This window comes from Leucopleurus acutus (assembly GCF_964270905.1).
Source record: "Leucopleurus acutus genome assembly, chromosome: 17".
In the NCBI taxonomy this organism is placed as follows: domain Eukaryota; kingdom Metazoa; phylum Chordata; class Mammalia; order Artiodactyla; family Delphinidae; genus Leucopleurus; species Leucopleurus acutus.
In genome coordinates this window covers 38,693,560-38,981,917 of record NC_139159.1, presented here as the reverse complement: position 1 = coordinate 38,981,917, position 288,358 = coordinate 38,693,560, and the positions used below count along the sequence as shown (strand labels likewise).

At 36.3% G+C, this 288,358-nt stretch overlaps 1 protein-coding gene and 1 pseudogene across 2 annotated transcripts; both read right to left on the bottom strand.

Annotated features, from left to right (window-relative positions):
• Positions 1-94,721: 94,721 nt before the first annotated feature.
• Positions 94,722-275,101, bottom strand: SLC26A7 (solute carrier family 26 member 7; the record flags this gene model as incomplete). Its single annotated transcript, XM_082858393.1, has 18 exons — positions 94,722-94,757; positions 95,832-95,935; positions 96,018-96,072; positions 101,440-101,540; positions 127,768-127,816; positions 133,026-133,163; positions 138,586-138,652; positions 139,641-139,747; positions 147,538-147,633; positions 148,820-148,897; positions 157,131-157,244; positions 159,265-159,412; positions 162,086-162,168; positions 165,379-165,531; positions 190,903-191,067; positions 229,042-229,214; positions 234,972-235,082; positions 274,909-275,101. The coding sequence occupies 18 exons, from the start codon at positions 275,099-275,101 to the stop codon at positions 94,722-94,724; spliced, it is 1,971 nt and encodes a 656-aa protein (XP_082714519.1).
• Positions 134,294-138,325, bottom strand: LOC309974381 (serine/threonine-protein phosphatase PP1-gamma catalytic subunit B-like; annotated as a pseudogene). The gene is made up of 4 exons: positions 138,308-138,325; positions 135,890-136,339; positions 135,360-135,848; positions 134,294-134,364 (listed from the first exon to the last, which is right to left on the bottom strand). The product of its transcript is annotated as a serine/threonine-protein phosphatase PP1-gamma catalytic subunit B-like (transcript).
• Positions 275,102-288,358: the final 13,257 nt, after the last annotated feature.

Below are 288,358 nucleotides of genomic sequence, written 5' to 3'. Positions count from 1 at the left end.
ACATCATACTCAACTTTGAAAATCAGGAACAAGACAAGCATGCCCACTCTCAACATTTCTATTTAATATTGTTTTGGAATTCCTAGTCATAGCAATCAGACAAGAAAAAAAAAAGTCCATCCAAATTGGAAGGGAAGAAGTAAAATTATCATTATTTGTAGATAACATGATATTATATGGTGAAACTCTGAAGTCTCCACCAACAAACTATTAGAACTAACAAATTAATTTGGTAAAGTTGCAGGATACAAGATTAATATACAGTTGTATATTAATTGTACAGTCTGTTGCTTTTATATACACTAATAATAAACTAACAGAAAGATAAAGTAAGAAAACAGTACCTTTCAAAATCACATTAAAAATAATAAAATACTTAGGAATAATCTTAACTAAGGAGGTGAAAGATCTGTACTTTGAAAACTATAAGACATTATGAAGAAAATTAAAGATGATGCTAATAAATGGAAAGATATACCATGTTTATGGATTGGAAGAATTAGTATTTTTAAAGTGTCCTTACTGACCAAAGAAATCTATAGATTTAATGCAATCCCCACCAAAATATCCATGACATTTTTCACATAACTAGAACAAACAATCCCAAAATTTGTGTGGAACCACAAAAGACCTGGAATAGCCAAAGCAATCTTGAGAAAGAAAAATGGAGCAAGAGGAATGAGGATCCCTGACTTCGGACTCTACTGCAAAGCTACAGTACTCAACAAAGCATGGTACTTGCACAAAAACAGACATGTAGATCCATTGAACAGAATAGAGAGACCAGAAATAAACCCATGCATATATGTCTTTTCACCTATGATAAAGGGGGAAAAATATACAATTGGGAAAAGATAGTCTCTTTAATAAGTGTTGGTGGGAAAACCAAGGAGCTACATATTAAAGAATGAAATTAGAGCATTTCCTCATATCACATACAAAAATAAACTCAAAATGGATTAAAGACCTAAATGTAAGACCTTAAAGCATAAAATTCTTACAAGAAAATAAAGACTGCACTCTGACATGTCTTAGCAATATTTTTGGATCTGTCACCTCAGGCAAGGGAAACAAAAGCAAACACAAAAAACGGAACCTAATTAAACTTAGTAGCTTTTTCACAGTGAAGGAAACCATCAACAAGATGAAAAGACAACCTACTAAATGAGAGAAGATATTTGCAAATGATATGTCTGAAAAAAGGTTAATACAAAAAAATTTAAAACTCATATAACAAATACAAATAACCAGATTATGAAATGGCTAAAGATCTGAATAGGCATTTTACCAAAGAAAACATACAGATGGGAAACATGAAAAGATGCTTAATATCACTAAACATTAGGAAAATGCAAATCAAAACCACAATGAAATATCACCTCATACTTGTCAGAACGGCTGTCATCAAGAGAACAAATAAAAAATGCTGGTGACAATGAGGAGAAAAGGAAACCCCAGTTCATTGTTGGTGGGAATGTAAACTGGTACAGCCACTATGGAAAACATTATTGAGGTTTCTCAGAACATTAAAAATAGAACAACCATATGATCCAGCAATCCCATTCCTGGATTATGCCCCAAAAAACAAAAACACTGATTAGAAAATATATATAATCACCCCAATGTTCATAAAAGCATTATTTATAATAGCCAAGATATGGAAGTAACTAAGTGTCCATCAACTGATCAATGGATAAAGAAATTGTGATAGATAGATAGATAGTTAGATGATAGATAGATAGATACATATAGATATAGACATAAAGAGACACAGAGAGAGAATATTATTCACCCATTAAGAAGAATATAATCTTGCCATTTGCATTAACATGGATGGACCTAGATAGTTTTAGGCTTAGTGAAGTAAGTCACACAGAGAAAGACAAATAGTATGGGTTTTCACTTCTTTGTGGAATCTAAATAATCAAACAATTATATATAACAAAAACAGGAACAGACTCATAGATAGAGAACAAACTTCAGGTTACTAGTTATAAAAGGGATGTTGGGAGGGGCAAGATAGGGAAGGGGATTAAGAAATACAAAATAATAGGTATAAAATAAATAAGATACAAGGAAGTAATGTACAACAGGGAATATAATGAATATTTTATAACTTTAAATGGAATATAACCTAGAAAAACATAGAATAACTATGCTGTACATCTGAAACTAATATATCATTGTAAATCAACTATACTCCAATTTTTTTAAAAAAGAGCTAGAATGGCTGAATGGATAAAAAGCAAGACCCATATACATGCTGCCTACATGAGACTCACTTCAGATCTCAAGACACTCACAGACTGAATGTGAGGGTATGGAAAAAGTCATTCCATGCAAAAGGAAACAAAAAGAAAGCTGGGTAGCAATACTTATACAGACAAAATAGACTTTAAAAAAAAGATTCTAATAAGAGACAAAGAAGGTCATTGCATGATGAAAACAGAATCGATCCAGCAGGAAGATAAAACAAATTTAAAACAATTTTAAATATATGTACACCAAACATAGAAGCACTTAAATACAAAAAAACCAAATATTAACAAACATACAGGGAGAAATTCACAGTAATACACTTATAGTAGGGGATTTGAACATCCCACTTTCCTCAATGGACAGCTCATGCAGACAGAAAATCAATAAGGAAACTTGGCCTTATACAACACATTACCAGATGGAATTAATAGATAAGTATAGAACATTCCAACCAATAGCAGCAGAATACACATTCTTTTCAAGTATACATAGAATATTCTCAAGGATACATCATATTCTAGGCCACAAGTCTCAATAAATTTAAGAATACTGAAATCATGTCAGGAATTTCTTCCAACCACAATGGTATGAAACTAGAAATCAATGACAAGAAAAAAACTGTTGGGGGACTTCCCTGGTGGCGCAGTGGTTGAGAGTCTGCCTGCCGATGCAGGGGACATGGGTTTGTGTCCCGGTTCAGGAAGATCCCACATGCCGTGGAGCGGCTAGACCCATGAGCCATGGCCACTGAGCCTGAGTGTCCAGAGCTTGTGCTCTGCAATGGGAGAGGCCACAACAGTGAGAGGTTCACGTACCGCAAAAAAAAAAAAAAAAAAAGAAAGAAAAAAGAAAGAAACAAACGTAAAAAACATAAACATATGGAGAGTAAGCTATAAGATACTAAACCACCTAGGGGTCACTGAAGAAACAAAAATCATATCAAAATGACCTGGAGAGAAGTGAAAATGGAAACAAAATGATCCAAAACCTATGGGATTCAGCAAAACAGTTGTAAGAGAGATGTTTATAGTGATACAAGCCTACCTCAGGAAACAAGAAAAATCTCAATAAACAATCTAACCTTATACCTAAAGGAACTAAAGAAAGAACCACAAGTAAAAACCAAAGTTAGTAGAATGAAAGAAAAATAAAGATCAGAGCAAAAATAAATAGAGACTAAAAAATAGAAAAAAATCAATAAAATAAGAGCTGGTTCTTTGAAAAGATATACAAAATTGATAAACTTTTACCCAGATTCATCAAAAAAAAAAAAAAAAACAGAGTGGTCCACATAAAGAAAATCAGAAATAAGAAAGGAGGAGTTACAAAAAACACCATAGAAATATAAAAGACCATAAGAGATTACTACAAATGATAAATCTCCAACCTAGAAGAAACAGACAAATTCCTAGAAATGTACAATCTCCCAAGACTTAATCAGGAAGAAATACATAATGTAAACAGATTGATTACCAATAATGAAATTAAATCAGTAATTTAAAAACTCAACAAAAGTCCAGGACCAGATGGCTTCACAGACAAATTTTATCAAACATTTAAAGAGGAGTTCACACTCATCCTTCTCAAAGTCTTCCAGAAATATTAAAGGAAAGAACACTTCCAAATTCATTCATTCAGGTTATCATCACTCTGATATCCAAACCAAAGACACACACAGAAAAGAAAATTACAGACCAATATTACTGATGAACAATGATGAAAAAATAGTCAACAAAATATTAGCAAACCTAATTCAACAATACATTAAAAGTATCATACATCATGATTAAGTGGACTTTATCTCAGGGATGTAAAGATAGCTGCAAATCAATCAATGTGATATGCCATGTTTAAAAATTGAAGAATAAAAATCATATGATCACCTCAATAGATGCAGAAAGATTTTTGATAAAATTCAACATCCATTTATGATAAAAGGTTTCAACAATAAGTATAGAGGGAATATATCTCAAAGTAATAAAGGCTGTGACAAACCTATGTCATACTCAATGGTTAAAAGCTGAAAGCATATCTTCTAAGATCAGTAACAAGAGAAGGATGCCCACCCTCACCACTTTTACTCAATGTAGTATTGGAATTCCAAGCCACAACAATCAGACAAGAAAAAGAAAGAAAAGGAAAGGAATAAGTAAAACTGTCACTATTTGCATTGACATGATAACATGCATAGATAGTCCTAAAGAACCTACCAAAAAACTATTAGAACTAATAAATTCAGTAAAGTTGTCAGATATAAAATTAATATAAAGAAAGCTGCTGTGTTTCTATGAACAACTCAATCTATCAGAAAGAGAAATTAAAAAAATAATCTTATTTACAATTGCATCAAAAAGAATTTTAAAATACCTAGGAATAAATCTAAATGACCTAAAAGACCTATACTCAGAAAACTATAAGACATTGGTGAAAGAAATTGAAGATAATACAAATGAAAGGAAAGATATACCATGCTCATGGATTAGAAGAAATAGTATTGTTAAAATGACTCTAGGGACTTCCTTCATGGTGCAGTGGTTAAGAATCTGCCTGCCAATTCAGGGGACATTGGTTCGATCCCTGGGCCAGGAAGATCCTACATGCCATGAAGCAAATAAACCTGTGTGCCACAATACTGAGCCTGCACTCTAGAGCCCATGAGCCGAGAGCCCGTGTACTGCAACAAAGAGAAGCCACCACAATGAGAAGCCTGTGCACTGCAATGAAGAGTAGCCCCCACTCACTACAACTAGAAAAAGTCCGTGCACAGCAACAAAGACCCAACACAGCCAAAAAATAAATAACTAATAAATACATTAAAAAAAAAGACTCTACTAGCCAAGGCAACCTACAGATTCAATGCAATCTTCATCAAAACACCAATGGTATTTTTCCTAGAACTAGAACAAATAATTGTAAAATTCATATGGAAACACAAATAGCCAAAACAATCTTGAGAAAGAAGAACAAAGCTGGCTGTCTCATGCTCCCTGATTTTGAACTGTACTACAAAGCTATAGTCATCAAAACATTTTGGTACTGACACAAACAAAAGACACATAGATCAATGGAACAGAATACACAGCCCAGAAATAATCCTGCACACATGGTCAATTAACCTATGACAAAGGAGGCAAGACTATACAATGGGGAAAAGACAGCCTCTTCAATAAATGATGTTGGGAAAACTGGATATCTACATGTAAAAGATTCAGAATAAGCCAGTTTCTTATACCATATACAAAAATAAACTCTAAATGGATTAAAGACTTAAATATGAGACCTGAAACCATAAAACTCCTAGTAGAAAACATAGGCGATATGCTCTTTGACATTGGTTCTAGCAATATTTTTTTGGATATGTCTCTTCAGGCAAGGGAAATAAAAACAAAAATAAGCAAATAGGATTCATCAAACTAAAAAGGTTTTACACAATGAAGGAAACTATCAACAAGAGAAAAAGGCCACATACTAAATGGGAGATGATATTTGCAAATGATATATCTGATAAGGGGTTAATATCTAAAATATATAAATAACACATATAACTCAAAGTCAAAAAGCCAAACAATCTGATTATAAAATGGGTATAGAATCTGAATAGAAATTTTTCCAAAGAATATATACAGATGGCCAGCAGACACATGAAAAGATACTCAGCATCACTAATCATCAGGGAAATGCAAAAGAAAACCACAATGAGATATCACCTCACATCTGTCAGAATAGCTATCATCAAAAAGACAACAAATAACAAGTGTTGGCTAGGATGAGGAGAGAAGGAAATCCTCATGCACTATTGGTGGGATTGTAAATCTGTTTGGTCACTATGGAAACAGTTATGGAGTTTCCTCAAAAAATTAAAAATAAAAATGTCATGTGATCCAGCAATTTCACTTGGGCATTTACTCAAAAAAATCCTACTAATTTGAAAAGATATATACATGCCAATGTTCATTTCCACATTATTTACAATAGCCAAGATATGGAAGCAACATAACTGTCCATCAATAGATAAATGGATAAAGAAGATCTGGAATACAGTGGAATATTATTCAACCATAAAAGAGAATGAAATCTTGTCTTTTGCAAAACATGGATGTATCTAGAAGGTATTATGCTAAGTGAAATAAATCAGATGGAGAAACACAAATACCAAATGCTTTCACTTAGATGTGGAATCCAAAAAAGGAAAGACAACAAAGAAACAAAACAAAATGAAAACAGACTCAGATACAGAGAACAATCAGATGGTTGCCAGAAGGAAGGGAGTGGTGGGTTGTGCTAAATAGGTGAAGGGAATTAAGAGGTACAAACCTCCAGTTATATAATAAATAAGTCACAGGGATGTATTTTACAGCATAAGAAGCATGGTTAATAATATTGCAATAACCTTGTATGGGAACAGATGGTTACTAGAATTATCATGGCGATCATTTCATAATGTATGCAAATGTCAAATCATCATGTAGTACACCTGAAACTAACTTAATATTGTACACCAACTATATTTCAATAAATAAAAGAAGGATTTGTATTGGTTAAAAGAAAGATTCTATTATGCATGAAAGAAGGGAATCAATGCTTTGTTTAACTTAATACAATCAATCCTTTTTTCTTTTTTCTCTGAGTGATGTCAGTTATTTTGGCATTTCTTGTTTCCTTAAGGTCATCAATAGCTGTTACAACAGATAAATCTCCAAATTTCAGTGGTTTAACATAATAAAATGTGTTTTTTCTCACATAACAATTCAATGAGAACATTTGGCACATAACTTTCCATGTAATGATTCAGGACAAAGAATCTTTCCATGTTCTGTCTACCACATCCCCTAAGGGTCTCATGGTGTTTTGTTTACAGCTTGGGAGAAAGGGGAAGTGAAAGTAGAGAAAGCACATCTACTTCTTTATCAATTTGGTTAAGAAGTGGTACACCTCTACTCATATTCCATTTATAAGAGGTAATTTTATGTCCCTCCCCCACCTACTAATATGCAGAGCAGAAAATGTAGTCATTTGGACAGCAGCTTCCTAGAAAATATTCTCCTTTATGGAATGGGAGCATGGATATTTACTAGACAGCTGAATGTGTCTGTCACAGTTTTCAATAGCTGGACATTTTGCCTCAGATAGACAAAATCATATGACAGCTATTGAATGAATGAATGAGTGTATTTATGTGCATGTTTACATATTTGAGGATATATGTGTTAATTGAACCTATAGAGACTACAGTGAACATCAGTTGTTTTAGTTTGTGGGATATTCCTTCCTACTGGTAACACATTTTTTATGGTTTGGCTAGAGCCACAAAACCCACTGCCAATTCAGGAACACATTGATCAGGCCTTGTGATTCAGAGTGGACTTGACCATTCCTCTGGTAGCTGTAATTGGCTCATGAACCAATCTGGGTTCTCCACAGGATTTAGTAGCTTAAAGGATGTAAATATAGGGCTGCCAGCAGCTATCATGCCCTTCATAAGAGTATTCATTAGAAAGCCTCAGAGACCATTGGAGAAGACCTAGCCCAAAGTTATTTTATTTTCTCATCTTCATTTATCACATGTCCTTCTTACTTGTACTCTCTCTGGTATGGCTCCTAAAGAATGAGCAGCAAGAAGAGAAAAGAGATAATTAATAATGAGGACAAGTATATAAACAATGGAGGGGAGCATGTGCAGAAGATGCTGGCCTGGTTGGCAGCAGAGAGAGCAGAGGCTTAAAGGAAGATGTTGTTGCTCAGTAAGGTGTGACCATATCAGAAAATATTTTTAAAATTGGAAAAATTAGTGTGAGATTTCTTCTGTCGACAGTAGGTGAACATTAAGATTTTTGAAAAAAAGTAGAAATATTGAATCATAAAACAAGTAAGAATTTGTGAAACTTCAGAGTTAGGAACATATAGAAATCATTTTATCAAAATTTTTTTTCTCTATATTTAAATTCTGATTCAGAACTGAAAATTGGGTAATTAGAAGATAAATCAACATCTTTGTGGGAAAATAAAAAATGGAATCATGCAGGGTGTTATCAGAGTGGGCTTGGGCTAGGAAACTGGCCCTGTATAAGAATTATAGTAATTAAAAGCATTCCATATAGAGTTCCAAAGTAAGGAAAAGTCATATGCACTTAGATTTCAGGTGAAAAAATGGAGATATGGTACCACTGACTAAAACGGAAAAGTTAAATAAGAATGCCAGTTTTGGAGAAATACCATCAGTTCTGTTTTAAAAGTATACACCCAGAGAATGTTGAGTTTCTGAGTATAGCAAATCACACAGGAAAATTTTCCAGTAGAACTAGTTATAGGGGACTTCCCTGGTGGTCCAGTGGTTAAGACTCTGCACTTCTACTGCAGGAGGTGTGGGGCAACTAAGATCCCACATGCTGTGTGGCATGGTCAGAAAATAAAAATGAACTAGTTATAGAGCATATAGTAAGGGCTAAGAACTATGGTAAGTGATTTATTTACAGATACTATCAAATTTGATTCTCACAACACTTGTTTGGGTGCTCAACGAGAAGGTTTAATGGCTTTGCCTAAAGTCCCAGAACTACCAAGGGTCAGGGCTGGTAGTGAAGTCAAGACTCAGCTGTCTTCGAGGCTCATCCTCTCAATAATGACATCTCCCATTGTCCTGTCTTCCTAAAGATACTTTGGAGGAGTAACCAACATGACTCAGTGACCAACATGACTCAGTGACATATAGGCCCTGAAGGAGGTGAAACAGTCATTACTTCCAAAGTAAGGGTGTACATATGTATTTTTAAATCATTGGTACAGAGATGATTGTGTATCCTTTGAGAAGGGCATGGGGCAGTTCTCACGCTGTGGTAATGAAGTGAGGAATATAGAACAAAGACAAGATCTTAAGTATCTATACCCACAATAAGGTCCTGCACAGAAAAAAAGAACTAATAACAGGGTAGAAAAAGGAAACTCAGAGAAATTGGAAGACTTAGAAATGGCATGTTTTAAAGTATATAGTATCTTAGAAAGCCAGGAAGAAGAGGTTTAAAGAAGATGGATTTAATTACTCAGGTCTAAGGCAACAAAAAATCAAGGTACAATTGTGAAAAAATAGATTTGGCCATTATGATACCATGGGCACCTTAGTGAGTGCAGTTACTTAGTAATGTGGAGCAAGCCTGTGGTGGTGAAATAGAAAGATAAAGGTACAGAAATAGAACCAGTGGGTCTAATTCTGCCTTCACATGGATTTTTTTCTTCATCTGCTTCTGTATCATATAATCATAACTGCATATAATTTATATTTCTACATTTGAAACTCTAATCAGAATATTCACTTCATTTAGACTTTGATCCTTTGCTCACTGGTTCTCTCAATTATTCTCAGGTCATCTGTCAGCTTATAAGCATCTCCATGCTCCAAAAAGAAGAGACGTTGCTGTCTATGTTCTAAATCCCAGTGACTTAGAACATGCAGAAATCCCTTAATGGGGAAACAGTGGGAAAGATCTGTGTAGTGATAAAGGAAAGAGGACAGACTTGGTAGAGCTTTTTAAAGGAATTTTGTCCTTTCCCTACTGTTACCTGTCTGATCACAAATCACTCACAGCCAGATGGAACTAGATTTGTATGATCTGATTTTCTGGCAAAGGCCAGACTTCTCTCACTTCTCAAAGAAAAGTATCCAGTCCTGCTGCAGAAGCAGCCATCCTTTTAGATTTCAACATGGAATTTTTATGCTGTTTTGCTTGCTCCTCTTTGGTATTATAAAACAGTCAAGCAAGATGAACATGGCTGGTAATTTATACTAGTAACTTGCATTGAATTGTACTTGGATGACTTATTAAATGAAGGATATGATCAATATTACATCTGTCATAAATGAAAAACTCCACTTTTGAATGGATTTAATCCATTCATTGTTTTATGAGCAGAGTGGCCTCCATAGAGAGTCACAAATCCAAATAATGTCACTGAGTGATGGATTTTATGTTCTCTTCTCAGACATGGCTAAAAAATGTGTGAGATCCTTATGCAGAATGAGGGTTCCCCTTTGGCAAATCATTGAAGCACTGAAAGAATCTTTCATAGAAAAGTTTCATGAGACTATCAGGAAATGTCTTTGTTCAGCTGCAAAGATTATAAAAAGCAAGGAAATAAATGGCAGATGGGTAAATATGGCCTCAGATAAAAAGAACCTCTTGTTTCCTTTCTAGTCCCTATGAAATCATTTAATGAAAGAGGCTAGATTTGGAATTCTAAGGTTCCTTCACTTGGTTGATGTTGTTTAGCTCAATCACTGTGTTTTGCAACAATGACAAGGAAATTAAAAACCACAAAAGTTTCCTCATTTCCTTAACAATATTTCCTATTATACATAATATTTTGCATTAATTTGCAATGCTTAATCTCTTTTTGATGAACTATAATATCTTCCATATAAGACACAATCCATTTTGTGTAAACTCAACTCTAAGATAAAAATGGATGACAACCATTGTAGAGTTCTCTAGAACAATAGTAGTCATCCATTTTAAATTAATTTTAAATAAAATTAAAATTATTTAATTCTATAAGACATCAATGAGATAGGTTATATTATTGTCCCATTTTTAGATAAGAAAACTGAGAGATAAATATTATATTTTTTGTTTTGTTTACATATTGTCTGTGGCTGCTTTTTTAAAACTGAAGTATAGTTGATTTACAATATTGTGTTAGTTTCAGGTGTACTACAAAATGATTTGGTTTTATATACATATATATATATATATATATATATATATATATATATATATATATATAATTCTTTTCCATCATAGTCTATTCACAAGAGAGTGAATGTAGTTCCCTGTGCTATACAGTAAATCCTTGTTGTTTATCTATTTTATATATGGTAGTATGCATCTGTTAATCCTATACTCCCAATTTATCCCTTACTCTCCTCCCCTTTGGTAACCATCAGTTTGTTTTCTATGTCTGTGAGTCTGTTTCCGTTCTGTAAATAAGTTCATTTGTACTATTTTTTAGATTCCACATATAAGTGATATAATATTTGTCTTTTTCTGTCAGACTTACTTAATTTAGTATGATAATGTCTAAGTCCATTCATGTTGTTACAAATGGCATTATTCCATTTTTTTATGGCTGAATAGAAAATATTTTTAAATTGCTTAATATCAAATAGCATGCATCAGAACTCCAGAACTCTCACTCTTAACCATTAAATATAATTCCTCATAAACCTCATAAATCACTTGTAGAAGAAAATTTCCCAGAGTGAATATACATTATTCTACTGATTAAAAGAGCTCATCAAGTGCCCAGTACAACAGATGAAAAAAATATCTCACCAAAGCTCATCTTTTTGAAATCTCACAATAGGAGTGAGGAATAGTAACTAGAGATTTTAGAAAGAATAAATATCACCTACAAAGGGATGGAGAATTATCTGACATAAGGTATTTTAACAGCAAGCTTCAATGCTAAAAAATTTATACCCAGCCAAACTCTTAACCAATAGACAGTAGAATGAAGACATTTACAGACAACTATGGCCTCTGAAACTTTATCTGATATGTCACCTTTCTTAGGGAGTTCATTGAGAGTGTACTACAGCAAAAACAAATGAGTAAGTAGAGAGGAAGAAACAGGTTTCAGGAAACCACAAATGAAACCCAAGAGAGCAGTAATAGGCCATCCCAGGAAGATGTCTGTGCCCCAGGCTCTGAGAACCTTGAGGCAGAACTGCATAAAATTCACTAAGGAAAAAGCTTACTCATTAAAATGTAAGAAATGATGGCATGTTTGTAAAGAAAAAAAAGAAGGAAAGAGGATTATTTTAAGTCATTTTCTTGGGGAATGGGAGAGAATGGATACTTCAGAAAGGGAAATTAATGGTTTGGTTAGAGTATATTGGGGAGGAGATTTGTTCAAGATGGTGGAGTAGAAGGACATACACTCACTCCCTCTTGCAAGAGCACCGTAATCACAACTAACTGCTGAACAATCAACAACAGGAAGACACTGGAACTCCCCAAAAAAGATACCCCACATCCAAAGACAAAGGACAAGCTACAATGAGATGGTAGGAGGGGCACAATCACAAAAAATCAAATCCTATAATTGCTGGGCAGGGGTGGTGACTCACAAACTGGAGAACACATACCACAAGAGTCCACCCACTGGAGTAAAGGTACTAAGCCCCACATAAGGCTTCCCAACATGGGGGTCTGGCAATGGGAGGAAGAATTCTTAGAGAATCAGACTTAGAAGTCTGGCAGGATTTGACTGCAGGACTTCAACAGGATTGGGGAAAACAGAGACTCCACTCTTAGAGGGCACACACATAGTAGTGTGCACATCAGGACCCAGGGAAAGGAGCAGTGAGCAGACCTACCTGCTAGTGTTGGGGGGTCTCCTGCAGGCAGGGGGTGGCTATGGCTCACCATAAGCACAAGGACACTGGCAGCAGAAGTTCTAGAAAGTGCTCCTTGGCATGAGCCCTCCCAGAGTCCATCATTAGCCCAACCAAAGAGCCAGGTAAGCTCCAGTGCTGGGTCACCTCAGGCCAAAAAAACAACAGGGAGGGAACTCAGCCCCACCCATCAGCAGAGAAGCAGATTAAAGTTTTACTGAGCTCTGCCCACCAGAGCAGCACCCAGCTCTACCCACCAGCAGTCCCTCTCATTAGGAAGCTTGCAAAAGCCTCTTAGACAGCCTCATCCACAAGAGGGCAGGCAGCAGAAGCAAGAAGACCTTTTATTCTGCAGCGTGTGGAATGAAAACCACATTCACAGAAATATAGACAAAATGAAAAGGCAGAAGGCTATGTACCAGATGAAAGAACAAAATAAAGCCCCAGAAAAACAGCTAAATGAAGTAGAGATAAGCAAACTTCCAGAAAAAGAATTCAGAATAATGATGGTGAAGATGATCCAGACCTCGGAAAAAGAATGGAGACAAAGATTGAGAAGGTGCAAGAAATGTTTAACAAAGACCTAGAAGAATTAAAGAACAAAAAAAAACAATTAAAGAAAAAAAAACAGAGATGAACAATACAATAACTGAAATAAAAAATACACTAGGAGGAATCAATAGCAGAATAACTGAGGCAGAAGAACGGATAAGTGACCTGGAAGACAGAATTATGTAAATCACTGCCATGGAACAGAATAAAAAAAAAAGAATGAAAAGAAAAGAAGACAGCCTAAGAGACCTCTGGGACAGCATTAAATGCAACAACATTTGCATTATAAGGTTCCCAGAAGAAGAAGAGAGAGAAAAGGGGCCCAAGAAAATATTTAAAGAGATTATAGTCAAAAAATTCCTTAACATGGGAAGGGAAATAGCCACTGAAGTCCAGGAAGCACAGAGAGTTCTAGGCAGGATAAACCCAAGGAGAAACATGCCAAGATACATAGTATTAAAATTGACAAGATTAAAGACAAAGAAAAATTATTAAAAGCAAGAAGGGAAAAATGACAAATAACATACAAGTAAACTCCCATAAGGTTAACAGCTGATTTCTCAACAAAAACTCTACAAGCTAGAAAGGAGGGGCATGATATATTTAAAGTGATGACAGGGAAGAGCCTACAACCAAGATTACTCTACCTGGCAAGGATGTCATTCAGATTTGATGGAGAAATCAAAACCTTTACAGAAAAGCACAAGCTAAGAGAATTCAGCACCACCAAACCAGCCTTACAACAAATGCTAAAGGAACTTCTCTAAGTGGGAAACACAAGAGAAGAAAAGGAACTACAAAAACAAACCCATAACAATTAAGAAAATGGTAATAGGAGCATACATATTGATAATTACCCTAAATGTGAATGGATTAAATGCTCCAACCAAAAGAAAAAGACTCACTGAATGGATACAAAAAAGAGACCCATAGGGCTTCCCTGGTGGTGCAGTGGTTGACAGTCTGCCTGCCAATACAGGGGACACGGGTTCATGCCCCAGTCTGAGAAGACACCACATGCCGTGGAGAGGCTGGGCCCGTGAGCCATGGCTGCTGAGCCTGCACGTCCAGAGTCTGTGCTCCGCAACAGGAGAGGCCACAACAGTGAGAGGCCCATGTACCGCAAAAAAAAAAAAAAAAAGAGACCCATATATATGCTGTCTACAAGAGACCCACTTCAGACTTAGGGACACATACAGACTGAAAGTGAGGGGATAGAAAAAGATATTCCATGCAAATGGAAATCAAAAGAAAGCTGGAGTAGCAATACTCATATGGGACAAAATGGACTTTAAAATAAAGAATGTTATAAGACACAAGGAAGGACTCTACACAATGATCAAGGGATTAATCCAAAAAAAAGATATAACAATTATAAATATATATGAACCCAACCTAGGAGCACCCCAATACATAAGGCAACTGCTAACCACTATAAAAGAGGAAATCGACAGTAACACAATAATCGTGGGGGACTTTAACACCTCACTTACACCAATTGACAGATCATCCAGACAGAAAATTAATATGGAAATGTAAGCTTTAAATGACACAATAGGCCAGATAGATTTAATTGATATTTATAAGACATTCCATCCAAAAACAGCTGATTACACTTTCTTCTCAAGTGCACATGGAACATTCTCCAGGATAGATCACATCTTGGGTCACAAATCAAGGCTCAGTAAATTTAAGAAAATTGAAATCATATCAAGCATCTTTTCCAACCACAACACTATGAGAGTAGAAATCAATTACAGGGGTAAAAATGTAAAAAACACAAACACATGGAAGCTAAACACTACGTTACTAAATAACCAAGAGACCACTGAAGAAATCAAAGAGGAAATCAAAAACTATCTAGAGAAAAATGACAAAACATGATGATCCTAAACCTATGGGATGCAGCAAAAGCAGTTCTAAGAGGGAAGTTTATAGCGATACAATCCTATGTCAAGAAGCAAGAAAAATATCAAACAATCTACATTTATACTTAAGGGAACTGAAGAAAGAAATAAAAACAAAACCCAAAGTTAGTAGAAGGAAAGAAATCATAAAGATCAGAGAAGAAATAAAAACAAAGGAAACAATAACAAAGATCAATAAAACTAAAAGCTGGTGTTTTGAGAAGATAAACAAAATTGATAAACCTTTAGCCAGACTCATCAAGAGAAAAAGGGAGAGGAATCAAATCAATAAAATTAGAAATGAAAAAGGAGAAGTTACAATTAACACCACAGAAATACAAAGCATCATAAGAGACTACTACAAGCAACTCTATGCCAGGAAAATGGAAGAAGTGGACAAATTCTTAGAAAGGTATAACTTTCCAAGACTGAACCAGGAAGAAATGGAAAATATGAACAGACCAATCACAAGTAATGAAATTAAAACTGTGATTAACAATCTTCCAACAAACAAAAATCCAAAACCAGATGGCTTCACAGGTGACTTTCATCAAACATTTAGAGAAGAGCTAACACCCATTTTTCTCAGACTCTTCTAAAAAACTGCAGAGGAAGGAACACTCCCAAACTCATTCTATGAGGCCACAATCACTTTGATAACAAAACCAGACAGAGATACTACAAAAAAAAAAGAAAATTACAGACAAATATCACTGATGAATATAGATGCAAAAAATCCTCAAAAAATACTAGAAAACAACACATTAAAAGGATCATAAACCATGATCAATTGGGAGTTATCCCAGGGATGCATGTTTCTTCACTATATGCAAATCGATCAACCTGAAAAACCATATTCACAAATTGAAGAATAAAAACCATATAAATATCTCATTAGATGCAGAAAATGCCTTTGACAAAATTCAACACCGATTTATGATAAAATCACTCCAGAAGGTGGGCATAGAGGGAAACTACCTCAGCATAGTAAAGGCCATATACAACAAACCCACATCAAACATTATTCTCAACGGCAAAAAACTGTAATCATTTCCTCTAAGATCAGGAAAAGGACAAAGATGTCCACTCTCACCACTATTATTCAACATATTTTTGGAAGTCCTAGCCATGGCAATCAGAGAAGAAAAAGAAATAAATGGAATACAAATTGGAAAAGAAGAAGTAAAAGTGTCACTGTCTGCAGGTGACATAATACTACATGTAGATAGTCCTAAAGATGCCACCAGAAAACTACTAGAGCTAATCAATGAAAGGCTAAATTTGCAGGATACAAAGATAATGCACAGAAATCTCTTGCAATCCTATACACTAACAACAAAAGATCAGAAAGAGAAATTAGGGAAACAATCCCATTCACCATTGCAACAAAAAGAATAAAATACCTAGGAATAAACCTACCTAAGGAGGTTAAATACCTATACTCAGAAAACTATAAGATTTTGATGAAAGAAATCAAAGATGACACAAACAGATCAAGAGATATACCATGTTCTAGGATTAGAAGAATCAATATTGTGCAAATGATTATACTACACAAAGCAATCTAGAGATCCAATGCAATACCTATCAAATTACCAGTGACATTTTCCACAGAACCTGAACAAAAAATCTTAAAATTTGTATGGAGACACAAAAGACCCTGAATTGCCAAAGCAGTCTTGAGGGAAAAAAACAGAGCTGGAGGAATCAGACTCCCTGACTTCAGAATATAGTACAAAGCTACAGTAATAAAGACAATATAATACTGGCACAAAAACAGAAATATAAATCAATGAAACAGGATAGAAAGCCCAGATATAAAACCACACACCTATGGTCAACTAATTTATGACAAAAGAGGTAAGGATATACAATGGAAGCAGACAGTCTCTTCAATAAGTGGTGCTGGGAAAACTAGACAACTACATGTAAAAGAATGAAATTAGAACACTCTCTAGCACCATACACAAAAATAAACTCAAAATGGACTAAAGACCTAAATGTAAGACTAGACACTATAAAACTGCTAGAGGAAAACTTAGGAATAACACTCTTTGACATAAATTACAGCAAGATCTTTTTTGATCCACCTCCTAGAGTGATGGAAATAAAAACACAAATAAACAAATGGGACCTAATGAAACTTAAAAGATTTTGCACAGCAAAGGAAACTATAAACAAAACGAAAAGACAAACCTCAGAATGGGAGAAAATATTTGCAAATGAATCAACAGACAAAGGATTAATCTCCAAAATATATAAACAGCTCATGCAGCTCAATATTAAGAAAAACAAACAACCCAATCAAAAAATGGGCAGAAGATCTAAACAAACATCTTTCCAAAGAAGACGTACAGATGGCCAAGAGGCACATGAAAAGCTAACATCACTAATAGAGAAATGCAAATCAAAACTACAATGAGGTATCACCTCGCACCAGTTAGAATGGTCATCATCAGAAAATCTATAAACGACAAATGCTGGAGAGGGTGTGGAGAAAAGGGAACCCTCTTGCACTGTTGGTGAGAATGTAAATTGATACAGCCACTATGGAGAACAGTATGGAGGTTCCTTAAAAAATTAAAAATAGAATTACCATGTGACCCAACAATCCCACTACTGGGCATATACCCAGAGAAAACCATAATTCAAAAAGACACATGCTCCCCAATGTTCATGCAACACTATTTACAATAGCCAGGTCATGGAAACAACCTAAATGTCCATCGACAGATGAATGGATAAAGAAGATGTGGTACATATGTACAATGGAATATTACTCAGCCATAAAAAGGAATGAAATTTGGTCATTTGTAGAGACGTGAATGGACAGACTGTCATACAGAGTGAAGTTAAGTCAGAAAGAGAAAAACGAATATTGTATATTAATGCATATATGTGGAATCTAGAAAAATGGTACAGATGAACCGATTTGCAAGGCAGAAATAGAGACACAGATGTACAGAACAAATGTATGGACACCAAGGGGGGATTTGGGGGGCATGAATTGGGAAATTGGGATTGACCTATATACACTAATATGTATAAAATAGGTAAGTAATAAGAACTAATAAGAACCTGCTGTATAAAAAATAAATAAAATAAAATTTAAAGTTAACAAAAAGAAAGAATCAAGAATGGGTAGAAGTAAGAAAAAGTTATTTTGAAGCAGAAGTTATTACCAGTTGAGAGAATTTTATCTTGTGCTTCTAAGATGACCATGGTAGAAATTTATTTTATATTTCCGATTAGGCCACTCCCAAGGTACTTTTTTTCTAATCACTTTTGCTGGTTGGAAAGGAACTTTCTTGTGGGTGATTCAGAATGAAGGAGGAGGGATGCTAAAGAGCTTTCCTTCTCTACCCCTGCCATCTTCACCCTGGCCCTATCGCCTAGAGGAGAAAGAGACTAGATTCTGAAACAGAATCGGCCAAAATGGCCTGGATCTAGAGTAACATTTTCTGCAAATTTCCAAGTCTATGCTCGCATTGTGGGAGGGAATTCATCAAGGAGGGATGAGGAGAGACACTTTTAATAAAGGAATCAACATTTCAGTTTGGAGTAGGAGTTAGTCAAGTCAAAGTGAGCAGTAGGGAAAATTTTCCAGGCTGAGGGAATAGCTTTGTCAAGAAGTGAGGAGACCATTTCACGTTCTGATAAAGTGTTCTGTGTGACTACATTGTGAAAGATCTCAATTCATGTGAGAAAAATACACCAAAAAGAAAGAGAGCAGTTCAGAAAATCCTTGCTGGAGGAATGGACTCCTCAAACCTGAGCTATTCAACATGAAACAGTTCTGAATCCATGTCCAAACATAGGGAATTTGGATGTTCCAATATTTTTTTAAAAAAATGAGAAAAGAGAACAAAAAAATGTGAATGGAGAAATAAAACTTTACATAAAAAATCCACAAAGCAAGAAAAATGTTGGAAAGCAAATGGGATCACACTGAATAAAGATAGTTCCTACAGTGTTCAAACATGTTGAAGAATTAGCTATAGATTTGCAAGACCGAAGTCACATTAAGAGCATTATGAACTATTTTCTCACTATGAAAGTCATGGATATTGGATGTTCACATTTAACAAGGTGGGATTAGTGACCCACAGGGTGCATGTGCTGTGCTTCAGGTGATACTTAATGGGAAGAATGTGTCCCAGGACCAATTCAGGAAGTAAATGGCCTTTTCACAATCACAGTACATATCAAGGTAGCCAGGCCAATAAAGAGAGACCTGAAGTGGGGCTCACTAAAATAGAGTAGATCGCTTAAATTCTGGTAAAAATAACACTCATTTGAAGATAATAACTACCTTTGAAATCTGAACAATGAGAGTTAAGAAACAAAACAGGATTGATTCAGGACATTTTCTGATCCATACCAGGACTGCATCAAAAGAACTGTGTTTCTTACTCTAGTGGTGTACAAGCTGTGTGTTTTCACATAGAGGTTTTATTGCTGCTTATGCTTTTTCTTATTAATCATATTCCATATATTTTGGCAGCCTGAGTACTGTGCTTTTGTTTTATATCCATGAGATGAGAGAAAATTATTCAGGAAGCAAGTCAGCCATCATTTTTGACAAAATATTCTCAAACATCTTATGGGAGCTCCTCCGCCCTCCAGAAGGAAACACAATTGACTTTAATATCAAAGTCACAGTTGTAGGGAGTACAGCTTTTACTAAGAGGAAAAGGTTGAGGCCTAAAGTAAAGAACGTCAGGAGGAAGCAAGTTAGGGTTTAAGGAGAACTGGAAGCCTTTGAGAAGCACATATGGGCAATGGATTTTACTGGGCTAGAAGTTTGGGGACAAACATTAGTATGAAAAAAAATGGGCATTTATCTATAATTTAATTTAATTTTATGCAGAGGCATATATTCCCTGAAAATCCAAGTGGTTGAGGATTCTGTGACTTGAGGCTTCAGTCATTCCTCTTTCCCTCAGGGACATAATTAACATTATTATTACTGAAATATAACTAACAAATATTTTTAAAGTGTTCACTAGTTATCTATATATAATGGCTCTAGGATAGAATGTTTCTCTTTGAAATAACAGAATTTTTAAAAAGCAGAATAAAGAGCAGTTATTTCTTTTTTTTTTTCTTTTTTTTGCGGTACGCGGGCCTCTCACTGTTGTGGCCTCTCCTATTGCGGAGCACAGGCTCCGGATGCTCAGGCTCAGCAGCCATGTCTCATAGGCCCAGCCGCTCCGCAGCATGTGGGATCTTCCCGGACCGGGGAACGAACCCGTGTCCCCTGCATCGGCAGGAGGACTCTCAACCACTGTGCCACCAGGGAAGCCCAAGAGCAGTTATTTCTTAAAAATAAAAAAGGGAAGATACACAAACTCTACTACATTTTTTTTATTACAAATAGATTATAAATTCCTCTTACAAAATTAAGGAAGTACAGGTTAGGAAAACTGTACACAGTTTAAAAAAAAACCTTTGAATCACATCATACCTAGCTTTTTAATCTGCTTTTTCATTTATACTTATATATCATCAAGAGTAAAGAGTCAGATACTTGGCTTCCTTTTACTCCCCCCTTTCATTTATTTCTTTCATAATCAACAGAGCTGGTTTGAGATATTTTCTCTCAATTTTTTAATTTATCAAAGCTTCAAAGGGTAGCAAGGGAATACATAGACAATGCAAAACTAAAATAAAGACTGTCCTCATCTTGGCAAAGAATTAAAACACTTAATACTGCTATGGGAAGAAAAATAGTCATTTCTTTTGATTGAAATACTAAACAATCTATGCAATTATCTAGTAAGAATAAAAATTCAGTAAGATGACCAATAATGCTCTCTCTACTTTATATTAATACCCATTAGGCATTACAGAGGAAAAGAAGACTCAACATCCTCTTTTTTTTCCACATTCAGGTTTATATTATTAAAATAAACAGATTACTTACAGTGGAGAATTTGTCTTGTGTTTCCAAATTCAATCTGATTGAGTAGTATTAAGCCTAGGAGCTTATTAGGAAACCTTTAAAAATAAGCTTATTCTCATTTCTGCTTGAATAAAACATTATTGTGAAATAAATCACTTAGATGTGCAATTATATTATGTACATGTCTTAAACTTTATTTTACCTATTTATTTATTTACTTACTTCAAGTATATCCTGAACGGGTGTTACCTTCGTGGTCTAAATGTTAGTGAACTGTCATAGGTAAAAGTCAGTGGGCAACCAGGACTTCTGGAATATGAACTCAATCCCTCTCACTTTAATATGTCAGCCTACAGTGCTAACATATGTGAGTATATCTGCCATTGCCCTAAGAGCATATCACACCCCCTATGACTATCCTTCTTCCTCATTAGATTGGAAGCTCCCTGAGGATTGGGATCTTATCTTTCATGCCTTCATGTCATCTTCACTTCCTATCAAAACAATGGAAGTGTAGCAAAGTTGAACAAATATTTGCTAAATGAACTAATATATGTCATTCATTCACACCAGGTCATCAAACTACTTTTTTTGTTGACTTAGTGAGTATATGTCTTCAAACATGTCTGTTAGAAAGAATACCAACCCCTGAAAAAATGTAACACTATTTGAAATGTTCTATTTTATCACCACTCTGTTTATCTGTTCTCAAGGACTCATGGCTAAGGCATTTTAGACAGGAAAATAGAACATACCATGAAAATGAAAATAGTTTGAGATAAAACTGACCCTCACACTTATCCCATGCAAAATCAAATTAAGCCCTCCACACATATATACACTAACAAACGTAAGGTAGATAGCTAGTGGGAAGCAGCCGCATGGCACAGGGATATCGGCTCAGTGCTTTGTGACCGCCTGGAGGGGTGGGATAGGGAGGGAGGGAGACTCAAGAGGGAAGAGCTATGGGAACATATGTATATGTATAACTGATTCACTTTGTTATAAAGCAGAAACTAACACACCATTGTAAAGCAATTATACCCCAATAAAGATGTTAAAAAAAACAAACAAACAAACAAATTAAGCCCTCCATATCTGATCCGGTTATTGAAATGGATGGCAGATAATCCCACAGAAAGATGATACTAATAAATAAATTTTGGGCCCCCAATGACAAGGTAGGGAGAATTTGTATATTTCTCTCAATCTTTTTTCTGGTATTTTTAGAACTTAATCTTCTACATTTGGGTCAACAAAGTTGGGAAGGGTCAACAACTCCCAAGAATAAAGGAGAAAGTAATAAGGTGGTTGTGGGGCTTTGTGGACTATAATTGAAATCCTTACTTTTTAACAGGAAAATTACTTTTACCCACATTTTTCTTTAGAGCTAAACAGACCCTTGAACTATACTTGAATCCCTCTCTCTAATATGTAGCAATACCATGCTTTTTTTGCTAAGAAAGCTGCACTGTGCTAGTATCAAAGTTGAGATGCAAGACTGGGTTGAATATCAAATTGTGTTTGTTTGTAGACATGTTGTGCCGGTTGAATCACCTATACACAAGGGAATTATTTACTTCATTTTAATTTATTTAAAATATCTTAGAAACCATTTGATGGCAAACCATTTTCACCGAAAAGGAAATAGTGACATCTGGTGGAATATTTTTATCTAAAAGCCTAGCCATTAACATTTCTACTCCCTCAAAATAAATGTTTAAAATATACATTCTTTCCCTGGAGAACAAATGTGCCTTTGTAATGGAACTGGCATTTGCTATATATCATGATGTTACATTATGGTTCCAATACCAGTAACTAATTCCCTTCTTAAAGTAAAAAACATGGAGATTCTTCAGTTAATGTCCACAGCAATAAATCTTAAAAAAAAAAACCAAAAACTGATTACAAGGATTTGAGTCTTCTATCATTCTAACCTTTGAGCAATACAATCTGAAAGTCACAAGCAATATGGTATGTACAGAGACATGTAAACATACTTGTATATGTATATGTGCATATATGTGTATGTATATATTAATTATATATTATATGCTTATGTATATATTAATTATATGTTATATTATTATATTATATTAATTATATAGTATATGTGTATCTAATATGTGCATACACATATATAATTATATATAATTATATGTATATACACATATATTAATTATATATTAACATTAATTATGTATTTACACTTTATACAATATAAAAACATAATTTGTGAAGTCAGGTAACCTGGAGAAAAGTGAAACATGCTTTTATAATGCTCAAGAGGGCTTAACCCAGACCATAATGAACTTGCAAATATTCAAATGCCTGTGTAGCATATAATTTTTAAATTAATTTATAATTGAGTATGAATAGTGAACCATGAAGTAGTCATAAATTACAGTACTGAATGATGGTCTAGCCTGGTGCCCACATAGCAGCCACAAAGAGTAAATGTTTCCATGATTACTAATTGTACTACATGTCCTGGAATGTGAGTCATTTGTAGCTACTGTGTATTGCAAATTCTAAGTCAAATAAAGCCAAAGATCTCGTCTAGGTTACATGGTTCTTAAGAGGTAGTTTAGATCTTAGACTTGGATTCCCACAGACCTGGATTAGAATCCTGGTTTCAAATTGGTTAAGTCATTTAATTTCTCTGTATCCCAATTAGTAAAATGGGGACAAAAGTGCAACTGAGTTGTTGTAAGTATGAATGGAAAAATATATGTAAAACACTTTAGCAGAGTGACTGGAAAATAATGCTTATTTGTAACAGTTATGATTACTCTTATTACTCCCTTTCTGTGTCACACGTTGTATAATACATTGTGTAACACAGTATGTTGTATCACATATTTATTTTTGTGTAAAAATTTCTGACCTTAAGTACAAAGGTCAGAGCTACACAGCACTTGAGAGCTTGGAGTCTAGAGCAAAATCAGAATGTGGTTCAAATCTTGGCTCTGTCATTTACTGTGTGGTCTTGGGAAAGTTACTTAATTTTTCAGTGACCCAGTTTCATCAGTTATAAAATAAGGATAAAACTTTATCTTACCTCATTCAGTTTTATTATGAGAACTTATTGTGAGGTTTTATTGTGAGGATTAAATGGTTTATGCATGTGAAGCTTTAGAGCACTGCCTGGCAGAAGGTAAGAGCTTTATAAATATTACCTCTTAGTATTGCATTATCTAAAATGTAATAACACAGAAAACAAAGAGAACACTTGGTCTACTATTCCAAATAATTTCAGTGGATGTGAGTGGAGAAGTTGATCTAAATTTGACTCCTAAAGTACAAATAGCCCAGAAGAGAATTCCGTGGCCACTGTCACTGGTCACTTCAGCTTGCTTATCCATTGATGAGTATATGTACTCAACTGAAATGTGTAATTGATTTTTCCTTCTTATGTATATATGATCTCACCTTGGGCCTAAATTGTGCTCACTGTTGGGATTGAGACATCACTGGATATCTCTGGATGACAGGAAGAAATTGCGTTGGGGTAGTATTGTGAGTTGGACGTAGATGGTAAATAGAAGCCAAATCAAAAAGGGCCTTGAGTATTAAGCTTATCTATCAAATGGGAAAGTTGTAATGCATAGACTCTTGTTCTGTGTCTTTCATGTAGTGTTTGGTGTAATGGACATAAAGCCCTTTCTCCTATATCACGTGGAAAAGTAGAAGCTCAGGATTGGGTGAAACGAGCTCCTAATTCCAATCTGAGGCAGGAACCCTGTCAACATTCCTCTTGAGTGATTGTCTGTTCTCTGCTTGAACACCTCCTGTGACTGAGAACCATCACCTCTTGAGATATCACATTACGCCTTTTGGAAAGTAATTACTGTAACTAAAGTCAAACATGAAATATTGAGCAACCCATTTATCTCCCCTCTTCATCTTCAAAATCCAAGTAAAACAAGTAAAGAATTGCTTTTTTTAAAATTCCACAAGAGCAAAGAGCCAGGGATGTTAATTAAACTTTGGAAGCTGATTTGGCAGAATAGAGAAATGAGAAACTCAAGTCTGCAAGGCAGAAGACAAATCATGGAAAGGCTCATGTACATCTGAAGTGTGATGTGGGGCTGAAAATGAGAACTTATTGAAACGCTGTTTAAAAAGAGTCAGACACCCAGATTCTCTCCCTCACCTCATAAAGCCAGAGAACTGTCCTCCCTCTCACCCAGGCATATCTAATTCCTTTCTGAAGATGTTGAACCATAAAGATTGTCAACACTTGGACACCAGGCAGAGGGGATAGTGGAGGTGAAGCACCTTCTGAAAACAAGGGGATTAAGTGTGGTTCTGTATATTGAACACTGAGCCTCTCAAAAGGCCTTCCAGCACAGTAGTCACCACCCAACTCCTTCCCCAATTTCATCTGTGGAAATTTACCAGCCCAAGAGAAATATCTCTGATACTGATACTTAAGGATCTCCCTAAGTGATCACTCTCCCAAAATAATCACCTTGTGGTAAGGTCTACCATTTGCCTAACCTCACGCACATCACAGAATTTAATTGCCTTGCTGTTGTGGATTCTGTAGTGTATTATCTAGATTCTCTCTTTAGGACTGAGGTGATGCTCCTAGTTGCTGGATGTATCAGTGGCTTATGGATCATAGCTGATTTCCTCTTAGGAAATCACCCCAAATGAAGAGAGTTGCCTTGCCCAGAGGACTAGCCCAAATCCATTGATTTGTAGATGATTACAGTCTTTCCCGGAGCACATCCCAAATCCAACAATTTGTAGATGTGAAGCAAAGAGATCTGGCCCTCTTGCCTCAATTTAGTCCATCTCTCATGTGTTATCCCAATACCAGAGCTTTCCTTGTGTTTGCCTGATAACTGATTGAAACCATATTCCCACCCAATTTCTCTCTCTCCCCTTCAGGTGTTGATCCCAAGAAAATCCTGAGTAAACCTGCTGCACAATCTATTTTCCAGGGAACCTAATCTAACAGACTCACTCTAGAATATGAAAGGATGTCCCAGCCTTTAGTTTTTAGGAAAGACTCTAACATGAAACACTGAGTACAAATCAATGCACAGTGAGGAGGAAAAAAAGGAACTTGAAGGAGAAAGGCAATACAGAGAATATTAATACTAAATTATTCTCAAAGATAATACTTCATTCATAAAATGAAAAACAGGTTGCTCTAAGAACAGAACTTTCAGAGAACAAAGACAAGCTCTTGAGAATTAAAAATACAGTAACAGAAATAAAAATTTTGATAGACTGAAAGATAGAATTGTGGAACTCTTCAGAATATAGAACAAAATACAGAGAGATGGAGAATAAGAAAGATAGCATGAGAAACTTCGATCTGGGAGGCACAACATTTTACTAGAAAAGTAATTTTAAAAATAGAAAAGTTCTTTAAAAAACTAATAGAGAACATGAGAAAATTTCTCAGAACTGAAGGCCAAGAGTTTCTAAAGTATCCACACAATCAATAAAAAATTCCACATTAATGCAAATCACTGAGAAATTTCAGACTAGAAAGTATAAAGAGAATTTACTGAAAACCTTCCAGAAGGAGAATAAACAAATAAATGCAACATATATGCAAAGGATAGTCTCAGCCTTCTTACCAACAATCCTGAAAGTTAGAAAACAATGATGAAACCCATGCCTTTAAAATTTGAGGGAGTGTAATTTCCAATCCAGAATTCTAAGCCCAGGAATACTCTGAATCAAATTTAGGAAAGAATAGGGACATTTTCAGCTGGTCAATTTCAAAAATTTTATTTATTATACGTGAGGAAGCTTACTGGAAAAACTGTTCCATTAAAATAGGGAAATAGAACAAGAAAGAGGAAACTGTAAAATTCAGGAAATAGGTAAAGGGTATTGAAAGGACCACAGGTGCATCAAGATAGGAGCCAGTGAGCTGAAGACCCCAAAGAGAATTTTGCTAAGAGAAAAGGGCACTGAAAGATTGACCAACATGTTTTACTGCATTGATTGAAGCCTTGCATCTCTGATGGAGAGTCTGAGGATGAATTAATAAAAGCACCCAGGGGAAATAGCAAAAATAGGATAATCATTAATTCTAAGGAAAACAAAACATTGTATAAGACAGAAAATATCATCTTAATACTTTATGTGACTCAATCATGAGCTATTTATATAAAGTACATTCTGAATATTGATTTAACCAGAAACAGTTATTTAACTATGCTGAGAGAAGGGGAGAAGAGGGACAAGGTGATAGAGAAATAAATTCCCATTTTCTATAGTAAAAGTCATTAGATTTAATGTTTTTAAAGCAGAATATGCATGATATTTAGAAAACAGAAGGAAATACTGGAAACATAAGTGAAAATAGTCCCTAAAGGTTGCTCTGGGGAGCAAGGATTATGGTGGGGAGAGAGAAGATAACTGTTGTTTTAAATTACATGCTTTGCAGTGTTATTTGTCTCTGTAAACTCTGTGTGTGTGAATTACTTTGATAAACATTTTTTAAAAAATAAACATTTACAATAAAATTTCTTTCTTGTTCTGACCTAATATCTGGCTCTCTACCTTCTGGTCCTAATTACACTCTCTGTGACTCAACATATAAAAGAATTAAGACTTTCTCTTCACCATGACTATCCTTCAAGTACTTTAAACCAGAGCTCTTATTCTTCCTCCAGTTTGCATTTATAAGGGCTAAAATCTCCTGTTTCATTCAACCGCACTTTATGTGAAACCATTTGCTTCCCTGACTTGATTGCTTTTCTCTGTACTCAATGGAGAGGTATCTGGAGCTGAGGAAGATACTCTGGAGATAAGTCTGGCTAATTTACAGCAACATTATCACTTCTTTCATTCTGTACATTATAATCCATTAAAGGCAACAAAGATCACATTAACTATCTTAGAATCCAAAACACATTAATGCTTCATAGTGAAATCTTAAAGTCTCTTCTGCACATATTATTTTTAAGTCACCTATTCTACGGGTAGAATTTGCTGTGTAGATCTTTTTTTTTTTTTGTCTTGGTAGAGAGCCTTATATTTACCTCTGTTAATGTGTGACTTATTAAAGTCACCTTATCGTCAAACTGAAAAGAAAATATATTTGGCTCTTGATCTATTCATAGACGGTATTAGCTATCTCTTCCAAATTTGTGTCACATAAAAGTGATAGCTGTACTTTCAATTCACGTCTTGAGTAAAAATGGCAAACACCACCAACCCTAGCAAGACAGAGCCCTTCAGCCACTGGAACACGTGTTTCAGGTTACCAACCATCTGTTAGTCAGCTTTAAGTTACAACTTGTTCAACTGTTACAATATCATCGAATCTGGCCCAGAGCCAGATACACCAAGTAGGTAACAGTCCTATATTTTAGCCATTTTATTAGTCCAGTCATTAAAAAGATAAATTAATATAATTAAATGTATTACTCTTTATTCTGATACAAATTATTATGAAACAAATACAAGCAGCTAGTATCATTCCTACTTCATTAGCTATTCAGACACAGAGCCGTCATTTGGCTTGTCTGTTATAGTGACAGACCTGGATACAAGTTTTTTTTTTTGCGGTACGCGGGCCTCTCACTGTTGTGGCCTCTCCCATTGTGGAGCACAGGCTCCAGACGCACAGTCTCAGCAGCCATGGCTCACGGGCCCAGCTGCTCCGCAGCATGTGGGATCTTCCCAGACTGGGGCACAAACCCATGTCCCCTGCATCGGCAGGCGGACTCTCAACCACTGCGCCACCAGGGAAGCCCTGGATACAAGTTTTGATTTTGGCTCCTGACTTCAAGCCCTATTCTTTAGAAGTGTCTTTGAATATATTATTATTGCTGTTGTTGCTGTTGTTATCTTAATGTGAGTTTGTAAACCAAAGATTTTTATCTTCATTTTCATACCCTGAAATCCCACGTGGATATAGCATAGCTCAGTCCTGGAGGTCACGCCATAGATATTTACATTTTAACGCGCAAACCCTGGCCTCCCCAGGCCCAGCTATTCCCATTGCTTTCTGACAACTGACTGAAGATACAGCTTTAAGCCTTTAGATGTTCCTAGGCAAAGAGTCTGTACTTTGACATTTGCATTTATCTCATTATGTTTGACTGGCATATTGAGATCCATAAGCTTGTGGTTAATATACTGTCAAGGATTCTTAATTAAGCTGGTTGTACAAAAAAGGCATCAGAGTCTCTTGAGAAATGTATAATCTTTGCCAGTCATTCACTATGAATTTTCCTTGTTGCCCTGGTGGTATAACAGTAGCACTACAGGGAAGATTGGAGGCTTGACATAACAACCAAAGGCTTGTAACCTGGTTCTGCCATTTGAGTTGGGAGGCAAGGAAAACTGTCATGATAGAGAGGGGAGACATGCAGAATACCTAAGTTCATATTCCCTATGGACAAATGAAACAGAAAAACAAAATATATCACAGGCAAAGCTGCCAGTTGTCATACTCCAGGGAATTAGTGAACATTAACATGTTTACTTTTTACTTACTTTTTCCTACTAGCCTTTTCATGAGATCAGGGAAGCTGAGGCAAAAAACAAATCTCTACTGAATCAAAGCCACATATATGTGGCTGTGTACTGTAAGGCAGTGGGTGTCAAAGTTTGCTGCAGGGACAAGCAGGACCAGTATCAGCTGGCAATTTAGAAATGCAAATTCTCGGGCTTCCCTGGTGGCGCAGTGGTTGAGTCCACCTGCCGATGCAGGGGACACGGGTTCGTGCCCCGCTCCGGGAGGATCCCACATACCGCGGGGCGGCTGGGCCCGTAAGCCATGGCCGCTGAGCCTGCGCGTCCGGAGCCTGTGCTCCGCAATGGGAGAGGCCATAACAGTGAGAGGCCCGTGTACCGCAAAAAAAAAAAAAAAAAAAAAAAAGCAAATTCTCAAGTCCCACTCCAGAGCTATCTAATCAAAAACTTTAAGGGGAGGGCCCAGAAATGGGCATTTTAACAAGTCACCCAGGTCACTCTGAAGCACTTCAGTTTGAGAACCACTGGTATAAAGGAACCACTCAAATTTTCCAAGGTGGGAACCTCTCAAAAGAGATGATAGAGTGATTCTGAGCAAGGCAAGGACAGCTCGTGGAAAACTTTAGGCTGAGTATACTCACTTTTTCCCCTGCCTGCTTGGCTGTCATTGAATTAGCATCCCCTGTGTGGCAAAAGCCACAGGGACCACAGTGTCCATCAGATGTCCTTAGGGGTTTCCTTTAGGAAGCAGCATTCCTATAGAAGAGGCATGATGCTTTTCTCCCCATGATCCATTACCTGCCAAAGTAACTTCCACCTTTGCCTTCTGTCTTCTTTGCCCTACCTCATGATCATGAGTCTTGTGAGAAAATTAATTTTGTTGACTTTGGGCATTTGCATTCATGTCATTCACACCTTCCCTCCCCTTCCTGTTCAGGATTCCTCCAGGCATCCCCTTTATGGCCTGACCAGCAGGACGCTGTGGTTTAAATATAGGTCATGCAACGCGTAGTGCGCCACTGGGATCTAGGCTGCTCTGCTTTCCTTATACCCTGTTTATTTCTAATGATCCCATTCTCAGTTTTGTTCCAAACCCCTAGATAATGCTTCCCTGGCACATGATGGTTGAGACGTCTCAGCTCTGCTATGCCCACTGAGAATCTGTTAAATACAGAGAATGAGTATTCGGCTTTAGTCCAAGAAGGGTTTGGTGACATTTCCCTTAATTGTCATATATACCAAATATCCCTATGGCATGCACCCTTGAACAATGACTGTTCTACTAGGAGGCATATGAGGATTCATGTTGAAACAAATGCGTTTAAATCTTTTCGATTGTGGATTCCTAAGTTGTTTTCCTTTTGCTATTCACTAACTGTGCCTAACCTTTGCCAAACAACTGCAGAACTATGATCTGGCCACAGGTTTTATTTGTTGCCTTTAGTCATTTTCAATTTCTTAGCAGAAGCAAATATGAGAGTAAAAGTCAATGGAAAGCAGGTTTAGGTAAGCTCCATTCTGTCCATACATATTGCCAAGAATCCCTGCATGTACTTGAGGCAAGGAGGTAGTTTCTGCTTGGATTTGGAACACCATAAATCAAATAACTATGGTTCAACCACCCCCAAGACCACTGACATGTCTCCTTCCCAATATTTATTGCCACATGTAAGAACTTACAAATGCCAGCATAAATATGCTGCCTGCACCTAGCAAATTATTTCTGGTTTGTCAGAAAATCCAGGGGCTGCTTTTGTTTGATGTTAGCATGGTTCAGTTATTGTTCCAGTGCTGTTTGAATGACAATCATTTCACAGCAACAGAAAAGGTGGGAATCACCAGGAGAACCTCCAGACCTCATATTGTATAATCCTTTTCTCCATAAATGTTCACTGACAAGCCTCTCTTCATATGTGCCAGCATTTAAAGATTTCAAAGACAGAGGTGACCAGTGAATTGTTTTCATAGCTATCAGGTATAGTTAGTTGAGTTGTCATTTTACATGGGTGAGAAAATGATGTGTTTGATGAGCATTTCGTGAGCATCTAGTATGTGTCAGCCACTGTGCTGGGGACAGTGGACACTGACCCTGCCCTCAGGAAGCTGACATCCTTTGGCACCATTTAGGAGTCCAAGTGGCTTTCTCCCTGCTTGTTTACCAACACACGTGTACCCCTTGATGTCTGAGTGGTTCTTAGCTGTTCTCTGTCGCACTGAGCTCTGTGGGATGGAGTTAGTTATATTGTCATTGTAGCATAGCTAGTGACAAGGTCATAGAGGATATGACCCAAGGCTGGCCATTCCAATATGGTCACATGGTTCTACTAGAGCCAGTAATAGTATTTCCTAAGGCTTTTTACTTGAACTAACAAGGAGTCTAGGAAGATGTACAGGAAGCCATTCTGACGGCCACAAGGAGAGCCCCTGCCTGCAGAATGAAATCAAGTAGAGAGACAAGCAAAACAGTAAAAGAGAACCCTAATGATAATCTCTGATTTCCAGGTTGTAGCTATATCTGAAGTTGGCTTTGTTCCTAGAATTCTAAGTTTCATGAGACAGTAATTACTATTTAGCTCAAACTAGCTGTAGATTTTTTTGATACTTTCAAACCAAAAACACTGAAAAAACAAAACCTATTCGAACATACAACTCCAAACTATCCCACAGAGCTATAGGAAATATAAAATCTAAGGCCAAGTCTGAGCCACGTTGACTAGAATGAGGTTCGGAGGACTGGTGGAAGAATTTATCAGTTTGATCAGAACTACATATCTAAAGAATGGAACCAATTCTCAGGTTAAATAAACTGAAAGGGCATTTAGAAATGTACTCATGGGGCTTCCCTGGTGGCGCAGTGGTTGAGAGCCCGCCTGCCGATGCGGGGGACATGGGTTCGTGATCCGGTCTGGGAAGACCCCACATGCCGTGGAGCGGCTGGGCCTGTGAGCCATGGCCGCTGAGCCTGCGCGTCCGGAGCCTGTGCTCCGCAAAGGGAGAGGCCACAATAGTGAGAGGCCCGCGTACAGCAAAAAAAAAAGAAAAAGAAAAAGAAAGAAAGAAAGAAATGTATTCATTAATTCTTTTCTTAAAAAAGATTTATTTATTATTTATTTATTTAATTAATTAATTTTGGCTGCCTCACGTCTTAGTTGCATCACGCAGGATCTTCACTGAGGCATGCGGGATCTTTCCTTGCGGCGTACGGGCTTCTCTCTAGTTGTGGTGTACGGGTTTTCTCTTCTCTAGTTGTGGCGTGCAGGCTCCAGGGCATGTGGGCTCTGTAGTTGTGGCACACGGATTCCACAGTGTGTTGGCTCTGCAGTTTGCGGCACACAGCCTCTCTAGTTGAGGCATGAGAGCTCAGCAGTTGTGGCACGTGGGCTTACTTGCCCTGCAGCATGTGGTATCTTAATTCCCCGACCAGGGATCGAATCCGCGTCCCTGCATTGTAAGGTGGATTCTTTACCACTGGACGAAGCCCCTATTCATTAATTCTTACACACTATGTGCTTTTTTTTCTATAAATATGAAATAAGAAAGCTGCAACTCATATCCCATGTCATGATAGTCACTGAAGAGGGAAGAATACAATAAGTAGAAAACATGGCCCTCGTTTCAAAGAGTTACTAACCTAGTTTGACAAAATTGATACATGCATATTTCCTGTTGCTTAACTAAAACCTAAAAGAAAAGTGATCAAAGTAGCTCACTTCTATAGCCTGCTCTACTAGGACTTTTTAGAATATATGTTATGTATAGGACTACATAGGATCAACACATTTTCCCCAGTTAGACTCCAGCTGATGCTAGGATGCATTCTATGAAGGTATGTAATGTGTAATATATGAGGTAATAGAAATAACACTGAACTGAGAGCCAGGAGACCTCCTGTAGATGAGTTGCCAGCCCCAAGTTGTCACGTGACTTAGGCTTATCATTTAACTGAGTTCTAGTTTATTCATCTATTCAACAAGCAATTTAAACTTCAAAGGCTCTAGCACTAAAAGTCAGAGATTCATTATTCAAAATATAACACCTCAGAATAAGGAATTAGAGTTGTCCCTTAAGACTATTGTTTCTTCAGTTACTCAGCCCATGTCACCACTTTGGTGAATCCCCTGAGCTCTCTAGACAGAGATATAACACATCTAAATATTCAAGATGGTTGAAAATAAAGAATGGAAAGATATGTTAGGCAAACAATGACAATAAGCTTGTATAAGTACATTAAGAACATTATTAAACATATCATAATTTAACAAATTGTTATAAAGTGCACACCTTGTACCCACCACACAGATCAAGAAAGGGAGGATTACTGGCAGGACTGGCCCCCACCTGAAACCACTGTGCGTGTCTTACTAAGCACAATGCTTTCCTTCCCTCCTTGAGATACAACAGTAACTTTATGGCAATATGCTATACATTATATTTTTACCATCATTGTTTTTCAACTGTATGTGAAACAGAATCATAGTACATACATTTCTTTGTGATTTGCTTCTTTAAAGTAACATTATATTTGTTGCAGCCAGCTGCAATTTGTTCACTTTCATTATCATATAATATTCCATGTGTGCCAATTATTGATTTATTTTTTTCTCTTACCCTTCCTTGCCTTAGCTTTGTGATACTGGAGCTAGATCTTGCACATATTTATTTTCTGCCAACTCACACAATATTGAGCTTTGTTAGTAGAGCACGCTGGAGAGGATCTATAGGAAGAAGAGGCTTTATCTTCCTGGTCCTAGTGTGTTTTCTTCTTGTTTTTGTGGTTCATAGCTGTCAGCCTCATCAGGGACACCTGGTGACACTCATGTCATGCATTTCAGTGACACCTCAGTGGATGACTGTTCAGGGAGTTTCACAGCACCCCTGCAGGCAGGTTCCTAGTGAGTTGCACTGGCATCCCAGTTCATGGTTTCCTGTATACCAACCCTGGCCTGTCGCACCTCAGCAAATTTCTCTGACATGCAGTGGGCCACAGCCTCACCCTCCCCTTGAGGTGTGAACCTCATCCTTGTAGGGACCCTTCTTCAAGCTTCTTCCTTCCTTGGGTACTTTCTCTCAGCTCTAGGCTATCCCGGTATCTGCTCTTTCTATATTGGTTAGAATTCTCTTTCCCTCTCTTAGTAGTTTATCCTCTGCTATTAATTAGCTCTTTTATTAAATTTTGAAATTAGTGATATGGTTTCTGTCTCCTGCCTGGACTCTGACTGATATATTTCATACATGCAAATATTTCTTAATTGTATTAGTTTTTTTTCAAAGAACCAACTCTTGGTTTTGGTGATCTTCATCTTTGTATATTCCTGTTCTATATCACTAATTTCTGATCTTTATTTCACCCTTTCTTCTACTTTACTTTCCTTTACTAACGTCTGCGATGGATGCTCATTTTATTTGTTTTAATATTCTTATTTTCTAGTATAGGTATTTAAAGCTATAAACTGCTTTCTAAGTACTACTATAGTCTCAACATGCATGTTTCTAAGATTTTGCTATCATTCAGTCTAAAATATGTTATTTCCATTTTAATTTATTTTTAACTCATGGAAGATTTAATTTTCAAACATTTGGGAATATTCTAGTTCTCTTTTTGGTATTAACTTTTAGATTTCATTTCCCTTTTTATCAGTTAACAGTCCCTATATGATGTCAGTTCTTTGAAATTGTTGACGCTTTTATGTCTCAATACATAGGAAATTCTTATTTTCTGTTTCTTGAGGTGATATTATTAGGTTCATACAAATTTTAAATTAATATATTTTTCTGATGAATTTAATCCTTTTATCAGTATGAAGCGTATCTCTTTACCTCCCTTAATGTTTTGTCTAAAATCTAGTTTGTCTATTATTAGTGCAGCTATAAAAGCTTTCTCAGTATTTGCCTAGTGTATTTTTTCCCATCCTCAGATCTTCAACCTTTCCATATTCTTAGGTTTGGGGTGTTTCTCTTTTAAATAGTGTAATTGTATTTTTTTAAAATTCATTCAGAAAATCTTTACCTTCCTTTTATTCTACTTGCATATGTATAAATACTGGTATATTTGGGTTTATATCTATTTGTCCTTCTTAATAAATATTCTTTTTTCTCTTCTATATTGCTTACTTTTATATTGCTGAATATTTGTAGCATTTTCCTTTCTGGTTTCAATATTTTAATGCTTATCCTAGGAATTAAAATATGCATACTAAAAACATCAACATTAAAACATGTATAATCAACATTTACCTTCCTCTCAGGTAACACAAGGGCCTGAGAATATTTCACCTGCAATTTACTCTTACTCTTGACTGATATTTCACAGTTTTCCACGTATTTTGACTCAATAATTTTTAACTCTCTTAGAGATTATTCTAACTGTTTTGTATATCATTGTTCATTTACATTTGCCCACATATTTACACTTTTTCCCTCTTAATTTGCTTTTGCATCTCACACCTTCCATCACTTTAATTCTTCCTTAAGGATCACTTTAATTCTTCCTTAAACATCTTTTGAATATCCTATTGAAATAACACTATTAATAAATTCTTTTAGCTTCATTTCTTTGAAAATACCTTTATTTTGAAAAATATTTTTGATGGTTTTGGAATTCTAAGTGGTCAATTCTTTTCCACAGCAAATAGAAAATATCATTACACTTACTTCCACCTTCCATTTTTATGGTTCAGTCAGATGTCAGTAGCTTAAACAGAATTTGGGTTAGGTTTGGTCTCTTCAAATTTTTAAAGATTTTTTTCTCTTTTTAGTTTTATGTAATTTTATTATGGTATGACTAGGTGTGGAGTTTTTAATTTTATTGTAGTTGGAATCCTCTGGGACACTTCACCCTGTAAATGGAAGAATTTCTTATTTCTCATTATTATATCTGCTCCTCCTTCTGTGACTCATCAAATGTTTGTTAATCTCCTTAGAGTTCCCCCCACATTTCTTGCCCCTTATTTCCATTTTTTTTCCTCTTGGTGTGTATATTGAATAAATTCCTCTGATCAATTTTTCAGTTTACACATTCCCTATTTCTTTATTCTATCTGCTGCTAAACACTTCCATTAAGTTTTCTTTGTTTAACTATTTATTCAGAAGTAGATACAGTAATACAACAAACATAATACTCACACAGCTTCAACAATTATTAGCTCGCAGCCAATCTTGCTTCATTTATATCTTTTCTCACTTCTCTCATACCCATAACATTTTTTTATACCCATAACATTTTGAAGCTATTCCCAGGTAGCATTTCACTTCATCTGTAAATATTTCAATGTGTTTTCCAACAGAAATAATTGTTTTCAAAATAATCACAGTAATATTATCACAAATTAAATTTGAAAAGTCTTTACTGTCACCAAGTATCCAGAGTTAAATTTCCTACTGTTTTATAATATCTTTTACTCTGGTGCTTTTTTTGTTTTTTCCATTAAATCATTGAGCATATTTATAAGAGGTCTTTTAAAATCTTTATTAGCTACTTTAATCATTTCTGTAATTTCTGGGCCTGTTTTCATTGACCGCTTTTTCTACCAGTTATGGGTCTTTTTTTTTTCCTGCTTCTTCACATTTCTAGTAACTTATATTAGATACCAGACACCATAAATCTTATTTTTGAATATTGGATTTTGTTTTATCTCTTTAGATATATGGGCTTTGTTCTGGCAGGGACTTAGGGCACTTGTGAATCAGCTTGATCTTTTCTAGGGCTCTTTTTAAGCTTTTGTAGGGCCAGGTCAGAGAAGCTTTGCTCTGGCCTTTGTTTAGTCCCACTGCTAATACGTGCCCCTTTTATATCTCTACTTAGAGGCTGTATATTCAACAAGGTCTCTCCACTCTGGCGAGTGCAAACACAAATGATTCCAAATCTTTGTGTTCAGTTTACTGTTCCTTAATAATTATTATTTTTAAGCTTTTTTTTTGCATATTCTTTGGAGTTTCACCTTACGTATACACAGATGGGTATTAAAACAAAGACTCAGGGAAATCCCTATGCAGATTTCTGTAGCTCTTTCTCTGCATAGCTCCTTCCTCTAGGATACTCTACCTGTAAATTCTGTCTCCTCAACTCCGTAAAATTGCTGCACTCTGTTTGGGTTCCCTACCTCTGTATCAATTCAGAAATTGCCACCAGACCTACAGTTGTTGTAATTGTAGGGCTCACTATTTTTGTTTCCCTTCTCTCAGATCACACAGTTCTGAACTCACCATTGTTCAGTGTCTGAAAACAGTTGTTTCATATATTTTTTCCAGTTTTATAGTGATATATAATGATAAGGTTTAAGTCCTGTAGAAATTAATCTCTCATAATCGAAAGAAGTCTGATAATTATTTTCTTTTAACATAGAAACTATAGATGTTTTATAATCTTTGGATAATTCTAATATCTGAAATCTGTTTCTGAAATCTGTTTCTGCTCTCTATTTTCTTCTTTGGTTCTCACTTTTACTACCTTGTAGTCTTGATGTCTATTTATCTTTGGCAGAATGATCGTCACTGCATTTTTTTTTTAATTACATGGAGATTCCCTAAGGCCTAGGATGTATGTGTCTTCTACCAGAGGCATTTGGATGGGAATCTCCTCAAACCTGGGACAAAAAGAAAATAAAGGGAAATATTAGTCTACTGTCATAAATTTTTAGATTTTTTTTTTTCCCATTTCTCCTAGTTCATTGCTTAAGTCATATTTTTCAGTGTTTGGAGAGAAAGACAAAGATAGTTTTAATTATGGGTTGCCCTTATTTCCTCAGTGAGACCAGTCCTAGCTTAATGTGGGAGAGGATCTCTTGTAAACTGTGGATAGGATCTTTTATGAAAAACAAAAACTTGAGTTTAAGCTTCTGTTTTCCTTGCCCCAAGAGGCCCAATAGTGTCACATATCCTCAGCATAAAACAAACAACAAATGACAAATAAATGGCTTTAGTGTTCTGATATTCTGTTTACTTTGCCTGATTTTCTAGGTTTAGACTTTTTCAAATATTTAATCTTTGCTATGCAGTTTCCTACTAGTATATATTAAAAATACATAAATAATATATAACTAACTTGTAAAAAATAAATCATAATATAACATATTATTCCATATATATTAATATAATATAATATATATTAAATATGTACTATAATATATGTGATATATATGATATATATTTGGAAAGAGCATATAATTCCACTATATCTTACTGTTTTCAGCAAGAGAAAGTAATCTAAATAATCTAATTCATCATTCCCAGAAATAGAATCCTTTCGAACCAATTACTTAAAAGCTGAAATCATGAAGAGTGAAGAAATTGTTCTCTTCTTCCTTCTCAGCCTCAGTGCTTCAAGGTGAAGTAGTTTTTTTGGGTAAGTGTGACTGCTCTGAAGACCACTCTTCCCATGTGGGCTGTTCTAAAGTGCAGGCTTAGAGGGATAGATAGTATTATCAGCTCCATTTGATTGTAGATCTATAACCATATTCTTTTTTCATCTTATAACTGGAAGTCTGTATCTTTTGACCACCTCTAGCCATATTCTTCAATCAGGTTTATCTATATAATAAAGCTTATATTTGACCTCCAGTTCTCTGTTTCCTATGTCTTATTTCTCAATTGCTTCCCAAACTTGGAAAAGAAGAATAGTTACCCATTCTATCCAAACCCTTCCCCCGCAAAAGAAAAACACAACAGCATATATTAAAAGATATTTTTCCTTTTAATTCCTAGCTAAATTTGTATGTGGAATTATGAAAAGGTAGATGAAAAAGAATGATGCAAGAAAAGAGAAACAAATCCTTTGTGCTAGTCATGGTCACTGAGATGGGAAAGAGGACTAGTTATTTCCTGTTTCTCCTCTGCTACCCAGAGAATAACTTGATGATCCCTACTACTAAGTCAAATGGTGCCCCAAAGATACCCAGCTTCAGTATGTGGTTTTACAGTTTGTGGATCCTCAAGATAAGTATGTTACATTGTTTTATTTCTCAGGACAACTAAAGTCATTACACACAGCAGTGTTACCTTCTAGCACTTTTACTCAATTACTGCTCTAAACCTCACCTGTTAAATATTCATTTGGGGGACCTCTGCATTCCTTTAACTTCTTTGGCCAGAAAATAAGAAAACATGTATGAAATAATTAAAGACATCTCAATGAGGTTAAGGTAAGAATTAAAGAAAATTGCTTAGTTCTTAAATACACCTAAAATAATGAGCCACAAAATCTCTGCTTTCTATGCACTCTCCAAATCATTCTGGTTTCTGGTGCCTGGGACAGGCTAAGAAGATCAGCCTACACTGTAACTCAATTACCAGTCCACTAGTATCAGTTATGCACGATGAGACAACAATAATATTGGATGACAAGAGAGTCTGTTGGAGTGTAAAAAAGTTAAAAGGTCAGAAAGGTAAACAGAATCAGGTCCATTGAGAACTTTATAGGTCATTAAAAGAATTTTGAAAGCCATATGCTGTCTAGGAGGCAGCCAAGATAGAGATTGTAAGATGGGAGAAATATGATTTGTAGATCAAGTCCTAGTAACAACGCTGGCAGCAGCAGCATTCAAAACCATCTGCAGCCAGTTTAGCAAACAATCTGGAGTGCCACCAGGAACAAATTAAAATAGTCAGTCCTGAAAGAAATGAAAGCCTAGCATGGATGAGTGAAATGTTGCTTGCTGGAGAATGCAGAGCCTGTAGTCTTACAATATTCTAGAAACCATAAAAAGAATTTTTCACCACCAATGTAATATGGAGATTGAAAGTTAAATTGAGGGCCATAAAAAGAAACATGCGTGGAAAAACTGCCTTTTGAGGCAGTTTGAACATGAATCCCAATCCCATTGGTTCTGCTAGCATAACGTGCAGCTCAGTTGGGAAGGAACAAGGTTAACTCTGCCACAGTCTGTAAGGGACACTGCTCACCTGGCCAGCCTTAGAAGGACAATAAGGTTGAGTTTTGGAGCCAGCAATTTGAATAATGCCCCTTGATAATACCTGAAGTGGACTTTTAGATCAGAACTATATTAAGACTGCAACTCGATTTGTTAACACTTGTTGAGAATGAACTCACATCATTCAGTAAACATATTGATTCTTAAATAACAAGCAAAAGCATAAGCAAACATACATGATCACTAACATTTACTAAATGCTTACTCTATAAGCCAACACAGTTCTATGTGCTTTATATAAAGTCTAAGGTCATTCTGACATCATGAAATACTGTTATGATTTACCTGTTTCCTTTAGGCTAAGTGCCTGGTTGTCTTATAACTCCGCTTCCTAACCCTTCAATGACATTGCTCAGAGAGAAAAATCCATGCCCTGTCCTTTGCAATCATTGGAGCAGAGGATTCTTTAGAATAAGTATGGGTTTCTAGCATTGCAAATTTACGTGTAGAAACTGATGAGACTAAATGTGCCTGATGTTGTAACATTACCAGTGAAGTGATCATCCCCATTTTACAGATAAGAAAGCCAAGGAACCATGAAATTTAGTAGCTTGCACTTTAGTGCAGTGGTCCCTTAGTATTCAGGACCTGTATTCCCCAACCCCACGGATACCAAAATCTGTGAATGTAAGTCCCTTACATAAAACTGCCTAGTATTTGCACATAACCTATGCAAATCCTCCCATATACTTTAAATCATCTGTAGATTATTTATAATCACTAATGCCATGTAAACTCTGTGTAAATAGTTGTAAATACAATGTAAATGCTATGTAAATAGGTGTCAGCACAGGGCAAACACAAGGTTTTTTTTTGAACTTTCTAGAAATTTTTTTTTTCCAAATATTTTTGATCCACAGTTGGTTGAATAAGGGCCATCTATGTGTTGCTGGGCCAGAATTTGAACTCTGCTGCTTTAAAATCTTATACAAATCTAACCTCATAGTGGTTCTGCATTGTCCGTTGAGTTCCTCTTGAGCCAGCCTCTCAACCTCTCTCCCTCTTTCTCTGTTCCCCCATGTGAATGAAAAATATTGCTTACCATATCAATAAACAAATCATGTTGCAGCCATCAAGCCATAACATTACAGCTGCCCGAGGAAGTTAGCCCTGAGGAGACTCAGGAAGAGAAAGAACAGGATACTGGCCCCAGATAGCTGAGGTGCATATCAAAGGAATGATTTCAGTGAGTCCAGACTCTTGCATCTTCCCATACATAGAAAAAGAAATAAATTCCTTAACCTGAGATATCTGGTTTTCTTTAATTAACAGTGACTCTTTTGATGTTCTGGCTACCTGGTCTTTGTTGCAAAAACTCTTATATATCCTGGCTTCTCCCTTGCCTCTACAGAGCAGTCTCTAAGAGCTATCTGAGATGCTGTGTCCAGGGCTTAACTCCTCAGTTTTGTCCACCGAATAAAACATAATTCTCAACTTTTAGGTTGTGCATTTTTTTTCAGTCAACACCCATTACTCATTGTATAAATTTAGAAACTAATGATATGCTTCAGTATCTGTCTGAAACTGTTCACAATTCAGAACTTTTTTTTTTTTTTTTTTTGCGGTACGCGGGCCTCTCACTGTTGTGGCCTCTCCCGTTGCGAAGCACAGGCTCCAGGCGCTCCGCAACATGTGGGATCTTCCCGGACCGGAGCACGAACCCGCGTCCCCTGCATCAGCAGGCGGAGTCTCAACCACAGCGCCACCAGGGAAGCCCGCACAATTCAGAACTTTTAAAGACAAAGCGCCCCGCAGGGAGATTTAAACACCTCCAGCTCTCCGTCTCATTTCTGCAATGTTAGAACTCCTATGCTCATTCTAAGAAGTTGTCAGCCTTAGTTGCTTGCAAAGAGCCTTGTATAGCCTTTTTTCTCTCTTGGTAATGTCACTGAGGAGTTAGGGAGAGAAGTAACAGGATAAATTTGGCAATACAATCATACCTCATTTTATTGCACTTCGCTTCATTGTATTTCACAGATACTGCATTTTTTTACAAATTAAAGGTTTGTGCCAATCTTGCTTCAGCAAGTCTATTGGCACCATTTTTCCAACAGCATTTGCTCACTTATGTCTTTGGGTCTCATTTTGGTAATTCTCACAATATTTCACATTTATTATTTATTTCATACTTTATTATTTCACACTTTATTATTATTATATTTGTTATGGTGATGTGTAATCAGTGATCTTTGACGTTATTACTACTACTCACTGAAGGCTCAGATGATGGTTAGCATTCTTTAGCAATAAAGTATTTTTTAATTAAGGTATGCACATTGTTTTGTTTAGGCATAATGCTATTGCGCATACAGTAGACTACAGTACAGTGTAAACATAACTTTTATATGCACTAGGAAGTCCCAAAATTCATCTGACTCACTTTATTGCAGTGGTCTGGAACAGAACCTGCAATATTTCTGAGGTATGCCTATAATAACTTTCTATTTGAGCTCTGTCTAAAAAAGTTTTATCCCATTGTATTGACTTCTTAAAAGTGTTAAGGATAATTTCTGTGTTATACTCATAAAGTCTATCCTCCTTTACTTCAGGAGTTACAAGTGTTGACCAGCAGCACCATCCTGGTACGTAACATTTCAAGCTCACTGTGTTGGCTTCACTTGCAGGCTCCAAAAGATCAACTATGAATCATGGGAGATTTGCAAGTGGGCTTAAACTTCCTCAGAAATAACCCTCACCCAAGCACGAATGAACAAGGATACATTAACTACAAAATGGTAATATTTGGTTAAACCACAGCACAACCAGTGAAAAATTAGATGAATATTTGAAGGTTTTTGTTTGTTTTACCATGATTCTCAGAAGAGGAACAGTAACAGGAAAAATCCATCTGCGAGGAAGCCAGATTTTATATGTAAATTCTGAGAAAGATTCAAAAGTCGGTTAAGATTTGCATATGACTTTGATATTTTAAGTAGGATGGGTGCCTTGTAAATTTGCTCTAAAATATGGTTAAGAGATTATTCTAACTTTGAAGATTACTGTTAAAACTGCATCTTGAGCCTAATTTATGATTGAGGAAGGACATTCTGATATTCTAAAAAAATGTAAAGTATCAAATTTACATACAGAGATGTATTACTGACATTGATAGCAATTGATCCTGTGAATAAAGTTTACAATAGTCATGAAGCTATTTTTGTCTTTATCACTTCTTTACACATCAGACATAATATGAACTAGAATTCAGTGTTTTAATAGCTAATTCAATAGAATACCACTGATGATTATTCCATTAAACTAAATACTAACTGCTGGTTCCCTAGTTTATACAAAATTTCACAGCTAAGGAAGAAACTAGGAAGTGGGATGGAAATAAACTGAAAGAAAAAGAGTAGAAGTCATGTATTCAAAGCTTAAATTTGCTAGGCACATCCTAAATATTTTTACATTCAGTATTCATTTGATTGACACTGCATATTAATGGCCCTTTAGAGAAGAGGACTCCAACTATAGTAGCCAATGGGCAACAGGAAATTACAACTTAAAAGCATAAAAGTAGACTAGTACTATAAATGTTCAAGTCAGTGCTTTAGGATTCAGGATTTTGACATATTCTGTAGATGGCATTATTGTGTCCTGAAGGAATATCTAAATGTTTATTTCAGTAAATTTTTTCAAGAAATATTTTCACATTCTCGTAAATGCCAGAGATTTCATGTATAAATACACAATCATATATATGTAAATATACATATACATCTACTCTGAAAATAACTGATATTTATATTAACCATCCAAAAAGTTGGGCAAATTTGAAAACTTGTGCATATATGTTCATAGCAGCATTATTCATGTAGCAAAAATGGAAACAACTCAAATGTTTATCAACTGATAATGGATAAATGAAATATAGTATGCTCATACAATAGAATATTATTCAGCAATAAAATATAATGAAGTATTGATACATGCTACATGAACCTTAGAAACATTAAGATAAGTGAAAGAATCATAGTCATATAAAAGCATGATGTATATTTCCATTTATATGAAATGTCTAGAATAAACAAATCTATGGAGACAGAAAGTAGCTTAGTGATTCCATGTAGTAAGGAATAGGGAGTGACTACTAATGGGTATGGGGTGATAAAATATTATAAAAATAGATAGTGGTAATGGTTGCATAAGTCTGTGAATATACTAAAAAAAAACCTCTGAATTAAATACTGTAAAAAGGCAAGTTTTATGATAAGTGAATTATATCTCAATTAATTTATAAAAATATAACTATGATCACATTTAGAATAATATAAATTTGTCAATTCATGAAAGCAACATACATCAAGAGAAAATCATTGACTAGAGTCATGTGACATATAAAATTAGGACAATTTTGATGCAGTTCCAGTCTAGATGTTATTAATTTTAAGGGTAGATAACTGATTATCAAAAAAGAGAATATGTGGGGCTTCCCTGGTGGTGCAGCGGTTGAGAATCCGCCTGTCAATGCAGGGGACGCGGGTTCGAGTCCTGGTCCGGGAGGATCCCGCATGCCGCGGAGCAACTGGGCTGGTGCGCCACGGCTGCTGAGCCTGCGCTCTAGAGCCCCCGAGCGTGTCACACCTACCAAAGCCCGCGCACCTGGGGCCCGTGCTCCGCAACGGGAGAGGCCACTGCAATGAGAAGCCTGTGCACCGCAGTGGGAAGTGGTCCCTGCACTGCAGTGCAGTGCTCACTGCAACTAGAGAAAGCCGGCTTGTAGCAGCGAAGGCCCAATGCAGCCAAAAATTAAATAAATGAATAAATAAATTTATTTTTTAAAAAAAAGAAAATATGTGACCAAATCAGCTTTCATAGGCAAATAATTGCCAATCTAGCTTAAAATTTGAGAGTCACTTTAGTAAGCAATTTAAAAACATTACTTATTATCTTTAGTAAACAAGACCATTCTTTCATGGTAAATGAAGAGAAATCCACTCAATCCAAAAGTTAAGCTAATATAAATATATTCTGTCTTTTATAAGAAGATGTTGTTATTTTTACTCTCACAGGTAAATCTATTTTAAAAAGACCCAAATAATACTATCTGTGACTCTTTAGAACAGGACATGGTGCACAAGAAGAGGACTGATATTCAGCTGGTACCACTGGTATGACCATACTAGTGGTTAAAATAGTGAAATAGTCTGTACTTTCTTGTAAATAGCCTCTACCTCTACTAGCCTCTTAGTGCCTCCCTGCCTTCCAGTTGACCTGAACCATACCCTAGATTCCAGCCTCAGATCTCTGTATAAAGCAAGTATAGGATTGAAAATCTGGTGTCCATACAATGCAGTTGTAAATAGTCAGAATACAACACCTGATTAGAAATAATAATTTGGCAAAAGTGACAGCTAACCAAAGCATAGCATTTATAGCTTATAAATTGCTTCCACACACATTTTTTTTTAAATTAAAGCACAGTCGATTTACAATATTATATTAGTTTCAGGTGTACAACATAGTGATTCATGTAATGCAAAGTTGTTTCAACAAATGAAAATCAATCAATGTCATACATCACATTAACACAATTAAAAACAAGATCATCACAATTCAATACTTGACAAAATTCAACACTGTTTCAGTCATGACATTCAGCACACTAGGAAGAAAATTACCTCATAATATGTAATAAAGGCCATCTATGAAAAACCCACAGTTAACATCAAATTCTATGATGCAACTAAAGCTTTTCTGTTAAAAACAGGAACAAGATAAGGATGCCCATGTTTGTTACCTCTATTCAACACAGTACTGAAAGCCCTAATCAGAGCAATCAGGTAAGAAAAATAAATAAATAAAAGTAATCTAAATTGGAAAAATAAATAAAAGTAATCCAAATTGGAAAGGAAAATATTTATAAAATTATCTCTGTTTGTAGATGGAATGATCTCATATGCACCAATACTAATGATTCCACATTTTTATAAAAAGCTGTTAGAACTAATTTAAAAATTCATCATTCACTTATGAACATACAAAAATCAACATCGCACAATTTCATATTTTTACGTGTAGTTGTCCAGTTTTCCCAGCATCATTTATTGAAGAGACTGTCTTTCCTCCATTTAATACCACACACAAAAATAAATTCAAAATGGATTAAAGACCTAAATGTAAGACCAGACATTATAAAACTCTTAGAGGAAAACATAGACAGAACACTCTCTGACATAAATTGCAGCAATATCTTTTTCAATCCATCTCCCAGAGTAATGGAAATAAAAACAAAAATTAAAAAATGGGACCTAATTAAACTCAAAAGCTTTGGCACAACAAGGGAAACCATAAATGAAACAAAAAGACAACCCCAGAATGGGAGAAAATATTTGCAAATTAAGCAACTGATAAGGGATTAATCTCCAAAATATACAAAGAGCTTATGCAGCTCAATGTCAAAAAAACAAGGAACCCAATCAAAAACTGGGCAGAAGATCTAAATAGATATTTCTCCAAGGAAGACATACAGATGGCCAAGATGCACATGAAACTGTGCTCAGCATCACTAATTATTAGAGAAAATCAAAACTACAATGAGGTGCCACCTCACACCAATTAGAATGGCTATCATCAAAAAATCTACAAACAATAAATGCTGGAGAAGGTGTGGAGAAAAGGTAACCCTCCTACACTGTTGGTGGGAATGTAAATTGGGACAGTCACTATGGAGAACAGTATGGAGATTCCTTATAAAACTAAAAGTAGAGCTACCATATGATCCAGCAATCCTACTCCTGGGCATATATCCAGAGAAAACGATAATTTGAAAGGATACATGTGCCCCAATGTTCATTGCAGCACTATTTACAATAGCCAGGACATGGAAGCAACCTAAATGTCCATCAACAGAAGAATGGATAAATAAGATGAGTTACATATACACAATGGAATATTACTCAGCCATAAAATAATGAAATAATGCCATTTGAAGCAACATGGGTGGACCTAGAGATTGTCATACTGAGTGAAGTAAGTCAGACACAGAAAGACAAATATCATATGATACCACTTACATGTGGAATCTAAAAAAAACGGGTACAAATGAACTTATTTACAAAACAGAACTAGAGTCATGGCTATAGAAAACAAACTTAGGGTTACCAGGGAATAAGGGGTAGAGGGATAAATTGGGAGATTGGGATTGACATATACCCACTACTATATATAAAATAGATAACTAATAAGAACCTACTGTATAGCACAGGGAACTCCATTCAATACTCTGTAATGGCCTATATGGGAATAGAATCTAAGAAAAAGAGTGGATATATGTATATGTATAACTGACTCACTTTGCTGTACAGCAGAAACATTGTAAATTAACTATACTCCAATAAAAATATTAGATAATAAAAAAATCAACACAAAAAATCAGTTGTGCTTCTGTACACTAACAATGAATAATCTGAAAAGGAAATTAAGAAAACAATGATATTGAAAAGAATAAGATACTTAAGAATTAACCACAATGATGAAGACTTGTACATTGAAAACTATAAAGCATTACTGAAGGAAATTAAAGAAGACAAATAAAAAGAAAAGCATCCTGGGTTTATGGATTGGAAGACAATATTGTTAAGAAACCAATGCTACCCAAAATGATCTACAGATCAACTGAAATCCTTATCAAAACCCAATGACTTTTTTTTGCAGAATTGAAAAATCCATCCTAAAATTCATATGGAATATTAAGGGATCTTCAATTGCCAAACCAACTAGAAAAAGAGCAAAGCTGGATTTCAAAACTTACTACAAAGCTACAGTAATCAAAAGAGTGTGTTACAGGCATAAAGACAGAATATAGACCAATGGAATAGAATGGAGAGCTCAGAAATAAACCCTCATATTTATCTGCTTCTGTAAAAACTTCTTAGAAGCTTCTTAGAAAATATCCCTGGGTTAAAATTGTCTATAACATTTATTTATATTTTTGGTTTACAGGATTAATACATAAAAATACATTCATGTTTTATTGGTCTAATAACTGTGTTGTGGCTATATTGCCAATAATAACCTTTTTTGTCTCAGTAGCCTAGCGGGTAATGGTATACAGGGTCAGGTAGATGGGTCAGGGTTCAAATCTTGCAGAAGAGTGGGATTTATATTAACTATGTGTACCAAGGAAGAGTTCTATAGTTAGAGAAAAACACAGAGGACAAGTTGAGAAGGGGATCTCATGATGCATGTTGTGTTAATACAGGCATACCTTGGAGATATTGTAGGTTTGGTTCCAGACCACTGCAATAAAGTGAATATTGCAATAAAGTAAGTCAGGTTTTTTTCAGTTTCCTAGTGCATATGAAAGTAATATTTTACATTATGGTGTAGTTTATTAAGAGTACAATAACATTATTTCTAGAAAACAATGTAATACCTTAATTTAAAAACATTTTATTAGTAAAAGATATGTTAACTGAGACTTCCTTGGTGGCACAGTGGTTAAGGATCTGCCTGCCAATGCAGGGGACACGGATTCGAGACCTGGTCCGGGAAGATCCCACAGGCCGCGGAGCAACTAAGCCTGTGCACCACAACTACTGAGCCTGTGCTATAGAGACAAAACTACTGAAGCCTGTGAGCCACAACTACTGAAGCCTGCACACCTAGAGCCCGTGCTCCGCAACAAGAGAAGCCACCACAATGAAAGCCTGCACACTGCAACGAAGAGTAGCCCATGCTCGCCGCAACTAGAGAAAGCCCGCACACAGCAATGAAGACCAAACGTAGCCATAAATAAATAAATAAATAAATGTATATTTTAAAATGCTAACCGTCATCTGAGTCATTAGCAAGTCACAGTGGTTTTGCTGGTGGAGGTCTTGCCTCCATGCTGATGGCTATGACTCATCAGGGTTGTGGTTGCTGAAGGTTGAGGTAGCTGTAGCAATTCCTTAAAATGAGGCAACAAGGAAGTTTGTCACATCAATTGATTCTTCCTTTCACAAACAAGAACTCTGTAGCATGCAATGACACTTGATAGCATTTTACCCACAGTAAAGTTTCTTTCAAAATTGGAGTCAATCGTCTCAAACCCTGCTGCTGCTTTATCAACTAAGTTCAAGTAATATTTTAAATCTTTTGTTGTCATTCCAACAACCTTCACAGCATCTTCACCAGGAGAAAATAACATCTCAAGAAACCACTTTGGAGCTTACCTGGTGGCGCAGTGGTTGAGAGTCCGCCTGCCGATGCACGGGACATGGGTTCGTGCCCCGGTCTGGGAAGATCCCACATGCCGTGGAGCGGCTGGGCCCGTGAGCCATGGCTGCTGAGCCTGCGCGTCCGGAGCCTGTGCTCTGCAACGGGAGAGGACACAGCAGTGAGAGGCCCGCGTACCGCAAAAAAAAAAAAAAAAAAAAAAAAAAAAAAAAAGAAACCACTTTCTTTGCTCATCCATAAGAAGCAACTCTTCGTCCATTAAAGTTTTACCATGAGATTGCAACAGTTCAGTCACATCTTCAGGCTCCATTTCTAATACTAGTCCTCTTGCTATCTCCACTACATCTGCAGTTACTTCATCCACTGAAGTGTTGAACCCCTCAAAGTTATCCATGAGGGTTGGAATCAACCTCTTTCAAACTCCTGTTAATGTTGATATTTTGATCCCTTCCTATGAATCGCAAATGTTCTTAATGGCATCTAGAATGGTGAATCCTTTCCAGATGTTTTCAACTTACTTTGTACATATCGATCAGAGGAATCACTATCTATGGGAGCTATAGCTTTACAAAATATTTACCTTAAGTAGTAAGGCTTTAAAGTCAAAAATTACTCCTTAATCCATGGGCTTCAGAATGGATATTGTATTATCATGTATGAAAACAACATGAATCACATTGTCCATCTCCACAAGAGCTCTCGGGTGACCCAGTGTACTGTCAATAAGCAGTAATATTTTGAAAGGAATCTTTGTTTCTGAGCAGTAGCTCTCAACAGTAGGCTTAAAATATTCAGTAAACCATGTTGTAAACAAATGCGCTTTGTTTGTTCTAGTTTTAGAGCAGAGTGGATTCAGCAGAATTCTTAAGGGCTCTAGGATTTTCAGAATGGTAAATGAACCTTGGCTTCAACTTAAAAGTCACCAGCTGCATTATGCACTACCAAGAGAGTCAACCTATCCTTTGATGCTCTGAACTCAAGAATTGACTTCTCTCCCCTACCTATGAAAGTCCTAGATGGTATCTTCTTCCAGTATAAAGCTGTTTTGTCTACATTGAAAATCTATTAATTAGTGTAGCCACATTCATTAATTATCTTAACTAGGTCTTCTGTATAACTTGGTAGAGATTCTACATCAACATTTGCTGCTTCTCCTTGCACTTTTTTTTTTTTTTTGGCTGTATGCGGGCCTCTCACTGTTGTGGCCTCTCCCGTTGCGGAGCACAGGCTCTGGACGCGCAGGCCCAGCGGCCATGGCTCACGGGCCCAGCTGCTCCGCGGCATGTGGGATCTTCCCACATCGGGGCACAAACCCGTGTTCCCTGCGTCGGCAGGCAGACTCTCAACCACTGCGCCACCAGGGAAGCCACCCTTGCACTTTTATGTTATGGAGATGGCCTCTTTCCTTAAATTACGTGAACCAACTTCTGCTAGCTTCAAACTTTTCTGCTACAGGTTCCTCACCTCTCTCAGCCTTCGAAAAATTGAAGAGTTAGGGCCTTTCTCTGGATTAGGTTTTGGCTTAAGGGAATGTTGTGGTTGGTTTGATTCTTCTATCTAGACTATTAAACTCTCTCCAAATCAGCAACAAGGTTGTTTCGCTTTCATATCATTCATGTGTTCACTGGAGTAGCACTTTTAATTTACTTCAAGAACTTTTCCTTGGCTATTTGGTGCAAGAGGCTTAGCTTTCAGCCTATCTCAGCTTTCAATATGACTTCCTAAGACATGATTTCTAGCTTTTGATTTAAAGTTAGTGATGTGTGCCTCTTCCTTTCACTTGAACACTTAGAGGCCATTGTAGGCTTATTAACTGACCTAATTTCAATGTTGTTGTGTCTCAGAAAGTAGGGAGGCCCAAGATGAGGGAAAGAGATGGGGAAGGGCTGGTCAGTGGAGCAGTCAGAACAAACGCATGTATAAAGTGTGTCATTTTATGTGGCACAGTTCAAGGCACCCCAGAACAATTACAAAATAACATCAAAGATCACTGGTCACAGATTACCATAACAAATATAATGAAAATGTTTGAAATATTGTGAGAATTACCAAAATAAGACACAGGGACACAAAGTGAGCAAATGCTTTTGGAAAAATGGTGCCAATAGACTTTGCTCAAAGCAGGTTTGCCACAAAATTTCAATTTGTAAAAAACACAATTATCTGGGAAGTGCAGTAAAACAAGTTATGCCTATATGTCACTGGGCATTTGGTTGGATGTGGCTGGGTTGTTCCATGAGGGAGGAGTTTGAAAAGAGAAGCTTGGTGAAACACTATAAAAAACAGGTGGCGAACATGTTAATGTAGGCTCTTTACAAAGCGTCTTGCTTGTTTGGAAGCAATGAGATCAAGTGTTATAACCAAGCAGGACACATCATCCCCACCCTGCCATTTCCTCCACATTGTCTGTAGAAAAACTTTAGCCTCCTAGGTCTTACCCAAGTTCCAATGAGTAAATTTATTCAGAGAAGTGAGAAAATGCATAAGGAAAGGAAAACAGTCAAGCAAGACAAAATAATAATTGTTTTGCCAATAAACAAAGTCAAGGACCTGTAGTTCCTCCTCAAGGGCTATAGATAATATTCTGAGCCATATCCTTTGAGCTGTTTTACAGATAGTGAAACCCCCACCATGGGGAAGAAGTTAACTGTATGCTGCCCACAAGCATATAGACCCCAGACCAGTTGGAGCCAGAAAGTTGATGGTGTTGATTCCCAATTGTCTCACCACCAACCAGACAGAAGAATGTACACAATCTGATCTTGCACCCCACAACCCCTCCTCCCTCACCCTCTCTTTAAAAACCTTTCTCTGAAAGTCTTTGGGGAGTTCAGGCCTTTTAAGCACTAGCTGCCTAGACTCCTTGCTTGGTACCCTGCAATAAACCCTGCACTTTCCTTCACCACACCCAGTGTCAGTAGATTGGCTTTACTGTGTGTGGGCAAGTGGACTCAAGTTTGGTTCAGTAACAGTGTGGCTCTCTACTACTTAGTGGTTGGGTGTAGTAGCACCATAATGGGGATGAGTATCTAATTAACCCCCCTACAGCTATCCCATCTCCCAGAGTTAATAGGTGATGCTTCCCTTGAATTTTGTTACATAGAGGTATGAGAGCTGTAGACCACAAGAAGTATGGGCTGCTATTTGGAGAGGTTTTTGTAGGTATGACTCCCACACTTACCTGTCCTTGGCTGGTGCTTACCTACTGGCTGATCCAGCCCAGCTGAATGAGGTGTCAATTTCATAAGATATAAGTAATGTTTTTCCTACCTTTAAATCAGTGACCATTGGTCAGACAGCTACAAAAGAAAAAAAATGACCCTTCTCCTGTTGCTTGGCAATATGACATCTTTATTTGAAAATTCTCAGCAGAATGTGGCAGAAATAGTATACTCACAAAAAGAAAAGCCAGTGCTATGTTATAGTGGGTTTTGTTACTATTTCCATTCCTTTAACAAAGATAGAAGTGAAAGGTACTGGTGCTGTAAAAAGATGAGAATCTGCAACGTCCAATGTACAACTAGTCAAGATTTGGATAATGTTATAGCCATTCAAAATGGGACAAGAAAATATGAGCACAACACTGAGGTTAAAGAAGAAGTAAGGAAAACCATGAAAAGCTTAAGACAACATTTGGAAGAACCAAATGCAACACCATCACAGGTACTTTGAAGAACTCTTTGTGATATTGAGATGCTATAGGAAAGAAACTGATTAAAGAAGCAAGTAAATAGAACTCAAAATAAACATCAACCTCAAAACCCAACTTAATTGTATTGAACTGAAATTCCAGAGGAGTATAATTCCAGACACAGAGAACAATTTCTTATGCATTGTTCCAGTGCTTGAGATGACAAAAGAATTCTTATTTACACAACTCATGACAATATACGACATTAAATGCCAGTACCTCATTATTCAGTGATGGCAACTTCAAGATGGCATCAACAGAGTTCACTCCAAATTCTATCTCATTACTACACATGCTGTAGTGTTGGGTTATACTATGCCATTGATTTATGCATTAACAATGGAAATGCGAGATGACACTTACAGATATATATATATATATATATTTCATATATATATTTCATATATATATACATATATATTTCATATATATGTATATATATATATATATATGAAAGTTCTTGAATTTGCATGGGAAAGAAATCTTGATATTATCTCCTCACTGTGTGTGATAAATTCAAGATTGCAAATATGAATGCAATCTCAAATGCAATTTGACTATTCCTACCAAATGCACAACTAAAAATGCTTGTTTCACTTTTCACAATCATTTTGACAAAAAATATCTTCTTTGAGTCTAACACATGAGTGTATGACAATGGAAAGTAACCTTATACATGTGCATACACGTTGTTTAGACTTCCACTTATGTCTTTGGAAGATGTAAATGAAACTTTTGAGTATATTGTGGAGAATGCAGAAGAAAATTTAGATGAACTGATGGATTATCTTGAGAGAGTATATGTCCATGGAAGGTATGGCAGAGAGAGAAAACAAGAAGCTCCAAGATTCCCACCAGAAACTTGGAATGTTTATACATCAGTACTGAACAGTGATCACAAGATGAATAATGTAATGGAAGACTAGCATAGCAAATTTCAAAAGCTGATGGTAGTGCATCATCTCTTAATGTGTCCTCACATAGTTTTCCTTTGTATATGCACACTCTTGGTGTCTCTTCTTTTAAGACCACAGTCCTATTGGATTAGGGCCCCATCCATATGACCTTAATTATCCTTAATTACCTCATTAACGGCCCTATCTCCAAGTACAGTCACATCGGGTGTTACGACTTCCACACATGAATTTTGAGAGGACAACATTCAGTTCATAACAGACTCTTACTTACCTTCACAAACCACCCCATGGCACCATCTTCCCAAATTGTTGACCAAATTCTATCGAACAATTCTTATGCTATCAACCTTACAAAATTACTTCTTATTTGGTAATAAAGTAACCATGATTATGTTGCTAACTAACAAGAAATTTTCAAGATAGTAAATTAGTTGAAAATACAGTGTATAGTTGTTCTCTAAGGAAAAAATGCAAATTCAATCATTCAATAAGAAAGCACAGATTGTTACACCTTTGCACAGTAACACATCCATCAGACCAGATAACTGCATATTCATGCATCGTTTGGTCTGTCAAAATAAAATTGCTATAACAAGACATCAATGTAGACTGTTTTGAAACTAAATACTTCATTTTAATAAATGTCTTGGCTTCCGCTATGATTCCATCTTACAATGCAATAACATTTTATGTTATCCCTCTAATATTATATATTTTATTAACATTTATGTTAATAAATGTTAATAAATGTTAACATATTAACATATTATGTTAACATATTAACATATATAATATTAACATATATAATATAACATATATAATATAATATATATTATATTGTTATATACATATATAATGTTAACATATGTTAACATATTAACATATTATAACATATAAATGTTAACATAATAAATGTTAATAAATGTTAACATATTAACATTTTATGTTATCCCTCTAATATTCTCTGTTAATTAAAGTTTAAGAACAATTGATTAGGTAGACAAAACAGATGCTTCTTCAGATCCATAGATTGTATACTTCAAGCTTATTTTCAGTCTTTGCCAGTTGTTTATGTCTAGCTTACAAAAAATGGTAGGTTGCTATCCTGTTGGTAGTGAATCATTGTTACATATTGTGCTTCATCTGAGTCACATTGACCTGAGGTTCATAGACACTGACTCACTCTTGTCACTTAGGACCTATTTAGTATTTCTTGCCCACCCCAAATCTTTAAAAATACTAAAGATATTATTCATCATATCCATTATGAAACTCTAGATTTGACAGTTGAAGTTAACCAGTTATTTATATTAACATAGTTAAATTTTTAAAATTTACTTATTGAAAGGAATAAATACGGAAAATGATACTTTTCACAATTGACTTCTCACTATTGCAGCAAACTAAAAATGTTTCTTTCTGGATGATTAAGTTTTTGGGGGAAAAAATTTTAATTTTTTTAATGTGTTTATCTTATATAAGATAACTTTTACTTTGTAACAAAACCAACATTACCACTAATAAAACATTGTTCTTTTATTAAATTTTAGAGTATTGATAACAGATGCTTGCTGATCAAATAGTTTATTCACTTGATTCCTAAGAAATTATTTGATACTTCTGGAATGTCCTATTACCACAGAGAAATACCTAACAATGCATGCATATTACAATGGTGGGCAAATTGAAGAAATTTGATAGGTAGTAATAATTATAATAAAAATAATGATTAAGATTCAAGGAAAACATGATTTTCCATATAAAAGTGGATACAATTCCTGTATTTAATCAGAAATCACTCAACATACAATTATTGAGTGCCTACTATGTGCAACTCTCAGCAATAATCTCTGAGAATAAATAGTGCATCAAACAAAAACTATAGAAATAGTTAACACAAAAAGAAGGCTCTTTTCTTCTGTTTACAGATTCTTTGGAACCCTATTTGCCCACATACAACATAAATTCAATTTGCATGATTTATAGCATAATACTTTGAGTGGGATTTTTTTTTCCTTCAGTACTCCATGACCACCCCTAATGCAAAATTACTACTAATATCTATTTCTTTCTCATATGGTTCCATCATTGCTGGAAAATGTTAAAGACAAAGAGATCTGTTCCTGAATTCTTCTTGAGAATTCTGAAATTTGGCTCACTATTCTTCATTTACTCCTCCAGCACTTCCTAGAAGAGAAAAATTGAAGTTGTTGGCCAAAGGCAAGAATATAAAGTTAAGAAGAAGTTGTGCTCTTTCAACTCTTTTTAGCTCACTGGTATTTCACACACATTAAAAAAAGAGAGAGACAAAGAAAAGAAAAATGATAAGAGAAAGAAAGGAAAAGAAAAACCACTGTGTTAGCCCAGTTCAAAAAGTTTGAGAACAGTCAGCTCTGTCACAGTGTTTCTTTGAGAAATTGAGAAAAGAAAGGTCAAAAAGGAAAAAGTCTCCATTCAATGTTATGTTTTGTAAATGTATTTCCCAAAGATTTTTCAGCTTTCCTATAGGAAAGAATCAGAGTTCATTGATTCAAATGGTCATCTCTGCCTATGGGATTAAAATCAGATGAACCTAGATCTTTTTCTTGGCTAAAAACCTCAAAAGAAAGGAGAAGGGATACAATGGTGGTTGACTACAGATGAGAAAAAGAATTGGTTTGATTCACAGCTTTTCTGTAGTTCAATGAAGAAAATTTTCTATTATTATTCCCTGAACTCAGCGCTGTATTGTATTACCAGGCTAAAATTATCTTTAGACATGCTAATATATATGTATGTATATATATATATATATATATATATATATATATATATACACATACATATATATATATATATACATGAATGTTTCTATTAGAATTAAAATGCTCTTTGCAATTATTTTATATCAATCTAGTTGGCTAGAATTATATACATCTATTTATCAATTTGGAGATTAATCTCAAGTAAAATAAAATAACATTAAATTACTAAAATTATTACTTTGTGTTGGTTGAAGTGAACAATACAAGATAATTTGAAAATGAAGTGCAGAGGCTGTCTGGTGCAATTTCATGCAAACTGACTTAGAGTTTTGTTTTGAATATTAAGAAACTGACCTAAATTGGGAAGCTACAGAGCTTTCTATGAACAATTGTGTATAGGTACATCAATTTATTATTGTTGATCTTTGAAAAATGAATATAAAGCTTAACTCAGGTGATTATACATACCAAATTTGAAGTTGATAATCATAAGGGTATTTACTATGAAAACTTTGCCTCAAGACTTGGATTAATCTCCACTGGATTGCTTCTTGTTAATATCAATCTCATTTCACAATGCCTAGAAACCCATGTCCTAAAGGAGATCTCCTTTTGGTTTTATTCCCATTTATTTTGTTAACTTACATTTTTGACAAATACTATAAATTGATTACTATACCTTCTATAAAATGGAAACAATAGCATTTGTTCTTTTCTTTGTTCCCATAGCATATATATAAAGTGATAATATGGAGAGTTTCTATAAGTACTTCCAAAAAATTGATAAGACTTCTCCCTGGGCACAAAAATAATCCTCCTTCAAAATAGTAAGCATAAATTGTAAAATCACCCATAATTTAACAAATACTAATTGTGCACTTTCTCTATCTCAGACACTGTGATCAATGACATAAAAATGAAGAAGGCAGTGTCCCTTTTCTCAAAAATTTTACCACCTAATAAGGAAAATAAATAAATATAAAGTGGTAAATTCTGTATCTATGGTGAGACCCTCAAATCATAATTGTCAGTCTAATCTGAAGGTATCAAGAAGTAACTTGGTAATATTTGATGTTTAAATAGAGTCTTGAAGGATGATTCTTCAAGCTCATCCACAAAAAATGAGGAGGAATTCTGTGTGCAAAGACACAGTGACATGAGATGGGAGTGTGTGAATGTGGTGTAGTATGGCTACACATTAAATGTATGTGTGAGGATTATATGAATCGGTACTCTTTCGATTGCAAGAGAAAGAAATACAGCTCAAATGAACTTAAACATATAAGGAAAATTTGTTGATTTAAATAACTAAACTACAAAAAGACAAAGATAGTCTTTAAGGCAATGGGATCCAGAGACACAACTTCTATTAGGACTCAGTTTCTCCATCTTTGTCTCTTATCTCTTCTTTGTTTGTTATCTTATGATTTGTTCCTTTTCACTATGCAGGGCTTTCTCTACAGTGCAAAGAACACAAGCACTGGGAACTCGAGATTCACATTCTAACCTAGCATCAAGAGAGAAGAAAGCTTTTTTCTTTCTTCCAGCTACAGAATGAGAATTTCCAGGGAAGGAGTAATAATATAAAATAGGTCAGTGTGAGTCTTATAAAAGGGAGCAAATATAATAGCTACAACCTTATTACAGATAAGATAGGTCATAGATCATTGAGAATTCTTTATGCTATGCAAAGTTTGGTTTTCATCCTTTATCTTAAAGGGAAGCAGTGAAGGGTTTTAAATAGTGGAGTAATAGATCAGGTCTCTATACTTAAATCACAGAGTATGATAGGGTAAAAAGAGAGGACAGGGGCTTCCCTGGTGGCGCAGTGGTTGAGAGTCCGCCTGCCAATGCAGGGGACGCGGGTTCGTGCCCCCGTCCGGGAAGATCCCACATGCGGCGGGGCGGCTGGGTCCGTGAGCCATGGCTGTTGAGCCTGCGCGTCCGGAGCCTGTGCTCCACAATGGGAGAGCCCACAACCGTGAGAGGCCCGCGTACCGCAAAAAAAAAAAAAAGAAAGAAAGAAAGAGAACAGGATGACAGGAGGTGGTTGCCTTGATCTATATGTGAGATGACAATGGCTTGATTTAGAATAATAGTAGTAGTAGTCTAGGAGAAATGGAGTAAATAGGAGCTAGTATTCACTAGTTATAGGTGTTTGAGAAGGAAATTTGTATGGAATGACAAGAAGATTTCTGGTTTGTGTGCTAGGTAAATAATGGCACTGTTAGCTAGAATGAGAACTATGGAAAGAGGAAAGAGGTTCATTTTGACTAAGTTGAGGATTATGTGAGATATCGAGGTGATGTCCAGCAACATCTTGATTATCTATGTCTAGAGCTCAGGAGATAAGTCAGCTAAGCTGGGAATATAAAGTTGGGGGATATTCACATATAATTGGTAGTTGAAGTCATAGAGGAGGCTGAGGTAGGCAAGAGAATATGTAAGGTGAGAAAAGAACAAAATACAATTGTCCCTTTATATTCACTGGGGACTCATTCTAGGACCCCATGCAGATATCAAAATCTGAAGATGTTCAAGCTCTTTATACAAAATGGTGTAGTATTTGCATATAACCTACACATATCCTCCCATATATTTTAAATTATCTCTAGATTACTTATAACACCTAATACAATGTAGATGCTATGTAAATAGTTGTAAACCCAAGGTAAATTTTGAGTAAATGGTTTCTGGTGCAGGGCAAATTCAAGTTTTTCTTTCTGAAACTTTCTAGAAATGTTTTTTTTTTTTTTGATTTGTGTTTGGTTGAATCTGTAGATGTGGCAACTGAGAATACAAAGGGCATACTGCACAGAACACTATTGAATTAATGGATGACTGTGATGACTTTGTAAAGTGTCCACTTCGCTGAACTATATTTCTTAGAATTCTCTTTTTTTGGTACATTTCCAGTTGAAGTGGACTGGTGATTCTCTTGCTAGAGATAAGGGAGCAGAATGGAGGTGACAGCTATTTTGTTCTGTGGCCAAATATGTAGAGAATATTCAATATGTTCTTGAGAAGAATATCTATTCTGCTCTTATTGGGTGGAATCTTCTATATATGTCTATTAGGTTCAATTGTCTATAGTGTTGTTCAAGTCCTTTGCTTATTGATCTTCTGATTGACCTATCCATTATTAAAAGTAGAGTATTGAAATCTACTATTATTTTTACTATTTCCCTTTTCAATTCTGTCAGTGTTTGTTTCATATCATTGGATGCTTTGCTATTTTGTACATAAGTGTTTATAAGCATTATGTCTTCCTGGTGAATTGATTATATTATGATTATATAATGTCCTTCTTTGTATCTTGTATCCTTCTTTGTATCTTGTAACGGTTTTTGACTTAAAGTTTATTTTGTCTGCTATAAGTATATCCACTCCTACTCTTATTTGGTTACCATTTGCTTAGTATATCTTTTCCCATTCTTTTACTTTCAGACTATGTATGCCCCTACATCTAGAGTGAGTCTCTTTTAAACAGCATATATCAATAGACCTTGTTTTTTCACCCATTCATACACTCTATGTCTTTTTATTGGAGAGTTTAAACCCTTTATATTTGAAGTAACTGGTGATAGGAAAAAAAACCTTATATTGTCATTTTGTTTATTGTTTTCTGTATGTTGTAGAGCTATTTTGTCCCTCTTTTCCTCTATTGCTGCCTTTCTTGTGTTTAACTGATTTTTTGTAAAGACAGACTTTGATTCCTTTCTTGTTTTCTTTTGGGCATCTTCTATAGGTATTTTCTTTGTTGTTACCATATGGATTACATAAAGCATATTATAGCTAAAACAATCTATTTTAAACTGATAACAGCTTAACTACAGTGACATAACAACTCTACTCCTTTAAATTTTCCCCACTACTTTACATTATCAATGTCACAAATTACATCTTATTTATATTTTTTATCCATTAACATATTTTATGAGTATATTTTTATGTTTTTATAATTTAAATTCTATACGTGAACTGAAAATAATTTATGTACCACCACTACAATATTACAGGATTCTGTATTTGTCTGTATATTTACCTTTACCAGAGAGATTTATATTCTCACATCCTTTTATGTTCCAGCATAGGGTCTTTTATTTTAACTTGAAGAACTTCCTTTAGCAACTCTTGTAATGCATGCCTAGTGGTGATGAACTCCCTCAGCCTTTATCTTGGAAGTTCTTTATTTTTCCTTCATTTTTGAAGGTCAGTTTTGCCCCATATAGTATTCTTGGTCAGCAGGTTTTTTCTTTCAATACTTCGACAATATCATCCCACTCCCTTCTGGCTTGTAATGTTTCTGCTGAGAAATCCTCTAATAATTTATGAGAGGACACTTATATGTAACAAGTCACTTTTATTTTGATGCTTTCAAGATTCTTTTTCTTTAATTGTGTGTCTCGTGCATTTATTCTCCTGAGTCAAATTACCGATGGGTACACTGAAAAATGAAATTCCTGGACTTACAAACCCAAGAGGAAGACCATACTTTCCTAATCAGTTTATTTCCCTAGGAGGCCCTCTCTTAACAGCAAGCTGTGAGCTCCTTGAGAGTATCTTTCTTCCTTTTAGCTGACCTAGTTACTGTTCAGTCAATATTTGTTAAATAAGTGAATGAGTAAATGACAAGCCAGAATCTTTAAATGATTGTTCTATAGTCCAACTCAACAATATGGATCATATCTGGAGAATTTTGAGTTTTTTTGAAAGAAGAATCATTTGAAACCAAGGGAATGTAATGAAACACAGCATAAATAATATTAATCTCTTTATTTTCTTAGAAACATTTTTCTAACATCTTGCTTTCTTTATGAAGACAATTCTCACAAAAATTGTTCAGCATTTGATTATACAGTTGCCCTGATACATTATTCTCAGAAAGAGGCGCTGAACCAGAATATGGCTTTAGCTGTTGTAGGGTGTGATGGCACCCTCTCAAAGTTCTGTGAGCTCTGATCTCCTGTGGGTTGTTCTGTAGAGTCATGGAATTAGAAGTTAGGTCCACCTTGGTGTAGATGTTCCCCTAAGTTTTCATGTGGGTGTTGAATGACTTCTATTTTTAAAAAAGTTCATTTTTTCCCCATTTTTGTCCTACACAAATAATATTGGTTGTCAATTAGTTGTCCAAAATATGTCCTCATCCTGGCTCTTCAATACATTTCAAAGTAATATCAGTAATATCTCTGAGTAGATAATACAACCCACCACTAAGTGAGTTTCTTTAGGTATCATGACCACAGACAAGAGAATTTCTTATTTAACTTCTAAAAATAGTAATAGAAAACAGTGGTTTCTTGGTGATATAATCAACTTAATATCCATAATCTTTGATACAAAACCAGTATTAACTAGAATTATGAATGGATTTTCCAACTTTAGAGAAAAAAAAACCAAGTGTACATTTCAGAAATCTTGCTCAATTTGGATTAAATGAAATTTATAGATCAGGCTATCTAAATTTCTCTGGTTTAGTTAGTGTATGCAAAGTAAGTTTATGCAGCTGAATTAATCACAATCTCAAGCTAATATTTTTTGCATCCTTACTAATCAGGCTAGGATTTCTGTTCTATGAATGTAAACACAGAAAGTTCAACAGCTTTGCTAGGGGCATGTTCTAAGTCATGGGAATTAAGTGAAAAGTCATCTTTCACTCCCTTGCTGAACTAAAAACAGAATCAATCCTTAATACTGAGTTTTAGATAATGTGGAATGTGTTGTATTCACAGAGCATATACTTTCTGAGCAACAACGAAGGTCATTATAGGATTGTCAGCAGAGTCCACAATGGTTCTTTGAATAGTGAAAAGTGGTTTTGCATATTATGCTTTGGGATATTTCTTTACTTTTTTTTCCCCCTCCAAGAAGATTTTGTGGATTGCAATAATGCTCCACATGCTGATTTTTAGTATGAGATTTGCTACTTGATGTGCCAAAGGTAATGGGCAATAAAGCAGATAGCTTAAATTAATTTAGAAAGTTTGTGTTTTTCTCTAAGAGAGAAAATATTATATTACTTTAGAAGCCCTTATAAAAGATAGCAGTTGGGAAATTACATAAAGCAAAGTTCTTCACTCTTAAAGTTTTAGAATGTAACAATTTTGAAAAAAATCACAAAACATTGGTTGAGGTTTTGCACTTTAAATTTCTATTACCCCAACCCCTATATACCACAAATGCATCTTGCTCTCTTAAATACATCAAAACGCCAGTGATTTCTTCTTCACTGTGGTGACTATAAGGCTTCATAGCATCGGCCGAAAGAATTTCATGTGAAAATACTCCTCAGCTCCAAATCTGTACCATAGCTTTAGAAAACCTATTTCACTCAAATAATTGTGCGACAACTAAGAAATACTGGAATGTGATTCTCTTCTAATTTCTATAACTTTACATTTTTGTCCAGTTTTCTGATATTCTGGGTATTTGGCAGTTCATTGAATGTGGTAACTCTGCCTAAGGTCACTCAGGGCATTTGAAAACCACAGTACTCATTTGTTCATTATTGTATTTGTTCAACCATTGAACAAATATTTATTGGACCCATCTTCAAGTTAATCACGGTACTAGTGAACCTATCTTTTCCCAAAGGTCCCAGGTGCTATTCCTGGGAGGTCTTGTCTTCCTCTGACACAAGTGATTCCCTCAGTTTTGTCCAAATCATGCTTCTCTGGCATTCTCAACACCAGTAAGCCCAAGGATACATGGATAGTTGCTGCTCTCCAGTGGCAATGGATTCTATTATCACTATTAATATATTGCTCACCCAATTGCCCTTCCAGATCCCAGAATAGCACCCACAACTGAACCAAAAGGCATTCCCCTTATCTAAAGAAATCTGTGAAGTCTTATGTATTCACTGTGCCCAATTATCCCATGAAGCCAACAATGTGTCCAACAAAAGTTAGACCTTCTCCCTTCCCCAGCTTCAAAAAGACACTTGGCTAACACTCCAGCTTACACCAGAAGCAATACCAGCAAACAGCTATTGCCCTCCTGTGATGTAACTGCCACTGTTGAGATACAAACACAGAAAGTCAAACTTCTGCCCTTGTGGGGCTCATAGCTTAGCTCAGTCACTGCTGTGTTACTTACCACTGCCCTTGCTTTATACCCTCTCACATATCTAGGTCTAGAGCTTCCTGATGCTCTGATTGGTACTCCCACTTGAGTCTTTTTAGCTCAGCTGATCACTGGAATTTGAACACTTTATCCCAAAGTTCTCTTTGGGTAGCAGATATGATCTCAGACACTTTGGCACCCAGATTGGCAATACAGAATAGATGGACCCATGTGCAATCAGCCAAGAGAGATCCCTGCATGCCTGCCACTAAGGTACCTGGGTAACTGGCACACTTGTCATGGGCTCTAGGAGTGGCACATAACCCCTAAGCCTTACTAGGCTGAGGATGGGTCACCTGTATCACTCTTCTTTTCCACTTATTCAGTACCTATCAGGACTCAGGCTTAGTCCCAGGAATTTAGCATTCATTAGTACTAATCTCCACTAATAAATTCTTCTACAACATAGGTACAAAGAAGCTTTTGTCACCCAAGGACACAAAGCCAAAATTCCAACCTCTTCAGCTTTCTGGTTGTGGTACTAATTCCCTGATGGGATTGATGTGCTACCTTGAAACTAGCCCATTCGGCTGGTACTTGTGTAATCTGCCTGGTTCTTATCAATTCCTTTCTCTTCAGAGAAGAGAAAGAAGAGACAGAAGAAGAGACAGAAACCTCTTCCCTAATACCCCAAGACATTCTCAAAGACACTTATATTTTGTAACTTTTATTTGGACAGACTCTATGGGTCCTGATGCTACAGTTTACCTGGCTGAAAATATCTCCATCATCTGACTGCTGCTGACTTCACCCACCAGGTCTAACTCCTTGGATGATGATGACCATATGAGTGACATGGGAAACCACTAGTTTTCAAAGTATCAGACTCTATACTAGGACCTTTGCGTTTAGTAGGTAATTTATTGATCACAAAAATTCTATGATATGGACATTGTCATCTCTGATTTATGAATGAGGCCCAGAAAGGTTAAGCCATTTGCCCAAGTTCTGTGACTAGAAACTGGATTCAAACTCACTGTAATACTCCAAAATCCATATTCTGATGCTTAGGAAATATTATGATATAGGGCTCCATTTAGAGGATCAATCTCTCTGATTTACGATGACCCATCAGCCTGATTCTCCTGGGACTCTCCTGGTTTTAACTGAGAAGTGCCTCTTTTCTCCGAGGAAACCCCTCAGTCTTGGAAAAGCCAGTACTATTGGCCCCTAGCCTGTGTTAGAAGCCTTAACTTTGGCTCTTCCTCTTTTTGTGGTACTACATGGTCAGGCCTGCAGTAGACCCAATGTAGCAGTAGATACGTGAAGGCCAAAGTAACTCCTTCCTGGTGTGACTTAGGAAAGATTAGAGGCCTCTAGCACTCTGACCTCGAGAGTTAACCAATTCTGAGACTGTTTTGAGTTGTGTTGGTAAGGAACTAGGGGAGCATTGGAAAGCAATGTCCTTAACTCACATAGTTTTTACTTTGTACTGTTGGTTTGTTTCTCAGTAGTAAATAGAAGAGACAACAATCTTCAGCTGACCCGAAGTTGTCACTCTTGGCAGTCTTAAAATCTGAACCTGTCTTTGGTGAAATGGCCTTACTTACCTTCCCTAGACCCATTCTCTGTCCCATACAAGGCTAGGTTTCTGGAATGTTTTTACCATGGGAGCCATCTACAGCTTCAGAGCCCCCATGCTCTTGGGATGGCTCATGGTTGGATTCCTCCTCAGGTGGGCAGCAGAGGCCCATTGACCATGAAGTTATTGAAGCTTAAGCTTCAAGGTCCCGCACCTGCATGAGTATTTTCAGAGTCCCTGAGAAAGACTTGAATAACATATTCACATGGTGGAAATTTTTTTAAATAATATTTTTCAAAAGTAAGACATTTTAACCTCAATTTATTAAGACAGGTGTCTCTTTCCATACCTATGACTCCTGCATATATTGTACATTTGATGGGTGACTTTTGCATAGTTGTGACTATATTTTAGGATCTGGCTAAGGAAAAGGTAAGCTGGGAATATGTTGTATTAAATGAACTTTAGAAGGATGTTTTAGAAAGTTTCAGTAAAACAAATGGAAATTACAGATAATTGATTTGACCTTATATTTTGTCTGTTTTAAAATTTACCTATTAAATATGCTTTTTAAAACTCAGATTAGAAATTAAGGGAGTAGGAAACAGAATCAAAAGTATGTACAAGGAAATTAAGACAATGATTCTACAATGAGAAATGAATTGCAGCACAACAAAAACTCACATAATACCAAAATCAGTAATTCTTTGTATGAGGGGATCATTTCCAAATAGAAATAATGAATAGGCACTGGTTTATTTGAGAATCCAATTAATGAAGAGAAGTAAATCATATTAACACATTTGAAGAAAATATTTAAATTGCCTGCTGATTTAACCAATATGAACAATGAGAAAGATAATAAAATACTCAGAATACTACAGTATAACAAGAACACCAGTGACAAACTGGTTAATGCCAATTGTCAATTCAATGGCCACTTGAAAGTGGTCATTGCACAAGAAAACTTGAAATGCCCTGAAATGAGACAGCTAATACATAAAAGAAATTTTGATAGAGATTTTTACAACTTTGAAAACTATCCTAAATGTCCATATAACATTATTAATACCAAATCACAATTCTAAAATATTTTCAAATTTACCAACACAAAAATACAATTATTACTCAACCATGCTAAAAGAAATAATACATTTTCTATATTTAAAAATTTACACTCACAGTCATCTAGAAGTTCTTGATAAAGAACAACGTTATAATTTAAAAATGCTGGAGAGAAAAGAGATGCCTAATGGAGCAAGGTCCTTTTGGTAATGTGACAGGAGGCACCAAAAGGAAGAAGAGTTGAACAGAAAGCAATGTTGCTTCTGCTGAGATTAGAGACAGGGAGGAAGGTTGGACCAGAGACAGTAAACCTGGAGGTGTGAGCAGGGCCAGCTTCAGGGCCTTGCGACTGTGAGGTGGCAGGCGCTCACCCTCGCAAGGAGCCTATGTTTGCCCACTTTCAAATTCTTAATAATGTTCTCTTTGAACTTGTATCTCATATGTGGAGTCCAATGGGACCATGAAGCACGCACATGAACAGAAAAGGTACGCCTGGCAGCTGTGCGCACACACTCAAGTTCAAGCCCACAGACACAACAGTCAACAGGCAGCCCACTGACATGCATTAAAGCATATCAGGGAGTTATTAGAATATTTCAAAGAGTTCAGAATTTCTGGGTTTGAAAACTGCAACACTGCCAGGCAAATGTCCATTAAATTGCCATGGTATAAATTTACATTTAAAATTAAATTCAGACTTAACACAGAACTGATAGTATGAAAAGTTAAATCTTTTTAGAAAAATTGTTCCACAAGAATCATCAGCTCTAGATGTACTAAAATTTATATTTCAAATAATTTTTCAGAAATTTATCTCAATGCTGTCATAGCCTATAAAATACTCTTAAGAGATCTCAAATTATCAAAAACTATTTGCAATCTTGCATTGGAAAAGAGCAACTGATGTTGCTTTCAATTATATTGTTTGAAAATGAAGTTGCTGAAAGTAAAAATTGTGCCAAGCTAATTAATGGACTTGCAGAAAAGTGAGCCAGAATAATCTTGTGATTAGAATGTCACATTAATAAAATATTGTCAAGTATTGTATTATATACAATTATGATACCAAAGGTATTATTTTTTGTAATTTGTAAGCTTATGTTTTATTCATCTGTCACTATTACTCCTAATATATACTGCAGTTAATAAAATATTTTTAAAGGAAAAAAATTTACATAATTGCTGTCATTTGAAGTGGTGATTAAAGAGTATTCAGGGAAAAAATGTTTTAAAAACATTATAGAAGTGGGATTTCCCTAGTGGTCCATTGCTTAATACTCTGTGCTTCCAATGCAGGGGGCACAGGTTCGATCCCTTTCAGGGGACTAAGATCCTGTGTGCCTCGGGGTGCGGCCAAAAAAAAAAAAACCCATTATGGAAGTGAATCCAGAAGTTAATTAACTAAAAATAATATTATTTTTCTAGGTTTGGTGGTGTTTGTGATATTTGTCAGTTTTGTTACATTTAAAAATGTTATTTAACTTTTTTTCTCAGTATAAATAAATAGTTATTTTTATACCTAATTTCATAATCTTTTTCTGGATTTGAGAGGTCACTTCCCATAGTTTAAGCTCCAGATCCCACAGAGCCTAGACCTGCTTTCTTCTTACTTGCAATGCCTGAGGGCTGTAGATTCAATCAACCAGGCCGGCCTGGGCTATTTCTGTATGCAGAGTCAGACTCCATCTTACATAACTAGAACTTCTACTTCTTTCTTCAGGCACTAGCCTGAGAATTGAAACTACTCAAAACTTTCCCATTTTAAGCACAGAAGTTAGTGATTCTCCAAAGCGACGTTTTGGAACTATACTTATTTGGATACATAAGTGTCCACCACTGCTATTTCCCCCAGTATATTTTAAAGTCTGTTTCTGAAGTTTTGGCTTAAATACTACAGAGCCCCAATAGATGTTCAATCATGTATTAATTATTTGCATGCAGTTAGAAGATTTGACAGTAAGTAAAGTTTTATAAATTTAATCAGTCTGATAGTAGAATCAGCTGGTTTTGCTTTATATATTGTCATTATGTTACTGTAGTAGCTTTACAACTGGAAAAATCTTAAACATGAGATATCAAATATACCCAAATATACTCCACCCTATCCACCTCCGACCATCTGGTCCTTCACTTAACCTAGATTCTACTCACTTATCTATAGCATCAAGGAGTCTGGCAAAACTAGATCCTATTGTATAAAAAATTGAGGTGAATTAAATGCACCATAAATCAGTTTACTTAAAATAATTTCAACCTTTTGGGGACTATCTAGTTATTTACTAATATGAACAATCAAGTTTATTTGAAACATCTACCTTATTTATTAGAAACAGCCTAGGTCTCATGACAGTGAAGTTTGTTCAAATTATGACTTATTCCAAATGTATAACTTATGTATAACTTATGATTTCAGAACAACAGAGCAATAGAATAAAAAGGGTACAAGAGCAACACCTGGAGGTGACAGACTGAATCCCTGAGAATAAATGTTTTAGCACATGAAATTTATATCAGGAAATAAAACTAATATAAACTATTTAAAGCAGTCTTTGGTCTTAAGGCAGCTGAATTTAGACTTTGTGAACGCTGGATTAGGAGTCAGTCAGAACTGGGTTTAAAAGCTACCTGACATGGCCAAGTTATTGAGTTAGCTACACCTAACTTCCCTGGTATGTAATAATAATAATAATGACCTTATAAGGATATTGAGAAAAATGTACATAATAGACACCAATAAAAGGGAGATATCTTTAACCCTGTTCTAATAAAAGTTATACAATGATTTTTAAAAATAAGAGTGGTATCTATATTATCTATGTAAAATAACTTCCATTGTGTTTATTATACTTCGTTTACCAATGTACCATTTTTAAAAAATTAGGAGAAAAATTTGGATGGCAGGGAGGATCTTTCAAAATATATTTGTCAGGGAGGAATCTCAACCTTATAGGAAGGGAGGGAACAAACTTGCTAATATTCCATAGACGCCGAATGTAGATGAGACAGTTTATCACTCACAGCAGAGCACACAGCAGGGACATCAGTAGAGTGGTGCCGGATCCCGGGTCCCCAGGTCCTACGGGCAACACCATGGGCCCAGATGGATGCTTAGAGCCAAGGGACAAGCAATCCTTGAGCAAGCAGCAAACAAGCCAGTCCCACTCCATGAGGGAATGAGACCATTTTCTGGTCATCCGAACCTGCTTAGTGGCCCATGTGGCTAACTATGAAGACTGCTCAGGATCAGGAGATGGATAAACCTTGCAGTTTATGCACATGGCAAGAATATTCAGGGACACTCAGGGCCCGTGGCCAATCGCTTTCCCTGACAATGTTATTTTCAAGAAATAACAATCTTCCTTTGAAGTTAAACACTAACTGGAGATGCTATTGTTTACATAATCTAATTCTGTTTTGACCTTTTTACAAATTAAAGGTTATGAAATGATGAAGAACTTTCTTCTCCTCTTCCTACCTGTCTAGAAGTTTAGACTTTAGAATTTAACTGGTATAGTATAATATAAACTGCTCTTGTAATACAGATTGACCATTTCATTTTGGCTATTGTGTTACTCTTTCTCATCTACACATGTTTTTTTCGAGGTCGGTTTCTGCTTCCATCTTCTACTCAGCCACAGGAGGATGTGGTAAATGATGATACAAAAATAAAAGAGTCCAATAACAATCCACAAAGCATTAGCAGTTAAAAAACAAGTAGGTTGATTTTAGATTCTCTCATTGCCCCTTCACCTCAGTAAATTGTTGGCAAAGTTACTGTAAGTCTCAGAACAATTTTTAACGTCTACAAAGCAAAAGATGAAAAAAGTATGTAAGATTATGCTAAATATCATTTAACACCATAGATTTTCAAAAGATCAACTGCCTTATATGATGTTAAATATAGTTGAATGTGGTCCCACATCTCTGCACCACTTGCCAAGTTTCCGTCGGATGCGATTTGCAACAACATATTAAACCTCCATAAATAGTCATTATAATGTAAACACTGAACACGCCTTATTGCAGCAGTGAAAGCAGCCTCTCCAAAATATATAAAACAGAAAACAAATCCTTGAATTTCATCTCAGGGCAGAAGGTGGATTTGAATTTGGAAACATGCCAAATGGTAATTTTGGGCACAAATATTTCAGACAAAGCTGATCCATTATGAGTAATAACAGCATATGTTAGTTTCTAAGTCAGTTTGTGCATGCCACAGAAAGCACACCCAAATAGTATGTGAGGTCATTTACACTTCAGCAAAGTTCTGAAGAGTAAATCATAACAATGTATGTATAATCAAATTATACCTTCTATTTTAAATATGCATAAAAATCAGACACAAAAACAACAATACGGAGAAAAAGAGAATCTTAAATGAATTAAATCAGCAAATTAACTTCTTTTCTTTCTCCTTCTTCTTCTTCTTATTATTATTATTTTATTTTCACATAGCAAGCTGCTATGGCTCTTGACAGTTTCCTTTTAGCTAGCTAAGCCTCAGAGGATTAAAGAAGACATTTGGCCTTTATGGTTTTCTGTGTCTGAATGTGTATGTCCTGAGGAGAAAAGGAGATGTGCAAGAAGCTATTAAGCCTCAGTGAGTGAGCACGGATGTGGAAGATCTGAATTATGTTCATCGAAACAGATGGCATGTCCCAGAATTCCCGGAGCTGCCTCAGGCTTTTGCTGGTGTCAACCCTGTGGTAAATGGGTTTTCATAATGAATTTACTGTTAATTTTCACACACACACACACACACACACACACACCATTAGAATCACATTAAAGGGCTGACTAAATGTCACCAAGACTTCAAGCATGACTGTCTTTTGTTCATTTGGAAGAAGCTCTGCAGAATCCAGAATCTCAAATCACTCATTCATGATAGCTTGCGGAGAATAGCAGGCCTCCCTGTGGCTGGATAGGGGCAAATACTTTTGGGGGTTCCCAAATCCCAGTCACTAGAGCAAGGCTTCTGATTTTTTTCCAGATAATCACAGTAATGGTCACTGCTCTCAATACCAAATATAGGGTATCTTATCAAACTAACTTGATTTTTAAATTTTTGTTTAGTCATTTCTCTCTAAAATACGTTTTAGCAAATAAAGCAAAAAACCTTTGGCTGGAATAAATAATGTAAATGTATTAGAGAAACACATATTCCACAGAGACTACCAACTATGTGTGGAATATCTAGAGGATACAATAGCTTAATATAAATGCTCTGAAGGTAAGTATAAAAACAACAGGGAGAGTCACAGAGACTGACAGAAAGACAGACAGATAAGAACATTATCAAAAGGGGACACTCAAAGTGAGATCTGTTTTTCAGAAAATAGCAAATCTACTAGTACTGATAAAAATAATAAAAACAGCAATCAATTCTGTTGATTGAGCACCCAATATGTTTCAAGCACTATACTAGACAGTTTTCATTGTTTCTTTCTCATAAAAAATGTCAAGAATAAAAGCTAAAAGCATTTGTAAATGCTTCCTTCATGCCAGGCTCTGTTGTCAACACCCACACCATCACCCCCAAGCCATACTGTTGTCCTTTCAACGGTTTAACACTTGAGATTTTTCTTGCAGCCGAGTTTTCCTCTTTGGAGTCCTCTTGTGTCAGCTTCACCTACCCTAAACTTGCTTTTTTGGGGGTATCTCCCTCTTCTCCATGACTTCTCACTTAAAAATCATCTCCTCTAATAAGTGTTAGGTTCCCAACTGTCTCACTCAATCCCTCCTCTCCCCTCCTCCTTCCCAATCCCTCCTCTCCCCTCTTCCTTCCAGCTGTGTTATTCTCTGTCATGGTGGTGACTTGCTTAGTTCCTCAGGACACTTTCTCAATTTGTAAGTATTTATTTGCCTTATTTTTGTCTTACTGCATTAAAAAATCTTAAGGTCAGGTACCAGCTCCTTTTCAGTCACCAGTCAATAACAAGGAATGCGGTGCATGGTTGGTACTCAATAAACATTCATTAGATGAAAGAATGTGCTAAATGCCTTGCATTAATTATCTCATTTAATGAATGATCTTTCTGTGAGCTTACTGAGGACAATGTGCCCTTGACCACACAACTAATAATTGCCTATGGTAAAATCCAAAGCCAATTCTGTAGGACTTCAGACCATGACCTTATCCATTATATGCCCATTTGACAATCTCACAGATTCATAACATCAATTTGGTATAGATATTTAAGATTGTTTTGTGTTTTTTTAAAAAACAATCTCTCACAATTTTGGCCAATACACAAATCATTTTCAGTGTTGCTTTAACACTACTGCTCTCAAGTGTTCATCAGCTACATACAGCTTAGTAGCTCATCAGCAACTTGGAGTAAAGTAGATCGAGAAAAGGCAAGACATATAGCTTCCGCAATATATATAGCTCTCGCTGTATACAAGCCCAAGGAATAAAAATCTCACCCTGTTTTAATACCACAGTATGGGTTAAAGCCACATGAAAGATAAGGGGGCTTTGTTACATGGGACTTTGGTTAGAACCTGAAAGGAATCATCATTCTATTTTACTGAGGCTTCTAACTTTAAGCTACTATGATATATGTTTGTTTATTTTTAAAGAGAAAGCAATGAAGTTTCTATGGACTGAATTGTTTCCCCCACCCCCCATTCATATGTTGAAGCTTTAACTTCCATGTGATGGTATTTGAAGGTGGGGCCTTTAGGAGGTTTAGATGAGGTCTAGATGAGTTTAGATGAGGTCTTTAGAGTGGAGCCCTCATGATGGGATTTGTGCCTTTATAAAAAGAGACATTACAGAGGTTGCTTCTTCTTTCTCTCTCTTTGGCAGGCACCAAAGAAAGGCCGTGTGAGGACACAGTGAGAAAGCAGACATCAAAAACCCAGAAACTAAGACAGTATTGTGAAGCAATTATACTCCAATAAAGATCTACTAAAAAAAAAAAAAAAACCAAGGAGAGAGCTCTCACCAGATACCGACCCTTCTGTCACCTTGACCTGGAACTTTCAGGCTCCAGAACTCTGAGAAACAAATTCCTACTGTTTAAGCCACCAGACTGTGGTATTTTGTTATGATAGTCCAAGCTGACTGGGAGAGTTTCCTCTGCCAAAAGCAAAACCCCACATAGTGTGACTACTTGATATTGTTTCCCATACATCATTTATTTGTGACTTTAGGTCATGTCCTTATGCTACTATCTTTCTCATAGTCATTGACCTTTGGGATATTGGGGAAATTTAAAGAAATAGAGACGACCTTCATACTGCCTTCTAAATATTTGTTTGGTGACATAGCATTTCCCATATTTTTGGAACTGAGCATATTTCTATGCTAGGAAAAAAAATACATAAAAAGTTTTCACAAAACCATTAATACACCACAGCATTGTAATATTATCTCATATTTTTTCCCAATCCCATCTTTATTTTATATATATAGGAAAAATGAGCAGAAGAGATTCTTAAATATATCTTTTCTCCTAGATAGTCTAAGATTTTTATCTCTGAATTTGTCATTATGCTTTGAAAACTAATGGTTTAAAGCTCTATAGCTCCATAACTTTCAGAAAGTAACTCCAGGTATAAACCAATTATACAGAAGGGGAAAAAGCATAAACTAAAGCAAAATTGTGTATAAATCTAGCTAATTTTGCCCTTAGAATAAATAGATACACATGAAGATTAAAACAGAGAAGAAAATATGGGTATTCATGGAATTTTCAAAGAAGAATATTCAGATTCTTGGTCATCTTAACCAGAGTTTAACAAGATGAACTTTGGGGAAAACTTTCTACATCGTAGAGTTGCTTTAAGTATTAAATTATTATAATACTTTAAAGTATTTAAAACAGTGCTGACACAGGAGGTAATCAATAAATGATCATTTATATTTCACCCTTTAACATCTTAGACACTCTCCTGTGTGGCTCAACCACAATGACTCCAATTTGTCAGCTCCATCTTAGGTCCCAGTCCTAGCTCCACCCCCTTCCACATGACTGAGCTTTAGCCTACACATAAGGAATGTACCCAAGTCAGATAAGCTCCCTATCAACATTCACTCTGCCTTTATCTTTTCTTTTATTTATTTATTTTTTATTTTTTTATTTTTATTTTTTTTAAACATCTTTATTGGAGTATAATTGCTTTACAATGGTATGTTAGTTTCAGCTTCACAACAAAATGAATCAGTTATATATATACATATGTTACCATATCTCTTCCCGCTTGCGCCTCCCTCCCTCCCACACTCCCTATCCCACCCCTCCAGGCGGTCACAAACCACCGAGCTGATCTCCCTGTGCTATGCGGCTGCTTCCCACTAGCTATCTACCTTACGTTTGGTAGTGTATATATGTCCATGCCTCTTTATCGCTTTGTCACCGTTTACCCTTCCCCCTCCCCATAGCCTCAAGTCCATTCTCTAGTAAGTCTGTGTCTTTATTCCTGTTTCACCCCTAGGTTTTTCATGACATTTTTTTTTCTTAAATTCCATATATATGTGTTAGCATACGGTATTTGTCTCTCTCTTTCTGACTTACTTCACTCTGTATGACAGACTCTAGGTCTATCCACCTCATTACAAATAGCTCAATTTCGTCTCTCTTTATGGCTGAGTAATATTCCATTGTATATATGTGCCACATCTTCTTTATCCATTCATCCGATGATGGACACTTAGGTTGTTTCCATCTCTGGGCTATTGTAAATAGAGCTGCAATGAACATTTTGGTACATGACTCTTTTTGAATTATGGTTTTCTCAGGGTATATGCCCAGTAGTGGGATTGCGGGGTCATATGGTAGTTCTATTTGTAGCTTTTTAAGGAACCTCCATACTGTTCTCCACAGTGGCTGTATCAATTTACATTCCCACCAACAGTGTAAGAGGGTTCCCTTTTCTCCACACCCTCTCCAGCATTTATTGTTTCTAGATTTTTTGATGATGGCCATTCTGACTGGTGTGAGATGATATCTCATTGTAGTTTTGATTTGCATTTCTCTAATGATTAATGATGTTGAGCATTCTTTCATGTGTTTGTTGGCACTCTGTATATCTTCTTTGGAGAAATGTCTATTTAGGTCTTCTGCCCATTTTTGGATTGGGTTGTTTGTTTTTTTTGTTATTAAGCTGCATGAGCTGCTTATAAATTTTGGAGATTAATCCTTTGTCAGTTGCTTCATTTGCAAATATTTTCTCCCATTCTGAGGGTTGTCTTTTGGTCTTCTTTATGGTTTCCTTTGCTGCGCAAAAGCTTTTAAGTTTCATTAGGTCCCATTTGTTTACTTTTGTTTTTATTTCCATTACTCTAAGAGGTGGGTCAAAAAGGACCTTGCTGTGATTTATGTCATAGAGTGTTCTGCCTATGTTTTCCTCTAAGAGTTTGATAGTTTCTGGCCTTACATTTAGGTCTTTAATCCATTTTGAGCTTATTTTTGTGTATGGTGTTAGGGAGTGATCTAATCTCATACTCTTACATGTAGCTGCCCAGTTTTCCCAGCACCACTTATTGAATAGGCTGTCCTTTCTCCACTGTACATTTCTGCCTCCTTTGTCAAAGATAAGGTGACCATATGTGCGTGGGTTTATCTCTGGGCTTTCTATCCTGTTCCATTGATCTATCTTTCTGTTTTTGTGCCAGTACCATACTGTCTTGATTACTGTAGCTTTGTAGTATAGTCTGAAGTCAGGAAGCCTGATTCCTCCAGCTCCATTTTTCGTTCTCAAGATTGCTTTGGCTATTCGGGGTCTTTTGTGTTTCCATACAAATTGTGAAATTTTTTGTTCTAGTTCTGTGAAAAATGCCAGTGGTAGTTTCATAGGGATTGCATTGAATCTGTAGATTGCTTTGGGTAGTAGAGTCATTTTCACAATGTTGATTCTTCCAATCCAAGAACATGGTATATCTCTCCATCTATTTGTATCATCTTTAATTTCTTTCATCAGTGTCTTATAATTTTCTGCATACAGGTCTTTTGTCTCCTTAGGTAGGTTTATTCCTAGGTATTTTATTCTTTTTGTTGCAATGGTAAATGGGAGTGTTTTCTTGATTTCACTTTCAGATTTTTCATCCTTAGTGTATAGGAATGCCAGAGATTTCTGTGCATTAATTTTGTATCCTGCTACTTTACCAAATTCATTGATTAGCTCTAGTAGTTTTCTGGTAGCATCTTTAGGATTCTCTATGTATAGTATCATGTCATCTGCAAACAGTGACAGCTTTACTTCTTCTTTTCCAATTTGGATTCCTTTTATTTCCTTTTCTTCTCTGATTGCTGTGGCTAAAACTTCCAAAACTATGTTGAATAAGAGTGGTGAGAGTGGGCAACCTTGTCTTGTTCCTGATCTTAGTGGAAATGCTTTCAGTTTTTCACCATTGAGGACGATGTTGGCTGTGGGTTTGTCATATATGGCCTTTATTATGTTGAGGAAAGTTCCCTCTATGCCTACTTTCTGCAGGGTTTTTATCATAAATGGGTGTTGAATTTTGTCAAAAGCTTTCTCTGCATCTATTGAGATGATCATATGGTTTTTCTCCTTCAATTTGTTAATATGGTGTATCACGTTGATTGATTTGCGTATATTGAAGAATCCTTGCATTCCTGGAATAAACCCCACTTGATCATGGTGTATGATCCGTTTAATGTGCTGTTGGATTCTGTTTGCTAGTATTTTGTTGAGAATTTTTGCATCTATATTCATCAGTGATATTAGCCTGTAGTTTTCTTTCTTTGTGACATCCTTGTCTGGTATAGGTATCAGGGTGATGGTGGCCTCGTAGAATGAGTTGGGGAGTGTTTCTCCCTCTGCTATATTTTGGAAGAGTCTGAGAAGGATAGGTGATAGCTCTTCTCTAAATGTTTGATAGAATTCGCCTGTGAAGCCATCTGGTCCTGGGCCTTTGCTTGTTGGAAGATTTTTAATCACAGTTTCAATTTCAGGGCTTGTGATTGGTCTGTTCATATTTTCTATTTCTTCCTGATTCAGTCTTGGCAGGTTGTGCCTTTCTAAGAATTTGTCCATTTCTTCCAGGTTGTCCATTTTATTGGCATAGAGTTGCTTGTAGTAATCTCTCATGATCTTTTGTATTTCTGCAGTGTCAGTTGTTACTTCTCCTTTTTCATTTCTAATTCTATTGATTTGGGTCTTCTCCCTTTATTTCTTGATGAGTCTGGCTAATGGTTTATCAATTTTGTTTATCCTTTCAAAGAACCAGCTTTTAGTTTTATTGATCTTTGCTATCGTTTCCTTCATTTCTTTTTCATTTATTTCTGATCTGATTTTTATGATTTCTTTCCTTCTACTAGCTTTGGGGTTTTTTTGTTCTTCTTTCTCTAATTGCTTGAGGTACAAGGTTAGGTTGTTTATTCTAGATGTTTCCTGCTTCTTAAGGTGGGCTTGTATTGCTATAAACTTCCCCCTTAGCACTGCTTTTGCTGCATCCCACAGGTTTTGGGTCGTTGTGTCTCCATTGTCATTTGTTTCTAGGTATTTTATGATTTCCTCTTTGATTTCTTCAGTGATCACTTCGTTATTAAGTAGTGTATTGTTTAGCCTCCATGTGTTTGTATTTTTTACAGATCTTCTCCTGTAATTGATATCGAGTCTCATAGCGTTGTGGTCGGAAAAGATACTTGATACAATTTCAATTTTCTTAAATTTACCAAGGCTTGATTTGTGACCCAAGATATGATCTATCCTGGAGAATGTTCCATGAGCACTTGAGAAAAATGTGTATTCTGTTGTTTTTGGATGGAATGTCCTCTAAATATCAATTAACTCCATCTCGTTTAATGTATCATTTAAAGCTTGTGTTTCCTTATTTATTTTCATTTTGGATGATCTGTCCATTGGTGAAAGTGGGGTGTTAAAGTCCCCTACTATGAATGTGTTACTGTCGATTTCCCCTTTTATGGTTGTCAGTATTTGCCTTATGTATTGAGGTGCACCTATGTTGGATGCATAAATATTTACAATTGTTATATCTTCCTCTTGGATCGATCCCTTGATGATTATGTAGTGTCCTTCTTTGTCTCTTCTAATAGTCTTTGTTTTAAAGTCTATTTTGTCTGATATGAGAATTGCTACTCCAGCTTTCTTTTGGTTTCCATTTGCATGAAATACCTTTTTCCATCCCCTTACTTTCAGTCTGTATGTGTCTCTAGGTCTGAAGTGGGTCTCTTGTAGACAGCAAATATATGGGTCTTGTTTTTGTATCCATTCAGCCAATCTGTGTCTTTTGGTGGGAGCATTTAGTCCATTTACATTTAAGGTAATTATCGATATGTGTGTTCCCATTCCCATTTTCTTAATTGTTTTGGGTTTGTTATTGTAGGTCTTTTCCTTCTTTTGTGTTTCTTGCCTAGAGAAGTTCCGTTAGCAGTTGTTGTAGAGCTGGTTTGGTGGTGCTGAACTCTCTCAACTTTTGCTTGTCTGTAAAGGTTTTAATTTCTCCATCAAATCTGAATGAGATCCTTGCTGGGTAGAGTAATCTTGGTTGCAGGTTTTTCTCCTTCAACACTTTCAATATGTCCTGCCACTCCCTTCTGGCTTGCAGAGTTTCTGCTGAAAAATCAGCTGTTAACCTTATGGGGATTCCCTTGTGTGTTATTTGTTGTTTTTCCCTTGCTGCTTTTAATATGTTTTCTTTGTATTTAATTTTTGACAGTTTGATTAATATGTGTCTTGGCGTATTTCTCCTTGGATTTATCCTGTATGGGACTCTCTGTGCTTCCTGGACTTGATTAACTATTTCCTTTCCCATATTAGGGAAGTTTTCAACTATAATCTCTTCAAATATTTTCTCAGTCCCTTTCTTTTTCTCTTCTTCTTCTGGAACCCCTATAATTCGAATGTTGGTGCGTTTAATGTTGTCCCAGAGGTCTCTGAGACTGTCCTCAGTTCTTTTCATTCTTTTTTCTTTATTCTGCTCTGCAGTAGTTATTTCCACTATTTTATCTTCCAGGTCACTTATCCGTTCTTCTGCCTCAGTTATTCTGCTATTGATCCCATCTAGAGTACTTTTAATTTCATTTATTGTGTTGTTCATCGTTGCTTGTTTCATCTTTAGTTCTTCTAGGTCCTTGTTAAGTGATTCTTGCATTTTGTCCATTCTATTGTCCATTCTATCTCCAAGATTTCGGATCAACCTTACTATCATTATTCTGAATTCTTTTTCAGGTAGACTGCCTATTTCCCCTTCATTTGTTAGGTCTGGTGGGTTTTTATCTTGCTCCTTCATCTGCTGTGTGTTTTTCTGTCTTTTCATTTTGCTTATCTTACTGTGTTTGGGGTCTCCTTTTTTGCAGGCTGCAGGTTCGTAGTTCCTGTTGTTTTTTGTGTCTGTCCCCAGTGGCTAAGGTTGGTTCAGTGGGTTGTGTAGGCTTCCTGGTGGAAGGTACTAGTGCCTGTGTTCTGGTGGATGAGGCTGGATCTTGTCTTTCTGGTGGGCAGGTCCACGTCTGGTGGTGTGTTTTGGGGTGTCTGTAGACTTATTATGATTTTGGGCAGCCTCTCTGCTAATGGGTGGGGTTGTGTTCCTGTCTTGCTAGTTGTTTGGCATAGGATGTCCAGCACTGTAGCTTGCTGGTCGTTGAGTGAAGCTGGGTGCTGGCGTTGAGATGGAGATCTCTCGGAGATTTTTGCTGTTTGATATTATGTGCAGCTGGGAGGCCTCTTGTGGACCAGTGTCCTGAAGTTGGCTCTCCCACCTCAGAGGCACAGCACTGACTCCTGGTTGCAGCACCAAGAGCCTTTCATCCACAGGGCTCCTTAATTTGGGATGATTCATTGTCTATTCAGGTATTCCACAGATACAGGGTATATCAAGTTGATTGTGGAGCTTTAATCCGCTGCTTCTGAGGCTGCTGGGAGAGATTTCCCTTTCTCTTCTTTGTTCTCACAGTTCCCAGGGGCTCAGCTTTGGATTTGGCCCCGCCTGTGCGTGTAGGTGGCCGGAGGGCGTCTGTTCTTTGCTCAGACAGGACGGGGTTAAAGGAGCCGCTGATTCGGAGGCTCTGGCTCACTCAGGCCGGGGGGATAGGGAGGGTCACGGAGTGTGGGTCGGGCCTGCAGCGGCAGAGGCCGGCATGACGTTGCAGCCTGAGGCGCGCCGTGCGTTCTCCCGGGGAGTTGTCCCTGGATCCCGGGACCCTGGCAGTGGCGGGCTGCACAGGCTCCCCGGAAGGGCGTGTGGCTAGTGACCTGTGTTCGCACACAGGCCTCCTGGTGGCGGCAGCAGCAGCCTTAGCGTCTCATGTCTGTCTCTGGGTTCCGCATTTTTAGCCGCGGCTCGCGCCCGTCCCTGGAGCTCTCTCAAGCAGCATTCTTAATCCCCTCTCCTCGTGCACCAGGAAACAAAGAGGGACGTAAAAGTCTCTTGCCTCTTCGGCAGGTCCAGACTTTTCCCCGGACTCTCTCCCGGCTAGCCGCGGTGCACTAACGCCCTGCAGGCTGTGTTCACGCCGCCAACCTCAGTCCTCTCCCTGCGCTCCGACAAAAGCCGGAGCCTCAGCTCCCAGTCCCGCCCGCCCCGGCGGGCGAGCAGACAAGCCTCTCGGCTGGTGAGTTCCGGTTGGCCCAATCCTCTGCGCTGGAATCTGTCCGCTTTGCCCTCCGCACCCCTGTTGCTGTGCTCTCCTCCGCGGCTCCCAAGCTCCCCCACTCCGCCTCCCGAAGTCTCCACCCGCGAAGGGGCTTCCTAGTGTGTGGACACTTTTCCTCCTTCACAGCTCTCTCCCGCTGGTGCAGGACCCGTCCCTATCCCTTTGTCTCTGTTTAGTTTTTTCTTTTGCCCTAACCCGGTACGTGGGGGGTTCCTTGCCTTTTGGGAGGTCTGAGGTCTTCTGCCAGCATTCAGTAGGTGCTCCGTAGGAGTTGTTCCACGCGTAGATGTATTTCTGGTGTATCTGTGGGGAGGAAGGTGATCTCCGCGTCTTACTCTTCCGCCATCTTCCCGGAAGTCCCCACTCTGCCTTTATCTTATATGAAAACCGAAGAATGCCTTTTGCTGATGCAGATAGTGGCCATGAGACCCCTGGTGGCGGGGTGCAGTTGTGCCTCTCCCTAATAGTCAGATTCTGCTTTTAGCTTTGACCCCTTTAGATCCACCTGTACCCTTTTCAGCACAGAGTGCAGCTGCAAATGCCTCTGGACCATCGTCAGCCCAATCCTCCCTATATGTAAGTTACCCACAATAATCTTCAAAATTGCATTTTATGGAGTTGCCTGCCTCATTTTTTAGTATCAAATTTTCTTCTCATTTGGGAGGGTATTATTCAATATCTTCACCTTCCAACACTCTTATAAAATGAATCAATCAGGTGTACCTTATAACCTAGAAATATAACCAGCTCTTTATATCCTCAATTACTTTGTCATTTTCAATATTGATTTTGCCTCCTCTTGGCATTGGTCAAGGTAAAGAAGAGAATAATCTCTGGACATGTTATATTGTTTTATCAACAGTGGCTTGAATTAGTTTTTTTTTTTTTAATTTGTTTCTCCTTGATGTGCCTTTCTACTCCTAATCATGGAAAGAAGTAGGATGCTATGTGGATATCCTGACCAAAGAATTTTGCTATGAAATTCATGAGATGGGGCATGTATGGCTGTTAGCATAACTGATGCCATCTTGGGCCCTTACAGTTTCTCCTGTTGTTTCACTGATGCTACTCAGGACTGTATTGTGAGTAAATCACTCTCTGTCATCAAGGGCATTGTAGTTAATATATATAGTTTGTTAATCATTAGGATCAAGTAGCCTCTACGGTCTATTAGTCCCCAAACAATGATAAAAAATTTCACTGACATATTCCCAGTGCCCACAAGACTAGTTATCAATTCATAAACTTTGACTTAGGAATGCACATTCTGTTTCCAAGCACCCACCTCCATACCCTAGGTTAACTATGAAATTATCCCAATGGCCCCTCGGTAGTGCGGAGTGCAGCTGTGAATGCTTCTGGATCGTTGTCTGCCTGATCTTGATCTCACTCTGTAAATTATCCAACTGACCCATTGATTATATGGCTATGATGCTCAGTTCAGTGGGCACTTTTTGTTCCCTCTGTCCTCCAACAGGGTGATGCAACTAGTTGTTTAGGTCACAGATTGGGAAGTGGGAGTTGTCAGGTCGGGGAGAGGAGAAAATAGAGGCTGGAAGGAGGCTTATTAGTGGGGGCTGGAAGAGCAGTGAGGAAGTGCTGTTGGAGACTAGTAAGAATGCAACTGAGTTACATAGTGGCAGAACAACAGAGAATATTGCCTGCAGGAATTTGAATATAGAAAATGAATTTATGGATCTGGCTAAGAAGAGTATCAGGTAGCATTGAAAGTGCCATTTGGTTTTGGTTTTTGTTTGTAGGTGTTTCTTGTAAGGTGAGGGAAAGGAGAGATGAGTTAAGAGAGAAATTTTCAGTTTGAAAGCAGAATGTAAAGGAAATATAGAAAAGCTAAGAATTGCTTGGTTAAAATATAAAACAAATTCGCATTTCCATCCTGTAGAAGATTCTCATGTAAGAGATGATCTATAAATATATATAAATATAAAGTAAATATCTATTTAAATATGAAGTTATAAAACCCCTTGCTAAGATCTCAGAAAGACTACGGGTGGTAGCTAGTTGACCCCTAATCAGTCAAAGGTTTTCTAAAAATCAAGTGTGTTGTCCCACAGCAGTTTTATATGCTCAAAGTAGATAGAGATCTGTTCCAAAAAGAATTATGTATATCACTTTTGGGGCATGGCATCAACACCAATAAGATTCATGACAATTTGAAGAGAATGATATTGAGGCAAACCCTACCTCCTTGGACCAAAAGGAACAGAAACAGGAAAAGAAAGCCCTCTGGAACTTTAACTTTCTATGAAAAATAGAGCAGGCTAAGACAGCTAATCAACTGCAAAAGCACCTATTTCTATCAAAAAGAGAAGACTTCTTAGACAGCAGAACCAAAAAGTCTGAAGCTGAAGTCAAGATCCAAGAACAATGGATTTGAGAATCACTCCCAGGCTGCAGAACTTGACCCTAATTAAGGAACCTGCCTTGCTCCCAGAGGAGGGAAAGCTGGTGACATGTACCAAATTGTTTTTCAAAATTACAAGAAAATCATGACTGCTATGTGCTTCCCACTCTTAGTCTCTTTTATTTTCTTAAAGTTTTTAAAAATTTTAGATTACTTTTATATTTACTGAAAAACTGCAAAGATAATAGAGAATTCCCACATACTCCTCATCTACTTTCCCAAACTATTAAAGTTATACACTACCATGAAGCATTTGTCACAACTAAGGAACGAATATTGTAATTACAATATAGTAATATAGTAATTACACTACTAATAATGAAACTCCACAGCGTTTCATTATTAAATAGTGAAAATTTTCACTATTTCCCCCACTGTCCTAATGTTCTATTTCAGAATATTCTGCAAGATACCACAGTGCATTCAGTCATCACGACTCTTCAGTTTCCTCTGTGATAGTATCTTAGTCTTTGCATTTGATGACCTTGACAGTTTTCAGGTGTACTGGTCAGGTATTTTGAAGATGAACTGGGGGTCTTTGACCTTCTAATTAAGTTTTTCAGTTTTTTTTTAATGGACTAGAACCAACCATCTCTCCGAGGAGCTCTGGTTCCTTCTATTGCTTAATAGAATTAGAAAGCAAGATGTGGGTGTTGAATATTCCCATTGTTCCATTCTTACTTTTTTTGAACAGGAGTGTCTATTATGGTTATTCTGCCCCTCTCTTACCTTGTATACTGCAGTGTGTGACTGGAAGATCATTTGTGTTTCTAGTTCCCAGCTCTTAGAATCAAAAGAAGCTGCACCTGAGGAACTGGACCTGAGGAGCTTCACCCACATTGAACCAGACACTGGTTATGAGACACTGGACTCAAAACCTGATGCTATAATTGGGGTGAGAATTTGGAGTCCTTGGATGTGAGTGAGCATATTTTGCATGTTGAAGGAATGTGAGTAATTTGTGTGACCAGAGGTACACTCTGATATATTGTTTGATGGTTAAAACATTATGCACATCTTTTTGCAAAGTGGCTCTGCCACTCCTCCCATGCAGAGATAGAGTATTTCTCCATTCCCTTAAAATTGAACTGGCCTTGTGGCAGAAGAAATGTGGTGGAAGTGACATTTTTTGAGTTCCTGAGCATAGGCCTTAAGAGCCTTGCAACTGCTGCCTTCATTCTCTTGGAATCCTATGACTTCTCTAGGTTTGTGAAGAAGCCCAGCCATCCATGCGATCCCAGGTGAGCCCCACCCTCAGCTAACTCACCAGCTGAATGCAGCAACATGAGTGAACCTAGGGAAGCCCAGCAGAATCCAGCCGACAAATAGAATCATGAGAAATGATAATTCACTATGTTTTGGAGTAGTTTGTTAAGAAGAAATGGATAATTAACACAGTACAACTGACTACTAAAAAAAGATCATATTTTTATTGATCCAATATGTAAATTCTATTTACCCAAGTCAGGGTTTTTGGTAGGCAATAAAATATAGTCAACTGTAATAGCAAGTTAATATCTTAATTTTCTCTTTTCATTTTATAGTATTTTTACTGATGACGTATGGAATTAATGTTTTACTGGAAAAGAGTTTTATCAGTAAGCAATTTGAGAATTGTAACAAATTGGCAAGGTATTTGGAGAATTGAAACTTCTGATTCCCCCTCAGATGTCATCATAGAGATACCTACTTACTCCACCTGAAACTAGAAATTAGTTCTCTGGGAGTCAAGGTTAGGACACTGCAGTGTAATTGTGACTGGAAACTGGCAGGCTTATATTGTTCAGTAGAGACAGCAACATTTTCATGAAGAAAGTTCTATTTATCTCTCCAGATTTACTTCAAGTTACTGACCTTGTTTATTCTGTCCTAAACACACTGTCCTTCTGAGTCCATTGAAGATAGATGCCAGCCTCTTTTCCTTAGGTGATTCCTAGGTTTTTAATATCTTTACATAGTGTTAATTTGGATTGACAACATTTCGTTCATCTCTTCAACAAACACATATTAAACATAACATTTAATGAACCAGGAATACAACAATGATTACTACATAGCTGATGGCTTTATTTTTTTATTTTATTTTATTTTTTTGCTGATGCCTTTAAAAGGATACAAATGAAAATTTATCATGAAATACTGTCAGTGTAACCTTAGAGGAGGGAATGGGTAGGCATCTAATGTAAATTGGGTGAATTGTAATAAAGACTCTAACTCCGTTATTTGACTACTGCTGACAGCTTTTAAACCAAACACCTTTCTTTTCCCCTCTGCCCCACATCTGGGCAGACTTATAGGAAGGCTTGAGTGCTTCCTTCTTTGTTATGGGAGGTTCAAGAACACTTTCCCTTGCCACACCTGCTAACCACCATAAAAATCTCAAGCTAGTCTCCTTCCCTTGGTCTCTCAAATCATTTTTTATGAGGGTAGGAGGCCCGCCCACTATCCCCAGAAAGCTGATTATCTAAGTAACAAACATTTTCAAACCGTCTTTGTGCCTATGTGGCACCATCATTCTCAAGCCAAATTTTGAGAAAGGGTAGCCATCTTGTCTCTAAAGAGTGACCACAAAAGAGGTGATCATGAAAGGTAGCCTGGATGATATTTGAACAGCATCTTAAACTGTGTATACTTAGCATGTAGGATTATAATTCTCTTTTTACCTATTTATGTCTTGCCCGGAAGTAACTAATATCCTTAAAGAAAAGAAATTACTCATTCTTGTATCCATATCAACCAGCATGGTACATGGAATGTAATAGATGTACAAATACTTTTGAACACATGAATGATTTTCAGATGCCAAGAGAGCACGATTTTAAGGAAGAGAGGGTAGTTGAGAATATGAAAAGCAAAGAGGATAAGTAAGAAGTGTATTAAAAAGTAGCTACTTAGTTTGGGAATTTAGAAGTAAATGATCATGATTTTTTCAGAATCCTTTAAAGTTATGAGGGCAAAAGTCAGACTGTGAAGGCCAGAGATGGGCAAGTTGAGACAGTAAATGTTGACTACTGTTTTAGCAAATTGGAATAAAGATTATTTAGGCAAGACTGAAGATAAGCAGAGAGAAGAGCCAGAAAAGAAAGCATGGCCAGGTGAGGAATGTTTTTTTTTTTTTTTTGAGGAGGAGGGGAGTAAGATAACAAAGTTTTTTTTTTTAATAAACTATGGTTACATCCAGTCAAGCAAAAGAGATTAAGATAAGACACTAGAAAGAAGAGTTAATTGATAGATCTTGCCGGGAAAGGCAAGATGGAAGTTTTGGATTGTAAAAAATGAAGCTAAACTAATGAAAGGTAGGGAGGAGAACATTGCATGTGGCAGATTTGATCTTGATTAGAAGAAAGTACACCTCAACCAAATATACTCAACCAATGTAAGTACTTATGGATATGGATGTGTGTATCTTTTAGGTGGCTAGGATCAGTAGGACATTGAGGGAGAAAATGCATAATGGCTTCCTAAAGTGGTAGAAGCAAGCTTATCTGTGGAAGGCCCTGAGGAATGGGATTTAGAAGAGGAATTAAGGATGTGATGATGGTTTAGAACACTGGAAAGTAGGAATGGCAGAATCACTAAGCACAGAGAAGTGAAAGCACTGACAGACAGCACACAAGGCCCACCTCGTGGTAGAGACTAGGACTTTTCAGGGACACTAATCTGCAGAAATGTGACATTTTCCCAGTCTGTATATACCACAAGAATTGGGATACAGGATCTCAGGACTATACATATTAGATTCCCCTCCATTCTCACTCAGACTGCAACTAATTTTTCTAACATTTATTATGTCCTGTTTTGCTTTATCCTCTCTCTCCCTCACATTGCTATTAACCTAGATGGCTTGTCCTGGGCGAGTGAGGCATGGGAAGATGCGCAGAGAGGTCCCCCTCACAGCTCCTCTTGGACTTGGGTTGCAGAACATTGCTATATAACATTCACTTTAGAACAATTTCTGATTTCTTTAAAAAGAAAGAAATTTTAAAAAGATTGAGATGGAGTCCAAATACATATTTTTATTAATTTTTAGATCTTCTGAACATTTAATGTAATTAAATCAATTACCCATAGAAAGAGAATCACTTTAAAAAGTGGATAAGGAATATACTGAAGTAAGAATATTCCAGAAAAATGAAACCTGAAGACATACATTCACACATCTGGCAGTGATTCATAATTGAATATTATTTTCTCTGTAGTTATGATGGTTTACATCAACCCCATTCCCAAACTAAAAGTAGCTGAGTAATATTACTGACACCATCTCTTTATCCTAGCTCCATACGTGCAGAATAAAAGATTTTAATTACAATTCACTCTGGTACCATTACACAGGAAATTTCAATGAAAATGCTGAAAGAAAATAATCACCCATGGAGCCTTAGGCTGGAAGGGAAATCTCTCTCTCTCTTTATGAAGTGTTTCTAATAGATATATGTGAGGAGCAGCTTGGAGGATGAGACCATTTTCTTATATGACTATATTAGTATCTTTCAGAAACAGTATAAATTTGTGAAACAAGGAGGAGACTGAAATTTTCCATGATGAAAGATATTAAATACAAACTTCCTGTCTTAGGAACTTCACCCAAGAGTATATGAGTAGGGATAGTATGTTTCAGATACTTTCTGACTCTGACAAACTCATATTGATCAAAAGGTATGGTGAATTTGACACAGTCCTTTGCCATGTTATGCCCAGTTCTGGTAACTGAAGCATAGCACTGTAGATCCACTATATATCCACAATACACTGTGACTGATGCACAAGCCCAAATAAAACAAGTGGTGAACACATATGTGCCTAAGACTTAGAGTACAGGGCTTCTTTCTAATACCAGACTAAAGAAAGCCTTTGTGACGGTGATTCCAAACTTTAGTGTATAAAATGAAAGTGGATGATTTTTTTTTAAAACTCTTATCCACAAAGTCACTCCAAAGAAATTCTGATCCACTAGGTTTTGGGTAGGGTGCTTAAATCTACATATGTAGAAAACACCCATGGTGATTCTTGTGCAGATATTATAAGGATGACATTTTAACCAAGATTTAAGAGAGAGCTGGCACAATCATTTTCTTGGTTTTAATTGATTAAGCCACTACTCTGTTAAGTGAGACCCTCACTACTTCAATCTTTTCATCGGCAGAGTGAAGAGGAGCAATTGAAAAAAAAAAAGGTTTACACAAGGCAAGAATTGTATGTCAATTCCATTTTTGGCAGTTACACTGCTATTCTCAAATTTTAATTCCAGAGCCAAAGCCAAAGGCATGGGTCCAAACTCCAGGAAAAGCTGATATGTGGGAAGAACTGTGTTAGGCTTCATAAACACCAGTTCCATCATGTCTGTGTCTTTGGAGTAAGGTGAAGGGGTGAGGGCCTGGCCATCCAGTTATGCCTGAGGCACACTGTTCAGCCTGTCTCCCAAAGCCATACTGCCATTCTCATCCCTGCCCTCAGCAGCACCCTGAACTCCAAAAGAGATTTTTAACCAGCCTTTCCTCATCAAAATTCATTTTGTGCTTTGTTTTTCTCAGCCCTTGATGACAGTGTCATAAGCTTATCAGGTGAACCAGTTCTTCCTAAGGCTAACACAATGCATGGCAGGACTAACATGTGTTCTTCCTTTCTTAATAATATTTACTCCATCCTAAATAAGTGGTTAATGCTGAGAATCTCAGGCCCCTTGGAAGACTGATGAAGTATATATTTGGACTCAGGAGACAGCTAGATATTCCTAAAATCATAGGGTTTGCCATGCCAACCAACCTCCTCCTCATCTACTCACTACCCGCCTTTATCCTCAGCCTTTCCTCCTCCCCCAAGACCATCTAGTGCCTAGGCATTGCATTCACTGCCCTCCCTTCCCCATACTCTCGCAGGCTTCGTTAGCGGAAGGAAAGGCACCTTTATTTAAACAATAGATCCCTTGTTACAAATTAAGAAAATAGGGAGCATGGAAGCTTGAGAACTCTGTAGCATATAAATCAAGGTGTAAAGAAGTGTAGAAATAGGGCTGTTAAATATGGAAGTTGATTTGGAAAACATATTACAGTCTAATAGAGTCTGTCTTTCTTTACTTTTCTACCTTCACAAGGCCAGAAATTGCTTTAAAACAAAGAAGGGACAAAAGGCAGGTCTAGAAGCAAAGGAAATAAAGATACAATTCTATTTTTTTAATTGAAGCATTTTATTTATTTAATGCAACAATTGTTCTTGTTAAGTATAAATTCTTACTGGACTTATTCATTAGCCAATTTCTAAATGTGGCCATAAAAACAAGAGGCTCCAAATAGGCAAAAATACTAAATACTTTCTATACTTAGTAGAGAGACTGGTCTTTATTATTTAGGACAGAAAGGAAATATGTTTGACCAAGATAACCTTCCTGTTGCTGGATCAATAGAAAATGAGTGAGGATTTTTACATAATGAGCACTCTGAAAGCCATAATTTCAGAGCACTTAGCTAATTTGTAGTAACCTAGTATTCTTTCCTTCTTAATAAAAAAAAAAAAAAAACACAAAGAAACAAACAAAAAAGTGGAAAACTCTCACTGCAGTTAGCATCAGCACTCTGTTCTGCACCTGTCCCTGTGACAACTGGTAGAATTAAGCATTTCTCTTGTTATTTTCTTTAACAATATGATAGTTAAGGGAAAGCTAACTAATTCAATTCTATCTTCAAATCAGGATGGCTAATCATTAGAAACCATCACCAGAATACAATGTCTCAGCTTCTGAACAATGATTGGTATACTGCAAACCCATTCTGACCACTTCACATGTTTCATGGCCAGAATCTTATCTCAGTAGCCAGGTATGGCTAGTAATATCTATGCTAACCTACACTTTCTAGCATTGAAATGCTTTAACCAGACAGTTCACAATTATTTCTCATGTTTTTGATACAAAAGCATCACATTATATTAAATATAAATAAAATTCTAGTAAGCCTAATTTTCAGACATAAAAAGGAATTTTTTAATATATAAGAAATTTATAACTCCCTGCTATGGACTTGTGTCTCCCTAAAATTCATATATTGAAGCCCTAACCCCCAATGTGACTGTATGTGGAGATTGAGCATATAGGTAAGTAATGAAGGTTAAATAAGGCCATAAGGGTGAAGTCCTAAGCTTATAGGTTTATAGGATCCTTTAGAAGAGACCAGAGAGCACTCTCTTTCCACCATGTGAAGGACACACCAAGAAAGTAGCTGTCTACTACTAGCTACAAGCCAGAAAAGCAGCTCTCACCAGAAAATTGAATCAGTTGCCACCTTGATCTTTGACTTCCCAACTTACCAAACTTTGAGAAATAAATGTCTATTGTTTAAGCTCACCAGTCTGTGGTATTTTATCATAGTAGTCTGCTAAGATATTCCTGTTATCACCATTCCTGCCACCCTATCTCAGGACACAACACCCACTTTTCTGCCATACTTTCTATCTTCTTTCCTTAATTTATTCTTATTCTTAGCACATATTATCATTTAACTTATAATAAAGGTATTTAAAGTTTATCCCATTTATTTTGTCTTTCCTTGTTAGAATGTAAGTTCCATGAGGGAAGGGAGGTTTTTTCTGCTTTATTCACTGCCATACCTCCAACACCTAGAAGACTGACTTATCTTCTTGTTCTTTGAGCAGTAACCTTTAAAATTCTGGAGAATATTGAACTCAGCCTAGAAACTCAGGAAAGATAAACAACAGTATATAAATGAAGAACCCAAACAAATTAAAAAATTAAATTATATATTAATTAAAATTAGAACACAAAGGATTTAAACCTGGTGTAAAAGGATTGTGTAAATGTAGTGTTGCAGCAAAAAGTAACTTTATTAGCCTTCCATAAATTGACATACCATACCCTATAATTTTAGGTTTAAATTTTGTAAGAACAAATTACAAAGAATATTTAATCCAGGAATTGTCAACACATTAGACTGTGGTCAGTCTAAGACAGCAAAATGTATTATTTGCTTTACAGGAAGGTGAATAATTTGAAATAATGGACACAAATCCATTTAAGCATAATAGTTACCATATTTCAGTTTATTTCCATGTAAATTGGTTGTTATATGCTGAGTCAGTGCAAAGGATTATTTAAAAGATAATTAAATGCATTGAAAAATATAAAAATATGTGTGACATATTAGATGATACGATTTTTAACTAAAAATCTTAAGATTGTGCAAGCCTCACTTAACTCCCTATTGAAAATCTGGCAACAAAATCACTGCCAAAAAGCATATTTTACATTGAATTAGACGATCATCCCACAGTATGCAGAACATGAATTTCTAAGCATATGTATGTTCAAAAACATACTAATATATTTTGGTAACCACTAAATGTAAAACATTATCCATACAGGGTATTAACACATTAATGTTTTCATTAAAAAAGAGAGATTTCTTTCCTCATTACATTACACATTTATACAGTAGAGATCTGTCACATAAATTACTGCAAAGTAATTCAAGTTAGACTTTATAACACTTGAATCATATAATCAGGGGAAAATAACCTTTAAAATGAAAGACAAATGGTAAAATTTAAGGCCATTTAGTTTGCATAAATATAATGTTAACAGTCTTTTTCCTGGTTACACACTTTATGGTTAATTTATATATGTCACTCTATTAGGTCCTTAACTGGTCTTATAGGTCAGTTTTAATTTTTCCCAATTTTATTTTACCATAATAAGTAATATGAAAGTAATTTATCATATACAAAAATAAGGTAATCTCATAAAACTAATTAATCATGACTAGAAACAGTCTAGCATCAGTGCCCTATTATAGTTCTCCTGTTATTAATGTCTGCTTTGAAATAAACGTTTATGTTTTAGAATCTTGTGTGTCTGAAACTCATATTCAGTTATTGAGCTTTCAAAACTCAATTTCAGGGATTCCTACAGGTCTAGTCACTGGGATCTTAGTATGCAGGATAAGCCTTAGAACACAGGGTTATTTACGGTACATGTTTTGGTCTTCCTTTACTTTGAATATAATAACATTTGACACCAAAGTTATTAGCTTTTAAGTTTTATCCATTAGATGTCTACTATAAACACTGAAATGCATTCAAATACATCTTCTCATACAACTAGGTGTCAGCTTTGTTAGTAAAACAGAAGAAACCATCCATTGATTACCTGTAATGATTTTAACGCCATCTACAGTCCATAATCTCTAACAAATTAGAAAATGCCTACAGTGCATGCATTTAATAATAGACTAAATTTGTATAGAAATACATCAATTTATACATAGCAAAATATATTTCTTTCTTAACTTCCCTTGACTCATGTTTATGTGACAATGACCAATGGATTAGCGATGGTGAATGTTGCCACCATCCACCATTGGAATAATTTAATCAGAAAAGGAGAGTGAAATTCCTTTCTTTAAGGAAATTTTACTTCTAATTATTACTTGCACATTTTCTTGGAACAGTATTTGATGGGAAGAAAAGTCGGCTTCACTCATTTCAATCCAAATTAGTGATGAAAGGATTGAAGCTTCCTGTGGGACAAAAACTACCATTTGTAGTTCATGTCAATCAGAATTGACATGGCTAAATAAGTTACGAGAATTTGAAATGTTTATTATTCCCCTTTCATTTTATTACATTGTCTGCCTAGGACTCAATGGTAAAAATAAGGGCCATGTGAATGTTTACTACACATTTGCTAGGAACCGTTACATCACATGGCAGATATTAGAATTTACTCTTACAGATGTGCTCAAAAACACCTAAATTACCAGTCTTTAAATTTGTTTTCAAACTACTTCTCAAACTCACTTTAAAGTACTTGGCTTTTTGTTAACTGGTAATTTCTAGAACAGTTAAAATGTCTTAAGACTAAAGAGTGCATCTACATCTATCTTTGAAAGTGAGATTTCTTCATAGGTAAATCAAATTGTTAGATAAAAATATGAAACTATATAATTGTATGTGACTGAAAATATATGTGGAAACATGAAAATAATAACTTATACAAGTCAGCCTGGCCTGTGGTATTTATTTGTCAATACCCTGGTGGTTTAGTGGGTTAAAAGATAATCACTTACCTAAGCTCCCTTCTAACAAAAGAAAAGAAAAAGCATTCTAAGGAGATCTATCTATCTATAGGGATATAGATAGATAAATGTATTATATTATATTGACTATCTCTCTGAAATAGGAAAGTCCCAAACTACTACAGTTAATCCTATATTGGAAAAGTACAAAGCTATTCTACTGGTGATATTTTCTCTTCTAAAAATCGTATTTGTGAAAAAATCATAAGGGGTTCAACTTGCACATTCTCTGGTTCCAAAAAAACTAAAGCTGAAAATGGAAACTTTTATGGGGTGGGAATGTGGAAATTAGGACTATAAGTTCTGAAGATCCTAAGCAGTTCCAACATTTACAGCAAAACAGACTAATGTCAAGGACATGGTTTCACTGGTATACTACTTATGTTGAAAACATTCCTGAAGACATCCATGCATGGAAAGGTATGGAGAAGAATGGTTTCTAGTTTGCCATTTGTTTTTGTTTGACTTACTTTCTGTGAATTTCATAATCATATTGCATGAAGTAACATTTAAGCTTATTGATATTTAATGGCTTCTTTGGTTAGGGAAAATGGCACACTTGCTAAGTTGTTTTTATGTATTAGTTACAGGTGACCGTGCATTTTTACAAATGGCTTGCAAATGTTCTAAATCTCTTATCATATGACAAAGTATTTCTCACTTTTACAAATGAACTACAACAAACTGAATTAACACAAAATACTTTGGTATGAAAAAAGGAAATAAATTCATGTTTACCTTTCAGTACACTAAAACTAAATGCATACTGATTTTTATAAAATAACTATAAAATAACCTACAAAGTGAATTTGCTTACTAACAAAGATTAGATAAAATTGTTGGCAAACCTTGAGCAGCGGTTATGTGGTTAGTAAGTCACATCACACTTATTTTAGTAGAGGTCATTTGTAGGATCTACACAACAAAAAATGTTGTGAAAATACTTGAGTATGGCCTCTTCGGGGCAGTTGCTAAACAAAAGAGCTGTACTGCAGCAAAAGAGTCTCAGATTTCACTGTGGTCACTGAGTTTGCTCAAATTCTGAAATAGAAGGGGAAGAAATTAGCAATTGCTACTTACTTAACCCATAAGTTGATATCATAGTCAAAGAACAGTAGTAACTGAAGCAAGCTGTCCAGCCAAGCTAAGAAAATGGATATTCTCTGAGGCATCAGAGCATAGAAGTTTAAAGCTCCAGGTCCTAGTTCAGACTGCTGACTTTGAAAGTGGCTCTACCACTTACAAATGGTATAACTTCCCTGGACCTCAGTTTCCTTATTTCTAAAAATAGGTTCAATAATAGTATCTACTTCATGAGGTTGTGGCAAATTTAGTGAAGTAACATAGGTAAAGCTCTTAGCACATTCCTGGAACATAATGAGCACACAGTGAATGTTAGGTATATAACAGTAGTAGCAGCAGCAGCAGCAGCAGTAATAGTAGTAGTAGAAATGATAATAATAACAATAATATTATTATTATTCTGTAAATACATACTCTTCTAATTGCACATAATAGGGATGACTCAGAGAGATAACAGATGCTGTTCTAGGGTTAAGGAAAGGCCAAACAATTCAAAATCAAAGAAAAATTATGGGAAATCAAAGTTCTAGGAACAGTTCTTAAACTAACCATACAGCCCAGTATTGGAAGATAACTTTGACACTTCAAACCATGTGAGTGCTGGGCTCTGCAAATAGTATTTCCAAAGGTGGCAGTATGAGCTTAGAGTAAAGGGTATGAGAGCAGCAAAAAGCTATAAGGCTATATTTAGAGTTTTTGCATTTGACAGAGGTGGATTCCAATTCCCAGGATAGTGGATCCTGGAAGATGCATTTATTTTTATAAGCAAGCAGTTTGCACTTAACAGGTGATCACCAAATCCTCTAAGCAGTGATATTGTTGGAAGATCCAAATTATTAAACAATTCATAACTTGTCCAAAAAAGGAATGAAAAAATTCCTTTACTTGTAGCAGAGGACTCTGAGGAGGGGTCACATTTTAATAGGTTTTTAGATGTCAGTGGGATAATAGGCTAATATAAAAAATGCAAAGCCCATGTATTCTACATTTCAATTTTCTTATAATTCTGGCATGCAAACTTGCTCAACTCACCTTATTTAAGTGGATGTTAGTTATTGCAGCAGATACTGATTCAAAAAAAATTGGTTTCTCTGAATCTAGGTTTCCCCAGTATTTCATTGCTTTTATCAAAGAAGCTATAAGAAAACACAAGTGATATAAGGTTACGTGGAGCAGCAGAAGGATCATATCCAATGTTAGCCAAGGATACTCCCTTACCTGTGCAGTGGACTAATGATACATCCACACTCTTGTTCTTGCAGTCCGTGTAAACCTGGAAGAATTAAAATAGTACACCCACAATTAATTCAGGATAGCTGGCAGGAAGGAATAAGATGAGCCTTCAGAAGGCAGAATTTCTAGTAAAAAAAAAAGTCAATGTTTATGACACCACACCACCAGGGGGTGGCATTGTAACACATTCAGGCATACTCTGACCCACTTCTAAAAGAGATGGTCTTAGCAAAGGAAGATGAACGCCAGCAAGGCATTTACCTTTTTTCTTTCTTTCTTTCTTTCTTTCTTTTTTTTTAAAATAGATCTTTATTGGAGTATAATTGCTTCAGAATACTGTGTTAGTTTCTGTTGTATAACAAAGTGAATCAGCTATATGTATACATATATCCCCATATCCCCTCCTTCTTGCATGTCCCTCCGACACTCTCTATCTCACCCTTGTAGGTTCACAAAGCACCGAGCTGATCTTCTTGTGCTATGCTGCTGCTTCCCACTAGCTATCTATTTTACATTTGGTAGTATATATATGTCGATGCTACTCTCTCACTTTGCCCCAGTTTCCCCCTCCCCCTCTGTGTCCTCAAGTCAATTCTCTATGTTTATGGCTTTATTCCTGCCCTGCCACTACGTTCATCAGTGCCATTTTTCTTTTTTTTTTAGATTCCATATATATGCGTTAGCATACAGTATTTGTTTTTCTATTTCTGACTTACTTCACCTTGTATGCCAGACTCTAGGTCCATCCACCTCACTACAAATAACTCAATTTCATTTCTTTTTATGGCTGAGTAATATTCCATTGTGTATATGTGTCACATCTTCTTTATCCGTTCATCTGTTGATGGACATTTAGGTTGCTTCCATGTTCTGGCATTTACCTTTTATGTAACTAAGTTTTGCTGCTTACATTTTCCATTTTAATTAATAAAAATAAAAACACCACTTTTCCTTCCCTATAAGAATGATATAAAATTGTTTTCAACCGTCTTTTATTGGAAGTCAAGGACCCATCTGTGAATATGATGAAACTGCTTACCTACTGCTTACTTTAATATTTTACAACAATTTGCACATATTCATGGATTCTCTAAACCCCATCCATGGACAGTAAATTGAGAACCTCACTATAATCAAAGCCAAGTTTCATTGCCCAACTTCCATTTTTATGGTTCACCAAGATGAGAGATCCTGACTAACTTTCTTGGCATACTGCAGGGTCTTGCCTTCTTTAAGTCCTAGAAAATCTCAAGTAGTAACAACCTTACTGAAGGCCCTGATCTTAAATTCACCCAGACCAAAGTCAGCCGACAAAACTCAGTAAATCCAGAAGTTTTAGTAAAGTAGGTTGGATTTGGTTACGTAATAGTAAAGTGTCATACATATAAAATGTAGAATGCTGCGTTTACAAAACATTTTAAGGGTATGCATGATACACCCAAAATTTTCCCTTATATTCTTCCAGCAATAAGCAGTTATCTCTATGGTAGAAGAATTGTGGAATAATAGGAGACATCACTCTGGGCATAAATAAACAGGCAAATAAACAAATAAATAATACATGGTCTGAGGCTTGCCATTGAATAAATGGCTCCTGTTTTCGTAAGTTAAAATGACAATTCAAAGTGATCTGTCAGTGTTTTACTTTTTCTTAAGCTCAGTGAAGCACAAACACATTGCTATGGGTGGTTTATTGATGCTGATAAACATATTCTCTAGTTCACTAAGTAGAAGTGTCCTAAGTAGAAGAACAAATAGCATTCACTCCATTTTCTTCAACCTATACCTCTTAGGAGAATCTTCCTTATACCAAAGTGAGAAAATAATCCAGGGAGTGTTTTTGGGAAGCAGGAAGACATGTATGGCTGAAGAGATTCTGTGGCTCTTTAGTCTGGACCCTATTTCAGGGTGGCAGGAACTAAGAAATAGTATTAGTTGTAGTGATATTATTTTAAGAAATGACTTTTGCAAAATGAGAACAAATAGAAGCTAGCATTACTGAGTACTTAACTAACTTCTAGAAACCTTTTTATACGCTTTATATACAATATGTCATTTCTAAGCTTCACAACAACTCAAAGTATTTCTACTTCCAGTTTACAGAAGAGCAAACAAATACTTAAACCCAGATCCTAGAACTAGTTATGTAGCTAATACTTGGACCTAGAATTTGTCTATATTTAAAGTTTATGGTTGTAACATACATCATAATTTACTGTAACCATGATGAAATAAACTAAATACTAATAAGGAAACTAAAAATAGCAAATTGAAGGGCTTCCCTGGTGACACAGTGGTTGAGAGCCCGCCTGCCAATGCTAGGGGACACGGGTTCGTGCCCCGGTCCGGAAAGATCCCACATGCCGTGGAGTGGCTGGGCCCGTGAGCCATGGCCGCTGAGCCTGCGCGTCCGGAGCCTGTGCTCCGCAACGGGAGAGGCCACAGCAGTGAGAGGCCCGCATAACACACACACACACACACAAAAAAGCAAATTGATACAAAACTGCTGGTTTTGTATATACAGAAGGGCAAATGTCTTTCTGCCCATTTAAAAATAAAATACATCAGTTGACTTATTCCTTCATTATGTTGTGCAATATTTTAAAACCATTAAGATGAATTCTTAAAAGTTTCTTTCTCACCATGCCCAAAACATAGATTATTTGAATTCCTCTGAATTTTCAACCTTAGATCTTAAACTCACTGACAATAAGTCACCATTTCCTCCTCTTTACTAACTCTAAGTCCTGATTTGCAATATCTAGAGAGGATAGCTAATAAATACTGGAGTATATTCAAAACAAATTTTAAATACAATTAAACAAAAAATATACATACTGACTTTTCCCAGTAAAAGGACAATCCTAGTCTAGTGTTGCTCAAAACATAATCCTTGGACAAACTACATTGTTTAAAATGAATATTCCTGGGCCAGAACCAGGACTCAGAAAACTGCATTTTTTTCCTTCCAGTTTTATTGAGTTATAATTGACATACATCACTGTATAAGTTTAAGGTATACAGCATAACGATTTGACATACATACATCATGGAATGATGACCACAATAAGTTTGGTGAACATCCATCATCTAATATAGATACAAAATTAAAGAAATAGAAAAAAGATATTCTTCCTCTGATGAGAACTCTCAGGATTTACTCTCTCAACAACTTTCATATATAACATACAGCAGTGCTCATTCTATTTATCATGTTGTACCTACATCCCTAGTACTTTTTATCTTATAACCAGAAGTTTGTACCTTTTAACTGCCTTCATCCAATTCCCCTTCCCCTCACCCCTTGCCTCTGGTAACTACAAATCTGATCTCTTTTTCTATGAGTTTGTTTGTTTGTTTGCTTTTGGAGTATAATTGACCAACAACACTGTGTTAGCTCCTGTTACATAATATAATGTTTCAAAATTTCTGTACATTTCAAAATGATCACTCCATCAAAAGACTGCATCTTAAATAAGCTCCCCAGGTGATCCTTATACACATAGGTTTAACAGTGCTCTTCTAGACCTTGGCAACACAGTAAATAAAAGTGCTGAACACAAGAAGCCCTCCAATGATGAGAAACTCTCTGTTTACAGTCAGGATTTAGATGCAAGAAAAGTATTGAGGTTGAACCCTATGCCAAATTGTGCAAAGTTTTCATGGTGAGCAACAAGAAATTAAAAGCATATTACACGTGGAAAATTTACCAAAAACAGCCACTAGATTTAAGGCCTAGGATATTTAAAATTCAATTCTTTTGCATAATTTATTTCTTTTTTTAGTATCTACTAAATCTGAAACAAAATCACCCCCCCCATTTTTACAAAATGAATAAACTGAGATCCAGACAGGTTAGACAATTTTCCTAACACCTCCCAGCGGGTGTGATAGATCTGAGACTACGCTCTGTCACATAGTAAGCTGCTTCTCTTCACATAGTCCCACCCCATCTTCACAGGAAAGCCAGACTGAAGCTGACCTTTGTACTATCTTGAGTTTGAAAGGTTGGACATTTCAAATTTAAAATATGAATGAATAGAGACAGTTATGCAACACCATGAGAAAGCAATCAAAATCTACAATGTGAGACCTTCTAGGACTACTGGTTTTAACTCTTTAAAAGTCAAGGTCCAATTTTGACTTCTGGCCATGAAGAGTAATTAATATAAAGACTATCCTATCCTTCGTAAATAAGTAGACAAATGGAGAAAATATATAAATTGTTTTTCGACAATGGGAACAGGCAGAAAAGGACTGAGTTTTCTGAAAGAAAAATAAACAAACGAGGTGAGCTCTCAGATCATCTCAGCTTTCTGCTTCAAAGCAGTTTGTGGACCGTGACATGATGTGGGGGGGACCCAAGCAAAATGCAGCCACTTTACTGAGCTGAGAAGACAGAACTGGCATTTAGGAAGGCTTGAGTGGGTGAAATTTATGGGAGAGAGTAATGGAAAGAAGGGAAATATGCAGGGAAAGAGCTCCAGAAATTGCCATAGGTTATGATTAAGTTTTTGGCTGAATACAAAGCCTCACACAGCAGGAGACTGTATGAAGCCAGGGTAAGAGAACCGCTAGGGAACAAACAGCAAAAGGCGAGATGAACCAAGTTCCACATAACAGAAGCTAATGGAGGACTGAGGACAGCTGAGAAATAGACATTGCTTGGTCCTCAAGATCCTCCCTCATATTTAGGGTATTGAGGAGAGAATAAATGGAAATTAGAAAGGGAGTACATTCCTTGTTGACTTAGTATTTACTCAAAAAAAAAGGAGGAAACAATTTCAGAAGTGTCTGAGTTTTCCTTGAATTGGCAAAATTATGTGTTCCATCTAACTAAATGGAGGCTTCAGTTTTAAAGAAATAAAACTTTTATTTTTTGCAACCGGGATCATGGAGACCCCATGGATATCATGGGGTAGAGAACACGATTGTCTGAGAGAATGGAGAAAAACCCCTGCACTGAGTATTATTTCAGAGACCAGGAATGGTTTCAGGTCAGACTGTACCCATCCATGATGTGAGAGACAACATCCTGCTATCATCAAGCCACTTGCTCATGGAGGGGACTTTTCTCCTTCTTTCTAGAAACCTAGGAGTTGACTGCCCAGCATCTGCTATACCCATTACATCCCAAGTCTATGTTCTGTTCTAACACCCCACATGAATACCCACCTCTACTCCTCCCGCGCTCTCCAGATTCACACACAGCTAGAAACTTCACGGCATCTCCTGAAAAGAAATCTACAGTAGTGGGAGTAATAAAGTCTATGCCCTTTGGAGAGAATGGGTGAGATGAGTATTGAAACAAGCAGGATCAAAACCCCAGAGCTGAGAGAGAGGCTGGTGAAACCCTGTTACTAAAGGGAAGGGAAAGAATCAGTCCAAACACAAGCTGTGCAAATACCTCAACAAGCATGGAGACTCCAGAATAGTCATAAAAGGTCAATCCACTGCAATCTAGGATTAAAGAACACTTCTGATTCAGGCAGGGCTGTGTTGCTTCTTCTGTAGGAGGAACAGAGTTGAGTTAGGGAGAATTCTTAGAGATTTTTATTGTTGATATTGTTGAACATTGGGAAGATTAATGGTGGCCTTGTGCTTAACAAGGTCAATTCCAAACACTTTTAATTTTTACATTTTTCAGTTAATTACTAATTATTTTTGAACTCTTTGATTTTTGAATATTCAAATGTTGTCTCAGGTAATTATTACATAACTCAGATAGGAAGATGGACTAACTTAATTACCAGTATCATTTCACAGATAAACAAACTGAAGCTCAGCAAGTTTAGACGATTCTGAAAGGAGACCTGGCAAGTTAATGCCAAACACAGCCCAGAATTGAGGCCGCTAGACATCCTCAAAGCTCTCTTTGCACAATATCCCACATTTTCTTTCATGCGTATGCCCAGAGGTAGAGCTCTATTTTGTGGTGTCTGAAGTTTATACAATTTTCGTGTCACACTAAGGAAAAGATTCTATCTTGGAGCGTGTCCCTCAGACTTAGAAGCATTCTGTGTGAGGGGCCTGAAAATTAAGCTTCATTTGGTTCATAGTAAATCTGACTCTGAATGCACCTGGTGGGAATTTTGTTTTTAATTAGGAGTTCATGACCTCTTTCTCACTAATGTCCTCAGGGCCACAGTTTTCTCATGTGAAATGACATATTTCTAAACAGTGACAGGCCACCACATCTGAGGTCCCTCTAAAGAGTGATAAGGTTCTGAGAGCAAATCATGTAGGCCAAGATTCCCCCACCATTAGTAGGGGGAATTCAAATAAACTCCAATTCATTCATTATTATGAAATTCTCTGAAAATATACATTTTTAATTGGAATAGTTTTGCTATTTAAAATGTCCATGGTTTTCCTCTATAGTGGCTACAGAAAAATTGGAATATGGTTGTTTCTCAATTAGCATTGAAGGGAAGTATGAGGGAAAATCGGTATTTTTAAAAACTAAGAAATGTTACAAAGTAATTTTTAATGTATTTTAAGAGTAGTATTCAGGTATAGGATTTGTTTCCAAGTTTCATCTTTAGATGTATATTCATATTTATTAATTGAAATAATAACAATAGAACATGAGTTTGTTCACAAAATTTTTTGAAATGAAGTGAACCATACAAATGTGCAAGATCCTATCCCTTTCTTCTAGGAGTTTATCCTTGAGTGCCAAGGATAATGTTGGTAAATAACACATGATTAAAAATGAAAGAGAATGGAAAATTAAAAGAGGAAGAAGTCTCTTTGGAGCAATTAGGGAAGGCTTCACACAAAAGTAAGCTTGAAGGGTATGTTTAATTCCAAAAAGTAGAAACAGGATGGAGTTGTAAACATTCTAATCATGTGGACAGCTTTAATTAAACACTAATGATAGTCTGAGATCTCAAACTTTTCCTGCTCCCAGTCAATCAATATTTATTGGGGGCCTACCTCATGCCAGGCACTCTAGTAGTGCCTTCTGTTTCCCTTTTTCTCCCATGAGAAGGAGGGCTGAGGGTAAGCATAGATCCAGGCTATGATACTGGCTCCAAATGGTAAATTAGAAACTCAAACAAAACGAAAAGTGAACACAACTTAGCTCTTCCACTGACCACTTGGTAGTAACCATTATAATTCAATATTTGCCTAACTAAAATAAGACCTAGCCCTACTATACCAGGGCTCTTATTTATAAATTCAGATATAATGTGTCCCTGCTCATTATCAGAGATTGGAGAGAGGGTTTAAGAATACAGGAAAAATAAAAATATGTATCCTAAGCAAAGATAAACAGTGGAATGTTGATTGGTATTTATTCCTTTTATCTCCTAGTCTCACAAACACACACACACATGCACACACATATGCACACATATAGGTTGGCACTACATTAATTAGTTTAGAGATACATTTATTCCACCTTATTTAGAATTACAGAGGCAGAATTACTAGATCAATATTAAAAGATTTGTTAAGACATTTGGCCAATTATTTGTTTGTGATATGTATTTCCTTGCAAATTTTTTATGATTCATAAATATATTTTTATCCAATTTGGAAATATTTTATTGAATTTTAAGAGTATAAGAATCTATAACAAATATCAGATAAGCTTTCCTGCAAAAGTTCAACAATTAACAAGATAAACATATATAAAATATATATAATGGAGTAGATATTTCCTTACAAAGTTAGATATAAAAAACTTTAGTAAGACTAATCGTTTGCAATGTACCATGGAGTTCAAAATTTGAAGGGCTTGTATGCAATTCTCCTGAATATATCTGTTTTAAAAAATAAACTGTATGTGATTTTTTAAAAGACATCTCAGACCAGCTCTGTTTACATCTTTTCAGAATGTCAATAGTGTACATATCTTTTCAAGCTCTATGTTTAATGAAAACATATTTATACCATGGAAATCGGCAAGTGCAACAAATCAGTGCTTTTCCAACATCCCATGCCATAACCTCCACTCCAAGAGTTGTTTGTCAAAGACTTACCAGCACATCATTACGTAAATCTGGGTACTCTTGTTAAACAAAGAAAATAATCAGTAATGTTTAAAAATTCAATGGCTTGGATTAAATAAATAACTGAAACCTCTGACATATTTAGCAATAGATCTTAAAATGACAGTGATACTCTACACACAGCCTGCTGTCTCCACCTCCATCTTGAGTTGGGATGCTGTGCAACCGCTTTGAGCTAGAAACTCTGGTCTGAAGGTGCTGGGTTTGAGGTCTCTGCACACTGCACCCTATGAGCCAGTGAAACTAGACTAAATGCAAAACAAAAGAAAAAAAAAAAAGTGGCCTGGAACTGTACCAGCAATATTTTCAATGTCCTCCTGTATACAATTTGGTGAGTTTGGACATATGCAAACACTCATGAAAACATCACCATGATCAAGCTGAAGGTGTCATTACTGTGATCTGTGGGATGATTCTGCACACGAGCTGGTATTTCTCTTTCCTCTCATCAGACTTGGAGCCGTGTGGCTGGCAGGGTCTTGGTGCTCCAGCTGGTGTCAGCTCTGTGCCTCTGAGGTGGGAGAGCTGAGTTCAGGACATTGGTCCACTGAGACCTCCCAGCTCCATGTAATATCGACCAGTGAAAGCTCTCACAGAAATCTCCATCTCAACCCTAAAACCCAGCTCCACTCAGCAAGCAGTAAGCTACAGTGCTGGACAACCTATGCCAAACCACTTGCAAGACAGAAACACAACTCCACCCATTAGCAGAGAGGATGCCTAAAATCATAATGAGGTCACAGACACTCCCCAAAAAGCCAAACAGATGCAGTCCTGCTCACCAGAAAGACAAGATCCAGCCGTATCCACCAGAACAGAGGCACTAGTACCCTCCACCAGGAAGCCTACACAACCCATGAACAAACCATAGCCACTGGAGGTAAAGACCAAAAACAATGGGAACTATGAATGTGCAGCCTGCGGAAAGGAGACACCAAATACAGTAAGTTAATCAAAATGAGAAGACAGAGAAACACACAGCAGATGAAGGAGCAACATAAAAACACACCAGAAAAAAAAAAAAGAGGAAATAGGCAGTATTCCTGAAAAAGAATTCAGAGTAATGATAGTAAAGATGATCCAAAATCTTGTAAATAGAATGGAGAAAACACAAGAAACGTTTAACAAGGACTTATAAAACTAAGAGGAAACAAAAAATGATGAACAACACAATAAATGAAATTAAAAATTCTCTAGAAGTAATCAACAGCAGAATAACTGAGGCAGAAGAACAGATAAGTGACCTGGAAGATAAAAAAAATGGAAATAACTATTGCAGAGCAGAATAAAGAGAAAAGAATGATAAGAATTGAGGACAGTCTTAGAGACTACTGGGACAACATTAAATGCACCGACATTTGAATTATAGGGTTTCCAGAAGAAAAAGAGAACAAGAAAGAGTCTGAGAAAATATTTGAAGAGACTATAGTTGAAAATTTCCCTAACATGGGAAAGGAGATAGTCAATCAAGTCCAGGAGGCACAGAGAGTCCCATACAGGATAAATGCAAGGGGAAACAACCAAGACACATATTAACCAAACTACCAAAAGTTAAATACAAAGAAAAAATATTAAAAGCAGCAAGGGAAAAAAACAAATAACATACAGGGGAATCCCCATAAGGTTAACAGCAGACCTTACAGCAGAAACTCTGCAAGCCAGAGAGACAGCCAGGACATATTTAAAGTGATGAAAGGGAAAAATATACAACCAAGATTACTCTACGCGTCAAGGATCTCATTCAGGTTTGATGGAGAAATTAAAAGCTTTACAGACAAGCAAAAGCTAAGAGGCTTCAGCACCACCAAAACAGCTTTAAAGCAATTGCTAAAAGAACTTCTCTAGGCAGGAAACACAAGAGAGGGAAAAGACCTACAATAACAAACCCAAAACAATTAAGAAAATGGTAATAGGAATATACATATTGATAATTACCTTAAATGTAAATGGATAAAATGCTCTCACCAAAATACAGAGGCTGGCTGAATGGATACAAAAACAAGACCCATATATATGCTGTCTACAAGAGGCCCACTTCAGACTAGGGACACATACATCCTGAAAGTGAGGGGATGGAAAAATATATTCCATGCAAATGGAAAATCAAAAGAAAGCTGGAGTAGCAATACTCATATCAGACAAAACAGACTTTAAAATAAAGACAATTACGAGAGACAAAGCAGGACACTACATAATGATCAAGGGATCAATTCAGGAAGAAGATATAACAATTGTAAATATTAATGCACCCAACATAGGAGCACCTCAATACATAAGGCAAATGCCATAAAAGGGGAAATCATAAGCCATAAAAGGGGAAATCAACAGTAACACAATCATAGGAGGGGACTTTAACACCCCACTTTCACCAATGAACAGATCATTCAAAATGCAAATAAATACGGAAACACAAGCTTTAAATGATACATTAAACAAGGTGGACTTAATTGATATTTATAGGACATTCCATGCAAAAACAACAGAATACGCTTTCTTCTCAAGTGCTCATGGAACATTCTCCAGGATAGATCATAGCTTGGGTCACAAATCAAGCCTTGGTAAATTTAAGAAAATTGAAATTCTATCAAGAATCTTTTCTGACTGCAATGCTATAAGACTAGATACCAATTACAGGAAAATATCTGTAAATAATGCAAACACATGGAGGCTAAACAATACACTACTTAATAACCAAGAGGTCACTGAAGAAAACAAAGAGGAAATCAAAAAATACCTAGAAACAAATGACAATGAAAACACACAGACCCAAAACCTATGGGATACAGCAAAAGCAGTTCTAAGAGGGAAATTTATAGCATTACAATCCTACCTCAAGAAACAAGAAATATCTCAAATAAAAAACCTAACATTACACCTAGAACAATTAGAGGAAGAAGAAAAAAAAACCCAAAGTTAGCAGAAGGAAGGATATCATAAAGAACAGATCAGATATAAATGAAAAAGAAATGAAGGAAGCCATAACAAAGATCAATAAAACTAAAAGCTGGTTCATTGAAAAGATAAATAAAATTGATAAACCATTAGCCAGACTCATCAAGAAAAAAAATGGGAGAAGACTCAAACCAATAGAATTTTAAACGAAAATGAAGAAGTAACAACTGACACTGCAGAAATACCAATGATCATGAGAGATTACTACAAGCAACTATATACCAATAAAATGGACAACCTGGAAGAAATGGACAATTACTTAGAAAAGCACAACTTCTGAGAGTATACTAGGAAGAAATAGAAAATATCAACAAACCAATCACAAGCACTGAAAATTAAACTGTGATTAAAAATTTTCCAACAAAAGGAAGCCTAGGACCAGATGGCTTCACACGTGACTTCTCTCAAACATTTAGAGAAGTGCTAACACTTATCCTTCTCAAAGTCTTTCAAAATATAGCAGAGGGAGGAACACCCCCAAACTCATTCTACAATGCCACCATCACCATGATACCAAAACTGGACAAAGATGTCACAAAGAAATAAAACTACAGGGCAATATCACTGATAAACATAGATGCAAAAATCCTCAAGAAAATACTAGCAAACAGAATCTAACAGCACATTAAAAGGACGATAAACCATGATCAACTGGGGTTTATCCCAGAAATGCAAGGATTCTTCACTATATGCAAATTGATCAATGTGATACACCATATTAACAAACTGAAGGAGAAAACCCATATGATTGTCTCAATAGATGGAGAAAAATCTTTCAACAAAATTCAACACCCGTTTATAATAAAAACCTCTGGAAAGTAGGCAAAGATGGAACTTACCTCAACATAATAAAGGCCATATATGCCAAACCCACAGCCAACCTTGTTCTCAATGGTTAAAAATTGAAACCACCTCCTCCAAGATCAGGAATAAGACAAGTTTGTCCATTCTCACCATTATTATTCAACATAGTTTTGGAAGTTTTAGCCACAGCAATCAGAGAAATAAAGGAAATTCAAAGCGGAAAAGAAGTAAAGTTGTCACTGTTTGCAGATGACATGATACTATACATAGACAATCCTAAAGATGGTACTAGAAAACTTCTAGACCTAATCAATGAATTTGGTAAAGTAGCAGGATACAATGTTAATGTACAGAAATCTTTTGCATTCCTATACATTAATGATGAAAAATCTGAAAGATAAATTAAAGAAACGCTCCCATTTACCATTGCAACAAACAGAATAAAATACCTAGTAATAAACCTACATATGGAGACAGAAGACCTGTATGCAGAAAACTATAAGACACTGATGAAAGAAGTTAAGGATGATACAAGCAGATGGAGAGATATACTATGTCTTGGATTGGAAGAATCAACATTGCAAAAATGACTATACTACCCAAAGAAATCTACAGATTCAGTGCAATCCCTATCAAAGTATCAATGGCATTTTTCACAGAACTAGAACAAAAAATTTCACAATTTGTATGGAAACACAAAAGACCCTGAATAGCCAAAGCAATCTTGAGAAAAAGAAAAAAAAAAAAAACGGAGCTGGAGAAATCAGGCTCCCAGAGTTCACACTATACTACAAGACTACAGTAATCAAGACAGTATGGTACTGGCACAAAAACAGAAATATAGATCAATGGAACAGGACAGAAAGCCCAGAGATAAACCCACGCACATATGGTCACCTTATTTTTGATAAAGGAAGCAAGAATATACAGTAGAGAAAGGATAGCCTCTTCACTAAGTGGTGCAGGGGAAACTGGACAGCTACATGTAAAAGAATGCAATTAAAACACTCCCTAACACCATACACAAAAATAAACTCAAAATGGATTAAAGACCTAAATGAAAGGTCAGACACTATAAAACTCTTAGAGGAAAACATAGGCAGAACACTGTATGACATAAATCACAGAAAAATCCTTTTTGACCCACCTCTTAGAGAAATGAAAATAAAAACAAAAATAAACAAATGGGACCTAATGAAACTTAAAAGCTTTTGCACAGCAAAGGAATCCAAAAACAAGATGAAAAGACAACCCTCAGAATGGGAGAACATTTCTGCAAATGAAGCAACTGACAAAAGATTAATCTTCAAGGTTTACAAGCAGCTCATGCAGCTCAATATCAAAAAAAACATATAACCAATCCAAAAATTGGTAGAAGACCTAAATAGACATTTCTCCAAAGAAGGTATACAGATTTCCAACAAACACATGAAAGGATGCTCAACATCACTAATCATCAGAGAAATGCAAATCAAAACTACAGTGAGGTATCACCTCACAGCAGTCAGAATAGCCATCATCAAACTATCTACAAACAATAAATGCTGTAGAGGGTGTGGAGAAAAGGGAACCCTCTTGCACTGCTGGTGGGCAGGTAAATTGATACAGCCACTATGGAAAACAGTATGGAAGTTCCTTAAAAAACTAAAAATAGAACTACCATAAGACCCAGCAATCCTACTACTGGGCATATACCCTGAGAAAACCATAATTCTAAAAGAGTCATGTACCACACTGTTCATTGCAGCTCTATTTACAATACCAGGACATGGAAGCAACCTCAGTGTCCATCGACTGATGAATGGATAAAGAAGATGTGGCACATATATACAATGGAATATTACTCAGCCATAAAAAGAAATGAAATTGAGTTATTTGTATTGAGGTGGATGGACCTAGAGACTGTCATACCAAGTGAAGTAAGTCAGAAAGAGAAAAATAAAAACCGTGTGCTAACACACACATGTATGGAATCTAACAACAAAAAAAATGATTCTGAAGAACCTAGGATCAGAATAGGAATAAAGACGCAGACATAGAGAATGAACTTGAGGAAACGGTGAGAGGGGATTGCAAGCTGGGATGAAGTGAGAGAGTGGCTTGGACTTATATATACTACCAAATATAAAGTAGATAACTAGTAGGAAACAGCCGCATAGCACAGGGAGATCAGCTCAGTTCTTTGTGGCCACCTAGAGGGGTGGGATAGGGAGGGTGGCAGGGAGATGCAAGAGGGACGAGATATGTGGATATATGTATATGTATAGCTGATTCACTTTATTATAAAGCAGAAACTAACACACTCTTGTAAAGCAATTATACTCCAATAAAGATGTTAAAAAAAAGACAGTGATGATACAATTTGAGAACAAAATTAATGAAGTCTTTTTTTACATTTTCTTACACAGCATTGTTCTTAACAAATGGCATATGTTTTTATAATATATTACATATTTCAAAATAAGCTAAATCTAAACTCCTTAGTCCAAAAATTTATGTAGAAAAAGTTATCATTAATATCTAATCCCCCAAATTATATAAATTATGAATTTTTGAGATTTTCAAGGCTTATTATTTATTTACTAGAAAGCATAATTGTTATTGGCAATATTTAATAGAATTAAATATATATATTCAATATAATCTGAAAAATATTAACAACTATTTCATTTGGAAAATGTCAATGCATTGCTTTTCCTGAAGGAGGTACATAAATTATTACCCATAACTAACTTTATGGCATGCATTCTATCATCCCCATTCCTTAGCAAGCCAAACATGGCTAATCAATCATGGTAATTTTTCCACTTATGTCAAAGAAGACCTCAGAATTTTTATCAATTCAGTGCTGCAGGAAGTCACTACTAGTTCATAAGAAATTTACTTGTTGATCTGAAAATAACATTCCAGTGAAAAATCTCTGTATATATTATTTGGAGAGATTGATCACTAGATCTAAATGATTCAGAAATGGTGGTTAAAAGGTACAGAAAATTATTTAAGAACTAAGTTTCTTTCTCTTTTCTATCCTAGCACATTTATTTCACTTGTAAATTATACTTGCCATTCTCTGTATTTTCTTGCAATTATTTCATTATTTAAGTGATGATAGATTGTTAACTATGAAAATGTTTGGGTTTAATCCATAGAGAAACAAAAATTTTCCTTCCATTCTTACAGTGTGCTTGCTCTGTCTTTCATTTTTACATTCAAGTTTCCTCTTTTCTGCTCCTTTATTCAAAATGCATGCACATTTTCACATCATCCAAAAAAAAAAAAATAAAAGAATTGTGCCATGTATTTGTGGATAATCATTTAAGTAAGCTATATTAAGAGAAGCAATTCATGATGTTTTTTGTAAATAAAAAGACATTCTTAATGGCAAAGTTACCATTTCACTCAAATGGAAATTTAAATACAACGGACATTTCTGAAATCTTTCCAAAAATAAGTGAAATTTTCTTTTACACTCTCAGTTTTGCCATTGTAATGATTTTATGGCTATATCCTCATGTTCTAAGCTTCTAAGTAAATCAACCAGTGCAATAAAAATCACATTGTTATAGAAAAGAGTAAAGTGAATGCACAGCTAATATCCTGCCTTATGCAAAATGAGGTAAGCTTGGAGCATGTACAAAGGAGACAACTAATCTGTACCCATGTGGGATGTGGTAAATGATGGGCTTTATCTACAAAAAACAACATTTCAGAAAGAAATTAACAACCAGGTGTGGGTGAGCAATTAACTCCAGACTGTGCAAGCCAGCTCTTTCCTGTGGAATATTCATTAACTCCTTCTATTAAAAAGTATTCATAGTTGCATAATTTAGGAGTGCTTCTTTTATACTTCAAAATGTTCTTGACAGTCTGTGAGTCATTCATAATTTTTTAAAAGAAGGCATTTTCTGTTGATATCAAGTAACTATTGAGAAACAGATTTACATCTCAAACTTCTCAAGAAAACAAGGATCTCAGAAATATTTAGGACAAACCAAAACACTATCTTTGGAAAACATGTGCACATATTATTGAGCATCTCTCTAATTCATTCATTCATTCAAGCAGTCAATCAATATAGAAGTATTGGGTGCTTAGTCTAAGCATTGTCCTAAAAATACAAGCAGAATGATGGACAAGAGAGATGACGGTCTTTACCCTCAATAGACTCACAACCAAGCTAGGAAACCAGTCAGTTGAACTAGTAATCTGAAGTGTTACAAAGGCTGGGAAAGTTATGCAGAAAGTGCTAAGGAGGTACAGGATACACCTCATATTATAGACAGAATAATGATCCCCAATTATGTCCATATCTTAATCCCTAGAACCTGTGGAATATGTTGCCTTACATGGCAAAAGGAATTTTGCAGACTTGATTAAATTAAGGATCTTGAGATGAGCAGATTACCCTGGATTATTGTGGTGAGGGAGGTCCAATGTAATTATAAGAGTTCTTATGAGAGGGAGGCAGGAGGGTCAGAGTCAGAGAGGGAGATGTGGTGATGGAAGAAGAGGTCAGAGAGATATGAAAATGCCAACACTGCTGGTTTGAAGATGGAGAAAGGGGCCATGAGCCAAGGAAAGTGAATGGCCTCAAGAAATTGAAAAGGACAAGGAAGTAGAAGTGCTCTCCCCTAGAGTCTCCGGATGAAATACAGCTGGTTTGGGGAACTAGAAGTGGGGGGGCGGTTGAGAGAGGGGAGCTAATTTAGGTTTCAGCATCCATGATGACAGAAATCATGCCTGCTTTCTTCATCCTTGAATATACAGCATCTGTCATTGTGCCTAGGACGCAGAAGATGTCCATTAAATACAAAAATATTTGCTGAGTGAACAAGGACATGATAATACAGGAATGAAAGGAAGAATAGGACATGTAACCTGAGATTTGGAGGACAGTTTGAAGTTAAGCAGGTAAGAAGGTGGTGGAGGGAGACCTTCAAGAAGGCAGAAGAGTAAGATGTGGAGATCACCTTCCTCCCCACAAATACATCAGAAATACATCTACATATGGAACAACTCCTTCAGAACACCAACTGAGTGCTGGCAGAAGACCTCAGACCTCCAAAAAAGCAAGAAACTCCCCTCGTACCTGGGTAAGGCAAAAGAAAAAACAAAAAACAGAGACAATAGAATAGGGATGGGACCTGCACCAGCGGGGAGGGAGCTGTGAAGGAGGAAAGGTTTCCACACAGTAGGAAACCCTTTGCGGGCGGAGACTGCGGGGCGGAGTGGGGAAGCTTCGGAGCCATGGAGCAAAGCACAGCAACAGGGGTGCAGAGGGCAAAGCAGAGAGATTCCCACACAGAGGATCAGTGCCGACCAGCACTCACCAGCCCGAGAGGCTTGACTGGTCACCCGCCGGGATGTGTGAGGGCTGGGACCTGATGCTCAGGCTTCAGAGGTCAGATCCCAGGGAGAGGACTGGAGTTGGCTGTGTGAACACAGACTGCAGAGGGCTAGTGAGCCGTGGCTAGCCAGGAGGGAGTCCAGGAAAAGGTCTGGAACTGTCGAGGAGGCAAGAGACTTTTTATTGCCTCTTTGTTTCCTGGTGCACGAGGAGAGGGGATTAAGAGCGCTACTTAAAGGAGCTCCAGAGATGGGTGCCAGTGACGACTATCAGCGTAGACCCCAGAGACAGGCATGAGATGCTAAGATTGCTGCTGCAGCCACCAAGAAGTCTGTGTGCAAGCACAGGTCATTATCCATACCTCCCCTCCTGGGAGACTGTGTAGGCCGCCACTGCCAGGGTCCCATGATCCAGGGACAACTTCCTTGGGAGAACACACAGTACGCCTCAGGCTATTGCAATGTCATGTTGGCCTCTGCTGCCGCAGGCTCGCCCTGCACTCCATACCCCTCCCTCACCCCAGCCTAAGTGAACCAGATTCCCTAATCAGCTGCTCCTTTAACCCCATCCTGTCTGAGCAAAGAACAGAAGCCCTCAGGCGACCTACATGCAGAGGCAGGGCCAAATCCAAAGCTGAATCCCAGGAGCTGTGCGAACAAAGAAGAGAAAGGGAAATCTCTCCCAGGAGCCTAAAGAGCAATGGATTAAATCCCCACAGTCAACCTGATGTACCCTGCATCTGTGGAATACCTGAATAGACAACGAATCATCCCAAATTGAGGAGGTGGACTTTGGAAGCAAGGATATATATATATTTTCCCTTTTTCTCTTTTTGTAAGTGTGTATGCATATGCTTCTGTGTGTGATTTTGTCTGTATAGTTTTGCTTTTACCATTTGACTTAGGGTTCCCTCTCTCTGTTTTCTTTTTTCTTTTTTTTTTTTAGTATAGTTTTCACAACTTGCTATCATTGGTGGATTTGTTTTTTAGTTTGGTTGTTCTTTCTTTCGTTCTTTTTTTAAATTAATTAAAACAATTTTTAAATAATTATTTTTGAGTTTTTCTTTTAATAACTTTTTAATTTTATTTTATCTTTTTCTTTCTTTCTTTCTTTTTTTCTCTCTTTTATTTTGAGCCGTGTGGATGACAGACTCTTGGTGCTCCAGCCAGGCATCAGGGATATGCCTCTGAGGTGGGAGAGCCAAGTTCACGACATTAGTCCACCAGAGATCTCTCAGCTCCACGTAATATCAAATGGTGAAAATCTCCCAGAGATCTCCATCTCAATGCCAAGACCCAGCTCCACTTAACGACCAGAAAGCTACAGTGCTAGACACCCTATGCCAAACAAATAGCAAGACAGGGACACAACCCCACCCATTAGCAGAGAGGCTGCCTAAAACCATAATAAGGTCATAGACACCCCAAATACACACCACCAAATGTGGACCTGCCTAATAGAAAGACAAGATACAGGCTCATCCACCAAAACACAGTCCCCTCCACCAGGAAGCCTACGTGACCGCTGAACCAACCTTAGCCACTGGGGGCAGACACCAGAAACAACAGGAACTGCAAACCTTCAGGCTGTGAAAAGGAGACCCCAAACACAGTAAGTTAAGCAAAATGAGAAGACTAAGGAACACACAGCAGATGAAGGAGCAAGGTAAAAAACCACCAGACCTAAATAATGAAGAAGAAATACGCAGTCTACCTGAAAAAGAATTCAGAATAATGATAGTAAAGGTGATCCAAAATATTGGAAATAGAATGGAGAAAATGCAAGAAACGTTTAACAAGGACCTAGAAGAACTAAAGTGCAAACAAACAATCATGAACAGCACAATAAATGAAATTAAAAATTCTCTACAAGGGGTCAATAGAAGAATAACTGAGGCAGAAGAACGGATAAGTGACCTGGAAGATAAATAGTGGAAAACACTACTGCAGAGCAGAATAAAGAAAAAAGAATGAAGAGAATTGAGGACAGTCTCAGAGACTTCTGGGACAATATTAAACACACCAACATTCGAATTATAGGGGTCCCAGAAGAAGAGAAAAAGAAAGAGAAGGAGAAAATACTTGAAGAGATTATGGTTGAAAACTTCCCTAATATGGTAAAGCAAATAGTTAATCAAGTCCGGGAAGCACAGAGAGTCCCATACAGGATAAATCCAAGGAGAAATGCACAAAGACACATATTAATCAAACTGTCAAAAATTAAATACACAGAAAATCTGTTAAAAGCAACAAGGGAAAAACAACAAATAACATACAAGGGAATCCCCATAAGGTTAACAGCTCATCTTTCATCAGAAACTATACAAGCCAGAAGGGAGTGGCAGGACATATTTAAAGTGATGGAAGGGAAAAACCTACAACCAAGATTACTCTATGCAGCAAGGATCTCATTCACATTCGATGGAGATTAAAACCTTTAAAGAAAAGCAAAAGCTAAAAGAAGTCAGCACCACCAAACCAGCTTTACAACAAATGTTAAAGGAACTTCTCTGGGCAGCAGACACAACAGAAGGAAAAGACCTACAATAACAACCTCCAAAAAGTAAGAAAATGGTAATAGGAACATACATATTGGTGACTACTTTAAGTGTAAATGGATTAAATTCTCCAACCAAAAGACATAGACTGGCTGAATGTATACAAAAAGAAGACCTGTATATATGCTGTCTACAAGATACCCACTTCAGACCTAGGGACACATGCATCCTGAAAGTGAGGGGATGGAAAAAGATATTCCATGCAAATGGAAATCAAAATAACTCTGGAGTAGCAATTCTCATATCAGACAAAATGGACTTTAAAACACAGACTATTACAAGAGAAAAGAAGGACACTACATAATGGATTGATCAAGGGATCAATCCAAGAAGAAGATATAACAATTGTAAATATTTATGAACCCAACATAGGAGCACCTCAATACATAAGGCAAATACTAACAGCCATAAAAGGAGAAATCGACAGTAACACAATCACACTAGGGGAATATAACACCCCAATTTCACCAATGGACTGATCATCCAAAATGAAAATAAATAAGAAAACACTGCCTATAAATGATACATTAAACAAGATGAACTTAATTGATATTTATAGGACATTCCATCCAAAAACAACACAACACACTTCTTTCTCAAGTGCTCATGAAACATTCTCCAGGATACATCATATCTTGGGTCACAAATCAAGCCTGGGTACGTTTAAGAAAATTGAAATCATATGAGGTAGCTTTTCTGACCACAACACTATGAGACTAGATATCAATTACAGGAAAACATATGTAAAAAATACAAACACATGGAGGATAAAAAATACACTACTTAATAACCAAGAGATCACTGAAGAAATCAAAAAGGAAATCACAAAATATCTAGAAACAAAGGAAAATGAAACAAGATGAGCCAAAACTTAAGGGATGCAGCAAAAGCTGTATTAAGAGGGGAGAGTATAGCAATACTATCCAACCTTAAGAAACAAGAAACACTTCAAATAAACCAACTAACCTTACACCTGAAGGAATTAGAGAAAGAAGAACAAAAAACCCGCAAAGTTACCAGAAGGAAAGAAACCATAAAGATAAGACCAGAAATAAATAAAAAATAAATGAAGGAAACGAGAGCAAAGATCAATAAAAGTAAAAGCTGTTTTCTGAGGGCTTCCCTGGTGGTGCAGTGGTTGAGAGTCCACCTGCTGATGCAGGGGACATGGGCTTGTGCCCAGGTCCAGGAAGAGCCCACATGCTGCAGAGAGGCTGGGCCCGTGAGCCATGGCCACTGAGCCTGTGCGTCCGGAGCCTGTGCTCTGCAATGGGAGAAGCCACAACAGTGAGAGACCCGTGTACCGCAAAAAATAAATAAATAAAAAGCTGTTTCTCTGAGAAAATAAACAAAATTGAGAAACCGTTAGCCAGACTCAGAAAGAAGAAGTGGGGTAAGACTCAAATCAATAGAATTAGCAATGAATAAGGAGAAATAACAACTGACACTGCAGAAATACCAAGGATCATGAGAGATTACTACAAGCAACTATATGCCAATAAAAAGGACAACCTGGAAGAAATGGACAAATTCTTAGAAATGCACAACTTCCTAGACTGAACCAGGAAGAAATAGAAAATATGAACAGACCAATCACAAGCACTGAAATTGAAACTGTGATTAAAAATCTTCCAACAAACAAAGGCCCAGGACCAAATGGCTTCACAGGCGAATTCTATCAAACATTTAGAGAAGAGGTAACACGTATCCTTCTAAAACTCTTCCAAAATATGGCAGATGAAGGAACACTCCCAAACATATTCTACAAGGCCACCATCACCATGACACCAGAAGCAGACAAAGATGTCACAAAACAGAAAACTACCGACCAATATCACTGATGAACATATATGCAAAAATCCTCAGCAAAATGCTATCAAACAGAATCCAACAACACATTAAAAAGATCAAACTCCATGACCAAGTGGGGTTTATCCCAGGAATGCAAGGATTCTACATTATATGCAAATCAATCAATGTGATACACCATATTAACAAATTGAAGGAGAAAAACCATATGATTATTTCAATAGATGCAGAGAAAACATTCGACAGAATTCAACACCCATTTATAATAAAAACCATTCAGAAAGTAGGCATAGCGGGAACTTATCTCAACATAATAAAGGCCATATATGACAAACCCATAGCCAACATCATCCTCAATGGTGAAAAACTGAAACCATTTCCACTAAGATCAGGAGCAAGATAAGGTTGCCCACTCTCACCAGTATTATTCAACATAGTTTTGGAAGTTTTAGCCACAGCAATTAGAGAAGAAAAAGAAATAAAAGGAATCCAAAGTGGAAAAGAAGAAGTAAAGTTGTCACTGTTTGCAGATGACATGATACTATACATAGAGAATCCTAAAGATGCTACCAGAAAACTACTAGAGCTAATCAATGAATTTGGTAAAGTAGCAGCATACAAAATTAATGCACAGAAATCTCTTTCATTCCTATACACTAATGATGAAAAATATGAAGCTGAAATTAAGAATACGTTCCCACTTACCACTGCAACAAAAAGTATAAAATACCTAGGAATAAACCTACCTAAGGAGACAAAGGACCTATATGCAGAAAACTATAAGACACTGAAAAAAGAAATTAAAGGTGATACAAATAGATGGAGAAATATACCAAGTTCTTGGATTGGAAGCATGAACATTGTGAAAATGACTATATTACCCAAAGTAACACACAGATTCAATGCAATCCCCATCAAACTACCACTAGCATTTTTTACAGAACTGGGAGGAAAAATTTCACAATTTGTATGGAACCACAAAACACCCCGAAGAGCCAAAGCAATCTTGAGAAAGAAAAATGCAGCTGGAGGAATCAGCACCCTGACTTCAGACTACACTACAAAGCTATGGTAATCAAGACAGTATGGTACTGGCATAAAAACAGAAATATAGATCAATGGAACAGGATAGAAAGCCCAGAGATAAACCCATGCACATGTGGTCACCTTATCTTTGATAAAGGAGGCAAGAATATCCAACGGAGAAAAGACAGCCTATTCAATAAGTGGTGCTGGGAACACTGGACAGCTATGTGTAAAAGAATGAAATTAGAACACTCCCTAAAACCATACACAAAAATAAACTCAAAACGCATTAAGAACATAACTGTAAGGCCAGACACTATCAAACTCTTAGAGGAAAACATAGGTGGAACACTCTATGACATAAATGACAGCAAGATCCCTTTTGACCCACCTCCTAGAGGAATGGAAATAAAAATAAACAAATGGGACCTAATGAAACTTAAAAGCTTTTGCACAGCAATGGAAAACATGAACAAGATGAGAATACAGCCCTCCGAATGGGAGAAAATATTTGCAAATGAAGCAACTGACAAAGGATTAATCTCCAAAATTTACAAGCAGCACATGTAGCTCAATATCAAAAAAAAAAAACAACCCAATATAAAAATGGGCAGAAGACCTAAATAGACATTTCTCCAAAGAAGATACACAGATTGCCAACAAGCATATGAAAGAATCCTCAACATCATTAATCATTAGAGAAATGCAAATCAAAACTATGTTGCGATATCCTCTCACACTGGGCAGAATGGCCATAATCAAAAAACCTACAAACAATAAATGCTGGAAAGGGGATGGAGAAAAGGGAACCCTCATACACTGTTGGTGGGAATGTAAATAGATAGAGCCACTATGGAGAACAGTATGGAGGTTCCTTAAAAAACTAAAAATAGAACTCCCATATGACCCAGCAATTCCACTACTGGGCATTTACCCTGAAAAACTATAATTCAAAGAGAGTCATGTACCATAATGTTCATTGCAGCTCTACTTACAATAGCGAGGACATGGAAGCACCCTAAGTGTCCATCGACAGATGAATGGATAAAGAAGATGTGGCACATATATACAATAGAATATTACTCAGCCACAAAAAGAAACGAAATTGAGTTATTTGTAGTGAGGTGGGTGGACCTAGAGTCTGTCATACAGAGTGAAGTAAGTCAGAAAGAGAAAAACAAATACTGTATGCTAACACATATATATGGAATCTAAAAGTAAAAGAAAAAATGGTCTTGAAGAACCTAGGGACCAGATGGGAATAAAGACGCAGACCTACTAGAGAATGGACTTGAGGACACGGGGAGTGGGAAGGGTAAGCTGGGACAAACTGAGAGACTGGTAGTGTATATATGGACATATATACACTACCAAATGTAAAATAGATAGCTAGTGGGAAGCAGTCACACAGCACAGGGAGATCAGCTCAGTGCTTTGTGACCAGATAGATGGTGGGATAGGGAAGGTGGGAGGGAGGAAGATGCAAGAGAAAAGAGATATGAGGATATACGTATAGCTGATTCACTTTGTTATAAAACAGAAACTAAAACACCATTGTAAACCAATTATACTCCAATAACTATGTTAAAAAAGAAAAAAAAGAGGGAGAAGACTCAAAACAATAGAATTAGAAATGAAAAAGGAGAAGTAACAACTGACACTGAAGAAATACAAAGCACCATGAGAGATTACTACAAGCAACTCTATGCCAATAAAATGGACAACCTGGAAGAAATGGACAAATTCTTAGAAAAGCACAACTTTCTGAGACTTAACCAGGAAAAAATTAAAAAATATATACAGACGAAACACAAGCACTGAAATTGGGACTGTGATTTACAATCTTCCAACAATCATAAGCCAAGGACCAGAAGGCTTCACAGGTGAATTCTATCAAACATTTAGGGAAGAGTTATCACCTGTCCTTCTCAAACTCTTCCAAAGTAGAGCAGAGGGAGGAACACTCATAAACTTATCCTATGAGGCCACCCTCTTAACAAAATCAGAAAAAGATGTCACAATAAAAGAGTACTATAGGCCAATATCAGTGGTGAATATAGATGCAAAAATCCTCAAAAAAATAGTAGCAAACAGAATCCAACAGCTCATTAATAAGATCATACACCATGATCATGTGTGGTTTATCCCAGGAATGTAAGGATTCTTCAATAAACGCAAATCAATCAATGTGATACACCATATTAACAAATTGAAGGAGAAAAACATATGATCATCTCAATAGATGCAGAAAAAGCTTTCGACAAAATTCAACACCCGTTTATGATAAAAAAAAAAAAAAACAGCCAGAATGTAGGTATAGCGGGAACTTACCTCAACATAATAAAGGCCATATGTGACAAACCCACACCCAACATTGTTCTTAATGGTCAAAAAATAAAACCATTTCCACTAAGATCAGTAAGAAAACAAGTTTGCCCACTCTCAGTGTTATTCAACATAGTTTGGGAAGTTTTAGCCAGAGCAATCAGAGAAGTAAAAGAAATAAAAGGAATCCAAATCAGAAAAGAAGAAGTAAAGTTGTCACTGTTTGCAGATGACATGATACTATACATAGAGAATCCTAAAGATGCTACCAGAAAACTACTAGAGCTAATCAATGAATTTGGTAAAGTAGCAGCATACAAAATTAACGCACAGAAATCTCTTGCATTTCTATACACTAACAATGAAAGATCAGAAAAGGAGATTAAGGAAACACTTCCATTTACCATTGCAAGAAAAAGAATAAAATACCTAGGAATAAACCTACTTAAGGAGACAAAAGATCTGCATGCAGAAAACTATAAGACACTGATGAAAAATTAAATATGATACAAACAGATGGAGAGATATACCATGCTTTTGGGTTGGAAGAATCAACATTGTGAAAATGACTACACTACACAAAGCAATCTACAGATTCAATTCCATCCCTATCAAACTACCAATGGCATTTTTCACAGAACTAGAACAAAAACTTTCCAAATTTGTATGCAAACACAAGAGACCCCAAATAGCCAAAGCAATCTTAAGAAAGAAAAACAGAGCTGGAGGAATCAGGCTCACAGACTGCAGACTATACTGCAAAGCTACAGTAATCAAGACAGTATGGTACTGGCACAAAAACAGAAATATAGATCAATGGAACAGGATAGAAAACCTAGAGATGAACCCACACACATATGGCCCCCTTATCTTTGATAAATTTGGCAAGAATATCCAATGGAGAAAAGACAGCCTCTTCAATAAGTGGTGCTGGGAAAACTGGACAGCTATATGTAAATGAATGATATTAGAAGACTCCCTAACACCATAAACAAAAATAAACTAAAAATGTATTAAAGACTCAAATGTAAGTCCACACACTATCAAACTATTAGAGGAAAACTTAGGCAGAACACTCTATGACATAAATCACAGCAAGATCGTCTTTGACCCACCTCCTAGAGAAATGGAAATAAGAACAAAAATAAACAAATGGGGTCTAATGAAACTTAAACACTTTTGCACAGCAAAGGAAACCATAAACAAGATGAAAAGACAACCCTCAGAATGGGAGAGAATATCTGCAAATGAAGCAAATAACAAAGGATTAATCTCCAAAATTTATAAGCATCTGATGCAGCTCAATATCAAAAAAACAAACATCCCAATCCAAAATTGGGCAGAAGACCTAAATAGACATTTCTCCAAAGAAGATATACAGATTGCCAACAAACACATGAAAGGATGCTCGACATCACTAATCATTAGAGATATGCAAATCAAAATGACAATGAGGTATCACCTCACACCAGTCAGAATGGCCATCAACAAAATATCTGCAAACAGTAAATGCTGGAGAGAGTGTGGGGAAAAGGGAACCCTCTTGCACTGCTGGTGGGCATGTAAATTGATACAGCCACTATGGAAAACAGTATGGAGGTTCCTTAAAAAAACTAAAAATAGAACTGCCATGCGACCCAGCATTCCCAGTACTGTGCATATACCCTGAGAAAACCGTAATTCAAAAAGAGTCATGTACCACAATATTCATTGCAGCACTATTTACAATAACCAGGACATGGAAGCAACCTAAGAGTCCATCGACTGATGAATGCATAAACATGTGGCACATATATACAATGGAATATTACTCAGCCATAAAAAGAAACTACATTGAGTTATTTGTAGTGAGGTCGATGGACATAGAGACTGTCATATAGAGTGAAGTAAGTTAGAAAGATAAAAATAAATACAGCATGCTAACACATATATATGGAATCTAAAAAAAAAATGTTCTGATAACCTAGGGGCAAGACAGAAATAAAGACGTAGACATAGAGAATGGACTTGAGGACATGGGGAGGGGGAAAGGTAAGCTGGGATAAAGTGAGAGAGTGGCATGGACTTATATATACTACCTAATATAAAATAGATAGCTAATGGGAAGCATCCTCATAGCACAGGGAGATTAGCTGGGTGCTTTGTGACCACCTAGAGGGGTGGCATATGGAAGGTCGGAGGTAGATGTAAGAGGGACTACATATTGGGATATACGTATATGTATAGGTGATTCAATTTCCTGTAAAGCAGAAACTAACACACTATTGTAAAGCAATTATACACCAATAAAGATGTTAAAAAAAAAAGAAGATGGTGGAGATGAACCTGAAAAATCACAATGCTAAGAGGGACGTTGACAGAGTGCCTTTTGGTAATGGCACAATGTGACTAAAGTGTTTTGGAACACAACATACTAAACATGTTAATGGAAGATTTGTTCACATTTGTGCAATTTTTGTTTTCATTCAGAGAAATATGATGATTTCCATCTTATTATTTATGTAGTTTATATGTATTTACATATTTTGATTTTTCAATCCAATCTTCCTCTTCTGTAAAGATTGTTTGGAGGGGGTATTTTTTATTCTCTTTCCTCTTTCCTACTCCCTTTCCCAGCTGATATCCCCCTTTGCTTTAGTTACTTCCAGATCTCTTCAGTGGTCCCCAAAACTCATGGATGTCTCCTGATGATCTCCCAGTATCTTAAATTCACCATCTCCTAAAATAAACTTCCCTTTCCTTTTAGCTACCCTCCTGGATTTCCTGTTATTTATCCCAGTTTGAGTGGTTCAAAGCTTCAAATCATCATTTGTATTGCCCTCTCTCTTCCCCCAACACCTAAACTGTGCTGGTTATGTTAATTACATACTGAAATCTCTTTTAAGTCCATCCTCTATGTCCATTTTCACAAGCTTTCAACCAAAGAAGAGGAAGATGGTGCTGTCTGTTACCTCCTTTTCCCTGTATTAGCACCAACACACCCTTCTTGGTTGTGTTCCTGCAGACTGCATCTGGCTCAGAACTCCCAAATCCCAGCTTTAAGCACCCTTTCCTATACACATGTCTGTGTTTGACAGGGACTTGAGTTCCTCCTCTGTCCCTAACCAACTGCACAATCCTGAGCAAGTTAGTTATCTATGTCCTCAACATTTTCATCAGTAAAATGAATAGTATCCTATTACCTATTTGAAAATGGAAGTATAGTTGCCAATTATCTATTTCAGTTATTCAGAAGAATGTCCTTTGAAAACTTGGAAGTGCTATACAAATATTAGCACTGTAATTTTCATTCACTGACCTAGTGTTCATTGGACAATGAAGGATAATGCAATGGAAATTTAAAATACATTTCTTCCCTTAAAAATCTAGTTAGGAGGAAAATATGGATGAATGAAACAACTTTATAACCATGTAAGGCGATATGTGACTGAGTGAGGCATGTGGTAGTCTCTCCATGTTACTATGATTTCCATCTTACAGCTGAAGACACTGAATTCCAGGCTGCACTTGACTGTATATTCCCCTCTATGGATCTGGCTGACTTCTTTGTCTACCTGAGATTGCCAAAGAGTGTGTCCCTTCAATTTACTTTACTTCTCTATTAAACCTTGAAGAAAATATAGTACTTGGATTGGCAAAAAGTAGATTGTTCTAGAAGGGAGAAGATAAATAAAGGATCAGATCCAGGGACAATAAAATTAGATGTAGGGGCCATGAACTGATTCATCTGATTGGGATAGAGAACTTGTGTAATGTGTAGTGAAAGGGAAATCAGTTTGAGAAAATAAGGAAGGGTTTTAGATGAGGAGTGGGCACTTGATCCTCAGAAGGGAATCTTTATAATCTCTAATGCATAAGAAGGCTTTTTTAAAAAGGTGATTTAAGATTAATGTATCATTACATCACAGAATATAATAAAGCTGGGATGGCAACTACATCTCAGTTTGTGTGTCAACACCAACCATTTGTAGCAGCTTCTTAAAACTGCCTGTTTAGAAGATTCTCAGGTTACTTTGGCTCATAGGAGGAAGTGCCTTGATTAATTAATTCTGTCTGATGTAAGCATGGGAAACTGGGTATTTTCTATCCATGGAGTAAGACAAAGACTGTCTCATAACAGAAAAAAAATATATGAAAGTCATACTAATTCATTTTGAATATGGTTAAAGACAGAATTAGAGTCACAGAAGTGAAAATGTAAAGGCAATAAAACCAAGAGTTATAGATTTTACTAGTTAAATTGAGAGAGGAAACCAAGAACATGAGCAGTAAATGAAACCTGAGGATTTAAAGCACAGGGAAGTGAGAACAGGAGGTTGCCCCTGAACAAGAGTGAGAGATGGGAGAACCTAGATACTTTGGAGTGTCAGAAGAGGGGAGAGAAGGAAAATACCAGAAAAATATTCTGGTCAACCAGTCCTAGCTACTATAAAAGGGCCACTGGGTGCCAAAATTTCACAAGGACAGAGCAAAGGTGACCATGACCATCAGCTACTGCTCTGTGCAAAGTGAGCCTGATCTAATGATGCAGAGGTGAGAATGCCCTTAAAAAGTTTCCAGATTAGCAGAAAAGTGAGATCTTTAAGAAATGATCATTAAATAAGTACAATACCAGTATTATACAAGCGTCCTTTGAAAGCACAATGTAGGAGAAAGTAAATTCACTACAAGAAGTCAGAAGAGACCAGAGAAGCTAACATCTGAGCTGCATCCATGTTGATGTGGGTCATGCAATTAATTCATATATTTATATGATATTTATTTTATTCTATTCTATATGTTATACATTTATTTAGAATACTTTACATAAAGTAATATAATAGATATTATAATATGTATTTATTATAATATGTATTTATATAAACATTCCATATGTTCTTTATCCACTGTACTGTTAATAAATATTTTAGTTGTTTCTGCATTTGGGAGAATTATAAACAAAGCTACTATGAACAATCTTGTATGTGTTTCCAGGTACAGATATTAAGAGATTCCTTTTTTATTGTCTTTAGAAGAACAAAAATCAGTATGTCAGCTTTTCCTGTTGTTTTTTTTAAGTTTATATAATGGAATTTGAATTTAATGTTTTCTTTCATCTTTTTATTTTTGCCCAATTAAGTTTATAAGACTCATCTAGTTTTCATTATTGTATATATATATAGTATAATAAATATATCAAATAAAAATTCAAATGTACAAATATTCCATAGTTATATATACCTGATAATTTTTTTTTGAAATACGAGCTGTTTCCAGGTTTGTGTAGTTACAACCAATACTGTGTGAACATTCTTGTTTATGTAAATTGCTAGAATGTATAACTGGGAGTGGAATTGCTGGTCATAAGGTATGGTATCTTCAACTTTATATGATATTGTGAAACTGTTTTTCCAAGGTGGTTGTAACAGTTTACACTCCCACTAGCACTGCAAGAAACTTTTTGTTGCTGTACATCCTCACCAATACTTGGTATTGTCAGACTTTTAAAAATATCCATTATATATATATATATGTGTATATATGTATATATATATATATATACATATATACACATATATATATACATATATATGTAGTGTTATTTATTATGAATTTAATATACATTTCCTCAATAATTATTATAAATAACAATAGTGAATTTAAGCATATTCTCATATGTTTATTGGTATATTTGAAAATGTCTCATTTTGTGAAATGTCTGTTCATGTCTCTTGCCCATTTTCCTAACAGACCATCTGCCATTTTTACTCCTTGATATCCTGGGGAGTGCAATTCTTTCTCCATTTTATTTGTTACACCTATCTCTTTTTACTCTGGCTTATCTCTTTATGCTTTATATGATGCCTTTTGGTAAACAAAAGCTCTTGATAATAATCTAGTGAATTTTAATGATAATGTTTAACATTTCTTATATATATTCTCCTATGTTCTCTTCTAAATTTATAATTTGTCTACCACTCCTAGGACTTTGATCCAGCTGGTACTGATTTGGGGTATGGTATGAGATAAAGGTCTAATTTCATTCATTATGGATACATGATTGTCTCATCATTGTATATTAACAAGACTGTCTTTTACTCACTGCTTTTGTCACAAATGCCACATTTGTCACAAATAAAACACCAATATATGTGAGATTTTTTCCTTACTTCTGTGCTCTCTACTCTGTCCTATTGATCTGTTCACTTATCTTTGAACCAGTACCACACTCCACTGATTATTAGGGCTTTATAATACATCTATACATACATAAGAAAACATGTTCTCCCACTTGTTCATATATTTCAACAGTTGTGCCTATTCTTAGCCATTTGTTTTTGTACAAAATTGAGAATGAGCTTGTCAATTGCCATTAAAATGTCCTATTGGAATTTTAATTGTGATTCAATTTATATCTATAAATAAATTCGAGAACTGACATCTTTTCAATATTGTACATTCTGATCAGTGGACATTGTATTTCCTTCCATTTTTACAAAAAAAATACCATTAATTTGTGTTTCAGGTATTCTTAACGCCTCATAATAAAGTTTTACACCTTCATCCTTTGTAGGTTTATACATCTTAAATTCACTTCTAAAAGATTAGGAGGATGAGAGGGAAGAAGAAGAAAAGAAGGAGGAAGGGAGAGGACAGAATAGGAGAGAGATAAGAGAAAGAAGGAGGAAGAGAGAAAAAAGAGAGGAGGATGGAGTAGGCAAAGAGGAGGGAGATGGAGGAGGAGAGAATAGGAAGAGGGAGGAAGAGAAGGTGGAGAGAGGACGGAGGATGTAGACCAGGAGGAGAGAGGGAAGAAAGAAGTAGGAGGCAGAGAGGGAGAAGAAGGGGAAGAAGATTTCATTCTCTGGTCTATATTCAAGTCAGAACACTTAGTTGTTTTTTAAGCTAACTCACCATTGCAAATGTCATTGGATAGAGAATTGAGCAATGTGTTTTGTTCACACTGAAATGAAAACAAATATAAAGAAGAATAACATTATAAAAATTCATTTCTGTCCCTGAAAAAGAACATCATTCTTTTCTCCATAAATAACAAAGGAAACTAGTATCCAATAATTATTTTTCCTAGCTTTTTTCAGAATGATAAATACAACAAACTAAAATAATAAAATAATTAGTTCTAAGCTTATGTTAGCTCAGTAGATAATTTAAACTATCAAGTCAAACAGTCTTCTTTAGAAAGTTTTCTGCAAGATTAAGTTTGTTTTAATATTTGATCAGGAATTGAACATTTGTACGTGTTTTTCATTGTAGCGTATCCAGTCAGAAATTAACTTCATTAACACAGCACTCTCAAAGAGAGACCGCCAACCATATATTTCATATTATACAAAAGTTAGCTGTTCGTTTAACATGATAAACTCTAGGTCCATCCATGTTGCTGCAAATGGCATTATTTTATTCTTTTTTATGGCTGAGTAATGTGAAGGAAGCCAGACAGAGATAAATATCATATATCGCGTATATGTGGAATCTAAAAAATAATGATACAAATGAACTTATTTACAGAACAAAAACAGACTCATAGACATAGAAAACAAGGGTATGGTTACCAATGGGGAAAGTGTGGGGGAAGGATAAATTAGGATTTGGGGATTAACATATACACACTACTATATATGACGTATATAACCAACAAGGACCTACTGTGTAGCACAGGGAACTGTACTCAATATTTTGTAATAATCTGTAAGTGAAAAGAATCTGAAAAAAAAAAGATACATATGTTTGTATAACTGAATCATTTTGTTGTAACCTGAAACTAACACAATATTGTAAATCAACCATACTCCAATAAAAATAAATATTTTTAAAGTTAGCTGTTCATCTGAAGCTCCATGAAAATGTCTAAGAAAAAACATTCCTGATTTATGGAAATGCTGGAGAATGAAAACGACTCTATATCCTACAATTAAACTTCTTTGAAATTAAAAATAATTGATTCCTCTAAAATTATAACATGCCCGGTACTTCTCAAAAATGTGTTATTGTTAGTACTATTAATGATGATAACAATTGTTATTTCTTGAGTACTTATTATATACCAAGAACTTGACATTAATCATTTAATCCTCAGAATAATCCTATGAATTTACTATTGATCTCATTTTTCATCCGAAAGTTGGAAAATTTCTGAATTTGGAAGACTTCTAAAGATTGAAATGGTTAAATAATCTGACCAAAGTCACAAAGCTAGTAAGAACTGAGTTAGAACCTGAGCTCATGTCTTTCCACTCTGCACCTCATGCTTCAAACTTCTACATTATATTGCTTTTCTCATGAAATCAGATTTCATCTTAGAGGGTGACCACAAAACATCTATTTTCCCTTCTTAATCCCAGTGGTTCAGCTTATATGTTTTAAGTCTGATTCTGACAGTTATCAAATAATTTTCACCAGGTTATTTTACATTTCTAAGTCTCAACCTTCCTTTTTTGTAACATTCAGGTAAAGTCAGTTATATCATGGGGCTGATAACAATTAAGTTAGATAGCCCACTTAAAGGGACTTGCCCTTGAGAGACAGTCAACAAATGTGATTCCTTTCCCTCCTCTTAAAATACCTTGTCTGAAATCTCTCCTGCAGAAGAAGTTTAAATCAGATACTCCACCCTTGAGAAGGTGGAGAATGACTCCACACTCCTTAAGTACAGGCTGCACAGAGTGACTTGCTTTCAAGGACTACAGCATGGAAAGGGGAAAAGAGAGTAACTTTACAGTGAAGAAACCTGACAAATACTATCTCATCCAAGTGATCAAGGTCAACATCAACAGTGATAAATCATGTTTATATTTGTACCCTTAAAACAATGTGATGAAAATGGCACTTCACCTCTATAGTTTTCCTCCTGAAAACCCATATATCCAGTCCTACCATGAGAAAAATAAGAGATAATTCCACCAGAGGGGCATTCTACAAAATACCTGACCAGTACTACTCAAAACTGTCAAGGCCATCAAAAAAGGGAAAGTCTAAGAAACTATCACAGCCAAGAGAATCTAAGGAGACAGGACAACTAACTGTAATGTAATATCCTGGCTGGAATTCTGGAGCAGTAAAAGGACATTAGGTAAAACTAAGTAAATCTGAATAAAGCATGGACTATAATTAATGATAATGTACCCATATTGGTTGATCGATTATAATAAATATGTCACACTAATACAAGAAGTTAATAATAGAGGAAACTGTGTGGTGTTGGGTATATAGGAACTCTTTATACTAACTTCTCAATTTTTCTCTGTAAATCTAAAACTGTTCCAAAAACTAAAATCTACTTTAAAAAAAAAAAACCTTGTCTGAGCAAAAGAAAATTTTAGGTAAACAGCAGATTGAAACTTCTCTTGCAAAGTGAGACCACAAAATGGTGATAATATTATAGTGAATATCTGTAGCCTATATAATAATGAGCATGAATCCATCAAACACTAGCAGTCTGAGATCCTTCTAAGCTTCTGCATTCAGGGAGATATTTAATAGTGATATACAGGAAGTAGAGCAGTATAATGATATAGAAGTATATTGTTACATAACCTAACAGGGGATCCTTTTTCAGTTTATGTTTTGAATAGGATGTAAATCTTCCTGCTCTGGAATGTTTAAAATGCCCTTCCATCACTACTATCTGTTGAAAATTCAGCTGTCAGAGAAGAGAAGATCAAGTCCCTGGCAGAGCATTCCAGTTCAAGGAACAACTATAGACTGCTATGTTCAACCTGATAAAGGGAGGCAAAGCTGCAGCAGAGATTAATTGATGCAGACTTGTTACTCCCAAACTGAACTTACAATAAGTGCATAGTCCTTAAAATAAGTAGATATCCTAGGCAGACAGTGTGTGACAAGGACAATATGAGTTGCCCAAAAGATCATCCATGCTCAAGACTATCCTTTTAAGCATTCTGAATAAAGGTTTACCCCAGGTTCCTCTGAGAGGAGGAATTCCAGAGTGCCATCTGAGTCCTTGTTGTGTCCTTTAAAATTCATAACATACAAATATACATACAATATTTGCTTTATTATCATTAGAGTAGAGCTCAGTTTCAACAAATTCTTTCTCACCATCATAAAGTTCTGAGTTAAAGAATCCTTTTGGGTGCCATTACATACCAAAAACCTAGATTCAATAAACTCTATTTGATTTTTAGACTCAATTTTCTGAAGTCCCAAGTAGGTAAAATCATATATGTAGAACCTTCTCACAGAAGACTGTGTTAATGAGATTTGTTTCTAAGGTACACTACAAGGTAAATACACACCAATTTGCAATTTCTGAAAACAAGTTGGAGCAACCTTAATCTTGCAGGAAAATATTCTAAGGAAAACACTATCGACTATCGGTAAATAATTTGTTATAAGAATCCTCATGTCAGGTACTCTACTAGAAATGATAAAGCCCACAATCTAGTATATTATTTCAATAAGTAAATTTAGATTTTGGTAAAATAAGACCACAACTTCTTGTGGGTTAATTAGGTTATTTGACACTCTAAACAGATTTTCCCACAATATTGTTATGCATGGTATTATGAGCTTAACGTCAGCCGCAAGAGCCTACCTCTCTCATAATACAGTTTAACACTCTGTAAGGTATAGAATGGCTTTGTGATTAAAAATAGGCCTAATATACAACTTGAACAATTAGGAATATATCTCCCCCTTTGGCATAAGAGCAAGTTCTTCTCACCCCAAAATCAAAGGTGCTAGTTCCTAATATTCCAATGAAAGTGACATCCTAAAGATCACAGTGAGGGGTAAAGAAGGTCTGGAGATATATAGACAGGGCCAGCTTCATGGGCTTGAGCCCTGTGCAGTCACACAGGACCCCATGCTTAGAAGGGTCTCTCATTTGGCTTAATGCTCTGTTGTCACCATTTTGAAATTCATAACAACTGTTGAAAAAGGAACTTTACATTTTCATTTTGAACTGTGCCCAGCAAATTTCATATTTGATCTTGTATTTAGGACCTCTGTTATGTGGATCACTATGAGGCCCAGAGGCAGAAGCATGAAGCTGCAGAGACAGGAATGTGGAATTAGCTCCTGAGATACCAGAAGTGGAAGGGCCAAGGTCTCCTATGTATCTGACTGACTGGGAGGTAGTGTATGCTCAAGGATACAAGAGAAAAAAGAGATCTTTGTTATCTAAAAGTCAAGAAATGCTTCATTGAGAGGGCATTATTTGCACTGAATCAAACTAATAATTCTAGCTAAGATTTTTTTTTTTTTTTTTTTGCGGTACGCGGGCCTCTCGCTGTTGTGGCCTCTCCTGTTGCGGAGCACAGGCTCTGGACGTGCAGGCTCAGTGGCCATGGCTCACGGGCCTAGCCGCTCCACGGCATGTGGGATCTTCCTGGACCTGGGCACGCACCCGTGTCCCCTGCATCGACAGGCGGACTCTCAACCACTGCGCCACCAGGGAAGCCCTTTAGCTAAGACTTTATAGTATTGAGTAGGCCAGACACTATTCTAATTTCTTTGTGTATATTAGCTCATTTAATCATCTCTAGTACTGATTAGGAAACTGCAATAGAAAAGATTAAATAACTTGGTTAGGATCCCACCATTCCTAAGTGGCTCACCCAGGCAGCTTAGCTCCAAAGTCCCTGCTCTTAACATTGCAGAGAGCTTAAGGATTCAAATGATTACAGATAGCTCATTCACATGAACTCATCCTGATGCACCTTTGATTTGCTATCTGTGTTAATTGAGATAATTTATGGAGATAAAGAATGATGGCATTTTAAAATAACGTTATAATGATGGCAACAGTTTATCCTTCTCTGAGTTATTTACCATATTCTCTTTTAGAGGTAGATCTAACTCTTCTTTCTCTTGGTAAAAAGATCCTTTGATTTAAGTGATTTGTCTTATTTATTCTCCTCAGGGTTATAGCACTTAGTACACATGTCCATTAGATATATGCTGAATTAATGAGTAAGTGAACAACTGAACAAATGAATGAACAAAAGCGATTACCTAAAAGCTAACTACAAGAGCCAAATAAAAAGTATAATACAATATAAGGTTTTGTTCAGGAAGAGATCTCTGAACACTTTTATAACATATTACATTTACATGATAACGTTTTTGGGGTATAATGACATAAGGTTATCTGTAGCATGATATTGTAATCATGAAAGAGTTGACCCTACCTTGCTGATTTCATCAAGTGGCTGGTTGCTGGCATTTTCTTTTTGGATTATGTTCATTAGATCAGTATGAAACTTCTTTACATTCAGAAAAACAAGTGGGTTGTTTATTGAGATAATTTTCACCTGCTGCAGGGTTTCCTTTTACAAGGAAAAAAAAGGAATAGATTCAGAGTTCTGAAAGAAATAAATCCTACAATGAATCGAAATCCTACAAGTCCAAATGCCACTCAGTTATGGAAGCAATCTCCTGGCTGATGTTTTCATTAAAATTTCTTTGGAGAATTTAGTATACTATCATACTTCTCAGGGAAAATATGTACTTCCTCTTTATTAAGAAACATTAGTAACCATGAGATAAGTCTGCAGCTTTTCAGAAAAATGGTCCTTATTCCTACTAATTGGGTTTTGGGGAGGCAACAGCCTAGACTATCCAAAAAGTATCATGAAGACTTATCCTCCTAAAAGTACCTCTTCCACTCAGTCTAGAAATTTAAAATTCCTTTACCTAGCCATCAGTATTTTTAAAAATGAAAATATGTCCTAAAGGGCCATTGTCAGTCATTTACCTCATAATGACATAGTCTTCCTTAGGCAGGACTATAACCTTACAAGTGACTGATAGTTCTAATTGAGAAAAAGAAACCAAGAGGTATTATCAGGAAGGTAATTTCACTTTGGGCAGGCCTAGATTATATTGGATTTAAGATGTAGGCAAGACATGAGGAAATGGGGAAGGAAAAATTTCAATACAAAAGGTGTCTGCTTTGGCCATTTGCCCAGGTCTTCCTGGCAATACCGTCTTCTCCATGACTTTTGGGGAAGGTGTCTGTCTTAGAAACTGAGAGGATGGTAAGTTCTATGAAATGATAACTCCTTACCAACTAAATAAAGCAATATCCCTTCAGACTTTAGTACTCAATTGAGGAGGAGACACAGACAGGCAGAGATAGAAAGATAAAAGAAAATATCAGATATATGAATTTGGACAATTAGTTTAACCTCTCTTAGATTCCTTGCTTTTTAAAGTAGGTAATTTTTTTTAAAACAATTCCATCATTTAATAAGTCTGAATTCATTTTTACCATATGGTATTGTACATGGTCAGCTGTTGAAACAGATTTCTTTTAAACAGATCTTAGTTTTAAAACAGTCATAGATACTGTGAGTTCTGTATAAACTGGTGGATAGTAAGTTAGTTCCTTTGTTTTGACTTATAAGCCTCAATTTCACCACAGAATAAAGAATGTAGGGAAAGAAAGCATAATTGGTCACTCATATAGAACAGTATTATTTCTATAATTTGAAGCTTTCTGAATAGATGGGTTCAAGCCTGATATAACTGTAAAAAGATTACTTAGTGAAAAGACTATATGGAAATCATACAAAATGTTATTAACTTTAATCAATAGCTTGAACAGCACTATGTTACTAATTGGTATTCAAACTCAAAAACCTGTTTTTGAATCCCCATGAAGGCAGCAGGGGTACACAACCATGCCACCTTGTACTTAGGGGAGTGTCAATACATATTTCAACAGAAACTTTGGCTTTAGGAAAGAGTCATAATGGCTTTATAATGTCAAATAATGGCTTTAATTGTCATTTTAAGTATACCACAGGGGAAAGTGTGATTTAATTAAATATATATACCAGTGATGCTGGTAAGGTTGAAAGTTACTCCTAATTTTGATAGCTATAAAAACTAGTTTGTGGGCTTTCCTGGTGGCGCAGTGGTTGAGAGTCCGCCTGCCGATGCAGGGGACACGGGTTCGTGCCCCGGTCTGGGAGGATCCCACATGCCGCGGAGCGGCTGGGCCCGTGAGCCATGGCCATTGAGCCTGCACGTCCGGAGCCTGTGCTCCGCAACGGGAGAGGCCACAACACAACAGTGAGAGGCCCATGTACCGCAAAAAAAAAAAAAAAAAAACTAGTTTGTACATGACAAGACAATGAGAGAAAAACAAGCAATTCCTTTGAAACAAACAAACAAACAAACAAAAAAAGTTCACAGTGTTTTGTATCCAACAGTATGCATTTTATGACAATAACGTACAGATTGAGCACACTAGGTCTCTATATCCTAAAGAAAATGAGCATTTACATTATTCATGGGCTGTACTGAATTTTTAAAAAAAGATCAACTATACACTCACCCCTTACACAGGATAAACTGTCCTGGGCTGTATAGCTTTAGCACCATCACTAAAGTTGTTTGTAAAAGCTGACCAATATACATTTCAGTTTTAAAAATGAAGGATATATAGTATATGTTACAAGTCTCAAGTAGGCAGTGTCAAAATGACATCTATTTCTTTGCTTGCTTTGTGATCATACCCCTTGGAGGTGTTATGGGTCTCATGGTATTTGGTTTCTTTTTCTCTGCAGGATTTAAAATCTGAAAAGAACACATTAGTGTTTCATCCACACTCATCATGGCACCTGCATTGTCAAACCCTCCACAACAACTGGGTGCAGAAAACAGAGTGACCAATTGTCTCTTTGCAAAAAATTTATATCCGTCTTCAACCACCTGATAGGCTCTACATATAAGATCCAAATCATACTTATGGAGAAATTTTGCAACCACTTCTGCACCAAATGTGAAGGACACGCCTCTGTCATTTTCAACCCAGCCTAAGACATCTTTATCAGGGTCAGACCACAAAAGATCACAAAGAAGACCTTGATCTGGTACATCAATTGGTCGAATAATTCACTGAATCTGTTCCATAGACTGAAGATCCTGGTGATAAATCTCCTGGTGATAAAAGCAGAATATTTTCTCATCCATGATGGCTGCTATCGGTAAACAGTTAAAGCAGTCTGTGAAAGTTTCCAAAGTTTAATGTTGTATCTTCTTTTACATTCATCATAAAATCCATAAATTCTATTGATCCTGGCACATTCGGGTTTCCTCTGAGAAGAAAAAAATTCTCGGGATATTTGGTTTTGTAAGGCAATAAGAGGCAGATAGTCTCCAATGACTGCTATCCCCTGTCCACATAGTCCCCTGAAAACAGGTAATTGCTTTCTGGTGGGAAAACACCATACTCAAAAAGTCAAAGCAAATAATACTATTGCCCATGGATATCAGCACATATTTTGAGTGGTGCTTCAAGTTCCAGTAGGATAGGCTGACTTTGGAAGATCTCTCCGAACTTTAAGCAAAGTCCTCTGATTTCGTTCTCCTATAGCTGGACATTCTTACCAGGCTTGGACACTCTCACTTCCAGCAGCCATTGGATGATGCTGTCGATGTTTAGTTTATATCTTCCATTACGTTCCCACCGCTGACCCTCCCGCAGCGGCAACAACTACGGCTAGCACCTTGGGATTCACGCCTCTTTTCCCACACCACCAGCACAGACATGGTGGTGGCAGCGATGGCAGGGGCTCCCTGTTTCCTCCTTCTCTCCCCACTGGAACCACGAGAGCTAACATAGGTAAATTTTTAAGCTACATAATGTCAAAAAGTTTCTATAGCTACACAACTGTTTAAACTCTAGAAAGTTAGAAGATTTGCTGAAAATAAACAATTCAAGAAAACAAAAACGCTTAAGTTACCAAATTAACTTTTTTTTTTTTTTTTTTTTTGCGGTACACGGGCCTCTCACTGTTGTGGCCTCTCCCGTTGTGGAGCACAGGCTCCGGACGCGCAGGCTCAGCGGCCATGGTTCATGGGCCTAGCCACTCAGCGGCATGTGGGATCTTCCCGGACCGGGGCACGAACCCGTGTCCCCAGCATAGGCAGGCGGACTCTCAACCACTGCGCCACCAGGGAAGCCCTACCAAATTAACTTTTAATCAAGAGGAAATCTCTTATAAGCCAAAAATAAAACAATTATTTGGCCTGTCAGGTTTAGTTATGACAAAGACCCACATCTTAAATGGACTCACTAATCACACCACGTTTGTGCCAATATGCTTTAAGATAATATACTTTTTAAAGATAGGTATTTATTAAGGAATAGAGACTCAAATGGGGCAAGAAAAGAAATTCTCAATAGAGTTGAATTCACTGAGTGGGGAGGGGTCTTCCAAATTGAGAATGAGTGTTTCATGTGAAGAAGGGGTGGGAGCATGCATAAACAGAAGGGAGGAGTGACAGATCACCACTACTCTTGAAGTTAGCTAAAAGTTCCACCTAAGAGTTCATATTCAAATCTTTCTCTATCTTACTGTTTTCCCTCTTAGTTTTGATACAAAACATTAAATAACTAGTGAGGTGTAATATTCTAATAAAATTAAGACTTCCATGTGACACAGTTATTATTTAGGTAGGTGGCTAGACTAGAACAAATCAAGTTTTAAAGACATGGAGAAATTTCAGCACTTTCATCTTCCTGCAAATCCCCTCATTCACTTCCTTACATATTTAGCTTGAGAAGAAGGTATGAATTAGGTAGAATTTATTAACCAGTGATCTTTAAACTGAGAATTCTGTTTCAAAGCTAAGAAAGTCAAGGCTACGGTATATTGCTGTATGTGTGGGGTGGATACACTGAGGACTTTAGAGGCCTGAGTCAGTCTGGGACTTTGCATAAGCATTAAATTCCCATGGAAAATTTAAAGGAAGAAAAGAAAGGGATAGGAAAGGAAGGTAGCATTGGTGGAAAATTTGAGCCTGGGATACCTTCAAAGTCTTTGAACTCCAATAGCTTTCTATGAAGCAAATCTTTCCATACTTGTTAAAAAACACAAGCCATTTCCCTAGGTGTCACAGAAGGACTCCTGCTGCTACTTTCTACTTCCAGTCTACTCAGAAATACCCTGACACTGATCCTTCTGATAGGAGGCTAGTTCTCTCTGTTCTGAGGGCAATCATGGGGTACTAAAACAAGTAAAGATGAAAAATAAAGAAAAAAAAAAGGTTAGTGAAACATTACAAAGCAGGTTCAAAGTAAGGCCAATTTTTTTAATTGACAAAAATTCAAGTTGACATTTTCTTTCTTCACTTTAAACTTGTTTGGGTCATCCTTCAGAACAAGAAGCTAGAACTCAAACATAATTGGCCTGCCTAAACATGGATTGAATGAGACAATTTATATGTTGTTTCCTTAAAAAGGTGTCCACTGTGCAAGAAACAAATCCTAGTGGCATCAATTACCCTCTGCTAATAAAACAGAGGGTCACTGATTGTGTTAACAAATACCATGACCCCACTTTGCTTTATTCCCTTCCCTATTCCCTATCTTCCTCCATCATTTTATTTGGAATAGACTATTAGTTTAGTTTGACTGTTTTATGTCAACTTAATAATGGAAAAGAGGTTTCCAAATAACTGAACTAGTCTGGGCCATGATTATTCTGTGAGCTTTACATCTATGAACCATGCTATCCTCTTATCTGCATGCTGATACAAGCTTTCTGTTGTTGTTCTATTGATTTGTTGCACGTTGATTGCTATATATATGGTGGTTACACATGCCACTGAAAGTTCAAACTAATCAACAATAGAATTATCATTTTTAAAGTAGTAATTTATCTGCTTATGATACCTTGAAACTATCTGACCTACAAATATTATTAATTGCACGAAGGAAAAGGAAACTAAACTTACATCATCCATTTCTGTCTTCACTTTAAATTCCATTTCTTTCATATTTTTTATACTTAGAGTCTTTGCTCTAGAATTAAGGCAGATATAAAATACAATGTCATTTCCAAATTACTACATTAACCATGAAGAAATAAAAAGGATAAGCCATTTTATTTTAACAATTAGAACATATTTAGAATGATTTAGATGCTATATCCCATTTGTTCATATGACACTGGTAAATGTGTGTCTCTCTGGGATCCTCAGAAACAGAGACATCTAAATAGAGATTTTAGAATGTAATTTATCTCACCTGGGCTCCCAGCTACCATATCTTCAAGCTAAAGAGGTGGATTGGTAAAGAAGAGCAATAAGGGAGAAGGCTACAAAGTATACGGTATTTAAGAAAATCTTGTTTTTGGGTAAAGGAAGTAAAGAGGGAATCAATGGCACGATCGGACCACATAACAATGAATCTATATATAGAAACTTCATAAAGATAGAATCTATAGAGGTAAAACTTAAATTTTTAAGAATATATTATTTCACAAAGAATTTCAAGGGAAGGATGAGAAGTGAGTAGAAGCATTATCGGATGATGAACATTGGGAAACAGAAAAAGAATTGATCAAAATATGGAATGGTTTACAGATGTGCCGTAAAAAACAAAAAGAATGTGTTCATTAATAAATTATCTAGAAAAAAGTAGCTAAATTAATAAAGCTTCTGAAAAATTAATTTTTTGAGGTTATTTAACTTTTCAAATGATTACATTGTTATATGGTTTGTGTCTCATTAAATACTATATCCATTCACTTAAAAAAATAGCTCTGTGATGCACTGTATAGCTATGGGTTAATTTGTTTACTTTAATAGATTTTATATATTCTATTTTATAGTTCTGACAAAATATTTCTCCTCATTAAGACCAGTGCTGTTATATATCACATGTAGATAAAAACTTCTATATAAATAAAACATGAGAGTAATACTATCTATTCCACAGAAATAAAAGTAACTGGCAACAGTATATTTGCTGCTGTGTCAGAATAAACAGCATTTAAATAAGATCTTACCTTGGGAAACGACCAATCACAATAGCTATGGTACACACAACACCAAACAGCAGCCCCACATTGGCAGCAAAGCATATTGTAAATATATATGTACTGACCCATATGCCCTGAAAAACAAACAGGAAACAAGATATGGGTCCTTTGTATTCTCATCTTTCTCGTTATTGCTAAATTCCTCACAATCTTGTTCTCTACCATTCCTGTCATGAAATCTCTCAGCAAGAATATATTACTCAAGGAGTGGTAAACAGAAGCCCAGGAACACAGAAACAAACCCAGGCCCCAGCGGACTCCCAGTGACAGAGGTTAAGGGAAAGGCAAAGGGAAAAGGCACATTCTTTTTATATAGATGCTGCCAACCCTTATTTCAATCCCCAAAAAACTTTCTATTTAAGATCTGTAAATAGTTGGCTGATGTGCTTGCTTCAAAAGCATTCCATAATTACCTACTGTTTTCTCATTTGGTGTAATAATATTACAAACAAGTGTTTGTAGATTTTTGGTCATCCTCAGTAATATTCTGTTTTCTGGGATTGCTATAAAGAGAACTAAGATAGCTTATTACTATTGATACATAGGACTCTCAAAGCCTATTTTTAAAATGACTGACTCTAACAGCACAACCAAAGCCACTTTTAGACCAACCACTATAAAAATAGTTATACTTTTATTTGCAAGGGGTCACTTCTTGTGAAATTGTGAAAGCTAAAAACTCAAGGCCAACTTAGTTCTTGGGAATATTTCAAAAAATTGCAAGAAAATTCTATTTCTCCTTCAATTGGGATTCCAACAATATTGCAGTTTTGTCTACCACTTGAAATTACAATTTGCAACAGGATACTGTATTATATTGGCAATTCTAAGTTTATTTCTGACAAAAATAGCTTTCAAAGGAAAATAATTTGTGAAATCCAGAAAGTTATATTTTCTAAACACAAAATTCTGCATTTGGCAAATAGTAGACCAACAAAATTTTCAAACTCTCTCTTTTCTCCCAAATTACCTTCATTACTTTATGCAAGTAATTCTAAGTTGATTTCTTTCTGTCCCAATAGCTGTATTACCATTTTAAACAACATAATTCAATTCCATATGCTAATGAAAGATAAATTTCTCTATAATCTGAAAGCAGCACAGATTCTTGGAGGGGTATAGGTTTCTTTTTTCCAGACAAGTTTGAAACAAATGTTTCTAAAAGGTATTTTTTAACTTGAAATTTTTTACTTCTCCTTTATCTGTATTATTTATCTACACTGAGCTTGAGTGGTTCTTAATGTTGAGCTATTTTCAAAAGCTAAGCTCTTGGAAGCAAATGGACAGATTTTTATCTGTAAAATTCCTTTTTGATATAGAAGAAACAAACATTTGGGAATAAATGAGAAACTATATTTTAAGTGTTCTCATGTTAAGATCCATCACCTACAAATGTAATGCTGTTAGCACTTATTATTACACCATCCTGTCATCTAATAGGTTAGACACTGAGATATTTTTCCTCTATTCAGGTGAATGGAGAGTCATTTGAATCTTCTATTTGTACACAGTGTGTCTTTTCCTTCCCAACTTATTGCACCAAACTTGATTGTGTACAAAATAAGGCTGCAAATTTTTGATCATTACTTCAATTTGCCATGATTGCTCTGTTTCTCACTCATCCCCTAATGCTTACTGAACCTGCCTGGGTGTGGCAGAATAAGACCTCACCAAAAGCTTTATAAGTCCTGTTCCTCCTGGCCAACCTCCATGATTCAATATAGCATGGGGAACTGAGGATCCTGGTCCCTGCCGTTTAAAAAAACAAAGAGCCTGGATGCCATGATTCATCAGAGCGACCAAAAATGTTGGTACCATCTGGTTCTATTTTTAAAGTGAATTTACTCTCCCACAATATCATCTATTGTAAGCTGGGCTTATAATGCTTAGTTATTTTCCAGGGCTACATTTATAACTTTGAAAAAAATATCAAATAGAAATTAGTAACGTAGACAAGTAAATAGTTCCACTGGTTAGAATAAGTCCCAACACTATTCTGTAACAATTCCTATTAAAATCCAAATCCTAGATGTCATAGCTATAAGGAATTGGGTTCTTGAAACCTTTTTTTTTTTTTTTTGAAATGCTATTTTTTTGCATTATGCATTCTTACTTGATCTCCTCCCTATTTGGCACTCACAGCCCCTAAACATAAGATAACCCCAAAGTTGGCCTCAAGTAGGGAACACATAAACTCTTCCTTTTATAGAAAATGTATCGGTGTAAAACACAGTTCAGCAGATACTCAGTCACTTCACTTCTCTGCTCCATCTGTTACGCTGTTTTGGTGATTGATCCATATTATTAAATTTCTGTAGGTCTTAATTCTCTCTCTACTGTTCAGTTACTCAAACTCAGTTCTAAGTCCATCAGTAAGGCTTCCATTTTGGATCCCTATTTCCTCATTATCTCAAAGAGGGTTTTGATCTACAACTCAAAGTAGAATTATTATTAAACTGTAAAAAGTTTAAAGAAATAAAAATTTCTAATTTTTCTTTTATTTTAGCATCTTTATTGGAGTATAATTGCTTTACAATGTTGTGTTAGTTTCTGCTTTATAACAAAGTGAATCAGTTATACATATACATATATCCCCATATCTCCTCCCTCTTGCATCTCCCTCCCACCCTCCCTATCCCACCCCTCTAGGTGGTCACAAAGCACCGAGCTGATCTCCCTGTGCTATGCGGCTGCTTCCCACTAGCTACCTATTCTACATTTGGTAGTGTATATATGTCCATGGCACTCTCTCACTTCGTCCCAGCTTACCTTTCCCCCCACCCCGTGTCCTAAAGCCCATTCTCTACCTCTGCGTCTTTATTCCTATCCTGCTCCTGGTTCTTCAGAACCTTTTTTTTTTTTTTGATTCCATATATATGCGTTAGCATGCGGTATTTATTTTTCTCTTTCTGACTTACTTCACTCTGTATGACAAACTCTAGGTCCATCCACCTCATTATAAAAAACTCAATTTCGTTTCTTTTTATGGCTGAGTAATAGTCCATTGTATATATGTGCCACATTTTCTTTCTCCATTCATCTGTGATGACTACTTACATGTTTTCTTAAACTTTCAACCTTCAAATTGCGTCACACATACATACATTTTTGGTAACTTTGCTTCATATTTAGGTATATTCTAACTATTGAGTTATCTGGACAGATTCTGTCTACTGGGTGATCTAGCATATATCCACAAAAGTCTGTGCAATATTATCACTACAAATGCTTTGCCCAGATCATATTCCAATAACCCATGGCCTCTCACTGTTGAATTCCTTAACAACTAGAGATACCTGTCCACTTCAACCACAGGAGGCCATTGTCAAGCTAAACCCAACATCACATTTAATTATCATGTACCTGCTGTATCCGTGTCACCTTTCTCAACATTATTTTCTTCCCAAACCATACTCCCTACTTACTCCAGGTTTTCACCTGTTACCTCTATGTAGGAGATTACAAATTATGAGCCATTAAAGCAGTTTCAAACAGCCTACCAAATACCTTCAAACTCAGTGTGTCCAAATGCAAACTCATTAACTTCATCCCCCAAGTCATCTTCTACTGTCCTCTTTCAGTTATAACACTAATATTCTTCAAGACACTACAATCAGAAACCTTGGAATAATATTTTACTATTTCTCCTTTTTCATCTACTTGTCCAATCATTTCCAAGTCCTATCAATTATTAATAAAAAATATCTCAAATTATACCCTCTTCTCAATTCACTGATAATGTCCTAGTTCATACTTTGCTACTGTTCCCTTAAACTGTTCTAACAACCTCCTACTTAACTATCTGCTTTTGTTATCAGCATTGTAAACCATTTGCCATACTGCTGCCAGAATAACCTTTCTAAGTATAGAGTTGGATATCAGATTTAGATAGTGTATTAAAATCATTTTTACTTTACTCCCCTCTATTAAACTCCACCCAAAGCAATATAAAAATGAATATATACAGAGGAAAATCCAGCTTTGATGAAACAAGAACATAGTCACAACTCCTAACTATAAAATACAATGTAGAGTTGCAAAATTTATAAGATATCAAGGACATTGGAAGCCAATAAATTTATCCTCAAAGTTTAATCAATTATAGATTTCTCCATGAATGTCACAATTTTAAAAATTCCATACAATAATCTTCTGATAAGAGCTTTAAGTTCTAGGGGCAATAGTGGACCACCAGAGAAGAAGGAAAGGTACCCGTATGGTATCTATTTGATACTATATAAAGAAGAGCAGTAAGATAAAATGCCATTTGTATCACTTACAACCTAGCTTCCTAACCAAAGGAGACTGACAGAGATGAAACAAGGTGAAGAAGGTAGAGGAGACAACTAGTAAAGGATCATCAGAGAGCCTGTGATTTGTGAGGTTTTATTTCAACTAGGGACAAATCTTCAGATGACATAGTTAAATCAGAGTCGTGAGATGCTCCACTTCCTACCTTCTGCCCTCCCCACATTATTTTTCAGCAAATAGCTATGTCCACTAAAGATGCATCATAATCATAAAGGAATAATCAAGGAAGATATTTATAAAAATGGGAAAAAGAAATAAAGTAACAAAATAGAGACAGAGGATAAGTTTAGGCAATAAAATCTCAGGAAAACTCCCTCAAAAATAGATATGAAGAGTCAAAGAAGAAAAACTGGGAAAGAAATTGGATGGAAACAAAAATATTACGGAGATAAAAGCCATATTTAAAATTTACTGAATAGGATAATCACAATAAGAAATACATAATCAGAGATACAGTGAATAGTCCAGAGAAACCATATGCACACACACACACACACACACACACACACACACATACACACACACACACACATGCACACCCCAAAATAATCACGGGAAAATGTACAGATTTTAAGAAACAAAGTAAATTAAAAATACATAACTCATTAAGAGAACAGGACATATATATTTGAAAAAATATTCAAAGACATATTAGAAGAAAAATTTTGTATGTAATTCTTGATTCTGAGATCACAAGGATATGTCACTCTCTTAGAAATTTGATACTAACTGTTCAACCACAAGAAATATTCTGACAATATTACCAAACTTTATGAGCAAGAAAGAAACTCACTGAGCATCCATTTAGAAAAATAAGCTCACATTAAATAGTAAAATATTATGTTGACCTGTGATTTCTCTGCCTTATCCCTCAATGTCTGAAGATAATTCAAGCTTAAAAAGCCTGGGGGAAAGCATTTTAGACTCAGCCAAAAACTTCCTTCTAGTATAAAAAGAAAACATGTTTTCACCATGAAGTAGTTCTGGGAATATAAAACACATGAGCCCTTCTTGGAAAACTGCTTTGTGATAACATACAAAATACAACTAGAGGAACTGAAAGAAATAACTCAGGAATGCGAAACTGTATTTTTTTAAAGACTAAAGGTAACCACCAAATGCATTTAAATAAGCTTCCATGTTCTATAATTCAATGAGTGACATCATTTTCCTCCAGTGATGTTCCTAACTGAAAACTTAGGAACCACTCCAGACTGATGCACTTCATGTGATGAATTGGTGATGAGGGATAACTAATGAAACCGCTTTAGTATTTTTCAACTCTATTCCTTCCTCTTGAATCTCAAGTGTTAGTTGTGGTCCAGGTCTTCCTCATTTATTTGCCTGAATTATTAAAGAAGTGCTTCCAATTGTTGCATATTTCATCAGATCGATCCATCTTCCTCAAATTACTCATATGACCTTTCTAATACATAAATCTTATTCCTATTTCTCCTTTCAGTGATGCCTCACTGCCTTCATGATGAAGTCTAATCTTTGCAGGATGTAAGCAGCTCTCTCAGTCCAACCCTTTCTTAACTTTTCCAACCCCATCTGTTACTACTCTCACCTTCATGCTATATGTTCTATCCATCATTTCTTGGAAAAAGCCTTCCCTGACACCTCTCCCCTTCCATTATGGTAATGTGCTCCCCCTTACGTGATTAATGAGTTCCTTAGAAATACCTTTATCATGGGGTTTTCAGTAGCTTGTTAAATAAGTTTATATCTTCTCATTTTTCTGTTTCCATGTGCCACCTCACATATATCACCTTAAAAAAGTCATTATCCTCCAAAAGCCTAGTTAATTTTGGTCTCTTGGACTGCCTACAAAATACTGTTCCTTCAAGTCTCAGTTCATATTTCAGCTCTGCTCTAAGTCTTCTGTATTAACCCAGTACAAATTAAATGTTCCAGCCTCTATTTTTCTCCAGTACTAAGTTTCTTCTTTTGCTTCCAGGTCATATTGTATCTTGCATCATATAATAGTTACTGTTTCTGTGCCTGCATCCTGCACAAATATTAGTGTCTAAAGAAGTTAAGTATTTCTTTATCCATCTCTGAATTCCACATGGCACCCACTATTGTACCTTGGTAGAAGCTCAGTAATATTGAGACTTAAGAGGAATATTATCTTTTTTTTAACATCTTTATTGGAGTATAATTGCTTTACAATGTTGTGTTAGTTTCTGCTGTATAACAAAGTGAATCAGCTATATGTATACATATATCTCCCCATATCCCCTCCCTCTTGCGCCTCCCTCCCACCCTCCCTATCCCACCCCTCTAGGTGGTCACAAAGCACAGAGATGATCTCTCTGTGTTATGCAGCTGCTTCCCACTAACTATCTATTTTACATTTGGTAGTGTATATATGTCAATGTTACTCTCTCACTTCATTCCAGCTTATGCTTCCCCCTCCCCGTGTCCTCAAGTCCATTCTCTATGTCTGCATCTTTATTCCTGTCCTGTCCCTAGGTTCATCAAAACCTTTTCTTCTTTTTTTTTTTTATATTCCATATATATGTGTTATCATACAGTGTTTGTTTTTCTCTTTCTGACTTACTTCACTCTGTATGACAGACTCTAGGTCCATCCACCTCACTACAAATAACTCAACTTCATTTCTTTTTATGGATGAGTAATATTCCATTGTATATATGTGTCACATCTTCTTTATCCATTCATCTGTTAATGGACATTTAGGTTGCTTCCATGTCCTGGCTATTGTAAATAGTGATGCAATGAACATTGTGGTACATGACTCTTTTTAAGAGGAGTATTATTAAAGTACGTGCCAGCATAAGTAATCCCCCAAAGTGTCTCAGATCAAAGGCCCTGAAGGAGGGAGAATATATAAATAATTGCATTTCAATATGGTGAATGCCATAACAAAGCTAAACAGAGGCTACTCATGAAATAATTCACCCATATAGGAGAGGGAGAGAATTTTGGATGTTCTTGCATAGATACATTTCTCTAGAACAAGTATATTAAACATTTATGTTAGTAAAATTCATATTTTATCATTGTTCAATATAATTTAATCTGTTCCTAGCAATATCCTATTAACATAATGCTCCTCTCAATGTAACCCATTTAAAAAACAATTCATGAGACTCTTTGTATTTAGAATGAATATGGTCACTATTAATATGTTTACCCTATATTAATGCAGCATACATTTCTTAGCAATTAATGCTGGCTTTTCATATATGTTATAAATAGTCATATTTCTACTAGCTATTCTTTGATGAACTTCATTTCCAGAATCAATTCATAATGGAAACTGGGAATCCCCAAACCACTCAAGTTAGCTAGCATTTCTTTAAAAGTTCTTAAACACATCAATCAAAATTTGACAGAATTCCATTTCTGTTTCTTATAAAGATATTTTACATTTTAATATTTTTATTGAGTTTGAAAAAAGATAGCTTGTAAAATGTAAGTCTCAAATGGTTAAAACTATTTTTTGCAAATGGAACTATTAAAGCTTATTTTGTAACATGTGTTTAAGCCAAAGATAGTAATTTTAGATCAAATTTCTACTTACCCAATCAATTTTATCCACATTCCAATATTTTTTTAAATCCCGAAACTGTATTAGCATTCCCTTCAGTCCCACGACAATAATACTTGCAAGAACACACTACAAATAAGAAATAAGTTGATGAAGATGCAAGATAAAGATTTTAATCTAAATTTAAAAGAATCATTGTATTTTTATGTCTTTGTCTTTGAAGTACTTACTAAAGGAAAGAAATAACCATTTAGAAGAATGAAGTAATATTCATTTTGTTTAGAACTAACCTATTATTGTACTTTAGGAATATAATAGCAATTCTAGAAAATCACAGGGTACATGTTATGGCATTCTAGAAAAAAGGAAGAAAGGAAAAGAAAAGTAGTGAATTATAAGGGTGAATGTTATAAGGCTGAATGTCCTCTTAACTTTATAATAATTATTCACTGCCATTTGTTTGAAATCTGTTTGTTGAAAAAATTAAATATTTATATAATGTATTTCTTTATAATTGTCTTGAGTATCAATTTTCTGGTTTCACCTGAATATATTTATAACTCTCTTGAAAAGTGAACTTGTTTATTGGGAGATCCTCTCATGAAAGTGATTTATTCTTATTACATGAAAGAAGAATTAGAACAAGAAAGGACTGACACCGTCTCTGGATCTCTGAAGACCAGGATCTTACTCACATCACTTTAGTGCCCCAGGCTTCTGAAAAGCAAGGTAGATATGTGTACTAATACTCTGAGTCACTTTTTATAACCATGCATCAAGGGTGGCAAGATGCATTTTGTTGCCTACTCTCTTGCCCAGTATGTATTTTCTAAGAGTACAAATTTTATAAAATTCTTCCAAAGTCTACTTCTTATAACAGACTTCCCTGGTGGTCCAGTGGTTAAGACTCTGTGCTTCCACTGCAGGGGGTGCAGGTTCAATCCCTGGTCAGTAAACTAAGGTCCAGCATGCCACATGGCACAGCCAAAAAAAAAAAAAAGAATAAAAGAATGTCATGTACTTCTTATAATAGAGATTGCCTAGTTCTACCTTCCAAATGAATACAGAATAAATCTAATTCCACAATGTCATTTTTATACAAAAGCCTAAGAATTAGAAAACAGCCATAGTACCCTCCCATACCTTCCCCATCAAATGTGGACTCTTTCTACCTTTCCTCCATTCAGCCATTACTTATGTCACATAAGGTTTCAGATTTAGGATCATTGAGGTTGTTCTTCAAAGAAATTTTTAAAATACAATGATTCTCATTAAAAGTAAAGTTAAAAAGTAAATAATAAAAAGCACTACTTACCATGGGCAGCCAGTAAAGCAAGGGTCCTATTGCATAGATGACTATCAGGATGAAAATGCAAGATATTAGACAAGCCACCTGTAAAATACAAGACAGACAAAAAAGAAAGCTTGAACTTTCTTATTATTCCAAAGTTATAGGGGGAAAAAGATAATTCTTTGTTCTTCTTGATAAGAAGAAACAAAATGTTGGCACATGATTGTTAAATTAAATAGACTGTCATCTATATTTTGTAGCTGAAGGAACCCAAATGTGACAGCTGACAAACTGGTGCAATCAAATTAAGTCAGCAATGACAAAAAAAGCAATTCTAAACAAAGAAATAGGACACCATCAACTTTTATCACACATCACAGCATGGCTTTTTGTTTGTTTGTTTGTTTAATAGTGAAAATGACATTTCAGCTAAAAGTCCTTTAGCCTATAGTTGTTCAGCCTGGCCCCCCTTCTCCTAGTTGTTTCCTAGTTGTTTGGGTAATAACTGAATATGCAGCTTAGGGTTTTTCTGTGCTGATGACAAATTTCCACAGAAGCCTTTACTCTCTTCGTTGGAGTCCTTTGTTAATATGAAGCAGTTATATGGGATTAAGGAAGCAGTCTCTGCAGTGAAACAGACTTAATTTTATTAATCCTGAAAAGTCATTAGTATTGTGTTCTAACCAACTCAACTTGCTGACAAAAGGTAATTCAAAACAGCTCACTCCTAGCTATGCTCCACTTAATGGAGAACAAATTTCACATAAGCAAATGCTCATGTCTTAATAGAAACATTTAGCCAAACTATCAGCCTAACAAGAGGAAAGAGGGCTTTCACAGGACCAAAACAATACCTAAAATATCTTTATGGAAAAATCAAAGGAAATAAAGCCTATTAGAGTGGCTAAAAATAAATATATAAACAAATAATCAATAGCAAGGGCTGGCAAGGACTCAGAGCAACTAGAGTTCTCAGACACTACTAGTGGTAATTCAATATGGTACAGCCACTTCAAAACCAGTTTGGCAGCTTCTTATGGAGTTATGTATGACCCAGAAATACCTAAGAGAAAGGAAAACATACACCTATGAAAATACTTACATGTAAATATTTATAGCAGTTTTATTCATAAATACCAAAAACTGTAAATAACTGAATTGTCCACCAATTGGTGAATAGATAAGTTTTGGGACATCCATACAATAGAATACTACTCAACAATAAAAAAGAACAGACTATTGATACATGCAACAGCATGGATGAAACTCAAAACCATTAAACTAAATGAAAGAAGCTTGATACAAGCTCCTTCCATATTTAGTGGAGCTCATCTACATCACTCCCCAGCATATAAAGGGGGAAAAGTCCTTCTGTGGGAAATAAGTCATTAGAGAACTAAAGATTGTCCATAAAAGAAGTTATAGTACACAAAACTGTCACTAGACTGATTATTTAGGAGTAACTGGTGATTTTACATGATAATAATTTTTAAATAACAAAATATTATGCCTGTAACTCCACTAGACTGGAGAGAGCTAGTTGTCAGAAGGCAGATTAAAGGATTCATTCAGATACCCGTGTGACTCAGTATATCCATGTTTATGTGGAAAGAAAAAGACACCAACCGCTAAGGTGCACTTCATATCAAAAGACAATGGCATGAGGAGGACTTTCAAAGATGGTGGAGGATTAAGATGTGGAGATCACCTTCCTCCCCACAAATACATCAAAAATACATCTACATGTGGAACAACTCCTATAGAACACCTACTGAACGCTGGCAGAAGTCCTCAAACTTCCAAAAAGGAGAGAATATCCTCACTTACCTGGGTATGGCAAAAGAAAAAAAAAAAAGAGAGACAAAGGAACCAGGATGGGACCTGCACCTCTGGGAGGAAGCTGTGAAGCAGGAAAAGTTTCCACACACTAGGAAGCCCCTTCACTGGCCGGGGAGGGGGAGCTTCAGGGTGTCAGAGGAGAGCACAACAGGGTGTGGAGGGCAAAGTGGAGAGATTCCCACACAGAGGATCGGTGCCAACCAGTGGGAGGGGGCTGGGGCTGAGGCTTGGGCTTTGCAGGCCAGACCCCAGGGAGAGGATTGGTGTTGGCTGCGTGAAGATAGCCTGAAAGGGGCTAGTACACCACAGCTAGCCAGGAGCGAGTCTGGGAAAAAGTCTGGACCTGCTGGAGAGGCAAGAGACCATTGTTTTGGGGTGCGCAAGGAGAGGGTCTTCCTGCTCTGTGTGCCCACAGACGTCAGAGCACCACCTAAGTGAGCTCGAGAGATGGGCGCAAGCCGCGGCTATCATCTCAGACCCAAAGGCAGGCACGGACTGCTACTGTTGCCGCCGCTGCCACCAAGAGTCCTGTGTGCAAGTGCAGGTCACTACCCACACCTTCCTGGGAGCCTGTCAGCACACCACTGCCAGGGCACCATGATCCAGGGCCAACTTCCCTGGGAGAACACATAGCACACCTCAGGCTGTTGCTACTTTACACCGGCCTCTGCCACCGCAGGCATTCCCCAGATCACAATTGTGACTAGCGTACCCCTCCCTCTCCTCGGCCTGAGTGAGCAAGAGAGCCCTAATCAGCCTCTGTTTTAACCTTGTCTTGTCTGGGTGGGGAAGAGACACCTGAGGGCAGCCTACATGCAGAGGCAGGGCCAAAACCAAAGCTGAACTGCAGGAGCTGCGCGACAAAAGAAGAGAAAGGGAAATCTCTCTGTGCAGCCTCAGGAGTAGCAGATTACATCCCCACAATTGGCTTGGTAACCCTGCATCTGTGGCATTCCTGAATAGACAACAAGTGTTCCCAAAATTGAGACTGTGGACATTGGGGACAACTCTGGACTTGGGGTTTAATTTCTGTGTTTGACTTATTTTTGGTTTTATGTTTATCTTAATTTAGTTTTTAGTGTTTTTTTTCATTTCTGAGTTTGTTTATTGGTTTGGTTGCTCTCTTCCTTTTTTGTTTTTTTCTCTTTTGTGAGTGTGTGTATGTTTCTTTGTGTGATTTGTCTGTTTAGTTTTGCTCTTTAAAAAAAATTAAGCACTTATATAAATACTCAGGAATATAAAACTGGCCAGAAGGAATTTTGGGCTCATGTGATCTAGGAAATATTCAACATTAAACTGATATCTGGTATTGAAGGTGGCTTAAGCTTGTTGATCTAATTAATATAGACATGTCTTTAGAGTCATTAATATTAGGCATAATACTTTATTGTACCTAGGAATGAAATAAGACCTTATTACATCTGTTGCAAGGAAAATAACTTGATAGGATGAAACTTTAAATGTAAATGAGATAAGAGCTTTCAGGTAAATGCTATAGGAATAATTATGTTCTGAAAATTATCTAAAATAGTGTCTCCAGATTTTGGTAACTATTACTTGCCACTTGGTTTTCACTAAAAATTAAGGTTTTTAAGAGTTGGGGACTCTAATTTAAATATGTAATTAAAGCTACTAAAAATAAAATCTTTCACTATATAATAGGAAAGTGGGACATATGTTTTGAGTAAAAAGGAGTTTTATGCATGGTCAGACTGAGATTATATTAAACTTAATTGGGTAAATGGATTTTGTTATTAAAAGTAGACCTGTGCAGGACCAGACTTGGCTCCTCTCTGCTAAGAGAACAAGTTTACTTAGAATGCTGCTTTTGATAACATATTGTGCGAACTATCTTGCCCTTAATTGAGCTGTTTTTGTTCTTAAATATTCTATCTGACCAAATGCTTTTTAAGAAAAAACTTTTTGATATTTTGGATGAATTTCCTATCAAATTCTAATTAAAGTTCTTTTGACTTCAGCTAGCTTTGGGATGCTTCAGAGGGCCCCAGAGAGTCTTCCTTATTGCATACGTTTCACCTGTGGTGGAGCGTTGATTGGGATTTTCCCTTTTGAACTAGCCTTGGTCATTCATTCAGCTTTATCTTCGATGGGGCATTGGTTGGGGGTTCTTCCCTTTTGGACTGATGGGGTATTGGTTCAGAATCTTCCTTTTTTGTGGCCGAGGAACTGTGACCCCGAGAGACTGATTTGATAACAGGACTTGTGTGTGACAACACCAGGGTATACTTCCCTACTGCATTGGTTTTGCCTGCAGCAAAGCGTTCACTGGGATTTTCTTCCTTTTTGGGGGGCTAGGGAACTGTGACCCTAAGGTACCTCAGAGGAAAATAAATATTTTATATATATATATATATACATATATATATATTAAACTGACTAGAATTGGTTGGTATGCTAAATTACATGGAAAGCATTGTCAAATGAGCAATAAGCCTCCTCAGATTATATGGTATGAATAAATGTTATTAAAATAGATTTTCTAAAATTTACACAAAGTTTCTGAAATTTGCATATGTTCTGGTATAATACTATACTTTTAGTTGTTATCTTAAAATGCTGTATGTCACAACAACTTGGATAAGCTTCTTTGCCAAGAAGAATTCTAATCACATCTTTATCCTTGCCATTTTAAGACTTTTGTCATTCATAGGCAGCTTAGGTGATGATTTGCAAAACTGCTACATCTTCAAGAAGGCTCATAAAAAGGAACTTTTTTTAACAAATATGTTTCTGATAGCCTTTAGATAATACCACTAGACTGAGTAACAAATGACAAATCTGGATGAACTGATTACTTCATCCAGATCAACAGGAATTAATTACATGGGACTGAATGAACTGATGAATATGATTTATAACTATATGACTTTGGGAAATATACTAGCCTTAACCTTTGTTTTCCAGAAAAACCTTTTCTCTTATGTTATGACCTACAACAAGTTGATGAAGTATACCCTTGTAAACAAAGATGAAACATTTATCTTTTTCTCTCTACCTGATCCTGCCTGAATTTGGCTTCTCCAGCTGGCTCTCCTGTGGACTTGATGGTTTATTGTAACTGGATTACAACCAGTTATACTAAGCATTGCTTTTGCTTATTCTTTGTTTCCAAATTGTTTATGCTTTGTGTCTTCCTGCTGCACTATGACTTTGTCAATGTTACTACCTGCATTACTTATATCCTGTCTATTTTATAAGACTGCTGTCTCTTACAGTGTGTAATCAAGCCTCCAACAAAATTGATGATGGCTAAACATCCTGTGGAAATAGATCACATTTATGACTCATATAATAATTGTAATAGTATGATTCTAAGTATGGGAAGAAGCAATAAGGGAAAACATTTCTTGGATCACAATAGACTAGAAAGACAGAGGATTCAGAGAATCTTTAATTATCAACAGGGCCTAATCCAGAAATTAGCACCTAGAGTGGCATATCAACAAGAATTTTCGCCAGATCTGGGATGAGCCTCCCAGTGCTGTGGGACAAAATTTGGTCATGAAATGTCTCCCAAATACTGGTCAAATTCCAGACCAAGAGGAAGATCTGAGAAATTGAATATTTCCATTAGTCTGCCATCTTCTCAGACGCCAATCTTTCTGAATAAAGTCGCTATTCCTTGCCTCAACACCTCGTCTCCCAATTTATTGGCCTGTCGTGCGGTGAGCAGAGCAAGCTTGGACTTGGTAAAAGTATCAGCAAAATTGACTAGTTTTATAATTATCAGATACTTTCATTTTTCATTAATTCTTTTTTTTTTTTTTTTTTTTTTTGTGTGGTACGCAGGCCTCTCACTGCTGTGGCCTCTCCCGTTGTGGAACATAGGCTCCGGACGCGCAGGCTCAGCGGCCATGGCTCACGGGCCCAGCCACTCCGTGGCATGTGGGATCTTCCCAGACCGGGTCACGAACCCGTGTCCCCTGCATCGGCAGGTGGACTCAACCACTGCGCCACCAGGGAAGCCCCGTCATTTTTCATTAATTCTTTCCACACATAGTTATTGAACACCTACTATGTGTTAAGTCTTGGGCTGGACACTGAGGATATGGTGAACCAAAGCAGACATGGGCTGTCTAGGAGCTGAAGTCAAGAGCAGAAGGCAGACATCAATCATATAATCACACTGATGAACACTTAATGTCCAACAGAGCTAAAGTCTCTGAAGAAAAGAACACAGTTGACCCAAAACTGTCAGTGAGATCTGAAGGATGGGAGGAGTTAACTTAGAGGAGGCAGCCACAGAGGCAAAAGGAACAGACACTGGAGCCCACGAGGAAGGAGGAGCTGTGACTGGTGAGCTGAGACTGAGGTGGAGAAGAGTCCAAGATGAGGTTGTAGGGGGAAGCACTCAGTTTTGGTAACATAAAGGTCTGAATTCTAAGACCTATGTAAAACCTTTTATGGGCTCTAGGAGGAAGTAACAAGATCATATTTGTATTTTAAAAGATATCTTTCTACAGAAATACTAATAGTGTTCCTGAACAAGAAAGAGTCAGTTGGTGAAATAATTGACAAATGCAAGGTGGTTCCCACTGCTACTTTGATTGGCTATTATTAGCCTAAAAGTGGAAGGGTTTTAATTCTTCTAGATTAACTTACTGGGTATAAGTCTAGTACCTAGGAGAGACAGAGCTATTTAAGGGATTGCTTTGTGAAGTATTGTCACATAGAAAACTGGTTTCACAGCCTATTTAGAACAAAACTTTTAAGACTTGGCTTACCCAGTGCCTTCTTCAAATCATGTCAGTTATCTCCATGTAAACTTAATAGTTTTAATGCCAAAATGACTACCATGGGAAAGCATCCTCGATTTGGGTATGCACAGTAAATCAGATTCCTTCTCTGTGCAATTTAATGGGAATTGTTGAGCAGATTAGCGACAGTCTCAACAAGCAGATCAGCATGAAAATACTGTGCTGCCAAGCTTTGTTTCCCTGAACTAGTGCTTTGTTAGGTACCTTTTGTTTCTTCTGAAGTCTGATGAATAGAATACCATGCAGAAATGATGAGAGGAAATCTAACACACTCATCCTTGTAAGAAACTAGGTGGAAACCACTATAGAATCCTAGAATTTTATAGATAGAAGAGTCTCCAGAGTTAGGAATGATACTTGAGTACACTATGTATTAAACATTCAAATTTAGGTTACAAGTATGTGAGAGTTTGCAAAAATGTTTATGCCAATACACATGATGAACTTATGCTTTAAATCACGAACTTTGTAAAAATCAAATTGTCATATAAAACAATGTTGAATGAGAATTACACATCTTTGATGATGAGTTGTGGCAATAATATGTTAAATTATCATAGATTCAGAATTTGTTGCTGCTTCCCCTCTGCTCCATGGTACGTTCATCAAATTTTATTCGTTAATTTTATGCAATATTTTAATGTTCATTTACCCGTCTTCCTCTGGCCACTTGCCCCCAATGTCAAGAACCATATCCTTTTCAAATTTACTCTTCTACAACCCCTGAAAAGGACTTAATATAAGGTAAACTCCTAATAAATGTTTAAATTATCACATAAAATGTTTTATAAATTCTCATTCAACTCCAATTTAAAATAAGTGTGAATTGTTTTATAATGGTTAGCTGTTAATGTTAATTTATTAAATTAACATATACATGAATTTTCTTGTATAGAACAGTAGTTAAGAATGCAAGATTTGGAGTAGATCTATCTGGGTTCAAATCCCAGCTCTGCCACTTACAAGCTCTGTGACTTGGACAAGTTAGTTTAACCCTCTTTTCCTCAACTTTCTCATGTGGAATCCTAGCATAATAATTACATCTCCTTCATAGAGGTACCTAAAAGATTAAATGAGTTCATTTATATAAAATGTATGACATGCATATAACTAGATATATGCTTCCACCAACACCACCACCATCATCATCATCACAGAAACATCTTTATTACTACCATCGACATCTTATCAGTACCAAGCATAATAACTAGTATATAAAAGGTTCTCAAATGTCAAATTGATTTGAGTTCCTAAGAATACATAATTGTTTCTTTAAACCGAAATGTGCACAGACATCGTATTATTCATTTACATACATGTACATCTCTATAGACAGGAATGTCATTGTCAAGGACTGATTTTTCATACAGTTGTTTTCATTTTATTTAAAGGAAGTGAACAAAAATTTTAAAATTTCAAATTGACTGGTTAGATTAGCAAAAAGTACAATCAGAGACACCACTAGGGGGAGCATTTGTTCAAAGATTGACAACAATAAAGCTGCCATTAATACAGGATTTTTTTGTCTGCTCCTGAATCATTCAGCTTCTTAAGGATCTTTCCTAAGAAAGAGAAGAGATAGAATTCCTTGGTACTAGTTTTAAGAAATTGAAGACGTAAAAATATTCTCAGGATTTTAGAGAGAATCTCATTCTTCCCACTCTCCAAGGAGAGTAAAGGCCCATCAGTTCTTTTGTCCCTGCTGAAAATAAAGTTACCTGTGTCTTTGCTCCCGTGCTATATAGGACAGCGGTCCTTCCCATGGCAGCAGCACTTGGTATGCAGAAGAAAAATGAAGGAATCACATTGCTGAGGCCATGGGCCAAAAGTTCCTACAGGAATGATAATAGGAGAATATATCATTTCCTAATCACAATCAACTTTTAGAGACCGCAGGTAAAACTTGTCATGGAATGAAACTTATTCTGTATTCTATTTATGTTCTCTCCACTGGTCGTAATTTAACCATTATTTTAAGAATAGCTCACATTTATTGAGTGCTTACAATGAGCCAGAAACTGTTCTAAGCACTTCATTGTTTAATCCTTATAACAATAACAACCTTATAGGGAAGTACACGGTATTTATTGTATCGGTTGCCAATTTCTCCTCTTTCAGGACATTAGAATCAAGGTTTTGTTCTCACCACTCCACCAATGACTTCCACAGTGCTAAATCCAATGGTTAATTCCTACCCTACCTGGCCTAAAATTAGCATTTGACACAGTCGCTCACTTCCTCCTCCTTAAAGGCTCCCTCTAGGACCTCTCACCCTCCTGGTTTTCTCCTACCTCCCTGGCCACCACTTCTCAGTCTCCTTTGTGGTTCCTTCTCATCTAACCAATCACAGATATTGGACCACTTCCCTCCTAATCTTAGCTACCCAAATACACGTTGACAGCCCCCAAATTTATATCTCCAGGCTAGACCACTCTTCTGAATTTCAGACTGACATAGCCACTCAGCATTTTCATTTGGATGGTTAACAGGTATCTCAAACTTACCTAATCAGGCTATGCTCTATATATTCCCACCCTGGTTCTCCCACATCCTTCCCTGTCTCAAGCTCCAGTTGCTTGGGCCAAAAGCTTTAGAGATAGTCTTGACTACCCCTTTTCCCAGATGGTGTCCACATCCAATGCAGAATTTGTCCCTTTCTCATCTCCTTCACTGCTACATCCTGGTCCAAGTCATCAAGTGTCATTTGGATTATTGCAAAAGCCTCCTAATGTTTTCCTGCTTCTGCTGTTGCCAGTAAATAATACAGACAAAAATCCCTGCCCTCACAGACTGGAGTTCTAATGAGGGAATGCTGACAATAAACAAGATGAATATGGAAAGTAAAGCAGAGAAGGGAGTGGAAAATTTTGGAATTTAGGATTTTAGCTTACCAAGGAAGGACTCCCTGAGAAGGGAACATTTGAATAAAGGAGGCATGCAGCTACCTGAGGGTACAAAATTCCTGGAAACGGGGACAGCAAGTACAAATGTCCTGAGCTAGAAACATGACTAGTGAACTCAAAGAAAAACAAGGCAGTAAGTGTGGCTAGAACTATAAAAGAAATATGAGATCATAGAGGAAAAGGGATGGTGACAAGGTCAAGTATGGCCTTGTAAGCCTTGGTAATAGGCTTTTAATCTGAGTACTATGGGAAGCCACTGGGAGGTTTTGAGATGAGGAAAGACATGGTCTGCATTATGTACCATTGTATCCCTTGTTCCTAGGCCAGTACCTGGTAAATAGTAGGGTTCAATACACATCTGTTGAATGAATAAATCTGCTTTTTTACAGATGACAAAACTGGGGCACAGAAACAATTTCAGAGTGAGATTTAGATATAGGTACTTTGGCATTCTAACCACTATTCCATAGCTATCTCTGCAGGCCTGTGCAGAAATGTAGGGCCACAGGGCTTGAGACAAGACACTAGCAGAGGTAGATTCAGAAACATGCTCAATAAAATCTTCATCCTTTGGTATTCTAAGAATAGACCCTTGCAACCTTTAGTTTTTTACTAAGAACAGTAATATTAGTGTTCTTTGTATTTTGAAATCCAAAATTTTTAAGTCAGCATGCAATGATAAATATATTTAGATTCTCTCCTAAAACCAAATCATCAAGATGCCCCTCTCTAAAAAACAGAGTGTACCATAACCAATCCACAAAAGTCAGATTTTCACCTTTCTATGAATTACTTAGATATTTTCTTTTGTTTTCTTCTACCCATTTGTGTTATACACTTAGGAAAGTTGTATTTTTCATAAGTTCAACATTTTCAGGATCTGGGAGTACACCGTACAGTGATACAATAGCTATGGAGAGGTGTGGAGAGGGGTTGGGGTGTACTCCACCTGGTTGTCATCAACTGAATATTTGAATTTTTTGGCAGATCCTTGAGCAAGAGCCAGTGAGGCCACATAGCCTACAAGTGCCACTCCAAAAGCTTCAGTGATTACTGCAGAGAGGATGTTCATTGGGGGAGCTCTAGGTGGAGGAATTCTGTTGAAAGAAAGACCATATTGAACTCATCAATTTTCAAGTTATTTCTGTAACAACTTGCAGTGAATTCAACTATGGCAATGACTCTGAAGTTTACATAGAATACATGAAATATCCCTGAGAAAAACAAGCAATCTTACCCTTAGAAGCCTTTTGTTTTCAACATTATTTAGCAGAAAAGCAAAATCACAAAGAACACCACAAGGACAGCTCCATGCGTCTAACTGGCATTCACTCCCAGAGAATTCAGGTTATAGCACAGAAAATTTGACTCAACAAAAATTTCCTGTATCAGAACAAAAGCAAATCTGGAGCATTCTTTCATTGAATCTTCCTAAACCTTTATTTGGCTGGCATTAGAAACTGCATTTCCTGCCTTGAATACTGCAGTGCTGTATGCAAACATTAGTTTACTGTGAGCTATGATTCTTGAGCTAATCCTTAAATTTTCCATTGAGTTTATAATCTTAATTATATTTTTTAACATGATTCTTTCACAGTACACTTAACTATTGTTAAAAAAGAGACAACAGGCCCACAATGGAGTCACTTGTGCTAAGCCCCATTTAAGCAAACTAAGAATTTAAGCAAACTACCTAATTTAACTGCAGTTTCAGCCTTTCCCAGGAATGTAACCTTAGCCAGTCAATCTAGAATTACCTGGTCAGCACTAGCGAGGTAATTTGCCCTCTGTCCCACATAGGAAAGTGACCTTGCCTGAAACAATCCACTCTTTGCTAGAAACTTCCTTTTCCTGCCCTTCCCCTTCTGACTATAAAAGCCTTTCATTTTGTACAGCTCTTCAGGGCTCCTTTCGATTTGCTAGATGGGTTGCTGCTCAATTAAGGAATTGTTGAACAAAGTCAATAAGACCTCTAAATGTACTCAGTTGAATTTTGTTTTTTGACTCTATGTATCACATGTCAAGAAAAATATCTATAAAGTGTCCAGTTACACTCTGTTGCAAAAGACAGGACCACAGTTAGCTGTTTCTCAGTTTTAAATAACTGTTTAAAATATTTCTTCCAACTAATACACAGTCATTGTCTTTTGGAAAACCACTTGAGCCCAGTGTTATTGTTTATTTATCCCTGATGATGCTTTGTGACACTTACTTCCCCTCTTTAAAAAAAAACCCTCTGGGGCAAAAGTAGAAGAAAAAGGTAAATTAATTCATGCTGATTTAATACTGAGCATGTGAATTGAATGCTCAGCACTTTCATATTAGCAGTTTTATTTAATTCTCCCCACAATCTCCAGACCAAGTACCACTAATGCAATGTATAGAGGAGAAAACATTTTGAGAAATGTATCTAAATCACAAAATGAATTCAACCTCAGCTCCATTTCTTATTAATGCCATGTTTTTCCTATGATTCTTTAAGAAGCTGGGTCTGGAAAGGTTACTCAAAATAAAGAAGAATTAGACTGGATGGAGGAGAGGCATATTTTTTTTTTACCCACTCCCTCAAATTTATCCTCAAGTCAAATTGATTTGTACCATTACAAGCCCTAAGATATATGATACATAAAAGTGCTACCATTTCAAACTATAAGAACTTTTGTTTCATAAAAAATTGAGCTTGCCTAATTATTAATAATGATAAACTAAGCTAGAGAAAAAAACAATAAACTAAATTTGAAGGTGAAAAGTAGAGAACCCTTTAGAAAACACAAGTTGATTCCAATAATCACTATTAGCCTATATCTTTAACATAAAGGCTAAAGACAGGATTTTTTTAAATTATCTTTTTAATCTATGAGAATTTTTCTACTGTCCCTCCATTTTAATGTAGTTAGAAGCCAAACTTTGGTACTGGAAAATAAAAATATAGAGGACTCAGCGACTCTAACTTTGTCCCAAATTTATAAATATTTGTGTATAGTACAGCCCATTAAAAGAGACATCCCCTTTCTCCCCTAAGATGACTTTATTTTCTTTCAGGCTGTATTTGGAACAACATTTTGTCTTTTTAGGGTGAACACTTCTTCTTCTTGTTAATCTTCCTCTTAGTGTCCTGAGGAAGGCTTTAAGACAGGTGGGAAACATGCCCTCGTCTCCACTTCCACCCTCTCTTTCACGATTGTACACCACTCATGCCTATAGGTTTGCTATTTCAGATGATGCTTGTGTATTTTTACTATGTTTTAAGTGAAATAAAAATAGTCATAGGAATATGTGAGTGGAATAGGGAAGACTATATCCTAGAGCATGACTCTAATTTGGAAATTCAAAGTCTTGTTTTCTTTTTCAAATAATATTCATGTAATTTCCAAATCTTTTACCTGAAGCGATGCTGTATAAAAGTTATCAACTTCCTAAGTAATTGATAAGCAGTCTAAGAAGTTATTTTTTCTTTATTGTGAACTGTTTGTTTCTATCATTGTAAAATAGAAATTAATTGGAATTTTGTCCCATAGAGAGCCTTTGAAAGAAATGAAATTCATACCCACCTACCTCCAGTTGCTTCCTCCATCAAAAAACAAATGAAAGAAAGAAAGAAAAAAAAGAAGAAAGAAAGAAGGAAAGAAAGAAGGAAAGAAAGAAAGAAAGAAAGAAAGAAAGAAAGAAAGAAAGAAAGAAAGAAAGAAAGAAAGAAAGAAAGAAAGAAAGAAAGAAAGAAGGAAGGAAAGAAAGAAAAAGAAAGAAAGAAAAAAAAAAGATTACATTACCCTTTTGGAATATGACCAACTACTTCTAATCCATATGTGTTTTCCATATTGGTACAATAACAAGTAAATGATGCAGCAATAATCTGTGTGGTTCCATTTGAAAAAAGAAAAAGAAAATTATTCCTGGCTTCTCAAACATCTTAAAACTATTTTTAAAAGTAAACATTGTTCATGTGCCCCATGATTTTCTCGAGTAATATAGCAGTGGCACAGATTTTTAAACACTAAGAAGAATTTTAAAAATCAAAAAATCCCTCTGGGATTTGACAGCACTTAATTTGCAGTCTCAAAAATTAAATGGCATTATAATAATACAACTTTTCTTATATCCTTCCCAATTGTGTCTGATTCTGAAGAGGAGCAGAACACAGACTATAGGAGTGTGTGTGTGCATGCGTGCATGCTTGTGTATGTACAGATACCACAATCCAACCTAAATACTTGTCTCTTATAATATGAAGGGATGCTTTATAACACAGAACGTTTTCCCTCCATTACAGCAACCACCTAAGAGTTTAAGATGTTGCATCAATATTCCTAATGTAGGTTAGTAATCAATTATGATTTACAGTCTCCTTGAATAATTTTGAATTTTGAGTTTTGCTATTTCTTGAAGTAAAATATCCTAGTTAATAATGTGTCAAACTTGATACTTTTGAAATTACCTCCCTGGAGTCTCAGGTGCCTGACCCTCTGTTATATGATATAATGACATATAATAAGTGAAACCAAGTGTTTGCAAATATCCATGGTCACTTTTAAAATGTATATTCAGAATTCTGTTCAGCATTTGTTTTTACCAGCCATGCCACTTAATGTTTTCCATCCATTTTCACATTCTTTTTTCATTCTTCTGATAATTTAATAGGTGCTGTAAATTTCACATGGTTATCATATCAGTTTGGTATAACTATTTATATACTACACTTTTTTGCTTAAAAGAGACACACTAATTACCTATTTAAAGTACGAATTTACCATATACATGGTCAGAAAAAAGATATAACAAAATCACACTAGCAAAATAAGGAACATCTAACAATGCCTAATAATATTATTTTGTAGGGATTTTTCCTGTGTGTTTCTGTTCTCTGTGATGATACTTAACTGAATTTATAGAAGTTTTTAAAACATCGAATAGACTTAAAAAGCAAAAGAACCTTGAGGATATTTTTTAAAGGTAGCAAAACTCTACAGGTTATACTTTAAACTTTATAAATATTGTGCTATAATTGTATTTTCTACAGAATACAGTAGTAGTTAAAAGTTCAGGCTATTAGGTTGGAATCAGAAGTATTAATGTATTCAAAAATTTCTAAGCCAATTAATAAATTTTAATTGCTAATAATTTTCATGAAATATTTATATCAAGTCAGAAAATATTGTGAGCTGTAAAAGAAAATACACCATAGCCACAAGATGCTGGATCCTTATTGAAAATGGAAGAATACATGGTGTTTAATACACAAAAATTAAGTAATCTAAGTCACTAACTTGGTCTTTCAGACAGTGCTTTAGAGGGTTCTAATCTGGTCATCCTCCTACTGTAGCTCTCCCCATAAAATGGGAGTTTTGTAGGGGTAAAGGGAGGTACCCAACTCAAACCTGGACTCCTCTTTCTAGACCACACCCTGAATCGTCAGGAATCTATAATTTCCTGCCTAAATGGCTCCAAGTCTACTTCCAGAATACCTTCCCCAGGTCTATCCTTCCAGTGTAGCCCAAGGAAAGGCCAAGGGACAGTTGTGGGGCAAGGGTATCCACATTTATACTTATGAATCCCACTGTATACGGGATAGAGCTGAAGTAGGAAGAGAAGAGGCAGGCCAAGGGACTGGCTTTCCCCTTGCTGCCACATTCTAGCAGAACCCAAAGGATTAGGAGAATTCTCTATTTTAACCTGACTTTCAAGGTAATCACTAAGGTATTTTAGTCAAGATAGGAAAATAGAACCTATTTTATTTAACATTTTCATCTATAACTCAAGTATTTGGGCCTGCATTATTATTTTTGCCTTAGGTCTTATACATATTAGGGGCAACACTATATAAGGAGTACCTTTTATTTTTTGTAAGGATAATTCTTACAATTTTTGTATTGAATGAACAACTGTCTTATTCAGTGTTTTATTCAGTATTGAATAAAAAGAGTTAAGAGTCTTCTTCCCCAAGGTTATTTTCAATTTCTGGTTTCATGAAGCATATAATCAAGCTTCCCAGGATATAATAAGCATTCCTTAATACCTATAGGACTTTGGAATAAAATATGTTTCACAGTTGTCTCCATGAAAACTACTAATAACCATAGTACCCTCCATTTGTCTGGCTTATTTGAAATACACACACATATACAAGCACACACACATTATATAGATTACATATGTTATATGTATCTCTACAAATTATACAAGGCCTAATTATGGAGAGAAGCCATCCATCTTAGTTATGCAGAAAAAAAGTCATATCCCTCAGAGACAGTTGCCAATGTGCTAGCCTTATACTATACCATTTCAACAGTATGAAGGGATATTTCAATAGGTGAAATTATTTAGACACCACTTGTCAAATACATGTATATAACCCAAAGACCATTAAAAAACTAAAGCCAATTAATAATAAGTAAGTTAGTAGACTGTGGTTGGCTTAACATTTCAATGTAATGCTTTGTTTAGTTAAGAGTTCCCATTAGAGGCACTTAAAATTTCAAAATGTAGTTTTTAATGCCATAAGTCTTAGGAGCAAAGTACGATTTGTTGCTTTGCCAAGTACAACAACAACAAAAAAAATCTTAGAGAATCAGCCCTGGCTAGTGAAAATCATGAGTATCCTTTAATAAAACAAAATTGGGTCAATAAAAACAGTGTCAATAAATTTATCAATCATTAATGGACATTCGTCAGTTGATAATATTTCTATGCATCATACCATACAAATAACATATCAATAGTATGTAGTATCACTTCTTGTTGCTTTAGGAGAATCATGCCAGAGATATTTTGGGTCTCATCCTTAGAAATGTCTCCTTATTTAAAATCTTAAGCTACATGTTTTATTTACCTAAAAAATTTACAGGCATCTGTGAAAATTGAAAACGCGTGTACCTCCTTTTTAAAATTATTGACTCAACATATTTCCTGTCTTTACATTAATGTATAGCCACGCAAATTAGCCCTGCTTTAATGAGAGACAGGATTAGCTGTGGCTTACTTTAGACAATAATGTGAGCCTCTGCAGGTTACCCACAGCAACTGCAAACATTGCAGGGCAGAATGCTAAATGTTGATTCATACTTACCAAGACTAAGTCAATAGGAAGAACAATTTTAATTTTCCTTTTAAATTGTTCATTCAGCTCTTTAACCAGAACAAGCACCACAATGCTCAGCAAGGATAAGAGCAGTGCTTCCAGTCGCACAGACTTGATGTTTTCAAAGACATATGCATAGATCTACAGTAATGAGGAAAAATACAAACAAAATTCAGGATCACCCACAATATATCAAAACTAAAATCTGGCCCCCAAATGAACTCAGTGATGTTTTGCAAAAGTAGCTGAAGGGGTGGGAAGTGAAAGGTGGGGCATAGAAGGGTAGTCAGTGCTGATATAGAGCAAGCTATAATTCATTTGCATGTAGAAAATTGCTTTGCCCTTGATTCTTCCACCAAACTCAGTGTTTGTTCCTTCCTACATAAGGACACTACTACACTTCCAGCTCCTCCCCAGACACTTATAGGCAGAGATGCTAAAACTCATTAGCTACATGCAGATTCATGATTAAGAGCAAGTGAGGGGACTATAGGCTCCCTTGAACCCCACCACTCTTCTTCAAACCTCAGAATCAAAATACACACATACTTTAAATATCAATGGATATATCTGGAAGCTAATAGCTCTGTGTAAGAAGATATTTGTGTTAATCTGTATCTTCCAAATTTTCTCTTACAAAGATGTATGACTTGTATAATTTTAAGGTTTCACATAGGCCTTAAATGCTTACCTTCAAAATGTCTCAACTCCTCCTTTTCTTCGAATATGTTAAATCTGATTTTTATAAACTCATTTCTATTCATCCACAGCTGATTTATTAAGTCTAGTTTCAAGTGATAAAAACTAGTTTTTACTTTAGCATACAGACAATTCTTATAGTAGCCCAACTTGTTGGTGTTCTTTGCCCTCTCTTTGTAGTATCTCAAAGATAATTTGACCACAACTAAAAATATTGGATTAAAATACTATGTAGACAACATATCAAAAGAATTTATATAGACTATGTTCCTCAGCATCTCCTAAAATTCTGCTCAGTAGGTTTCCTCATTGAACCCATCTGATCCAGGGATCAGGAACACACCTGGTGTAAATGAGGTACATCAGGCTATCTAACATGGATTCTATATATTGAATATTATCATTAACACTGTAACTGTTTCAAACAAACAAAGAAAATATACTCAGTTAACATGGAGCCTTGTTGGGTGAACGGGATCGGGGTAATGTAGAATCCAGAATCTCCTTTGTCCACACAGTTAGAAAAAGTTGGTTGTGTAATCAAATACACTAAGGAATAATTGGGGGTCAGATAGCTTTACTTGTTACCCTTTTCACAGCATTCTAGTATTCCACACTACTTGGAAAGAAAATCAGGTACTACAATATCATGGTTATCTGAGATGCAGACAATATTTTTCCTCTCTGCCTAAGCTGTGGATAATAACTGTTCCCAGAACTCCTACAGCAAGTGAAGAAGCAGGTTCCATTTCTCATAGTTACCCCTTACTCAAAGCCCAGGACAAAAATCCAAAATGCTACTCAAAGAAATATATTCTATAGCGGATGGAGTCAGAGGGATGTCAAGAAAATTTGGTCTAAATACACAGCTTTCTGATGATTTATTATGATCCAAAGATAAAATTGAAACTATCATTCAGATGATTTGCCAAGAATAAAACAAGCATCCAAACGTTTCAAAACATTTAGAGGCTTATTCCTTCTGTTTTATCCATGGTATTAAAAGTATGCCATGACAGTGCCTGTATAAGAAATCAGAGAAATGTGAAAAACTCGCAAGCCATACCAAATTTGCTGTAATGTGTATTTCGAGAACATGTGTTTGCAGTAATAAAAATGGCCACCCCAGAATGAAAGGAATGAGAAACTCTCCCCCAGGGTTTTTATTGTCTGTCTGAATTAAACTACAATTTGTAGAGCAAATTACGTCTCACAAGATGCTCCAGAAGAAGATGGGGATGGGCAGAGGCTTGTTACAACCAGCACGAAGAACAATAGAAAAATAGGCTGATGAGGAGTTATACTAATGACTATCATGTGGACCCACACGGAGAAATCACAGCTAAAGATGGCTTCTAGGAGATGGGTGGCATTTGGAGATAGAAATAGGGACAGGGACAGGCATGTGCAAACACACACACATGCACACATTTACACATGCTCATTTAATATAGGTCTAGGCCTCCTAAACACACATTGACATTTCTCATTTCTAGTATAAATCAAGTCATTTGGGTATGTTATCACACGCTACACTTCAGTAGATAAAAATTCCTATTGAAGATCAGCATTCATTTCCCAGATCTCAGAGAAGCAATCATAGTTTATATGTGTATAGATAAATAAGTAAACTATTTCATTAGAACTGACCAATCTGTTTTATAAAATAGGAGTTTAGCTCAGTTTGAGACTATAATATTAGTAATTCTTTAAACTGGCCATTTAATATAACTTGACATAAAATGAAAAATATCAGTATATATAAACAAATGCATTTTGAGATATTTCAAAGAATGAAAATGCCTATCCAACATATACATATATTATTTTTTATAATTTTCTTTACAGAGGAGACTTTTCTGAAGCACTTCATGTACATTTACACACACAAACACATTCATATATACACACCACTACTTATATAATGTGTTTTTATCTGATTTGGACATTCTTAATACATTTTTTTTTTCACTGATGGATTCTCAACTCCTAGAATAGTGTCTGGCAGACAGCAGGCACTCAATAAACACTGTTGAACGAATAAAAGATTTGGTCTAACATAGTAACAGTAACAATAAATCTGTAAATAGGAGTAGATGTTACCCTGAATAAGCAGAATGATGGAAGAACTCACACTCCTCTTTTCTCACTATCAATACTTAGCTATATCATATTAAGGGGATTTGTAGTTATCATTTATTCATTCACTCAACATATTTTTTTCATGTTCATTCTGTTTGTATTTTTTAAATTTTTATTTTATATTAGAGTATAGTTGATTAACAATGTTGTTAGTTTCAGATGTACAGCAAACTGATTCAGTTATACATATGCATGTATCTATTCTTTTTAAAATTCATTTCCCATTTAGGTTATTACAGAATATTAAGCAGCATTCCCTATGCTATACAGTAGGTCCCTGTTGGTTATCAATTTTAAATATAGCAGTGTGTATAAGTCAATCCCAAACTCCCAATCTATTCCTCTCCCTCTACCTTCCCCACTGATAACCATAAGTTCATTCTCTAATCTGTATGTTTCTGTTTCGTAAATAAGTTCATTTGTATCATTTTTTTAAGATTCCACATATAAGTTGTATCATATGATACTTGTCTTTCTCTGTGAGACTTACTACACTTAGTATGATAATCTCCAGGTATATCCATGTTGAGGCAAATGGCACTATTTCATTTTTTTTAATGGCTGAGTGATATTCCATTGTACATGTGTACCACATCTTCTTTATCTTTTCCTCTATATATGGACTTTTAGGTGGCTTGCATGTCTTGGCTATTGTAAACACTGCAATGAATATTGGGGCACATGTATCTTTGTGAACTATGGTTTTCTCTGGATATATGCCCAGGAGTGGGATTGCTGACTTATATGGTAACTCTATTTTTAGTATTTTGTGTGTTTTTTTAACATCTTTATTGGAGTATAATTGCTTTACAATGGTATGTTAGTTTCTGCATTATAACAAAGTGAATCAGTTATACATATACATATGTTCCCATATCTCTTCCCTCTTCCGTCTCCCTCCCTCCCACCCTCCCTATCCCACCCCTCTAAGTGGTCACAAAGCACCAAGTTGATCTCCCTCTGCCATGCGGCTGCTTCCCACTAGCTATCTATTTTATGTTTGGTAGTGTATATATGTCCATGCCACTCTCTCACGTTGTCACAGCTTACCCCTCCCCTTTCTCATATCCTCAAGTCCATTCTGTAGTAGGTCTGTGTCTTTATTCCTGTCTTACCCCTAGGTTCCTCATGACCTTTTTTTTTTCCCTTAGATTCCATATATATGTGTTAGCATACGGTATTTGTTTTTCTCTTTCTGACTTACTTCACTCTGTATAGTAGACTCTAGGTCCATCCACCTCACTATAAATAGCTCAATTTTGTTTCTTTTTATGGCTGAGTAATATTCCATTGTATATATGTGAAACATCTTCTTTATCCATTCATCTGATGATGGACACTTAGGTTGCTTCCATCTCCTAGCTATTGTAAATAGAGCTGAAATGAACATTTTGGTACATGACTCTTTTTGAATTTTGGTTTTCTCAGGGTATATGCCCGGTAGTGGGATTGCTGGGTCGTATGGTAGTTCTACTTGTAGTTTTTTAAGGAACCTCCATACTGTTCTCCATAGTGGCTGTATCAATTTACATTCCCACCAACAGTGTAGGAGGGTACTCTTTTTCCCACACCCTCTCCAGCATTTTTTGTTTGCAGATTTTTTTATGGTGACCATTCTGACTGGTGAGAGGTAATACCACATTGTAGTTTTGATTTGCATTTATCTAATAATTAGTGATGTTGAGCAACTTTTCATGTGCTTTTTAGCCATCTGTATATGTTCTTTGGAGAAACATCTGCTTAGATCTGCTCATTTTTTGATTGGGCTCTTTGCTTTTTTGATATTGAGCTGCATGAGCTCTTTGTATATTTTGGAGATTAATCCCTTGTCAGTCTCATTCTTTGCAAATATTTTCTCCCATTCTGTAGGTTGTCTTTTCATTTTTTTATGGTTTCCTTTGCTGTGCAAAAGTTTTTGAGTTTAATTAGATCCCATTTGTTTATTTTTGTTTTCATTTCCATTACTCTAGGAGACGGATCCAAAAGATATTGCGGCAATTTATATCAAAGAGTGTTCTGCCTATGTTTTCCTCTAAGAGTTTTGTAATATACGGTCTTACATTTAGGTCTTTAATCCATTTGGGATATTTTTATGTATGCTGTTAAAGAATATTCTAATTGCATTTATTTTACATGCAGCTGTCCAGTTTTCCAAACACCACTTATTGAAGAGACTGTCTTTCCTCCATTGTAGGGTCTTGCCTCATTTGTTGTAGATTAATTGACCATAGGTGCATGGGTATATCTCTGGGATTTCTATCCTGTTCCATTGATCTATATTTCTGTTTTTGTGCCACTACCATATTATTTTGATGATGTAACTTTGTAGTAGAGTCTGAAGTCAGGGAGTTTGACTCCAACAGCTCCAGTTTTCTTTCTCAAGATTGCTTTGGCTATTCATGGTCTTTATGTTTCCATACAAATAGTAAAGTTTTTTGTTCTAGTACTGTGAAAAATGCCCTTGGTAATTTTATAGGAATTGCATTGAATCTGTAGATAGCCTTGAGTAGTATAGTCATTTTGACAATATTGATTCTTCTAATCAAAGAACATAGTATATCTCTCCATCTGTTTGTGTCATCTTCGATTTCCTTCACCAGCATCTCAAAGTTTTGGAATACAGGTCTTTTGCCTCCTTAGGTAGATTTATTTCTAGGTATCTTATTCTTTTTAATATGATGGTAAATCGGATCATTTTTTTAATTTCTCTTTCTGATCTTTCATTGCCAGTGTATAGAAATGCAACAAATTTATGTGTATTAATTTTGTATCCTGCAAATTTACTTTACTCATTGATGAGCTCTAGGAGATTTCTGGTAGCATTTTTAGGATTTTCTACGTATAGTATCATGTCATCTGCAAACAGTGACAGTTTTACTTCTTCTTTTACAAATTAGATTCCTTTTATTTCTTTTTCTTTGCTGATTGCCATGGCTAGGACTTCCAAAACTATGTTGAATAAAAGTGGCAAGAGTGAACATCCTTGTCTTGTTCCTGATCTTAGAGGAAATGCTTTTAGCTTTTCACCATTGAGTATGATGTTAGCTGTGGGTTGGTCATATATGGTCTTTATTATTTTGAGGTATGTTTCCTCTATGCGCACTTTCTGGAAAGCTTTTATCATAAATCGCTGTTGAATTTTGTCAAAAGCTTTTTCTGCATCTACTGAGATGATCATATAGTTTTTATTCTTCACTGTGTTGATGTGGTGTATCACATTGATTGATTTGTGTGTATTGAAGAATACTTGTATCCCTGGGATAAATCACACTCGATCTTGGTGTATGATCCTTTTAATGTATTGTTGGATTCAGGTTGCTAGTTTTTTGTTGAGGATTTTTCTATCTATGTTCATCAGTGCTATTGACATGAAAATTTCTTTTCTTATGGTATCTTTGCCTGATTTTGGTGTCAGGGTTATGTTGGTATCATAGAATGAGTTTGGAAGTGTTCCAAGCACTGCAATTTTTTGGAATAGTTTCAGAATGATAGGTGTTAACTCTTCTCTAAATGTTTGATAGAATTTTCCTGTGAAGCCATCTGGTCCTGGACTTTTGTTTTTTTGGAGTTTTTTAATCACAGTTTCAATATGAGTACTTGTGATTGGTCTGTTCATATTTTCTATTTCTTCCTGGTTCAGTCTTGGAAGTTTGTATCTTTTTAAGAATTTGTCTATTTCTTCTATGTTTTCCACTTTATTGGAATATAGTTGCTTGTAGTAGTCTGTAATGATCCTTTGTATTTCTGTGGTGTCCATTACAACTTCTTTTTCATTTATAATTTTATTGATTTGAGCCCTCTCCCTTTTTACTTGAGAAGTGTGGTTAAGGTTTATCATTTTTGTTTATCTTTTCAAATAACCTGCTTATAGTTTCATTGATCTTTTCTATTGTTTTGTTCATCTCTATTTCATTAATTTCTGCTCTGATCTTTATGATTTCTTTCCTTCTACTAACTCTGGGTTTTGTTTGTTCCTCTTTCTCTGGTTGCTTTAGGTGTAAGGTTAGGTTGTTTATTTCAGATTTTTCTTGTTTCTTGAGGTAAGATTGTATTGCTGTAAACTTCCCTCTTAGAGCTGCTTTTGTGAAGATGATGGTGGAGCAGAACACAGAGTTCATGTCTCCCCACAACCAGGGCACCCACCAGACAATTTTGGGGGACCTCGGTGCCCAAAGAGATGGGAGGAACCCCCGAGTGACCAAATAGGATGTGGGGGGAGTGAGGGGGAAGAAGTGGGCTCCTTCCTAAGCCCCGGCCCCACACAGTGAAAGCCTTTTTTGGCTTTTTTTTCTCCTCTTTTTCACTATTGTGGTTCTGTTTTACCTTCCAATTGTTGTTTCATCTGTATTTTTATTTTTTATCTTTCTAACATATCTGTTATTTTTCTAATCTTATTTTATTTTTTACTCTTTGCTATTTTCTGCTCCTTTTTTTCATTTTTTCTCAACCCTGCATGGCTTGAGGGATCTTGGGATGTGAGCTGAGGGTTGGGCCAGAGCTCCTGCAGTGAGAGCTCTGAGTCTGAACCATTGGACTAATAGAGAACCTCAGACCACAGGGAATATTCATCACAGTGAGGTCTCCTGGAGATCCTCATCTTAGCACTGAGATCCAGCTCTACCCAACAGTCTACAAACTCCAGTGCTGGATGCCTCAGGCCAAACAACCAGTAAGACAGGAACACAATCCAACCAATCAATAAAAAAATGAGATGACAAAAAATATGTCACAGATGAAGGAGCAAGGTAAAAACGTACAAGACCAAATAAATGAAGAGGAAATGGGCAACCTTCCTGAAAAAGAATTCAGAGTAATGATAGTAAACATGATCCAGAACCTCAGAAATAGAATGGAGGTATGGATTAAGAAAATAAAAGAAATGTTTAACAAAGATTTAGAAGAACAAAAGAACAAACAAACAGAGGCAAACAACACAATAAATGAAATGAAAACTACACTAGAAGGAATCAATAACAGAATAACTGAGGGAGAAGATCAAATAAGTGAGCTGGAAGACAGAATGGTGTAAATAACTGCTGAGGAACAGAATAAAGAAAAAAGAATAAAAAGAATTGAAGACAATCTCAGAGACTTCTGGGACAACAGTAAGCTAACCAAAATTCGAATTATAGGGGTCCCAGAAGAAGAAGAGAAAAAGAAACGGTATGAGAAAATTTTTGAAGGGATTATAGTGGAAAACTTCCCTAACATGGGAAAGGAAATAAGACCAGGTACTGCAGTGAGTCCCATACAGGAAAAACCCTAGGAGAAACACACCAAAACACACATTAATCAAACTAACAAAAATTAAATTCAAAGAAAAATATTAAAAGCAACAAGGGAAAAGCAAAAAATAACGTATAAAGGAATCCCCATAAGGTTATAAGCTGATTTTTCAGCAGAATCTCTGCAGGCCAGAAGGGAGTGGCAGGGTATACTTAAAGTGATGAAAGAGAAAAAACTACAGCCAAGATTACTCTGTCCAGCAAGGATCTCATTGTGATTTGATGGAGAAATCAAAAGTTTTACAGATAAGCAAAAAGTAAGAGAATTCAGCATCACCAAACCAGCTTTATAACAAATGCTAAAGGAACTTCTCTAGGCAGGAAACACTAGAGAAGAAAAAAACACCAAAAAAAGAGACCCAAAACAATTAAGAAAATGGTAATAGGAACATGTATATTGATAATAACCTTGAATGTAAATGGATTAAATGCTCCAACAAAAAGACACGGACTGGCTGAATGGATACAAAAACAAGATCCATATTGATGCTGCTTATAAGAGACCAATTTCAGACATAGGAACACATACAGACTCAAAGTGAGGGGATGGAAAAAGATATTCCATGCAAATGGAAATCAAAAGAAAGCTGGAGTAGCAATATTCATATCAGACAAAATAGACACTAACATATTGTTGCAAGAGACAAGGAAGGACACTACATAATGAGCAAGGGGTCAATCCAAGAAGAAGTTATAACAAATATAAATATTTATGCACCAAACATAGGAGCACCTCAGTACATAAGGCAAATTCTAACAACCATAAGAAGGGAAATTGACAATAACACAATAATAGTAGGGGACTTTAACTCCCCACTTACACCAATGGACAGATCATCCACACAGAAACAAATGAGGAAACACAAGCTTTAAATGACACAATAGAACAGATAGATTTAACTAATATCTATAGGACATTCCACCCGAAGGTGGCAGAATACACATTCTTCTCAAGACCACATGGAACATTCTCCAGGGTAGATCACACCTTGGGTCACAAATCAAGCCTCAGAAAATTTAAGAAAATTGAAATTGTATCAAGCATCTTTTCTGACCACATGCTGTGAGACTGGCAATCAATTACCAGAAAAAAACAAATGTAGAAAACACAAATACATGGAGGCTGAAGAGTGCACTACTAAATAACCAAGAGATCACTGAAGAAATCAAAGAAGAATTTAAAAAAATACATGGAAACAAATGACAACAAAAACAAGACAACCCAAAACCTATGCAATGCAACAAAAGCAGTTCTAAGAAGTTTATATCAATTCAATCTCACCTCAAGAAACAAGAAAAATCTCAAACAGTCTAACCTTACACCTAAAGCAACTAGAGAACAAAGAAGAAAACCCAAAATCAGTAGAAGGAAAGAAATCATAAAGATCAGAACAGAAATAAATGAAATAGAAATGAAGAAAACAATATCATAGATAAATAAAATTAAAAGCAGGTTTTATGAGAAGATAAACAAAACTGATAAACCTTTAGCCACATTCATCAAGAAAAACAAACAGACAGGACTCAAATCAATAAAATTAGAAATGGAAAAGGAGAAATTACAACAGACACCACAGAAATAGAAAGGATCATAAGAAACTACTACAAACAACTATATACAAATAAAATGGACAACCTGGAAGAAATGAACAAATTCTTGGAAAGGTACAATTTTCCAAGACTGAAACAGGAATAATTAGAAAATATAAACAGACCTATCACAAGTATTGAAATTGAAACTATTGAAATTAAATAGTTGAAATTATTGAAATTAAAAGTCTTCCAACAAACAAAAGTCCAGGACCACGTGACTTCACAGGTGAATTCTATCAAACATTTAGAGAAGAGGTAACACCTATCCTCCTCAAACTCTTCCAAAAAAATTGCAGAGGGAGGAACACTTAAAAGTTCTTTCTATAAAGCTACCACCACACTGATACCAAAACCAGACAAAGATATCACAAAAAAAGAAAATTAGAGACTAGTAACACTGATGAATATAGATGCAAAAATCCTGAACAAAGTATGAACAAACAAAATCCAACAACACAGTAAAAGGATCATAGACCATGATGGAGTGGGGTTTATCCCAGGAATGCAAGGATTCTTCAATATACACAAATTAATCAATGTGATACATCATATTAACAAAATGAAGAATAAAAACCATATGATCATCTCAATAGATGCAGAAAAAGCTTTTGACAAAATTAAACACCCATTTATGATGAAAACTCTCCAGAAAATGGACATAGAGGGAACCTATCTCAACATAATAAAGGCCCTACATGACAAACCCACAGCAAATATCATTCTCAATGGTGAAAAACTGAAAGTATTTCCTCTAAGATCAGGAACAAGTCAAGGGTATCCACTCTCATCACTATTATTCAATATAGTTTTGGAAGTCCTAGCCATGGCAATTGGAGAAGAAAAAGAAATAAAGGAATACAATTTGGAAAAGAAGAAGTAAAACTGTCACTGTTTGCAGATGACAGGATACTATACATAGATAATCTTAAAGATGCCACAAGAAAACTAATAGAGCTAATCAACGAATTTGGTAAGGTTGCAGGATACAAAATTAATGCACAGAAATCTCTCACATTCCTATACTAATAATGAAAAATCAGAAAGATAAATTAAGGAACAATCATATTTACCTTCACAACAAAAAGAATAAAATACTTAGGAATAAACCTACATAAGGAGACAAAAGACCTGTATGCAGAAAACTATAAAACACTGATGAAAGAAATCAAAATGACACAAACAGGTGGAGAAATATACCACGTTCTTGGTTTGGAAGAATCAATATTGTGAAAACGACTATACTACCCAAAGCAATCTACAGATTCAGTGCAATCCCTATCAAACAACCAATGTCATTCTTCACAGAATTAGAGCAAAAAATTTCACAATTTATATGGAAACACAAAAGACCCCAAATAGCCAAAGCAATCTTGAGAAAAAAAAAAAAAAAAAACAGAGCTAGAGGAATCAGGCTCCCCAACTTCAAACTATACTACAAATCTATAGTAATCAAGACAGTATAGTACTGGCACAAAAACAGAAATATAGATCAATGGAACAGGATAGAAAGCCCAGAGATAAACCCACACACTAATGGTCACCTGATTTATGACAAAGGAGGCAAGAACATACAATGGAGAAAAGACAGTCTCTTCAATAAAAGTGGTCCTGGGAAAACTGGACAGCTACATGTAAAATACTACATGTAGAATACTCCCTAACACCATACACAAAAATAAACTCCAAATGGATTAAAGACCTAAATGTAAGACTGGATACTTAAAAATCTTAGAGGAAAACATAGGAAAAACACTTTGACATAAACCACAGCAAGATCTTTTTTGACCCACGTCCTATAGTAATGAAAATGAAAATAAACAAATGGGACCTAATGAACGTTAAAAGCTTTTGCACAGGTGTTCCCTGGTGGTACAGTGGTTGAGAGTCTGCCTGCCGATGCAGGGGACACGGGTTCGTGCCCTGGTCCAGGAAGATCTCACATGCCACGGAGCAGCTGGACCCGTGAGCCATGGCCGCTAAGCCTGCGCGTCCGGAGCCTGTGCTCTGCAGTGGGAGAGGCCACAACAGTGAGAGGCCCATGTACCAGAAAAAAAAAAAAAAGCTTTTGCACAGCAAAGGAAACCATAAACAAGCTGAAAAGACAACCCTCAGAATGGGAGAAAATATTTGCAAATGAAGCAACAAACAAAGGATTAATCTCAAAAATATAGAAACAGCTCATGGAGCTCAATACCAAAAAAACAAACAACCCAATCAAAAAATGGGCAGAAGACCTAAATAGACATTTCACCAAAGAAGACATACATATGGCCAAGAGGCAAATGAAAAGATGCTCAGCATCACAATTATTAGACATGCAAATCTCTAATAATTAGTGATGAATGATACAATGAAGTATCACCTAACACTGCTCAGAACGTCCATCATCAAAAAATCTACAAACAATAAAAACTGGAGAGGGTATGGAGAAAAGGGAACCATTTTGCACTGTTGGTGGGAATGTAAATTGATGCAGCCACTATGAAGAACATTGTGGATGTTCCTTAAAAATCTAAAAATAGAACTACCATATGACACAGCAATCCCACTACTGGGCATATGCCCTGAGAAAACCATAATCCAAAAAGATACATGTATCACAATGTTCATTGCAGCACTATTTACAATTGCCAGGACATGGAAACAACCTAAATGTCCAACAATAGATGAATGGATGAAGATGATGTGGCACATATATGCAATGGAATATTACTCAGCCATAAAAAGGAATGAAAGTGGATCATTTGTAGAGATATGGATGGACCTAGAGTCTGTCATACAGAGTGAAGTAAGCCAGAAAGAGAAAAACAAATATTATATATTAATGCATATATGTGGAATCTAGAAAAATGGTACAGATAAACTTATTTGTAGGGCAGGAATAGAGATGTAGACATAGAGAATGGACATGTGGACATGGGGGTTAAGGGGAGGGTGGGATGAACTGGGATATTAAGTTTAACATAAATACACTACTGTGTGTAAAATAGATAGCTAGTGGGAACCTGCTATATAGCACAGGGAGCTCATTTCAGTGCTCTGTGATGACCTAGGTGGGTGGGATGGGGAGGTGGGAGGGAAGTCCAAGAGAGAGGGGATATATGTATACATATAGCTGTTTCACTTCATTGTATAGCAGAAACTAACACAGCACTGTTAAGCAATTTTACTCCAAAAAAAATTAAAATTAATAAATTAATTTTAAAAAGAATTGCTTTTGCTGCATCCCTTAGGTTTGGGATCATTGTGTTTTCATTGTTATTTGTCTCTAGGTTTTTTTTTTTTCTTTTTTGATTTCTTCAGTGATCCATTGGTTGTTCAGTAGCATATTGTTTATCCTCCACATGTTTGTGTTTTTTTACAGTTGTTGCCTTGTTTCTAACTCATAGCATTGTGGTTAGAAAAGATGCTTGATATGATTTCAATTTTCTTAAATTTACCATGGCTCACTTTCTGGCTCAGCATGTGATCAATCCTGAAGAATGTTCCATGTGCACTTGAGAAGAATGTGTATTCTGCTGCTTTTGGGTAGAATGTTTTATACATACCAATAAAGTCCATCTGGTCTAATGTGGCATTTAAGGCTTGTGTTTCCTTATTGATTTTCTGTCTGGATGATCTGTCCATTGATGAGAGTGGGGTGTTAAAGTCCCCCACTATTATTGTGTTTCTGTTGATTTCTCCTTTTATGCCTGTTTTATTTGCCTTATATATTAAGGTTCTCCTATGTTGGGTGCACATATATTTACAATTGTTATATCTTCTTCTTGGATTGATCCCGTGGTCACTATGTAGTGCCCTTCTCTGTCTCTTGTAACAGCCTTTATTTTAAAGTCTATTTTGTCTGATAAGAATATTGCCACTCCAGCTTTCTTTTGATTTCCGTTATCATGGAATAACTTTTTCCATCCCCTCACTTTCAGTCTCTATGTATCCCCAGATCTGAAGTGGGTCTCTTGTACACAGCATATATATGGGTCTTGTTTTTGTATCCATTCAGCCAGTCTATGTCTTGGTTGGAGCATTTAATCCATTTACATTTAAGGGAATTACCGATTTTGTATATTCTTTTTTTTTTTTTTTTTTTTTTTTTTGCGGTACACGGGCCTCTCACTGTTGTGGCCTCTTCCGTTGTGGAGCACAGGCTCCGGACACGCAGGCTCAGCGGCCATGGCTCACGGGCCCAGCCGCTCTGCAGCATGTGGGATCTTCCCGGACCGGGGCACCAACCTGTGTCCCCTGCATTGGCAGGCAGACTCTCAACCACTGTGCCACCAAGGAAGCCCCGATTTTGTATATTCTTATTGCTATTTTCTTAATCGTTTTGGATTTGTTCTTGTAGGTCTTTTTCTTCCCTTCCTCTTTTGTTCTCTTGTGATTTGTTAACAATTTTAGTGCTGTGTTTGGATTCCTTTTTCTTTTTTGTGTGTGTATCTCTTGTAGATTTTTGGTTTGCAGTTATCATGAGGTTTTGATACAGTAGTCTATAAATAAAGAAGATTGTTTTAAGTTGCTTGTCTTTTATTTTCAAATGCACTTCCAATATCCTGCATTTGTGCTCTCCTTGTTGCACAATTGCTGGTTTTGATATATTTGTGTGTGGATGGTTTCCTACCTTTACTGTATGTTTGCCTTTACTGGTGTGCTTTTCCATTCATATTTTTCTTTTAATAGTTGTGGCCTTTTCTTTTCCACATAGAGAAGTTCCTTTAGCATTTGTTGCAAAGCTGGTCTGGTGGTGATGAATTCTCTTAGCTTTTTCTTTTCTGTAATACTTTTGATTCTCCATCGGATCTGAATGAGAGCCTTGCTGGGTAAAGTATTCTTGGTTGTAGGTTCGTCCCTTTCATCATTTAAAATATATCATGCCACTTCCTTCTGGATTGCAGAGTTTCTGCTGAGAAATCAGCTGATGACCTTATTGGAACTCCCTTGTTTGTTATGTTGCTTTTCCCCTTGATGCTTCTAACATTTTTCCTTTGTTTCTATGTTTTGTCAGTTTGATTACTCTGTGTCTTGACATGTTCCTCCATGGGTTTTTCCTGTCTGGGACTTTCTGTGCTTCTTGGACTTGGGTGACTGTTTCCTTTCCCATGTTTGGGAAGTTTTCATCTATTACCTCTTCAATTATCTTCTCAGGTCTTTTCTCTCTCTCTTCTCCTTCTGGGACCCCTGCCATGCAAATGTCAGTGACTTTACTGTTTTCCCAGAGGCCTCTTAGACTGTCCTTGTTTCTTTTCATTCTTTGTTCTTTATTCTGTTCCACGACAGTGATTTCCACCATTCTGTATTCCAGATCACTTACCCATTCTTCTGCCTTAGTTATTCTGCTATTGATTCCTTCTAGTGTATTTTTCATTTCAGTTATTGTATTGTTCATCTCTGTTTGTTGGCTCTTTATTTCTTCTAGCTCTTTGTTAAACATTTCCTATATCTTCTCAATCTGTGCCTCCATTCTTCTTCCGAGATCTTGGATATCTTTACTATCATTCCTCTGAATTCTTTTTTGGGTAGATTGCCTATCTCCACTTCACTTAGTTGTTCTTCTGGGGTTTTATCTTGTTCCTTCAGCTGGAACATATTCCTCTGCTAGCTTATTTTGTCTAACTTTCTGTGATTGTGGTTTCCATTCCACAGGCTGCAGGACTATAGCTCTTCTTGCTTCTGCTGTCTTCCCCTTGGTGGGTGAGGCTGTCTAACAGACTTGTGCAGACTTCCTGATGGGAGGGACATGTTTCTGCCTACTGGTTTGTAGAACTGGGTCTTGTCCCTCTGGTGAGCAGGGCTGTGTCAAGGGATGTGTTTAGCAGGAAGCTGTGGGCTCAGGAAGACTTTAAGCACCCTGTCTGCTGATGAGTGGGGCTGTGTTGCTGCCCTGTTGGTTGGTTAGCCTGAGGTGTCCCAGCACTGGAGCCTACAGGCTGTTGGGTGGGACCCCCTCTTGGTGGAAAAATGGCAGTCACCAAGAGTGCTCATGCCAGTGAGTACTCCCCAAAACTACCACTGCCAATGTATTTGTCCCTTCAGTGAGTCACAACCACTCCCTGCCTCCACAGGAGACCCTCCAATTCTACCAGCTAGGTCTGAACCTGGCTCTTATGAGGTCACTGCTTTTTTCACCATGTCCTGGTGCACATGAGACCTTGTATGTACCTTCCAAGAGTGGAGTTTCTGTTTCCCCCAGTCCTATGGAATTCCTCCAATCAAACCCCACTGGACTTCAAAGCCACATTCTCTGGGGGCTCCTCCTCCCATTGCTAGACCCCCAGGTTGGGGAGCCTGATATGGGGCTCAGAACTTTCACTCCTGTGGGAGAACTTTTGTGGTATAATTATTTTCCAGCTTGTGGGTCACCCACCCAATAGGTATGGGATTTGATTTTATCACAGTTATGCCCCTCCAACTGTTTCATTGTGATTTCTCCTTTTTCTTTGGATGTAGGATATTCTTTGTGTGAGGTTCCAGCATTTTTTTTTGATGGTTGTTCAGCAGTTAGTTGTGATTTTGATGTTTCTGTAAGGAGAGGTGAGCTCACGTCCTAATACTGCACCATCTTTCTGAGGTAGCCCCTGGAAACCTGAAGATCCCATCATGACATGGCTACTGCTATTATTTGGAGAAGCAATCTCACTCAACATGTTTATTAGGGTTCTACTTGTACAAGACATTGATCTAAATTTTAAACCTATTATTACAGTAAATCTCAAGTAATCCATCTTTGATATATGCTATTTGATCTAAATAATCAGATGTTAAATCATTCTGTTTTTATAAGAATGAAGCAAAATCCAAAGCTAAAAATCCTCATATTCAGGATTTAATTAAGAAAAAAGGAGGTCATACCCTTTTAATAGTTTCCATGGTCATACCCATTCAATAGTTTCTCATTGTACAACTGTTACTGAAGTTCTAAAGATGGTCCTGTATAGAAACACCTGTGCCCAGAGAAAAATAGGTTTGTGTTTCACTAGAGAAACAACAAAGTGATAGTATAACAAACAAAATTTAATAAATCTGACAGTACATTACTTTATGGTAGGTATTAAGTACTGATCTGAAATCTATGAATCTTAACTCCCAATATATGACTTTGTGTCAGTCATCGACCACAAATCCAGGAGTATCTCCAGAAAAATGGTAACATTCATACATGCTTGTTACCATGTGTTCAGACTTTGGTCTGAAAACACATTTGGCATAATCTATGCATAGACATTTGTCTAAAATCCAGTAACCTGTACCCTTATAGGAGACAGAAGAGGAGCAGACACACACACAGAGGGGAAGGCCATGTGGTGACAGAGGTACAGTTTGGTGTGATGCAGCCATAAGCCAAGGAATGCCTGGAGCTACCAGAAGCTAGAAGACAAGGAATGATTCTCCCCTAGAACCTCCAGAGCATGTGTGGCCCTGGTGACACCTTGATTTTGGACTTCTGGCCTCTGTAAATGAGAGAATAAATTTTTGTGTGTTGTTACCATGTTTATGGTAATTTATTACAGTAGCCATAGGCTACAAACACAGTTACCAAGTAAAATGTTTCTCACTGCTGAGACAATTCAAAGAGGGTGTTATGGACTCAATTGTGTTTCCCTAAAATTCATATGTTGAAGCCCAAATCCTCAATACCTCATAATGTGACTCATAATATTTGGAGACAGGGTCTTTAAAGAGGTAATTAAGTTAAAATGATGCTTTTCGGGTGGACCCTAATCCAATATGACTGGTGTCTTTATAAAAAGAAGAGCTTAAGACAGACAGAGAGATACCAGGAATGCACATGCACAGAGGTGCTACCATGTGAAGAGGCAGGAGGGTGGTCATATACAAGCAAAGGAGAGAAGCCTCAGAGCAAACCAGCCGTACTGGCATCTTGATTTTTGACTTCCAGCATTCAGAACTGTGAGAAAATACATTTCTATTTTTTAAGCCACCCAGTCTATACAGTTTGTCATGGCAGCCCTAGCAATACAGAGGACAAAGGGACTCACAGCTTTTGCCTTTGGAGTTCCCTATATACCCTAGTAAATTCCTTCCTCTTCAAGTTAACAAAGATAAAAGTAACCAAGATAAAACACAAACTGAAACTAAACAGAAAGCTTTTAGTAACAGTGACTAAACAATTAGTACCATTAAGAGAGACAGCCAACTGATTAAGCACCTGTCACAGATAAATAGGCATGGTGGATAGCTGTGGTAAGGATTTCAACTACAGTGCCTAACAAAGGCAGTATTTAGAATACAGTTGTCAGAGCTAGAAAGACCTTAGAAATCAACCAGTTGAATGTACTCATTCTACAGATGTAGAAACCAAGGCTCCAAAGATTTGTAACTTACCTTATCCTAGGAGACTTGGCTTGTGAGTGACAGAGTCAAGACTGTGACTCAGGTTCTCTGAACCCTAGAGCAACACATTCACCAATGCCTCACACACTATTCTCTTCTTTCAGTCCAATAACAATTTTTCCAAACTTCCCCAGGGCTTCCTTTTTCCCATGGGATATATGGAGGGGAGATGCCACCCTTTGAAAGAGACTATTATCGAGCATGGAGTCTGATTTTGTTTGTTAGTGGTGGGATTCAATGGCACCTATCTGCTTCTCAGACAAGCAAGCTCTACCCACCTGCTGCCTTGTGCCTTTAACACCAGCAGCAGAATCAAGTCAATCCAAGGGAAGCAATAATACCTTCCAACTTTATTCTAAAAACTGTGAGAACATGAACCATGACTGTTTTTTTCTTAGCATATACACATTTGGTGAAAGTATACTTGTATCCACACAGTACATTCACCTTAGTTCCTTCTCTCCACCTCGAATAGAAAGAAATTTTTATATTATCCTTACCACAAACATATGGTGGGAGGGCAGACTGGGATGGAAAGAATAGGAGAGATTGTTTAAAATTCATCAATTTCTAGAAGAGTGGGGGAACTAACATTTCTAGGCACTAGGCTAGCCAACCTATATGCAGTGACTCATTTAATTACTCAATTAATATAAGGTGAGCATATTCACTCTATCACATTATCTGCTTCAATTACACTGCCTGGTTTCCTTCTTTAACACTATCTGAGATTATCTTGTTCACCAATTTTTCTCCTCCCTTCCTAATTCACATCGCCCCTGCCTCAGCATTTCAATAAAACTCCATGAGAACAGGGATGTTATTTCTCAACTGTATTCTCATCACCTATGAGGTGGTCAATTAACATCTGTTGAGTAAACCCATTATAGTGGTTCTTAAACTCTTGAATCAAGGATACACACTAATCTTTTCCCATCCACGTGTAGATTATTCTGTTGAATATTTCTGGTTTGGAAGCCTCACATTTAGTTCAACTCTCCCACTTTTCAGATGAGACTGAAGTCTGCTGCGGGCCCTGGCTTTTGTTTTTTAAGGTAGTTTTCACATCCTTGGAGCCTTTAAACATGAGCCACAATTGCCCAGGCACACCCTCTCCCTGCCCCAATTTGCTTTCAACTTGATTATATTTGTCTATTTTTTTTTAATGTTTTTTTTTTGGCCGTGCCATGCAGCATTCGGGATCTTATTTCCCTGAGCAGGAATCAAACCCATGCTCTCTACAGTGGAAGCACGGAGTCTCAACAACTGCCCAGCCAGGAAGTCCCCAACTTGATTATATTTGAATTCTACCTAAGCAGATCTAGATTCCTGCTCAGGGACCATTAAAGCCATTTATGATCATTCCAAAATTGATGTTGGCACAAGTTCTCTCTGGTATTCAGAATTTGATGTCTCCTATAAACTTTGCCTACATATCTTTAAACAATTTAGAATGGTTATTGTTAAGATCAATCTCCCCTAATCCCTCTACTTCCCAAAGTAGCACACACTAATAGAAAAACAAGACTAATATTAAGTTTAAATCTCAAACACAGTCTGTGTTTTCATGAATACAAACACAACCCCAAAAGGAAGAGAAAAATTACAACATTCTATTATTCTTTACATCATTTTATATGCATATTTCTGATCAATAACTGCTCCTTACACTGGAAATTTATCCCAATAAACTACTGCTTTAAGACATACTTTAAGTCTCCAACCAAAATGTGATCTAGGGGAAGTGTGGTATGTTAAACAGCTAGAGACAGCATGGGTGCACAAAACTCACTTGCACCAAACTCACAATCAAGCATGCCAAGGCCCAAGTGGCATCCAGCCATCCCTTGTTTAGAAAACCAAGTTTAATTTGAATTACTTAAGCAACTGGATTTTGTGCTGATGCATTTTTCAGTGAATTGCGGGGGATGGAGAGCTTAGCCCAAGATAATTGAATTGCTAAAATATTTGCCTTCTGATTTAGAATTTTAAAGTAACCTTTGTTACAAATTCCCATATAATTGTTTCATATCTAAATTAAACCTGCCACATTTTCTCTCCCCTATATCCCTGATTGATTCAAGCTGCAGATTAACATTCCTTTTCTCTCCCCTTCAATTTATTCTGTCCATTTTTCAGGGTGTATTGAACGTCCTTACAATTCACAATAGAAAGATCACAATAACTGCAGAGAAAATGTGGGCTGTCATAAACTACCAAAGCATGTTCTTGATTCAGAAATCCCAGAGGGCCTGTGTCTTCAAAGTAGATTTGTCCACATATAAGCCTCATTTTTACATTTTTAATTGTGATCTCATTCTCTATGGAAGAAAATGTTTCATTGGCTTTGATTTCCTTCTGATGTTTCTAGCCCAGTTTGTTAATATTCTTGGTTCCTGCTTTGTAGCCTTCAGAGCTACCCAAACTAGAAAAGTGCTTTGCTGTACTTCAGGGATGGGAGTGGGAATGAAATTGCTTTCTGGTTCTGAAACTCCTCAATTTTAAAAAAGCAAATAAAAACTTCCCAAAAAGGGTAGGTGAATGTGTTGCCAAGCTTGCCTTGTGTTCTTGGCTTTAATGTACAGAATTATTTAGAAGAGTTCTCATATAAAGCCATGCCAGTGAAAATAACTTTGCCAAATTTATCATAGGCTGCTACAGGCTGAGACACTGGCGCCACCTCAAAGAAATTCACATTTGCTGATATGAACTAGTAATTTTTGTTTTATTGTGACTTTTGGGGAGAAACATCCTTTCTAATAAAAAGATACATCATCATTTCTCAGTATAAAAAATCAATTTTTGTATTGACAAGAATAATTAACCTTTTCCCTGTTATCTGTGTGGGACCATCAGTCAAAAATTTAAATTTGATAAAAAATTTTATTTGGTCTTGACCTGCTATCTTCCTGCTCTCTGATTGCCTTCTCCAGAAGCTTTTAGGCTTCAAAAATTCACATAGTGAGACTTTTTCTCTAGATTTTGGTTTTATCAATTAGAGAATTTCCCTTCTAATGAGTATTAAAATAAACTTCAAAATTATTTTTCATTTTATAAAAATCTCTCAAAAGAGAACCCTAGTGCACTGTTAGTGGGAATGTAGATTGGTGCAGCCACTATGGAAAACAGTATGGTGGTTTCTCAAAAAAACTAAAAATAGAACTACCATATGATCCAGCAAGTCCACTTCTGGGTATTAATCCCCCAAAATGAAAATGCTAATTCAAAAAGATACATGTACCCCAATGTTCACAGCAATATTGTTTACAATAGTCAAGATATGGAAGCAACCTAAGCGTTCATCAATAGATGAATGAATAAAGAAGATGTGGTGTGTATATATATATATACCATATATATACAATGGAATATTACTCAGCCACACACGCAAAAAAATGAAATTTTGCCATTTGCAACAACATGGATGGATCTGGAGGGTATTATGCTAAGTGAAATAAATCAGACAGAGAAAGACAAATACTTTATGATACCACTTATATGTGGGGTCTAAAAAATAAAGCTAAAAAATGTAACAAAATAGAAAAAAAATTTTAATTTGAGAACACAGGAATAAAATGATTTAACTGGTGAGTCAGGGTCCAAAGATAGAAGTGACTCATAATATTATTGCTTCTGCTTGTTTTACAATATATTGCAGAACTGTTTATAATTTATTAAATGGGTTTATAACTGGTTGGGGGGGATGATCTGAATAGATGGAATTATTTTAAATTAAAAATAAAATAAAAAACATAGCATTTCTTTACTTCTGATGACTAACCCTCATTAATAGCAGATATTTTTTATGTTTTATAAACTTTGGAATCATCTTTATTTGTAAGTTGAAAAAAGATATAATTTTGTTTTATTATTTAGATTTGTTTATCTGATTAACAGTCCTCTAGAGAGGAAAAGGATTAGTATCTATTACTTATATAGCACTTTTTAAAGTGCACTGACATAGAAAACAAACTTATGGTTTCCAAAGGGGAAAGAGAATGGGGGGGGGAGGGATAAATTAGGAATCTGGGATTAACAGATAAACACTACTATATATAAAACAGGTAAACAACAAGGACGTGACTGTATAACAGAGGGAATTATATTCAATACCTTGCAATAACCTTAATGGAAAAGAATCTGAAAAAGAATTACACCTGAAACAATGTAAATCAACTATAAGTCAAAAAAAAATCTATTGGAAGTCTGTTCTATAATCTGAGAGGGAAGAACTGAGCATGTAACACTAACCTTATCTGATTCAAATTAATCGTTTAAAATGTTCCATGGAAGCAAGAACATCTGCCAGCCCTAAGTAACCAAACAGATAGAGATTTTAGCTAATCAAACTAGAGAATTAGATTCTCTTAGTAGAACAGAATCAGGCATCCACCAGGAAGAAGACACTGTAGAAACCATTGCAGTGGCAGATGGAAGATACCTCAATATGAAGTGACCTAAGAACAGGATAAAGACAAAAGGCTATGTTTTCTCTCAAAGTTGACCGTAAGCGCTGCTATTACTGGAATTAATTAATGCACATTTTGATTGGCCAATTCTGAATTGTTTTAGGAAATTTGAGTGTTCCAGCTGAGACTATTGGGAGTGGTGACTGGCACATTGTATAAGAGTCTCAAATAGTCTAGATATTAATTTATGTTCCAAGGAATATCAGTAACATATTCTTTATCCTTCATCAACTTGAGTAGCTTTCATAAAGGATATAACAGTTTTGAGAACTTAGAAGCAGAAAAAATCCAAAAATATGTTAAATCACTCTCCTCTAGGTTCTTTGACCTGATGATCAAGGCCTCTATTTTGTCCTCTGTTCTATACCTCTGTACTGAGTTCAGCTCTCCTCCTTCCCATCCCACCTAAATGATCCATGGGCAAGTTCAGATTTACATTATTATCATCAGATTCTTTTTTAGCCTAACTACACCAAAGCACACCTTCTAAATGTCCCAGTGTGATCTATGCATGATGCAAAATCTATTTCTTAATCTAATGCTCAGATCACAATTTTTGACTTTGCAATATCAGCATTAATTTTGAAACCTTGGCAAGAACCAAAGCATCATTCTTACCTAGGTGCCTAACAGTGCAGGGCTCTGAGACTTTGAAAAGCAAGAGCAACTTTTCTTTGTTTTCCATCTACACAAAGCATACCAACTTCCACCAACTGAGTAATGCAAATTTAGTCAGCCATCTAACAATATTTCTAAATCTGATTACATTTCAGTATGAGAACTTACAAAAGACCCCCAAAAGTTACATTACAGTGTCTGATCTACAAGGCAAAGAAAAACTAGCTTGCAGCTTAACCTTCCAAGAAAACAAAATTTAAAAAATCATACACAAAACACTTCAATGTAGAATTTTATACACATTGCCACCAGAGAAATGAGCTGAAAGACCAAATGTTCTCATATCCGGCTATCCAGCTTCTTTTAGCACAACTAGTGAAAAGAGGAATGATTATTTATGTAATGTGAATATGACTGAAGTGACCAACTTGTAACCTGCACTCATTTCTTTACACTGCTCATGCACAGACAAGCATGCTGTTCCCAGTCAGGAGATCAGGACAGAATCTAGTACTGATTTGGTTCTGTTGGTGCACACCTGGCATCACCAAAAGTTTTAACTCAACCAGTCACCTGATAACTTACAGCTATTTTGGTCTACTTTTGTTTGATTTAGAGCTTGGAATTATATTGTTTCCACTTCCAGTTTTAGTGTTCTTGTTTTAGTTTTATGCTTTCTTATAATGAATGAATCACTGAGCAAGATATTACCTAAATAACAAAAATTCAGAACAAGCTTCCAGCTTTGTGTTGCCAATTACTATCTATATTAACTACTTTACCAACTAATCAGAGAAACACACAAACAGAAAAGTGATACTATTTTTCACATAACAAAATGGCAAATTTTAAAAATAGTAATAATCAGAGTTGACAATGATGAGAGTAAATATTAATTGGTACAGCTTTTCAGATTGATATTTGGCAAAAATATTTTAATCCAGTGAGTCCATAACTAGGAATTGATCTCAATGAAATCATCAGGGATGCAAACTAGAACATAGGAATAAAACAAATCTTCAATGAGCTGTGTATAATGGTGAAATACCACAAACCACCTCAATAACAGGAATTAGATAATTTATTAAACTTCTATATATGGAGCTACTATTCAGCCATTCCTTGATTAAGAGCAAGAATATTAGGAATGGTAATACTCTAATTATAAAACATTAATGTAATTCAGTATAGAACATTACATTGTAGGAGACCTGAATATGCCGCTCCAAAATATGCCTCTTTGGTATAAGAATTATTTTTAGCTTATTATTTTGAGAAACAGCAGACACAGGGAACCTCTGAGAACAGTGTAAATTACCCTTTCATAGAGAAATTTACATTTATATAGAAAATCTCTGTTTGCAAGGGTGTCTTCCTCTTAGTACCAGGAAGAAAAACATGACTCTAAATCACAAGAGAGTCTTACCAATGGAGAAGGCACTGATTTAAATCTGCATAATAAATCTTACCCATGTTCACTGTATTTTTCATGGTCACCTTCTCATAACTTGCTTCCCTCAACTCTTATTCCTTTGTTTTAACTGAAGATGGTATTTAAACCCAAATCCTAGCCACTTCTTTTGAGTTACTAATCCTGGAGTTTCTCCCATGTGTATATGAAATATACATGTTAATAAACTTGTTTGTTTTTCTCTTGTTAATCTTTGTTACAGGAGCCCCAGCTCCTCAAGGATAGAAGGAAAATATACTTTTCCTCCTCTACAATATAAAATTAAATAAAATGAAGTCTGGTTGCTCTCAACTTCATTAACAAGACATTGATTTTCTTATAAAACTCCAATAGGATGTGACTTCCTGAGCAGTCATAGATTTTAGGTCAGCTTCAAAAAGAGACCAAGAAGAATGGGGAATTATTAGGATAATATGTTGAAACTGGACACATGTTTCTATCTCAGGTTCAAGTGACTTTTAATAACTGATTGTCTGCTATTGGGACTCCAGAACCCAATTTTGACCAAGCCTCTGATTTGATCTATACCAGGGTTCACAATATGGAAAGAATGTGGTAAGGTGTACTGTTGTTACACTGGGCCACAAGCCTGGTAGATGGCTTCCATTAGAAGTTAGCAACATATCTGGTCACAGAAAAATTCAAGCTATTTTTTCCAACCATGTTCCCAAATTATACTGTATTTAATTGTTTATTACAAAAAATTGCTCCCCAAATTAGTAGGTTTTACTAGTTTCATACCCTTAATCACATTAAAAATATCCTAAAAGATTTTATTTATGCCCAAGTTACTTTAAAATAGAAAAATCTCAACATTGTAATTAACCAAATTTTACTATGTGAAACACACACCCAAAATATATGAACAAAGACATACGGAAAAACTCACATAAAAGAATCCAAGTGGTCCAGATATATACGGCATTTTCATTCCCAAGAGATATTTGACTTGTGAAGTCACGACATGGGTGGCAGCCCCAGTTGTCATCGCACTGATCACAGGTTCTGTAAGCAGGAATGTGGCACTACCCAGTTGTAGCACAAACATGGCCACCTAAGAGGACAAAGGAAGATGAAACTTCCCAAGCTTCCTAGAAGGATTAATATCTGACACATTTTCATTTTCAATACACAGACATAGGGAACTGATGTGAAATGTGCTCCTTAAATTTTATATATTCAATAGCTTGAGTTTTCTTGAGAACATTACTAGTTTCCAAGATTCCCCAGATGTTTTTGGGTACAATTACAAGTGCTTCAGTTAAAGTTAACAGTTTTTTTCTGAATATTGACTTTTTTTCCGTTTTCCTAATAATATATGTTACAAAAAAGGAAATATGTTCAAATCAGTTAATATATGGGGTTCTGTGGGGAAAAATAAAATTTGCATTATCATATCTATAATTTTTTAAAAATCCAAAGGACATGATTCACTACTTTATACCCAGTAGGCTTAAAACTTCAAAAGCATTGAGGAGAAAAAGCCATTTCTTGAGTTTCTGCCACGTTCTGAGAAATGGAAACCTACTGTTTTGACTAGATACTCCATCAAGTAGCTGTAAAGGGCAAATATTAATAGGAAAACATCAGGACTTATGTGTATATGGAGAAGAGCAAAAGACAGAAATAGGTTAAAGGACTATGTCTTAAGAAACCCAGGAATCAGTAGGAAAGTCATTCTTCTTAAACTTTTCCTTTCTGCTCCTAGCATCATGCTCCATCGTAAAACTATTTCATGGCCAGACAAAATAATCTCATCTGAGTAGAAGCTGTGCATTGAGCTCTGCTGGACAAAAGATGGCAGCAAAAATCAATTCTCTTTTCTCTACTTACTACTAACATTGCAATGATTAGTGCAGAGAAAGAGCTTTTAGGAGATGGCCCACTCTTTGACTGAATGCATCCATGTAAACTCAGTCATAGAGATTTGTTGTTTTGAAAGTAACATTAAATTACATTAATGAGTATCCACACTGGAAAATGAACACAAATTGGGTCACGCTGATATATCCTCTTAATGTGTTAATTATAATATTTAGGTCAGGTCTTAAAATTCTTGTTGGAAAATAAGATTAACTATTAAAGAAATCAAAGGAAAGAATAGCAATGAGATCTCCTTCTATCAAAAGGTCACAGTGATAAATATGAGAAGTATAAAGTGCTATCTAAGTACCACCAAAGCACACATTGCAAAATATATCATTTCCATCATATCACAATGTCCCTTGGCCAAAAGCAGTAATACTCTAAACTTGTATTAGGGTGGAGTTTTCTGAGCTCAAATCTGAAAACTTAAGTTCTGATTCTGGCTCTACCACATCCTAGTTTTTGTGACTATAGAAAATCTGTTAAAAATTTCCAAGCCTCATGATCTATAAATAATTAGAATGATGTCTGCCCTATTGATATTGCAGAATTGTTGTAAAGTGAATGTGAAATAACATATGAAAGAGCTTTGAAACCTGTAAAATGTGCAACATATGCGATGTACCTTGTATGTCATAAGGTGCCATATATATTTACCCAGCATGGAAAACTAGCCATGAGATTTCAAAATGTAGAAAAGGTCACACCATATTTTCCACTTCTGGAGAACATGAACAAATTTATCAGTGCAGAAAGAAATGTATTTGAACTGTTTGCATCTATGTGTCAGTTTGTCAAATAGAAATGTCCCAAGGGAAATACCCAATCAATCAATAGTATAGGTACAGTTGGAACACACTGATTCATAGTCTGTTGATCTTCATCCTGAAAACACAATTAGTTAAGAAAAATACTGAACCAATTTTTCCCAAGTATCTTTCTACTAGTTAGTTACAAATTATGACACTAACTCTTAAAGGCCATGAGGATGAAATTAGCATATTATTGGGGTAAGATGAACTCCAGAGAGTTGGATTTTCATTTCAGCTAAATGCAGTATACAAGCAATCCAAATCATTGAAATTGTGAAACCTGTTTGCATATATGGAATTTTATGCATACATGGACTGTTAGAAAGTTCTTATCTGTATGACAAGAAATCTTATTTTCATTTATTTTGAGAAGCAAATTCCTTTGGGAGGCCTCGTATAGATCATCACCATTTTATTTTCTGGTTTTTATTTGTTTCCTACCCAGCGTCTACTTAAAAGTGTTAATGATTTCTCATGCCTGAGAAACAAACATCACCTAACCTGAAGTGATACACCAACAACTTCCAGCTAAACACCATCTTCTAGTAACAACTTCTTTATGTCATTTCCACAACCTGAAAGTTACAAATGGAAGGGTATGGGAAAAGTTCAAGATATAAAAAGAGTTCAGCCCTTTCAAATATTCAAAATATATGTACCTACCTTACAATATAAATCAAAAAGATTTAAAACTTATCCAAAGACTCAAAGTATTTTTGTAATATTCTACCTGTAGTTTTATACTTTAAAAAAAATCTTCCCAGCAACGAATAAATTCCTAAAATGGAGAATTCTTGACTTTGAAAGTTCAACAAGCCCCTTAAGACCTCATTTCTGATACAAAATATTGTGTATGTAAAGGATGATTGCAAACATGTGAGATTTAGCTAAAGAGAAATTACTTTCTTCTGGATGACAACATTCTCCATAACCCAAAACAATGGCAGAAATTTTAAGAAGGAAAAAGAGGAAGAGGAGGAGGGGGAGGGATAGGACAAGGAGGAGAAAGAGAAGAAGGAGAAATTTAAGAACTCCCCTTTCCCCAGCACCCAAATCTCAACAGTTTATTCACATCAAAATTAGGGATCTAGCATACAGAGGCTGAGGTACACAGTTTGAAGGCAGCAAGTACCTGTGCAACACAGGCTTTGTAAGAGGTGCCCACAAATGGAACTGTTGTTTCCAAGATTTTTCTGGAATTTAAGTATGTAAAATGAGGATCCTTCTAGAATATTTCACTTGGAGGCCTAGTGTTTAAATTTTATGCCAATGTTAAACAATTTTTAAGCTAATGACTTAATAAAGAGCTACATCAATGCCTTTTACTAATAATAGGAATGATGATAATTCTAATCTGGCTAGCTAATTCCCAAAAACTTGCCCATGCAATATTTTATGAGAAAATAAATTTCTTACAATATATTTCAGCTGTTTGTAGTAATGTTGATGTTCTGGGCTAATGCTGAAAACCTCTGACACACATTATCAAGGTTCACTAGCATGATACTATTTGGTAATGCTTTTATAAATACCATATGTTCTATATAAATTGAATATATGTCAGATTTCAGGCCATTTTTTGCAAGTGGCCTTCAAGTAGTGAAAAAAGAAAAGAGTGCATAGAAAATAGCTATACTACCCAAGTGGATGGAATATTGCATGCATTTCAGGTTTTGTCAGTTTGTCTGCAATCTGGCTCTCACATTATACCAAATCACTTATTTGTTTGTTCAGTGAATATTTATTGAATACCTACTAGGGGCAAGGCACAACACTGTTGCAGAATACAGAGATAAAGATATAGCTCACACTTTGAAAGAACTTATAAAGTGAGATGAAATGCTGATGTTGGGAGCAGGGAATGTTAACCAGGAGCATAAAGAACTGTAATGTAGGTGTTAATAGGGAGGTAAGGTCTAAGAAGTTGTTTGAGTGGGAGCTAAAACCCTAAAAGCCCTTTGTTCTCTACTGAGTATAGTATGCAGGTTTGGGAGAGAGAGCTAAATTGTTCATGATAATAGGAGAACAACTGAGTACTGTGTAGGGATATGGCAGAAAAAACCTCTGTGTGACAAGAGAACATGAGAAAAAAATGTCAGGTGGATACCTATGAGGTTATGTGCTGTGGAATTCAGAATATAAAGTCCTTCTCCATACTATTCAGTAATAAAAAGGAATGGCCTATCAAGCCATGCAAAGACATGGATGAATCTTAAATGAATATTGTAAGCAAATGAAGACAGTCTGGAAAGGCCACATACTGCATGATTCCATTTATATGACATTCTAGAAAAGGCAAAACTATAGAGACAGTAAGCAGATCAGTAGTTGCCAGGGGCTTAGATGTTGGAAAGTATGTAAAAGGTGAAACATAGGGAACTTTTTAGGATGGTGAAATTATTCTGTATGATGCTATAATAGTGTATATATGACATTAAGCATTTGTCAAAACCCATGAACCTTAATGTGTGCAAATATTTAGAAAATCATTTGGAGGTCAGGAGACCCCAGGATGGAATGCAGAATGTGACAAAGAATCTAACCGATGACCAATGCTTCATTTACTCTCTATATATGTTTTGCCTTTTCTAGAGTGTCATTTAAATGGACTCATACAATGTACAGATTTTTAAGACTTGCTAAATATATGAACAAACCTCACTGAAAGGAATGCAGAAAATGTGCTCATGTGAATAACTCTGGAAATTGGTAAAGAATGTAAAACCAAAGGCAAAAAAGAAACACTGTACTGGAGTTGATAAAGTTATTTCCCATGGGAGTAGAGGTTAACAATTCTGAAACCACTATAAATATACACTGGAATTGAAAAATCAAGTAAATGGATGATAGACAGTGAGAGCCAAGTTTCTCACTATTGCATAAGTTATAGACAAGCAAGGGGAGAAGGCTAGAATGATCAGTATGGGAGGGATAAGAGTTGCAGACATCAGTAGGAAACCATGTTTAGTTTAACACAGATACAGATGGATACATTTAGAAATATATAGGTATGTTTACATACTTTTGTTGATATACACACATATATGTCCTTGCTGTGTCAGCTGAAATGGCTTAGAAGCCAACAACACCCCTGTGGCACACCTCACACCCAGATCTTAATCTCTAATACCATTGTCCAATGAAAGAAACCAGATCTCCTTAGAAAAATGGCTGACTCTAGGACTAGGGTAGGAAATATACACTATGAGCCTGGATCATCTCGTAGTGCTAGAAAGGGAAAAAGAACTCCAAAATTAAATAACAAACAAACAAATAAGTGGGAGTATATTAAGGAGGGACATAGAAGCCAACTGAAAAAAAAGCTCCCAATGTTCAAAGCTGGAACAATCTGAAGAACAACATAAAGTAGTACTGAATTATAACCCAAAGGATAAAATAAATATGCTTGAATCCATACTGATATAAATGATTGATTAAATTTTAAAATGGGAGAGCTGGAAAACTACTGTTCAGAAGAATTCCAGTAATTTATGTAGATAATCCCCACTTTTTATCTTAACTCTCCTTTAATGTAACTCTCACATGTTAAGAGTAGGCTGTGCATATTGACTTTTTTCCAAAAAATGCAGTATGGAAAAGTGGAAAATAGAGTAACTTAGAGAAACCTAACAAACTAGCGCTAGTTCAACCAGGTGATCCAGGTTAACATTAAGAGTGATAAGTTATGTTGATAGTCTAGACTGTTAATAAGATGTGATGAGAATATCACTCTGTCTCTCTCATTTTCCTCCCCCAAACCCACAACCCCAGTTTAATCATAAGAAAAACATCAGACAAATCCCAATTGAGGGACATTCTAGAGAATACTGACCAGTAGTCCTCACAACTGTCAAGATCATCAAACACAAGAAAAGCCTCAGACATTTTCACAGTTAAGAGAAGCCTACCAGGAGACAAGACAACCAAATGTAATGTGGTATACCAGATGGGATCCTAGAACAAAAATTAACGTTAGGTAAAATTTAAGGAAATCTGATTACCATATATGGACTTTACTTAACAGCAATGTATCAATCTGATTCATTAGTTGTGACTAATACACGATGCTAATGTAGATATTAATAATAGGGGAAACTGTGGGTGGGTGGGGTATGTGGCAACTGTGTGTACTATCCTTGCAACTTTACTGAAAATCAAAAATTACTCTAAATCAAGGTTTGTTTTTTTAAAAAAAGAAAGAAAAGAAAACCTCCTCTACCTCTCTCACAGAAACTTCAGGTAAGTCTACATTTCTCTAACATGCATGTGTTGTTTAATATGAATTCCTGAGTTCTGCATACATGGGGACAGGGGAAAAGAGGGACTCCAGAAGCTCCGGGCAGCTGGGTTTAGAGGCATGATATGTGTAAATAACCACACCAAGACAAGTCTGCACACGTATAAAAGAGAGGAATAGAAAATGTGCCACTAGTTTTCAGAAGGAGAATGAAATACTGCTGGATAGGGATAAAAGTGTATCTTGACACTTAAGGAATCCAAGAAGAAAGAAGTTATTAGAAAGCATTTCAGAAAGAGGGAAGAATATGAGTATAAAGCAGGACACCATGGGATATGCTCAGAAGACACGGCATTGTTAGTTTAGAAGAACAACTAGACAAAAGGGAGTAATAAAAAATAAAGCAAGACATTTTGAAGTCCAAGTATAGAGCAAGTATAGTGAAAAGAGAGTTTTCCAGGTGTGAGGGACATCACTCTTCCATACATTTATTAAACACTTAATTTTGCAAACAAGTGTGGCTCAAAACACTGGCTCAAAAATCAGAGCTGTGTTTTAGTAGGATCAATCTGATGATAAAATGTGAAACAACTAGCTGGTTTCAAAGTTTAGTAAGAGAAGAGTAGCAAGAGGAAAAAGGACAAAAGCAGCTAAACTGGACATAGCAGGAATGGAGAACAGATATGAGACAAATATTGGATTATCCAGTAGGCAGACTTATCATATGCTTAGGAAACAAACACAAATTATGTTTTATTTGATTTTTTATTGTGGAATATATCAGAAAGTCACAGGGCTTAAGAATTATTTTATTTGGAATTGCATGTTTGAAGGCAGCCTCATAATCTTTTCAGTTCTCAGACTTTTCTAGAAAATAAAAAGCCTCTAAAGCAAGAGGCAGTGAGAATCAGAACTGCTAGGGATGGACAACAATTTGACTCTTCTGCCTTCCATTCTGCCCTAGCTAAAGAAAATGATAAAGATTTAAAATGGGGTGATTGGAGCATGATATTATTAGCCTTGGTGTGTGCATGTGTCTTCTTGTGGGGGATGGAGGGAGAAAATGATAAATTAGAAAAGGTGAAAATAAAATCTCAATTTAATTTTGGTTATTTGACATATGATACTACTAGCATTAAATTGATCTTATTCTTATACAAGTTATTCAACTCATGTTTATTCTGTACCAGCTGTTAGAATTATAGAGCTCAACAGTCTCTGTTATATAGAAACTAACTTGAATGTCTCCAGAGAGACATTCAAGATGGCAGAAAAGTAAGACGTGGAAATAACCTTTCTTCACACAAATACATCAGAAATACATGTACATGTGGAACACTCCTACAGAACACATATTGATGCTGGCAGAAGATCTCAGACTTCCCAAAAGGCAAGAAACTCCCCACATACCTGGGTAGGGCAAAAGAAAAAAGAAAACAGAGACAAAAGAATAAGGATGGGACCTGTACCATCCTGTGGTACAGCTGTGAAGGAGGAAAAGTTTCCACACACTATGAAGCCCATATACTGGCAGAGATGGGGGATGGCAGGGGAGAAGCTTCAGAGCCACATAGGAGAGCACAGCAACAGGGGTGCAGAGAGCAAAGCGGAGAGATTCCTGCACAGAGGATCAGTGCCAACCAGCACTCACCAGCCTGAGAACATTGTCTGCTCACCTGCCAGCCAGGACGGGTGGGGGCTGGGAGCTGAGGCTCAGGATTTGGAGGTCAGATCCCAGGGAGAGGACTGGGATTGGCTGCGTTAACACAGCCAGAAGGGGATTAGTGCACCACAACTAGCCAGGACATAGTCCGGGAAAAAGTCTGGACGTACCTAAGAGGCAAGAGACCATTGTTTCGGGGTGCACGAAGAGAGGGGATTCAGAGCATCGCCTAAAGAAGCTCCAGAGAGAGGCGCAGGTGGCGGTTATCAGCGCAGACACCAGAGACGGGCACGAAACGCTATGGTTGCTTCTGCAGCCACCAAGAAGCCTATGTGAAAGCACAGGTCACTATCCACACCTCCTCTCCCAGGAGGCTGTGGAGCCCGCCACTGCCAGCATCCCGTGATCCAGCGACAACTTCCCTGGGAGAATACACAGCACACCTCAGGCTGTTGCAACATCATGCCTGTCTCTGCCACCACAGGCTTGCCCCACATTCTGTACCCCTCCCTCCCCACTGCCTAAGTGAGACAGAGTCCCCTAATCAGCAGCTCCTTTAACCCCGTCCTGTTTGAGTGAAGAACAGATGCCCTCAGGTGACCTACATGCAGAAGCAGGGCCAAATCCAAAGTTGGACCCCAGGAGCTGTGTGAACAAAGAAGAGAAAGGGAAATCTCTCCCAGCAGCCTCAGGAGCAGCAGATTAAATCTCCACAATCAACTTGATGTCCCTGCATCTGTGGAATAACTGAATAGACAATGAATCATGCCAAAATTGAGGTGGTAGACTTTGGGGGCAAACATATATGTATTTTTTTCATTTTTCTCTTTTTGTGAATGTGTATGTATATGCTTCTTTGTGTGATTTTGTCTGTATAGCTTTGCTTTTACCATTTGTCCTAGGGTTCTGTCTGTCCTTTTTTTTTTTAGTATAGTTTTTAGCACTTGTTATCATTGCTGGACTTGCTTTTTGGTTTGGTTTCTCTCTTCTTTCTTTCTTTTTATTTTTTTCTTTTTTATTACGTCATGATTTTTTTAATTTTTAATAACTATTTTTTATTTAAATAACTTTATTTTTTCTTTCTTTCTTTCTTTCTTTCTTTTTTTCTCCCTTTTCTTCTGAGCTGTGTGGCTGAGAGGGTCTCAGTGCTCCGGCCAGGTATCAACCCTGTGCCTCTGAGGTGGGAGAGCTGAGTTCAGGTCACTGGTCCACCAGAGACCTCCTGGCTCCACATAATATCAAATGGTGAAAGCTCTCTGAGAGATCTCCATCTCAAGACTAAGACCCAGCTCCACTGAACAACTAGCAAGCTACAGTGCTGGACACCCTATGCCAGACAACTAGCAAGACAGGAACACAACGCCACCCATTAGCAGAGAAGCTGCTTAAAATCATAACAAGGTCAGAGACAGCCCAAAACATACCACCAGACACAGTCCTGCCCACCAGAAAGAAAAGATCCAGCCTCATCCACCAGAACACAGGCACCAGTCCCCTCCACCAGGAAGCCTACACAACCCACTGAACCAGCATTAGGTACTGGGGCAGACACCAAAAACAACGGGAACTATGAACCTGGAAAAGGAAACCCCAAACACAGTAAGTTAAGCAAAACGAGAAGACAGAGAAACACACAGCAGATGAAGGAGCAAGGTAAAAACACAACAGACCAAACAAATGAAGAGGAAGTAGGCAGTCTACCGGAAAAGGAATTCAGAGTAATGATAGTAAAGATGATCTAAAATCTTGGAAATAGAATGGAGAAAATACAAGAAATGTTTAACAAGGACCTAGAAGAACTAAAGAGCAAACAAACAATGATGAACAACACAATAAACGAAATTAAAAATTCTCTAGAAGGAATCAATAGCAGAATAAGTGAGTCAGAAGAATGGATAAGTGACCTGGAAGATAAAATAGTGGAAATAATTACCTCAGAGCAGAATAAAGAAAAAAGAATGATAAGAATTGAGGACACTCTCAGAGACCTCTGGGACAACATTCAATGCACCAACATTTGAATTATAGGGGTCCCAGAAGAAGAAGAGAAAAAGAAAGTCACTGAGAAAATATTTAAAGACATTATAGTTGAAAACTTCCCTAATATGGGAAAGGAAATAGTCAATCAAGTGCAGGAGGTGCAGAGAGTCCCATACAGGATAGAGAAACATTCTAAACACATATTAATCAAACTATCGAAAATTAAATATAGAGAAAAAATATTAAAAGCAGCAAGGGAAAAACAAGAAATAACATACAAGGGAATCCCCATAAGTTTAACAGCTGATCTTTCAGCAGAAACTCTGCAAGCCAGAAGGGAGTGGCAGGACATATTTAAAGTGATGAAAGGGATAAAACTACAACCAACATTATTCTAAACAGCAAGGATCTCATTCAGATTTGACAGAGAAATTAAAACATTTACAGATGAGCAAAAGCTAAGAGAATTCAGCACCACAAAATCAGCTTTATAATAAATGCTAAAGAAACTTCTCTAGGCAGGAAACACAACAGAAGGAAAAGGCCTACAATAGCAATCACAAAAAAATTAATAAAATGGTAATAAGAACATACATATCGATAACTACCTTAAATGTAAATGGATGAAATGCTCCAACCAAAAGTCATAGACTGGCTGAATGGATACAAATACAAGACCCATATATATGCTGTCTACAAGAGACCCACTTCAGACCTAGGGACACATACATCCTGAAAGTGAGGGGATGAAAAAAGATATTCTATGCAGACAGTAAACAAAAGAAAACTAGAGTAGCAATTCTCATAACAGACAAAATAGATTTTAAAATAAAGGCTATTACAAGAGACAAAGAAAGACACTACATAATGATCAAGGGATCAATCCATGAAGAAGGTATAACAATTGTAAATATTTATGCACCCAAAATAGGAGCACCTCAATACATAAGGCAAATGGTAAGAGACATAAAAGGGGAAATCAACAGTAACAAAATCATAGTATAAGGGATTTTAACACCCCACTTTCACCAATGGGCAGATCATCTGAAATGAAAATAAATAAGGAAACACAGCTTTAAATGATACATTAAACAAGATGGACTTAATTGATAATTATAGGACATTCCATCCAAAAACAACAGAATACACTTTCTTCTCAAGTGCTCATGGAAGATTCTCCAGGATAGATCACATCCTGGGTCACAAATCAAGCCTTGGTAAATTTAAGATAATCAAAATCGTATCAATTACCTTTTCTGATGACAACGCTATGAGACTACATATGAATTACAGGAAAAAAAATCTGTAAATAATACAAATGCATGGAGGCTAAACAATACACTACTTAATAACCAAGAGATCACTGAAGAAATCAAAGAGGAAATCCAAAAATATTTAGAAACAAATGACAATAAAAACACAACGACCCAAAACCTATGAGATGTAGCAAAAGCAGTTCTAAGAGGGAAGTTTATAGCAATACAATCCTACCTCAAGAAACAAGAAACATCTTAAACAAAAAAACTAACCTCACATGTAAAGTAATTAGAGAAAGAAGAACAAGAAACCTCCAAAGTTAACAGAAGGAAAGAAATCATAAAGATCAGATCAGAAATAAATGAAAAAGAAGTGAAGGAAACAATAGCAAAGATCAATAAAACTAAAAGCTGGTTCTTTGAGAAGATAAACAAAATTGATAAACCATTAGCCAGAATCATTAAAAAAAAAAAAAAACGGGAGAAGGCTCAGATCAATAGAATTAGAAATGAAAAAGGAGAAGTAACAACTGACACTGCAGAAATACAAAGGATCATGAGAGATTATTACAAGGAACTATATGCCAATAAAATGGATAACCTGGAAGAAATGGACAAATTCTTAGAAAAGCACAACCTCCTGACACTGAACCAGGAAGAAATACAAAGTATAAACATACCAATCACAAGCACTTAAACTGAGACTGTGATTAAAAAAATTCCAACAAAAGCCCTGGGCCAGACAGTTTCTCAGGCGAATTCATCAAATGTTTAGAGAAGAGTTAATGCCTATCCTTCTGAAAAATCTTCCAAAATATAGCAGAGTGTGGGAAACTCCTAAATTCATACTATGAGGCCAACATCACCCTGATACCAAAACCAGACAAAGATGTCACAAAGAAAGAGAACTACAGGCTGATATCACTGATGAACATAGATGTAAAACTCCTCAACAAAAATACCAGCAAACAGCACATTAAAAGGATCATACATCACAATCAAGTGGGGTTTATCCCAGAAATGCAAGGATTCTTCAATATATACAAATCAATCAATGTGATATACCACTTTAAAAAATTGAAGGATAAAACCATATGATCATCTCAATAGATGCAGAAAAAGCTTTCAACAAAATTCAACACCCATTTATGATAAATACCCTTCAGAAAGTAGGCATATAGGGAACCTACCTCAACATAATAAAGGCCATATATGACAAGCCCACAACCAACATCGTTCTCAATGGTGAAAAACTGAAACCATTCCCTCTAAGATAAGGAACAAGACAAGGGTTCCCCTCTCACCACTATTACTCAACATAGTTTTGGAAGTTTTAGCCACAGAAATCACAGAAGAAAAAGGAATAAAAGGAATCCAAATTGGAAAAGAAGAAGTAAAGCTGTCACTGTTTGCAGGTAAAATTATACTCTACATACAGAATCGTAAAGGCTCTACCAGAAAACTACTACAGCTAATCAATGAATTTGGTAAAGTAGCAGGATACAAAATTAATGCACAGGAATCTCTTGCTTTCCTATACACTAATGATGAAAAATCTGAAAGAGAAATTAAGGAAACACTACCATTTACCACTGAAAGAAAAGAATAAAATACCTAGGAATAAACCTATCTAAGGAGACAAAAGACCTGTATGCAGACAACTCTAAGACACTGATGAAAAAATCTAAAGATGATACAAACAGATGGAGAGATATACCATGTTCTTGGATTGGAAGGATCAACATTGTGGAAATGACTATACTACCCAAAGCCATCTACAGATTCAATTCCATCCCTATCAAACTACCACTGGCATTTTTCACAGAACTAGAACAAAAACTTTCCAAATTTGTATGCAAACACAAGAGAACCCAAATAGCCAAAGCAATCAAGGAAAAGAAAAATGGAGCTGGAGGAATCAGGCTCCTGGACTTCAGACTATACTACAAAGGTACAGTAATCAAGACAGTATGGTATTGGCAGAGAAACAGAAATATAGATCAATGGAAGAGAATAGAAAGGCCAGAGATAAGCCCACAAACATATGGTCACCTTATTTTTGACAAAGGTGGCAAGAATATACAATGGAGAAAAGACAGCCTCTTCAATAAGTGATGCTGGGAAAACTGGACAGCTACATGTAAAAGAATGAAATTAGTACACTCTCTAATGCCATACACAAAAATAAACTCAAAATGGATTAAAGGCCTTAATGTAAGGCCAGACACTATAAAACTCTTAAAGGGAAACCTAGGCAGAACTCTCTATGACATAAATCACAGTAAGATCCTTTTTGACTCACCTCCTAGAGAAATGGAAATAAAAACACAAATAAACAAATGGGACCTAATGAAAACTTAAAAGCTTTTGCATCACAAAGGAAACCATAAACAGGATGAAAAGGCAACCCTCAGAATGGGAGAAAATATTTGCAAATGAAGCAACTAACAAAGGATTAATCTCCAAAATTTACAAGCAGTTCATGCAGCTCAATATCAAAAATCAAACAATCCAAGCCAAAAATGGGCAGAAACCCTAAATAAACATTTTTCCAGAGAAGATTTACAGATTGCCAAAAAACACATGAAATAATGCTCAACATCACTAATCATTAGAGAAATGCAAATCAAAACTACAATGAGGTATCACCTCACACCAGTCAGAATGGCCATCATCAAAAAATCTACAAACAATAAATGCTGGAGAGGGTGTGGAGAAAAGGGAACCATCTTCCACTGTTGGTGGGAATGTAAATTGATACAGCCACTATGGAGAACAGTATGGAAGTGTCTTAAAAAAACTAAAAATAGAACTACCATACGACTCAGCATTCCCACTACTTGGCATATACCCTGAGAAAGCCATAATTCAAAAAGTGTCATGTACCACAATGTTCATTGTAGCTCTATTTAGAATAGCCAGGACATGGAAGCAACCTAAGTGTCCATCAACAGATGAATGGAAAAAGAAGATGTGGCACATTTTTACAAAGAAATATTACTCAGCTGTAAAAAGAAATGAAATTGAGTTATTTGTAGTGAGGTGGATGGACCTAGAGTCTGTCACACAGAATGAAGTAAGTCTAAAAGAGAAAAACACCATACGCTAACACTTATATATAGAATAAAGAAAAAAAAAAGGTTATGAAGAACCTATGCGCAGCACAGGAATAAAGATGCTGATGTAGAGAATGGACTTGAGGACATGGGGAGGGGGAAGGGTAACCTGGGACGAAGTCAGAGAGTGGCATGGACTTATACATACTACCAATTGTAAAATAGATAGGTAGCAGGATGCAGCTGCTTAGCACAGGGAGATCAGCACAGTGCTATTCAACCACCGAGAGGGGAGGGTGGGAGGGAGATGCAAGAGGGAGGACATATGGTGATATATGTATATGTATAGCTGATTCACTTTGTCATAAAGCAGAAACTAACACACCATTGTAAAGCAATTATTCTCCAATAAAGATGTTAAAAAAAAAAGAATTGGTATTTTTAGCTATTGATTCTAAAAAAAAAAAAGAAACTAACAGTCCATAAAGGAAGGTAAATACATGTGAAACATTTTCTGGTAGATTGAGAAGTCCTATAATGTAAGTTATGAGCAATGTCTCATAGAGGAAGTAAGGATAATCAGTTAAAACCATATTCAGAGATATCAGTGAAGGTTTGTCTGAGATGATTATATTTAAGCTGAGCCCTGAACGACATACAAGTGTTGTCATGTAAATGGTGTTAGAAAGGACCTTGAAGGTCTCAAGAATGGCAGGTACACAGTTGTACAGCCAAGTCCATTGCCCTACCAGACAAGTCATGCCTAGCACACAGGCTGCTGCTACTCTTAAGGAGATAAAATGTTGGAGAGAACTAGCACAATGCCTGGCTGGAGCAGGTGCTGGATTGAATTTCCTTGCTTCTTTTCTCAGTATTAGTTTAAAAAGCTGTGTAGCATAGCACTTAAGAGACTGTATACTTGAGTCCAACTCCTACCCACCAATTCCTAACTATGAGATTCTAAATAAGTTGCTTAACTTTCAATATGTTATCAGTATATTGGGAAGTATAATATTATTTATTTCATAAAATGCTGATGGAGATCAAATATATGAATACATGCAGTAAGCTTAGAACAGAGTTTGGCACATAGTAGGATAATAAATATTATTACTGTTTTTAATATGTGGAATTTTCAATCTATAATTTTAAGGATGTTATAATCCTAAATTTATTAAGTGAATTGCTTCTTAGATTTGCCAGGTACAAACATAACTGGAAAGATTTAGAGTAAACAGAATAATGGCTTCCTGTCTGTAATGGTTGTGAAATAGTAAAACGTCATCAAAAGGGACTTTAGGTTGTCTTCCCCAGCATTACAGAAGAATAAATTCAATTTTTCTGGAAGGAGTAAGAATAATGTGTTGAATAAGCAGGTTAAATGAGTTAACATCTTAAATCCTTTCTGTACTCATGATCTTATTATTTAGAAAATGCAAAAAAATATTTAGTACAAAATCAAAAGTAAATGGAAAATCTCTTATTTGGTCTGCAGCTGTTTTTTATCATTTGTGAAGACGTAAGACTATGTGTTTCCAGAATGTACCAGTATGATAATAAAAGACTCTGTCAGTAAACACCCCCACCTATGCCACCCCATGCTTGTGCAACTGTTGAACAAAGGAGCCGTATATCCCCACATCCTCCAGGGCAGAAATCTTGTCCTGTGGTTGCTTCAGAAAAGTAAAGCTTGGGGAAATTTCCAAAGGTAAATGGATGGGGGACAATCCCAGACTCCTCTAAGTTCTTGGAAAAAGGAATGGGCAAAGTGCCCATTATGGAGAATAATAAGAGCTACAGGGAAAAGAGAACAATGGTTTTTAAAGTGCCATAATTTTTTTTTTTCTGTTCGTGGGCCTCTCACTGTTGTGGCCTCTCCCGTTGCAGAGCACAGGCTCCGGACACGCAGGCTCAGCGGCCATGGCTCACAGGCCTAGCCGCTCCACGGCATGTGGGATCTTCTTGGACCGGGGCACGAACCCGTGTCCTCTGCATCGGCAGGCAGACTCTCAACCACTACGCCACCAGGGAAGCCCAAAGTGCCATAATTTTTAATGAAGGTTTGTTTCCCCAACAAAAATGCTTATTGATACTGTCATTTTAAATGGTTCTACCTTGCCTCGAAATTAACACCTCATTGCTATAAGCAAGTAATCAATTCCTCTCTTGGCTGCTACCGTTTTTTGGCTAGAAAATGTTTCCTTGTGTTGAAAAGTAAGAATAATAGTACAAACTTACATCAGTAACATTAGCGTTTCTTTGTAAAATGAGACATTTAAAGTATCTTATAAATAGATGACATAAATGGAAATAAAAATATTCCCAGAGCAGTCAGTTCAGTCACAATCAGATAGTGCATGAGTTCTACTCACAGAGGTCCCTACTGTGTTACAAAACCATTACAGGGGCTTCCCTGGTGGCGCAGTGGTTGAGAGTCCGCTTGCCGATTCAGGGGACACGGGTTCGTGCCCCGGTCCGGGAAGATCCCACATGCCGCGGAGCGGCTGGGCCCGTAAGCCATGGCCGCTGAAGCCTGTGCGTCCAGAGTCTGTGCTCTGCAACGGGAGAGGCCACAGCAGTGAGAGGCCCGTGTACTGCAAAAAAAAAAAAAAACAAAAAAAAAACATTACAATAAAACTAGAAAATCAACAACAATAAAGTTATGCAGAGGGAAAGAAACCAAACAAAAATAATACAATGGATACATTTTTATAAATCTCTAGAAAATATAAATTAATCGATAGTGCTTAGTGGTTGATGAGAAGGGGGTTTCCTAAAGGAATGAGAAGAAGGTCAAGTGTCAGGGGAATAATTTAAGGGAGTGACAGATATTTTCATTGTATTGATTGTTGTGATGGTTTCATGGGTATGTCCATACGTCAAAACTTACTCCAAATATGTGGAATTTATACTTAGATAAAGATGTTTTTAAAGAGCCCATAATGTAATCTACAACATAGAAACATATCACATTATATCACTGTGGTGTAAAAGTACACTTTATACTAGCAACATAAAAGAAATAGTAAGGGAGAAGAGAAATAGGAATGATTTATTTTACATGAATGACAATGAATGAGAGACATTTGAATGCATTATGACTCACATATGTACAGTTTACCTAAAAGGTGATCAAACCTCTACAAGGCAACGTCTGTTTATTTTGATAAAGGCAACCTACAGTAATGAATGCACCATTTTTTAATGCAAGAAAGATCAAGTAGACAAAAATAATAATAATATTAAAGATGTAACAACATAAACAGTAAGGTAGAACTTATAGCTAGACATTGAGACACATTTTCCCCCAAGTGCTCATGAAACATTCACAAAAATTTATTATATATTAGGTTATAAGGAAAAAGTTAGTAAATTAGAAAATGTAGAGCTATTACAAATAATAATCTCTGACCACAATGCAACAACAGTAGAAATTATAGACAAAATTGGAAAAAAAAGCCTCATTCTTTTGGAAATTTAAAACCATTTTCCTAAATAATCATTGGGTGAAAGGAGAAATATGAACTGAAATCACAAAATTTCTAAAAAATATCAATATTGAAACACAATCATAATGTATAGATAATATTTCAAGAGATGAGCATAGGAAAATTCATAGTCCTAAATATTTTTATAAATAAAAAATTTTTAAGTTATAATAAATAAATTGAATTCCTAGCTCAAAAACTAGAAAAATAATAAACTAAAAAATAGCAAAAGGAAGGAAATAATAAAGATAAAAGCAGAGATACCAATAGAAATAAAAAGATCTACTATTTCAAAATCCTGTTATTTAAAAAAATATAAAGAATTAACCAAATAGACAAACCACCAGCTAATTTGTTCATGAAAAAAGGATAAAAGCACAAATATAAAAATAAGAAATGACAATGGGGGAAAATGATTAAAATAAGAGATTATTTAAAAATCATAAGAAATTAAAGACCTACATACAAATGAATTTGAAAAGCTGTACGAAAAGGATAATCTTCTACAGAAAATTTCTAGCAAAATTTCAATTGCCAAATTTGACAAATTAGAGATAGAATGCTTAAACTGATCAATTTTTGTAGAAGAAATAGAGTACATTATCAAAGTCACCCCAAAGAGCACCAGGGATCAAATGATTTCAATGGGAGATTCTTTAAAGGAGGATTCTACAAAACTTTCAAAGACTAGATGTTCCAAAAGTGTGATACATTGCTTAAGAGCATTGGAAAAGAATGTTAAGAAGAAAGAAAAGCATTGATAACTAGATCGGATAGAGATAGTACAAAAATGAAAACTATACACCAATACCACTGAAGAAGAATTATACAAAAGTACTAAATAATTTAATAAACAGAATCCAAACCACAATAAAAATAAAATAGAGGTGTGGCCAAGATAGTGGAGTCAGAAAACCCTGAACTCACCTCCTCCTATGGGCAAACTAATATTACAACTATTTACAGAGCAACTATCTATGAGAGCAACCTGAAGAGTAGCAGAAATGATGTTCCACAAACAGAGATATAAAAAGGAAACCACAATGAGATGCGTAGAAGGGGCAGAGATGCAGTACAGTCAGGAACCACACCCTAGGTAGGCAACTCACGAATGGGAGGACAATCACAACTGCATGGGTTCTCCCCAAGAAGTGATGGGTCCTAGTCACACATCAGGCTCCCAAGCCTGGGGGTTCTACACCAAGAAAATGAGCTCCCATAATGTCTGGCTTTAAAGACCAGGAGGACTTGCATACAGGAGATCCCAGAGAGTTGTAGGAGCAGAAACGCTCTTCTTGAAGAGTGTTTGTGAAGTCTCAGTTGTTCCAAGTCCCAGCATGAAGGCAGTGATTTAAAATGAACCTGGGTCAGATCCAACTGCTGATTTTTGAAAGTCTCCTAGAGAGGCAGGAGGTAACTGGGGACATAGATGCTGGGGTCAGCTATTTTTTGGAGGTTGTTCTACCACAAGGACACTGGTGATAGGAAGTGACATTTTGAAATCTTCCCTCTAGTCTACTAGTCCTGAGGGCATACTTATCCACCAGTGGGCCAGCACCATCCTGGGCCCATGATAGCTAGCCACCTGGGGATGCAACCCTGCCCAACCGTGACACTGAACCACCCCAGGATCTCCCAAACTTCATGGCCAGCTATCCCACAATCACTACATGAAGCATGTTCTTAAAACAACCAGGCCAGTGGCTAGGCCCACATATGCCCTAAAAGGGCCCAGACAGCCCATATAGGAGGAAACCTTCAATCATATAGCTCTGGTGACCAGAGAGGAGTGTGCTGCTGAGCTCCACATGAAGTCTCCTACATAGTCACTTCTCTAAGATACAGAAACATAAATGACCTATTAGATAGAAAGAAACACAGAGATTTGGGCAAAATGAGGAGACAGAAGAATATGTTCCAAACAAAGAAGTAAGAAAAAAGCCCAGAAAAAGAAATAAACAAAGTGGAGATAAGCAATCACTTGATAAAGAGTTCAAGGTAATGATCATAAACATGCTCAATGACCTTAGGAGAAGAATGGATGAACACAGTCAGAATTTTAACAAAGAGTTGGAAAATATAAAGATAACCAAAAAGAGATGAATAATAAAATTAATTAAAAATACACACACACAAAAATAAACAGAATATTAGATGGTACCAAAGAAATGAATCAGTGAACTGGAAGACAGGTTACGGGAAATCACTCAAGCCAGACGGAGAAAAGAAAAAAAGGAATTTTAAAATAAGGATAGTTGAAGAGACTGCTGAGACAACATTGGGACAACATCAAGCAAAGTAACATTAGCATTATAGGGATTCCAGAAGAATAGAGAGAGAAAGGGGCAGAGAACTTATTTGAAGAAATAAATAAATTAGAAAATTTCCTAATCTGGGAAAAGAAACAGAAATCCAGGTCCACGAAGCACAGAGAGCTCCAAACAAGATGAACACTAAGAGGTTCACATTAAAACACATTATAATTAAAATGTCAAAACTTAAAGAAAGAATTTTAAAAGCAGCAAGAGAAAAGCAACTAGTTATATACAAGTGAACTACCATAGAGCTATCAGCTGACTTTTCAGCAGAAGTTTTACAGTCCAGAAGGTAGTGGCATGACATATTCAAAATAATGAAAGGAAAAAAAAACCTATGACCAAGAATACTTTATCCACCAAGGATATTTTTCAGATTTGAAGGAGAGGTGAAGGGTTTTACAGACAAGCAAAAGCTAAAAGAGTTCAGTACCATTAAACTGGCTTTAAAAGAAATGATAAAGAGACTTCTCTAAGTGGAAAAGAGAAGGACACAACTAGAACTAAGAAAAATCACAAAAGTAAAGTCTTATTGGTAAAGATAAACATATAGTAAAGACAGCAGATCAACCACTTATGAAGCTATGAGAAAGGTTAAAAGACAAAAGTAGTAAAATCCTCTATATCCACAATAAGTAGTTAAGAGATACACAAAACAAAAATACGCAAAATAAGATTTCAAAGAAATTAAGTAGGGGGGATGAGTAAAAATGCAAGGTTCTTCAAATTCATTTGAACTTAAGAGATCATTAACTTGTTATATATGAACCTCATGGTAACTACAAAACAAAAACTTATAATATATACACACAATAAAGGAGAAAGGAATCCAAGAATAACACTAAATATAGTCATCAAATAACAAGAGAAGAGAACAAAAGAAGAATAAAGAAAAAAAAAACAGCTACAAAAATAATCAGAAAACAATTAACAAAATTGCAATAAGTAGATAACTATCAATAATTATTTTAAAAGTTAATAGACTAAATGTTGCAGTCAAAAACCCACTTCACAGAGTGGCTGAATGGGTTAGAAAAAAAGAAGACTTCTATATATGCTGCCTACAAAAGACTTTTCAGAAATAAAGACACTCACAAACTGAAAGTGAGGAAATGAAATGAGGAAATGAAAGTAAGCAAATGAAAACGAAAAGAAAGGTGAGGTAGCAATATTTATATGAGACAAAATAGACTTTAAAACAAAGACTGTAATAAGACACAAAGAAGGAAATTACATGATGATAAAGGGATCAATCCAATGAGAAGATATAACAACTTTAAATATATATGCATCTAACATAGAAGCACCTAAATACATAAAGCAAATATTAACAGAAATAAAGAGAGAAATTAACAGTAACTCAATAATAGTGACAGACCTTAACAACCCACTTACATCAATAGACAGATCATTCAAACAGAAAATCAATAAGGAAAACTGGCCTTAGATGACACATTAGACCAGATAAACTTAATAGATACATAGAGAACATTCCATCCCAAAGCAGCAGAATACACCTTCTTTTCAAGTGCATATGGAACATTCTCCAGAATAGATCACATGCTAGACCACAAAACATGTCTCACTAAACTTAAGAAGATTCAAATCATATCAAACAGCTTTTCCAGCCACAATGTCATGAGATCAGAAATCAACAAGAAAAAAAATGCAAAACCACAAACACGTGGAGGCTAAACAATATGCTACTAAAAAACAAATTGATCACTGAGAAAATAAAAGAGGCAACCAAAAAATACCTGGATATAAAAAGGAAAAACAATGATCCAAAATCCATGGAATACCACAAAAGTAACTTTAAGAGAGAAGTTTATAGTGATAAAGTCCTACCTCAGGAAACAAGGAAAATCTCAAAAACAATCTAATCTACACACAAAGGAAGTAGAAAACGAAGAACAAGCATAACTCAAAGTTTGTAGAAAGGAAAAAATTCATAAAGATCAGAGCAGAAATAAATGAAACAAGATAAACAAAATTGGGACAAACCTTTAGCCAGATTCACCAAGAAAAAAAGAGAGAGGGCCTAATTAAATAAAATAAATAGAAATAAAAGAGAAGATACAACCAACACCACAGAAATACAAGAGGTCATAGGAAATTACTATGAACAATTATATGCCCATAAAATGGACAACCTAGAAGAAATCAATAAATTCTCAAAAAGTTCAATCTACCAACTCTGAATCAGGAAGAAATATAAAATATGAACTGACCAATTACCAATAATGAAATTGAATCAGTAATTAAACAAAAAAAACAAATAAAAGTCCAGGATCAGACAGTTTCATAGGTGAAGTTTACAAAACATTTAAAGAAGAGTTAACACCTATCCATCCCAAACTATTCCAAAAAACTGTAGAGGAAGGAACACTTCCAAACTCATTCTATGAGGTCAGTCTTACCCTGACACAAAAACTAGGCAAAGACACCACACACACAAAAAAGGAAACTACAGGACAGTATCACTGATTAAAAATGATGTAAAAATTCTCAACAAAATAATAACAAACAAAATCAACAATACAGTAAAAGGATCATATACCATGATCAAGTGGGATTTAATCCATGGATATAAGGATGGCTCAATATCCACAAATCAATCAATGTGATACACCACATTAACAAAATGAAGAATAAAAATCATATGATCATCTCAATAGATGCAGAAAAAGCTTTTCACAAAATTCAACATCCATTTGTAAAAATCTCAACAAACTGGGTATAAAGGGAACATACCTCAACATAAAAAAGACCATATACACCCCACAACTGACATCATATTCAATGGTGAAAAGCTAAAGGCATTTACCATAAGATCAGAAATAATACATGGATACCCACTGTTGCCACTATTATTCAACATAGTATTGGAAGTTCTAGCAAGAGCAATTAGACAAGAAAAAGAAGTAAATGTAATCCAAATTATAAAGGAAGAAGTTGCAAATGATATGATACTGTGTATAGAAAATCCTAAAGACACCACCAAAAACTATTAGAACTAATATAGGAATTCAGTAAAGTTACAAGATAGAAAATTAATATACAGAAACCTGCTGTTTGTATACACTAACAATAAACAATCAGAAAGAGAAATTAAGAAAACAATCTCATTTACAATTGCATCAAAAAAGAATAAAATACCTAAGAGTATATCTAACCAAGGTGGTAAAAGAACTGTCCCCTGAAAACTATAAGATTGATGAATGAAATTGAAGATGACACACACACAAAAAAATTGTAAAGATAATACTGTGCTCATAGGTTGGAAGAATTAATATTGTTAAAATGATCAGACTACCAAAGGCAATCTACAAATTCAGTCTTTATCAAAGAATCAATGGCATATTTCGTAGAATTAGAACAAGTAATTCTAAAATTTGTATGGAAACACAAAAGACCCAGAATAGCCAAAAAATCTTGAGAAAGAAGAAGAAAGCTGAGGGTATCATGCTGCCTGATTTCAAACTATATTACAAAGCTGTAATAATCAAAACAGTCTTGTACTGGCACAAAAATGACACATATAGGTCAATGAAACAGAATAGAGAACCCAAGACCTCACACTTACATGATCAAGTAATCTACAATGAAGGAAAGAAGACTATATAATGGGGAAAAGAAAGACTCTTCAATAAATGATGTTGGGAAAATTGAACAGCTAAATACAAAAGAATCAATCTAGATTACTTTCTCACATCATATACAAAAATAAACTCAAAATGATTTAAAGATTCAAATGTAAGACCTGAAACTATAAAACTCCTAGAAGAGAACATAGGCAGTACATTCTTTGACATCAGCCTTAGCAATATTTTTTTGGATGTCTCCTCAGGCAACAGAAATAAAAGCAAAAACAAACAAATGGAACTACCCCAAATTAAAAAAACTTTTGTATAGTGAAGGAAAGTATCAACAAAGCAAAAAGGAAGTTTACTGATGGGAGAAGATATTTGCAAATATATGTCTGATAAGGGGTTTATATCCAAAACATATAAAGGACTCATACAACTCAATATCGATAAACAAACAACCCAACTAAAAAATAGGTGGGGGACCCAAAAGACATTTTTCCAAAGAAGACAAACAGATGTCCAACAGACACATGAAAAGATGCTCAACATCACTTATAATCAGGAAAATGAAAATCAAAACTACAATGAGATACCACCTCACACCTGTCAGAATGGCTATCATCAAAAAGATAACAAATAACAAGTGTTGGCCAGGTTGTGAAGAAAAGGGAATCCACATGAAATGTTGTTGGGAATATAAATTGGTGCAGCTACTATAGAAAACATTATGGAGGGTCCCCCCAAAATTAAAAATATAATTACCATTTGATCCAGTAATTTCACTTCTGGGTATTCACTTGGAGAAAACAAAAACACTAATTCAAAAAGATATATTCACACTAATGTTCATTGCCACATTATTTGCAATAGCTAAGATATGGAAGCAACCTAAGTGTCCATCAACAGATGAATGGATAAAGAAGATCTGGTATGTATATACAATGGAATATTACTCAGCCACAAAAGAGAATGAAATCTTGCCACTTGTCACAACATGAATGGATCTAGAGGGTTTATGCTAAGTGAAATAAATCAGACAGAGAAAGACAAATACCTCATGATCTCACTTATAGGTGGAGTCTAAAAAGCAAAACAAAGAAAACAAAATAAAAACAGACTTATAGATACAGAGAGCATATGGGTAGTTGCCAGAGGAAGGCAGGGTGGGAGATAGGGAGCAAAAGAGTTTCAGGTGATTAAGAGGTATAAACCTCCAGTTATATAATAAATAAGTCACAGGGATGTGATATACAGCATAAGTAATATGGTCAATAATACTGTAATAACTTTCCATGGGATAAATGGACTAGACTAATCATGGTGATAATTTCATAATGTATACATATGTCAAATCATTATACAGTACAACTGAAACTAATTTAATATTGTACGTGAACTATATTTCAATTTTAAAAAAAGAATAAAATACACCATGATCAAGTGGTATTTATTTGAGCAATATAATGTTGGTTCAATATTAGGGAATCCATTCATATAATATATCACATAATAGATTTAAGAAGAAAAAAATCAGATACTTGTCTCTATATATGCTGAAAAAGCCTATAACAATATTCAACACTTTTTCAGATTTCTATTCAAAACACAAAATTATAAAACAATACATAATTTCTTAACATAATAACATATATAGACTTTATTTTTAAGGCCAGCATCTTAATTGAGATGCTAATGGCATTTTGAGTAAGCTTAAGAAAAAGACAAGAATGCCCACTGTTTCCACTATTATTTAACATTATAATAAAGTATAACCTAATGCAATTGGACAAGAGAAATCACAAATTATATGAATTTGTAAAGAAGTAAAAATATCTCTAGAAAATACCAGAGAATCAATGAACAATAAAATGAATTTAAATAATGAACTCAATAAGGTATCAAGATATATACAAAAATCAATAGCATTCATAGACACAAACAATAACTAACTAGATGGTATAATGATAAAGAAAGCCTCATTTGTAGTAGCAACAAAGATGATTAAATACATAGGAATAAACTTGACAAAAATGTGCAAAACCTACAAGAGGAAACACTCCTGAAAGAAACAGAACTATGGTTGAACAAAAGGTAAGACATCCTTGTTATTGGATAGGACAACTCAACATCATAAATATGTCAGTTTAACACAATCTCAATAAAAATATCAACCAACTTTTTTATGGAGCTAGACAAGGTGATGCTAAAGTGTATAAGGAAAAACAAACATATAGGAATAGCAGGAGCATACTAAGAAATAAAAACTACAAAGGTGGATACCTGTTGTAAGATATTAAACCATACTATAAGTCTCCATCTCTAAAACAGGGTGTTATGCCACAAGGATTTTATGTATAGACTAATAGAATAGAATAGAAAGTCCTGAGCTAGATCTAAATAAAGATGGATATAATGAGGGTTGCATCTTAAAACATGGAAACAAAGATGAGCTTCTTAATAAATGTTGCTGGCATAACTGGCAAGCCATGTAGAAAAAAGATAAAGTTAGATCTATATCTCATGCCACACACAAGAATAAACTCCACACTGATCATGAAACTAAATGTAAAAGAAAAATTATATATAAACAAATATATAATAGAAAATAATTTAATAAATTAATGTGGAAAAATATGGTGAATTCCTCTGTAAACTCAGTGTAGGAAAAAGATTTCTAATGCTGACTCAAAATCTGGGGGCAAGAAAAGAAAGAATTCATCAATTTGACTATATAAATTTTTTTAATGGCATGGTAAAATAAAGTTAAAGAAAAACTGTCAAATTAGAAGAAAACATTTGCAGCATATATCACAGATAAAAGACTAATATCCATAATACATAAAGAACCCATAAAATTTGAGAGGTAAAGGACCAAAACTGTGATAGAAAAATGGGAAAGATATATGAACAGACAATTCACAAAATTGATATAAATGGTCTTAAACATATGAAAAAGTGTCAAATCTCTCATAATTTAAGAAACACAAATTACCCTTGTAATATAATTTCTCACCTACCTGATTGGCTAAAATTGAAAAGTCTCACAACACATTCTGTTGGTGAGGCTGAGGGAACTCTCACACATTTCCATGGGAATGCAAACTGCTACAACTCCTTTGGAAGGAAATTTGACAATATCTAAAAAATGTACGTATGCACTGACTTTTTGGATCCAGGAATTCCATTCTAAGACTTCACCTTGAACAGATACCAATAACATTATGAAAGTTCATGTGCACATACATAGCAGCATTGTTTACAATTGCAAAATATTGGAATCAACCAAAATGCTCAAATATAGATGTGTTGAATCACTATGATATATCCATATAATTAAGTACTATGCAGCAATGAAAAAGCATGAAGGACTTTTCTATGAGCTGACATGGAATGATTTCTAGGATATGTTGTAAAATAAAGTAAAATACAAAAGAATACTACCTTTCATATGACAAAATGTGGCAAATAAGAAAACACACATGTATCTTCTCATTGTGCAATAAGAAAAACTAGAAGTATAAACCTGGAATGAATGAGATGGGTTACCCCCAGAAGGTGAGTGAGACTAGGATAGAAATGATGAGGATATGGGGGGTGAAATGTGAGGAGACTGAAATTCTATGAGTGTGCCTTCTTTTAAAATGCCCTCTTGATATAATCATAATTAAAATCAACAAATGTCAGATTCAATTATTTATTTTAATCACAAAATTATTACCTAGCATAATGTTTGCTATTTCTTAGGTTTCAGATTCCTGAACTAATATAGGCATATTTCATTTCATTGTACTTTGCAAATACTGTGTTTCTTTTAAAAATTGAAGTTAATGTGGCAACCCTACATCAAGCAAGTCTGTGCCATTTTTACAACAGCGTTTGCTCAATTCGTGTTCGTGTTGCTCAATTACCAAAATCACATTTTGGTAATTCTCTCAATATTTCAAAAATTGTCATTATTATTAAATTTGTTATGGTGATCTGTGATCAGTGATCTTTGATGTTACTGTCACAAGCCTCTGAAGGTTCAGGTGATGGTTAGCGTTTTTTAAGCAGTAAAGTATTTAATTAAGGTATGTACATTGCTTTTCTAGACATAATACTATTTAATACTTAATAGACTATAATATGCTGTAAACATAACCTATATTTGTACTTGGAAGCCAAAAACTTTGTGACTTGTTTAATTGCAATATTCATTTGAGGACCTGGATCCAAAAGATCCAACAGACCATATGGTTTTGGTTGACAACAGACAGATGGCTTTGGAGGTCAAATAAAGTCCATCCATTTGTTTAAAAATTGGCTAAAATATAGGTCACATGTCCAGGATCAGAGCTAATGACAAAGGAAAGCAGATGCTTGATGAAGTTACAAGACAAAATATGTTAACTCTGGATCAGATCTTACATGTAATAAAAGGCCATGAAAACCAAACTATTTTTACTATCTTTAATAATATCCTGTTTTAATCTTGTGATTCTATGGAGTTTCATTCTGGGAAATGAGACATTTATTTTTATGTTGCTAGAATTGTGGCATTTACATTTATATTTTATTATCATTTAAATTCTTAATCCAGGAAGCAACCTAAATGCCTATTTACAGACGAATAGATAAAGAAGATGTGGTACATATATACAATGGAATATAACTCAGCCATAAAAAGGAACGAAATTAGGTCATTTGTAGAGATGTGGATGGACCTAGAGACTGTCATACGGAGTGAAGTAAGCCAGAAAGAGAAAAACAAATATCGTATATTAATGCATATATGTGCAATATACAAAAATGGTTCAGATGAACCAGTTTACAAGGTAGAAATAGAGACACAGATGTAGAGAACAAATGTAAGGAAACCAAGGGGGGAAAGTGGCAGCAGGGGGGTGGTAGTGTGATGAATTGGGAGATTGGGATTGACATATATACACTAATATGTATAAAGTGGATAACTGATAAGAACCTGCTGTATAAAAAAATAAATTAAATAAAATTCAAAAAATAAATAAATAAATTATTAATCCAAATTGTCTATATAATAACAAAATACCTGGTAATTGTTTTAAACTCACAGAAAATAGTTAAAATGAGAATAAGCAGAGGTTGCTGGATCTTATTGCTAATTATATATGCTCTTAGACTTTTAAAAAATACTAATATATACCTAAAACTACTTTCTCCATGCTGAATAGGATAAGAGAAGGTCCAAACCTAGGAAAAATCATAATTCAAAGAGAAATATGAATGGAAAACAATGGGACAAGAAGAAGTAGTGATAATATCTTTGCTGTGTTAACACAGAGATTTTTATTTTAAGTGAACATAAATTAAGGAAAATCTATACCAAATCTATAGCAACATATCCAAATCTGAATCACCAGTTCACATGGCTGATTATTTCTGAGATGGACACAGATAATAGATTCATGAGGGGGACTCACATAGGCCAAGCTAGGAGGAAAAGGCCACTAACCTTGCTTTTGCGAGTCTCAGACATAGGCTGACATCATTCATGTCATGTTAAAAATGAATAGCAAATGTTATAAGGTACCCAGGCAACAGGTTTGTATTTCATGAAAGCGCAGACTCAGCCACAGAATATATCTATTGGCCCTCTAGTCTGATAATCTCCTAGGTAAAGCTACCACTCAGATGATCTGTTTTCTGAGGAACTGTGAATGCTGGAGTTCTTTGTCTTACACCCTTAATTCTTCCATCCTTTTTACATAGCTAAAAGGCAATGTAACTCTAAGAATTTTAATGTTTCTTTCCCTCTAGGTTATATTTTTCTTCCTACAATCCAATTACAGGCAATCATCAACTATTTTTCTCTCTTCTTGTAATTTACACCATCTTTGACCTTGTAAATAATGTAATACTGTAAAATAGAGCCTCTAGCAACACAGAAAACAGCCACCAAGGAAGTTAATGTATACCTAAGCCAGTTTAAAATGAGAGTAAGCCAAAATGGCTATCAAGTAGGCAACCCATGTCTAATAGTCAGTACTTGTCTTATTTATTTTATTTTACTTATCTTATTTATTTTATTTACTTGTCTTATTTATTTTATTTTACTTATCTTACTTATTTATTTTACTTGTCTTATTTATTTTCACTTCTGAGTTATCTAATTTTGACAACTGATTAGAAACAGTAAATTACATGGTCTGATATTTTTTTATCTTCTAAATTTATTTATTTATTGGCTGTGTTGGGTCTTTGTTACTGTGTGAGGGCTTTCTCTAGTTGCAGCGAGTGGGGGTTACTCTTCATTGCAGTGCCTGAGCTTCTCATTGCGACAGTTTCTCTTGTTGCAGAGCATGGGCTGTAGGCATGTGGGCTACAGTAGTTGTGGCATGTGGGCTCAGTAGTTGTGGCTCGTGGGCTCTAGAGTGCAGGCTCAGTAGTTGAGTCACATGGGCTTAGTTGCTCTGTGGCATGTGGGATCTTCCCAGGCAAGGGCTCGAACCTGTGACCCCTGCATTGGCAGGTAGATTCTTAACCACTATATGACCAGGGAAGCCCCCATAGTCTGATATTTTGAAGAAACAGATAGACTAGAGCAGATCTGGCAACAACAAACATGCTTGATGCTGAAAGGGGCAAAGACTGGTACAGATCTGAATACCAAACCCTCACACCAGCAAGTCTATAGCACAAACTAAATACCATTTTTTTAAACTGGTGTATACAGTAAAATCATAAGATCTGAAAATTGGAAAGGATCCTAGCAATCTAGTCATGTCTCCTTCCCATTGTAGGAATTTCTCCTACATTATCCTACGGTGATGATCTGATCACTGTGTGAATACAAGGACTACATCATTGCCTTACAAGGATGCCCATTCCCTTTTAAAAAATCATTTTTTAGAAAGCTTATTCTTGAAAAGTCAAGAATTCCTTCCCTGTAACTTCTATTTATTGATTTTAATTCATTTATTCAACCAGCACTTATAAAGTAATTACTCTATTTAATAGACACTATTTTCATAAAGATAAAACACATCTGCCCTTTATCCATGTAGAGAGACAAACCCATGAACAAGAATAAAAATAAAGCAACAGAGTAAGTGGCCAAGAGGGGGCAGTAGGGAGACCCTGAGCTCACCTCCTCCCACAGGCACATCCAAAATTACAACTATATACAGAGAAACTATTGATGAGAAAGACTGGAAGACTAGCAGAAAAGATCTTCTACAACTAAAAATATAATGAGGGAACCACAATGAGATGAGTAGATGGGTGGAAACACAGTATAGTTGAGACTCACACCCCTAGTAGGTGACCCACAAACAGGAGGATAATTACAATTGCAGAGGTTCTCCATAAGGAGTGAGGGGTCTCAGTTCCACATCATGTTCCCTAGCCTAGAGTTCTTGCAGTGGAAAGAAGAACACCAAGAATGTTTGGCTTTGAAGGCCATGGGGGTTTATTTTGGGGAGAGCCAGAGGACTGTGGAAATATAAACTCTACTCTTAAAGAGCACACACAAAATCTCACACACTCTGGAACCTAAGGCAGAAGCAGTTATTTGAAAGGAGCCTGGGTTAGACACATTTATTATCCTGGAGAGCCTCCTGTAGAGGCAAGAGGTAACTGGGACTCATCCTGGAGACATAGACACTGGTTGCAGTCACTTTAGGGGCCTCATTCTGCCATGAGGACACTGGTGCTGGCAAAGGACATTTTGGAATCCTCCCTCTAGCTTATTAGCACTGGGACCCAGGCCCACCCACCAGCCTGTAGGCACCAGTACTAAGATGCCTCAGGTCAAGCAGCTAATCAGGCAGGGACACAGCCCCAACCACCAGCAGCACTGCTGTATTAAGACTCTCTGAGCCCATAGCCACCGTGGGACAGGTCCTACCCACCAGACGGCTGACACACCAGTGCAAACATACTAGCCTGAGGCCACACCCCCCATGCCTCACAGCCAGAAATAGGGACACAGCACCACCCACCAGTGGGCCCACACTAGCCTCAATAACTGGCTTCAACCACCAGTGGGTGGACACCAGCCCAAGGACAACTGTGACCCTGAAGCTTGTGATGTTATGATGCAGCTCACCCACCAGCAGACCAATGCCAGCACTGAGACACCTTGGACACCTCAGCCAGCCACCCCAGGAACCTGCCCCACCCACCAGAAGGTTGATGCCAGTTTTGGACCCCCCAGAACCCCAGCCAACTGTGTCATGAACAGGTCCTGTCCAGCAGTGAGAAAACTCCAGCTCTGGGACCCTTAAGGCCCTGTAGCCAGAGACCCCAGGACCTGGCTTCACCCACCAGTGAAATAGCACTAGCCACTGGACCCCCAGGGGCCAGGCCCCACCTACCAGCAGGCTGACACCAGCTTTGGGAAACCCCAGACACTGCATCCAGCCACGTCAGGAACTGACCCCACCCACTAGCAGGACAACACTATATCCAAGATTATTGGGCCCACAACCACCCACCCCGGAACCCAGCTCCACATACCAGTAGGCCAGCACTAGCCCTGGAACCACCTAGGGCTTTGCAAACAGCCACATCATTACCAGGCCCTGCTCACCTGCAGAAGGCAGTTTTCCCAAAAGACAGGGCCTAGCAACCAAACTGGACAGACCACCTACAGTAGTCAGCCTGCAAAAACAGAAGGATGCATACAGCTCAATAGGGGGCACACCTAACAATATATAGAACTGGTGATCAGAGAGTAGTGTGCTGCTGGGACAGATAGGACATCTCCTACAAAAAGCAACTTCTCCAAGGTCAGGAAACATAGCCAACCTACCAAATACATAGAAATAAAAATAACAAATTAGTCAAATAGAGGTAACAGAGGAATATATTCCAAATGAAAGAACAATAGAAAAAACAACAAAGTGAAGTGGAGATATGCAACCTCCCCAATAAAGCTTAAAGGTAATAAAGATTCGCAGACAATTCAGGAGAAGATTGGATGAACAGAGTAAGAAGGTAGAAGATTTTTAGCAAAGAGTTAGAAAATATAAAGAAGAACCAAACAGAGATGAAGAATACAGTAACTGAAATAAAAAAACACACTAGAAGGAATCAACAGTAATTAGAAGAATGGATTCAGTAGCTGGATGACAGAGTAGTGAAATTCACTGAAACTGAGCAGAAAAAATAATAAAAAGAAATGAGGACAGTTAAAGAGACCTCTGGGACAACATCAAGCATACTAACTTTCACATTTTAAGGGTCCCAGAAGAAGAGAGAAAGGGACAGAGAACTTATTTGAAGAAATAAGGGCTGAAAATATCCCTAACTTGGAAAAGGAAACAGACATCCAGGTCCAGGAAACACAGAGAGTTCCAAACAAGATGAACCAAAATAGGTTCACACAAAGGCACATTAAAATAACAATGTCAAAAATTAAACATAAAGAGAAAATATTAAAATAAGCAAGGGAAAGGAAACTAGTTACGTACAAGAGACTTCCCATAAGGCTATCAGCTGACTTTTTGGCAGAAACTATACAAGCCACAGGGAGTGGCATGATAAATTAAAGTGATGAAGGAGAAAACCCTACAACCAAGAATACTCTACCTGGCAAGACTGTCATTCAGATTTGATGAAGAGATGAAAAGTTTTAAAGACAGGCAAAAACTAAAAGAGTTAAATACCACCAAAACAGCTTTACAAGAAATGTTAAAGGGACTTCCCCAAGTGAAAAAGACCACTAGCTATATAAAAATTGAGAAAGAAAAAAATCTCATTGGTAAAGGAAAATACATAATGAAGGTAGTAAATCAACAACATATAAAGCTAGTTGGGAGGTTTAAAGACCAAAGTAGTAAAATCATCTAAACCACCATAAGTAGTTAAAGGATATTTTTTAAAAGTTGTAAAATATGAAACATTAAATGTGGGGTGGGAGATGCAGGACTGTTAGAATGCATTTGAACTTAAGAAATGAACAACCCCAAATAATCACATATACATATAGAGATTTCTATACATAAACCTCATAGTAACCACAAACCAAAAACCTATAATAGATACACACTCAATAAAAGAGAAAGGAATCCAAAGATAACACTAATGATAGTTATCAGATCACAAAGGAAGAGAACAAAAGAAGAAAAAAGGAGCAAAAAACAACCACAAAACGATCAGAAAACAATTAACAAAATGGCACTAAGTAGATAAATATTAATAATTACTTTGAAAGTTAATGGACTGAATGCTCCAGTCAAAAATCCACTCCACATAGAGTCACTGAATGGATAAAAAAACAAGACCCATATATATGCTGTCTACAAAAGACTCACTTCAGAAGTAAAGACACCTGCAAACTGAAAGTGAGGTGTTGGGAAAAGTTATTCCATGCAAATGAAAATGAAAAGAAAGATGAGGTATCAATATTTATATGAGACAAAATAGACTTTAAAACAAAGACTGTAATAAGAGACAAAAAGGACATTACATAATGATAAAAGGATCAATCCACAAAGATATAACAATTATAAATATATATGTACTCAACATAGGAACAACTAAATACATAGAGCCAATATTAACAGACATAAAGAAAGAAATTGACAGTAACACAATAATAGTAGGAGACTTTAACATCCCATTTAAATCAATGAATAGATCATCCAGACAGAAAATCAAAGAGTGGCCTTAAATGATGCATTATACCAAATGGACTTACTAGTCATATATAGAACATTCTATCCAAAAGCTGATGAATATACATTCTTTTCAAGTGTACATTGAACTATATTCAGGATAGATCCCGTGCTAGACCACAAAGCAAGTTTCTGTAAATTTAAGAAAACTGAAATCATTTTAAGCATCATTTCCGACCACAACACTTTGAGACTAGAAATTAATTACAAGAAAAAAACTGCAAAAACACAAACTCATGGAAGCTAAACAGTATGCTACTAAACAAAATTTAAAAATCAAAGAGGAAAAAATCAAAATTGAAATAAAAAAATATCAGAAGATTAATGGAAATGAAAAGACAAGGATGCAAAATTTTATGGGAAGCAGAAAAGGCAGTGCTAAGAGGGGACTTTAGAGTGATACAAGCTTACCTCTGGAAACAAGAAAAATCTCAAATAAACAATCTAACCTGATACCTAAAGGAACCAGAAAAAGAAGAACAAACACAGAAGAAGAACACAGAGTCATCAGAAGGAAAAAAATTATAAAGATCAGAGAGGATATAAATTAAATGGAGACTAAAAATAAATAAATAAATAAAAAGGTCAATGAAACCAAAAGCTTGTTCTTTGAAAAGATAAAGGATCATAAAAGATTACTAAGAAAAACTATATGCCAATAAAATGGACAACCAAGAAGAAATGGACAAATTCGTAGAAATGTACACTTTCCCGAGATTGCACCAAGAAGAAATAGAAAATACAAATAGATCAAATACCAGTAATGAAATTGAATCCATTAAAACAAACAAACAAACTACCAACAAACAAAAGTCCTGGACCAAACAGCTTCACAGGTGAATTCTAGCAAACATTTAGAGAAGAGTTAACATTTATCCTTCTCAAACTACTCCAAAAAATTGCAGAGGAAATAATGCTTTCAAACTCCTTCTACAAGACCAGCATCACCCTGAAACCAAAACCAAAGGTATCACACTAAAAAGAAAATTACAGGCCAATAGAACTGATTAACATAGATACAAAAATATCAACATAATATTTATAAACCCAGTTCAACAATACAGTAAAAGGATGATACAGCATGATCAAATGGGATTTATCCCAAGGATGTAAGGATGGTTCAATATTCGCAAATCCATCGATGTGATACACCACATAAACAAAGTGAAGAATAAAAATTGTGATCATATCAATAGATGCAGAGAAAGCTTTTCATAAAATTCAACACCATTTTTGATCAAAACTCTCAACAAACTGGGAATAGAGGGAACATACATCAACATGATAAAGACCCTATATACCCCACAGCTAACATCACATTCAATGGTGAAAAGCTGAAAGCATTCACACTAAGATCTGAAATAAGACAAGGATGCCTACTCTCACCACTTTTATTTAACATAGGATTAGAAGTCATAGTCACAACAATCAGACAAGAAAAAAGTTAGTAATTCAAATTGGAAAGAAATAAATAGAACTGTCACTGTTTGTCCCTGACATGATAAAATACATAGAAAATCCTAATGACACCACCAAAAAACTACAAAGAATTCTGTAAAGTTCCAAGATACAAAATTAACATACAAAAATCTGTTATATTTCTATACACTAACAGTGAATGATTATAAAGAGAAATTAAGAAAACAATCCCATTTACAATTGCATCAAAAAGAATAAAATACCAAGGAATAAATCTAACTAATGATGTAAAAAACCTGTACTCAGAAAACTATAAGACATTGATGAAAAAGTTGAAGATGACACAAATAGGGACTTCCCTGGTGGCACAGTGGGTAAGATGCCACACTCCCAATGCAGGGGGCCCAGGTTCAATCCCTGGTCAGGTAACTAGGTCCCACATGCATGCCACAACTAAGAGTTCTCATGCCACAACCAAGGAGCCCATGAACTGCAACTAAGCATCCCGCCTACCACAACTAAGACCCAGTGCAACCAAATAAATAATAAATAAATAAAATATTTTTTAAAAAGATGACACAAACAGATAAAAAGATATATCATGTTCATAGATTGGAATAATTAATATTGTTAAAATGACATACTATCCAAGGCAACCTACAGATTCATTGCAATCTGTATCAAAATCCCAATGGCATGCATTTTTCACAGAACTAGAGCAAATGATCCTAAAATTTATATGGAACCACAAAAGACCTCTAATAGCCAAAGCAATCTTGAGAAAAAAGAACAAAGCTGGAGGTATCACACTCCCAATTTCAAACTATACTACGAGGCTACAGTAATCAAAACAGTATGTTACTGGCACAAAAACAGACACATAGATTAATGGAACAGAATAAAGAACCCAGAAATGAACCCACACTTATATGGCCAATTAACCTACAACAAAGGAAGCAAGAATATACAATGGGGAAAAGACAACCTCTTCAATAACTGTGGTTGGGAAAACTGGACACCTACAAGCAAAATAATCAAACTGGACTACTCTCTCACACTATGCACAAAAATTAACTCAAAATAAATTAAAGACTTAAATGTAAGACCTGAAACCATAAAACTCTAGGAACAGGCATTATGTTCTTTGGTTCTGTTTTTTTTTTAATTAAAAAAAATTCAGGTAGTATGCTCTTTGACATTGGCCTTAGTAATACTTTTATTGGATATGTTTCCTCAGACAAGGGAAACAAAAGCAAAAACAAACAAATGGGATTCATCAAACTAAAAGTTTTGTACAGCGAAGGAATCTGTGAACAAAACAAAAAGGTCACCTACTGAATGGGAGAAGATATTGCAAACAGTATATCTGATAATGGTTTAATATCCAAAAAAATATTAAAAACTCCTAGAACTCAACATCAAAAAACATACAACCCAACTAAAAAATGGGAGAGGATCTGAACAGACATTATTCCAAAGAAGACATACATTTGGTCAAAAGGCACATGAAAAGATGCTCAACATCATTAATCATAAGGGAAATGCAAATCAAAACCACAATGAAATATCACCTCACACCTGTCAGAATGGTTATTATCAAAAAGACAACACATAACCAGTGCTGGTGAGGATGTAGAGAAAAGGGATCCCTGGTGCACTATTTGTGGGAATGTAAATAAGTGCAGCCACTATGGAATACATTAGGGAGGGTCCTCAAAAAATTACAAATAGAAATACAATACTATCCAGCACTTCTACTCCTGGGTATTTATTCAAAGAAAATGAAAACACTAATTAGAAAAGATATATTCACCTATGTTTATTGCAGCATTATTTATAATAGCCAAGATATGGAAGCAACCTAAATGCACATCAGTAGAAGAATGAATAAAGAAGATGTGGTCTATGTATACAATGGAATATTACTCAGCCATATAAATAGTGAAATCTTGCCGTTTGCGACAACATGGATGGACCTAGAGGGTATTATGCTCAGTAAAATAAGTCAGACAAGGAAAGACAAATACTGTATGATTTCAATTATATATGGAATCTAAAAAACAAAACAATAAATAAACATAACAAAACAGAAGTAGGAATATAGAGAGAACAAATAGATGGTTGCCAGAGGGAGGTGGGTGGGGAAAGGAAAGAAATAGTTGAAAGAAAATAGAAATACAAACTTCCAGTTGCAAAACAAATGAGTCACAGGTATGAAATACACAGTGTGGGGAATATAGTCAATAATTATATAATATCTTTGTATGGTGACAGATCTTAACTAGACTTATTATGGTGATTATTTTGAAATATATAGCAATATTGAATCACTATATTATGTAACTATAAGATAAATAAGTACAATGTGATAAATGTAATTAATACTGCTGTATGTTATACATGGAAGTTGTTAAGAGGGTAAATCCTAAGTGTTCTCAGTACAAGAAAAAATACTTTTTTTTCTATTTCTTTAATTTTGTATCTATATGAGATGACGGGTGTTCATTAAACTTAAATTCCATGATGTATGTATGTCAAATCATTATGCTGTACACCTTAAGCTTATATAGTGTTGTATGTCAATTATCTCAATAAAACTGGAAGAAAAATTCAATTGACAAGAAAAGATGACTTTAATAAATAAAACACCAATTGCCTTTTCTTTGCTACTGTCTCCCTTTCTTTATTCCCAAGTTTCAGTATACTTACCTGAATCACACCTCCCAAGAAGGAAACAGCTGCAGCAACACAAATCCTTTGCATCTCAAAGTCAGATAAGCCCAGCACACTTGTGTTACTCTGTGTGGTAAGGTTCTGACTGTTCAGAGGGACAAGCCGTTCCACTGCATTAGCTGATATTAAGGATGTCAAGGCAAAGGTGCCTAAAGCGGGTGGGGGGGGATCTTCTGTTAGTAACAGACTCAATAAACATTATTGGATTCCACCATTAAAGTTGAATCCATGTTGTAAAACCAAAACAGATCTATTAGAAGCACTCTCCTCTGCACCCCCACTATTCCACCCTTCACTCCATGGAATAAACAGAAACCCACCTTTTTATACACAAATTTCTTCCACATACATCTACTTGCTATTCCCTCCTAGGCCATACATTTTCCTACCTCTCTGCAGACCTACATAGAGAATGTCCTCAAAACAGGGATTAAGATCATGGTGTGGATTTGAATCCAGCTCCTCCAGTTATCACTATCACGATTTAGAGCACATTACTTTGAGTCTAAATTGCCTCATCCATAAAATGCAGGTAATAATGCCTATGTTTTAGAGTTTGAGGAGAATATAAATGAGATGATAAATATGAAGACCTCAATAGGCTCAGTGGAAAATATGACTCTTTGCTGAATCTGGGGCTCATTGACTGAAATTCTTGCTCCTCCAATCTACTTATAAAAACATCGTTGTCTTTCCTGGTCTGGCTCAAATTCCATATTCAACATAGATCATCCCAGATTCCCCAGTCAGTCCAGGTTAAATATTTCTATTCCCTGTGCTCTCATAACAGAGTACACCTTTATTATAGTATAACAACAACATGCTGTGGCCCATAAAATGATGAAACATACCATTTCTGTCTACTGTAACTAGATAAGTTTCAAAGGTATATCCCAGGAATTGTCCTGGCCTCACACAAATGCAGGACCATTTTCAGTGTGTTCCCCTCTTCCTGCCAAGAGTTCTGATGCTCTTATCTTGGCACAGCATGTCTGAGAATGTAGCCACACCAGCAGGGAAATGTCATTTCCCAAAGAGAGGGTTCAGCAATTTTGGATTAAAGAAACAAAATGCAGCATGGTAAAAACATTCCCCCAACCCTTTACCTAAAGACCTTACTTTGCCCCAGGTCATAAATGACACTATGTGAAAAAGGGCCTGTCACAAGATATAGACATCTCAACAAATGGTATGCAGCCTCATAGGGCAAGAGAGCTAAGTCAGGCAGAAACAAAGTCTCAGTGGAAAGCTGACGCAGAAAATCCTTTGGTTTTAGAGGATAAGTGAGGCAGTATGTGCTGTGATTCAGAATAGTATGGTGATTGTAGCCTCCAATAAACCTCACCTTAAATCTCAGTACCGCCATCTCAATATCTTTATCTAAAGACAGAAAGCATTCCTCACCCAATGGGGTTGTGATGAGACTTAAATGAAATAATGTACTATACCACATATCCCAATATATTGCATGTAGCTGACACCTAAAAAAGGTAATTCTTAATAAGATTAAAACCGGAATGCTCTGTTATAGTCTGTTATTCAATGTTCACTGTTCCGTTGAATTGATGGTATATAAATACATAGAGCAAATTGCATAAAGTTCTCTTAGGGAGCTAAGTCATTCTCAATAAATCATCAATAAATATCAACTGTCATGATCACTGTTCTCATCATAAAGTACTAAATTAAGAACACATCAAGGACCAAATATATAATGATTAGAGACAAGATTCTGACATCAAGGATTGGCAATGCCAAATAAGGAATATTTGCCATAGGATCTGCCCTTGCCTTATTTTTTCAAGGTATGCTACAACAGAATTTCTCAAAGTCTTATATTCCTGAAAGTGAAGAAGTGTGTATTTTGGCCTTTAAATCTAGAACATAGAGCAAAATGATTTGTACAAAAGCCACTGAACAAATGACTAGAGAACTGAGAACAAAAATGATCTAGAGTTAATTTTTGAGTAGGCCTAGCTTTCCTAAGATTTGAAAGAAGATAAGAAGGAATTGAATCGTAAGAGAGAACAGCCAACAAAAATGTTTTGTTGAGAAAAGAAAAGTGAGTCTCACCTGTGTGTGAGTCACATCCCAAGAACTTCTCTAGAGAGAGACATTGCCAGAAATGGCTATGGGGTTACTTACTGTGTCAACATGGTTATGGGAGTATTGCCTCTTTTCAAAGGATGACACTTTGCTGTTTCTGAGATAGTTGAGAACAATCAAGGATGTTGAGGCTGCTGGTGACTATATGATGATGTTGTGAATGACATTTTACCTTCTCTATCTTATTGGTCTTGCTTTGTCTTTATCTCCTCCCTACTACTCCTCTGCTCTTTCCTTCAATTTCTCAATGTTTCATTCTGGTTAGGCTTTAAACCTACTAGTGGTACACTTAAATACCACTAAACCCATCTAGTAGCTTAAGAGTGGGTGGCAAGACCTAATAGGAAGTGAATTGGGGCCTCAGAATTGGACAGGGCTAAGTTCAAATTCCTGGTCAAGGTACCTAACCTCTCTCAGCTTGCTTATTTGTAAGATGATGATAAAATATCTAGCTACAAAATCTGGGTAGAGATTAAGTGATATTTCATATATAAAAACATCTGTCACAATTCCTACCACATTTGGTAAATAATTGTTTGCTTATTTTCTTTTCTTCTACAGAGAATTCTATTGTCTCCCTAATCTTTTCTCTAAATTAATGAACATATTTTTCTCTTTAAAATTTTTTTCTCTAATTTAGAAGATAATTATATCCTACAAATTGTCACATATGGGTTATCTTCAATAATTTTGTTTCCACTGGACTGATACCCAAGTTTCTGTTCTTTTCCTTTTTAGTCTAAGATATGTTCTTTGCAAGTCACAAGAAGCAATCAATGATTTATTCCTTTTTAAAATATATATGTATTTTAAATTAAAATAAGAAAATTGTGCTGTTAAAAATATAGCACATTTGGTGTCTTTATATTCTAGCTTTTGAATTATTTGCTTTTAAAGATACCTCAAGCATTATTTATTATTGCATTTAGTAATTCATTATTGCATTCTGATTACCTGAGTTGGAGGGAAAATCCCAGATAACGTGATTTTTCTTTATGAAAGCAACATCAATCTCTTAATAGTAAAATAGAAGTAGGCATTCCCACACACATATATACACCAAAATAAAGTACAATAATATTATTTAAAAGAAAAATATGTTTCTATACTAAATGTTTGCAGAAAATTTAGGTTGATTCCTATAATTAAGATCATAGGAAGTTCAAAAATAATTAGTTTGTATATTTCTCCTGATATATATATTATATTTAATATTATTAAATTTGCTAAATACAGAACCTTATACAAGTGGTAATGTGTATATATATAAATATAATACCATGAGGAAAAAGGATCATTTCTTCTTTACTGTTTCTAAAGAATTCTAAATCTGTTGGGATAAAAAGAGAAATGAGGAGATCCAGCTGGCTCTGTCTTTTGGAGAAGTGCTTATGCAGAAATAAAATGCCTTAAGCATTTATTGTGCTATACAGTATCTATAGTAAAGCCTGTAAATTATATGTATTTTGAAATGTATATTATTTACCTAGTAGACTACGAGATTCCTATAGCTGTTAATAATATTTGTTAAATCCAAAGTTTTACATAAACGGCAATTTCAAAACCATGTCACCAGTAAAATGTTTATGATTCCTTAGGAAATAAAGTGGTTTATGTAAATACATACTTAGGTATATCAAGTTAAGTATTTTTGACTTCTTAAAGTAATTATGGTCTATTGGGAATTTTTTTTTTTTGCCTTTTCTTTTATCCTTTGTTTAACAGAGGAGATGTTTTGAGTTCAGCTCTAAAAATAATCTGCTTTTTCTTGCTAATGACATATTTAAATGTTTTGAAGAATGAAAATAAATTTCCTAGGAAATTAGGGAGCAGGAAATTTTGAATATAATAGGCTTCAAGAACTTCTGACTCATTATTGTGCTTTTCTCCCTTTACATCAACACAAAAGGAAACTGCATTCTTGAGCAGCTGATTGTAAAGAGGAAAAGCTTGGGCTTCAGGTTTGACCACACCTGGCTTGTAATCCATGCATCTACAACTTAATCTGTGCTCTCACAGAAAACTTTATGAAATTAAGAGGTATTTTTAACCTAAATATGCAAATAATGATGTCTATTTAAAATAATTGTATTAAGATAAAATAGCACATGTAAAGCTCTTAATAAATCATCTAATAAATAGTACACCTAAGGTTCTCAAATTTAAGTACATATCTACACATACATGTGTAGATAGATGCATTATTTTAAAAAACTGGAGATTGTGTGAAAATGCTGATTCTGATTGAATAGATCTGAAGTGGGATTTTGCATTTCTAGCAAGATTCCACATAAAACTGATCCTGCTGGTTCATGGACCATACGTTAGGTAGCAGTGTTGTAAATGTCTGATAATTGTTGATCCTAACCTCCATGACAAAGTTGATTATATAAGAAGCCAAATTTACATAAATAAGACATTATTTTATAGGTTAATTTCTGCATGAGAAAATGCATGTATCAATGTGGTAGGCAGAATTATGGCCTTCCAAATGCATCCACATCCTGTAAATATCTTATGTTACATGTCAAAGGGTAATTAATGCTGCAGATGGAATTAAGGTTGCTAATAAACTGACCTTCAGATAAGGAGATTATCCTGGATTGTCTAGGTGTACCCAGTGTAATCACAAGGGTCCTTTAAACATGGAAGATGGAAGCAAAAGATCATAATCAGAAAGAGATTTCCCTGCTGACTCTGAAAATGAAGCATTTGAGCCAAGAATTCAGGAAGCTTTTAGAAGGTGGAAAAGTTAAGAAAACCAAATTGTTCTCTAGAACCTCCAAAAAGAAACGCAGCTCTACTGACATCTCAGTTTTAGCCCTGTGGGCCTCATTTCAAACTTCTGATCTCTAAAACTATGGGATAATAAATTTTTCTTGTAGGAAATAAAGTTTTCTTCAATAACACAAACTGACCACTGAAGAAATAGACACAAAATGGTATTGCTTACAGACTGATATCTTGCATAAACAAAATGGATAAAAATGTGTCTATGGATATTTCCTCTTGAGTACTTTTATTATTATTACCATAATATTTAAGATTAAGGTATCATTTTTGTAATGATAGCAGCTTTTATTAATTTTTATGTAGCAAGTAATAAATTAGACACTTGTACATCAATTATGTTATCAATATAATCATGATTTTTTTTTGACATTTTACTATCAAGAAAGCAGCAAATAGACCTTTAAAACTTTGCCCAAGCTCATGCAGATAGCAAACACTAAATGTGACACACCCAGGTCTATCTAACTTCCAAGCCTTTGTTTTTAACCAGGCTGCTCTATTATCAGATTACTTGTTCACATTTTATTTGGTAATGAAATGCTAGGCAATGTAAGAGATATACTAATTAGAGGGCATTGTAGAACCTAGCTTGGAAGAAACTTAAAAGATTGTTTAATCTAAATATTAATTACATGGAAAATAATTTTCAATATTTGAGTAACTAAATTTTATAGTCTTTTCCTCAGAGTGCTTATTTTCATTTCATTGTAAATTCAGAACATTTATCCTTCTCTTACAGTCTTTTTACAACTTAAAAATGAACAGAATCTTTAACAATAACCTTGGTTACATAGTAATATAGCAATAAATCACAGTATGTGTTGAGGCACAGAAAGTTAAATGTCTTGCCCTAATATTTGCTGATATTATTTGCTGATAATATTTGCCCTAATATTTTCAGTAGTAAAGTAAGAATTACATTGGAAATGTAATCAGTAACAAATGATCACTTCTGAGTCCCCTTCATTAGTAATATGAGAAGCATAAGCATAGACAGAAATTATTACCTGTGGCAACATGACGTCCCATTCCAAATATGGCATAAATGATGGCAGGAAACAGAGACCCATACAAACCAAACACGGGGTGCACAGATGAGAGAACAGCAAAGGCCAACCCTATGAAGAAGAACCAGGGTAAATAGGACCATCTTATAACCCCAAGATACAGTCCATTACAAAGTAGAATGGATATTGGTTTATTTAATATGAAAGGAATTATGATTTAATTATTCTACTTGCTCAGTGAAAGACTAGCATCATTGTCCTAAATAACAGAAAATTCACTCATTAGCTCATATTTACATTTCAATTCTAAAACCATTCTTCTTGGCCTACTACTTTTTACTTGATTACAGAGATGGCTACAAGAAGACATTAGCTCAGAGTGTCTTCCTGGTAAAAGTGAGAATCATTTTCACATGTTCATTCTATTCACACGATAGCATCTGTGAGACAGGCAGAACTAGTAGCAATACCACTGACAATAAGAAGCCTGACATGAAATGTAATTAAGGCTGAGGCAAAAAGGATGCACACATTCAAAGGTGCCTGGTTGGCTGGCTAGCTGGCTGGCCTAAGATTGTGTATCCCAGTATTGGGCCAGTGTGTGAATTCATGAATGTCTCATAACTGGACCCCAGCCTGTATTCAGGTACAATTTCTTAGAGTGAAAAAAACTCAACTTTGCTTATTCAAAGAATAAGTAAGGTGTACCTTAAAACTGTTAATTTTTGTTCTTCTTAGATACTACTGCCTGCACAGTTTGTTTGTCACAGGCACATAGAAAATTTTCCTAGACATGTCTAAATTACCACTAGCCATTTAAACGTGACCAAAGTGTGCATGAGTATAAATTGATTAAAGTGATCTTGTTTGCCGCTGATCCTTGGCATTAAACAGGTAGTTCTGAGGCAGGAGATAGATGGGCTCCAGGATAGAGATTTACAACTTGCCTGCCTGTTTACATTCCCTGGGGAGAGGAAAAGATGGGCTTCAGGCTGGACACTTACAACTAGCCTCCTGTTTATATTTCCTGAGACAGGACATAAGTGGGCTCCAGGTTAGATATTTACAACCAGCCTCCTGTTCGTACTTTGAAATAGAAATAATAACAGAACAGGTTAAATAGCTAGGCTTTGTCTCCTGAGGACACTCTAAGATAACAGTCATGGCAGGAACAGAGAGGGGCTAAACCCTGTCTGAGTAAAGATCAAGAGGTCATGCATTTCCCATCCTTGGGGCAAGGGAGACACTGCACATGCGCAGAAAGGCTCAAAAAGGAGGGGGCACCACCCCATAATATGTGACTCTAAGGTCACTCCTGGGCTGAAATCCATTTTGGAAAAAAGTTGGGCATGCATATTGGGAAGCGTCCTATGGCAGGTCATGTGTGGAAGAAGAAACCAGATAATTGACCAAAGGTAAACAAAGACCCTGAAGAACTGCCCTATATAAGTGACTTAACCACCTCTTTACCGCTTTCCTCATTAGGGAGGATGCCCACACCCTTTCTCTCTGGATGTGTGTCTCTGCCTTGCTTCTATTAACTAAACAATTTCTTTGTGTTCTATCCCACTTGTTGTGCTATGTCTCTAATAATAAACTTTGTACATGTTTTTACAGTTTTTGCCTCCATGAGAAATACATTTTTAACTGGGGGCGAGAACCAAGGAAAAATAACTTCTAGCCTCTAGCCCTTGGTGGTCTGGTGGCTAAAGTTCCTGGTTTTCATCCAGGCTACCCAGGTTCAATTCCTGGGCAGGGAATTAAGCCACCGCTCACTGCTGCCTCTCCAAGATCAGTTCAGCTAGGTTCTGATAATCCATTCAAGTTTACACGGTTTAATGATAGCCATTTGATTGAGCATAATGGACTTGACAAGCTACAAAAAGATTTGAGGAAGGAGCTGGCATTAGAACCTAGATTACCTGAACATTAGGCCAGTTAATTATTCACACTATGGAGCCTGGCAATCTGGTTCCCATATCAGTACTTTTTACTGTTTAACTTTTACTATTTTAAAGTCAAGTTTAATCTCTTTAAAATAAATAAACTCTAGTTTTACATCAAATATTTTGTTTCAAGAAGTACAAGATATTTCAGTTACAGTTAAAATGCATGAAAGATCTACCAATAACCAGTTCCTTCTTCAGTGTTAAAAACCTGCTTGGGTTGCTTGTTTGCTGACAATGTATTCCTAAAAGTCTGGTGAAGACAAATAAAAAGTTGTATAGAAGAGTTACTGGCAGAGGCTGCTCTAGAATTTCACACAGGCAGGATGAGAGGCAGCAATCTTGCTGTTGAGAAAGGTCGTGTGAAAGTGCAGGTCTCCAAGCCAGGTTAGCATTGTAAAGCTAAACTTTCCCCCACCCCAATAACAAACACCTCCTGGCATTTATTATAGTGTAAGCAACTGTGTAAGAACATTGTGTGCATTAAATCAGTCATATGGAAAGCTAAAAAGCAACTTTTTCTCATCCATTTTCAGAATGAGTTACTTGATAAAAATTACCTATCAAGAGACAGAAATACAGAGTGCTTCCAAGTAAGAAAAAATGTTGCCCACATTTCAGATCACCCAGATCTACTAAATCAGTGATGGGGGGAAAGGGAAATATGTATGTGGCATATTTAACAAAAGCACCTTGGCTGAATTGCATGGATACTAAATTCTGAAAGACGTGGTAAATACCAACAGAATCAAGTTTGCCAGAAGTACCCTATTTGGCTACATTTCTACTCCACCTGCAACAGCAAACGTAAATACAAAACTAGAAGCAGTCAGAATGGCCATCATCAAAAAATCTAGAAACAATAAATGCTGGAGAGGGTCTGGAGAAAAGGGAACACTCTTGCACTGCTGGTGGGAATGTGAATTTTTACAGCCACTATGGAGAACAGTATGGAGGTTCCTTAAAAAACTACAAATAGAACTACCATATGACCCAGCAATCCCACTACTGGGCATACACCCTAAGAAAACCATAATTCAAAAAGAGTCATGTACCAAAATGTTCATTGCAGCTCTATTTACAATAGCCCAGAGATGGAAATAACCTAAGTGTCCATCATCGGATGAATGGATAAAGAAGATGTGACACATATATACAATGGAATATTACTCCGCCATAAAAAGAAACGAAATTGAGCTATTTGTAATGAGGTGGATGGACCTAGAGTCTGTCATACAGAGTGAAGTAAGTCAGAAAGAGAAAGACAAATACCGTATGCTAACACATATATATAGACACAGACCTACTAGAGAATGGACGTGAGGATATGGGAAAGGGGAAGGGGAAGCTGTGACAAAGCGAGAGAGTGGCATGGACATATATACACTACCAAACGTAAAATAGATAGCTAGTGGGAAGCAGCCACATAGCACAGGGAAATCAGCTTGGTGGTTTGTGACAACCTAGAGGGGTGGGATAAGGAGGGTGGGAGGGAGGAAGACTCAAGAGGGAAGAGATATGGGAACATATGTATATGCATTCACTTTGTTATAAAGCAGAAACTAACACACCATTGTAAAGCAATTATACTCCAATAAAGATGTAAAAAAAAAAACAACTAGAAGCAGCTGGATTCTCTCCTCTTGCCTTGTGAATAGGTACTTTTTGTTTGCTTTATTATAAAACTCATCTCTCTTTCTCTGTTCATCCCAAGTGAAATCTATAAAATATTAGTTCAAAACAGAATTTCTTTGGATCTCATATTCCTATCAAATTAAAATAGGAATAATCATGGAAAACATTTCTAACTGCAATCTTTAAAAGATCTCTAGACCTATAAACGCAAAATATCACCTCAGTAGATTTTACAAGAACGATCTCAAAGACCAGAAATCATGTAGACACTTCCTTAATCTCAAATGACACTGATACTGAGCTTTCACATTAAGCAAATGTTGTACACTCTCAATGAGAACCTACTTCTCTGCTAATATGACAATGAACAATGGCCAAAATGAAGGAATGAACTAATTCAGAAATACAATGCTTTAAATTTCAAGTACCCCTTCCATAGATAAAAACTAAAAAACCCAAACCACCCTCCCATACCCACCTCCAAAAAGGAGAGGAAACAGCATAAAGTTTTCTTTCTCTGATTCATTTATTATTCTGGTTCATACTGTAACCAACATACATATTTTCATACAAACTAAAATATGTTAAATCCTCCAAAAATAATGAAAATACTAACTAGTTAGAGTCACTTACAAATTAGTAGAATTATCTACACTTTTCTCCATGTTTAATAAATCAGGGTGTTCAATTCAATCAGAGCAGAATTAGAACTCTCTATTACTTTGAGGGAAAATTGCTGCAAATACTGATAGATATTTGTATTATTTAATCTCACTTAGATAAGAGCAAAAGCAGCACAACAAACAAAAGTATAGAAGAATAAAAACAAAATGGGGGGCTCCCCTGGTGGTGCAGTGGTTGGGAATCTGCCTGCCGATGCAGGGGACACGGGTTCGAGCCCTGGTCTGGGAAGATCCCATATGCCGCAGAGCAACTAAGCCCGTGAGCCACAGCTACTGAGCCTGCGTGTCTGGAGCCTGTGCTCTGCAACGGGAGAGGCCACAATGGTGAGGGGCCCGTGCACAGTGATGAAGAGTGGCCCCCGCTTGCCACAACTGGAGAGGGCCCTCACACAGAAACGAAGACCCAACACAGCCAAAAATAAATAAATAAATTTATTAAAAATAAAAAAATTGGGTATTAGAGCAAAGGGTGCCAAAAGGGGACAGAGGAGGAATGAGAGGAGAAATGGAGAGAGACAGAGATTGATTGATTGATTGGAGGAGAAAACCCATAATGAGATCTTTAGATAGCTGATTTTTTTAAAAAATCAAAAATCATGTATTGGTAATGCAAGTCTGATATATCCATTAAAGAATGATCACTAGAAGACTTTGAAAGATGCAATTTTTAAGAAAACATGTTTTATAGGTGTGATAATGGTTATTAAAGTAGACGAAACTCCATATTCCCATGTCAATATTATCAGCAGTTTCAGGGCTTATGAACATTCCCCACCTTTTGAGGGACCCTGAGTGTGAAGTTGGACATTTACCACTGGCAACGCTTGCTCCTCCAACCCAGGCTACAGTGAAAATGGCTTCCCTAGACAGAGTACCTGACCCCTGCCAAGGAAGAACACAAAAGCAGGTAGTTAGCTCACTTTGCCTCTGCACTAACCACAATCTCTTGGCTGAGATTGCTAGAAAGTGACCAATCACTGCTAGTGAGAATGAGAACTGTTTATCACAGAGATGATATTTTATATTTTAAGATACATATTTTTATTTCAGCTTCAGACCAGTTTTATTTGGATTTGTATGATAGCAATTATTTAGAAAATTAAAGAAACCTGGAACTGCAAAAGATCATGTCTAGAAATTGAATAGTGTATCTGAAGTTGTTAATTGGTGCTGGAATTACATACAGAGAGCTGCTCTATTGGGGACTTTATATTTTCTTGGCTTAGTGACCTCACTTCTTTATTGAGAGCCCAGGCAGCTAAGACTCAGAGGCACTGGTTTATTCCCCTCAAGCATGAATACAAGAACAGCAGTATTTCATAGACTGTAGCATTTAGTTATGGAGCTTCAAATACTACCCAGAAAACTACAGTTACCACAACTCAATGAAACAACTATTCCAGTAGAATTCACTGCTCCCAGATCAATCCTTTTCATGAAACACCTTTGGGCTTTCTTAGGGGTTGAACTGTTCCCCACTCTGATTCATATGTTGAAATCCTAATTCCTAGCACCTCAGAATATGGCTTTATTTGGAAATAGGGTCATTGCAGATGTAATTGTGTAGGAATTCACAAGGTTGTAGGATGCAGTCATCCCAGAATACAGTGGGTTTATAATCCAATATGACTGATAAAAGAATGCCATATGAAGAAACATAAGCACACAGGAAGAATGCCATACAAAGATGAAGGCAGAAATCAGGATAATTCTTCTGCATGCCAAGAACACCAAAAGTTGCCAGCAAACCACCAGAAGCTAGGGGAGTGGCACATTAACAAATTATCCCTCACAGCTCTCAGAAGATATCAACTCTGCTCATACCTCGACTATAGAATTCTAGCCTCCAGAACTGTGGGGTAATAAATTTCTGTTGTTTAAGTCACCCAGCTTATGGTATTTTGTTACAGGACCCCTAGCAAACATACAAGTATTAGTTTTTGGAAGGAGCAGAAAGTAAGAGGTCATTTGATGCTGTGGTGTTCAATCTCACATTCTGAACAGGACTGAAACACTTATCCTTAAAAAATATTAAATAATATTTCCAACTTTGAACTTCCAATTCATAATCCCTAAATCTATATAATATCATTAAAAATTTGTATTTTGAATCATCTCAAAAAGCATCTAAGCAATTTAGTTCCTAAATAATGAGTGTCTAGAAATTAAGTTGCTAAATGTTAAAGATAGTCTTCTGAAGACTGCTTACTCAAAACTCAGAAGTGAAAGGTAAAGTCCCATTCAATCTCTATTATACATGGTACCATCACTAGAAGTTGTGTTGGCAGGAGTCTCAAGGGCACTATTCTTAGTACTCAGCTTCTATAACTTTAAGGAAATGGAGCTTACTGAGTGTCTAAAGGCAAATGTGAGTAAATTTGGGCCAACCACATTTGGAACAGTGGTCAGTCTTTCAAGACTTTGTAGAACTGAGTTTCTACAAGAAGTAAATTCTTCCACAAGAAGTAATACAAGTTAATTGTTTCATTATTTTCTCCAATTTATAGTACACAAGAAAGAAAATAGTTGTAAAAATACTAAGAAAGCTGAACCCGTGCTGACCTGCTCAAGCAAAGCTCTTACAGGTTCTTGGCCTCTGCAGCCAGCCCACATCTAACCCCACCTGCTGCTAGATCATTCAGTAGCCTTGTGTAAATTAGAAAAAGGGACCCCCTGCTAGATGATCTAACCAACTTTATTTGTGAACAATGACTGAGGAAATGTCACTCTCCAAAAACCACTGATAGCTTCCCCCTATACTCTACAAAAATGGGAAACTTTGGTCAATTCTGAAAATGTTCATTTCTCAAAATCATGTTAAAGCACTGGATTCATGTTTTGGAAGTTGCCAAAGAGAAACCAAATTATGATTTTCAATTCTAAATGTTGATCTCACAGGTGAATTACTGCATTTGGCTATAGTAGAAGAGGAGATATTTATTTTAAAACCAAAGATAAGATTTTTATCCTAATAAGTCAGACTACATGATAAATCATAGCATTATCCCACCAGAGTGCATCCCTGTGCACAATCACAAGGGAGCTAAGCTAGATTCAGGGAAGAGTCCACCATCATTGAAGAGCTTCCTATGCATTCCTGTTCACATTTGGGAGGGGGCAGCTCAGTAGTGTGGCACCAACCTCTCTGGCCCTGACCCAGCCTCTAACCAAGGTGCACACCCTGGGGAAAAAGTAAAATCAGCATGGAAATTCAGTCCCAAGCCCTCAGGCCATAGCTACCTCCCACCTCCACCTCAAACCAAGGTGGAGACTGCCATCACACTCGAGAAACCCAACTTTGCTACTGCTCCAGACCCTCAGGCCCCAAACCCAATTGAACTGTGCTGACCACTGAGCATAGTAGAAGCCTGACTTGCACGTGGCTCTGGCTCAGGCCCCTCCAACTCCAGACCACCCACTAAGGTGGTGGCTGCCAGCACAGAGGAAGAGGAGCTCACGATCACCTCAGATACAGTTCTCCCACCAAAGACACAGGCACATGCAGATGCTCATACACAAGGACACTGGGAACATGCAGACTGCATAGGGATGCCTTCAAGATCAGGATAGGTAAGTGTTTCACATCATTTCATAGAGTGAGAGAAAGTTAAACAAATTAAGAAGACAGAAGAATATGTTTCACATGAAAAAATAAGAAAAAATCCCTGAAAAAAACCTAATGAAACAGAGATAATTTACCCAATAAAGAGTTCAAAGCAATACTAATAAGAATGCTAACTGAACTGGGGAAAAGAACAGATTAACATAACGAGAATTTTAACAAAGAACTGGAAAATATTATAAAGAATCAGTCAGAGCTAAAGAAACAATAACTGAAATTAAAAATACACAGGAGGGAATTAATAGCAGATTAGGTGATACAGAAAAATGCATAAGTAATCTGCAATACATAATAATGGAATTCACACAGTCAGGAAAGCAAAACGAAAAACAAATTAAAAATAATGAGGACAGTTTAAGAGACTTCTGGTACAACATCAAGCATACTAACATTCACATTATAGGGGTTCCAGAAGGAGAAGAGAGAGAGAAAACAGTTCAAAAAATATTTGATGAAATTATGACTAAAAACTGAAGAATTAAACAGATGTCCAGGTACAGGAAGAACAGAGAGTCTCAAATAAGATGAAGTTAAAGAGACCCACACAAATATATCATAACTAAAATGGCAAAAGGTAAAGATTTAAAGACAGCAAAAGGAAAAAAAGAGTCACATACAAGGGAAAACCCAGAAGACTATAAGCAGATTTTTCAGCAGCAACTGCAGGCCAGAAGGGAGTGGTGTAATATAATTAAAGTCCGGAAAGAAAAAAAATGTACAACCTAGGATACTGTCTCCAGCAAGGTTATCGATCAAAACTGAAGAAGCTATAACTTCTTAGAGAAGCAAAAAATTAAAGATTTCATTAATACTAAATTGACCTGACAAGAAGTGTTAAAGGGTCTTCTTTAAGTGAAAAAGAAAAGGCCACAACAATAAACAAGAAATTACAGGAGGGGGAAAATTCCACTGGTAAAGGAAAATTTAAAGACTGTGGTTCAATGATTGAAATAAGCTAGTACCAAGGTTAAAGACAAAAATTGAAAAATCAGCTATGATTACAATAAACAGTTAAGGGACCGACATGAAGGTGTAAAATATGACATCAAAAATACAAAGCACTGTTGTGGGGAAGGAGAAAAATATGGAACTTTTAGAATGTGTTTAAGTTAAATAAGTATCAGTTTAAAATAAGATATAGTTATAGTTCAATATATATGAACTCTATGGTAACCAGTAATCAAAAACTTACAATAGATATACAAAAACTAGAGAGAAAGGAACATAAACATAATACTAAAGAAAATCATCAAACCACAAGTGAAGATACTAAAAGAAGAAGAAAAGAACAGAGAAGAACTACAGGAAAACAAATAACAAAATGACAGTAAGTATATAACAAACAATCAATTTAAATGTAAATGCACTAAATGTACCAATCAAAAGACATAGCGTGGCTGATTTTATAAAACAAAACCAAAAACACCATTATATATGCTTCCTACAAGAGATTCACTTCAGAACTAAGAAACACACAGACTGAAACTGAGGGGATGGAAAATGATATTCCATGCAACAGGAAATGAAAAGAAAGCTCAGATAGCACTATTCATATCAAAGTGAACTTTAAAACAAAGTTTATAATAAAAGACAATGAAGGATATTATATAATAGCAAATCAATCAGTACAAAAAGATGATACAATATTCACAAACATATATGCACCTAATGTAAGAGCACCTAAATATATAAAGCAAATATTAACAGACACAAGGAGAAATTGACAGTAACACAATAATAGCAGGGGACTTTAACACCCCACATACATCAATGGACAGATCATCCAGACAGAAAAATCAATAAGGAAAGAGTGGCCTTAAATAACACAGTAGACCAGTGGGACTTAATAGATATCTACAGTACATTCAATCCCAAAACAGCAGAATGCACATTCTTTTCAAGTGCACATGGAATTTCTTCAGGGTAGATCATATGATAGGCCAGAAAACATGTCTCAACAACCTTAAGAGGATAGAAATTATATCAAGCATCTTTTCCAACTACAATGGTGTGAAACTAGAAATCAATTATAGAAATAAAAATGGAAAAACACAAACATGGGGAGACTAAACAACATGCTACTAAAAAACCAATGGATCAATGAAGAAATCAAAGTGGGAACCAGAAAATACCTTGAGATGAATGAAAATGAAAACACAAATTTCCAAAGTCTACGAGACACAGCAAAAGCAGTTCTAAGAGAAGTTTATAGTGATTAATCCCTACCTCAAGAAACAAGAAAAATCTCAAATAAACAACCTAATCTACCATCTAAACGAATTAGAAAAAGAAAAACAAGCAAAGCCCCAAAGTAAGCAGCAGGAAGGTAATAGGAAAGATCAGAGAGGAAATAAATAGAGACGAAAAAGCAACAGAACAAAAAATCAATGAAACCAAGAACTGGTTTTTTGAAAGGATAAACAAAATTAATAAACCTTCAGCCAGGCTTACTAAGACGAAAAGAGAGGAATTAGAAAAAGAACAAACAAGCTCAAAGTCAGCAGAAGAAAGGAAATAATAAAGACCAGAGAATAAATAAATAAAATAGAGATCAAAAAGGCAATAGAATAGATCAAAGAAAATAAGAACTGGTTTTTGAAAGGATAAACAAAACTAATAAATCTTTAGCCAGGCTCACTAAGAAGAAAAGAGAGGACCTTAATAAACAAAATAAGAAATGAAAGAGGAGAAATAACAACCAATACCACAGAGACACAAAAAACTGTAAGAGAATAATATGAACAGTTATATACCAACAAATTAGACAACCTAGAAGAAATGGTCAAATTTCTAGAAACATACAACCTATAAAGACTGAATCAAGAAGAAACAGACAATCTGAACAGACTGATTACTAGAACTGAAGTTGAATTTGTAATAAAAAATTCCCAGCAAAAAAAAAGTGCAAGACTGGACTGCTTCACAGGGAAATTCTACCAAAATATAAAGAAGAGCAAATACATATCCTTCTCAAAGTATGCAAAAAACTGAAGAGGATAGAACACTCCCAAATTCATTCTATAAGACCCAAATACCATGATACCAAAACCAGACACTAAAAAAGAGAAAAGAAAATTACAGTTCAATATCTTTGATGAATATAGATGCAAAAGTCTTCAACAAAATGTTAGCAAACCGAATCCAACAATATAGAAAAAGATCATAAACCATGATTGACTTGGATTTATTCCAGGGATGCAAGGATGGTTCAACATCTACAAATCAATCAATGTGATACATCATATTAACAAAAGGAAGGATAAATATCATGTGATCATCTCAGTAGACACAGAAAGAGCATTTGACAAAAATTCAACATTGATTCATGATAAAAACTCTCATCAAGGTTGGTATAGAGAGAACATATCTCAACAAATAAGGTTATTTATGACAAACACACAGCTAACATCATACTCAATGGTGAAAAACTAAAAGTCTTTCCTCTATTTTCAGATAAGACAAGGATGCCCACTCTCTCACTTCTATTTAACATAGTATTGGAAGTCCTAGCCACAGAAATCAGACAAGAAAAATAAATAAAAGGTATCCAATTTGGAAGTAAAGAAGTAAAACCATCACTATTTGCAGAATGGCATGATCCTTTATATAATAAAACCCTAAAGTCTCCACCAAAAACTATTAAAACTAATATATAAATTCAGAAAAGTTGCAGGATACAAGATTAACATGCAGAAATCTGTTGCTTTTCTATACACTAATAATGAACTCACAGAAAGAGAAATTAAGAAAAGAATCCCATTTAAAATCACATCAAAAATAATAAAATACCTAAGAATACACTTAACCAATGAGGTGAAAGACCTGTACACTGAAAACTATAAAGCATGAAGGAAATTGAAGATGATAGAAAGAAATGAAAAGATATCCTGTGCTCTTGGATTGGAAGAATTAATATTGTTAAAATGGCCATACTACCTAAAGCAATTTACAGATTCAATGTAATCCATATCAAAACACCTATGACATTTTTCAAAGCTAAAACAAATAATCCTAAAATTTGTATGGAACCACCAAAGACCCCAAATAGTCAAAGCAATCTTGAGGAAAAAGAACAAAGTTGGAAGTATCATGCTCCCTGACTTCAGAATATACTACAAAGCCACAGTAATCAAAACAGTATGTTACTGGCACATAAACAGACACATAGATCAATGGAATGGAATAGAGAGACCAGAAATAAACCCATGCACACATGGTCAATTAATCTATGATCAAAATATACAATGGGGAAAAGATAGTCTCTTCAAAAATTGGTGATGGAAAAAGTGGACAGCTACATGTAAAAAATGAAGTTAGAACATTTTCTCACACCATGTACAAAAATAAATTCAAAATGGATTAAAGACCTAAATGTAAGACCAGAAACCATAAAATTCCTAGAAGAACATAGGCAGTATGCTCTTTGACATAAGTCTTAGCAATATATTTTTGGATCTGTCACTTCAGACAAGGAAAACAAAAGTAAAAATAAACAAATGGGACCTAATTAAACTTAAAAGCTTTTGCACAGCAAAGAAAACCATCGACAAAATGAAAAGACAACCTACTAAATGGGAGAAGATATTTACAAATATGTCTGATAAGTGGTTAATATCCAAAATATAGAAATAGGTCATACAAGTCAACAATAACAAAAAAAAATAAACACCCAATTTAAAAATGGGCAGAAGACCTGAATAGACATTCTTCCATAGAAGACATACAGGTGACCAACAGGCACATGAAAAGATATTCAACATCACTAAGCATTAGGAAAATGTAAATCAAAACAACAATGAGCTATCACCTCACACCTGTCAGAATGGCTATAGTCAAAAAACAACAAATAATAAATTTTGGTGAGGATATGGAGAAAAGGAACCTTAGTTCACTGTTGGTAGGAATGTAAATTGGTACAGCCACTATGGAATGGAAATTGGTACAGCCAATATGGGGGGTTCCTTAAAAAATTAAAAATAGAACTACCATATGATCCAGGAACTTCATTCCTTGGTATATATCCAAAGAAAATGAAAACACTAATTAGAAAACATATATACACCCAATGTTCATAGCAACATTATTTTTATAATAGCCAAGATATGGAAGCAAACTAAGTGCCCATCAACAGAAGAATATAAAAAGAAGTGGTATATATACAGAATGGAATATTACCCATTAAAAAGAATGAAATCTGGACCTAGAGGGTATTATGCTTAGTGAAGTCAGTCAGATAGAGAAAGACAAATACTACATGATCTCACTTATATGTGGAATCTAAAAAATAAAATGAATGAATACAATAAAATAGAAACAGACTCACAGATACAGAGAACAAAGTAGTGGTCACCAGTGGGGAGAGGGGTGGTAAGAGGGACAAGACAGGGGAAGTGGATTAAGAGATGCAAAGTACTAGATACTGTGGACAAAGAATGTTGCCTGCCATATCAGTAAATAAAAGATGTTGCAGCCATCAGGCCATCAGCCACTGCAGCTGCCATCCCTGAAGGTGCATCATGGAGAAAAAAACATGTAGACACTGTCTCTAAACAGTTAAGGTGCATATCAAAGGAATAATTTCATTAAGGTCAGACTCTTGCATCTTTCCATACATAGAAAAGTGCTAAATTCAATAGCTTGAGATGTCCTTTTTTTTTTTCAAAAACTCCTATATATCCTGCTCCTCCCATCCCCTTTGAAACAGTCCCTCAGAGCTATCCGAGAGGCTGTCTCCTGGGCTTTAGTCCTCAGTAAGTCTGCCGAGTAAATCATAATTCTCAACTTTTAGGTTGTGCATTTTTTTCAGTCAACAATATAAAATAAATAAGATACAAGGATATAATGTACAACACGGGAAATATAACCAATATTTTATAATAACTTTAAATGGAATATAAACCTATAAAAATATCAAATCATTATGTTGTACACCTGAAACTAATATAACATTGTAAATCAACTATACTTCAATAAACAAATAAATATTTTTTAAAAAATCATAGCATTATCCAAAAAACACCCCCTCATTAAACGTATTGCATATGAATAAAATTTAGCCATTTACAAAAAATTATTTCTTAGAAAGACTGGGTGTTAGTAGTGGAAATGACAGAGTGATATCTTGAATACTGAGCATCAGAGGTAGTTTTGCATGCTTCTCAGAACTTATTCTGAGCCTAGAATTGCTAAAAATTTATGCACTTAAAAGTTCTCAGGGACTTCCCTGATGGTCCAGTGGTTAAGACTTTGCTTCCCAATGCAGGAAGGGCAGGTTTAATCCCTAGTTGGGGAACTAAGATCCCACGTGCTTCATGGCCAAAAAACCAAAACATAAAACAGAAGCAATATTGCAAAAAATTCAATAAAGACTTTTAAAAAAATGGTCCACATCAAAAAAAATTTTTTTAAAGTTCTCATTGCAAGGAATAAGGACTAAGTACCAATAATTCCATAAATAAAAGAAAGAGTTTAGAATTGGAGAAAATACTAGCAATGAGCCCCAACAAAAGGAAATGAAAGATTAAATCCTGTGCTGCGTTCCTTAATTGCCGACTTAAGGTTCATATGGAAGGCAAGGTGAACTTGAGACACTTTTCTAGGTTAACAATTAGAAAGAAGGATGGTTACTTAAGGAAATATGAAGGTATTGTGCAATTCTCTTCTCCCTCCCTCCAACTCTCTCTCCCTCTCTCCCTCCTTTTTCCTCCTAACCTTCTTCTCTTTCTCTGTTTTTAAACTAGTTTTATATTTTCTCTGATTCAAAAGGAGGTGGTGGAAATATTTGGAATCTCTTAACATTGGGACAGTGGGAAGATAAGAATCTTGAGTCACTACAAATGGCCTATCAGCTACACATTTCATTTCTTCTTCGAATGAAGTTATTTGTCCCAGGAATAGAGGCAAACATGCATTTATAAATCTGATAATGAAAGCTAATTTTGGATATGTGTCCACACACGCAAATACAAAGTCAGGAGCTGCACACCATGTGGAATGCTTCTGGGCAGGTTACTGACAGACTGAACAAAGTGCATTCCGTATGCTACACAGGCCACTGACTTTTAGCTCCTCCAGAGAAGTGGGTCTAGACATACCCTTACTCGATACATGGATTCTGTTTGGAAAAACCTCTGAGGCCTTAGAAATCAAAGTTAATTAGTTACTGCTGACTCCTACATGTTACTGAGAATATTCACTTCTCAATTCTAGATAAGGTATATAACCTTTATAGGGTAAACAAAATGGACATGTGCTCCAAGTTGATCAAGTCGCCCACCATAGCTTTAGGCTAACTGAAATTTTCTTGAGTCAGATTTTACTAATAAAGTGATACATGTATAGAACTTCAAAGCCTCAGTGTTTCTGTATTTCCTATGCTCCCATAGGATGAAATCCTTGTCTACAACATGGGAACAATGTCACTCACCTGCCTCAGTGTTTGAACAAGCCATTAGCTCCTGTTACTGTAAGATGTTTGCTATGTTTTAGCCACCCAATTCCATTCTTCCTTCTTTCATTAGCAGCACACTAATTTCCTTCAAGAAGTCACTCTTTCCACCTGAAGTACATGGGCTGAGAATAAGGGAATTGACCTCTACCCCAAATCTAGGCATGGCCACATGACTCATCCCAGCCAATAGGAGGTTTGCACTCCCCTCACCATAATATCAGGTTTAGAGAAGGGCACAGGATGCATGTATGTTCAGTGAAATCTCATTATACTTTTATTGGAATTGTTAGATGAATACATAGTTACATAAGAATTACATTGGAATGTATACCTAATGCTGTGTATTACAATACTTTATGTGCTGATTAAACATGGAAATGACCTGAATGCCCATCAGTATGAAGATGGTTAATAAATTCTGGTACAATGTTGTTATGGAATATCATGCAGCTGTTGAAAAGATTGAATTAGAACCATAGCCATTAATCCACTATATATTGTTAGACATGACAGGTTTCAGGCTTATATTTTTTTGTATATACTTTACATAAAAATCCAAGAACAAGGCTACTGGTGTTTCTTATACATCTTTGAAAGATACTTTTTCACCTTGTACAATGAGTTCATAAACCTATACAACTTAATTTTTGATACAGACTTTTTAAAGCAATATGAACATTATCATGAATGTTATAGAAGCCTTTAGAAGATTTTTTTCTAATGGAAACAAGATAATGAAGTTTCCTTTTTAAGTGATCAAAGTAACAGTTATATGGAAGACACACTAGATTGGTGGAAAAAAAGAACAGTTAGGAAGTTACTGCTGATATCCAGATAGTCGCAATAGCGAAAAAGACACCATTTCTCAAGGAAATATAGTTCCATCATATATAAATAGATGTTACTCAGACACATTTAAAAAAACAAATCAGTTCCACTGCCCTTGGCTTTAGCAAAGAACCCTTTCTTCCTAGAACATGTCAGAGGTCTAAAGTTGATTGATTAAATATGAGCAGGAAATGACAGGAACCTCCTAAAAGACAACTAAAGTCCTGGATTAAGTCACTCAAAGAGAGTGGTCAGATTAGAGTAAGATGAGCAGAAGGCTGGAGGCCTTGGTCAACATCAGAATTCAAGGAGTGAAGGAATTGTCAGATGCATAGAAAAAGAACTAGAAGAAAAGAGTATAAAAAAGCCAGGGCCAGTCATCTGCAGCAACTCCACAGAAATGGTATTCATGAAAAAGAGCAGAAGTGTCTGTTGAATTGATAATACAGGGTTCTGGTGACCTTAAGAAGAGCACTTCTTGGGGAATCGAGGGTGTAGGAACCAAGTGGGAGCGGTTTAAGAAATAGGTATGAGTGGAGGGAGAGGAGTCAGGAAACATGAACCAGTCTTTGAAAAACCTTGTTTGTGAAGAGAAGAGAGGGAAAGGCTTGGTGCCAAATGAGGACATGGGATAAGAAAACTTGTTTGTTTGTTTTTTTATTAGTTTTCAGATAGGATAAACTTGAGCACAGGAGTGATCCAGGTTTTGTGAGCCCTAAATCCTATATATCATAGGGGCTTCCTAGAAAAAAGATAAAATTACAATATAAAATTAATTACAAAGGCAATGTATTTAAAATGAGAAATCACAACAAATTATAAATTTTTAAATGCTGGCAAATTCCATGGTCAAATATCCAGAAAAAAATATAATATTTTTATTAACTATTTGCCCGATATACCTGTATAATAGCTTTTCCCCTTACAATTTTAGGTTGTATATTCAATGATTTTTGCAATATTTTCTATAGAGAGAATAGAAAGATAATTTTGGCCTTCCTCTTGCATATCAGACATTTCTAATACATCATTTCAGTGCTGTTGGTGTTGCCTGTTTCTTGTAGCTCTGCAAAGGCTGTCTGACTTCACATGGTGCAATCTGACAGCTCCTCTTTTTCTCATACCCTAGGATTTCCCTGTTAACACTTGTTCTGGGGTTCAACTGTTAATGCCCAGACTCACCTATACAAACTCAGAGGAGCTCTGAGAGGTGAGCCTTTGACCAATGAGAGAGTGAGCAGTCCATGTTTCCTCTTTTCTCCCCACTGAAAGATGGTTTGGAGGTGCAGTTGATACCTACTTGGGGGTATGCTCCAGTGATAGAGCCATCTGCCTCCCTTAGAAGCAGCCAGCCCTGTAATAGGCATTCTCTGCCCCCTGTCCCTCACTTCTGCTCTCTGGGCTTACCCTCCCTAATAATAAAGTAGTATATAGCCCTCTGTCTCAGGCTTTAATTTCTGGGGAATCAGAGTAAAGTATATTTAAGTTCATTTTTCATATTAATAGGTTAGAAATTTTTATTTTAGCTTTGTAAGTAGTTAAAAATATCATTGTGAAATTCAAACTGTCAAACTGAAAACCTCTATTAGAACTCAACTCTTGGTAACTATAAAATTTCAAGGCATTTCAAGTTTTCTTATGCAAAAACTTAAATACTATTTGAAAATTACAGACATTAATTAACAAGGTCATGACAATGTCCTTTATACAATGCCATACAATGAGCTTTATTTGATCTTCATCAAGTCAGGTTTTTGCGGCAACTTACACTTAATCAGACCCCAAAAATATCTGCAGCCACTCCAAAGCCACCAGACATAAGAAGCATGGGGGCTTCCCTGGTGGCGCAGTGGTTGAGAGTCCACCTGCCGATGCAGGGTACACGGGTTCGTGCCCTGGTCCGGGAAGATCCCACATGCTGCGGAGCCGCTAGGCCCATGAGCCATGGCCGCTGAGCCTGCGCGTCCGCAGCCTGTGCTCCACAACGGGAGAGGCCACAACAGTGAGAGGCCCACGTACCGCAAAAAAAAAAAACAAAAAAAAAACACGATTCAAGGGAAGTTGAGTTAGGAAAAATGAGTACTTTTAATTTCTGTTAAAATATCTTTGGAAATTCTACAAAAATATATGACCATGTGAAGACAATTGGCCTTGGAAGTGACACATGCAAATGGAGATGAAGTACTGAACAAGTTATATATTGAGCATGTAAATATAAGTGTGATATGTTTTATACATGAATTATCAAGGGCAATGGAAGAACGATTAGCTTCCACTTGAGAGGGGTATTTGGGAGATAATGCCCTTATATGAGAAAATCAGCTTTTAAGAAAGGCAAACAGGATGTCTTGTGAAGATTCTGAAAGTTCAGTTATTCCCTAAGTAAGAGTGGTTCCTCCTGTTACACTGTTGGTGGGAATATAAGTTGGCACAACCACTATGGAAAACAGTATGGAGGTTCCTCAGAAAACTAAAAATAGAATTACCATATGATCCAGCAATCCCACTCCTGGGCATATACCCAGACTAAACTATAATTTTAAAAGATACATGCACCCCTACATTCATAGCAGCATGATTCACAATAGCCAAGACGTGGAAACAACCTAAATATCCATCGACAAATGAATAGATAAAGAAAATGTGATATATATATACAATGGGATACTATACTCAGTCATGAAAGAATGAAATAATGCCATTTGCAGCAACATGGATGCAACTAGAGATTATCCTACTAAGTGAAGTACATCAGAAAGAGAAAGACAAACACCACACGGTATCACTTATATGTGGAATCTAAAATATGACACAAATGAACCTACCTAAGAAACAGAAACAGAATCACGGACATAGAGACCAGACTGGTGGTTGCCAAGGGGGAGAGGATTGGGGGAGGGACAGAGTGGGAGGTTGGGGTTAGCAGAGGTAAACTATTATACATAGAATGGATAAACCACAAGGTCCTACTGTATAGCACAGAGAACTATATTCAATATCCTATGATAAACCATAATGGAAAAGTATATAAAAAAAGGAATGTATATATATATATAACTGAATCACTTTGTTGTAGAGCAGTAATTAACACAACATTGTAAATCAACTATACTTTGATTTTAAAAAAAAGTGGTTCCTGAGGGTGCATTGGTAAAGGCTTGCTGTGAAGCTATCAGTGGAAGTACAAGCCAGGGAGGAGGACACACATGGCAGTGTCAGAGGAAGAGAAGGGAAAGATGATTAAGAAAGGGCCTGATTTCATGTGGTGACCAATGATGACATGAAACAGAGACAAATGTGCAAGTATATACTTAATTATACATGACATATGCCATTTTTCTGTCTCTTCTTACCATATTTATATTGGACTCTTAAGACCTCCTGATTAGAAAGAGAAAGAGACTACCATAATGATCCCTGGTTTTCCTGGTCTTGAAGTAGGTCAATCTGAAGGACTTTTTCCTTGTCACTCTCATCTTTTAATATTTTTAATGAAAGAGATGTTACTTATATATAGTCAAACTTCTAATTTTCAAAGAAAAAAAAAGAAGTAATCTCTTAACTTTAGTGATACAATTATATAAGTAAACATCAGACCATGAATGTAAGCAGACTGGGCAGACCAGTGCAGAGAGCTGCAGTCAGGCTGGCACTCCCTTGCCACAAGATGCAGCCTTAAAGTAGGAGGCAGCTTGGCCACACAAGATGGTACCAGGGCAATAATGATGATTCTTCTCTCTGTGCAGTGCCATCCTCTGGCAATACCTCAGTTTAATGAAATTGGTCATGAACCTATAGGATACAAATAACTATTAAAATGTTCTTTTACTCAATCATGTATATAAACGTTGGTTCATGTGCCTAGAGACCCAAACAGAATGATGCAATGAACTTAAAATGCTAATTAGGCTACTTGGCATCTCTTCCCACTCCCTTTAGGATTTGTTTGTTTTCATTTTTTTCTATTTTACCTGGGTAGATGGGGCACGAAGGAAAGGGCAATGAGACAGAGATGTGTATATTCATGCAAAGACTACCTGCAAAAGTTAAATGATGTCTGTCTAACAATTGACATTGGTAGTAGCTAAGATTTGGAGAGAAAGGTTCAAAGTATCTGTCCTTGGCAAATTTGGGAGGGTGCCCTAGACATTTTTTAAGAGGGCTAGAATTTCTCTAATTTACTTGTTTTGAAAGATTTTTTGCAACTTCCCTGGTGATGCAGTGGTTAAGAATCCGCCTGCCAATGCAGGGGACACGGGTTCAATCCCTGGTCCAGGAAGATCCCACATGACGTGGAGCAATTAAGCCTGTGCATCACAACTACTGAGCCTGCACTCTAGAGCCCGCACGCCACAACTACTGAGCCCACACACCACAACTACTGAAGCCCACGTGCTCTAGGGCCCACTTCCCACAAATACTGAGCTCGTGTGCTACAACTACTGAAGCCCACATGCCTAGATCAAGTGTCCCACAACAAGAGTAGCCACCGCAATGAGAAGCCCGCGCACTGCAACAAAGAGTAGGCTCTGCTCACCACAACTAGAGAAAGCCAGTGTGCAGCAGCAGAGACCCAATGCAGCCAAAAATTTTAAAAAAAGAAAGATTTCTTGCAAACTGATATTCTCCACCTTCTTACCTTCCTCTTATCTTCAAGTAGCAGAGTTAAAACTCAGAGGTAAAAAATATCTGCCTAGAATTAAACACCTACTATGTGCCAGGCACTTGAGATAAATCAATTAACAGCCCATGTAAAAATCCCCACCTCCATGGAGTTTACATTTCATGAGAAATAGAAGATGGTAACAATAATAACATTAAAATAAGTCTTTATGGAACACTTCTTTTGTACTAGATTCTGCCCTGAGTGCTTTATTTTCTCTCTTTTACTCTTCAAAGCAATTCTTTGTACTAAGTATTATTATCCCCATTGTACATATAGGAAGACTTAATCTTAGAGCAGCTAAAGCACTTGTCCAAGTGATGTATCTGGAATTCAAAACTGAGGTCTTTGACTGTTAGCCTACAAGTACTCATAAAGCTCTTACTATGTATCCAAATCCACTTATTAAATTCCATGAGAGATTTAAAGGAACATGAAATGTGAACTATAAGGTCCTTGCCTGAAACAAACATTATCCAACATTAAACAATTATATGTGCAGTTTATAGAACAATCAGTGTAGTCAAAGTTTAGAGAAGATAGAGAAATTATGAGAGACATAATCACAGAAACTTTTATTGGAAGTTTATAATTTAAGTGTGGGTTGAAGGATAGACAGAACTTTTACAAGTTTTTTCCACAAATTGCCCACATTCCTGAAGAGTTGTGAAGCACTTTGTTCTGGTACAACTGATTTTGTCATTAAGAATATTTTCCAGGGCTTTTTGTTGAATTTTACATTTTTGGTTCTAAGCATTATTGCTTTCGTCCTGGAAACTCTATGTTTCATACATACATTTTACACTGTCAACCCTATCTTTCTTAAAGCTCTTATCCATTGGCTCCCAGAGCACCATGATGTTCACGGACCATGTCTTCTCATTCCTCTTTGTCAGCCCCTCAGCCACTTAAATATCAGTGTCTCCCAGGGCTTCTTCCATTCTGATTCCTCTTTTTATTGTACACATTAACCATGATTATCCCATCCATTCCCATGATATTAGTCATAAGATCTTAATCAATATATCTTAATAATATCTCTCCTAAACTCCAGATCCAGACATACATTAACTAGAGATCCCACAGGTGGGGGAGGAGTCAAGATGGCAGAACAGGAGGACACAGAATTTGTTGCTCCTCACAAGTTCATCAAAAACACATTCACGAATGGAACAATTCCCACAGAGCTCCTGATGAACAGTAGAGGTAGACTTCAGACACCTAAAAGAATGAAAGAAAGATGAAAAAAGAAAAGAGGAATCAAAAAAGAGACAAGCAACCCTGGTGGGAAGCTGAGGGTGAACAAAGATCCCCACATTAAAAAAGATTCTCTCACGGAGGGGAAATCAGCTGGGACAGAAGAGGAACTTCGGGAGATCAAAGGAGAATGCAGCAGGTGGTCTGTGGAAGGCAAGACAAGGTAAGAACTGCACACATGATCTACACTGCAGCTCTGTGCATTCCAGCCTGAATCGTGAGTTGCCTGTTGCAAAGGGGAGCCGGGTGCTGGAAAGAGGGGTTTGGAGTGCAAACCCAGGGAGAGGACAATACTTGGCTGTGAAAAGACAGCCCAAAGGGACAGGAGCAAGGGGCGCCACAACCAGGAAAGTCTGTGGAAAAAGTATGACACGCCATAGCAAGGCATCATTGTCAAATGATGTGCAAGGGGCGGAGCCGCCATTATAACCCTCTTCCCCACCAGCTGGCTTCTTTGGCCTCTGTGGGCATTGGGAGGGGCTTCCACCTGAGTGGGCCTGCCAACCCCTCTGGCCAGGGTCGCTTCCGCCTGCATAGGCTCTGGGGCCCTGAGTGCTGCTCACCCCAAAATTTCCTTGGGAATCAGCCCTGAGCACCCCTGCCTGGAATGAGAGTCCACCAAAGCTGGCAGGGTCAGAGGGCTTTAGCATGGGGTTGGAAGAATGAACCCAGGAAGAGAAATGCAGTTGGCCACACGGATACATAGAAGGGACAGGAGTAGCGGATGTGCAGCCGGGAATGCCCCTAGAGGAAGCAGGGTCTGCCTGGAAGGTGAAGTGCCATTGTTGAGAGGCGTGCCAGGGGTGGGGCTGATAACATTCTCATCCTGCCACTGCAACCACTGGGAGTACCCAATTGTGCTCCAAGCAGCCACTGCTTTTGCTCCCACTCACCTGGGCAAGGATCAGATGCCTTAGGGTAGCAGACACACAGAGGTGGGATTAAAACCAAAACTGAGACTAAGGGGGGTGCAACCAAGGAAGAGAAACACAAATCTTTTTGGCAGCAGCACAAGCTGTGGATTAAATCCTCAAGATCGGCTGGGTAATTCCTGCATTTGTGAAATACCTGAATAGGCAAGTGTTTCAAAATCTGAGACAAGTCTAGCCTTTGCAGCACTGGAATTTGGGTCAGATCAGTCTGAGCTGGCCCCACAGTGTCCACAGAAGGTCCAGACCTACATAGAGGTATTAGAAGTCCTCCTGGGGAGGTGGCTCCAGGGAAGTATTCTTAGTACTAATATTTCTTTGTTGGTTTGTTTCATTTTGTTCACTTGTTGGTGCTGCTGCTTTCATTATTTTTTACCTTTTATTTTTTATTTTCTACTTTTTAAAAAATATTTTATCTTATGTTATTTTCTTAATATATATAAAGTTTTTATTTTTCCTTTAATTTTTTTGTTGCTCTGTGGCTTTTGTCTTGTTTTTGTTCTTCATTTTATATATATTTTTCCCCTTTTCTTTTTTCAATTGTTTTTAAGTGTATATTCTACATTTTATTTGTTTTGTTGTTGTTGTTGTTGATGTTGTTTGCTTGCCCCCGTTTCTGTTTTATTTTTCATTCTTTGTTTTCATTAGTATAATCCTTATTGACTGTTCTTATATCAGAATTCTCTTGTTTTGTTGTCTGTTCCCTTGGTTTTCTTTCTTTTCTGTGTGTGTGTGTGTGTGTGTCTGTGTGTGTGTGTGTGTTGTGTTGTGTTGCTCTTGCTACTGTTTGTTTGCTGCTGTTCTTGTTATTTGCCCTGAGCTTTGTTTGTCTGTTTTTGTTTTGTTTTGTTGTTATTGCTTGGGCTTTTTGTTTTTCTTTTTTCCTTTTCTCTATTTTTTGTCAGGCCACACTGTGCAGCTTGCAGGCTCTTGGTTCCCCAACCAGGGGTCGGGCCTGGGCCTCCTGGGTGGGAACATAGAGTCCAGGATGTTGGAACACCAGAGAATTCCTGGGTCCAGGGAATATTACTCAGTGTGTGCATTCCTGAAGGTATCCATATCAACACGAAGACCTGACCCCACACAACTGCCTGCAGGGTCCAGTGCTAAACACCTCACACCAAACAACCAGCAAGACAGGAACACAGCCCCACCCATCAGTAGACAAGTGGCCTAAAGTTGCACTAAGCTCTCAGACACCTGAAAACACACCACCTGACATAATCCTGCCCATCAGAGGGAAAATACTCAACTCCATCCAACAGAGCGCAGGCACCAGGCCCTCCCACCAGGAAGCCTACACAAGCCCCTGGACCAACCTCACTCAACAGGGGTCAGTCCACAGAAACAAGAGGAACTATGACCCTGCAGCCTGCAGAAAGAAGACAATAAACACAATTGGTTAGACAAAATGAAACGACAGAGAAATACACTGCAGACAAAGGAGCAAGGTAAAATCCCACAAGAACAAATAAATGAAGAGGAAATAGGCAAGGTATCTGAAAAAGAATTCAGCTAATGATAATAAAGATGTTCCAAGATCTAGGAAATAGAATGGAGAAAATACAAGAAACTTTTAACAAGGACCTAGAAGAACTAAAAAACTGTCAGTGATGAACAACACAGTAATTGAAATGAAAAATACCCAAGAATGGGGCTTCCCTGGTGACGCAGTGGTTGGGAGTCCGCCTGCCGATGCAGGGGATGCAGGTTCGTGCCCCAGTCTGGGAAGATCCCACGTGCCGCAGAGTGGCTGGGCTCGTGAGCCATGGCCACTGGGCCTGCATGTCCAGAGCCTGTGCTCCGCAACGGGAGAGGCCATAACAGTGAGAGGCCCGTGTACCGCAAAAAAAAAAAAAAAAAAAAAAACCAAGAATGAATCAACAGCAGAATAACTGAGGCAGAAGAATGAATAAGTGAGCTGAAAGATAGAATGGTGGAGTTAAACAGAATAAAGAAAAAAGAATGAAAAGAATTGAGGACAGTCTCAGAGAATCTGGGACAACATCAAACGCACCAACATTTGAATTATAGGGGTCCCAGAAGAAGAAGAGAGAAAGAAAGGGACTGAGAAAATATTTCAAGAGATTAGAGTTGAAAACTTCCCTAATATGGGAAAGGAAATAGTCAATCAAGTGCAGGAAGTGCAGAGTTCCACACAGCATAATGCCAAGGAGAAACATGCCAAGACACATATTAATCAAGCTAACAAAAATTAAATACAAAGAAAAATAAAAGCAGCAAGGGAAAAGCAACAAATAACCTACAAGGGAATCTCCATAAAATTATCAGGTGATCTTTCAGCAGAAACTTGGCAGGCCAGAAGGGAATGGCAGGCCAGAAGGGAATGGCAGGACAAAGGGATAAACCTACACCCAAGATTACTCTCCCCAGCAAGGATCTCATTCAGAATTGACAGAGAAATCAAAAGCTTTACAGACAAACAAAAGTTAAGGGAATTCAGCACCACCAAACCAGCATTACAACAAATGCTAAAGGAACTTCTCTAGATGGGAAACACAAGAAAAGAAAAAGACCTACAAGAATAAACCCAAAACAATTATGAAAATGGTAATAGGAATATACATATCAATAATTACCTTAAATATGCATGGATTAAATGCTCCAACCAAAAAACACAGACTGGCTGAACGGATACAAAAACAAGACCCATATATATGCTGTCTACAAGAGACCTATTTCAGACCTAGGGACACATACAGACTGAAAGTGAGGGGATGGAAAAAGATATTCCATGAAAATGGGAATCAGAAGAAAGTTGGAGTAGCAATACTCAGACAAGATAGACTTTAAAATAAAGACTATTACAAGAGACAAGGAAGGACACTACATAATGATCAAAGGATCAATCCAAGAAGATATAGCAATTGTAAATACCTATGCTCCCAGCATAAGAGCACCTCAATACATAAGGCAAATGCTAACAGCCATAAAAGAAGAAATTGACAGTAACAATAATAGTGAGGGACTTTAACACCCTACTTACACCAATGGACAGATCATCCAAACAGAAAACAAATAAGGAAACACAAGGTTTCCTTGTGCACTTTTTTCTCAAGTGCACATGGAACATTCTCCAGGATAGATCATATCTTGGGTCACAAATCAAGCCTTGGTAAATTTTAGAAAATTGAAATCATATCAAGCATCTTTCCTGACCAAAACACTATGAGATTAGAAATCAATTACAGGAGATCCCACAGGCACTCACATAGCAAATCCAAAATGAAAATTATTTATTAATTATTTTGATCCCTCCCACAACAAATTCTGCAAAACAATGTGCATTAAAAACAAAGCAAACAGACAAAAATGCTGGTGGTTCCTTGTTTACTTATGCCCTATCTCAGAAAATGGCATTGTCACGCAAATAGTCACCCAATTCAGAAACCTAGAAGTTATCAAAAATATTGTCTCCTTCTCTTTTTCACCCTCACATTGCAGAGCACATTGATCACCTTATCTATTCCATTTAATACTGGTGGATTCTGTCTCTCCTACTGCTCCTAATCCTGCCTTTCTCTGTTCAGACCACCGTTTTTTCTTTCCTGAACAGGATTTTTCCTAATTAGTCTTTCCTAACTAGTTTCTTGCCTCTGTCAAGTATGTAATTAAGCTGCTGCCGGAGTGATTATTCTATAACACAAACTTTTGTCACTCCCTGGCATCCTTCAAGATCCATCAATGTGCTCCATTACCCTGGAAAATAAGCCCAAACACTTTTTCCATGTTACTCAAGAAGACTTTTATGATCTGGACTCTGCTAACCTCTCCAGCTACAACTCCCACCAAGTTAGATTATTGACAAGTATTTAAACAAGCTATGTTCTTTTATTCTTCTTAACACTGCATATTTTTCTTCTTTCTATAGTGCTCTATATCCATGGGCTAACTGGGAAACTTGTATTAGCCTTCAAGATGCAGTTAAAGTATAATTTCCTCTTGAAACTTTCCCTGACTACCAATCTCATCCCCACTCTAGGAAGAGTTTATAATGTTATCAGTGCTATTGCTGTACCTTATACATTCTTCATTTGTACAACCTACCAAAATTATTATAATTACCTGCTTTTGTATCCAGGTCTCCAATTATATTGTGAGATCTATTGTTAAGGAAGCTAATAAGAATTAATTCCATTTGTAAGTAAACTAGTGTGCATCAAGCTAAGTACTGGTATCTCTTTCATGGGGCTCCAATAAAAAAAGAAAGAGGCCTAGGAATAAAATGATACATTTACCCAAAGCTATGAAGAGTATGAGAAGGAAAACAAAGGATCAAACAAAGAAATGTCCTGATTATCAGGTGGATGAAGGCATAAGCGAGGTTAAGTGGTCAAGAAGATTATAAAGAGGTCAGGAAATGAGGTTAATAAGCAGTTCATTGCAGAACCCAGTACCAACTCAAGGGTGCTGAATGCTAGATTTTTTAGGAGGTGCTGACCACATAGAGCATGACTGGGAGCTTCAAGGCTTCTCACAGGTCCTGACCATCTTTCCCCTTGAATACCCTGAGTAAAGTTGAACAGGAACTTTACCATGGCATATTTTATTGGTTTTTCTTGCTTTTGTTTTTGATTTTTGTTTTTGTTTTTTGAGGACCAAGTTTATATAGCACTCCTCTAAACCACACACTAGGCCCAGGACCAGCAGAGGATAAGAACTTTCCTCCCCACTTTACATTAACTGCTGGCTAATGTCTTCTTCCTTATTTCTCTTTGCCAGCTTGGTGCATCTTCTCACTACCTCCTATGGGCTCAGGCCCACCTACCAAAATTTGAGGCCTGCTCATGTCCTGGATAGAAAATTAGAAAAGACTATGAGATCTATTCATACTGCTGGGTCCCTAGACTGTAATTGAAAACTTTTTACCCAGGATCTTGGACTCAGATACTAATCCTGAGTTGCTCTTACACTTTACCTGAGCTTCTGACACTTTATTTTCCAGTTTTACCTTTTGTGTTCTGGTCCCACTAGTTGACACCCAGGTGCTAAACTTTACACTCACAAGCTGAGTTTGTATGCCTTAGCTAACCTCCCTGGACCTGACCTCAATTCTACCTTCTCAAATATCTTGATTCCATCCACCTCTCTCTAGTTACAGTGCCACAACCTCAGCTCAAGTGGTAGAGCAGAAGTCCTCAGACTCCTCTCCACCACCTTCCACTTCCCCCACCCAAGAGGAGGACTGCTAATAGGAGGGGTCAAAATAGAACACCAAGGAAGACAGATTTCTTGATGGGAAAGGCTATGTCCACATGCGTATGTTTTTGCTCTTGTACTATTTCTTCATCCATGCTACTGATATGATAAAAAGACCAGGGCCTGCCTCAAGGTCAGCTCTGATGATACGTCTCTTTTCTTTCTACAAGCACATCCAAATCTTAGCTTTACAAAAAAAAAGGAAATAGCTCTTCAACCTCAGGCCTAAATTGTTTTGCTCCACTCCAGGTTTGCTAGATCTATGGTTTAAAACACTAATTCAGCTAATAAAGTAGGATACATTCCCTAAATGTTACCTGTGTATATAGCTCCCTTGAAATCCTCTCCAGAGAAAGAGTGCTTGGCAGGACTTGATTTCTTAAAATTCCATTTCATACAATACCATGTGCCCTTAGGTAATCAAATCTTGCCAATTTTTTAAGACTGTCGTTTTCTTCTCTATGTTGATCCAGTTTTTACAACCAAACATTCATTTCATGTCATGTTATATAGATAGGATTGTACTACTCTTCACTTTTCTTAATAAAAACACAGAAATCTTTGGCAGCTCCCTAGGTTATACAATCTACTCAGAAAGTGGCTGAAACCAATACTCTACAAACTTTCATTAAGAAAATGTTCCCACCCTTATGTACCCACACCGGAATATCTTCAAGGTTGAAATAACAAGATCATATTCTCATATCCTTTTGTACAAATTTCTGAGGAAGGAAAAAATAATAAGGCCCTTGTGGGCTGGATTGTTGTCTTTTTCTTCTCTCTTTCCAAGAACATAGCAAAGGACTACTTTTTCAACTATTTTTTAAAATAGAAATGAATAAAGAACCCTAGGAAGACAGATTAGTATTCTTGAAAACAAAATAATTAGGTGGTAGTAGGCACTTCCAAGAATTATATATAAGCAATCAAACACAAACTGTGTGGGTAATGATAAAAGTTTTTTCCCTCTGGCAACTGGTTTATGGTGGTCTTAGCACTGTTATTAACAAACCACAATATAATCAGCTGTCTGGTTCACAGCATCAGTGGGCTCAGCGTTAAGTGATATTACAAGTGGCTCTCTCAGGGTAAATTTACATATATCCAAGAAACACAACTGTGTGAAACAAAATTCCTATAGAAAGACATTCTCTTGGTTCACAGACAAGTATTGTTAATCAAAGATCATTGGTTCTAATCACTTGAGGGGTTAAGGCAAAATACATCATGTTTTCATACTGTAGCTTATTGTACAGGTGAGATCTCACAAGAGTGAAAATAATTACCATGATCAAAAAGTTTCATGATCAACAGACCTACAAGCTTAAATATTAGAAACAGTAAGAGATTAAAAGTTTCCATGGGGAGAGTAGCCACAGGAAAGCTCTATCCCATCATCTCAATTATGATTTTTTACTATCAAGAAACATTTGAGCACCTACTATGTGCCAAAGGCATTGATAAGAGCTAGAAGGGTTTCCTAGGACTCAGGACATTCATTGCTAAAACCAGGATGACTGGTCATCCTAAACGGTAAACAGTCCCTGCCACCAAGGAACTTATAGCTTAGAAGAAAAATCAAATATAAATCAAAAACAAATGTGACAGAGTTAATTAAGTGGAAAAGAGAGGGTACTCTGGGAAAACAAAATAGAGGTATCTATCAAGCATCTTCTGAAAGCCCATAGTTCTCAACCCTAGCTGCTCATTTTACTTTATTTGTTATCATTAGTTGAGGAAGCTGAGGTGCAGAATATTAAATGATTTGCCCTAAATTCCTCAGAGATTTTTATTTAATTGGCATAGGGCTTGCTTGGGCATGGGTATTTTTTTTTAAGTGCTGAAAGAGATTATAATATACAGCCAAGGTTCAGAACTACAGAGCTAAACCCAGCCTGAAATGTGCTAAGATATAATCAGGTGAAGGGGGCCAGGGGAGAAAGATTATCCATTTAAGAGGAAGCAGTATGTGCAAATGTCCTGAGGCAAAACAAGCATGATCCTTTAGAACACTAAGAGCAGTTCAGTGTAACTAGAACATAGGATGAATGCAAGGAGAGATGTATGTGAGATCCAGATATGGAAGGGCCTTGAAAAAACATTTTCAGAAGTTCATGCCTGTATAAAGAGAGAAAAGTTGGATATTTATAGTTTGCTTTTTATATAAAACAACTTGTTTTTCTGAATGCTTTGATACGTTTGGGCAATCAGAGTGTCTTTGAGTTGAGTTTGAGAACATCCTACTCTAGATCTGAAGAGGATGAATAACAGGAGTGAAGCGGCATTAATGTAAAAGGATAGAGAGTGTTGGGGAATATGAAAAATTGCAAAGTCTATGCCTACATAAAGGGTGCAGGCACCGGTCAACTTCAGCCTCTTGTTTCCATTCAGGAATATTAGCCGTTTGCTGTTAGATGATTAGATTTAAATGAGGAAAAAAAACTCTCAATTTTAAAATGAAGTCTTCTAATATTTATACATTGGCTCCCAACATTATACAAGCCAATAAAAATGCACCTGCAGTTTCAGTTCCAGGGAAGTATTTGGAGTTCCAGGGAGCCAAGATGGAAGGGATGAGAAGGGATGAGAAGGGAAAGTGAGAGAGGCCAGTGAGATGGTGTGAAACAAGGACGCTATGAAGAGTAAAATAGCAAATTAAAAAGCCATTTGCAATGGCACAGCTGAAGGAATTTAAAACAAAGATACCCACTGTATAACTTAATTATTTTGTGCAGTTTGAAAATAGATAATAGAGGGACAAAATTATAAATGAGAAGACATTCTAACTGGCAAGAAATGAATAATGGTGACTTTTTATTAAGATAGGAGCACGGACTCAAGATTTAGAAAGACACACATTTAAACACTTCCTATGATTTATAGAAACTGTATTACCTTGCAATACAAGCAAACTAATCAGCCTTCCTTCATCTGTAAAATATAAGTAATATCAAACTCTTGGGTTATTATGAAGATTCAATGATATAGCACGCAGTGAATGTTTAGCACATTTTGTGGCACATTTTAAGCATTTAGCAAATGTAATATCTACTATTACCAGGGAGGTTGCCACAAGGACAATGGGCATTCAGATACATTAGAGAGACATTAAAAGGAAAGAATTTATAAAACTTGAATAACTGAATATGGCTGAAGGGGGAAAAGGCAGTAAAGATCCCCACTAGACTCTGGCATAGACAACTGAATAGATGGGGGTGACTTTCAGTATAATAAAGAATAGAGGATAAGGACTATTTTCCCCTTTTATTTCTCCCTAGCTTTTAGTAAACTCTCATACAGACATTTTATCCTGTGTCACCTCTGCCACATGGTAAAAGCTATTGTCCGTTGATGCTCAGGCCAGTATTAAAGCACATCTATCCTTCCTCCCACACCCTAAGGTAGTGTAGCAGGGGGTATGAGAGGCTCTCAAGGGAAAGAACAGGAGCTCTGGTATAGGTACTTCTTCCCACTGGCACAGCCCTCTTCCCCTCTCAACCAGAATCTCTGGGTTTTATTTTATCAAGGAAGGTGACATGTCATCATGTGATGGGGCAGCCTGAGGGGCTGTTGTGCAGTGTGCTGCTCAGTTCATTCCCAGTCCCACTCAGGTTATGTCTGTTATACACAAAGCAAACTGGAGAACAGAGAGCAGTGAGGGATGAAAGATGGAGCCCAGCAGATTTACATTTCAATCCCTCTTAGCAGTATTAGAATTGAGGGCAAGTCACCCAGTGTTCTCAACCTCAAACTCCTCTTCTCATGAAAAGGACTGTAAAGTATGAAATATCTATCTTGCTGGGTTGTATAAAATTAGAGACAATTTGTGTAACACATTTAAATTGCAATAACTCTCAAATGTGTAGTTAAGGTGATTAGAAGTAATCCAACTTAAACCTAATTAACAACAACCAAAAAAGTGTTTGCACATGCAAGTGAAAAGTCAGAAGTGTACTAGCTATCTTCAGTACTCAGTTTCTCTCTGCTACGCCCTTTGCTGGGTTGGCTTCATTTTCAGGCTTTGGAGGCCCAGGGAAGTTGTAGAGGCACATCATCCTGACTGTTAGTAGTCTCAGCACAAAAGAAGATGTCTTTTCCTTTCTTTCTGAAAGGTTCCACACATGTCCTAGGATCCAGAATGAGTGAAACTTTCAGGTCATTTGTATTGCCATCACCATTTTAAAATAGGAAATGACTGTTTTGTTGTGTTGTAAACCCCCTTGTGCCTAGGGGGGAAATTGTCACCATTGAACCAGTTCCTGGCCAGGTGTATGGAATTGTGCTAATTATCAAGACGAGCCACAAGTCTTCGCCTGGATCAACAACTGTCTGGTTGCAGCTCTCAACACTGCACATTAGAATCTGGGACAATTTATAAAAGAAGAAACACAATGCCTCCATGTCTGGGAACTACTCCCAGGAAAGCTGATTTAATTGTTTGTCACTGGCCCAGGTACCAATGTTCTTTTAGGCCCCAAGGTGGTTCCAGTGGGCCCCAAAGTTGAGAATCCTGGTTGAGGGAGACTTATTTTTCTGATCATCCTAGAGCCAAAATTAGAATCTCACCTGAACCATGTATACCAAAAATGGAAGAGAGGTTGTTCCTCAAAACAAATCCAAGGCATAATTACTAAAAGAAGCAAGGATGGATCCTAGCTGGCAAAAACAGAAGTCTATTACTATATAGGTCACACACCTTATCTTCACAGCCGCTACACATCTGTTTGTTGCAAACCTTCCCAAGTTTTCACCACTCTAAATTGGAAGGTCATGGTTCTTCCATGTGAACAGGTCTAAATATTATAGGGAGTATTATTCTAAGTGCAGAAATATATAAATAGCCTTTGAATATATAAATCACCATTAATTTACATTTATGAGAAAAAGGAAATCAGAAGTGCTGAATGAAGCCTAGAGCTATGGGTAAGAGCATGTGTCATGGGATGAGGGGAAATGGAGAAGTGAAAAGCCAGCAGAGTGTTCCTAGCTCCTGTGTCCATTTTTATGGAGGTCAGGGAAAGTATAATTTAGATTTATTTAGCAATATTTGGCTGCATTGTTCCTGGAGAAAAGTTACTAGATATAATAAATCATTATAATCTCTCTACATTATAATCTACATGTTTATAGTGATTAAGGGTGTTAGGTTAGAGATATGTAGCTAATGCTAGGATTCTTAACCCTCAGGGCTGAGACCATGCAGGGAAAAGTTCTCAGATAAGCCTTTAATTTTCAAAGTGCAGTATGCTTCAGGAATTTCCACTTATCGTTCCACGTGTCACTAAGCTGCCCTCAGGAGTGCAATGAAGATCCGCTTCCACACATTTTGGTGCCAGTAATGCCACAAGTTCTACATAATTATAAGGAACATACACCCTTTGTCTGTGGCTCAGAACACTGTGGTTTGAATATCAGGCAACCCTATGGCAGCATAAAATTTTCATGGTTTGGCAACAAAAATTCTAGGTGATCCGTTGGAATGCAAGTCAAAACATTCTCATATTCCTCCTCAGTGTATTAGATACTTATATGGCAAGTCATGCATTTTAGGTCTCCACCCTGTCTCAATGCTTGAGTTTTTCAGATTGGAAAAAAAAAGAAAATATTTCCTGCAAGTGGTCATTCAGGGTAGAATGTGAGCTAAATACTCTAGAGTCATACTGCTTAACTTGCCAACCATGTTAGTGACATGTTTAAGTCAATGACATTCTCTAGAATGTTTGTTCACCTTCAAACTACATTCTGAAGTGAGGTCCTACAAGATGTCAGTTAAAGAACACTGTGGTAGATGCCAGTTATAATGGTTTTCACCTGATGTTAGTACTGAGCGCTCCCAAATGTTTTTAATATTTTAAAAAACACAAAGCATTTCTAAGAAATATTTGAACATGGTGAAAGAATGTCCTAAAATTCCTTTTGTTTTTTCTTTGAAATGAGCACACATACACATATTTATTTACTTCGGGGAGTAAATATCTACTTTGAGGACTCCTTTAGCAGTCTGGTATAGCCTATGAACCCCTTCCTAGAATACTTTCTTAACATAAGTAACAGAAAATACATAGAATTATAAAGAAATGAAGTATTCATGCTCTCCCTGGCCAGGCTTAAGCCACGCCACACTAGGGACAGACCTTCCTGCCCCTCGCCTCCCCCACCCCAACCCCGTCGAGGGGTGTGTGGAAGGGAGGGGTGCGGCCTCCAGCCCCGACCCTCAGTCTCCCGTCCCCTGCCTCACGGCCTCGGGGAAGCCGTGGTCCTCTGACGCAGCAGACACTCTCGCTTTGCCTCCTTGGCGTGTGCCTCGCCATTGGTTCTCCCTGAGGTGGGGGTGGGGGGGGTTTCCCGCCCGGGGGCGGGGGGTCCTGCCCCGCGCTGCGCGCCCCTGTCGGTGCCTGAGCGTGCCTCTCCGGGCCCTCTGTGGTGCCCCTGGAGCGCTCCAGGTCGTCCCTCAGGTGCCTGAGGCCGAGCGGTGGTGTCATTTCCCTTTCCCAGCGCGCTCCTCTGGTCCCCGCCACGGTGGTGTGTCCCGTGAGCAGCTCTCTTGGGGGGTTCGAGAGGGTAAGAGAGGCGTGCCTGTCCCCCACCCCTCGGTGGAGCTAGGTGCCACCTCGTCGTGGTCATCCTCTTGCGGTGTGCCCTGGGGAGACTGACTTTGGCCGGGCGAATGCCACGTGTGCCCCTTTGTGGGGGTCGCAGGCGGGCGTGGGGGTGATCGTGGTGGGCCAGGGCCTGCGAGAGGGGAGGCTGTCATGCTTCTCGGGCGTGCTCCCCCCTTCAAGAGCCCGCTGGACGAGACTGAGAGCAGCACAGGTCGTGCCCCGGCCCTGACCGTGAACGCTCCTGTGGGCCGTGTGCCTACCCATACTGCAGCAGGCCCCACTCCTCCGCCCAGTCAAGGACTGGCGTCTCATGGAGCGCCTCCGTGGGCTCGAAGGGAAGACGATGGGTGGGGGACGACGCGCCGTCGGTGAGAAAGCCTTCTCTAGCTATCTGAGAGGGAGCCTTGGGGTACCGGAACCCCCAGTTGCTGCCCCTCCCAAGCCCAGTGGCCACTGTGGCGAGTGCCAGAGCACGTGGGAAGAACCCCTCACCTTCCCCGGATGGGTGCGCCTGCCTGCAGTGGGGCCCAGCGCCTGCTCTTTGAAAAAGAAAAAAAGAGAAAACATAGAAAGAAAAAAAATTAAAAACAAAAGAAAAACAAAAAAAAAGAAATGAAGTATATTAGAATATATTCATGCAAGTCCACAGACCTAAAAGTTGTGCGGATTTAAGTTAAGAGCCTAGTCTTACGTATTCTCTTTTAAAGATTTTATTCAAGAATGAGTTCAAGACATTTCAACAAAACATGTTAGAAAGTGTCTTGGCAGGGGATACAAATTCAGACACTCATAGGGATAGGCAGATAATAGGGATACTAGGAGGAAGAGTGGCAGCAGATGTGTGAATGGTGGAAACTGTAGCAAAATACAAAGCACATGCCCTGTCCACAGGGGGAGCGAGCAGGTTTTTACCACATGGGAACATGGGCCTCTTATGGCCATGTATTTCCCTTTTTCAAGAGAAGCCAGGCACCTAGATTTTCATATGAACTATACAGATGGGTTAATTTTGGAGAAAAATTAAACACTGGGATGAAGGAAACACAGACCAATCTTTTACCAGATTTGTCTGGTGGGCTATAAGTTTATAAATTCAGGGAAGTAAGGGAAATTGGAAGAAATTAATTACTCACATTTTTATGTAAATTTTACTATCGATATCTTTATTACATTTATTTTGAAGACATAAGAATTAATTTAAATTTAATTTCTTTCCTAGAGTGGCAGCATGTTACCACAATCAGAGGCTTCAGGAGCTAAATTGTTTATTTAATGATATGGAGAAACATTTACTGAAAACCTATGTTACTGAAAACCTATGTCGATGCACCAGGTACAAGTCGGCAAAAATATAAAGATTAAGACATTCTTTCCAAAGCTTACCCACCAGTGCATAAAGAGTTGTACCAAAAGATTACAATGCAATCTGATAAGGCCTATCATAGAGATATGTAAAAAGTACAAAGGGAGTCGGAGGTAAGAAAACATACATCTTTCCCAGGAGATTGGGAGGGATTCTCAGAGGAAAGATCTCTTTGAGTAGAACTTTGCATTAAGAGGCCCAGATTATTAATGATCTAATAGATTATTCTGAAGAATCGGGTTTTTATCCTAGAGGAAACAGAGGGTCACTGAAGAATTATGAACAGGGAATTGATGTTTAGATTTTTATGATCATTCCAACTACAGTATGGAATGGCCTGCAGGAGGAGATAGAGTAGAGAATGAAGACCTACAAGACGATGATTTCAGTAGGTCAGTGAACTAGGGCAGTAGCCGGGAACATGAAGTAAGACTACTAGTTTGGAAAGATATTTAGGGAATAGAAACAACAGAACCTGGTGGTTGATTGTACACTAGATGGTAGAGTAGCAAAAGAGAGGGAAGAGTTGAGAATGACTTGAGACTCTGTGAGAGGTAGTCTGGTACAAAGGTGAGACCATAGTCCCTGGAGCCAGACCACTTGGGTTAAAATCCTATCTCTTCTAACTCATTTACTGTGTGACTTTAAGCAAGTTATTTATTCTCTATGAGCCTCAGTTTTGTATATATGTCAAGTGTTCTTTTGTGTCTAAAAATTACTGTTATTATTATTTATTATTATAATTCTGGTTAGGATGGTGGCATCATTCAGTTTGTTTCTTTTAGAAGACTAGCGTTGCCTTTGAAGTGCTTTTAGGAGATTCTAGGTTTGTATAGTTGAAGACGTGGATCTCGGGTTGAGAAGAAAGTTTCAATAGTACAGTTAAGGTGTTTACAGCCTCTGATGCAGATGAAATAGCCTAAGGCATTCATTTTCAGAGAAGAAGGCCCAGTGTTTGAGTCTCCAGGACACTAATGTTTAATGGGTAGATAGAGTAGGAAGCAAAATCTGCAAAGGCTCATAATAAGAGAAGGCCAGAGATGTAGCAGAATATAAACAGAAGAGCAGTGTCTAAAACCCAAGAGAAGAAATGGTTTTAAAAAGGCTATAGTCAACACAGAAAATACTACAGAGGAATCAATTGTGATGATGACTGACAAGTGTCTATATTTAACAACTAGGAAATCTTTAATAAAGTAAGTTAAAATGGCTCCTTGGTATTTGACATATAGAAAAGACTCAAATGTTAGTTTCCTTTAACCTTAATTTTAAATGCATTTCTAGAGAAAGAAGAATTAAAAACAACTACTGGATTGAATTATATAATTTTTTGTATTTGTAGGTTAAAAATCATTGAATTCAACAATTTCATGTAATTCAACTATGTTGAATAACTGAAAAGCTGCTTCAAAGACTGGTAGAGTAAAATCAGATCTTTGTTTCTATTGTTTGCATTATGATGCAAGAGCAAAAATTACCCCTTCTTCTAATTTTTCCTAAAGAAATGGAGTTGATAAAGATTGCCAATACTGTATTCACATGAATAGCAGGTAATGATATCTAAGTGTCTTCCTTACTCCATGTTCTACTGTAGTTATTGCCCTTGTCACTCTGCCTTTGAGTCTGAAAACTACAGGGGTGAAACCTAAATGCAAAGACAATTTAAAGGAAAGGATGTTTGCACCTTTCCAAAGAAATGCCTTCTATTACTAATAACATTGGTATTATGAAAAAGTCTAGTTATTTTGGCAGTGTAGAGTATAAAGCATAAAATGTTGAGTGTTAGCTTTGGAATCAAGTCCTGACTCTATCACTTATCAGGCATGAAGTCCAGGGAAAATTATTTACTTGTCTAAGCTTCCACTTTCTCATGTGGAAAATGGAGGACTGCTATCATTTGGGATTTTGTTGTGATAGGGTAAGATAATGTATATAAGGGATTTACAACAATGCCCCTTACAACAAATGGTAACTTATGATATTTACCCATAGTAAGCATGAGAAAGTTTGAGAGAATTGTTTTTAAAGTACTTTTAGAAGGATTAGTCTGTCCATACACCAACAAAGACCTTTAAGTTCTTTCTAGCAGTGTAGCTTCCTTGCCCAATCACTGGGAGCCTTCCAAGAGAACCAAGAGCCAGATCCATAACTTCCAAGACACAAGGGCTGAGTAAGCTTTGTGCTTCTCATCAGTCGGGGGCTGGTAACATATTTCTTCATAACTGGTGAAATGCATGACTCATAAAACAAAACCCCTCAATATTTATATCCAAAGAAAAGCCATACAATTAACTACCAAAGACACTTAAATGATGATGCTAATGATGTAGCACATGTATCTTTATCATATCCCCAAATTTTCTTATTAACCTGATATTTAACAAAGATGAAAAATATTTAGTTTTAGAAATATATTCTTCTTTCACTTTACAATAAATTAAAGCAAAATAAATTTATAAAATATACTGAAACTATCTGGTGAAAAAGTCCTTGTAAGCTCATCACCTTAGTTTCAAAGTCCATGGTAGTGTTTCATTTCGAATTTAAAATTCAATAAATACAATCCAAAAAAATGCCTTAACCTGCTATTTACTTTGCATTTTTATGAAAGACTACTATGCTTTGCTTTTGGCAAAATGGTCATTAAAAATATCATAAAAGGCTATTCAGGGAAATGGAATCCCAGAAAGTATGATAGTATTATGGATCTTAAAGTAAAGCCACCAGTGCAGATGTTCCTAATCATACTAAAAACAGAAACACATAAACCAATTTGTTCCAGCTACAGAATAATTCAGTTAGAAAAGTGCTTATAATTTAATGGTATGAATAATAGTTCAAGCCAGGGAGGTAGTAAAACTGCAAAAAAATATAAATCTACAGAATCTGTGCCAAGGAATATTTTACAAATTCTCAAGGTTGAAAAAATCAGTTCCTTTTCTTGCTACAGGTAGAAAATTATTACCTGAATTAATTTTTAAAAATACAATGAATATACCTTTCAGGAAAATACACACACAAAAAACACATACATGATCATACACTGTATGCACACTAGTTACCTAAGAGCTTTCACCAAGAGAAACATCTATCTAAATCCAGAATATCATTTATAATCTGCTTTGGGAAAGTTAAAATCAGACTTCTCAACAGTTTAAATTTCGTATTGAGAAACAAACAGTATGTAATGTGATACAGAATTAAATCGGCATGTGAAAATGTAAGCTCTAAGGACACACAGGATTTTCTTTGCAAATAATGATCTTGGCAAAGAGCCTCCTTTATGTACGGAAAGGTCTGCTCCTTGCTTATAGCAACTCTCAAGACTACAAAGGTAATTGTATGCTGCTAATTAGATTTACAAATGACTTGTTCAAGCCAGGAGATATTTTATAGCTTGATTCAGCTTAAGTAGGAAGCTGTATCAGCAAGGTCAAACTATAAAAACTCATTCTCCCACAATTACTGAAATTATTGATCGTTACTCATATAGTATGAATTTTAACATTGCAAATATATAATGCCATTAAAAATTTGGTTTGATGCTTATTAGGTATCAAAAAATAGCAAAAAAAAAAGACAACTAGGAAAACATTTGTATACAGATATTCAATGTGTTTATTCCCCCAAAGTTAATTAAAATACATTTCTTAGTAGATCTTAGGTCACAATACTCTTCCAAGAAAGCAGAGTGGTATCTATTCTGCATAAAACAGGAAAATCAAATGCAGTACATTACCTTGTGTCACCTGTTGAACTGCCAGCATTATCCCAGACACAGTGTCTGGAAGCAAGTTTTCTTTCAGATTATAATGTGTTGCCCATTCCAAAATAGGTAGCCGCCTTCTACACCACTGTTTAAAGTCTTCACAATGGGGCATATGCATCTTGCTCCAGAGCACACTTTTCTTTTTTCTCTTTGCCCCTGTCATTTTCAGATTACCTCTTGTAGAAGTAAACTTCTTTAAAAAAGAAAAAAATCGTTGCAGAACACCTCCTTTCAATGCCAGGCTCCAACTCGTCTGTGGTTTACAATGTCAAAGCAATCCAGAAAATAAATCAATAAAAGAAAGAGGGAGAGAGACAGCACTTAAATATATGCAGCCAGGCTGTATGTGTTATTATGGTACAGCTAATTATGCTAGATGAAAGATACAGACTAAAACCTTGAATTCTTATTTGAATGAGATGGAGAAATGGTCCCTATTAGTATAATATTTTTCTCATCTTGGAAAAGTAATGGATTCAGTGTTAAGTTGGTGTAGAGTTCTCTTGCCAGTAATTCCCCTTATATTCACTGTAGTCTTATGCTTTGGCTTAAATCCCAGCAGCTAATGAGGTAGTTCTGGGCATGTGTTGGAAGTGGGCAGGGTTATGCTAATGAACCCAGGACGCATTTAGCTATTCCCGTCTCTCCCTACAAGCTATGCAAAACCATAAAATTGCCAGAGAGGTTTGCCATGCAAAATGTGTTCAGAGAATTTAGATTTGCTTCTTTGGGGAGTGTATATTTTCAATATATCAAACAACTACCAGTTCTAAAACATTCAGAAACGTAAGAGGCATTGCTAAATGTCTTTATTTATTTATTTATTTATTGCCTGGGAGACGAGATTTTCATTCATACAGAAACATTCAGACAGCCACTGCCCAGTCTGGGAACAGAATAGCCAGTTCTCATAAACAAACTGAAATTTCATTTCATGGGCTAAGAAAATATGCATACAATGAACAATTATTTGTGGCAACAGTTATTTCCTGTCTCTGAATTTTTCATTCAGTTTTCTCTATTTTTCCAATTATATAATTCTCACACTTGTACTCTTGTAACTGAAATTTCTGAGGAATGACATATGGTTCATACTACTGTTTGAAATGTCCCCAATATTTTTTATGATTCTGGCCTCTTTTCACGTGACTTTTGGGGGGTTTCTCTATTTTAAAAAGGATGTTACATTTTATAATGGAACAGTCAGGCTGTCAAAGACCTTTATTTTATGATTGTAAGGCCCAGCCCCCAGAATAAAAAGCCTGCATTTATGAGCTGTGCCATTCGAATTAAACCAAAAAGGCAATATATTAACTAAAATTGTGAAGTTAAGGAAAAGAATACCATGTATAGAGTTTGCTGGAGCCCTTTTAATGCCTATTTGTCTAGAGAGTAGAGATCCGTTTTCTGGAATTCTTTAGAATAATGAAGTACTTGGACACCTTGGCTACCTCCAAGATTCCCTGCTGTACTTTTTTCCCATTGTTTTTAAATTAAGGTGAATATCTACTCTTTCAGTCTTCCCAAAATGACATCACTGGCTTTCTATCTGTGCAAAAATACCTCTCTTTTTATAAGTCCATTGAATCCTAAATATGTAGTGATATATGTACACTTTATTCATGTGTACAGAATAGAATTTGCTTTGTGTTTTTCCAATTGTTTACATATGTTACATTTATGAACCTTTCATTAATTTAGATTTGGAGTCCCATCAGAGACTCAGTTGTAGTATTTTAGCCCTATTCTTCTGGTGTCAGAGGTAGACTCATCAGATAAGGAAATCCACCTTTAATAGAGATGCTATGTTGCTTTTTCTTCACAAATAGCAATCTAACTTTGTTTTATATACTCTACTCATTACATAAACAAAGAAATACAGAAGCTGTATACAAACTGAGTATTATTATGTTTATAGTCAAAATAAAGTGTAAAGTTTTTTCTAAACATATCTAGGTGAAAAATTCAAATCCATGTTAACAAAATGAGAAGAATAATTGAAAGCTTAAATACTGAAATCACCAATCAACAGCTATGATTTGTGTAGTTTCAATCATGTAAAAAAAAATCTGTGTTCAATGTTAGTAACAAAGAATTCACATGAATAGAATTTTTAGAATTGAAAATGAATCTATATAGAAATATCTAATCATATTAGTGCCAGCAATTGCTCTAAAACATCCTAAGACCAGGAGGGAAAAGAAATTAGTTTGATAAAATAGTTCTGTAGTCTCTCAATAAAAGAGATAAAACTCCTAAAAGTTACAGTAATTCTTTCCTAAAAATATTTTGTTAAATATAAATCTGGAATTACAACTCCAGGTTTTCTTCCAACTCCATGTGCTTAGACATTATTTAAAACATGCCAAAATCTCACTCCAAAGCATGGTATCAAGAGTAGGATTGATTGATTATAACCAGCAATACCAAAAATCCTTTGTGAAAAAATTTATTCACACTCACGATACTCTTAGAGCACTTTACCTAGACCATAAAATTCAAGAGTAAACATATTTATTCAAAAGTTTCAATAGCTAAAATTAGCTTAAAGTTCAGTACTACATGTCATCTATATAAGATATCTCTTCTCAAATGTCCAGGTAACACCTATGCAAATAAAAAGTTGAACTTATCTTCCACCTCCCATGTAGAACAACAGAAAGATTCTTTTTCTTAAAATATTTTGATCACATCCCTGACATGTTAGAACTTCCAGTGATTTCCAATACTACACTTAAACTCACTAGCACAAGCATGTGACCCTTTCTCCACATCTCTATCCCTCCTCTAACTACATATCAACTCTATTTAAATCAGTAACTATTTATTGATGAATCACATCTTGCTAGACTGTGGGAAATGTGATAGAAGGATGGGGGAGGGGAAGATATTGTCTATTTTCTAGGGGTTATTTAATGAAGGAAATAGAAAAAGGCAGAATAGGATAAACTAACAATCAAGTCACACAATGAGTGTTATGGGCGCTCAAAGGATGGAGAGTTGTATTCCCAGTGAGAATAAAGGCTTCCCACCTTGCCTAGACCCTGTGTTCTAGCAGGTTAGTATACTTGCTGTCTGCTGCACACTGACTCTTCAGTTTACCTCTATACTGATTTCCCTAGTTCCATGTTTTTTTCCCTTGTCTAAACATTTACTCAATACTTACCTCTTCCATGAAAATTCCCCTGGCTTCTCCACAGTTCTGTTCTTGCTGAACACCCAAGATCCAGGTAACCAGGCTATTCATGGGTATACAGCTATAGTCATTTTCACTGCCTATTGATATTCTTCCTCGAAATTTATTGCATGTGATTTTAACCAGTCTGGCTCATGAAACTGTAAATTCCGTGTGAGTAGGGATTATTCACATAACTTGCTTTGCCTCTTTCCTCAGGATCTAATGGAAGGTTCTGCAGACATAGGATCTACTCAGTAAGTATTAACATATGAATGTCCCTACTCTTGAAATTACCAAAGAATCATTTAATCTATCTCAGCCTAGTTTCCAGACTGTGCTGTTAAAGAATCAGGAAAATAGATAGAGATAGAAAGAGAGTTAGAGATAGTAGTGGGAAAAATAAGGAAAGATTCTTTTTTTACTTGCTCAAACTCTCCCTATTCTTTCATAATATAAGGAAAATCCTATCTTTTTCAACATGATTCCTTTCTCTTATATTATAGAATATGAAGAATGTGGAGAGGAAAAACTAGAATAAATGCAGAAGAAAGAGATGAGACAAAAGAGAGAAAACCTCATGGACAGGAGTTTCAGAGAGAGTTTTAGAGGGTTAGTGTGTGACAGGAAAATTGCTCTGGAGAAATTATGAAAAAGAGAGAACTGAGCCAGACACAAATGAAGAAAAATGTTAAAGAAAAACATTTTAAGAAAAGTTGTGCACTAGAAACTTGATCACATTTAATAGTTTTTGAGAAACACTAGTAAAGACTGAAATTCTTCTCACATTACTTTTTATTGTGACATTATGCTTCTTTGAATGTGGTTTATGTGGAGACCAGAACACCTAAAGCAGTGATTTATATTCACATTACACTTGGAAAGGTAGACTTATAAATATTAGAGGGCATTAACTCCAAACTCAAGCCTACTTCAGAAAGTTGATCTACAGCATTCCTAATAAGAGGACATTGCAAAAGTTTCCCATCTGAGTAGGTAAGTAGTAGCTGAAACTGAATCCATGTTCTACTAAGTCATGTAACTGACATGGCAATACATCAACACAGAGAGCAACTTTAATTAACTCATCCAGTAGATATGTTACCTTTTTCACAATTTGCTTAAAATGTCATATAGGCTGGCCTAGCCCTGAATCCAACCTATATTTTAATTCTTCTAATGACTGTAATTGACAAGCTTAGAAAAATAGCTTTTTCCAATTTTCAGACATTCTAATTGTTAGAACATTTTTTTCTATTAATAATTAGCCAAGATCTGCTAGTTAAAATACCCACTGTTGACCAAAGGACAGACAGCAGAAGCAAGAAGAACTACAGTCCCAAAGCCTGTGGAATGAAAACCACCATCACAGAAAGATAGGAAAAATGAAAAGGCAGAGGACTATGTCACAGATGAAGGAACAAGATAAAACCCCAGAAAAACAATTAAATGAAGTGGAGATAGGCAAACTTCCAGAAAAAGAATTTAGAATCATGATAGTGAAGATGATCCAGGAACTCAGAAAAAGAATGGATGCAAGCATTGAGAAGATGCAAGAAATGTTTAACAAAGACTTAGAAGAATTAAAGAACAAACAGAGATGAACAATACAATAACTGAAATGAAAACTACATTAGAATGAATCAATAGCAGAATAACTGAGGCAAAAGAACAGATAAGTGACCTGGAAGACAGAATGGTGGAAATAACTGCTACAGAACAGAATAAAGAAAAAATAATGAAAAGAAATGAAGACAGCCTAAGAGACATCTGGGACAACATTAAATGCACCAATATTCACATTATAGGGGTCCCAGAAGGAGGAGAGAGAGAAAGGACCCGAGAAAATATTTGAAGAGAATTATAGTTGAAAACTTCCCTAACATGGGAAAGGAAATAGCCACCCAAGTCCAGGAAGTGCAGAGTGTCCCAGGCAGCATAAACCCAAGGAGAAATGCACCAAGATACATAGTAATCAAATTGACAAAAACTAAAGTCAAGGGAAAAATGAAAAAATACATACAAGGGAACTCCCAAAAGGTAATCAGCTGATTTCTCAGCAGAAACTCTGCAAGCCAGAAGGGAGTGGCATGATGTATTTAAAGTGAAGAAAAGGAAGAACCTACAACCAAGATTACTCTACCCAGCAAGGTTCTCATTCGGATTCTACAGAGATATCAAAAGCTTTACAGACAAGCAAAAGCTAAAAGAATTCAGCACCACCAAACCAGCTCTACAACAAATGCCAAAAGAACTTCTCTAAGTGAGAAGCACAAGAGGAGAGAAGGACCTACAAAAACAAATCCAAAACAATTAAGAAAATGGTAATAGGAACATACATATCAATAATTACCTAAAGTGTGAATGCATTAAATGCTCCAAACAAAAGACACAGACTGGCTGAATGGATACAAAAACAAGACCCATATATATGCTGTCTACAAGAGACCCATTTCAGACCTACAGACACATACGGACTGAAAGTGAGGGGATGGAAAAATATATTCCATGCAAACAAATCAAAAGAAAGCTGGAGTAGCAATACTCATATCAGGTAAAATAGATTTTAAAATAAAGAATGTTACAAGAGACAAGGAAGGACACTATATAATGATCAAGGAATTAATCCAAGAACATATAACAGTTATAAATATTTCTGCACCCAACATAGGAGCACCTCAATACATAAGCCAAGTGCTAACAGCCATAAAAGGGGAACTCGACAGTAACACAATAATACCAGGGGATTTTAACACCTCACTTATGCCAATGGACAGATCATCCAGACAGCAAATTAATAAGGAAACACAAGCTTTAAATGACACAATAGACCACATAGATGTAATCAATATTAATAGGACATTCCATCCAAAACCAGCAGATTACTCTTTCTTCTCAAGTGTACATTGAACATTCTCCAGGATAGATCACCTCTTGGGTCACAAATCAAGCCTCAGTAAATTTAAGAAAAGTGAAATCAAATCAAGCATCTTTTCCGACCACAACACTATAAGATTAGAAATAAATTACAGGAAAAAAAAATGTCAAAAAACATAAAAACATGGAGGCTAAACAATATGCTACTAAAGAGCCAAGACATCACTGAAGAAATCAAAGAGTAAGTCAAAAAATACCTAGAGACAAATGTCAATGAAAACACAACCATCCAAAACCTATGGGATGCAGTAAAAGCAGTTTTAACAGGGAAGTTTACAGCAATACAATCCTACCTCAAGAAACAAGAAAAATCTCAAATAAACAATCTAACATTACACCTAAAGGAACTAGAGAAAGAAGAACTAACAGAACCCAAAGTTAGTAGAAGGAAAGAAATCATAAAGATCAGAGCAGAAATAAATTAAATAGAAAAAAAGAAAACAATAGCAAAGATCAATAAAACTAAAAGCTGGCTCTTTGAGAAGATAAACAAATTTGATACACTTTTAGCCAGACTCATCAAGAAAGAGGGAGTGGACTCAAATCAATAAAATTAGAAATGAAAAAGGAGAAGTTACAACGGACACCACAGAAATACAAAGCATCATAAGAGACAATTATAAGGAACTAATGCCAATAAAATGGACAACCTGGAAGAAATGGACAAATTCTTAGAAAGGTATAACCTTCCATGACTGAGCCAGGAAGAAGTAAAATATATGTACAGAACAATCACAAGTAATGAAATTGAAACTGTGATTAAAAATCTTCCAACAGGGCTTCCCTGGTGGCGCAGTGGTTGAAAGTCCGCCTGCCGATGCAGGGGACACGGGTTCATTCCTCGGTCCAGGAAGATCCCCCATGCCGTGGAGCAGCTGGGCCCGTGAGCCATGGCCTCTGAGCCTGAGCATCCGGAGCCTGTGCTCTGCAACGGGAGAGGCCACAACAGTGAGAGGCCCGTGTACCGCAAAAAAAAAAAAAAATCTTCCAACAAACAAAAGTCCAGGACCAGATGGATTCACAGATGAATTCTATCAAACATTTAGAGAAGACCTAATACCTATCCTTCTCAAACTCTTCCAAAATATAGCAGAGGGAGGAACACTCCCAAACTCATTCTATGAGGCCACCATTATCCTGATACCAAAACCAGACAAAGATAACAAAAAAAGAAATCTACAGGCCAATATCACTGATGAACATAGATACAAAAATCCTCAACAAAATTCTAGCAAACAGAATCCAACAACACATTAAAAGGATCATACACCATGATCAAATGGGGTTTATCCCAGGAAAGCAAGGATTCTTCAATATACGCAGGTCAATCAATGTGATACATGATATTAACAAATTGAAGGATAAAAATCATATGATAATCTCATGCAGAAAAAGCTTTTGATGCAGAAAAGCCTTTGGACAAAATTCAACACTCATTTATGATAAACATTCTCTAGAAAGTAGGCATAGAGGGAACTTACCTCAACATAATAAAGGCCATTTATGGAAAACCCACAGCAAACGTCATTCTCAGTGGTAAAAAACTGAAACTATTTCCTCTAAGATCAGGAACAAGATGCAGATGACATGATACTATAGATAGAAAATCCTAAGGATGCCATCAGAAAACTACTAGAGCTAATCAATGAATTTGGTAAAGTTGCAGGATACAAAATTAATGCACAGAAATCTCTTGCATTCCTATACACTAACAACAAAAGAACAGAAAGAGAAATTAAGGAAACAATCCCATTTACCACTGCAACAAAAAGAATAAAATACCTAGGAATAAACCTACCTAAGGAGGTAAAAACCTGTACTCAGAAAATTATAAGACACTGATGAAAGAAATCAAAGATGACACAAATATATGGGGAGATATACCATGTTCTTGGATTGGAAGAATCAATATTGTGAAAATGACTATAGTACCTAAAGCAATCTACAGATTCAATACAATCCCTATCAAATTACCAATGGTATTTTTTACAAAACTAGAACAAAATTCTTAAAATCTGTATGGAGACACAAAAGATCCTGAATAGCCAAAGTAATCTTGAGAAAAAAAATTGGAGCTGGAGGAATCAGACTCCCTGACTTCACAATATACCACACAATATGGTATTGGCACCAAAACAGAAATATAGATCAATGAAACAGGATAGAAACCCAAGAAATAAACCCACGCACCTATGCTCAACTAAGCTATGACAAAAGAGGCAAGGATACACAGTGGAGAAAAGACAGTCTCTTCGATAAGTGCTGCTGGGAAAACTAGACAGCTACATGTAAAAAATGAAATTAGAACACTCCTTAACACCATACACAAAAATAAACTCAAAATGGATTAAAAACCTAAATTAAGACTGGACACTATAAAGATCTTTTTTGACCCACCTCCTAGAGTAGTAGAAATAAAAACAGAAATAAACAAATGGGAGCTAATGAAACTTTAAAGCATTTGCACAGCAGAGAAAACTATAAACAAGATGAAAAGAAAACCCTCTTAATGGGAGAAAATGTTTGCAAACGAATCAATGGACAAAGGGTTAATCTCCAAAATTTATAAACAGCTCATGCAGCTCAATATAAAAAACAACAACAACTTAATGAAAAAATGGGTGGAAGACCTAAATAGTCATTTCTCTAAAGAAGATATACAGATGGCCAAGACGCACATGAAAAGCTGCTTAACATCACTAATTATTAGAGAAATGCAAATCAAAACTACAATGAGGTATCACCTCACACCGGTCAGAATGGCCATCATCAAATAATCTATCTCTAATAATTAGCGATGTTGAGCAGCTTTTCATGTGCTTCTTGGCCTTCTGTATGTCTTCTTTGGAGAAATGACTATTTAGGTCTTCCACCCATTTTTTCATTAAGTTGTTGTTGTTTTTTATATTGAGCTGCATGAGCTGTTTATAAATTTTGGAGATTAACCCTTTGTCCATTGATTCGTTTGCAAACATTTTCTCCCATTAAGAGGGTTTTCTTTTCATCTTGTTTATAGTTTTCTCTGCTGTGCAAATGCTTTAAAGTTTCATTAGCTCCCATTTGTTTATTTCTGTTTTTATTTCTACTACTCTAGGAGGTGGGTCAAAAAAGATCTTTATAGTGTCCAGTCTTAATTTAGGTTTTTAATCCATTTTGAGTTTATTTTTATTTCACTGAACGTTATAAGCCTTTGCTATATCATGAAAAACTCTTAGAGAACACCATTTTTTCATGAATGCACAATATTCCCTCATAAAGATGTACCAAAGTTTACATAGCCATCTTCCAAGGAATAGATACTTTGGTTCTTCCAGTTTTATGGAGTTTTTTTTTTATTTCAAATAACACTAGGATACACATCTTACTAATCATGTCATTTTTTTTGGTGGATATTGTTCTTATGCTCCAATGAGGCTTTTTGGGCTAACATCTTATGCCAGCAAGATGTATAAGAAATTCATCCTTTGGGTGGTCTTATTGGGACATTCTTCAACATGTTACATGTTGACTTCCACAATACTTAAGGATGTCTAGTTTTCTGGATCAACTGACTTCCCAATGGGAATTTAGAGCACTTATGCTTAGAATTTCCTGGGACCTTGAAGCCATGAAACATATTTTTCTTTTGAGCTAGTTTTTTCTTGCTGGTTTACATTCCATACTTAATGACATAATTCAAATATGGGTTTCTACCACTAATGTCTTATTACCAAAATGTACATAATAATATTCAGAAATTCTCAGTGCTTAAGCTTATTTGTCCCCATAGGAAGTCAAATTGGGTGGCTAAGTATAACTCAGAGAGTGGAGTCAAATTAAGAAAAAGAAATATTTATCATTTATTGGAAGATGTAGACAAATACTCAAATAATTTTAGCTTATTGAAAATTCAAATCTTTGAGGTGCTGTTTAGGACTTCCATAAAGCATTTCTTTCACTTCAAGAAGTAGCATGTAGGGCTTCCCTGGTGGCGCAGTGGTTGAGAGTCCGCCTGCCGATGCAGGGGACACGGGTTCGTGCCCCGGCCCGGGAAGATCCCACATGCCGTGGAGCGGCTGCGCCCGTGAGCCATGGTCGCTGAGCCTGCGCGTCCGGAGCCTGGGCTCCGCAACGGGAGAGGCCACAACAGTGAGAGGCCGCGTACCGCAAAAAAAAAAAAAAAAAAAAAAAAGAAGTAGCATATAGGGAATAGTACCAGAGTTCTCATTCTCCCAATTAACTAGTGGCATAACTGAAATTTACATGAGAAGTTGCAAGATCTATATTGCACATAGATTACAATGATATTTTGTACCATATTCACTATATATTTGGCAGTAAAAAAAAAAAAAAAAAGAAAGAAAATATACTAGAGGAGATAAACCAAGCCCGGGGAACATTACTTTTTATTCATGTCAAAAGGAGAACAAGAATAAAGAAATAGTTGAAGTGTTGTACTATGAAACTGGATAATCAACCAGCACATTGGTGAACAAAGCTAATGCCAACTTTTCAAGGTCTTTGAGGGGAAGACTTAGATAAGTAGAGTACCAAGGACAATGTCTGGCATATGGGAAAAGCACTGATAAATGTTAGTTGTTAGCACCTATAAATTTCTTTCATTAGTTGCTAAGACGATTTGAATAATGTATTTCAATAGTTTTGAACTGACTTTTTAATATGCCTTAATGCATTGAAAGCATAAAGTAAGAAAACCATATATGTCTTACTTCCTATCATTATTCAGTTAGAATGGAATATTTTCTTCTTCTGGGATGAACAATCTTATCCAGTTTATATTTTTTGCAAACCAGCCTACTTAGATTCCAAATAGAATAACAAACCAAATCTATTTCTATCTGCCTTGCTTGAAACCAAAATTCTGAATTGGACTATGACATTATTTATCCTCCCCCCAAAAATGGTCATGTATCCCTGTTTAGTTTGAAGATCTGCATGTCAACTCCATTCTTCCTTTTCAGACTCTAACCTTCGTCATGTCCTCAAGGTGATCCTGAAATGCCTAAATTCTTGACTTTATCTTCTTGTATTTATAAGTTCTACATTCTGAAAATGATTAACAAAAAAGCCATCCATATCCTGGGTCAAACAGATGAATTAGTTCTTCAACTGAATTACTGAAATGAGTTCAGAAGAATTCTGAAGCAGTGCATCCATGCTCAGCAAGAAAATTTGCATAAATCTCTTAGTGATATATGCCATGGTTATTGGTGGGAGTGTAAACTTAACATTATTGCTCTAGCAGTTATTAATCTAAATTAATTCTTTATGAGAGCCAGGAGAAATATTTTCATCTATAAACTGCTTTTAACAAATTGACTGGGGGTCTCAACTCAATCTATAAAAACAAGGTTTTACTGTACCTAGAAACTTAAAATTCGTGTGAAGTAAGAAGTGATGAATATGCTTCGTAGCACAAGTATTTATGCCTGTCAATTCTTTCAGCTGTCTATAGAGAAGGGATTACTTTTGGTGAACAGCCTATTAACCTGTACTTAAAAGAAAAACTCCACTTAATTAAATTTATACTCCAAAAGTCTCCAATCCAATGAACAGTCTTATTATTTGAAGCCAGTTTTAATTGGTTGCTTTAAAAATTACACTGGATGATCAGAATGTTTTCTGATACATCTCCATGGATTATTCATTCCCAAGGAAGTCCCAAGAATGAGGAAGAATTATATTTCAGGAGACTTAACATAATTAGGATTGTAAAACCAAGAACAATAGATTTTAAAATTCAAGGTCTAAACTTCACTTCTGGAATTGATTTCTGAGATTAGGAATAAGGTAGATTGTATGTATTATCTTTCTCACATTCTAATCAGCATCTTAAGCAGATAATGCCCAAAACAGTGAATGTAGTGAAAGTACCTATATCACATTCAGCAATAAAGCAATTTCTGAATCTGATGACCCATTTCATGTATAGGAGAAAAGAATTACTTTCATATCTAACCTCCATTCTCATGGACTAGAAGATCACTGTCAAATATTGACCAGCTGAAAGCAGAGAGATTATCAACTTATTCACAAGTCCAGAAAAGAAGAACCCCACCACAGAATATGCCTTTTACTTCTGGCAGTCCCAGGATAATCATCAGTGAAGGGGATGAAGACAAGAAAGATGAAATACAATTTTTTACTGTCAATCTTAAATCCTTTTGAAGAATCCTCTTCCTTTTGATGGTAATAATCAGATTGAAAATCAAAAGAAATAGAGAGATGCAAGAATGTAGCAGAGGTAGAAGCCACGTAATACAGCAGAAAAATTGGAGGCCAAAAAATGTCAAAGAAGAATGTTTATGTGACTGAGTATATTATATGGTGATGTCATTACTACAATGGAGATACAATTCTCATTCTACAATGAGAATCTGAGACTCTATCACAAGAAGAAGGTGATGATTCATCCATGAGAAAAAATACAGAGAGACTAAAATAAAGAATTAGAGATGGAACACCATCAAATAGAGAGGAAAAAAAAGAAAGATGAGGGCTTAGAAAAGTATGGAATTTAGCAATTAGAAAGCTGTTGAATGAGTTTGGGGAGAAAAGTTTTATTACCAGTTGCAGTTGTTTGAAGAGTAAATGGGTGATAAGAAAATAGGGTCTGCTCTTTGAAGAAGTATAACCAAATAGGGTAGAGAAGAAACTTGAGGTTTTTTTGAGGTACAAATCTCTAATCACTTTTATAGATGGGAAAAAGACATGATAGTGAGAAAAACAGTGAAAATGAGACAGGGATTATGATAACAAATGGAGCAAGTCTGAAGAGAAGCAGGAAGCAAAAGGATAAAGGATACAGATCATAGGATCATCCTCTAAAAGGACAAATATATATTCCTCAGAAATGGAGGGGGAAATAGCGAAGGGAGAGAGTCCAAGATAGAAAGGGAGAAAATTGAGTGAGTTTTGTTAAACTGCCCCAAGTTAACTGAAATAATAGATAAGGTAATGTTGACAGATTTAGCAAATTAAAATACAGGAGACCTACTTAAATTTGCATTTCAGATAAATAAGAAATAATTTTTATTTTTAATATAGATATGCCCCATGCAATATTGGGGACATATTTATACAAAAAAATGTATATATTTATTGTGTACCAGAAATACAGATTTTTGTATGGGACATACTTATGCTAAGAAATCATTTATCTGAAACACAAATTTAAATGAGAATCCTGTGTTTTATCTAGCAATCCTAAATTAAGGTTTCCTCCTGTGAATAAAAATATTAGTAGGTATACCAAATAGAGCCAGAGTTTTTTCACAGATATGAGTTTCCAAGAACACCTTTTAAAAA